Raw genomic sequence first — 282,913 nt, 5'->3', positions numbered from 1 at the left:
ATACTTTAACAGATTACAAACAGACACTAAATGTATTAATTACATTTGAATTAGTTTTGACCCCAAAAGAAGAACTCCATGATTTAAAACTTGTTTAGTCGATGTCCCCACAGTGTTGTATAACGGGAGAATACAGTTGGAACCCCTCCCCCTCCAAATACCGCTGGATTTTCAATTTGTGACCCTCGTTTATTATTGAACCACACCAGTGAAATTGGGCTCTGAATATTTTAGGAAGCAGTTTTTTTTTTTTTTTTTTTTTTTTTTTTTTTTTTTTTTTTCGCCCCACTGCAGTCTACTCATCGGTTAGATCGAATAGGTTTAAACTGTGATTTGTCAGTCCATAGTATTATCAGCTGATATCTCTGATCCAATTCCAATAGTGCTAATCCTAGGATAACCTTCCATTTCTACTGTAAAGTGTGAAGACTGGCTTTGCTAAAACAACACGCCTGTTACATCCAGTGTGTTAAACTGTAGGCATTGTCGTACCTGTTTCCTATTTAAATCTGCACAAATTTGAAGCTTCCAGTTTCTTTTACCAGTGACCGCGGATTTCTTCTATTCTTATTCAACCGTTGCTCAGAAGGATTTTTGTCTCTTTCTGCCTTAGTAATTGTCAGTCTAGTTGAACCTAGGGCTGAGCGATTAATGGAATTTTGATTGCAATTTCGGGCTCGAAATAATCACAAAACGCAATGTAATCAAGAAAAAATATTTATACACATAACATTTCGCAAGTTATTTTGTCTTGTGTTCAAAAAGTTCAACGGGAAAAGTACTAAGGGAAATTTCACAGTTCAAGGTGTTTTCCCTGTTGATTTTATTTCTTTATTTTTATTTTAACTATTCAACAGTAGACGGGTGAGAGAATGATGTGCAAAAAGGTCAATGGGCAGAATTAAATTGGGGACATTGCATTAAAGTGAATGGTATGCATTTTAGCCACCAGAAGCCCCCCTGAAAATGTCATTCTTTGTACTAAGAGCTTTCGTTACACATCTAGAACAAATAAGACAAAGTTATTTATCCAGTTTAAGTGGGAAATAATTTGGAATTGTTTAGTCAGCAATGACGACCAGTAACATGCTACAGTTTTTTTTCTTGAAATTATGCGATAGGACTGGTTAACAAACAATACTTTTTAGGCACCGACCGAATTGCCCCGAAAGCCTCAAGGATCGAAAAATTCCTCGTCATTCAATACACTATTTCAATACCTAGGGAGTAAATCTCATCTACGCGTCCTTGAGCCACTAAGCATGCAGCATGCTTCTACCAAGATCTAATAATGTCTGTGATTGGCTGTCTAACGTTACATGTCGTAGAGACGGGCAGGAAAAACTCTACGTTACGAGACGGGGCTCACGTATTAGTAGAAGCTGACAAATAAAAAGATTTGTGCCTGTATATTATAAAATTGATATAGAAAAAAGCATTGTTTTAGGAACCTGTATCGAAGTCTCGGTATTGGTATCGGTATCCAAATTTTTTGAATGATACCCAGCCCTAGTCATTTGGCTCTTTTCTCTCCTTTCGATTCTGCAGGTTAGTGAAATGCATCGTGTTTCCTTCGCTGACTTTTGAGAGGCAGTTGCATTTTTCTGTGGAGTAATTCCAGATTGAATTTGGACTAACTCCATCTCACTCACGGTTTTTAGTATCGGTTATGGGATGAATTCAGTGATGCAGGTTGATTTCATCAGAAGTGATGTGCGTCGGTGTGCTCGGGGGGAGGGAGGTCTGAGCTTTGGCTCCTTATCCGAGCCTAATGGGCGAGATCAGCCTGTGAATCTGTCACCCGTCCTCTTGGATGACGGCCCCACTGGAGAACTAATCTCCCTCGGAGCCTTGGGAAGCTGGGAAATGAGCATGGAGCCCGCTAGCTATGCTAATAAGATTTGGGAAAGCTGGTGGTGAGTGGAGGTCACATGCCCTCTTTCCCCACGGTTCCCAGATGCCTGCTCACATCCTGGACAGCCCCCCCACCCCCACCCCCTTAAATTCATCAGTTCCCCTCTTATCATATGTCCTACCAGCCTGTACCTCTCTCTGTCTACTTTATCCATTCAGCTCTGTGTGCACATAAGGCTGGCTAATATCTAGGCTACACTCCTGCTTCCCCTCCGCCCACACCTTTTTACAAGTCTCTCCGACACTTTAACCGTTGGGTTGTCTTCCATTCAACATTTTGTTTTTCTAAAATTAAAATTAAAATGTATTTTTATCCACGCTTTGGTCGTATTTTGACACTTTTGCTGCTTTTCCAGATGTTTTTGTCCATTTGTTTTGCGTTTTTTTGACATTTTAGTTGTTTATTCCCTACGTTTTTTTTGCGCTTTTCCCTACATTTTCGTCACGTTTTTCAACGTTCTTTTATTCATTTTTCTTCAAATGCTATACAATTTAATAAAAACCCAAATTCAATGAAAGTAGTTAACTGATCATTTATTTTTTTTTACTAAAAGTGATGTAGGCAAACCATCCACATTATAGGAGGGTTAATGGGTCACTGGCTCATTCTCCTGTAGCCCCTCATCTGTGGGATGGCCTCCAACTATAAAGAAGCTCACTCAGTTGACATTTTTAAATCTAGATTGAAAACACACCTCTACTAAAATTCTAAATTCAAAACATTTATTTTGCTGGTTTTGTATTTATTATTACTGCTTTAATGCTGTTCAATTGTAATTTCTGTGTTCCTTTAATTGTGAAGTACACTGAGACCATGTTTAATGGTGATTTTACACTATACATAAAAGTTGATTGTGTAAAAAAGGGAAATTGAATCAAGTTCACATGACTTGGACTCGAGTCCAGGGTTTTCCTAACTATTATAAGGCTTACTCGCAGCGCCAAAGCCATTTTTGGCATCACTTACTGTAAGCCGAATGAATTTAAAATCAATGTGAACACCAAAACTAACTAAATGTCTCAGATCTAATGATAGTAGTTGGTTGGTTTTAGCATGTTTTCTGTTTATTTATCTGCTCTAGCTTTTCCAACATTTTAGACCCCAATGTGGTAATAATAATGGTCGTTTCATTTCCGGTGATTGCTCAGGGGCCGCCGAAAATTCCGCCCGGATGTCTTTAATTTTGGCTATATGTCCGTTACCTTCCGCTTCCTTTGTGTTGGATTTATTAGGACTATGGTTAACTGCTCCTCAGATCTCTGCAGGGTAAATCCAGACAGCTAGCTAGACTATCTGTCCAAACTGAGTTTTCTTTTGCACGACTAAAACAACCTTGAATGTACACGTTCCACCAAAACAAGTTCCTTCCCGAGGCTATTTTGCAGCGGCTCCGTCTGGCGCTTAGCATCGCCCATGACGATTGTGATTGGTTTAAAGAAATGCCAATAAACCAGAGCACGTTTCTCTCCCATCCCGGAATGCTGTGTGGACTAGCCAGACCCTCCTCTGCAGCGCTGTGGGAGGTCTGGCAATGCGAGACTTTGATGACTTTAGACTTGGCGTTTAGACTTTAGACTCGCCTGTTACGTTGGCAGCAGAGCCTGCAGCAGGTGTTTCCTGACGCTATCCATTTTTATGCTTCCTCCTCGTCTTCTTTAGTTTTGGCGCCTGGCGACAAACAGGCATTAGGTCAACTGGAATGGAGCGTGCATTAACATGAAATCTAGGAGCAATTATTCGCCGAAGCTGTTTTCACGCAGTCGAACAAATTTATTCAGATTTTATTTTGTAGTAACGAGTAACGAAGATGCTTGGGGGAAATGTAGTGGAGTAAAAGTAAAAGTAATTTCCATTTTTTTCAAATCGAGGCGCCAATCACAACCGTTGAGGCGGGCTTTACACCAATCACAACTGTTGAGGCGGGCTTTACACGATGACGATAGCGCAGCGACGGCGAGCAGCTTTTTGTTTACATTCAACATGACGGCCACTGAACATTGACATATATATAATGGACCAATAGACCCTGTTGCTCTAGACGGAGACCAGTGAAGGCTATTAGAAGCACTTTTCCGGTGATCTCTTCCTTTACTGCGCAGCCTCCAACTGAGAGAGACAACGTAAATGTGACGTGAGCAACGTGTCTGAAAGTTGTAAGTCTTCTGGTAGCTGTGCCAAGAGAAATCTCAATCATTCCCAATCTTACAGAGACGGAGAGTGTAGGTATATGTAAGGAGATAACATAAGCACAGGCTAATTATTGCTAACTAACATGCTAGTTAACATTCGTAATTAAACCTAAACAGCTAACGTAAGTCGAAACTGCCTGCGAGCTTCTCCTGTACTATACGGTAATTCCTCTACTGTGCGACAGTAAGTCACTTGGTTATGACACAATCGTTAGCCTATTTTTACAAAAACGTCTGCTACGGAGCCATAACGTGAGGTACAAGGTAATGGAGCCTTTTATACATTGTTGTGTTTCTTTAGAAATAAACAATGGACAAATATCGTCTTTAAACGCTTCAGATGTAAAGTTATTTGCAGTCAAGTGACGTAAAAAAAAAAATGGCGGTCAGTGGAATGCTAACAGGAGGTGATACCTTTGTAGCAACAAAATGGCGCCATCGGAGGTTCGAGTTCTGAAGGGAAGCTTACCCCCTTGCCACCGAAGCGCAGCAACCCGCTGATGCCGCTGCCGCTGCTACGTCACCCGGCTCGTTGGTCTGATTGGTTGAAGGACTATCCAGTTGCGCCCGGAGGCATTTGAGCGGCCCCTTTCGAAATGAGCTGACCCACTCTCAGTTACAACTGAGAAGGAACGAAATATAGCTACTTTGTTACATTACAACACTGCACGTCTCTCCTCTCCTTCAGAAAGCTGGCTTCAACCTGTCGGGTACAGTCCGTTACCCTGCGACTGGACTGCAGCAAATAGATTTTTTTTGTTGCCTTAACGTTTTCATCCATGAAATTAAAAGTCAGGAACTCAATCTCACGAGTGAAATAAAGTGATGTTGTATTTGTTTTTGGTGAAGTCAATGTGTTTTGGGGCTTTTGTACAACCAAATTAATTCTTGGCATGGCATTGACGGGTCAATGTGCCCGTGTTACTACTACTGAACACTTCTCGACTATTTAGTCATTCTGACTGCTCCATGTTTAGTCCTTCCTCCAGGCCATAGGCTACAAGCTGCAGTCATGTGCAGAGAAACAATCATACATTTTTTTTTTCTGTTGGCATCAAAAGACAAAGATGATGAAAGCTTTTAGAATCAGAAATCAGACAAGGATTTATAACACTTACAAGGAATTTGCCTTGGTGATTGGTGCATACATAAACAAACATATTAAAAATGTAAAGCTTTAGTGCGTAGTTTCTGTCGCCCCCATGAGGAATTCTAAGTAACGACAAAAAAACTGTCGCCCCCCTCACTCCTCCACGCTGTCGCTTAAAGGCCCTGACACACCAACCCGATTACGGGCCGTCGCCCAGTCTGGCGAGGTCAGTGACTCGAGTCTGTTCGGTGTGTTCCGTGCCGTCGTCAGTCTTCATTTGGGACGATTTGACATGTGGAATCGGAAGGCGGGCAATGACCAAACTGATTGGTGGAGTGCTAACCCGGAAATGACGAGCGCGATGAGCGTGACTAGAGTCTCTCAAAACAAAAATCTTTTAAACTGATTGAACTTTTGTCAATCTGAAATGAAGACAGATTCAGCAACTGCATGGCCTATTTCTCACTTAAAATGTTTTCAGAAACACGTTTCGGTGAACTATTTTCGTAAAATATGAGATCGTATTCCGAACGAATGATGGTCTGGCTTTGAAATTCCGGAGAAGACAGACCCACGTGACGCCTTCGTCCAATCAGCTGCCGGTTTTAATTTTTTGGGCGACAATACAGATTAGCGCCGCCTGCTGTTATGGAGCCGTATTACGTCTCGCGGACGCGCAGAACGTACGCTCAAGTCAGCGTCGCTTCGGTGTGTTCCGAGCCACTTTTTTGACCAACTTGGGGAGGCAGTCTGTCCGACTGCCTTTTCTGCCGAAGGTCGGCCGTCGGGTTGGTGTGTCAGAGCCTTTAGGAGGACACCGAGGATTGTATGTAGCTTTCAGTTTGTGTTGATTTCAGCGGCCCCTTTGGACAAAAGTGGTAGTGTTTTTACCACACCTGCCATCGTAAAGGTCTAGGAGTGAAGCCTAATTTCCACCGGGCGCGTCCACACCCCCCCACTCCTCCTCCGTGCTGTATCTTAAGGAGGACACGGAGGATTAAAAAACATAATGGACTCTTCAGAAGAGGTACAGTAGTTATCTTCACTCGAGTTTCTGCGCGGGAAAGTCACCGGACGCCACAGTCTTCTGGACATAGTTATACTGAGAAATACAGAGAGAGTTGTGTGGAGAAGATGGTCTTAATTAACTTCATAGCAACTCATATGGCAACGGCTTGAATGTAACGGACGTTACGGAAAGAAGTGTATAAAAAAGAACAAAAGTTTTGCAGACAGCAGTTCCATTTCCATCATCTTCAAATAATCCTTAACAGCAGTCATTTGATGCATCTTTCTCTGAAGGCGAATAACAAAAAGCCCAAAAAGGCCTTTGCGCCTTACAGACAGATTTATTGGTCCCTCTTACCAGCTTTCCTTCAACACCTAAGTAAAGGCGAAATCTGGTTTGAAATGAGCAATGTGGGTGAGAAACCAGGCGTACTCCAAATCGCTCACGGTAGATATTGCTAACATTATGAACCTTTTGTGGATTGAGTTTTCATCACAGCCTGAAGTGTAATCCCGACAGGTTTCACACTAATAAAAAGGCATCAATTGTTTGAAAACCAGCGGTGGAAGAAGTATTCAGATCCTTTACTTAAGTAAAAGGTCTATGCCACACTGCAAAAATACTCTGTTACAAGTAAAAGTCCTGCATTGGACATGCTACATACGTAAAAGTATGTAAGTATCATCATAAACACTTTTCTGTCAATCAACTAAGTGTTTAATTGGCCAATCATTTCAGCTGGACTGGTAGGCATGTATATGGTTGGGTGGTTTAATTTATTATAATACATTGTGTTTTATAAACTATGTACATGTGTTTTGTGTGGAAAAATCTTATTTGTAAAATAACTAGTAACTAAAATTTGTACTTAAAGTGGCTATATGTAACTTTCAGTTTGTGTTGATTTCAGCGGCCCCTTTGGACAAAAGCGGAAGACAAAGGAAAAGAAAATAGTAGGCCAACACAAAGACGGACTGAAAGGAAAACGGAATTTAATGTCTGCTACTGACGTACAACCACATCGCTCATTGTAAAGTTATTTTTATGAGTGAAATAGACATATAACATACCTGAGGGCAAATAGGGGGACGTTTTTGAATCATTTACAATCCCGTAATTGTCTCCATCTGTTGAAAGCCTGACCGAGTGTGACTCAATTTTGCCCGTTGTCTTTCACTTTCCCTTTTAGCTTTTAATTGTTCTTTGTTTAATTTCCTTCTTTTCTGTGATGGCCCTGCCCCAGTATCAGCCATAACTACAGCAGAGAACTTCTAAAATTCAATTTAAATACAATTAGGCCTATATAAAGAAATCTCCTGCTACCCTTTACCGGGCTAGATACACTAACACAGGCTTTTCCGGTGTTACGCCGAAATCGGTGACCCGTCAGAATGTGTGCTCTGTAGCGCCGTCTACCTACCGTAAATCATTTTGTGACTTTGCGTGAAAAATCGGACCCGGCCAGGGGCATTAATAAAAACTATATAAAAATTGCGTTCTTTTTACGGTTAGTCTAGTTTGCTGCTACAGGTCATTGAAGATCATCAGATTGAACATTTCAGAAACATTTAAAAGTTACATATAGTCACTTTAAGTACAGTACTTGTGTAAATGCACACCATTGTACATTCCACCACTGGTGAAAACATCCTTGTCCATATGGGACTCTATCAAGTCCCTTATTCCTCTTACAGTATATCTGACCTTAACTGCATGTAACAGCCTGGCCAGCAAGACATTCTGGCGACACACAGGCGTCCCACACATGCTTTTCATATCTTTTCAACTCTGCCTGATCCCCATCCTCGTTTGTGTCACTTGTGGTCTCTTCTCGGTTTCTTTCTTTCTTACACATCACGTCCCTTCAAGTCACGTCCACTGTGTCACACTAAGAGACGACACCAGACTTTACTGGTTTATCCATGCGGCGGCCTCCTTTCCTGAATCTTTCCCATTCCTGTTGCCCACATTTTCTTCCCCCTCACTTATTGACATCACCAGATTTGACAGTGAGCCAGGCAGCCTAACGCATAGATGCCTGGACCGAAGTTCAAATTGTTTTGTTCTCAGCAAGGCTGTAACCTAACACATACCTACACATAGGCCTACACACTGCCGCCCCCAACTGTCTCTTAGTTATATGTGAGCATTTTGAAGGAATTGATGAAAATACACAGCTGAAAGCTCTTTTCAAGATTTCCAGGGGCATATACTGGCTCAGGACGAGAAATGTGTTTAGTAAAGCAAAAGCAGGCTAGACTATATTATTGGTTTTAGCCGTTTTGTTTCTAATACAGATTTCTTGCTGACATGATGTGTGTGATGACTGTTGCATATCATTTTGCATTATTAGCCTGTCCTGTTTGTTCAGTGCTGTTCAATAATGGATGTACTGTATGTCTTAAATGTTATCTGCCAGGGGACAGTGGATAAAAGCTTAAGCTTAACAGTGGTTTAGTATATCAAAAAGTATAGAGTGGCAAAGATTAACCGATTAATCCATTAGTTGTCAGCTATTAAATTAAATCGGCAACTATGCTGATAACAAATTGATTCCTGCTTGTCAAATGTGAATATTTTCTAGTTTCTTCACCCCTCTGTGACAGTAAACTGAATGTGTTTGAGTTGTTGACAAAACAAAACATTTGAGGATGTCATTTTGGGCTTCTTTGGCACTGACACAACAGCAATTTTCTGATATTTTATAGACCAAACAACTAATTGATTAATCGAATAATCAACAGATTAATCAAGAATGAAAGGAATCGTTAGTTGCAGCCATAAAATAGTAACATGTGTTTACTATTGTACTTAGTCCCTTACATACAAATGAAATAAATGAGTTGGCCGACAAGCTGTGCCAAACTATTTATTTTTTTTTCATCATGATTTGATCATGACTAGTTTGCGAACCAGGGAGTCCCCTAGTTACACGCAGAGTTGCTTTTTAAGTTATGGTAAAGTTGAAGTCTTTCATTCGTAGAAAATTCAAAGAGGATGCCGTTGCGGCAGGCACGGCGTTATGGGTGGGCTTTACGGGCCTAGGCCCACCCACTTTTCAACAGGCCCACCCAAAACATTTCCTCAAAAAACATTAATGAATTAATATATTATAATTTGGTGAAGAATTATTAAAAATCGGCAAATAATCTCATAATTTGTGCTAAAATTGTCTAAATGTTTAGTTTTCAAAAACAATTTAAAAAAACTGGTCATGTCTATTTTTATGTTTCTGCGCAAGTTCAGCAGACAGTGAGGTTCGGATCGGATGTAGCTTGTAGGTATGCTAGGTTAGCTCCCAGTGATTTGAGAGTGTGAAAATCATTTCCAGTAAAGGACAAGATTGAAAACGGTGTTGTTTAGGTGCCTTAAACGTGCACGAACGTTCTCAGAGTCAAGCTGCAACCAGGAGATGAAGGAGAGCTGTGATCCACAACGCCGAGCACATCTTTGTCTCGGACACCGCAGGATGCTAGCGATGCTAGCGCGGTTAGGGCTAGCGCGGCCGGCGCGACCAGCGCCGGTGCTAGCCTTTGCCTCTGCCTCGCGAGTGGATGATATAGCCCCTATGAATATAGCCCTGTGGATCGGTCTTCCGTGGATGAGCCCGCAACTCAACCAGTGCTAAAGTATCCGGTCACTTCTTCTGCTGAGTTTAATTGTGTAGGACCGCCAGAGGATAACAGTAAGGTATGTGAAGGCTACTCTGCCTGTATTGTATTATGTCGTTATATGAGATATATGGATTAAAATATTCAATTCATAACCCGCTACGGTTGTTACGGTTGTCAAGTTGTTGTTCCCTCATGGTTTTCTCTTGTTATGGCCAATAATGTTAATGCGATTTATTTATTTTTGTTAAACATGTTTATAACATGAATCATCACACTTAAGTAAGGAAATAACTTGAGTCTTGTTTTACATGACAGATGAATTTGTCAATGAACACGGTAAAGTGGTCGAGTATTGATTGAAACTGTCGGGCAGTGTTGTTGATCTGTATATTGTTGAAAACTTAAAACAGTTGAAAAGAATTGTGAAATATTCGGCCTCATGTTATACAAGCAGAACTAAACTATGTTTTGGGGGAAATATTAGATTCCTGACCACTTTTACAGTCTATAGGCCTTAGGTTAGGAGAGATGCGCTATAGCACAGCCAGGTATGGTGCGTAATGGAGAGTCCAAAGCGCTCTTCTTTTGGGCAGAACCAAAGAGAGCGATCGCGGATAGGTCCGTCCTTTGCACCGAAACTTTTTACAATGCAACAACATATTTAAAGAGCATCAAGCTATTACAATCTTTATTATGTAAGCACATATAATATAACAGTATATTAGCCAGTCATTTGTATTAGGTTAAACAGGGATTTGATCACGTTTTTAATTTAAGGCCCACCCACAATTGGTCTGGCCCATCCAAAACTGGAATCCTGGCGCCGTGCCTGCGTTACGGTACTCTACTTTACTGCATCTTACTGTGACATGTAGGCCTATATTGTTATTCACATTTGTGTAGTCAAATGTAAATAAAAACGTTGCATAGAAAGTCGCCTCTAGTTCTCTTTGAACGTTTCGGTACAGTTTCCGAGTAGCACCTAAAGGCAGCAGCAAGCCCTCCCTCCCTCCATCCGGCTCACCTTGCCCGGTGAAGCGGAGCAGTCCGGCCCACAGAGCACAGCACCGAGCCCGGGGGGCGATATTACGAATCCCACTATGACCACGCCAAGACCCGCCCTTCAATAGCGTTCACACACTACTATTGGCCAGGCGTCCATGCTTACATGTACAGGTCCTATCCCCTGACCAATCCTCTAACCCTGAAACTGGTGAAATGCCTAACCCTAACCAACCGGGGGCGGGTGGTGGTTCAGCTGCCGGGGAGCTCGTGTGGGTGTGTATGTATGCAGCTTGTGAGCGCGCGCGTGCGTCAGTGTGTCCTGCCCGGTCCTGCCGTGAATTCTCCGCCGGTTTAAGCATGGAGGAGTTAGCCAGAGAGAGCATCAGCCTGCTGACTTCAGCTTCCGTCAAGCTGCCGCTGGACGCCGCGGCCGCAGGGCCTCGTCTCGGCTCCATGGGGGCCATCTTCATCATGCTGAAATCCGCCCTGGGCGCCGGGCTCCTCAACTTTCCCTGGGCGTTCGGGAGAGCCGGGGGCGTCCGCAGCGCAGTCACCGTCGAGCTGGTGGGCATTTTTTTTTAAATATATAAAAAAAAAAAAGATTACCGTAAAAGATTATATTTCTACTTTTAGAATATGAGGTCTCTGCATTTTTCGGGTCTCGCAATAATCTCAAAAATTGATGCTGCAAAACTGCTATGGCTATTTATTAAAAGAAAACAATATAGGTGACTTTTTATATTTATCTATATTGGAAGTTTGTTGTATGGGGAGATGCACTGAGTGCTGAGGTCCACTGAGATCAGTTAAGCAGATTGGGATCTGTTGCAGCTGACAGCAGAGACTTGACTTGGCCTCAGCAGCACCTTTTTTTAGATCCACATTATCTTCAAACGTCGATCTTTTCTTCTGTTGCTCAATTCTTTTCTCCAGCCTGTCTCTCGCACCACTGCGATATAAATCGATTTGGGGAGTTTTATTTTACAATGTCTTTTCCCCTTCTTGCCAAAACAAGAATTCATCGTGCATAACTTTTTTTTTCACCCCATTAGGTCATCACTTTTATCCTGAAAATTGACTTGATTCTAGTTCTGTGTAAAACATTACCAGACTCTCCACAAATCCCAGCATACAGGGTTATTAATGTGGATGTGTGAAATTCTGCTCGGGAACCTGTGCACTCTAGTTTTGGAGATTGTCCTGAGGGGAATGCAGAAACTCATTCTGAGAAGCAAACCAAGCCTTCCTCTGTTACCAGTTTTTGTATAGGCCTAACTCTACAGATTAAACCATAGTCCAAGCGTTCAATAGAAACATATCAATCATTCATATAATATTTTTAGTTTATAGTTTTATATATTAGTTCATAGGCCTATCCCAATTCCCAATTTTGTAGCTCCTCGATCCTCGCCGGAGGAGCTATAATGGAGGATACACCGGTGGCATGTAAATAAAAGAGGTGTGTCACACAGAAAGAGGGAGAGGGTAAGAGAGCTGCAAAGATCAGGGAGCTGCAAAGAGAGCTGCAAAGATCAGGCTTATCAATAAAGTTGTCAACTATTAAATGAACCATCAACTATTCTCTGATTCCAGTATCTTAAAATGGAATATTTTCGAGTTTATTTAGTCCTTTGTTACAGTAAACTGAACATCTTCAACTTGTGGCCAAAACAAGACACTTGAGGATGTCATCTTGGGCTTTGGGAAACACTGATTGACATTTTTTCACCATTTGACATTTCATAAACCAAACAACTAATCAATTAATCGAGAAAATAATCAACGGCTTAATCTTTAATTAAAATAATTGTTAGATGTAGTAGTAGTAGTAGTATTAGAGTAGGGGTGCCCGGATTGCAGTTATGTTCGCGGCCCCGTGGTTAATCCATGGATCAGGCTGTTCAGGTCATGAAAATGACTCCTGGCATAGCAGAGAGCAGAGCTGCTGCCCACAGCTTCATTTGTTGTCAGACAAGTGCATTCCCTTAAGAGAGATGCTGTGCGCAGGAAGAGCAGCATAACTTTACTATTTCAAATTATAAAGTTTTAATTCTGTTCCCTCTGTCAAGTTTCTAACTACAGTTTTTAGTTTTGATGCTTAAATGTCCAACGATATTTGCTGCAGTGACATTACTGGACGCATGGAAATGTTTACAACTACTGAAAGCAGCCTGTCATTCAAGTGTTGCGTACGGTAACTTGGCCTACTTTGGATGTATCGTGAGCTAAACCGGGTATCACCGTCACTGTGTCACGAGCCAAAGCATTATACATACATATATTTGTATAATATTTGTTGTAGAAACCAAAGTTATAATAATACTAAGTTAGATTTAAATAGAGCCTTTCATAAAACCGAAGTAAGCTTTACACAAGTACAGCGGGACCAAAATAAAACGGTAGGCCAACACGGACTGAAGTTAAATAAATAAAACTGGGCGCTAAATGGAAGGGAGACGTATTTTCTTGTAGGCTTCTGACTGACAACCACGTCTCGCAGTTATTTTATGAATGAAATAGACCTATTGCATATTGGTCTAGGATGAAGAGGGCCAATTCAGGGTTGGTTTTGAATCCTTTTATAATCCCGTAATTGGCTCCATCTGTTAAAAACAGCAGTCAGTCTCCGCTACAGCCTGCTTGCCATGAGTATGCTGTTTCCCAAGCCGCAGCCCCAGCTCCCCGATTTTAAGCCGCATTTTTACCTATTGGATTCAGACGGTGAGAGTCTCATGAACTTTTTTCCGATCTTTGCGTGAAGAGGACCTTGCCTTGGCCAAACACCACATGGAGGTTCGCTGGGAGGCTACTACTAGTTTTGCCATCCTGTCTCCAAGCCTGTTAGACCCCAGCAGTCAGTCAGTTACCACGCTGCCGAGGCCGGTTCAGCGTTTCAATCTCTTCGCTGGCTGGCGCTCCAGAGTCGCCGCCGCCGACCTACAGTCTGTCCTCAAAGCCCTCTTTGCCATCCAGTGCCTCAGAGCCCCCTGCTGACCGGCCTTCCAGAGTCCTCGCTGTGCAGTGGCCCAGAGCCCGGGCTGTCCAGCGAGCCATAGCTTTCGTTGCTTTCCAGCATTCGAGAGACTTTGCCGGTGTTTGGCGACCCAGAGACTTTGCCTATTCCCGGCACCCGTCGTGTTCTCTTCTGTTCTGTTTCCCTCTTTACTGTCTCATGTGTTGTGGTATCTGTGTTTTGCCATGTATGTTTCATGCTTAGTTTACTGTTTTATTTTGTTGTCTCTCTGTTTCTCCTGTGTCTTGTTTTACTTCCTGCCTCGTGTTTTCCCGCCTTTGTGATTGTCTGCCCCGCCCTGATGTGTTCCACCTGTTCTTCAGCCCTCATGTCACCTGTCCCTTGTTTTACCCTCGTTACCTTGTGCATTTAGTCTCTCTGCTGTCTTTGTCTCTTGTCGGTACATTGTCTTCCCTCCCTGTCATTCCCTGTGTCGCTTTTTCCTGGTTGTTTTTGCCTTTTCATGTCTTCTGGTTTTCTAGTGGTCATGTGTAAGTCTTTTGTTAAATAAGTCCTCTTCTCTACAGTTTTGGGTCCGAGCCTTGTTTTTTCCCAGACACTGTGAAACTAAACAATACAATAAATGTGCTGTAAAACAAACCGTAAGGCTATTGCAAATAGGCTAAAAAGCTTTATGCTTGGTTTTATATAGGCTAACAGTGTTGTTATGAGAAACCTCTTTCACACTACAGTCTTTTAGCTCAGCGTTATCCCACATTAATAGAGGGTTAAGCTTTTTGTATTAGTTATTTCATAAGATTGTAAAATATGTTTAGCTCATTATGCACTGTTAAAGAGCTCTGACGTATATTCTCCATAATAAATTCCTAGACCGTGTAATTGGTGCTAAATGAGGTGAAATACCTAAATCGGATGTTTTTTTTTTCTCCTTACTTCACAATCAGGCCAGGTCTCCCCATTACTTTGCAATGGCTCTAACTGGACACTTGACTAGGGATGTCACAATAACAGAAATTTCATATCCGATACCAATACCGGTGAAATTCCACGATTCTCGATACCTTTTCACAGATATCACAGAAAAGAAGGAAATTAAACAAAGAACAATTAAAAGCTAAAAGGGAAAGTGAAAGACAACGGGCGAAATCAACAGATGGAGACAATTACGGGGATTGTAAAAGATTACAAAAATGTCCCCAAATTGGCCCTCGGGTCATTCATAAAATAACTTTAGATTGCACGATTTGGTTGTATATAGTAGCCAACATTAAATTATGTCCCCCTTACATTTAGCGCGGATGTTTTATTCCTTTTAGTCCGTCTTTGTGTTGGCCTACTATTTTCTTCTCCCTTGTCCCCCTGTACCTGTGTAATGCGTCATTGGGTTTCATGAAATATGATATATAAATCAAAGTTATTATTACGTTGGTTGCTACAAAAACCTCTTAACGTTAATGCTTTGGCTCGTGACACAGTGACAGTGATACCTGGTTTAGCTCACGATACATCCAAAGTAGGTTAATTAGTTCACTATGACCACTTATTTGGTCATAACTTAAGAATTTCTATGCAATATATAATAGGATAAAATGATGAAGTGGTGACATTTTTTTTACCCCAAAGGTCAACTTTACTGTGACATCATAATGTTCTGCAGATACTCTAGCCATTATTATTTAAAAAGCCATAAATCTGGAACAGAAGGGGAAACATTTGGTCAGACACAGTGAATTGGTCCCCACCTTGAAATGGTGGTGATTGTATCAATCTTCTGTGCAGCTGGTTTGAAGATGTGTGAAGCATTCACATTTCGGCAAGAAAATTCAATCCCTTCTTCACTACGTATAAGTCTGGACAGACATGGATGTAAACTGTGACTTGACTGGTTGGTGGAGGCATACAACTGCAAGGAAGTAATTCTAGGTTTTCTTTGACAAAAGACACAATTATCAAATGTTGAATGTTAGAGCTAGACTTGTAAATCTGTATGTCAGTTCAAAAATGTCAAACTAGATTTGAGGTAATAAGGAAATTGTGTCCACCAGAGAGCACTGACAAGTTGATTTCTAACTGCAAAATGTCCAACTCCTTATGTATCTTGGTCACAATAACAAAAAAAAAAAATATATATATATTTTATCGTTCATGTGTCTATGTAAAAAAGGTTCTATTACCATGCCCTATCTGATGTTATTATTTAACTGAGACAAATGTGCTGCAACACATATACTGCACCAATGTAGCGTGGTTGTCCCATTTTTCTACAAACTAAAACCTTAGCCATCAGAGTAATTTGTAAGATGCTACAATCGCATAAGTTAAACTTAAGATATTTGGTCATTTGGTGTGGATAAATGCCCATTTTGGGCATACCAGTGTTTCATTTTGACTGTGGCGAATGATATCCTGCCTTAAATTGTGTCATCTGTATCTCTTGGCTCCATCATTCTGCCTTCCTTCTTCCTCTCAGGTCTCCCTCGTGTTCCTGATCAGTGGTCTGATCATCCTGGGCTACGCCTCGTCCATCAGCGGCCAGTGCACGTACCAGGCGGTGGTGAAGGAGTTGTGTGGGCCAGCCATTGGCCAGCTCTGTGAGATCTGCTTCGTCTTCAACATCTTCATAATCTCTGTGGCCTTTCTGGTTATAGTCGATGACCAGCTGGAGAAGTGTGAGTTGGAGAGTCTGTAGTGTGCAGGCCTTAAATGCCTCATATTATGCTAATTTTCAGGTTTATAATTGTATTTATAGGTCGACCAGAATAGGTTTCCATGGTTTAAATTTCAAAGAACACCATATTTTTGTTGTACTGCACATTGCTGCAACTCCTCTTTTCACCCTGTGTGTTGAGCGCCCTGTTTTAGCTACAGAGTGAGGCATCACCCTTCTATTCCATCTTTGTTGGGAGTCACACATGCGCAGTACCTAGGTAGGGACTAATACCCAGTCAGAAGCAGAGTAGGGCGGGCCTTGACGAGCATGCTAGTGTGATCCAAAACAAACCCGCTTCAGCCGGTAACCACTTTGGCTCAGCCGTACATGTTCGAACCCGAGTCTGATCCCAAAACACAGGCAGAACAACCCCAACCAGCTTCGCAACGTAGACTGGAGACGTTTCAGAGTGGTAAGTTATATAAATGTTAACAAATTAGTCTTTCAACATGTCTGGTAGACATGGGGATAAAGCTATCTGAACTCTTCGGGCCTCCGCTCTAACTAGTTTGGTTTGAGGGCGTGCCACACTAGCATCTATAAGCGAGCATAACGTGTTACAAAGTGACACAAAAGGATGCGCTTTTGTGTACTACAATAGAGCTGTTTGGAGCAGTTAGTGAACAGTGTTTTCTGTTGGAGATGGTAACTCCCTTTGGGGTGGACTTTGGGCTTTTTCACTTTGTAAACCTATCACATGCACACAAAAAAGCTATATTACACAATAAAGGGTAATAGCCAAAAACATAATATGAGCACTTCAACACTAAGCGTTGATTTGTACTTTTTTGGCTCCATCATTACTATTAATTTTTGTAAATAACCCATTTGCGTTTGAACAGACCTCTTTCCTAAAATTACCTTCTGTGGTTTCCGAGTGCCAGATATGTCGCCCAAAATCAAGCCGAGGCCATTGGGAAAAGGAAACCTAATGTGGTTTTGACCAATTCTTTAATTTGAGTCTGTTGCCTTTTTGAACTTGACTTTAAAACGCTTGATGTTTTTTTTTATAGTGGACCAGCTCGACTATTTCTCTCTGAATTAATAGTAGTTAAAGTTGATAAAATCTCTTCCCTCTTGTTATATCAGAGAGGATGAATGTTATGTGTTCTCGCTTGGCTGTTGTCTCCTCCCAGTTAAAGGTCAGATTCAGTGTTTCCCCTTGGTTGACTGCTTTAGCCTGGCGGATGGGTCCGTTCTCAATTAAACACTTTAAATAGCCCCTATTATATTCCTTTTCAGCATTGTATTTGTACTTTTGTGGTCTAGTAGAATTGGTTGTACATGCTTTGATGTTCAAAAAACACATTATGTTTCTCATACTGCCCATTGCTGCAGCTCCTCTGCCTGAAACGCTCTGTCAGAGCTCTTGGCCCGCCGTCCTGAAAAGCCCAGTCCGCTCTGATTGGTCAGCTGGCCCACTCTGTTGTGATTGGTCAACCAAATTCAAACCAGCCACTTGGTGGGCTGTGCTTGCTCAGGCAGCGCCTATGGGTAGCCCATTTGAGAAACTGCGCTGACTTTCTCAATCAGTAACATCACTTATTGACGAATTTCAAACAGGAATACGGGCGAGGCGTTTTCAAGCAGTTGAGAAAAAGTGCTGTCGGTGGTAGAGAATGCTCCATTTGTAGTGAGTCTTTTTTTGTTGTACTTTATACATCTATTATTAGGGTTGGGTACCGAGCTTTGTACTATTTTGGGTACTGACCAAATTACATCGGTACTACCGAGGACCGATTCACGTTAAATCAAATTGAGCCAAATTTCAGTACCTGTAAGCGCAAGCTTATCTGTGCCGAACGTGTGTGAACGAAATGACATTGCCTCAGCAGTTTTTTTTTTTTATGTTAAAGGTGCTGTAGGTAGGATTGCGAAGATCCAGGACTTAGCCAAAAGAATTACCATCAACAACTTCTCAGTCCCTCCCCCCTTTCTGCTAAAGCCCAAAACGGTCTCCTAAGCCCCTCCCCCCAACAAGGGAGAATGAATGTGTGTACATGAGCTAGAGTTTAGATTCTCCAGCCTGAACTGGACGATATTTCCCGCCACAATCCAAATGCTTGATCGGAGCCCTGGATCAAGCATTTGTGTTTTTTTTAATCATTACTTTATTAGCCTAATTAGGTGGGGAGAAAGCTATGCCATAATCATGCGCAGCGTCTCCTCCACTCGCACGCATCACACCGGGCCAGCTGTGCTGTATTGTGTAGCTTAAGTGCAACATGGCTAGGCCAGGCCTGTGCAATTATAGGGGAAATAGTGAGATTTATGTTTCTTGCTTCGTTGAGCGTAACCTGATTGTACAGTAGGGCTGGGACGATACGCTTTTGTCCCGATTCTTTCACCGTACATGGGTGCTGATTCGATTTGTATTGCCATTTTCATTCATTGCGATTCTAGAAGTATTGCGATTCGATAGTATTGATATTTTCTTTTCCTTCTGTGTATTATTCAACAATAATACATATATTATTCAAATTCACTAATCTTCAACAAAAGTTGAATAATACACTTCTAGAGACAGTCTATCATGAGACATTTCTAAAAAACGAATAGTTTTCTAAAGAAGAATGCACATCACAAGTCAGTCAGTTTGACATTTATGTTGTTTGTAAAGAAGTACATAACATGGATTTACTGCATTTTCTGCTGTCGCTCTGTTTAGCTGGAAACGGATATGATGTAGTCGGCAGCGGTACCGTAAAACGGGAAATATTTTGGTCAATCATGGGTTAAAAAAAAAAATATTCTGGGGAAAATAATAGATTTTAAAAATCATTACAAAAAATAATCCCGATACATACGATTTTTTTTGTCATTTTTATTGTTGTTGTTCAGATTGTGTTGAAATAGCCACCGATATTTGGTCTGAACCAGGTGTCTCCTTCCTGCCCAGATCATCAGAACAGTTGACTTCTCATGTTCCTTATATCTTTGGGACAGATTTAGCATGGTCTTTCCTTCCTAGATGTTGACTTCTGCGCTTGCATGTCCTGTCTGTGTGTTCTTGTTTCCCCGTTAGTGTGCGGCTCCCTGTACGAGCTGATAACTGGTTTGCCGGAGTCAGAGATGCCGTACCACGTCTACACAGACCAGCGCTTCGGCCTGGTGCTGCTCTGCATCTTCCTCATCCTGCCGCTGTCCATCTCCAGAGAGATCAGCTTTCAGAAATACACCAGGTCAGCTGTCCCGTGGCACATGTGGGAGTGCAGGCGTGTGTCACTTCCAATTGTTTGTCCACATGCATATGATTTAGAAATAAGACACAGAAAAGGATTATTGTCCGTTTTTATCATTTGGGATTTTAAGTTATTATATCATTTTTCTGAGTTTTATCCATCTTCGTCCGCTTATCCGGTGTCGGGTCGCGGGGGGAGCAGCTTTTTCTGAGTTTTAGTCAAATTTAATTGTAGTTTTAGTGTGGGTTTAAAAAAAAAAGCTGCTATTTTTTATTTAGATTTTATTCAGGGTTTCTGCATGGTCTAAAGAAGTCTTAAAATATTTCAAAACTTTAGGCCAAAGTCTGACATTTGCTGAAGTATTGTGTTCTAGGTCTTAAATAATTTCAAACCGGCTACGCTATCTATAATGCTCTGTTTTTTAATTCCGTGGTGTTGTAGTTCTTTCTGTCTCTAGTCCAAATATAATTACGCTGTATTACGGCTAAAAACAAGACCCACATGCAACTCATATTGCAGCCAATCAGTTTTCGTGTTATTGGTGCTAGTCTCTTTTGGATTGTACCACAGACATGAAACAGATTTTATTCTTCAGCTATGGGAAAGTGCAAATTTAGCAATACTTGTCTTGAAAAAGGTGATAAAGGTCTAAAATTTCATTCATTATGGTCTTAAGAAGGCCATTAAAAGTCTTAAAGGTCCCATGACATGGTGCTCTTTGGATGCTTTTATATAGACCTTAGTGGTCCCCTAATACTGTATCTGAAGTCTCTTTCCCAAAATTCATCCTTGGTGCAGAATAATAGCCACTAGAGCCAGTCCCACAATGAGCTTTCCTTAGGATGTGCCATTTCTGTGTCTGTAGCTATTGAGGAGGAGAGAGGGGGGGCAAGGTGGAGGGTGGGGTTGTGGCCTTGACCAACTGCCACTTTGCTCGTTTGAAAGCCATGATGTCTCTCTCTCATGGGTAGGCTAAATTCTCTGGGCGGGCAAAGCAGAGAAAGGGGAGGTAACCTTGCTCCTTATGAGGTCATTATGATTCCAGATCGGCCCATCTGAGCTTTCATTTTCTCAAAGGCAGAGCAGGATACCCAGGGCTCGGTTTACACCTATCGCCATTTCTAGCCACTGGGGGACCATAGGCAGGCTGGGGGAACGCATATTAATGTTAAAAAAACCTCATAAAGTGAAATTTTCATGCCATGGGACCTTTTTAAATTTGAATTGGTGAAACCTGCAGAAACTTTGTTATTAGGGGCCAAGCAGCGACCCTATTGTTTTTGCCAGTACTATTATTATTCTTCATCCGTACCGGTATTGAACGTTTTTGAATGATACTTATCCCTAGTGTTCAGTTTTCAGTAATCCAGCCATCCATTGCACTTTGCCTAAATGTCTCGGTGTTTGTCTGAGTTCTCTCTGAACCAGGTGCCTTGTCTCTGTCCTCTCACAGTGTTCTAGGCACTCTGGCTGCAGCCTACCTGACCATTGCCATCATCATCAAATACCACACCACGCCTTCTGTTCTGGTTCACATCACCCCTCTCACTAGTGGGTAGGTGTGTGTGTGTGTGTGTGTGTGTGTGTGTGTGTGTGTGTGTGTGTGTGTGGGCGGGGAACAAGAAATGATGGGGTCCAGGGCTCCAAATAATCTTATTTGCTCCACCTGTCACATGTCAAAATTAGTCTATATAAAATGTGTCTAGCTGCAGACACATTCAATGCTGTAGCAAACTCGTTTTCAGTCTTGCACAGCTATGTTTGTTTTTTTAAGAACTGAGTTAAATAGAGTTAAATAAAAATGCCTATTGCTCTTTTTTTTTTTTTTTTTCGTTTTTAAATGTAAAGCTACAGCCAGGAGATGGTTAGCATACAGACTGGTAGCAGGGGGAAATGGCCAACTAAACTACAACTTGTTGTTTTTTATGTATGGATTAAACGACTTGAGATTTTACGTGTTAATTAGAGCTGGTAAGTGGATTTTGCGTCAGATGTTTAACACAAAACGATCTGAAAAGTTGGAAAAGGGCAGACACCTCCACAAAATACGTGGCAGGTGATTGGATGAACCATCTGTCTATCACGGGCTAGTCTCGCATTGCTAGACCCCCACAGCGCTGTGGAGTAAGGTCTGGCTGCACCACACATACATTCTAAAAGTGCATTTCTTTAAACCAATCACAATCATCTGGGGCGCCGCTGAACTCCGGACGCAGGGACCTCGCAAATAAAACTCCACATACAATATGAATTGAAGTTAACTGTTCACACAATACAGTAACGTGAGCTTTTTAAATTAGCTGGATGTATGGTTACATGTAATTTGCTCTTACCAGTGTATGGCTGTGTGTACTTCGTCGTCCTTAGAGAGTAAATGCTGTAAACATTTTCTTTTGTAAATCTTCCCCAAAAGAAGCAGGCACGATCACATTTTTTCTAAACTAGCCATTTTCCGCATGTAGCTTAGCTGGAAAGGTATTTTCTTTTCTTTCTTTTTTTTCACCGAAGAGAAGGAATTTTGATAATGCCAACACAGAGAGCGGCATGAGCCAGGAATCGGGTAAAGAAGAGTGAAAACATCTTTTCCATCGAGAAAAGCCTTTGGTGTCGGTCTTTCGCTTCTTTCAGTTAAAAAATACTCTCCAGTTCTGATAGAACTGATGCTGTTGCAGCATCTACGCTAACGAACAACATACTCTGTACCTATCAAAAGTCTATTACTAAATTCTTGTCGGTGAATGTAGGCTCAGCAGCCTGTATTTACTGTTTCTGCATGACTAAAGCAAGGTGTATGATCTGCCTTCAAACCTCAGTAGTTTTGGGTGGAAATGAAGAAAAGAAAACGAGAACATGTTTTGATGTCTTTTTAAAAAGTAAAGTTTTGTATTTGAGGTTGTCTTGTCTATGCCATAAATACACTTAATGCCCACAGCTAGTTCATATAGTGAGGTTGCTTCCAGGTAATATAACTGTCATGCGTCTCATCCATTAATCAGCTTGAATCCAGGCCACAAGGACAGAAAAGTAGATGGAAAGCGTTCTGCTCGCTCCTCTCCTTAACCCTTGTGTTGTTTTCCCGTCAACCTTTTTTTCGACGCCTTTTTTCCACAGTTTGTCTTTGCTTTTTCCAACGTATTAAATTGTTACATTTTTCTTCTACACATTTTCAGCACTTATTTCTACGTCCCATATTTTCTGATATAAAACAAAAATTGAAAACGGGTCAATGTGACCCAAAGTCAACACGAGGTTTAGAAGCCCCGTGTCACTGTTAACGGCGCTCTGTCTGGCTCACTGACTTACCTGGGCTGCTCTTGTCAGCCGTGCGCCTGTGATTGACGGATGAACTCTGTGGTTATGTGTCTCTAAATGCCACGGCATTATGATTGATGCCCTAATAATAGCTTATATCTTCTTCTCATTGTCGTGGTATTTGTAAAGTCCAGAAAAATGACTGGTGTCTCCTGTCTCTTTACAGGATCAGCTCCTGGGCCTCCATGTTCAGCGTCATCCCGACCATCTGCTTCGGTTTCCAAGTAAGTGCAACAATCTTAAATGTATTCATGTACGAGCCTTTGAGACTGGGTTAACATGTGTTTGGAACATCATGCTGTGGTAAGGCTGCAGGCTACTGAGCGTGCAGCTGTGTGAGAAGGTTTATGTATGCATGCTTCGGCTATGGTGTCCAAACAGCAAATACATGGATGTGACTACATTATGAAGTGATTACCCAGCAAGCTATAAAGTGTGAAATCTCCATAACCATTTGACCCTAAAGGGATGGTTCACCCAAATTACAGAAATTACAGTATTGAGATATTTCTTTTGGGTTTTACAATATTTGTCCATGTCTGTCGCTGACAAAGTGTTAATAGCTGTCCCTAACGGCAAAACTTGGAGTGCAAACTCTGCTGTCATAGAGAAAACAAAATGCAATAATTAGGGGTTTCACGATTTTGATTCTAAATCCAAAATCGATTGAACGGAGTCCGTCTCTGTGAGTGTGATGTGAATCCGTCTCTGTACTCGGTCCGGTTCTGCTGGTTGATTAACGCAGATATTTGCTGATTGCTCTCATCGCCGGATGTGTGGCGCATGGTGCACCGCCATCAATCCACGAGGCACGTCTGTGATTTCTACACATTTTAATAATGTGATATTTCGTGAGTAAAATCTGTACCTGCAATGTCACCAGTAACATTTCTCTGTCAGGTACATGTAGCAGTACAATGTTTGTCCTCTGAAGTTGAAGTACACAGTAAGTCAGTGGTATACAGTGGGGTTGCATATTAGGTGCTCTGGGGGCCTTCTGTAAGTCATTTTGGGGTTCTGGAGAAAGCTACAAGCAGCAATGCCACAGGCGAAGCAATCTGCCCGATCTAGTCTATATATCGACGACGATTCATTTATGGGATTGTTCTAGGGCTGGGCAATATATCGATACTATATCGATATCGTGATATGAGACTAGATATCATCTTAGAGTTTGGATATCGTAATATCGTGAGATAGATAGATAGATAGATAGATAGATAGATAGATAGATAGATAGATAGATTGATTGATTTCTTTTATTGATCCCAAAAAAATGGGAAATAATGGTGTTGCAGCAGCAAAAATATCAGACACACAGCACACATACAGAGTATACATTAAATAATAGGAAACAATATACATTAAATAATAATTGAATACTACACAAGCAATATTTAAAATATATACAATTTGGAAATAAAATGTACAACTGATTCAACAGATATAGATAAAGTTAATGTACAAGTTGGGGAGTAAAAATGTACAACTGACATAAGTGTTGTCTTTTCCTGGTTTTAAAAGCTGCATTACAGTAAAGTGATGTACTTTTCTGAACTTACCAGACTGTTATTATTTGCCTTTTCCTCACTTAGACATTATGTCCACATGACTGATGATTATTTATCTAAACTCTAAGTGTGAAGATATTTTGTTAAAGCACCCAATGGTCAACCCTAGAATATCGCCGCAATATTGATATCGAGGTATTGTATATATACAAGAATATCATGATATCTGATTTTCTCCATCCATATCGCCCAGCCCTAGATTGTTCAGGTGCCGCCGGAGGTTCCGCCTGATGGCCCTCCGGATGTCCCTCATTTTCAGCTGGATGTCCCTCACCTTTCACTTTCTTTATTTATTTGATTAATAATTACTGGAATTTTTGGGTCTTTGTAAATTATTAAGTGTGGTCTAGACCTACTCTATCTGTGTCTTGAGATAACTCTTGTTATGATTTGATACTTGAAAAACCATTAATCAAACTATATTTATATAGTAAAATTAGAGTAAAATTCTCATCGCACACTTGGCAGCCAGAGAGAGATATTCCAGAGCTCGCCTCCCTACGTACACATTTTCCACCAAAACAAGTTCCTTCCCGAGGCTATTTTGCAGAGGCACCATATTTGCATCCGGTGCTTAGCGCTGCCCAAGACGATCCTGATTGGTTTTACGAAATGCCAATAAGCCAACAGCACGTTTTTCCTCCTATCCCGTATTGTTGTGTCGACTATCCAGGCCTTGCTCCTCACCGCTGTGGAGGAAGGTCTCGGCAATGTGAGACTAGCCCGATCCAAACCCAGGCCCAGGTTTTGAACGGGCACTGTACTAAGGAAACCCTGTCCTCACATTTTATTTTGAAAGAAATTCCATTCACCTCCATTGCTTTGGCTCGGAGGCAAACGTTTCATAGAAAACCTGGACAAATACTGTAAATCCATATATTCCAACGCCATATATTGAAGGGATACCAAAGTGATACAGAGTGTTTTTTTTTTCTTAACAATCTTTAGGACCTGGACTTCCTGAGGAGGGTGTGTTAAAGTGTAGTGAAGGTCAGCAGCCTGGGGCCGCTGTGCTCCGCGGGATCCCTGCTGCACAGTGAGCCTTTCATATTTAATAGCAGAGTAGAGTATGGGGGGAAAAGATCATTCTGTCAATCTAAAGCAAGACAGGCTGTGTGTCTAACTTCTCAAGTTGCCAAGGTAACCCCTGAGGGATGCTGGCAGGATCTAATAAAAGTAGGGGGAAAGTACTGTCCTCTTGCAAACCCCCCCCACACACACACACACAGACACGCTCCCTCAGAGTGAGTGATTGCACTGCAAGGGTTGAAAAGAGAGCTGATGAGATCTTGAGAGGAGCGGAGGAGGGGAAGACAGGAAATGGGAAGGGAGATTTAAAAACCTGGGCGATGGCAGCTGGGATCAAGTGGGGACGAGAGTCTGTATCCCGACCTCTGTGATGGTTTAACTCACCCCATTGTGCCGCTCGGAGCCCCTATCCTTCATTTAACTCCCTATCTCATCTCAGTTCATCTCACCGGCAGAGAGAGATCAGAGACAATAAGAACCGCTGGAATCCTCACCCTTGCACTCTGAGCTCCAAACAGATGAGGAAAAAAAAAATCCAAGGTTGGCTGCTAGGGTGGCCCCCCCCCCAATCTGTCTGACCAACAACTAGTCCCCACCATCCCTGGAGTTTATTCCAACCAAACATGGTAACAGTTGATATCACCCTTAATCTGTGTGTTTGTTCCAGTGCCACGAGGCGTCCATCGCCATCTACAGCAGCATGGAGAACCAGCGGCTCTCTCATTGGGTCTTCATCTCTGTGGTCTCCATGATCATCTGTCTCATCATCTATTCCCTTATAGGTCAGACAAGCTCCCACTTACATTATTCCGTGATTATAATGCACCCGATTTCTCTCGCCGCATTTCCAGTGCAACATCAGCAGTAAGGTTGGGCATCGTTTGGATTTTAACAACTCGGATTCTTCCTTTCCATTCCGGTTCTTATCGATTCTCGGTTGCGATTATTTGAGGGGTGACGTTCAAACTGGTCACACGCTTATTTCACAGATAAGAGGAACATTTTATTTTGATTCAACGGTGATTAACAGTTTTACCGTGCTTTTTTTTTCAACGTAAAAAGCCACACTTAAGAGCGCCACTTACTGTGATCAATGGCTGCAACACAATAAGTGCCTGGAAGTACTGTTCGCCGCTACCTAAACCCAAACTTGCTTGCTGTTAAATTTGGTAACGGTGATCTTATTCAAAACCAAATTCTCCAAAGAATTCCAATAAAAAAACGATTCCAACTTGGAAACTGTTCTCGATGCCCAATCCTAAGCAACATCAGGAAGGTGTGTGTGTGTGTGTGTGTGTGTGTGTGTGTGTGTGTGTGTGTGTGTGTGTGTGTGTGTGTGTGTGTGTGTGTGTGTGTGTGTGTGTGTGTGTGTGTGTGTGTGTGTGTGTGTGTGTTCATCTATAGCTACATGTATGTGGCTCACATCAAGGTGAAGTGAGGAGCATCCTTTGGATGGTGCAGCTTCTAGTCCTTTTTAAAAGGAGAATTTAAAGCAATTATGTCTTCATGAACAAGATTTTTAGCCAGTCTATGAATGGCAGTGTGGGTGAGTCCACTGCTTCGGTCGTAGCTGAAACATCTCAACATTGATTGGATGGGTTCCACCGACATTTTATTTAAATCTACAGATATTCGACGCCTCCAGACAATGGATTGTAATTGACCCTGACGCCGTTAAGAGGTTGACATTTGTGGTTTTGAGTGAAATGTCTCGACACCTATAGGATGGGTTGTCATGACACTTGTTACACACAGTAACGTCCTCCTCAGGATGACTTGTAATAACCTTGGTGATCCTCTGACTTTTCCTCAAGTGCCATTATCAGCTCCAAATTTCACTTTGGTTTAAGACCAAATACCTGTAAAATGATTGGCATTCCGATCAGCCTCAGCTGTACTTTGCCTTTAGAGCGAATTAGAAAAAAACTGTTAATCAATATACTTATACTACTTACTTGCATATTAGCGTAGTCATTGTGAGAAGGTTGGCATGTGGATGTTGCTTTTTTAGCTTCCTTATCTCTCTGTTGCAGGGGTTTATGGGTACCTGACGTTTGGAAAGGACGTGAAGGCCGACATCTTGATGTCGTACACCGGCGATGACATTCTGATGCTCATCGCCCGGCTGCTGTTTGGAGTCTCCATCATCACCATCTATCCCATCATCCTGCTGCTGGGCAGGTCAGGGACACGGCCTTAGTGAACTTCTCTCACTTCAGTCGACTCTTATAGAAAGACTCACTCTTTCTCACCTTTTCACGCAAATGAAATCATCCAAAGTAGTGCAGCGCAATCAGTTGCAATGTTATCGAAATCGCAATATGGACTAGTGCAACATTCATATCGCAGAGGGGGCGCAATATTTGTTGAAGCCAGAATGTGGGTCAACCATTTCGAATTAAGCATTGTGGTGCTGCAGAGACGTCCCAGTCTCATATCCTACAGACTAAAGAAAAAAATCCTTGTTTGGTACAGATCCTTTGCAAAATATCGCACAATAATCATTTTCAATTTAATATTTTTCAATGAAAAATGAGAATAATGATACAAAACTGATCGTTCCCTCCAATATCGTGAATCATACTGCAAGATATTTGATATTTTCCTCATATCGTGCAGCCCTAATCCAAAGTTATCAGAAATGTTTAGAGGAAGTTGAAATAGTCTTATTTACAGCAAACACAGACGCACACAGAACCTCGGATCTCCTCACATTCTCTGCCTGGGCCGCAGTGTTTACAGATGAAAGTGTTTTGGCTGCATAGAGACTTTCTTTAGCCGTACTGACTGATCAAAACCACACCCGTTCCTGCACATCAGGTCAGTCATCCAGGACCCCCTGCTGAGCTGGCGGCAGAGGCGCCACGGCGTGGTCACGGCGGCGTTTGAAAGCCGCAGCCGCTACACGCTGACAGTCCTGTGGATAACGGTGACACTGCTCATCGCCATGTACGTGCCGGACATCAGCAAGGTGATCAGCGTCATCGGAGGGATCAGCGCCTTTTTCATCTTCATCTTCCCAGGTAACAGTCTGCTTACACATTCATATACTATACACAAATGTGTTGCAACCCTTTAAACCCCGCCATGTGTTTGAACAGGACTCTGTTTGATGTTTGCCATGCAGTCTGAGCCAGTGTCCTGTAAGGCCAGGTGAGAATACACTTCATTTAAATGTTAATGTATTGTAAATATATACGTCTGGGTGATAATCCAAAGACATGCTCCATAGACTCAGCTGTGTGAGTGGGTGTTGATCATTCTTAGAGAAACCTTGATGATGTACAATTGTAAAATAGTTTTTGTGCTGGTATTGATGTGTGTGAGGACAGAACATGTGAACGGAGCGGTGAGAATTTCCGCCCCTCGCTCACTGAGCTGTTCATTACCCCTTCTCAATATTGCTCCGCTCTCAACTTCGATTTTATGCCGCTCTACTTAAAGCTTTAGTGCGTAACTTTTTCATATTAAAGAACGTCCGGTACATTCAAGCTGTTGTGAGCCAAATGAGTTGCTACAAAGCTAATTAAGGGTTAGGGTTCATCCGTGAAGAGAACATCGAATGTGAGCATTTGCCCACTCAAGTTGGTTACGACGACGAACTACAGAGAGAGAGAGAGAGAGAGACCCTAACACCAGATACGGACTGGTTTTCGGACAACCCCTCCCAATACAGTAAAACTGCAAATTTTAGAGTGGCATTTATCGTGGCCAGCCTAAAGGGCATTTTATAGTTGTGCGTAAAATCGACGGCGTAGCCCCAAAGACCCCTCTGCGTCTACGCCGGACCCTACGCCATAGCCTGATGCGCACCTCTCGAAAAATTTAACTCATACCTGCAAACTTGTCGCTTTTCGGCGAAAATCGATGTTTTGAATGGGAAAATGTCACCACGTGAATCGTGTAGATCCGAGTAGTTTTTATTTTGGGGGGTGGGGTCCAAGACCCGGTGCTAATACGGATATGATGACTATGACAATATTAAGTGTCACCTTTTTCAGCCCTTCCGAGTTGCAGGTATGGTAACTACACGTCGCAGCGACGCACGGCACTCGCCCGGTAGCGTTGCATTTCCCCCCGAATCATTTCCTGGTCCTCCTTCGTCCTGTCTTAATCTGCATTGCTATTTGTACTAGTTGTGAATACGCAGGCCATAAGAATAAAATGGGCTGTTTTTTGTTGTTGTTGGCTCACTTTTAGTCACGACATGCTAACCGGCAACAAAGGATTCCATTGACTACGCTAAGCTAAGCTAGCACTGGTGCTGCCGGACTAAGACAATGCATGCACTGAGACAAAAATGTGTTTGCCCACCTATATAAATATAGAGGAGACGGTGAATAACCCTATTTCAACAAATGGTGGCGTATTCCTTTAAGGGCTCCTTGGCTTATAAAACGTTGAAGACCCCTGGACTAAAGGGATGATGCTTTGGTTTTTTTCCTGACTGATCTGAGAGATGATTGCAACATATGCTTCAGTTGTTATATTTGTCTTTGCCTCTTGTACCTTCTCTCTCCTCTGCAGAGTCCCCCTCACAGTGTGGGGAGTGGTGACCCTGCTCTGCGGGACTTTCATCTTTGGCCAGAGCACCACCATCGCTTTCATGCAGGTCCTTGGAAAGATCTGACTGTTCCTCCTCCCTCACTGATCCGGGGCTTGTCATGCAGACAGGGTTGACTGGATCCTAATCCCTTTTCATGTCTCTTCCTGCAAAGCCCATGGGGAATTCTGGCCACCATGGAATTTAAAATCTCTGAATAATCGATATGAATATGTGATGAAGGCCTAAAGTACTAAACTCAGCAAAAAAGAAACGTCCTCTCACTTTCAACTGCTTTTATATTTTAAGCAAACTTAAAGCTGTAGTGTGTAGTTTCTGTCGCCCCCATGAGGAATTCTAAGTAATGACAACAAAACTGTCGGTGCGTCAACATGATACAAGCCTTCCGTGATCGCACACCACCCCCACCCCCAACTTGGGGGGTCCATAATCTCGCTCCTCCATACTTCTCTGAACTCAATCAGCCTTACATTCCAACCCGACCCCGCCGATCCTCTTCTTCCTCACTTCTTTCCAACTCCATCTGCCTGCCTGTCCACATTGGGTTTCAGAGCCTTCAGCCATTCTGCCCCTCTCCTTTGGAACTCCCTCCCTCTTTCCATCCGTACCATTGAGTGTCTCTCCCCACCTTTTAAAAAAAACTCCCTCAAAACTCCCCTATTCCAAAAGGCCTACCCCACATAACTCCACTGTCCATCGAATTCACGGATATATTGCATTCTTTTCATTTTCTATCTCAATTTTTAAGTTTGTTTTAATTATATTTGCCTTTTTAACTTTATGTTTGCTTCTTTTAACTCTAAGGTGTCCTTGGGTGCCATGAAAGGCGCCCATTAATAAAATGCATTATTATTATTATACATGATCTGCCACTGCGAGGACGATCAGCTGTCTGTCCTGTCTCCCTGTAGCGCTGTCTTAAGGCGTCTCAGAGTACGGACATTGCAATTGCCCTGGCCATGCCTCCTTGCAGCATGCCTAACACACACTAATGCAGGTTAACAGGGACCCTGGGCACCTTTCTTTTTGTGTTTTTCACAGTTTGAAACCTTTACAATAAAGATCTGTAAAGTTATTTGGATTTTTACTAAATTATCGTTGAAAAATGGACGTTTGTTTGTTTGCTGAGTTTATGTCTAAGACCTGTTAATATCCACTGTAGAGGCATATAAGACTGAGTTGACGGAGGTTGCTTGTGGTCGACACAACGGATGGGGAGGGAGGATATGTTGATGTTTCTGTATATTTGGATGTGTGTAAATAAGTCTTGTTTTGTATGTTTAAAAAAAAAAAAACTGCTCCATAAATAGTTGATGTGTAAAGTAGTCAAGGTAACAGTGAATATTGAGTTAAAGGTCCCATGGCGTGAAAATTTCACTTTATGAGGTTTTTTTAAACATTAATGTGAGTTCCCCCAGCCTGCCTATGGTCCCCCAGTGGCTAGAAATGTCGATAGGTGTAAACCGAGCCCTGGGTATCCTGCTCTGCCTTTGAGAAAATGAAAGCTCAGATGGGACAATCTGGAATCTTGCTCTTTATGAGGTCACACCCCCACCCTCCACCTTGCCTCCCCCACTCTCCCCTTCTCAATAGCATTTAAACCTACAGACACAGAAATGGAACATCCTAAGGAAAGCTCATTATGGGCCTGGCTCTAGTGGCTGTAATTCTGCACCAAGGCTGAATTTTGGGAAAGAGACTTCAGATACAGTATTAGGGGACCACTAAGGCCTATATAAAAGCATCCAAAAAGCAGCATGTCATAGGACTTTTAATGAAAAAAATATTGAATAAAATAATTTATATAAAAACCTTGAATGTGCATCTGTTTGCTGTTTTAGTTCAATGTGGAAAATACATCCCTGAATAAGATATTTTGTTTATTAACAACCAGTACGGCTACATTTTGCTCCCCAACCACTCGGTTCCACAAGCGACTGGATGTATACTGGGGCACTCCTGTGTGTTGGGATTCCACCTACATAAAGTTGGGAGAGTCAGAAGGGACAGATTTAAAAAATGGTCCTAATCAAAAAGCGACAATAATCCTAATATAATAATAATAGCCTGCTTGTGTGTGGTAGAAGAGAGAGAGAAAAAAAAAGACGCACCAGCAGCACCAGTGTTATGCTGAGTTGTGCAAGGCTGCGTGCACCTTGCAGGATGTTCCAATCATTTACCACCATTTATGAACAAAGATTAAATCATTTTAAACAGAAGCCTAGTTAAAATAGATCCGCGAGAAACCGCGACATGAATGCAATTGTCAGCGGACATGCACAACTCAGCACAAGACTGGTGAATGGCAGAGAGAAAATTGTCAAACTTAAGCCGCAGTTCAGCTGTAAATGTACAGTGACTAGTGTGTACAGTGACTAGGAAATAGAGACTGCAGCTCTGCAGCTTCTCAAGATTATACACACAATTCAACGATCAGTCGAGTATAGGCCAGATTTCACAATTCTGATTCGACTATGTAAATCTTTAGCCCTAGTAATGTCAAAATACAATTGTGCAGAAAGTTATCATGGACAATAAAAAATTTTAACATGTACACTGTACATTTACTTACTTCACTCTCCTGGAATAAGGCTGGCCATCTGTTTACAAAATCTTCTATCAGGGGCCTCTGCTCCACAATCTCTAGTCGTCTGTGGGAGGTTTTTCCCATTTTTTCTTTTATCACCACTTCATTGTCACGCTTTTTCAGTTCTGACAATAAAGCAATTCTCTCGTTCTCCAAGCTTTCTGTGGTCTCGCCTTTTGGGTGCAAAGGAATATAGTTAACTTCGGCCTTTCTAGGCTTCTTGATGTTGGCTGCAGCTTTGCCTTGGTCTTCTCGTTTGTGTTTCAAAGAGTTCACACTGATTTCAGGATGTCCAAGTCGGCCGAGTTTCGTACGATAGTTTTGCATTTTATACTTAAGTGACTGTTTCCATCCCCAAAATCCTGTCTTGGATCCCAGCTGACCCAGACAAGGATGGACCCTTGTCAAAGCTGCTGCTACCTCTTCACACTGATGGTCTTTTGGATACTTTGTGTACTTCATCATTTCTTGCGCAAGGCCATCAAGGATGACCTCCTTCAGCTTTGGGCCAGGGTTGAAGTATGTTCCATTGGTCTCAAACTCTGTTTTTCTGTTGTAGTTCAAATTCAGCCTCATAGGTGAATTTAGGGACTACAAAAACCTTTGGCCAGGAGGCCAATCGTGAGGGCTGAGTTTCTGGGGATGAATGCGATGTTGATGTGTACAGCGTATCGTCACTGCAGGATGAGGCTATTGACGAAACGGGGGTTTCAGGCTCTGATCAAGTGGTAGCTGAGGTCTCACCAAAAGAGTCTACTGTGTACAAAGTGATGCAGGGCTCCACAGGTGACAAAATAGAATTACAGATTATTTTCAGTGTGCTTTTGTTTTGAATGTCAAACACTGAAGTTAGGTTCATGAACTCATTAAAATCAGAATCCATGTATTGCATCTGGAAGTCCTCTTTCAATTGAAAGAACGTCTTTATTAGCACATGTAGTTCTTCCACTGATGCTGGAATTCCAGAAGGAAGGTGCAGTTTTCTAGAGTCAGACGCGTCACCAAAAATGATCCGCAGGACAGCCGGACTTGCCATTTTGCAACACCTTTAATCTAGAGCAGGAAAAAGGGAGGATGACAAGAAACAATCAATTAGTTATATTTGTGATAAAAAAAAAGTTTGAGATTATTTAAGTCTGGCATTAATAGCTCATACTCTTTGGGTTTAACAATGACACTAACCTTTAACGACGATGAATCTTTTCAACATTACCATACGCAAACCCTGAACCATGTCTTCCACAAGGGGATAAGGGTCCACCAAGTCATCAAGTTCAATTAGGGCAACCTCTCTAGTGGGTGATGCAGACAGCACAAAAAAAAACCATAATGCTCCCTATACCAAGCACATACATATTTCACTAGAAAACACAACTTATCCTTCAGAATGCACAATTGAATGATCTTATTAAATTTAGGCAGTCCATCTACGGATCCGTTTACAATAAGCATCCCCTCACTGTAATGTATACCACTGCAAAACACATTTTTTGCTATATGAACTTCCGTCACATCTGGGTATCTCTGGTTCAGAGCTGAAACTACTCCTTCACTTAGGACATCAACAGGCATGATTGAGACATCAGTGATCTCCAAGGGTGACTTTTTGAGACTGGAGGAATGTGTGTGGTAAGCAAGCATGAACTGGTGTTTAATAGCTAGTGAACGAGTTATATTCTTAAAGCAATTTGTATGACGTGCGACCTGCTTGATGAAGGAGTTTGGTAGGAGCTTGATGTGTGGAAAGAGTTCAATGTAGCGGTGTCTGTGATCATAGATTCTGGCTTCAAGATATGAAACAGTCTCCTCTGTATGAACAGGAGCCACAACCAACTCAACTATGTCCTTAAGATCTATAATAACCTGCCATGCTGGCTCACCTTCTGGCAAAATGTGTCCAATCAGCAAGGGAAGAAATCTGAGCAAGGCCCAATTTTCATGTGCGTTGCCACCTATAGTGTTGCTAGTTTTGAAAAAGCGTGATATTGGATGGGGGCGATTAGTTTTGTCCCCCCATTTGTACGGAAATGTCTGGATCAATTTGTTAAGGCCCTCAAGAGTGAAGTATTTTCTGGAAATCAATAAACTGATACAGCGTGCTAGTTCGACTGGAACAACACCCTCAAAGAGGTCGTGCACAATATCAGGAGGATAGCCAGTGCTTACATGAAAATGAGAAAGGTGGTCTGTTAAAACACATTGTTTTTTGACACCACAGCAAATAGCTGCATTTTTCTGAGCAGACTGGACATGAACATCATGGAGGTCTCTGGTTCTGAGTTTGAAAGCACCTGATTTAACATCTTTGGTCTGAAACTCTGATTTGTCTCCAGTACAAAACCTGCATATGGACCCACCAGAAAAACTTTCAACAAATCCACCTATTCCATGGGCTCCAAGATTGTCAGCGCTTACACACTGAACAGTACCTTTAACAAACTGACCAAGCTGAGAAATAAAGACACCATGCTGTTCTAATGTACCCAAATCTTGCAAGAGAGGCTCTACAACCTTTTCATAGCCATAGGCCTTGACATCATCTGATTTGCATAGAACAGTCAAATAGATTGAGGTTAGAGTTGAATGGGAACCTGGTGGCAAATTACCTAAAACCCAGTAGACACCACAGAGTTTGTGTTTCTTTTGAGATGTCCCAAGAGGGTTACAAATCTCAAAATCATCCACATAAAGATTTACTGCTATTCTCAAACCTGCAGCCGACAGAAAATTATTTTGTTTATAGTATTCACCATCTCTTATGGTTCTTTACTCTTGGTGAAGAGATAATAGCTGGTTTTGTTGAGTTTTAAGGTGTTCAAGGACAGCTTTATGAGAGAGCAAATGTTGCAAAGATTGCAATATAGGGATGTATTGAAATGTCCTATTCCTCTGGGCATTTAATATGTACTCAATTGGCTCTAAAACACCAAAATGAGAGGTATAGTACTGTGCACGTTTATACGCAGTAGCAAGAGGGCCATCCTTTGCAATAGCTATGCCTAATGGATTGGATTTGCATAGAACAGTAGAAACTTCCCCCACTACTGACTCTTCAACTTGTAATTGATGACTCTGGAATACATCAGAAACAATAGATTTTATGACAGGCAAAGATGCTGTACTTAAAATGTAGTGAAGTTCAGAAAGGACCTCATCAATTACCGCCTTTGGAATGTGAACAATATTTTCCAACTTCAATAAAATGCAACCAATTTTCTCGTCAATAAAATTTGGCCTGTACAATTCTGTAGCATCACCACAACTTAATATTTCATTTCCATTATCTGCATCCACAGACTCTGTAGGCCCATCTGCACAATTGATTGATTGATGCAACTGACTTGTACTGAGGACATTGGATTTAAAATCTTTCAATGAATGTTGGTTATGTTTCCTGTTTTTGTGTGTGTTGAATGTACTATACACATTAGTTTTAAATGTGCATCCTACAAACATACAAGGAACTGTTTCATCATGCATGCGATGTCCATTTATATGTTGGAAAAAAGCTCTTTCAGTTGCTAGCTCTCTGCATGAGCACACATGACACTGGAATGTAGACCCTTCTACTGGGTTTGGAACTTGATGTTTTTCATGACCTTTGTATGTGTGATTTAATAGCTTACTCAATGTATTAAAGGTACAGGGGCAATCTGTGTATAGACATGGATAGCGATAACTGCCCCTAAAGTGCCCATGAGCCTGCCAAAAATGTTGCAACAACAAATACCTGCTAGCTAATTCCAAACTGCATTCTTTGCACTGCCACATTCATAATCCTAAAAAGGAGAATAAAGAAAATTAGCACATATCACATTGAACAAATTACAATGATGCAAATCAGCTTGTGCTAGCATTGAGCAAGTAATCTTTTACTTACCATCCCTAGGAGGTTGCCAAAAGCTGCTTTACAACTTAAACTGCAAAAAGATGATACATATTAGAGGTGTGAGCAATGGAGAAAATACTCAGGCGACGTATCCAAATAAAAGTAATTATTAATTCTAGTCAAACACATTTAGTGCACACGTACATACCCCTTCAACCTACAATACGGCCCTATGATTTCTGTGATGTAGAAAACTCAAATGGAATCGGGAGAATATGATAATAAAAATAGAATAAACTTAACACTAAATATTGTGTAATATGCCAAAATGTAGCAGAAATTGTTAAATTAATACAATCATTTTAAATGTAAGCCTACTGACAGACTAACAATTTCACAGCTAAACTTTGCTTCTGCTCCAACAGCCTGCCCATCAGCACAGAGGCAAAGCGCAGAGCAAGTAACGTTATAGCTCATCATTGCGCATTTAAAAAGGTCAGCACCAATGAGGTCAAAGTTGAAATAATTTGAACTTTAAGCGCAGCGCTTGGCGAGTGGTGCAAGACACAAAGGATAGCGCTTCCTCAAAGATATCTCCACAGCTCTCCCCATAGGAAACTTAAGACACACAGCATAGAGCAGGTTTACCACGTTCTCTTAATACATCCATGGGATGAACTGTAGGCGGCTTAAGTGCATCTGCCGAGCCACATACCCCTATGACACGCCAGAAAATACGCAGCTGCCCAATGCAGCCCGGACGTGGTTGATAAAGGGTTGTCACCGCCATCACACACTCTCTCTCTCACACACTCTCTCTCTCACACTCACACACACACACACACACACACACACACACACACACTTTTTCTACAGGCCAGTTTTTCCCGGTCCAATATTGCGGGCAACAAATAAGTTAACCAAAGCAGTCAATGTGGCATCTAACGCTATGTCAATAAACAGTAACGTTAAGTCTAAAATTAGCACTAGCTAGCCACCAAAAGTTAACTTAGCCAGCCAACTCCCTTCAACTTTGAAGAGTGAAATTCGGCTCTGTTGCACACATTTCGGTCAGTATTACTCATAGGTGGAGCTATTAATATATTTTTAGTTAAACCACTTAAATATATATACATATGATCTTAAATAGATATATTTAAATAAAGCAAATTATATTTTAATGTGTCACCTCTAAGAAGGCCTTGAATCATTTTTTTGAGTGTATCGAACACTTAGACATGAAATGCAAAAAAGTCAATCTATTGCAAACTGTGGCCGGATGCGACTGGGGGGCAGACAAACCGGCCTTAATTGGCACTGATATAAGGTCAAAAAGATTATAGTTTATTAATAAATTCAGCAGCTGGGAAGGCATCACTACAAAAAGTGGATCGACTGTCATTATAGAGGGTTTAGTTCATGTAAAAGAGCTGATAAAGTCAACCCAGTCAACCATTAATGCAGTAGGCCAATAAAAGCAGGAGGGACACGGCTGGAGTTAAGGAGATAGAAACTTGCCTAGTTTTTTTTTTTTTTTACTCGGCATCGATTCTGTATTTGCAGCTTTTTGCTGTTAATGTATTTGTTTTGGCTTTCTGCAGCACGTTTTATCATCCGCAGCTTGTTTCCGTTGTATTTGTTCTGGATTTTTGTATGTGTTTTTGAATCAGCATCGTTTCTGAAGCTGCAGCACGTTTCGTGGGAGTGTGTCGGGCCGTTGCGTTTCCCCTGGTCAGCCACCGCACCACTTAGTCAGCTTCAGTTGGGTCTGAAGACTGCAAGTTTGGAAATATAAATGGGGAGTGGAGTTAGGAAGAAGTGAGCTTTCCAGACCTTTTGTAGCCCGCTTCTCATCTCTGCTTGAGGCTACATTGGCCACTAATAGAATAACACCCAAATCTCTGTCCGAACTGTCAGCAGTTAAGGTGCATTGTGGGGAATGTAGGCTCCCAGTTTTGGCAAGGAAGAAGATTGCATGTATAAACAAAACAATATCTCTGGTTCTCATGCATCAATCTTTATTGTTTTTATTAAAACACTGTCCACTGTAAGTCAGACAGTGTTAGCAGTGCAAGGCTAAATCAGTGGAGTGTTGTTTTTTTGAAAGAATACAGTATTTTGAAATTTTGGAAATACAGTTATTTGTTTTCTTGCTTAGAATAGGGTTGGGTTAGCCTGGATGCCAGTCAAACTTAGCCCCGCCCACAAAATTTGAGGTCGGGAAGTTTGGTCTGGAGTCGCTCCGTTGAGAAGCAATTATTGCCCGAACAGGATCTGTTCGGACCAATCAGATTGTCGGACAGATGATCAACAGTAACAGAATCAATCACGTCACCAAAGAACGCTTGGGTTGAATTTGCTGAGATGTGTAGATTCCACCATCGCGTCAGTTACAGAAGATATCGACAGCGCATTCATTTTAAAATCCTCAGCGGAGGAGCCGCAATCACTAGAAACGCAACTGTAGCAAGCATCTCACTATCACTAACGTTATCCACATTTATATATACACATAAATGATATATCCAGCTTCAAAAAGGTCTAAAAGTCGGAAGTTAGAACGAATGCATTGTGCAAAGAGTGGTTGCTATGGAGACGATACACAGAGTTCTGTTGACAGTTGAGTAGAGTTCCGTTGCTCTGATTGGTTATAGGTCTATCTAATGAATGCAGAGGCATTTTTTTTTTCCTGGTTCGGTTGGAACACGCCCCATAATCACAGCCCAATGGAGCGGTTGAACTGACTAGAATCTGAGTAGGACCACGTCAGGCTAGGGTTGGGTACCAAAACCAACCTAAACAGCCGGTATGTACTGGACAAAATGACAACATCTGTGATATCCAAAATTATCTCTGTAAATACTTTGGATTCTAATATGTCAACAAAATGAAAGAACAATTTTGAACCTGACTTTATCCCATGTTCACATATGAGTCTTTATGGTCAGAATGGGTCGGATGTCCGTCCCAAAATGGCGGCGGCACAGATGCAGGTAACAAGCCGGAGGTATCTACGTGTATATATTTATGGGGCTAAACAAAGCTAAATGCCCATACAGCCATTTGCCCTTCCCCCTAGTGTTTTGTGGGCGGGGCTAAATGAGGCCATTTCCTGTTAGATGACTCAGCACTGAAATATCAAAGCGGAATGTGATGATGCCATCGTGCCAAAAGACTTTGTTGTCATCGCGGAATGCGACGATGTCACTATGTTTATGATTCAAAATGTAGAATCTTCAGCATGTAGGTCAGACAAGAGTCTGATGAGAAGAGGCACAGTATATGAAGGCTGTTGTAGAGAGATTCAACATAATCCCAGAGTGTCCAGTTGAAAAATTACAATAATTGATTTGACAGGAAAAAGATGGAGGCAACAAACATGGCAGATAATATTTCACCTGCAGCAAGTGAAAAGTTGCTGACCTATCTCATAAATGAACTGGGCAAGATGAAATCTGTTGCAGACGAAAATCATCTACTTAGACGCCAAGTTAACATTTACAAGTTAAATGAAAAAAGTCACATGGCTTTAAAGGAGGAGGTGATTGAACTGAGGAAGCAGCTGAACCTCAAAAGAGAATTTTGTAAATCCTGGAAGAAAGACCAGAAACTATTCCTTGAACGGGAGGATCAACTGATCCAGCTGACCAAAGAAAAAGACTTCCTGATTAAGCAGCAGTTGCCATACAAACAATGCACTCAGTCGAGACGGAAAAATGAAGACCAGGAATACACTTTGAGGTGTCAGAAGACCAAAACATCGCACAAAATCCATTGCCTCGAGCTGGAGGTGGAGAAACACCGGCAACAGATATTAAAACTTAAGACGGAGAATGGGAAACTTCAGGTGGAGAAAAAACAACTCCAGGAGGAGAAAAGCAAACTTTTTAAAAATAATACTGACATTCAGCACAAGAAAAGTGAACTCGAGGAGGCGATGAGGCATCTTAAGAAGGAGAAAAACAAACTTCAGGATGAGAAAAGCGTAATCCTCAGGAGGGAAAGTACCCAAAGAGAAAAGTTAAGTGTCATGGACAAGATGTATTCTGATCTTGAGAAACAACTGGAACAGATAGTCACAGACCTAGACAAGAATTCACCAAACATATCTATCAACGTGAGCATGGACAAGCCACTTGCCATCGCCAAGATGCAAGAGAAGAATCGTAAGTTAAACGAGACACTGATCACAACGCGCAAGAAACTGGAAAGGAAGGATTGCATAATAAGTGAAAAGGAGAAGAAGTATGAGAAGCTGAAGCGGAGAATGTCAGAGCTGCTGCCTCCAGAGAAATTGGAATTGTTGCAGAAGTGCCAGTTTGTAACCCGAGATCTTGGCAAAAAGGTCAAGGCACTAATGGGACAGTTTAACATGTTCCAAGCAATAGTCGAGGAGTACAAAAATGAGAATGGGAAATTGTTTGATAAGGTAGCAAACATCACAAAGTCGTACCTTATTGAAAAAAAGCGGACCTGTGACTTGTGTGAGGCCTTGAAGGCGAGTGGAATCAAAGTGCCTGAACACAAACCAAGTGCCTTCCAGGTCCCAGTCAGCCCCAATGTGTTGCGCATGCAGTCCAGAGAAAAACAGGTCCACACCAAGATGCAAACCCTTAAAGCAACTCCTGCCTGTCTCCCACCCATCTCCCAAAAGCCACTGCTGGAGCCTGGCATCAAATCATTTGCCTTGGGGGCCTCCACCATCTCAAAAAAGAGAATCTTTAATTCTAAAGCCAATTTGGATCTACCCATAACCAACAAGACCGATGAGTCCCATAAGAAATTTCCTTATATCAAATTCCCACCCATCTCTTCCAACTCTCTTCAGAGAAAAATCTTTATGACTGAAACATCTTGCCCAAACAATAACTAATAACTAGACACTCTGAGAGCGCAGACCTCGGGGAAGCGACAGGGGAATCGGGGGAAAAAAACATCCGCTCTACTTCCAGTGATGTCCCCGGTGTACGGAAAAACTACAGAGTGCTACTTAGCTTTGGAAGCTGAGGTTGCAATGCTGTTCACAGACTTCCCCTGTTCTCGCCTCTTGTGCTGCAAACTAGCTATGTTTCCACCGGTTATGGCTCACGGGTTAGCACTGCCACCTCACAGCACGAAGATACTGGGTTGGATCCCCATTTCTGTGTGGAGTTTGCATCTTCTTCCTCCACGTCTCCGTGTGAGTTTACGCCGGGTGCTCCGGGTTTCCTCCGGGTGCTCCGATTTCCTCCGGGTGCTCCGGTTTCCTCCCACAAACAAAAACTTGTATGTTAGTTGTAGGGCTGTCAAAATTGCTAAAAAATGACGTTCGAATATTCCCTCTAAAATAACACCGAATATTCAAACTATTCGAACATTCTGCTGCCAGTTCTGCCATTGTTTACCTTTTTCTTCTTCTTCTAGTCCGTAGAAATAGCAACGTCGTTAGCCTTTGCTCATTAGCGCCACCACTGTTCAGTAGAAGACTGCAGCTAGTGTTGCGACCACCAGCGCAGGTATAAATAGTCACGGCGATCTCATGAAGTCACATTTGTATGCGCCAGCTGGGCTGCATCCAGTATGTAACCGTAACGGCTTTCAGGCGCGCTAGCAAAGCAGACAGCCAGACAGCCTCCTTTTTTTTTTGTTTTTTTTTAAATTCGAATATTAATTTTTACCTTCGAAATTTGTTTTTTTAAAACTATTCGAATATATATTCGAATTTAGAATATTCGTTGACAGCCATAGTGCTGCAAACTAGCTATGTTTCCACCGGTTATGGACGAGGACGGCTCACGGGTTAGCACTGCCACCTCACAGCAGGAAGATACTGGGTTGGATCCCCATTTCTGTGTGGAGTTTGCATCTTCTTCCTCCACGTCTCCGTGTGGGTTTCCTCCGGGTGCTCCGGTTTCCTCCGGGTGCTCCGGTTTCCTCCGGGTGCTCCGGTTTCCTCCCACAAACAAAAACTTGTATGTTAGTTGTGGTGTCTGGTGGCACCTTCCTTGGTCAGAGGCACAGATGGGAGCACTGTCCTAGACTTGGGCGAGATCGCTAATATTTTCAAATCGTCCCAACGTGTTTACTCATTCGGCGATCTGATCAGTCTGACAGGGTGGCTACATCAAAGACGTAATTGGACAGAACATCTTATGCATATGCGGAGCGGCTTCACTTTAAACGACGAAACTGGGTACACCGGCCCGGCTGTCCTGCCTCCTGCTTGGCTTGGCTAACGTGTGGCAGTACGCGCATTGTGTAATTTCCGGTTGACGGCGTTTCTGTTTTGCTGATAGCGTTTTGCTTTGGTAGCTCAATGCAGTCGATTTTGTCATATTCTTCATTACAGTAGCTAACTATCCGCTTTGCATTACATTAGGTTGCTAATCCCACAGTTGTTTACACGCTATTCAGTTGTGTTAGCTACTTTAGTTTAACAGTAAGCGATGGTGCCAAAAGCCTACATGTAATACCTGCTGTAATTTAGCCCCCCGGTAACCTTGATCGGTGCGAGCTGGTGTAATGCAGTTCCTGTCCCTTGGCAGCAGGCCGGGTGACTTAGGCTGAGCAATTTTATCGATTCTGCGATATAAATCGATATTTTATTCCCCAAGAAAGTATCGATTTTTATGCCGCGAGTATCGATACATAAGTCCCATTCAATATCCCCCGTGTGGTTTATCCCCGTTCGCATTGCAGGAGTGTCGCTGTAGAGCCAAAGTTTTAGTGTGGCTCGCAGAATAATCATGAATTCACACAATGTAAAGAGGAAAAAATTTCCATAATCACAGACTTTAACCATCACTCCTCAGTGAACTACCTCCTAGTCTGAGATCTTTTTCTAGTTAAAGAGCCAGTTATCATTAGGGAGTTTCCATGTTTTTTAGGAGTTTGCTCACACTAATACATGAAAAAAAAAAAAAAATAATTCAGCATTAATTCAGTAAGAAAGTGAAAAAGAATAGGCGTATTAGGTATATTTATTTCCTTTTATTTGAAAGTCCGGCCGCCAGAGTGCTTAGAAAAATTCTGAAAAAAATGTAGTTGATGATCCCTGCTGTAGACTCTCTGTCCAGTCAGACACATATATTGTGTAATTGATGTTTTCAGTTCAATTAATTAAATCCAAGTAAATGGAACACTCACAAGATGTCACCAAAATCACTCTGTCCCCTTTAAATCTTTCAGAAAATGATGTAAGTGTATCGAATTATATCGAATCGAATCGTATCGTTAGCTGAATATCGAGATATATATCGTATCGTGAGCTGAATATCGTGTATTGTATCATATCGTGAGATTAGTGTATCGCTACAGCCTTACGGGTGACTGTCCAAAAGAAGCGTAACCCATCACATCATCAGATTCATGGGAAAAAAGACAGGAAACTTGTTTGTTATTAATGTTGGGGATTTAAAAAAATCACTCGTCACTCATGCTGATTTACGGGGCTCACTGGGCGGACTTGCCGCTCCACCAGAAACATCTCTCAATGAACAGTCAGGCGCAGATTATAGATATAAGCTTTTATAACATCTTAGTTTTGATATCGAGTTAGCTAAAATCACGTTAATATCCGCGTAGGAAAAACCAATCGGCCATCATTCCTTCAATTGTCGAAATGCGATCGGATCATCAATCGGTCAACTCCACGATTGCTTTCCTGGATGTAACAGACGTTCATTTCTATGTAAAAGTTCGAAATTCCAAGTCATGTTTTTCCCAAGGAGTTTGTGTGCTCCTAAGTTGCAGAATTTAAGAGCACATGAAGAACTTCAGGGGCGCAATGACAGTGTATTAAATAATGTGTTTTTATTTAATAAAAGGGATACAAGGCAACATTTACAAAGTGGTTTCAGTTATTTGATTACAAAAAAAGTATACTAGATTTTAAAATACTTACACTTAAAACTGCTTTAAACTATCTGTCCTTTCTGCACGGTGTCTTGTTCATCACACGGTGTGTGCGGATGTTGTGTCAGTCTTAATTGCCGCGCAATGTTGCTCCAACCTGTATCTGTCTGTCTGTATCAGGCGATTGTTTTCTGGTGTCCTGTCTGTTGTTCTTGGCTGCCCATCCCTCTGTCAACTCTTTCTGTTTGACTTTGTCTGATTTGTCCATCTGTACTTTCCCTTCTGCCATTGTGTCTGCCTGGGTAACTGTCTAACTGTCTTTGCGTCTGTCTGTCGGTTTGCCCTCGCGTTAACTGCAGTCAAAGACGTGACATTTAAAACAGCAGGATGGGCTCATGCTAGCGGTGTGCCTAAATGTCAGCTGAGCCTACTGGTTTTACCCTCCCCACCCTCCCCGCTGTCCAGTGTTTTTGTTCTAACCCTCATTTAACCGCCTGGGTTTTGCTCTAAAGCCCAGTTCCGACCAAAGTTTTATCACAAGATGAGTTGAAACTTGCAACTACTTGCAACACGTCACTCTGCAACATTCTGAAAGCTGCCAGTTCACACCAATGTGATGAGACGGTGTAGCATCTCCATACCAAACGACTCTTCCTACTTCCTTCTAATTTCCGACTTCCAGGCTTTTCATTTCATATCATTTGTTGCATCTAAATATGAATGTGTGTAACGTTAGTGATAGTGTAGTCTCGCATTGCCAGACCTTCCTCCACAGCGCTGCAGAAGAAGGTTGGCTCGTCCACACAGCGGTGGAACATGTGTACGTTCAAAAGTTGTTTTAGTCGTGCAACAGAAAACTCAGATTGGACAGATAGTCTAGCTAGCTGTCTGGATTTACCCTGCAGAGATCTGAGGAGCAGTTAACCATAGTCCTCAGAAATCGAAGTTTAAAATTCCAACACAAAGAAAGCGGATGGTAACGGACTTCCGACCGAAAAGAAGGACATCCGGCGGAATTTCCGGCAGCACCGGAGCGATCCCGGAAGTGGAAGGTCGTGGATATAGACTAGTGACAGTGAGATACTCGCTACAGTTGCATCTCTAGTTAGGAATCGGCGAGAATGTTTTATTTATGATGATTCATGCCTTTGTTGTAGGCGCTCCCTCTCTTCAGTCGCTCTCTAGCTCGTTGAGCCTCCGTCTTAATTAAACTCTGCCATTTTGACCAGTTTGTAACATAGAAATACCATGCATTATGGATACATTTATTTCTATAGTTTGCCGCTGATTTTACAAGCCAACTTCGCTATTGGCTGTTGAAACAGGTGATGTCCCTCTAAAACCACCCACTGGCGACTTGACAGGCTGAGTCGCAGGCGATGCCATCAGCTGGCTAGATTCGAGCGGAGATGAGCTAGTTCAGACCGCTGCAACCTTTCCCTGCAACACTCTTCCGAAACCTTCTCCCTCCCTTATTTACCTAACCTTTCTGATATATCCCAGGAATACCTCTGTCTGATGTCCACATAATCTTATTTGAGTAACTATATTTTATTTAATAAATATTTGATTGATTTTTACATTAACAAACAAAGAACCAGACAGCTCAGATCTTGCCAAATTTCAACAAAGTAATAATGTACATTGTACATGTTACATCGAGACATATTAGGGTCATATCATATACGTTATTTGCATTAGAGTCTTGTCAAAGGAAGAAGTTAAACAATCTATGACTTATTTGTGAAGGCAAGGTGCGAACACCCTTTCTGCAATAGACCAAAACTATCACTAGTAAGGTAATCGAGAAGGGGTTGCCGTATATTATAAAAAACATTGTTAGTACCCTTTAAAATAGCGCTAAGATGTTCCATAGGAAAAACCTTAAATGTTTCTCTGTACCATTGTGTAATTGAGGGAGGCTTCTCTTTAATCCACTGGAACAGAATACATTGCTTCGCCAAAAGCAGTTTATACAATAAAGTCAACTGTCCAGTAGGCAAAGATAGCTGTCCCCTAGGTATACTCAGAAGAAAATTAGAATAACTTTTAATAAAAATAAAAGAATCTAGTGTATCTGTGTTCTTGATTTTGTGACGAACCGGCACGGTACAGGGGTCACAGAATACACGGTATTTAGACGAATGCACGTTATGCAGGACCAAAGTTCACAAGTGCAAGTTCTGCCTGGAAAGTTCAAGCTGTTAGTAACATTTGCTGAGGTTAGCACAAGTTGATTGGTGTGCAAGTCAGTCGCACTATGGCGAGCGCAAATGAAACGCAGGAGCTGGAAGAGCTGGAAGTTCCCAGTCAGCTACACCAACACTGGAGAGAGAGTCGTGTATAGACAGGGAGGGTGTATTGAGGCATTGCTCCACCGTTGTAGGGTATGTGAATGGAAACGCGTCGAACATGCTGACCAGGGGCAGATCTAGAAAAATATTGATGGGGTGGCAAGAGGGGGGCAGGAATTTTTGAGGGGTGGCAACATATGGCAGACGTATATATACTGAATTTAATCAGTTATCACAGTTTGATGAGAAATAGTATGTACACACTACAAAAGGGCACAGGCTGCCATTTACAAACTCATACAGACAAACTTAATCTCATGCAATCAATGTCCTGCATACAATGTGATCTCACTTAATAGGAGATAGAAGTATGATAGAAGTATATTAGGAATAAGTGACCATACAATGTGATCTCACTTAACAGGAGATATAGAAGTATGATAGAAGTATATTAGGAATAAGTGACCATACAATGTGATCTCACTTAAAAGGAGAGAGAAGTATGATAGAAGTAAGGGGCTTTATCACAGGACAGGCATTAAGGTAAGACACAGGTGATGAGTGGCAGATGTGTGAGAGGGGAAGCAAACAGTTGCAGTCGCACATTGGAGATTTAAGCTCGTAAATGGTCAAATTGGCCATAACTTTTAATTTGTTGCTGCCAACTGGGGTGGCAGCAGGGGTGGCAAGGCTGTCTTTTAGGGTGGCATTTGCCACCCTATGCCACCCCGGTAGATCCGCCCCTGATGCTGACTCACATTCAACGGCATCCGCCAGATGTGCCAATCACAGGGACAAGGAAACGCAAACCATCTTGTATTTTTGATTTCATAGCATAACCGATGCTTTATGGTGTAGACACATATAGCCGACAGCCGACCGTTGACAGAAAACCCCGTCGATATGATCAGTCCGAGGTCCAAAAAACTGCCACAGAACACACCAAAAAGATGAGAGGAGACGAGACGTAATACGTCTCTATAACAGCAGGCGGCGCTAATCTGTAATGTTGTCCAAGAAATGAAAACCGGCAGCTGATTGGACGAACGCGTCACATGGGTTTGTTTTCTCCGGAAATCCAAAGCCAGACTGTCATGGCGGCCGTTCAGAATACGATCTCATATTGTACTAAAATAGTTCACTGAAACATGTTTCTGAAAACATTTTAAGCGAGAAATAGGCCGTGCAGTTGCTAAATCTGTCTTCATTTCAGATCGACAAAGGTGAGTTTAAAAGATTTTTGTCAGATTTTGAGAGACTCTAGTCACCTCATTCCGCTCGTCATTTCCGGGTGAGTCCCGACTGCCCTGCCGCCGACCGAACATGTCAGGTCGGCCAAAATGAACGCCAACAGCCCCCCCTTACTGACACTGAAATGTATCTCCTCATTGTCAATTGAGGATAATGAGCTGTAAAGTTGGTACAGAATGTGCAATTAAGTGGATGTTTTCTGTTAGTTAATTGCATTCCTCTAATTGTCTTGCATTGTCTTTTGAATGGAACAATGTCTTGGACCTGTGTGTCTTAAAGGGCCGGGACACATCAGGCCGATTATCGGCCGTGGGACAGTCTGGCGAGGTCAGTGACTCAAATCAGCGCCGCCTGCTGTTTTAGAGACGTATTACGTCTCGTCTCCTCTCGTCTTTTTGGTCTGTTCTGTGGCAGTTTTTTGGACCTCGGGGACGCGACGGATCATATCAACGGGGTTTTCTGTCAACTGTCGGCCGTCGGCTATATGTGTCTACACCATTAGTGTACCACAATGTGAATATGTTGTTCTGCATTTACAAAATAGAATATATTGACTCCTTCAGTATGTTGTTGTAATTTCTTTATTTGTTACTATAATTACTCATATTCTCCAGCCCCTTATTTTGCCTCAGTTTCATGAACTGGCCCCAAATTAAATTCCAAATTAATTGAATAGCCCTGCACTACATCATAATCTCAAAATCTGCTTAGAATTAATATGGATTTGGGACATGCTGTAACCATGAGGAATAAGCTGAAAAAGACTGAACACATCCCGCTCCAGTCCTGTGTTTTGTTGTGTTGAGATCAGGGGTCCGTTTCAGGTAGGAGGTTTAAAAAACTCTGAGTCTAACCCTGATGTCTGAGTTGATTTACCCCGAGATGGGAAACTCTGAGTTTTCGGTTCCAGAACAGCTGATTTGAGTTGGTTCAATCAACTCGGAGTATGTTCACTCAGGATTACGCGCGTGCACAAAAGGCAGTATGAATTCACCATGGTAACAACCACAAACAAATGGCTCGGCGGAAATACTCATGCGCACAAACAGCGAGTTTGAACATGTATTTTGTTAAAAAAAGCAAGACAGCGGCATGCTGCTGCAAAAGAGAGAGAATTGGTGTGGGAGAAAATTGCTGCTCGAGTCAATGCATACACATTCACAGTGTATTAATTTCATCACAGTTAACTTATAATATTACTGGTGAAAACTGGAATTGTATAAGGCTACACCTATAATTTAATTTAGGTGCAATCCTGCGGGCGAAAAAGTCAACTATACTAATCCCATTCTGAGGCTGCAGCACCATATCATTAACAGAACTATAATGTATAAAGATGTATTTCTTTTTAATGGCTCTAGGCTACTGTCCAGGGAACACTACAAAAACGTTTAAAAAAACGTTTCAGAGCGAGTCACACTTTTCTGATGGCTCTGCATACAGTGTCTTCACTATTACAGTAGGCCTAGGCTACGATCCGCTATCACTGTTATAAAGAAAACTGCCGTTTGCAAAAAACGTAATGCGATACAAAGAACCTGCTGGGATGTTAAAGCCTGTCCACGATGGCTGATGTTAGTGATATGAGGACGGATAATGTATCTACATATCTAATGGACTGTGATTAAAAAATACCTCTCAAATCGGTTATGTGGAAATGAAAATAGGCTACATCTATAGTCGGGACTCAATACCGACGTAAACTCTCTGTGAATTAATACAGCTTTTTCATCAATGGGATCGTCGACAAAAGGACATGACACGTTTTATAATCTGCCTAATATGAACCAATACGTTTTTTTATTCATGCAGATAAAACTGCATTAAAATGCGCCTGATACAGACTGAATGAATGAATGAATGAGTGAGGAAATGAGTTTCTCCTCCCTCTGACACAAACTCAAGGTTTCTTGAAGAAAACCTGCTCCCGACCAGGTTAGGTTCACAGACTCAGTTACCATAGTAACTGACTCTGAGGTTAAGTTACCTCTCTTTCTGGAACGGAAAACCCAGAGTTTCCCTTTACTATTACATTATTTTATGATCCGCTGCTCTTATGAAGAAAACTGCCGTTTGCAAAAAACGTAACGCGACACAAAGAATCTGCTGGGATGTTAAAGCCTGTCCACGATGTTGAACTAGTGGAAGGATAAGGTATCTACATATCTAATAGACTGTGATAAAAAATACCTCTCAAATCGGTTATGTGGAAATGAAAAAACATCTAGTATATTCGGGACTCAATATCATCTCCCGGCGTAAACTCTCTGTGAATTAATACAGCTTTTTCATCAACCGGATTGTCAACAAAAGGACATGACACGTTTGAGAAAAAAAAACATTTTAGTCTGCCTAACATAAACCAATAAGTTTTTTTTATTCATGCAGATAAAACTGCATTAAAATGAGCCTGATACAGACTGAATGAATGAATGAGGAAATGAGTTTCCCCTCCCTCTCAGAGGGAGGAGAATGAGAGAAACTCAAGGTTTCTTGAAGAAAACCTGCTCCCGACCAGGTTAGGTTCACAGACTCAGTTACCATAGTAACTGACTCCGAGGTTAAGTTACCTCTCTTTCTGGAACGGAAAACCCAGAGTTTCCCTCATCTCAGGGTTAACCAACTCAGAGTTTTCACTAAACCTTTCTGGTACGGGCCTCTGGTGAACTGGATTGTTTATAGCTTACCCCATTTGAATGCTTATCAAACCATAAAGTAGTGATGGTCAAATGAAGCTTTGCGAACCAGTGTCTTTATTTTCTGAGCTCACTAGATGGCGCTCTCGGTTCCAAAAAGGGTTTGAAAACCCATTGAATTGCCATTCATTTCATTTAACAGAGAGCGCCATCTAGTGAGCTGGCCATCTAGCAGACACTGGTTCGCGAAGCTTCATTCATCAGTCCATCACTACCATAAAGTAATCATTTGTGAATTGAGGATTGTCATGCAGGATATTAGACTCCAACACAGGATGACTGAAAGTTCAAATGAACCACAGATCTGCCAGAAACTTTCGGCATGAAACAAGCACCATCAACAGGACTTAAAATCAAAGCCACAAAGCACACTTTTCAGTTTTATAGTTTTATTGAATTTGCATCACTCTACATCATCTAGAATTTCAACAAGATATTCTTTAAAGACCAAATATTATACTTGCATCCCTGCATTAAGTCTCTACACTTAAGAGAAAGCAGTTTTACTGAAACATACATTAAGAATTAATATTTTATTAACATTACCATAAAAGTGAATGTTCATTCTTGTATGCCATTTTTCTAGTCATATATATTTTATATAATAGATTTTAGTCTCTGTCTCCTTCATAGGAATACTAGAAAAGAAAGAAGAAGGTAAGAAATGCACAAAACCCATTGAAGAGTAGCATGGCCTAATACTACAGCGAAGAAGTTACTGGACATTCAGTTGACATGCACTCAGTTGAAGGATAGAAAAGAACACAGCCATAGAAGAGAAGAGTTAGGGCCTTGAACAGTTGAGCAGGGCCACACGGAATCTACGGAAGCAGATTTTTCTGCAGAATTTTTCGAAGATTTTAAATAATATATATTTTTTATTTACTCAGAATTTTAAACACATCTTCGCCCCAAGGAGAAAAACAGTCAGCAAATCTTAATTCTGGCTCACTGCTGAAAAATTCCACATATCCTGTTTGGGTCTGAGGTAAACCTGGGGCACGTTCAATCTCAAAACGGTGTGCACCGTTTTGCTACAGTTTCCTGTTTGAATGACATGTTTCCACGGAACGGTGTGAAACGTTATGCAACAGCTTTGAGATATGTTTTTCTCTTGTTTGGTGGGTGTGTCTCTCGTTTATTGGCTGTGTCACAGGCGATACCCAATCAGCAGAGACGTGCAGCTAAACTCGTGGTAATAAAAAGGCAGAGCGCTTGAGCACACAACAGGGTGTTCAACGCAAGCCCTGTTTAAAAAAAAAAAACGTGTTGCTACGTTTTGTCGAGGTTGAAAGTGGCCCATGTGACACACTTCCTGTCCACCAGCTTCCTTACAGCTACAGAAACTGATGCCACCTACAGGAGGCCTAATCTCCTACATACTCTGTTATGTCCTCTGCTGTTTCATCTTTTCATGTCGCCAGGAAACGTTCAATCAAGGCCTGTTGCACTACTTTTCAATGACATAACTCTTCCATTGTATGACCAAGCACAGGTTGCACTGAGGAGTAGGAGGATAGAAAAGAACGGGTTGCACAGTCTGAGGGACATTCAGGAATGTATCAATAGGAAACAGTACTGGCATTTCTGACAGTTCACTCACTATCTACCTCATCATATACACAACCCAACCACGCTGGGCACAATGTACAGGAAAGAAACCCTCGATTAGAGCATGTGGGCTGCATTCAGCTGAGCGCTCGAGTACTGTAAAACTATGGCTATCAGTATAGTATGTCACTGACGTGTAAACATCAATCCATGCAATATGGCTTTATGTTTCTATTCGGAATACAGCAGCTCCTTCTTGGACGCAAACAAGATTTGGCACAGGAGTGCAAGTAGTTATATTTTGTAAGAAGTGAAAGATTAACGGTACCCTGTGGAGCTTTCATGTGAACAAACCAAAGTCCTGTTTATGGTCAGTGTTGCTCACTGTTGGTCTTTCATTAGCTTAGCTGCAGTTTAAGGTTCAGCAGGATGGGTTTAAACGTGTGTCGTCTGGAACAAAACCACATGGTCTCTTAAACCCCATTGCTGCATCCTCAGAAGAGATTTAAATCACTGTAGGAATCTGAGGTTTAATTTAAACGTCCTGAAGATGTGGTTCAAGAGAGATTACCAGGGGAAAAGTACTCTGATCTTTAGTATGTGAGAATATGGTGTTAAAGAAGCTGTAACGAATGTGAGTCAAATGGAAATATGTCCAGCCTGAAAATGATCAAAGCCAAGCAAATGTAATCTATGTAGTCTGTAGTTTAAAGCTATAGTGTGTAGTTTCTGTCTCCCCCATGAGGAATTCTAAGTAATGACAACAACACTGTTGGTGCGTCCACATGACGCAAGCCTTCTGTGATTGCGCACCACCCCCATCCCTCCTCCACGCAGTTGCTACGTAGTCAAGGAGGACACGGAGGATTAAAAAAACATTATGGACTCTGCAGAAGAGGTAATTATCTTTGCTTGATTTTCTGCACGCGAAAGTCGCCGGATGGCATCATTTTGTAAACATTGCCATACTGAGAAATACAGAGAGAGTTTTGTGGAGCTGAAGGTCTTAATTAGCTTTGTATCACCTCATATGGCAATATCTCGAATGTAACGGACCTTCATTAATATAAACAACTTATGCACTAAAGCTTTAAAGCTGTCAAATGTTTTTACATTTACCCCTCACAAACCTGTGTGGCCTTGGTGCAGATTAAAAGGTGTTAAACGATCACTAATTATAACAAAGCTAAAGCTACAGCCGACTTTAAAAGTAACTTAATAGAATTATAAAGTGAACTCTATAGGGAGCCAGGGTAATCCATCCAAGTGATGCAGAGATGTCCATTCTGCTGCTGCATTCCGCACCAACTGCCGACCAAAGGCGAGATGATGGCACGGACAACAGCCTATGATAGGATGGTATATCAAATAAAATATGTTTTTTAAATTTTTTATTATTGATTTCTGCTACTGGAAACCGGAGAGAGGATTTAGGATAGGAGTACATCTAATGCATGTTTATCATCATGCTATTATGATATTGATATTAGAGCCGGGACTCGATTAAAAAAATTTATCTAATTAATTACTGGCTTTGTAATTAATTAATTTTTTTCACATGGATTTTTAGTATACCATTGAATAATGACTGAATACATAAGCTTAAGCAACACAATATTGTTTATTTTTGTTCAACCAAGTCCAGCAGACCAGTGCAATTTTTGCCATTAAGTGTAGCAATAGCATATTTAGAAATATAGTACATTTCAGAAATTTAGGTAGCCTATAGGTAGGTAGACCTTCTGTAAACTATGTTTTTTTAGTAAAGTAAAACACAATACTTTCAAGTACATTCAGACTTAGTTACCCTGGTCCTTAAACCAGTCAACTGGTGGAGTGTAGGTTGGGTGTGGGTCCTTGTACTCGGAGTCGGGCTAGCTGCTAAATGTTTTGCGTCGAGGTGATACTTGAGGCTCGATGTGCTGCGGTGATATGTGAATTCCTTGTTTTTTATAACAAAATTTCCCATCCACGGGGCCAACCAAAGCGGTCTTGTCAGCTTCTTCGTTCATGTTCACTGTGGTTTGTTGTTGTCTGAAGCATTGACATATATAAAAGGTCTGAAGTCATGAACGCTTGTTGGTGCTCCAGTATAATCGGTCCGCCGAAACTCATCCAGTGAGAAACGTCCCGCGGTGCAAAAATAAGTGTGATTAAAATGCGTAAAAAATGTTTAACGTGTTATTTTTTGTGTAATTAATTAACGCATTAAAGTCTGTAATTAATTAATCTTAATTAATGCGTTAAAGTCCCGGCTCTAATTGATATATATTGTTTTAAATATTTGCATGAATAAACACCAAAAATGTTTATTGTCTAAAGTGTCCGTATGACCACATGTCATTTTGATTCTTGCTAATTTGACATATAGCTAGTTAAACAGTTAAATTTAAAAAAAATGAAAATAAGTCTTTTTTTAGCTATTAATGGAAGTCAGACTATTACACAGGCTTAGCAATGCTAACCATGGCCCTTTGTACATTAACATAGCTGTGAACTTGTTTATGGTGTTGTTGGTTTGAATCCTGAATTTTGATCCTCTAACTGTTTTCACTTTATTAAAGTTAATTGGGACATTTTGATGGCCTAGAAATGCCTATTCCACATTCTGCTAACTAAGCTTGCTAGCTACCGCTAGCGTTAGTTGGTAGCAAAAGGGAATGTTTGCCAATTTTCTGTTCTGCTGTACATGCAGATGAATGGCGGCAGTATCCAAAAAGGCGGCGCCTGCCAGTAAAAATTGATGACTCGCTTCAGAAGTGTTGAAAATCGCCAACTTTGCCTCTTTAGCATTTAACTTAGCGTTTAGCTTAGCTTAGCGCAATTGCAACCAGAAACAACACTGGCTTGGCCACGTCATCCTCCCCAGCTCCACACTCTCGTCAAAAATCATTACATCCGGTTGCAAAAAAACATAATGGTGACGCCCGTATTGCCCAATTCAAGGTTTCAAAACGGCACTCCACAAACCAATGGGTGACGTCACGAATGCTACGTCCACTAATTTTATGTCTATGAGTCTAATGTGTTGAATGCATTTCCTTTCTCTTAAAACATTTGCAAAGCCATGTTTTTATATTTCAAATCGAGCATTGTTTACATCCACAGCTTTCTAGCAGCCTTCGTCTTATTTGCCTTTGTTGGTGCATTAAAACATGTCTTCGCGCTTTACCGCTACTTACTGTTGATCAGCAAAATAGCAAGAAACCAGTGACAAGAATGTGTATCCTGTCGCCCGCACCATACAAACAGATCAGGGACCCTCTCCTAAAAACATTGCTCCATAGCACTACTAGTGGTCAAAAACTCCACAGGGAGCCTTTAACACAGACACAGAGATTAGCAGAGACATTTCCCAGATAAAGCAGCAACGCCTTCGCATGCCTGTTCTATAAGCCTACTGTAAAACATATTTTTGTTACAGAATATGTAATAATATTCAACACTTCCACATTCCACACAGTTCTGCCCTGCTCAATGCAGCCCAGCATGGTGCTAGATTAATATTAGTATCAGTGTAGCTGGATCCACACTCACTGCTACCACAGTACTGGCAGATGACAGACGGGCTGTCATTCACAGATGATAATAGAGAAAATAGACTCAACCATGAGGTGGATGGCAAGATGGCACCTTTGAAAGTATAGAGCTATAAAGAAGGAGTGAATCATCAACACATCTTTAACCATATAAGCAGTAATACTATATATCTTTAAATACTCTCATCATACATAATAACCTCTAATATACTGTATATTTAAGTCACAATATTCACTAATCTTTTACATTGTGCTTTCTGAGCGAGAGTCTGATTGTATTACAGTGGTGGGTTTACTGTATAGTGGTGTTGGTGGGGGGTGAGGTTAGGTGAGGTGTCTTCGGTTGGGATTGGGTCTGGGTCTTTTGACCTGAATTAGACCACAGGTCATCCCAGAGTGAATGGATGGTTTCAGGTGAGATTTGTGCTAAAGATCAAGAACAATCAGAACAGATGCAGAGGTGGGTCAAGAACACGGGAATGGCCAAACACAAAATGTGGCAATCAGACAAGACTTAACCTCCATTGATTCGGTTTGTTTACCCCTAATTATAGTTTTTCAGAGTAGGAAAGAAGGAAAGATTGCCAATTTAGGTGATTTAACAAGATCACCTTTATGTATACTTTACTGTAGAGGTCTCTATCTACTTGTATGTATTTGGATTGTGGAAAGAAACTGACGCCAATGTGAATTGTATGCACAGGAGTCAAAGATTGACCCTGATCTTCTTTTGTTCGGCGAGCCACTTTACTGTCAAACAAGTTATGTTTTCGGCTCTGTCGATCTGTCTGCTTGCCTATATCTCTCTGTCTGTCTATCCAGTCCTTCCAGAAAAATGCGGAGTTTTTTTGTGATTGTTGCGGGCATAAATCCTTGATTATGCAGAACGTTTCCTTAAAAAATGCAATGGAATATGCGGGATATTTATGCAATATTATGCGATGAAATTGCGGGAACTTACAGAAATTGCGGGAACTTGCAAAAACTGCGGTTTGATGTAAAAGAGAAAAAAAAGTGATTCCCCAACACCATGCTTTTCGATGATGTTCACGTCGCGTAATTACCTCACTTCATAACGTTCCCATGGCAACAGGGGAAAATTATGCATTGAATTATGCAATTGCATAATCACGTTTTTCTGGAGGGTCTGTCTGTCTGTCAAAACAGGTGTTGCGTAATCTGATGCCACCAAACTGAAAGACTGCTATTGGGCTTTTCCCTGCTTACTGGGAGTTAACACATCAAAAAAGAAAGTCATCTTTTGAAAACCCTTAAAAGCTACTCTAGCATGTGGTGATGTTTAAGGCTTCATATTCAAAGTCATTCAGACGGGTTTATCTGTCTGAAGTTTCTGATGGTGGGTACTCTGATTCAAACAAACTGTTACAAGAAGCCGCAGCGCCTAGAAAGCTACTGCCACTTCCACTCAGGAAAAATTTGCACCGTAGCACTAAAACATGTCAATAAATACAAATATAATCATAATAGAACATTTTCATATGTACAATCTATACTAGAATTACACAGCTAATATAAGCTACCCACCACCAATTCAGACAAGGAATACACCAACAGAAGGCAGAAATAAACAAACTTTAGCTGCATGGAGAACAGTGAGGTGCTGCCTTCATCTCTCTACTCTCTTCTGTCTCAAGGTAGCAGCAGACACTTGTCTAAGTCACAAATGATCCCTTGACAGCAAAACGATCTGTTCATCTCACCTCTTAAATGACCCTGATGTCAATGTTTAAAGAGTCAACCCCAAAGTGTTTCATGACATAAAAGCTACATGAAGAAATCAATGTTGTCAATGTTTCTCTACGTGTCTGTCAATCAAAAATCATCTAGCATCTGCATACCCAAATATGTGTGAAGACTGACATGTTTTTATTGTTCAGGATACCTAACTGGCCCTCTCCTATTGGCTGGTCTCTGTTGCCAGGTAATGTCACCATCTGATGTACTGATATAATCATGATGTCTGGCTTCACACAGATTTGGGTTCAGGGTTCTGCTGCTCAGTAAAAACCTGTGCTGTGTTTACACATGCTAACTAAGCTCCTACCATCATAGACATTACTCCCACAGCAGCCATTGTCCATGAATGTACTCGGGGTGAGGAAACTCAACAAGCTCAAGCAACACAACAAATGGATCTGAAAAGCCTGAAAGATGCAAGTTGGCATTTGAAACCTAAAGTTACAACCGTAACCCTGGTTCTCTGATTGAATGAGTGTGCACAGGACTATAATGCTGCACTCCATTTACCTCGGAAGTCGGAGCAGGGAATGACGTCACACAACACAGTTGACTGCATTCCAGTACAACGATATATAACCACTTTTTCACAGTGGGGTTTGCGCTAGCCAGGTTAGCCATTGTTGGCCATACCAGTTGATACTAACGCATTACGCTGTATTTTATGCATACAAAGAGCGTAGCAACATGTCGACAGATAGAAGTTGGATAGGACTGCATGTACAATTGGTTTAATAAGACACAAATAAGACAGAAGTGCTATTACACTGTATATTACTACAGCTATCACTGTTGTTGATGCACGGAGCAGCCAGTCATGTTGGATTTTGAGGTTGGCTTTGCTTGGGGTACTGTGAGGTTCTCCGACTTTCCAAGTCGGAAATCAGACTTGAGGGACATTCCATTTCAAATTTCCCACTGGGAACTCGTAAATTCCGACTTCCGAGATACTATAACTATAGTGATGTATTAAGGGAAGGCTCTCGTTCCCTTGTTAATGTATTGTATGTATTAATGTATAATAGCACTATTCGTAGGAAAATACCTCAGTCAACCAGTCCACAGGTCAATATGGATTCTCTTTGAGATGGAAAATGTCTTTTATTTGTTATGAAGCACATTTAAAAGATGTCCGATATGTTATATCTTCCTTCCTTGTGTTATTCAGAGTCCATCTTACCTTAAAAACAGGGTTTTGCAAAACAGGGGTTGTCATAAATTCCGGCTAATATGGCATTTAGCATCAGAATCTAGCAATGACGCTGCCTTCAGGTCCATTTGGGAGAATCTCAAATTGACATAATGTGGTAGGCCTATGAATGGATATTGTAGGCTATGTATTAGGCTATTATAGGCCTATTGTATGAATACATTTTTATCTAGTTATTGAGCCAGCTCTAGCTAGCTCTTGTCCATATGAGTGCAGAAAATCTTAAACTACACATTTTGTAATTATTCATTCTAAAAACCCACTCACTGCTTGCAAGGCCTTCATGGTTTTCACCATATTATATATATTTTTTGACACAACCCCAACTCATTTACTAGAGTGGGGAAAGTAAGTTTGATAGTTAGCTAGCTAAGGAGCTAGCAAACCTTCAAGCTAAGTACAAGCATTCAGTTTTCCTGAGATTGCGAGCTAATCTGGCAACTTGGTCTGTAGATAGTCCTCATTTACTCAACATGTCGATGGGATTTCAGAATGGCTGATATGAGAATAATGTCCAAAGCATTTGATCAAGTTACAAGACAAAATAAAAATTTACTTTTTTAGAACGCTGTATGTGGGATCAAATGTGGAATGAAATAATGGCTAACTAGATGAGCTACCTGTGGTCAAACCTAACAGGAGTGAAAGAAAATGCGCCACATCCCCAAATAATACCCCAAAAACAGTAACTGCTACATGAAAAACTCAAGGCCAGGGTCCTTGCTACATGACAAACTCCACTTCACAGTGGCTCAAAGCTACTTGAAACATGAACAAGACATAATCCAATATCTTGAGCTAGCAAACTACCATGGTGAGATGCAAACGCATTAGTAATCTCACGTTATAAAATGCACAATGTTTGTTCAATTTTCACTGCAGTTGACACCATTCATTTGCACTGTGTAAACATGTAGTTACAAAAAGAGTTGAGGAATGTGAGGGTTGAAAGAGGAGGGGTTTGGGGGTGTGAGAGCGGGGGGGGGGGGGGGGGGTTAGGGTTATAGGGGGAGTTCAAGCGGAGGTGGGGAGTGTCCAGGAGTCGTGGCATGTAGTTGTATATCTTCATTCTTAGTCCCTGTTCACACTGCACCAGGCCGCTGGAAACAGAGAGAGAGAGAGAGAGAGAGAGAGAGAGAGAGAGAGAGAGAGATGAATAGAAGAAAGAGGTTAGAGAGAAAGACAGAGGTTTGAAAAGAAAATGAGCCCCAGAGGGGAGTACAGACAGAAAGACGTGTGTGTGAGGGAATGAGAGGAAAACAGATTGAATGGAGAGGAGGAGAAATTTGGCGAGGCAGAGGAAGAAAGAAGTAAGAGAGTGAGTGGGGAGAGGAGAGATGGATAAAAAACGCGAGTTAGACAAGAAAAAAGTACAAATGGCAGTCTGCCAGGCATCACCAAGTCAAGTTAGTGACAGCCTGTGCCTCAGAGCATGGATGCATGCCAGTGTCGGCTGTTTTAAATGGTGCCAGGTTGCTTTAATTGTTCAGAATGCCTCTGAGCTTCTAGTAATACACGGCCAGCCTTACTGATTAAACACTAATCAGTTTCTCAGGATTATGAGGAGACTGTATTATCATTTAGCTCGGCTCTGTAATTGTGTATTTTACAACAATTACAACATGAATTTTCTATTCATAACGGACTAACTTCTATGAAGGAGACTTGCATTTTGTTTTTTTTTTGAGACCAGATTCTGCCCATGCTCTTCACAAGATGAATAACTTCTATTTTGTTCCATTGTTATCTATTCAGTGCTGAACTATTACATGATTTATCGCCTACAATTTTGATAATTGGTTAATAATCTAAGTCATTACATTTTATCAAGAAAAACATGCACTGTTTTCAGCTTCTAATATGTGAGCATTTCCTGTTATATTGAACATCTTTAGGTTTGGACTGTTGCGTGAACAAGCTATTTTAGGATGCCATGCCCATGCCTTGGGCTCTGACATTTTACAAATTAAACAATTAATCAATTAATCTAAAAGCAATCTGCAAATTAAGAATGTCCTATGTCCCTTGAGGAAGATGCAGTTTATGACATGCTGGATTCTGCCTGAATATTATTATTCACACCTGAATGCTATGCAATTATGACAGGACCCACAAAAGCACATTGAAACTTAGAAGACTTTGAAGACTGGGTGCTGGATCCTTAATGTGGATAATAATATATAAAGGTAATTTGGACAGCACTCCAATTAAGGAAGCCCTTCTTCAGCGTGTTTCACAGGAAATCTCAAACAATACTACACAGGTGGGGTTTATTAACCACAACCAGCACACCAACTACATCCCAATAGAGGGAGCCACAACCTATCCAGACACAGTAAGTTACCAAATCAGAACGATAAGAAAAACATGAGAAAATAAAAAAGAATGAATTAAATAAATAAGCATAAATGAAATACTAACTTTTTTGAAATGAAAATACAGGGAAATTTCAAATTACCAATTCATATGAAACAAGCAAATGGAATCTCCTCATTATAGTATTAGGAAAGAGAGTGTTAAGGAAGTGTATCCAATATGCCTCCCTGAAGAAGGACTCTGTCCCTATTTCCATCCCTCTGTGGCATTTTTACTGTTTCAGTGCCCAAGTAGTGTAGTTCCCATCTGAAGGTGAATTTGTTTTTCACTGCCATCTACCAACTGCAATACCATGCAAACCATCCTACTGTTCTCTATGTGGAAATTAAATAGGAATAACAAATCATCTGAGCTTGAGTGGGCCATATGTTTGAGTGAGTGATGCGACCATTAACCACGCCTGTGCCAGTGAGCTCTGGCTGTGCTATTGGCAGCCACCGGAGAGTCACTTGACCATTTGCAAAGTCAAGTCTGAGTATTGGAACAGATCCATTCTTACTTTTAGTCCCTAGTGTGGTTATCTCTTCAACAGCACTCAATCCTACACTTAAACACTCATCTCTCCATCCTGTTACAAACTAACCCCTTGTGCACTGGTGTCTGCGTCGTTCTAGCGTATCTCTTTAAGAGAATAGCACAGCCGACATGTGAGTATGCTGGGGATCGTGTGGTAAAGCGATTGAGAGAGTGACAGGGATTAGCTTCAGAGTCGACTACCGACTTTGGAGGCAAAGTGAGAGAACCAAAGTGGCTGCCCTGTGCTTTCTGACCACGGTTGGAAAAGCTGTAGCTGGAGAAGTTAACCCTCCCCTTCATTGTACATTGTGTACGGAGAAGGAGAACCCGGAAATGAGTAGGGGGAATGCAACATGGACGAACCCTAACCCTATAGCGTAGGGTACGGTGTATGGTGCGTCATAGTGTGCGGTGTGGCGACGTAGGGTCCTTATTTATGCGTATCTACCGTACCGACAGTAAAAGAATGGACACAGCGACGCCTAAGACTTCGACGGAGACCAGTGAAGTCTATTAGAAGCACTTTTCTGGTGATGGCTGAGCGTTTCTGCACAGCCTCAAACTGAGTTTGACGACGTCGATGTGACGTGAGCAACCTGTCTGAAAAGTTATAAGTCTTCTGGTGGCTGTGCCAAGAGAAATCTCAATCATTCCCAATCTTGCAGAGACGGAGAGCGTAGTTATATGCAGGGACGTCGTTAGGCCTATTTTAGGGGGGCTGAAGCTACCCCAAAATGTTCCTAAGCCCCCCTAAATAATAAGAACAACAATTCGATTTTTCCTCATTCATATTTAGATGCAACAAATTATATATCCAGCTACAATAAACAAAGCCGAAAAGTCGGAAGTTAGACAGAAGTAGGCTACAAAGAGTCGTTGTGCTATCAAGATAAAAATGTCCCGGGAATAAAAAACCTTTTTTAAAAGAGCTGGGAATGACGAAGAGGAGGATGTCGAGGCGCTAGCCAACGTTAGCTTGGAAGAATTGCTGCCTTCTACCAGCTACACTCAGCCACAGCTAGCGGTGGCTAACGTTCACTTTAGCAAAGTTGTTGTGTAAAAAGACAGAGATGAGGCCGGTCATCAGCATTACAGAACAAGGTAATAGCAACTCAGGTTACCATCATCTCTGAAGACCCTGCACTACGGGGACCGATTACAGAAACTGTCCGGGAGGAAGTTATACCCAGAGGGATATTAGCCTTTCAGAATCGGGCGGCTAAATATCCAGCATCTCGGAGGGGGAACGAGGCTGGCGGCAGAAAGACCCGCTCTCTCACTAACGAGGCACAGACCCGACACCTTCACAACGGTGAAACGGTACCACGGGAGTGGATTCTATATTCACTGTCCACCAGAGACATTTATTGCGTTGCCTGTAAAGTGCTCCCAACACACAGCAGCGCATGTGTAGTAGGGTTTAGCGAGCTGCTGAGGGAGCTGGACTTTGAGGATTTGATCTGCGACTTTGCAAAGAAAAAGACAAGAAATTAGAACTTCTAAAGGTAAGAGCTATTATGCTATCTGTAAATTGACTAGGCTAATATAATCTTTTGTAACCGTGTGACCAGATAATGTAAATATTTGGTTTAGTTTATTGAAAAGCCATGCATATCAGACGTATTGCATCATAATTTTGTGATGCTGCTATAGGCCTGTGAGAGACTTAGTGGTCAAGTGCAGTATATGTTGGCTTTTGCAGTTTGTGAAGTAGCAGCTGACTAAGTGACTGTTATTTGGCAAACTCCACTCAGCTGTGTTGTGTGATGGCATTGTTGTATCTTCAGTCAATCACGTTTCAGAATTACTGTTGTTCTTTCTGCTTGGGTGCTTTTTAGTGAATACTATATTGCCTATATTCTTGAGCCATACAATGCTTCGGTATGATATAATTCATTGTAACATTGTCTTGTGATGGGTGAGTCAGATGGCAGTACTTGGTTTATTGAACTGGAATGGAACTGGAAGGCAAACTTCTTTTTTTGATTATTTTTTATTTAATAGTGACAGTGGATAGACAGGAAAGGGGGAGAGAAAGAGAGGGAATGACAAGCAGCAAACGGCCGCAGGTCGGATTCAAATCCGGGCCGCGCAGGCTAGCCTACATGGGAAGAACGCTCTTACTGGGGGTGTTAGAGGCCGCCCCTATTCATTAATGTTTTGACCAGTAGTGATTTGGCATGTGATTTATGTATGCCTATTATAAAGAAACAAATAGGCTAATCTGTAACTTTAGAATTTGTCACATACTTCGCTGTTCTGAGTTCACGGTGCAGTATGCACCGTAACATGTAGTCTACTACTGTGTAGTAGGCTACATGTTACCATATTTTACCACACAGATACACATGTGAAAATGAAATGAAAGCAGTCCTACATACAGTACATACAGTATATACAGTAATCATTACTCCAAATCTTTTATTCCTTCCGCCATCAGGTTATTGTATTTAGACAGTAGCCACTTTAAATAGGATCCGTATTAATATCTTACATGATAAAGTATGCAGTGATGCCTATTCTTTTTCTTGTACTGCTATTTTTCATATTTGTTTAACTTACCAACTTATTAGCTGTTTGGCTTTGTCAGGACATTTTGGATGTTGTTTCATGTGACCAATTTGCATTTCGAAGTCAGGAAATTAGCCTTAGGGTTTAGTTTTATCTTAAAGGATAAGACAGAAGGAACTGAGTAGAAATGGAAGAAGAGGATATCTGTCACTTTTGACTTGTTAACATATTGGTTTTTTGACTGGTGGTTGACATATGTGTAGCTCTAATACAGTAACGAAAGATGTGAGTGCAAAGATTTTGCAAACGCAAGTTACACATACCCTGGGGGCTAAGCCCCCCCTGTCTTTCAATCCTAGTGACGTCCCTGGTTATATGTAAAGAGATAACATAGGCACAAGCTAATTATTGCTAACTAAAATGCTAGTTAACTTTAGTAATTAAACTTAAACAGCTAATGTGAGTCGAAACTGCCTGCAAGCTTCTCCTGACTATATGGTAATTTCTCTACTGTGCGACAGAAAGTCACGTGGATATGACACAATCATTAGCCTATTTTTACAAAAACCGTCTGCTACGGAGCCATAACGTGAGATACAAGGTAATGGAACCTTTTATATATTGTTGTGTTTCTTTAGAAATAAACAATGGACAAATAGAGTCTTTAAACGCTTCAGATGTAAAGTTATTTGCTATCAAAGTGATGCCAAAATGAATGGGAGTCAATGGAATGCTAACGGCAGGTGACGGCTTGTTATCCTAAGAGTCTCCCCATAGGAGGTATGCTTTCCGGATGAATGCTTACCCCTTTGGTATCTACGGCGTAGATTTAATGAACGACGATAAATTGGGCATGGGCTGCCCCCTACACTGCCTTTTTTAAATCCTGTCCCATCTTTTTAACAAACTATGATAGTTTCCTTTCTATATTATTTTGTATTTTGTCTTTAAAGCTGGTCTTTGTGTTTTTACTGTGTTCTTTTTATGTTTTCTTGACTTTGATTGTACAGCACTTTGGTATCAGTGTTTTTACTGTGTTCAGTGGGCTACGGCAAAGGGTGGGGTGCATAGCTGTAAGGTAGAGCGTAGGGTGTGGCATAGGGTAGGGCGTAGGGTCCTTATCTACGCGTACCTACGCATGTAGCTACGCATGTAGCTACGCATGTAGCTACGGTGTAACGCAGGACCATAAATTGGGCATGGGCTAGCCCCATACACTGCCTGTTTTTAAATCCCATCTTAAAACACATCTATATTTTCAGGTTTTTAACAAACTGTGATAGTTGCCTTTCTATATTATTTTTTATTTTATTTTAAACTGGTCTTTGTGTTTTTACTGTGTTCTTTTTATGTTTCTTGTCTTTGATTGTACAGCACTTTGGTATTTTATGTGCTTAATGAATACATTTGGATTGGATTACATAATGCATCTGGCAAATGCCCTTGTGTTTTTTTAAAATCTCAGAAAGACTCAGATTTTACATCCTTTTCTCACATATTATTATAAACTGATCTCAATGGTAAAAACCATTGCCCTGCTCCTTTAATTGATGATAAAAGTAATCATTACATTGTTTTACCCTGGGGTATTTCACCACTGACCTGGCACGGCTACAGAGGACACGGCCTCCGGCTGGCACAGTGTGTCCACCTTCACATGCTGAAAGGCTTTGTTGGGGGCCGACTGGAGGTGCCTGGAAACAGAAGGGAGGGTGAGAGAGCACACACAAGCACATGCATGCACACTGCACAGCCGCTCACAAATTCCCGCGAGCACACATGGCCTCCAACCGCTTAGCACGGCCCCTAGCCTTTACTGCGGTGAGTTGAAATATTAATGGTATTGGGATGCTGTGAGCAGTGGAGCAGAAACTCAGATCAGCAGGCAGCTACATCAGCAACCTCCCCCCATGCCCAGCAACCAGCGCCATCGCTAAATCATAATGACCTGATGCAACTCAAGTGCTTCAGCAACTCTGGACTGTGTGAGTGGCTGAAGAATGCTAATTAAATGTGGACAGAGGAATTCTTCCAACAGGCTCACGGCGGTAATGGAAGAAAAGTGAGCGCTCTCTTTATTTGGCAATCACCTATCGATGAAAAGAAAGGCAGGAAGAAACGGCATGCTCAGCTCCAAAGAACTTTCAGGAGGAGCCAGAGTGCTGACTCATGGGGATTTTTCAGAAACAAAATGAATGTCCACACTCAATGGAGCAAAAGTTCTATTACTGGGGATTTATATCACCATTCATTCTGTGAACTCTACTAAAAATAGGTTTCAAGATCCGTAATGCTGTTTACGCCCAATTCCTACCCTACCTATGTCATGTTACTTTAAATAGTAACATCAAGCAATTTTTGCTGCTTTTAAGGTGGCAGGTGTGAAAAGTAGTCATTCTCAACACCGAATGTTTACAATGTCTGGCTCCGCCCGTGTTCCAGCAAGACTGCGACTTTAACTGCATTAAGGCTTTTCTAACAAGTTTATTGACACAAGTCACACAAAAACAAAAAACCTTAGGTTTTGGCTTAGGCTTAATATTGAAATATTATTTTTAAGGACGTAAAGCCACATGTGATTGAAAACTCACCTCTTCCACTCCTCCTCTCCATCCCAGAACTCGTAGACGACAAAGGATAAACCATCTGGCAGACGCACCGCAGTCACACTGGAGCACAGACAGAGGAGAATGGCAATGAGGGGATAATAGAGGAGGGAAGTGAAGGGTGAGGAAGAGTTATGAGAGAATGGTAAGTGGATCAAGGAGGGAGGAAAGATGCAGAAATACAGTAGATTGATGGCATAAGTGAGGGAAAAGATAGACATAGCAGAAGAAAAAGGTGGGACAAGGAGTAAAAGAGAAGAAAGATGGAGAGGAAGGAGAGGATATGAGGTAGTATTAGAGAGGGGAGGAAACACATGTCATGGCAGGTGAAGATTAAAGACATATTATTTAATAAAAGAAAGAATCCCATGGGCCCACCACCTGTGGGAGGAACTGCTGGGGTCGGGTGCGCTGCTACACGGGTGGCAGTGAAGGTCAGGGGCCTCAACGGACCAGACCCGGGCAGCAGACGCTGGCTCTGGGGACGTGGAACGTCACCTCTCTGTGGGGGAAGGAGCCGGAACTGGTGCGGGAGGTGGAGCGCTACCGGTTAGATCTGGTGGGGCTTACCTCTACGCACAGTCTCGGTTCTGGAACCATACTCCTGGATAGGGGTTGGACTCTTTTCTTCACCGGAGTTGCCCAGGGTGTTAAGCGCCGGGAGGGTGTGGGGATACTCACAAGTCCCCGGCTGAGCGCCGCTACGTTGGAGTTTACCCCGGTGGACGAGAGGGTTGCCTCCCTACGACTGCGGGTTGTGGGGGGGGGGAACTCTGACTGTTGTTTGTGCATATGCACCAAACAAGAGTTCGGAGTATTCGGCCTTCTTGGAGACCTTGACTGGAGTCCTGCATGGGGCTCCAGTGGGGGACTCCATTGTTCTGCTGGGGGACTTCAACGTGCACGTGGGCAATGATGGAGACACATGGAGAGGCGTGATTGGGAGGAACGGCCTCCCTGATCTAAACCAGAGTGGTTGTTTGTTGTTGGACTTCTGTGCTAGTCATGGATTGTCTATAACAAACACCATGTTCAAACATAGGGGATGCTCATAAGTGTACGTGGTACCAGAGCACCCTAGGCCAAAGGTCAATGATCGATTTTATAATCGTTTCATCTGATCTGAGGCCGTATGTTTTGGACACTCGGGTGAAGAGAGGGGCGGAGCTGTCAACTGATCACCATCTGGTGGTGAGTTGGGTCAGGGGGTGGGGGAAGACTCTGGACAGACCTGATAAGCCCAAACGGGTAGTGCGGGTAAATTGGGAAAGTCTGGAGGAGGCCCCTGTCCGACAGACTTTCAACTCACACCTCCGGCGGAGCTTTTTCCGTGCATCCCTGTTGAGGCTGGGGGCATTGAACCCGAGTCGACAATGTTCAAAGTTTCCCTTGCTGAAGCTGCGGCGAGGAGCTGTGGTCTTAGGGTCTTAGGTGCCTCAAGGGGCCGTAACCCACGAACACCGTGGTGGACACCGGTGGTCAGGGAAGCCGTCCGACTGAAGAAGGAGTCTTTCCGGGATATGTTATCTCAGAGGACTCCGGAGGCGGTTGCAGTGTACTGAAGGGCCCGAAGGGCTGCAGCCTCTGCCGTGAAAGAGGCAAAGCAGCGGGTGTGGGAGAAGTTTGGAGAAGACATGGAAAAGGACTTTCGGTTGGCACCAAGGTGCTTCTGGAAAACTGTTCGCCACCTCAGCAGGGGGAAGCGGGGAACCATCCAAGCTGTGTACAGTAAGGATGGGACACTGTTGACCTCAACTGATGAGGTAATAGGGCGGTGGAAGGAGCACTTTGAGGAACTCCTGAATCCGACTAATACGCCCTCTATGTTAGAGGCAGAGCTGGAGGATGATGGGGGATCATTGTCAATTTCCCAGGTGGAAGTCACTGATGTAGTCAAACAACTCCACAGTGGCAAAGCCCCTGGGATTGATGAGATCCGTCCAGAAATGCTCAAGGCTCTGGGTGTGGAGGGGCTGTCCTGGTTGACACGCCTCTTCAACATTGCGTGGAAGTCTGGGACAGTGCCAAAGGAGTGGCAGACCGGGGTGTGTGCCAATTACAGGGGTATCACACTTCTCAGACTCCCTGGTAAAGTCTACTCCAAGGTGCTGGAAAGGAGGGTTCGGCCGATAGTCGAACCTCGGGTTGAAGAGAAACAATGCGGATTCAGTCCTGGTCGTGGAACAATGGACCAGCTCTTCACTCTCGCAAGGATCCTGGAGGGAGCCTGGGAGTATGCCCAACCGGTCTATATGTGTTTTGTGGATCTGGAAAAGGCATATGACCGGGTCCCCCGGGAGATACTGTGGGAGGTGCTGCGGGAGTATGGGGTGAGGGGGTCTCTTCACAGGGCCATCCAATCTCTGTACGACCAAAGTGAGAGCTGTGTCCGGGTTCTTGGCAGTAAGTCGGACTCGTTTCAGGTGAGGGTTGGCCTCCGCCAGGGCTGCGCTTTGTCACCAATCCTGTTTGTAACATTTATGGACAGGATATCGAGGCGTAGTCGGGGTGGGGAGGGGTTGCGGTTTGGTAGGCTGGGGATCTCATCGCTGCTCTTTGCAGATGATGTGGTCCTGATGGCATCATCGGCCTGCGACCTTCAGCACTCACTGGATCGGTTCGCAGCCGAGAGTGAAGCAGTTGGGATGAGGATCAGCACCTCTAAATCTGAGGCCATGGTTCTCAGCAGGAAACCGATGGAGTGCCTACTCCAGGTAGGGAATGAGTCCTTACCCCAGTGAGGGGACAATGGAGCGGGAGATTGGTCGGAGAATCGGTGCAGCGGGTGCGGTATTACATTCAATCTATCGCACCGTTGTAACGAAAAGAGAGCTGAGCCAGAAGGCAAAGCTCTCGATCTACCGGTCAGTGTTCGTTCCTACCCTCACCTATGGTCATGAAGGCTGGGTCATGACCGAAAGAACGAGTTCCAGGGTACAAGCGGCTGAAATGGGTTTCCTCAGGAGGGTGGCTGGCGTCTCCCTTAGAGATAGGGTGAGAAGCTCAGTCATCTGTGAGGAGCTCGAGTAGAGCCGCTGCTCCTTCGGCGTCGAAAAGGAGCCAGTTGAGGTGGTTCGGGCATCTGGTAAGGATGCCCCCCTGGGCGCCTCCCTAGGGAGGTGTTCCAGGCACGTCCAGCTGGGAGGAGGCCTCGGGAAGACCCAGGACTAGGTGGAGGGATTATATCTCCAACCTGGCCTGGGAACGCCGATCCCCAGTCAGAGCTGGTTAATGTTGCTCGGGAAAGGGAAGTTTGGGGTCCCCTGCTGGAGCTGCTCCCCCCGCGACCCGATACCGGATAAGCGGACGAAGATGGATGGATGGATGGAAAAAAAAGAAACATTCACACAATAATAGTTTGGATTGGAAAAAAGATTGGTTCCTCATCCTGCACAATATTGATGCCACAGCACATAAACACCACACTGAGTGCTTGAAGATTGCATCCCATCTATAAAAAGGAAACTTGTAGTAATACCACGGAACAATGTGTGACCAGGTCAGTGCAAATGGGGGAAGTTGGACGTTATTGGCCGATTGTATAAGACACTTTAAATGGTAAATTTTTCTGTAATGAACAGCAACTCCATATTGCCTCAAGAAGAGAATTAATGTGTTGAAGTAGGCTATGGGTTCAACAAGGCGCTGGACATAATCCACAGGGAACCTTTGTCCATGTTCACTTTTCACTTCACTTCACTTTTTACAGCAGGCTGCTGCATTTATGGGCTGTACGGATAAACTGGAACCACTGTCATGTTGGAACAATCTTGACACATTGCTAAAGTTTGTTATCGATGCTGAAAATGTCCATTTGACAAGCTTTAGTGCGTAACTTTTACATTACATTACATCTCATAAATCAACGTCCATGAAGGTGCAGGAAATAAAACCTCACATCTAAACCACACAGTTGCGTTTTTTTTTTTTATTATTTCAGGGGGAATTTTAGGCCTTTATTTTTTATAGGACAGCTGAAAACAAAGAAGAGACGAGAGAGAGGGAATGACATGTGAGTGTATGTGAATATATTTGTGTGAAGAGTATGTATGTGTATGTATATATGTATGTATATGTGTATATGTATATGTGTGTACGTATAACTGTCGATCTGTATATGGATTGTACATTCAAACACCAAATTGTATATTACATGGGAGTGTTCCACAGTACTAAGGGTCAGGAAGGGAAGTTAAACATGTTTTGTTTACTTTTGATATGTCTGAAATAAATGTATTCATTAATTTATTGATTGATTCATTTACACGCCGCAAAGGGCCGCAGGTCTAAGTCAAACCCGCGGCCACTACGTCGAGGAGTAAACCTCTATATATGGGCGTGCGCTCTACCAGGTGAGCTACCCAGGCGGTCGCGGTTTTAAACACATTGTAAAATGGTTGCAGTTTGGTTATGTTTTGGCACAAAAACTACTTAGTTCCGTTTAGAAAAAGCTGTGGTTTGTGTTAAAATCAGACGTTACTTCACTTCTGGTTAGGCACAGGAAGCGGAAAATGACGTAGCTCCATTTGTTCAGTAAAATTAAAAAATAAATCGCTAGTCTTCAACCCCGGTCTCTTGGGTTTGTTTGACCCATCCCTCCTTATGTGGAAATGTGGCACTGTTATACTTCATCAGCTTACTTTCTGCTTCGCTCCCGTCGTTACTAATACGTATATTTTTATTGTTATGACTGACCTTATTGGACTTCGAGGGATATTCACTGTTTTATCTGTGTCCACCACCTCATACGTACTTTGTTCCATAAAGTTGCCTTAGATTTGTTTGTTCCTTTGTCTTCATGATGAACAGTAGTTTTAGACAGGAGACTGACTATGCAACAGATGCAGTATTCAGGCTACAGATAACACACAAATCATCTCCATTCAACTTATTACGAAACTTCTAAAAAAAACTATTGGTTGCACCATTGATAACTTACAGTTAGGAAGTGAACACTAGGAAGTGAATCATTCATTTTGTGTTCTACTTAATTTAGATCTATTTGTAGAGATTTGCTTTGAGTTTGACATTAAAGAGTAATATTTTCTGTGATAGAAAACCCCCAAATACATCAACTATGAATCAATGCTGTTAAATGAAATAAAAAGTCCAGTTTAGTGTTTAATCTTAAAGCTGCTATTATCAACATTTTTATTTTAACAACGGATCACATGACAACTTGTATCTAAAAGGGATTGCTAGTAGTGACGAGCCCACAGATCATTATCACCCGACTCTGCGTCCTTCTTAACACTATTGAGCGTTTTTGCATCTTTTAGTTAATTATTTTGGGTTTACTGCCAGCAACTTGACAGTGTTTCTTCTGTCTCACTACTCTCAGGGGGCTCGCACACTTGGAAAAAACACTGTTTTTTCTGTTTTAACCGAACCCTGGAGTGTTTCGTTGGATAGTCTGGTTCGTTTATGGTGGTCACTGGTGTTATAACTGTTCATCATGCCCACTGCTATTATTATTATGAATCATATTTCGGTATATCTGTATCTATTTTGTCTCTTTGGCTTTTGACAGCTAAGATGGCTAGGACTAGTAGCAGCTAATGTTGCTAGAGGTTTGTGTGTGGCGCTGTTATCATTTTAGATTGAATTGTAGTAGGACTCAACTGATCCGAGTTAAAGATACTAGAGACCCGCGATTCATGAGTTAATTTAAAGAGTCGGGCGAAAGATCCGAGTGAGTCACGACTCAAACAGGTTTAGTAGGCAGAAGCCTGGTGGGACTCGTGGGAGACAACGAGTTGCATCAGTAAATAGGCTGGAAAGGCTGTTTTATTCACTTTAAACATCAGAAGTGATTATTTTCTCTAATAAAGATGATGCTGCGTCATTAGCATCATTAGCAGTAATGAAGTTACTTAGCATGTTTGGTAGCTTGATGGATAGTTAATTAGCTAACTTGCTAATTCCACCCACCGTGCTTTCATGCTACACACTGGTTAGGCTATAGAAAATTAGCCGAACACAGTCACTCATCTGGCAAGAGCGTTGAGCTTTTCTACGCTATGACAAGAGTGTGTGAATGAAACATTAAGGTGTTAAACTTTTAGTGGCCGGTGTCACTACCCGATGTGAGTTGAGTGCAGATGTGAGTTGCGCATGCGTCACTTTGCGACAGACCTGTTTTGCTGTTAGCCACAGAATAATGAGATAGGTACATTACATAGCAGTAATTTATTATTTAGCGTAAGGCATCACATTTTCACAGCATGATCCCTGATGTCAGTTCTAGATTAGAGGCTGAAGTAGCCTACAAGAACCTGCTGCTTCTGTAATGTCAATACAATAAAAATGGACATACATAATGAAGCTCGTTCACTGCTGGCTACAAGTTAGCAATCAAACACAACAAAGGCTGTCACTTGAATGGCGTTTTGAGCTAATTTTAGCAATTAAACAATCATAGATAGCTAAAACGTTTTATTTATCCCTTGGCGTTATACCGTAAACCGTTTAAATCTGAGTATGCGCAACTCACATCTGCACTCGACTCACATCGGGTAGTGACAGCCGGCTGGCTAGCTAATTAGTTAGCTTGCTTGCTAGAAGGCTTAGTTCTCAGTTCAGCATCACCTGTATTAGAGAAAATTGCTCGCCTTCTTCTAAAATATTAGAAACACCAACCAGAACTAGACAACCCAAGACAGCATCAATTTGGTGTTGCTCCAATATTCCTGAGACACCGTGCAGATAAAGTGCAGTGTGAATGCCAACTGAACCTTCAAAACTCAAATTACTTCAAACTTAATGAAAAACGTGAATGTGCCATATGGAGTTGTTGTTTACCTCTGTCTTTGCCCCTCTTGCAGACCTTTTATTCCAAAATACAGACTGGTGGGTCTAATAATAAAAATAAATAGAAATGCAGTAGAGCCAGAACCTTGAAGTCTTGCCAAGGGCATATGCACGGTATGACTATACAGTCAGCATATTGAGTCTGGGATTTGGAGAAATCTCTCTGGATATTAGACTGCAGCCTTAGGTTCTGAGTGGGAAGCACAGGAGATTTAAAATACATGTTTTGTATATCAGACTATATTACAGGTACAATGCTATATGCATTGGGTATGCCGCATGATATTAGAATCTCGCTGATCCAAACCACCTGGGAGTTACAGCAGTTTTTTCTTCAGTGGAACATTTTGTGTGTGTGTGTGTGTGTGTGTGTGTGTGTGTGTGTTTGTGTGTGCGTGTGTGTGTGCAAGTGTGTGTCTATGTGCAGGAACACCAGAGAATACTGATACAATCCACGACCAGAGAAGGGAATATTTGAGGTAGTATATGATGAAGTGAGGAAAATAGTAAGGTCTCCCCGACACTGAAAATCGAGCAAATATAAAGCAGAGCAGTGGTGAGACTTACTGAAAGCAGTCTCTCTGAGTGGAGACGTTCTTCAGGTACTGCTTCAGAGCCTCGCAAAAGTCGGCGAGCTTCTTCTGTGAAACCACCATCTCCTGACGAATCAGCAGCAAGGACTGCAGAGGAGGAGAGACATGGGGAGGTCAATTTTGGGATTAAATTTTTTTTATATGAGTGTAAGCCATTGCGTTTGTAAAAGCAGACAGATATAAATACAAACACATACAACATTCTGTATTTACTTGACTTTTTAATTGACTTTTTGTTTGTCTTCATTGGCTGACATTTCTTATTTTATCTGAATACAGCATAAACAATCTGCTTGAAAATATAGGAAATATTGGATAGGAGGACAACACAATGTTCTTCTACTAAATAAAACATCACATTCATTTTTAATTACACTTGTTTTCATGTTAAACAAATTGTACGTGATATCCGAATACAACACACATTTTCTATAGGCTCAGTCTGTCAACAATTCCAGTGCTGGTTCCATGGTATAGAGCGCATCGCGTCATACACTAAAAGCCACGCCCACCGAAGGGGAAAACCACCATAGAAATAAAATAGATAGAAAGGCCATTGGACTGTTTCCCGTGGTCATTTGACACAACACAAAATGCAATTGTTGTTAGGTTTCATGGTGACAATACGTGTCAATGGTCGCAGCTCACTGGAAGGAGAGCCGCCCGACGCAGCTCGGGAGATGTTCTTGGAGTTGCGGGGAGTGTCTCTTAATACATGCATGGGAGTGAGGAGGAACAGTTAGACCCAGCGGCAGTGGATCAGCGGACCGCTAAGGTTACACCCAGCCTGCTGTTCAGCTCATTCTCTGTAACCGATGCAAAAGCCCGGCGGAACCAGCCAGCTGGTGAACAACTTGTTGGCTAACGTAAGCTTGCTAACTCCGCCGTACCCCCTTTACCACATTGTTTCCAGAAAACGAATAAAGCTGTCACTCGTGGCGATAACAGTGTGCTTTGTGTGGATGAAGCACAAAGTTAACTGACTCATGTAGCGGCTGGCTCTCTGCCTCGTAACATTACTACTCCACTGCTGTTTGTCTGACACACCAACCCGATTATCGGCCATCGGACAGTCTGGCGAGGTCAGTGACTCAAGTCTGTTCGGTGTGTTCCGTGCCGTCATCAGTTGGAGGAGCCGTTGGCCTTCATTTGGGCCGATTTGACTTGTTGAAATGTCGGGCTCAATGACCAATCTGATTGGTGGAGTGCTAAGCCGGAAATGACGAGCGGGATGAGTGTGACTAGAGGCTCTCAAAATCTGACGAAAATCTTTTAAACTGACCTTCGTCGATCTGAAGTGAAGACAGATTCAGCAACTGCACGGCCTATTTCTCGCTTGAAATGTTTTCAGAAACACGTTTCGTTGAACTATTTTCGTAAAATATGAGATCGTATTCTGAACAAGCTGTCATGATGGTCTGGCTTTGAAACTCAGGAGAAGCCAGACCCACGTGACACGTTTGTCCAATCAACTGCTGGCTTAAATTTTTTGGGCGACAATACAGATTAGCGCCGCCTGCTGTTATGGAGACATATTATGTCTTGCGCACGTGCAGAACGTACGCTCAAGTCGACATCGCTTCGGTGTGTTCCGAGCCACTTCTTTGACCAACTCGGGGTGGCAGTCTGTCCGACTTCCTTTTCTGCTGAAAGTCGGCCGTCGGGTTGGTGTGTCAGAGCCTTAACTCGCCAGAAGTCGGCTTATACTGAAGTTTAACGTTGCCATGGCAATGGTACACATAAAAATGGCTGCTGCTCTGACCATTCTGCTACATTGATTTGAATGGAAATGGCCTTTCTATCCATTTTATTTCTATGAAAACAACTCTCCGCTCTCCATTGACTTGTATTGTGTGAAGGTGTCTCCTCGTCAATTTTTTCAGTTTTTTCCCCCTGAAAGCTCTGATTAAATGTGAATTTATGTTTACATACACCTCTTTTTATATATATTTTTTTACTGTAATGAATATGTTATTTTATTGTTTGTATGAAGTCTGTTTTTTATTTATACCTCCATAATAATTGACACTTGATGTGTATGTGCTATCCAGGTTTACCTGATTCTTTTTATAATACGTAAAAAAATTCTGCTGATTACTCACATCTGTATTCACTTTAGAATAGAAAAATAGAAATTTGAAGCAGGATGTTTTTTTACATCCAATCACAGTAATAATGTTAACACATAAATCAGACAATGCACAGGCAGTGTCCTCTTTATCTGAGACCGAGACAAGCGCTTCGATTCTGAGACGGGAGCTTCCAAAAGTGGTCTCGAGACTCGAAACTGAGACTGATCTCGAGGACTATAAACACTGATCACAGCAGCTTTATGATAGCATCTGCAGTTAGCAGGGGCTTTGTGATACAGCTGCAAATCTGCTATTCATCTGTGACTGGGTGTTATTCATCCCCTACAGCTATCAAGCAATTTCTCTGATGTTGAATTGCAACGGGAGGGGCATGAGGCAGTCCCCTGCAGTTAAAAGCAAGATGTTCATAATCTCACACAGCCTATAGAAATGTTTTGATGGACGCCTCCTGGGGACCCAGCAGTCGAAGATGCCTCAGACATCCAGTGACCTTTATGTGTTTGTGTGTGTGAGACAGAGATTGGACAGATCTTTAGCTGCAACACGTCTCTATTTGTTTTCTGTACAGTAACTCCCTTCACAGTTGCACATTTGTGCATCTGCGTGCATGTTTCTGTGTGCAAGTGGTTGACGTTGTGCTGTACTATTTGAGCCGGCAGGATCATTTGCAATTATTTGCACACATCCGATCTACAACAAGAACAACCAGAGGAGTGCTGCTGCATTGACTTTGATCAAATACGATTAGCTGCTATCTTCAGGTTCTTATGTGCCATTGTTACTGTAGCGCACTACAGTACCATTAATAATTAATCCACTATGACCTACATAACTCCAGCAGTGTCTCACTGAGACTTCCCAATACACATTCACGCACACTTATACACTCAAATATCACATGTACACGCATACTTATACTTATATACACACACTGTGTATAACTAATCTAATCCTCTACCCCTCTAGATGAGATTATTCTGTTAGATATGAATTTATAATGTTCAATGCTTTCCTGACGTTGACTTTTAACTGTAATTATTTAGTCGTGCAACAGAAAACTCAGATTGGACAGATAGTGTAGCTAGCTGTCTGGATTTACTCTGCAGAGATCTGAGGAGCATTTAACCATAGCCCTCATATATCCACCGGAGTTTATTATTACAACACAAAGAAAGCTGAAGGTAAAGGAAAAGGAAATCCGGAAGTGGAACGTCGTGGATATAGACTAGTACTTTTCCAACTCTTCTATCCTTGCTCCCAGTCTTCTCCTCCTCCTCCTCCCTGTGCTTCTCTCTCTCTCTCTCTCTCTCTCTCTCTCTCACTGTCCTCATTCTGGCTCTCCTCTAGAATAAAGATGTGATTAACTTCTATTTATCGGTATGGAAACCACTGCTGTCTCTGGATACCCCGTTGGTTACCACCGTTGGCTGTTTTTCACCATTGCCTGGTTCTGTTTCAATCTTCCACTCTTTGTCCCTGAAAAATAGGACTTAATAATCTTTAAGATACTGGCAGTGACTGCCCACACAGGAAGTGTCGCTGATCATATCAGATCATGCAGCTGTTGTGTAACTGGATATAGCCTGTTGTAAAAAATCCTAATAAGACAGCCCTGTATATTTAGCAGATCTTAGCTACAGCATTTGCAGCTTGTTTACATGCAGCTCTAAGTATTCAACACATCTGCAACCACTTGGGCGTAAATGTGTATCTGTCACTTTGATTGTCTGTTTTATTGGCATGTAATAACTGTTTATCTCTTGACATCACTGTTTATCTGCTTCCATTAACTTAAATTGGTGTCACAAGGCAACATCATTACTGCAACATTAAGCTGCAAGAATAAACACCTGGTTGTTTGTCCGTGACGATCCATGTTGTACACGTGTGTGTGTGTGTGTGTGTGTGTGTGTGTGTGTATGCGAGTTATGAGGTAGTGTCTACATGGGAATGTATTGTATGTGTGAAGCACCCATAAAAGTGATAGAACCTGGCTTATAACCACTGTAAAGACTACCTTAAGACTTGAACACATAAACACACACACACACACACACACACACACACACACACACACACACACACACACACACACACACACACACACAATACACACAGACATCCTACTATCTCAATTAGAAACACTACATTGCCCAACAGCCTCTGTTAATCTAACCACTACCACACCATTAACCAGCCTACCCCCCTGACCAAATCAATATGATTACATGTACTCCCCTCCAACACTGTGGACCTGCACAGGTGAAAACTCAGGATCCTCCAGCTCTGTTTATTTATCTGTCTTAACGGTCAGCACCAAAGCTACATCCATGACGGTAACAAGCCACATGACCTTTGCTTACAGCCCAGTAGAGATGACACGGTGAGGACATTTTCACACTGGTTAATAAACTCATTACTAGTGTTACCGGATACATATAACAACAAATAAAAAGTTATGAATCTGTGTCTGCGTGTTTTTGTTCTTCTGAGGCCAGGGTAAAATGGGAGTGCCGCAGTTATTATTATTATAATTCTTTTTTAAAGATGATTTTTTTGGCCATTTTAGACATTTATTTTTAAAGGATAATTAAGGACATGAAAGGGGAGAGAGAGGGGACTACTGTTTATAATTGTAGTGTCCGTCATCCGACTAAGTATTGATAACAGGCTTAGTATTTATTTTACAGATTCAAGTTTTTTATTTAGTTGCTAGTATGCAAGGAAGACACGGAGGATTTAAAAAAACACGATGGACTCTTCAGAAGAGGTAATTATCTTCACTCGAGCTTCTGTGCGGGAAAGTCACGGGACGACACAATCTTCTAAACATAGCCTTAATGAGAAATACAGAGAGAGTTGTGTGGAGCTGATAGTCTTTATTAGCTTTGTAGCAACTCATTTGGCTCATCAAATCTTTATCATCAGAACAAATGCATTGTGATCACTAGATTAAATAGATATAAGACGTGTAAAGTTAAAGTGGTGGGTATATGTTTAAATGCAGTAAAATTAATTAAAACGTGATGATATTAAACAGTGCAAGGGTGTGTGCGTTGGGATTTTCCCCCAAAGACCCACCAGTTTTGAAATATACCCAGACTCCTGTCAGAGGTATGCAGCTCATTACTTTATATTGTTGAAGAACTGCCTTGTGCTTTCAATATATATGATATAATGGCTGTGCTCCGCCAGCTTTTGTTCATGAGCGTGAATGTATGTTGTCAGCAGGAACATATATCATGGTGCTTCTTCTTGCACCTATAGAGCCATAAAATGAATGTATGCAGTGTGTGTGTGTGTGTGTGTTTATAGGGAACTATTGACTCTACAAGTCTGTTTGATTGGACAAACGACTATCACCATGTCATAAAGATTCATGGAGCCTTGTTCTTAGGGTTGTATTAATATTATTGATTTCTTTCTTTTCCTGAGCTACATCAGCAATCTTCCACCATGTTTTTTTCTATCTTCTGCTAATGCTTCAAAGAGCCTGAGTCCTGTCAACATTGTCACATCATGCTGTTGACTTCACAAAAATAAGCATAGTGTTTACTTATACTGACTTTTTCATGATATGATATTACAATTCTTCACGCTAAAGATGCTCAAACTTCCATTTCATTGTGACTTTAAAGAAACTGGAAAGTAATATCTCAGACCCTAATGAAGGCAACATAACTGAAAACAGGTGGGGAATAAAGCATATATTAAACCAGAGGTGCAAAGATTAATCGATTAATCGATTAGTTGTCAACTATTAAATTAATTGGCAACTATTTTGATAAACGATTAATCAGTTTGAGTCATTTTTTATAAAAAAAGAAAGATTTCTCTGATTCCAGCTTGTTAAATGTGAATATGTTCTAGTTCCTTCTCTCCTTTGTGACAGTAAACTGAATATCTTTGAGTCGTGGACAAAACAAGACATTTGAGGACGTGATATTGGGCTTTGGGAAACACTGATCCACATTTTTCACCATGTTTTGACATTTTATAGACCAAACAACTAATTGATTAATCGAGAAAAATAATCGACGGATTAATCGACTATGAAAATAATCGTTAGTTGCAGCCCTATATTAAACTATATGAAGCCTTAGCGCAAGTTCAAGCAGGAAGACGAGGTCAGCCTATTACGTCATCACACTGAGGCTCCGCCTATCAACTGTTAACAGATGATTTCATTGGGTTCTGTGCTTGGGCTTTCCTATCATCCAATGGTCATCTACTCTGAAGAATATCCAAACCACCCCACCTGTTTTTTCTCTATCTGCTGTCATTGCAGTCATGGTGCTTTGCAGCTTCGCCCCTCTCCTACTCTATATCCACAACGTTCCACTTCTGGGATTGTCACTCTTTTCGGCCAGATTACCGTTACCTTCCGCTATCTTTGTGTTATAATTCTAAACTCCATGGAAAATCCAGACAGCTAGCTAGACTATCTGTCCAATCTGAGTTTTCTGTTGCACAACTTAAACAACTCTTGAACGTACACGTTCCACCAAAATAAGTTCCTTCCCGAGGCTATTTTGCAGCGGCATTACGATTGTGATTGGTTTAACGAAATGCCAATAAACCAGAGCACGTTTCTCTCCCATCCCGGAATGCTGTGTGGACTAGCTAGACCTTCCTCTGCAGCTCTTTGGAGGAGGGTCTGGCAAATCAAGACTATTTCATTATAATTGTATCCATGAGTAGCACACTTATAGAATGTATGACTATTTTGGTCATGGGTTTCATACAACTTCTGTAATAAAACATCTAAAAGCAAAAAATCTATCAGATGGGGGAACCTGGGGCAAAATCTTATCAGAGGGAGGTTCGTGGTCTAATTTGTGTCGGTTTAGGGGTCCTTCCTGTGAAAAAATTGGGGAACCACTGCTCTATACTACAGCGCATTTCAAGCAGCACCAGTGGTATAAAACGGTACACACTTCCTGTCTCCTTAATGGGCCTCGTTTGAAAGTGTAGTGAACGTCGTGTGGATGGATAAAAAATTATATTATTTGTATATTTGTATAATTTATTAATATTTTCTGTTTCAAAGGTTAGATATTTACACAGCTAAAAGACATATTTAGCCTCATAGAGATTAGTTTTGTTAGGGCATTCACCAACGTGAACTAAAACAAAATCAGGTCTCAAACATAGTTAATTTTCTCCTGATGTGTCCGTCTGGAAAATGCCATTTTAGTGTCAGAATGTTTAGGAGATATGTGACTTGTGAAGAATGGCTCCAATATTTACAATGGGGTGAAAAAATTGCTTATAATCTGTGTTCACTTCTCCCATTGGAATCAATACACTCAGGAGCTGCCGCTACTCTCCTAAATGACTCAGACACAGGAAACAATTCTGAGTAGACAGTAGATATAGACAGTAAAATAAATGGACAATGTGACGCCGTACATCTCCACGGAGACCAGTGAAGTCTATTAGAATCACCTTTCCGGTGATGGCTGAGCGTTTTTCTGCACAGCCTCCAACTGAGCTTGAAGACGTAGATGTGAATTGAGATACCTGTCTGAAAGTTGTAAGTCTTCTGGTAGCTGTGCCAAGAGAAATCTCAATCATTCCCAATCTTCCAGAGAATCGGAGAGCATAGGTAAGGAGATAACATAGGCACAGGCTAAATATTGCTAACTAAAATGCTGTTGTTGTGTTAACATTAATAATTAAACTTAAACAGCTAATGTAAGTAGAAACTGCCTGCAAGCTTCTTCTGTACTGTAATTCCTCTACTATGACAGAATCATTAGTCTAGTTTTACAAAAACGTCTGCTATGGAGCCCTAACGTGAGATACAAGGTAATGGAGGCTTTTATACATTGTTGTGTTTCTTTAGAAATAAACAATGGACAAATAGAATCTTTAAACGCTTCAGATGTAAAGTTATTCGCTGTCAAAGTGGCGCCAAACTGAATGGCAGTCAATAGGATGCTAACGGCGGGTGATGGCTTGATAGCATCAAAATGGCTTCATAGGAGCTACGCTTTGTGGACGCTCCATTATCCAGCGGTCTGCCAGGGACAATTTTTGCTTATTTGCTCATCATCCACCATATGTACAATGTTTGTGTTTGTAGCATCCTTTAAATGGCTGATGGCACTGTGAAAAATTAATGCGGTCTATGTGTCCATGTGTGTCTCACGCAGAGTCATTTTTGATACAACCTCTGGGGGCGCCAAAGTCAGAAATTTCACAATTGGTGGGTCAGACCATCAAATACTTGATGTACTATAGTAGGACACATACTGACGTATACTGGCAAATGTGAGAGAGCTGAAAGTTAAATGTAAATAATTTTAATACGGTCATGCTCTCTCTCTCTCTCTCTCTCTCTCTCTCTCTCTCTCTCTCTCTCTCTCTCTCTCTCTCTCATTGGCCTGAATGTCAGGTGAACAATATTGCCAAAGCGGTAAGGATAATACAATTTAATTATGATATGGGAAAACAAATACAATTTATTGAGTAAACTAAAACAAATAAATATATAAAAATTAAAAAAGTTGGAAAAAAAAAAACATCTGTGTTTTTGTGTATGTGTCATAGGTCTACTGTATATCTTTCTCGCTCGTTCTCCCTCTCACATCTTTATGTAAATCCCAGAGTGAGGCTTTGAACTGACAACTGTATAAAATTTGCAGAGGTCATCACCATCTATTAAGGACACATACTATACTTTATGCTAAACGTGTGTGTGATGTTATCCCACTGGGTGGGGATGTTATCCCACTGGGTATGACAAAGGGAGTAACAGAAAGATGTGTGAGTATGTGTAGAGAAGGGGGGATATCACTCTAGCGTTACCATGGGAACTGGGAAATACCACATTCAGGTCTTCTTCTCACACCTTCTCTCATTCTCGACACTTCCCCTTTCTGTGTATTTCCTATTAGGCCTTCCCTACACACTTCCTCTTCATTGCTCCGGTTCTTGTTTTTGACATCTCAAGGCTCTACAGCTTTTTCTCCTACAATCTCCCACTGTCCTTACATTTTCCTCCTTATTCACCGTCACAGTCTCTCTTTCCTATCCTCACTCCTCCTCCCTCTCTTGACACCCTCCTTCTTGCTCTGTGCTCAAGGAACCCCTTTATTAATTCAGGGAGAATTTGCATATTTCTCCTTGGGCTGCAATAACAGATGTATAACTACAGTATGGTTTACAGAGCCTCGACCTGCTGACTGCAGCAGTAGGAGGAGGAGGAGAAGAAGAAGAAGAAGAAGAATAAGAAGAAGAAATCTATCAAATAAAGTAGGACGCTATGTGTGCGTGTGTGTGTGTGTGTGTGTGTGTGTGTGTCTATCTTTGGGGGGAAGGAAACCTGCACGTCCCAGGCAGTCACCACACACAGAATGCTTTACAGCAGTGGCCAGTACACTTTTTCCTGCTTCCAACGTCACATGATTGCTGGATATACCAAACTAACTTTTCTTTACTTTCCTGGAGCACAAGCAGATTGCATACAGGAACATCGCAACTGTTGTGTAAAATTGCCTCTAACTTTCACCACTTATTACCTAACTTATTACCTTAATACCGCCGTTTAAAAAAAGCAAATTATAAGCCTATTACCAGGGTACCGCCTATAGTCCCGCCAACACAATTTGACTGACAAGGGATATTTGTGAAGTGCCACGCAGACACAGTAATCAGCTGTTAGCATTCACAAACCACAAACAAAAGCAACAACAAAGCAAATGTAATGTCATTTGAACCTCCAGTTACAGCAGTAAATGGTAATTGGTAATGGAACCAGACTAAGGTTGTAGTGTGCAGCTCCCTGATGTTATCATGTGTATTAAAATTCCATCTCTGAGATTACTGCTGCAATTATAAATGGGCCAATTTGCCAGGTTAAATTAAGGTGAATGGCTGCACTGAACACTTTCATAATGTACTAATGCGCTGCGGGAATGCAGGTCCGCTCATTCATATTTTGCCTGATAAAACAAGTCTCACTGCTATTTATAGGGCAATTACAGTAAGATGAATTCTTTACCTGCACAAATCAATTACATACAAAATAAACATCCAAAAAGCTTATGGCAACTTGTAAATCAAAATTTGATATGGTCCTCAAAACCTTTTCACCTATCATGTACCCTGCATATTCACATGTTCATCAGTGCTAATTCATTTTTATTCAGTGGTACATAACGGTGTGTATACTCCGTAAGTGCCACACAAGTACTGTACTTAAGTACAAATTTAAGGTACTTGCACAGAGTCTTTTCTTTCCATGCCACTTTCTACTTCTACTCTGCTACATTTCAGAGAGAAATATTGTACTATTTACTCCACTACATTAATCTGAAAGCTTAAGTTACTTTACAAATTAAGACAAAATATATGTAGTTTATAAAATACAATGTTTTATTATAAATTAAACGACCATATAAACGCCTACAAGTCCAGCTGAAAGATTATCCAATTAAACACAGAACTGTTCGGATCGTTTCCAGGTTCTAAAATGTGAGGATTTTTCTGCATCGAGTACTTTTACCTTTAATTCTTTAAGTACATTTTCCTGATGATACATACTTTAACTTACGTAACATTTTCAGGACTAATGCAGGACTTGTACTTACACTTGTACTTGTAACAGAGTATTTTTACAGTGTGGTATTAGTACTTTTACTTAGGTAAAGGATCAAAGTACTTCTTCCACCACTGCCATCGAGTTGGAAACCTCATAAAGAAGACAGAATAGAAATGGCAGCCGCTGCTGATGTCCTGATAATTTAATACAAGCTGAAGTTTCTCCAAGGACAAATCCATTTTTTTATTGCTTCCACCTTCGCTCAATCTTTTAATCTGTCGCTGCCTGACAACACACTGTGCAATGCTGCATGTCTCTCTTTGTCCCAATGATCTTCTTTCTCTCTCACACACATAACTTACATAGCAGCTGCCTGTGAGCTACACTGATGCAACCTGATATCACTGTTCTGTAATGCTCTCTCCTCTGTCTCAATGACTACGTTTACATGCACACCAATATTCCATTATTATTCCGAATATGACAATACTCCCAATTTGATACAGGTCATGAAAACAGCATATTCCAGTTGGATATTACCAATAAGGCCCTTTTCCGAATTTAGCATTTTTATGCCCAGTTTACGGCCTCTACGGACTGTTTATAAGAAGGAGAAAAGCAGCTACTTTTAAACATTATTAAAGACCTTTACATCAACAGTTTTTTTTTTTGGGATATGCGCACACATCACTACGCTGACCTTTTCATGAAGCTGGTTGAAGGAATGAAAGAGGGACGCTGTGTTCACACGCTCCAACAAGTCCGCCACCGCTGGTTAACTGTAAAAAAATTGTATTTTGCACAGCTGCAAGTAAACGGAAATATTTGTGGAATATTCACTTTCATTAACCATGTAAACAGCTTAGTCAGAATACCGGCAAAAAACGAAATATTATGTGCATGTAAACGTAGTCATTGTTGCTATATAACTCACTCTGTATCGTTTCAGACTGTATTACCTTGATTGTTCGTAGGCAAAACACGATGAGCTGACTCCATGTATTTAATATATCACAATTTACTTTCCTATCCCAGATGCATTTTGTTCTCCTCTGCTTTTGAATCCCTCCCAAAATCAATAAATTAATTCTGCTCCTTGCTTTCCCATCTGCCTTCCAAGTCATTCCTTTAATCAATGTTGACATCTCTTGATGAGGGATTGCATTTTTGATGTGGAGCATTTTATGCATCTCATGGCATGTTATATATTTGTGATTATATTTGAGCTCTGAGGAGTTTACTCCTTCATTTCACAGTTTCTTTAGGCAGACAGTACGATTTGAATTTTAAAAAGGAAGTCAAGACGTGAACCAGGTAGTCCTTGTTCGAGAGAACTGGGGTGCAGTTTGGTAGGAGTGAGCAAAACACAGTTTGGACTGATGCTCATAGTACACAATCTCTCTCTGTGACCTTAAAGTGAGATCATTTTTGAATGAAGATATAACACTACAGTATCTTCCTCTTATCGTATCTTCCTTTGGTATGACCGGTAGTGTTTGGTGCTGAATGTTAACTGCAAACCTTAGATAGATATTGCTGTGAACCTGACGTTACTAAGTGTGCTGACTCTTTTCAGCACAGTCAATTAAAGAGAGAAGGGGGGACAGTAAAGGAGTTTAACGAGAGACACACACACACACACACACACACACACACACACACACACACACACACACACAAAACATACACACACACAAACCAACATAGACACATTACATTGTCTTTTGTGTCAGTGTATTTTTTGGTGCAGTCAGAAAAATAATAATGGATCGTCTAATCGAGTGCAGCATTATTTCACTCACATGTACGTGTGGGGCAGGGCTCAATGTGAATGTGAGTCAGAATGTTGATGTTAACTTCAAACTTTAGATAGATATTGCTGTGAAGCTGATGTTACTGAGTTTGCTGAATCTTATCTACTTATGCTGTACTGCAGGGACGTGCACAGGTACGGGCTATTGTTGCCCGGGCAACTGCCCGTTTGCCCTGATTGGCTTAGCTGCCCCTCTGGTGAAAGAGCCTAAATAAACTGTTCTTTCTTTCTCTTCTTTTGCTGTTGTGGCTGCATCAATACGATAATACGACCATTGTTACCAAATTTAAATCAGATTAAATCGCTACATCACCCAATCTTGCCCTCAGCGAAGCCCACTCCCCACTCACGTGACTTTGTTTTCTCACACACGGAGCACCGCATATGAAAGAGGGAAAGCCAAGCCCCTTCTGCCTTCATGTGAGTTTTTAAAGTTATGGAGATTATGACAAATGCCCTGTGAATAGTAACCAAAAAAATCCACTTGAGCTTTGAATAAAGTGCAGCTTCGGCTTGTAACGTTTGCATCACGTTACGCAGCATTGCCTTAGCTATAGTGACGTAAAACGCTACGTTATCAACCAAAGCTAATGACAGCCTATATTGCAGCAGCAGGCTAACGTAGCTACGTTACATCCGTTACATTAGTTTGCGTTCTGTAGAGAAGAGAGAGGCTCAGGGATGGGATGGTTTGGGCCCTTGAATCATGCTAGGTATAAGTTGTTTACAGTCAATATGTTACGTGAGTTAGTGAAAGTGAAAGTTGCCTTATTTGGTTATGAAATGATAAATTTACAATTGGTTAATGAAAGATGTTTGCATTTTAAAAAAAAATGCATAGCTAGTTAGTTTTGTGTGCTTAAGTATGCCCTCACAACAAAGACAAAGACGACTCTGCAATTTTGCAGAGCGGGAATAAAATATTTGATAATGTCAATCCTGCATTACTGATTTAATGTGATGTAGGCCTATTTTATCAGAATAATTTTCTTTAAGTTGGAGTAGGCTAATAACTCATTAAAACAAATGTTTCATTAATAATAAAGACAGTTAATTGTGCCTGTGCCGTGTATAGCATTGTGAATTAGTTATTATTTTATGGATATCAAAAGCTCAGAGCATTTGAGAACCTGGGGATTGAGTAAAATACTTTTACTAGCTGTAGTCATGTAATTGTTTCATCATACTCACCCTGGGTCGGGTTAATTAAGTCTAATGCTAACTTACAACACTAATAACATTACTGTCGCCAAAATACCCCCGCGAATCAAATCCCCTACTTCACCGTTAAATGGTCACCATCAAATTAACACCTCTGCTGGTTAACGATCATACGTGGAGTTGCACATTAAGTGGTTTGGGGTCCTTCTGTAAGTAATTTTGGGGTACAATTTAGTTATAAAGAATTCTACAAGCAGCAATACTAACCCTAACTAAAGGGCCCTGTCCATACACAGTGTCATTTCCACGCTTCCCATTCATTGTCTATGTTAGCAGCCGGGCTATCCCTTGCTGGTAGCATCGCAGCAACTTTCGAGAGGAGGGCGTGGAGTTGCCCGCTCCTCATTTGCAAAACATTGAGGTCCATGCTACTTTATGCAAATCAGGGTTGTTCAGCTTGACTATCTGTATCACGAAAAATAACAAAAATCTCTTGAACTGACTGCTGTTGATCCAAAATGAAGACAGCTTTAGCAACTGCATAGCTATTTTTGTAAAATGAGAGAAAGTTTCCAAGCGAGCCGCCAAGTTGGTCTGTTTTGAAATCTGGGAGTAGACAGCTCACGAGTGAAGCGCTCGCCCAATCCTGTGCAGTCATCGCGGTTGTAGGAAGGTGTGGCCTGTTTTCTTTGCTTGTAACACCTCTCAATGACCACTGGGTCATTGAGAGGTGTCCGGGAAGCGGGGCGATCCCTGCCGTCAAGAAACACCACTATGGGCATGTACCAAAAGTATTTTTGTTGCCTAAAAGTAACTAGTTTTGTCAAAAACGCTTGTTACGTTAAACAAAACAGTCACATGACATGTTTAAACCGCCACCGTGCGGCAGTAAATAGAATAAAAAGTGTCATATGTGTCGTTTGAACTCGACCTACAATGTTGTTGATGTATGAGGATGTGTTGTATCACAGCGCAGTACAACACCGTAAAACAATATGACAGCATACTTAAGAAATGTACTTTAGTAATCAGGATGAATACATCTGCATACTACAGAGTCGTTACTCACAATTCTAGGGTGCTGCTTTTGGTTTAAAGCCGCATTTGAACTTATTAGTATTTTATTCATGCCAAAGAGGTAGAGCTGGGCGATATGGAGAAAATCAAATATCACAATATTCCTGACCAAATACATCAATGTACCCTTTGAGCAGAATGATAACTGCTCAAATAAACAAATAAACTAAATGTCGATAGTGTGGCAAAATTGTAGGGTTGACAATAGGTGCTTTCACAAAATGAGATTTTGGATAAATAATCATCAGTAATGTGGATATAATGACTAAGTGGGTAAAGGCAAATAATAGAACAGCTAGAACATTCTAGTACTGTAATACTTTACTGTAATGTAGCCTTTAAAACCACAAAAAGACAACACATATATCGATAGATATATCGATATATTTTCCAGCTCTACAAAGAGGCAATCAAATCCCTGTCCAAACCTTCCTACCACAACACAGACTAAATACTACGGATAGGAAACTATCAGGAAAGCTTACTTGCTGCAAGGCATAGTGGACAACTGATATTCATTACGTTAACTTGCATTTTGCCTGTGTTTATAAATTCATTATGTCTCCTAGCTTTTCTGCATTCACTGTAGTGAAGACAAACACCAATGGGCTCTGGCTCTCACTTCCTGAGGTTGTTTCCCTCCTCGTCTGAGTAATTCTCTGGTTTTGTTGTTCGCATTTATTCCCTCCGACCTTCTGTCGACTCTCATTCTTGTTAGCTGGGAAAAAATGGGACCCTAGTGTTTTGCTTTATTTTTTTTAAATCTAGATCATAAAATGTGTTATTGTTGCAGATAGAGAGAAAAAAACAAGGTACGGCTTCATTTGGTAAACAAAAATAAATTAACAGGGATTCTCGTCGCAGTTAGGTAAGTAGTCGGTTGGAAAAAAGCCTGCAACAAAATGGTCAATGAAGTCAATTAAAGAGAGAAGGGAGTAAAGGCAATAAAGGAGTTTTAAGAGAGAGCCACACACAGACACACACACTTAAACACACAAACACACACAGGCACACACACAGGCACACACACACACACACACACACCCAGGAACAGATACAGTAAGCAAGCCGTCAGTTTTGCAGGCTAAGTGGACTAAATGTGTTGCAGCAGTAACGGAGGGAGGGAGGGGAGAGAAACAAACAGAAAGAGAGAGAGAGAGAGAGAGAGAGAGAGAGAGAGAGAGAGAGGGTCGTGGTTGATTAATGCACATAGAATCGGTTATTGAATTTACAGAGAAAATCTCCAGCGGCAAGAACACAAACAGCCACCAAGGGATTGGAGCCATTCAGGGAACACCATTCATACATCAAGACAAGAGACACAGAAAAGACCCAGATCTCATTAGAGCCATCTAACCAACAGACCTGTCAGCCATGACTGATTTGGATGATTCTTTTATGACCCATTCACGTGTTTCTTCAGTATATAGGCTATTAATGCAATGGGAATAAGTACTGAATGGAACATTTACAAAGAATCCCTGTAGAAATTCTTACCTATTTTCGTCAGATGTTCTACATTTGCATTTAAACATCAGTACACTATTCATTTGAAGACATAACTGTTGTTATTTTCCAATTTTTCCTTTTTGAAAACAAATCTCATGCTATTCAAAGAGGAGGACGTAGAGCATTTGTTGGGGACTATTTTCAGCAGTGGATTTATTATTGAATTTGGTGTTTTATTAAGTATTTTAGGCAGCAGGATAGTATATGTGGGATTGAGTCAAAATACAGTGGCAAGAAAAAGTATGTGAACCTTTTGGAATTTCATGGTTTTCTGAATAAATTTGTCATAAAATGTGATCTGATTTTCATCTAAGTCCAGGGTATTGACAAACGTAATGTGTCTAAAATAATAAAACAAAATTTTTTTGATCTGTCATGCCTTTATTGAGAACAACCAAAAAAACGTCATAGTGCTTGTGGAAAAAGTATATGGACCCTTGAGCTAATGACCTCAAAAAAGATAATGGAGTCAAGTTTTAGCACACCGGGAGTCTCGTTAAGATAATGAGTTTGGAGGTGTGGACTACAACTACTTTGACTGATAAAAACCCATCAAACTTTTGGAGTTTGCTCCGCACAAGAAGAACACGCTTATGTGAGCCATGCCTCGCCAAAAAGAGCTTTCAGAGGATCTACGATCAAGAATTGTTGACTTACATAAAGCTGGCAAGGGTTACAAAGTTATTTCAAAGACGTTAGAAATTCACCAGCCTACAGTTAGGCAAACAATCTACAAATGGAGACACTTTGGGACTGTTGCTACTCTACCAAGAAGTGGGCGCCCAGTCAAAATGACACCAAGAGCACAAAAAAGACTCATCAGTGAGGTCAAGAAAAAATCCTGAATGACAGCCAAAGATTTGAAGGCATCATTGGAACTGGCTAACATCTCTGTTCATGAGTCTACTAAACGTAAACCATTGAATGAACAGGGTATCTACGGCAGGACACCACGAAGGAAAGCACTGCTTACTAAGAAGAACATTGCTGCACGCCTAAAGTTTGCAAAAGAGCACATTGACACTCCACAGTGGTATTGGCAAAATGTTTGTGGACTGATGAAACTAAGATTTAACTATTTGGAAATACCACACAGCACTACATCTGGCGTAGAAACGGCACGGCATATCATCGTGAAAACATCATCCCAATCGTAAAGTATGGTGGAGGAAACATCATGATTTGGGCCCGCTTTGCTGCATTAGGGCCTGGCCAGCTCGGAATCATTGAGGGGAAGATGAATTCCCAACTATATCAGACAATTCTTCAGGATATTGTGAGAATGTCTTATTGTCAGCTGAAACTGTGTAGAAGGTGGGTGATGCAACAGGACAACGACCCAAAACACTGGAGCAAGTCCACAACAGAATGGCTTCAGAAAAATAAAATCCGCCTGTTGGAGTGGCCAAGTCAGAGCCCAGACCTCAACCCAATAGAGATGCTATGGATTGACTTGAAGAGGGCCATACACAGGAGACATCCAAAGAATATGACAGAGCTAAAGCAGGTCTGCCAGGAAGAATGGGCTAAGATTCCTCCTCAATGAATCTGAGCCACAGTTACAGGAAGCGCCTGGTTGAGGTTATTGCTGCCAAGGGGCCGGGGGTTACGAGATTCCAGGTGTGCTAAAACTTGACTCCATTTAGCTTTTTTGACGTCATTAGCTCAAGGGTTCACATACTTTTTCCACAAGCAGTATGACGTTTTTTTGGTTGTTCTCAATAAAAACATGAAAGATCAAAAAAATGTGTTATTATTTTAGACACATTATGTTTGTCAGTACCCTTGACTTAAATGAAGATCAGATCACATCTTATGACAAATTTATTCAGAAAACAATGAAATTCCAAAAAGGTTCACATATTTTTTCTTGCCACTGTAAACTAGTCTCTGTAAAAAGGCTGTGACACAACAAATGTATACAAGCATATGAAAATTCTGTCCTGGGTTTTAACTTATTAATAATCCAAAGGTAAAATCACAAAAACACTTAAGGTCATAAAAAATCATTAGGATTTAGCAATTTGATGATGCATCTACCTTAATTATCAAAAAGTATCAGGATTGTATCGGTATTGGCGATACTGTCCCTGTATTTACTCGGTATCGGATCAATACCAAATATTGCAGTATCGCACACCACTACTCTATACACGCTACAAGTATTGTTTATTTAAATGGAGCCTGCTGGGTTAGGCGATTTTGGAGCTGTTTCCTGTCAAATAAAAAAATACGACTCTAACAAAAAGGCCTATCTTTGCAGGGATCCTTTTTATGTCAGACGCTTAGAATAGTAATATACCTGTCACCATGCCATTTCATTCTCAATAATTCACTGTGTCATAAATATACAGTAGATATGAATGCTGCCTAAGCTTCAACCTCCTGCAATATTGCCCGTGTTATTCGACACCAAAACATCAATAAGAAAATAATTTCTCATTCATTTGTGTCTTATCCTTCTAAGCTTTGATATACCTGCCTAGTCACATTAAAACTCAAGAGTATAACTGACAACAGACTGCTGGGCTGAGAAATACCTGATAACTTTGTATGTGGTTGAGCTAGTGTGGCTATTTTTGTAAATCATTTCCCTAATAAAAGTACCTTCCTGTGAGAATGGCTTGGATTATTTCAGTGAGATTTGTGCGAGTTGGGGAAAAGTTAGTTTTCTGTACTGTTTAATTTTGCCTTACATTTGCACTATTTAGAATGTATTACTGCATTTTATATATTACTTATCTTTCTTTATCCTATTTGTACATATTACTTATCTTTTTTATCTTTATTAGGGCCAAAGCGCCTGCCCCGTTTCAGCCGCCTGGGTGTGAAAGCTAGCAGTAGCATAACTCGGTGTAGGCAACACGAACGAGTCACATGGGTTTGTTTTCTCCGGCAATCCAAAGCCAGACTGTCATGGCGGCCGTTCAGAATACGATCTCATATTGTACTAAGATAGTTCACTGAAACATGTTTCTGAAAACATTTTAAGCGAGAAATAGGCCGTGCAGTTGCTGAATCTGTCTTCATTTCAGCTCAACAAAGGTCAGTTTAGAAGATTTTCGTCAGATTTTGAGAGACTCTAGTCACCTCATCCTGCTCGCCATTTCCGGGTGAGTCCCGACTGCCCTGCCGGCGACTGAACTCTCGGCTCGTTGGAGATGAACTGCGCCTCGCCTGTAAAGTAGACGAGAGCAGGCGACAGCAGCCGGGGACGGTGACAAAAATCTGCTCTCAAGTCAGACAGTTTCTAGCCGTTTCCAGCAGCCTTCAGCAGGAGTAAGCCAAATTGTTGCTGCTGTTGTTCTGAAAGATATTAAACATTCTGAACTTAGCAGAACCTTTCCTTGTTTGGTTTTTTTCTTCATATTTGCAAAGTTAAGTGATTTAGCATTTAAATATCCATTATTATAAGCTTCAGTCTCAATTTAAAAAAAACGATTAATTGCGATTAATTACAGCAAATTGTGCAATTAATTAGTTAATTTTTTTAATTGATTGACAGCCCTACTTTTATATTATACTTGTTGTACGTGTCCTTATTGCACTGTGGGTCAGAGAGACTTGAAAAGGCTCATTTGGAGATGAATTTAACAATTAAAGCTAACTGAACCATCACGTTCTGCTTCATGAAAGAAAGGTGAGTGGTGGTAAGCTGACGTTTAGAGAAACAGTCCCAATAGGACGATGTGTGAATGGAAAAAAAAGTGAATGGAAAAAAAGAAGACAAGGGAACCCCGCTTCCCACCTACATCTTTACCACTGACATGCTCTTGAGCAAAGCAGCTCAAATCAACTGCTCCAGTGGAGTGCATCTGCAGGCTTCAGAAAGCCATATAAGACTTTTAAGACCTTTCAATGCTACATAGAACTGCAATTAAGATTAGTGTAAAACCTAAACAGAAACAATTAAAAATGTTACAATAGTATGTTTCTGATAGAAAGGTAAAATAACTGGAGTCACAGGAACAAAATACATTTAGTGACACGAGGCCCATACCTTATGTATTTTAATTAAATAGAATACTAAATATGGTATAAATATATGACAATACATCAATTTATCACAGAAACACTGCAGTTTTACACTGTGAGACACATATCAATGAACATTTATCATTTAATGAACATAATATTAATACTTTTTGTTTTTCCATACATTTGCTTCTGAGTGTATGTGTGTTGTATGCTTGTTGTTTTATGCCATGCGGGTCAATATCCTGGTAACTACTAGGGGTAGGAATCCCTAGAGGCCTCACGATACGATATCATCACAATGTCATGATACAATATTATTGCGATTGCGAATATACTGGGATATATTGCAATATATTACCTTTTTTCAAACTTCAAAGTTTTCCCAATTTCAAATGATGTCCCCAAAAGAAAACTTTGTTAACATCTGTTTTATCTAAAAAGATACATTACTCAGTTTGTTTATCTCACTTCAATTTTATTACTGCAAAATAGGATTGTCAAGCAGACAAACTGACCAACACATATATAATAAAAGATAGATTCTTGGCATCTTTGATACAGTATTGCCACAGAAAATATCGCGATACTATGCTGTATCGATTTTTTCTCCCACCCTTAGTGGCTACCAGATATAAATGGAAACTGTTGGAAACGCCGCCCTGACATTCTAACATCTACGCTAAGTTAGTCTCCCATTGTCAGACCTTCCTTCGCCGAGGAGGATCTGGCAAGTCCACACAGCATTTCGGGATGGGAGAAAAACGTGCTCTGGTTTATTGGCATTTTATTTAAACCAACGGTGCCACTGCAAAATAGCCTCAGGAAGGAACTTATTTTGGTGGAACATGTGTATGTTCAAAAGTTGTTTTAGTCGTGCAACAGAAAACTCAGTTTGGACAGATAGTCTAGCTAGCTGTCTGGATTTTCTCTGCAGCGATATGAGGAGCAGTTAACCATAGTCCTCATAAATTCACCGGAGTTTAGAACGGCAACACAAAGGAAGCCCAAGCCCCAACGGACATCCGCCCTAAATAAGCAGAGGTGGGTAGTAACGAGTTACATTTACTCCGTTACATTTACTCCGTTACATTTACTCCGTTACATTTACTTGAGTACGTTTTTGAAAAAATTATACTTCTAGGAGTAGTTTTAAATCACTATACTTTTTACTTGACTTGAGTAGATTTGTGAAGAAGAAACTCTTACTCCACTACATTAGGCTACAATGAGCTTGTTACTTTTCTTTTTACCTCTTTGGTATTCTACGCGTCATTGTTTGTATTCCCCCCGCGTACGCTTCATTTTAATGTTTTATTTTGACAGAGAGAGAGAGAGACTTCCGCTAAAGGCTCTACCACGTGACTGTGTTTCACCAATCAAACGTAGTTGTGCAGTCTCGTCAGCTGGCAACAAAAAATAGGCAACGCTGATGCGTAAATCAACTCTTATCAATATCACTTCCCCATCAGTCAGGGCCATTCAGAAGATTGACTATAATTACACTTGTCCTTTCCATAAACTGCCGTTGCTTAGCCTATTATTTCAGTTGCAATCCTGGCAGTGGAAGTGATTGTGAGAGCAACTAAAAAATATAAAAAACATAATTCAAACCGCTGTGCGCGTTGGCTCAAGAAGCATAGAAATAGCAGATATGTAATTCCCTCCCATTCAAATCTATATATTTCATAAATATACCCATCAGGGAATGTTTACGGCGTTGTTGGTCTCTAAATGTTTTAACTTTTATGAGCGCACCCCTCTCTCCCTCTTCCCCCGCTCTCTCTCGATCTGTGCACCGAGCTCCGCCTGATCTTCTATAAGAACGGTGACGTCGTTATCAATCGAGTATTGATTGGTCAGTAGGCGGTGTTTTTACACCGATTGATCTCTGATCTCTAACTTAACCTGCTCCCGACCAGGTTAGGCATCCAGCATGAGTTACCACGGCGATTGAACCCGGTATCAAGTGATCCACCTTCGTGATACAGAAAATCCTGGGTTGAACCTGAAGTTACCTCGTTAACGCCAAATCTTGCTTCGTAGTACAGGCCTCTGGCCTCATAATGAAAGCATGTTTACCTTAGTAAAAGTGCCAAACAGCAGCTACATTACCTTGTTCTAGTTCTGCCTGCAGAGCCTGGTAAATAAAGTATAAAGGTTTGGAAATTTGTGTTACTTGTGCTTATTTATTTTTTATGTATTATTATTTTATTGATTTCATTTTTTAAGTACTTGAATTTACCTGGATTATTTTAATTTAAGCAATTTTGTAAATAATTAATTCATTTTAATTAATTTTATTGATTGGATGAACTATAATTTGCCTAAATATGATTATTTAGTATTTTTGTCCGTCTGATTGAATGCTTGTGTTTAAAAATAAATCAGAAGTTACTCAACAGTTACTCAGTACTTGAGTACTTTTTTACTCTTACTCAAGTAATTATTTGGATGACTAATTTTTACTTTTACTTGAGTCATATTATTCTGAAGTAACAGTACTTTTACTTGAGTAAAATTTTTGGCTACTCTACCCACCTCCGTAAATAAGGGACATCAGGCGGAATTTCCGGTGGCACCGGAGCAATCCAGGAAGCTGCCTGCACAGAGCACAGGTGTGCATACACCCCTGAATCGGATTATGGGAAAATTAATTTAGTGTGTAGATTGTGTCTCATAGATGATCTGGCAACTTAGGTTATGTCAGACAAACTTTTGGATGACTATTTTTCATGATAAGGTTTGAGGGCCATGCAGATTACGGGAGATTCCCGTGAGATGACCTTAAAATACAGTAGATACCCGGGAAAAACTGGAGTGTTGGCAGGTATGTTGGAAACGGGGAAACAGCTAGCCTGGCTCTGCCAAAAAGTAACAAAATTTGTTTACCAGCACCTCTAAAACTTACTAATTAATTCATTACTAAATTAATTAACAATTCATTGTTTTATGGGGGATTACGCTCAAGACTATAGAAGACTACAGGAACTCCACTGCTCCAAGCCAAGAGACCAGCACATTGCTCCCCGTATAATGGTGAATTGTCGTTTTTTTCACTTTAGTATTTGTGCCGAGTGCAATAAATAAACTGGATACAACATGGTAATTAGAAAGCTTTGGAGGTGCTGCTAGGTGTTCTTAAATATTCTTTTTTACTGTTGGACTAGTAGACTGTAGTGCCTAGCTGTTTCTCCAGTTTCAAGTTTTTGTGCTAAGCTAAGCTATTTGACTGCTGCCTGTTGCCTTATATTGTATATGCAAACATGAGAGTGGTATCAATCTTCTCAGCTAACTCACGACAAGAAGATGAATATCATTCCTTTGAAGTAGATGAAGCAGTAAAAACTGTCATGCTTTTTTTTAAATAACATTTGATACAGGTGGATGAAGTTCAGGTTAGTTTACTGTAAACAACATCAATAAAGTCATATATGTGTATACATGTTTTGGAAGATAACACAATTCATGGCCTTTTCTCCAACAAAAATTACAGAGCAAAAATACTCTGCAAAATAATCATTCCTATATTATAATTTTACGTTACAGAATGACCCCTCTGCTGAACAAAATGTACAGTTTGAATAACAAAGCACCATTATGTGCCGTTGACATGTATTAGCTGTAAGGTGGGACCTATATTTCACACTTTGTCTCCATCTGGTCTGAGTCAGCACTGCTGCTGTTGGAGAATTACGCATAATTCAAAGTGTAGGCCCATCTAAGCGAGAGCTGCTGCATGATCTGCTCATTCGGTAATATCCATATTTATAAACTCTTGATTTATTTTTCATAAAGGTCTTCACAGCGTCCTGAATGTCGCTCTATGAACTTCACTTTCTCCTTTAAGCTCCTGACTTTCCATTCGTCTAAAAGTTATTGGAGCATATATTGAAGCCATATGCAGAAGCTTTTACTCATTAATCACTCAGTACAAATTTGCTCTCACTTCACTGACATTTGTTCTTTACTGACCCCATTGTTTTTGCTTTAATTTTCTGAATATCTTCACCTCTAATCTTGTTTTTTTGTGTCTCAGCTGACTTATTTTTAAATGCCGACACCTCTCCTTTGTTTTCCCATACATTCCTTTCATTAATCTGCTATGTTTTTTTAATTGGTTCCGCTATTGATTTTGGAAAGTAGTTAGAGTATCATATTTGTCTGTTTGGTTGATGGCAAGATATCTTACAGTGTTACAGAAAATCTTACAGAAAAACTTGTAAAAATGTAATGATTTTTTTTTTTTTGATTAGCATCAGTGCTATAGACCCACATCTTTTCAGCCAAAGCAATGTCAGTTGGTTGTTCTCATAGACTGTAAAAGTAATGGACGTAGGATCAGTGACATCACCCATTTGTTTGCGGGCCGCTACTTTGATGCCTCAAGTTTGCATTTTGGCAGTTGCCATCTTGGTATTTTGGAGCCAGAAGTGACCATATATCAACAAGAGGGCGGAGCTGGGGAGGAGGACGTCTAGAGTGGAGATCTCAACTCCCCCCAATGTTGAACGAAAAATTACACCCTTGGATTACATACTGCATGGTTTATATATATGGTTTTATAATGGTGCTGCGTTAAGCTAAAAGCTAAAGAGGAAAACCGATTTTGAAACTGGCTAATGATCATCTATTGTAGTTTTAGTTTTTAGAGGATTAATGCGGACCTTTGCTTACTGGAGTTGTCCATTTGTACTGTATGAATAGCAGTACACAGAAAATTGACTAACGTTTCCTTAAGTTACTAGCTAACGCTAGTACTAGCTAGCTAGGTTTGGTTGTTAATGTGCTACCGACCGGTGAACATTTTTTTTTTTGGGGCGACCAAAATGTTGCAATCAACTTTGATGAAGTGAAAGGTCAAAGTTAAAGATGAAAACATGGACACCCCAAAACAAGTTCATAGATATTTTTTGTACACAGTGCCATTGATAAGCATAGCTAAGCCTCTGTCATGATTGACAGGTCAGCGTGTAGTCAAGCCCCTAAAGCATTCCCTGTTTTATAGTCTATTTTAAAATAAATGGGACCATAATTTACAAAATCATGGTGTATTAAAGAAGACTTAAGACTAGCAGTTGAGGCCATCAACTCAACATGAAAATGTTTATTGAGGTAATAAATCAAGTGAGAAGTATGGTAATTTCCCCATAGACTTCTTTAGAAACAGGCTTCTTTTTTGGAGCCAGTGGAGTCACCTCCTGCTGGAAATAAGAAAGAATGCAGGTTTAAGGCACTTCTGCATTGGCTTCACTTTACAGACCAGGAAGTTGCCGCTTGGTTGGTTCACATCTTTGGTCCAGGTTGAACTTTCTCAACAATTATTGGATAGATTGCTATGTTAAGGCTTGATAGGATGAATCCTAATGATTTACGTGATCTTGAATTTTCTTCTAGCACTATCAGCCAGTCAAAATTTCCACTTATACAGTGAACATCCCAACATGTAGTGTATGGATTTGCACAAAATTGGCCTGTGATGGTCGACAGAGAATGTTTCCTCTAAATCTTCCTCTAGCACCACCATGAGGTTAACATTTGTGGGTTGCTATGTTATTAGCATTTAGACTCACAAAACAGTAGACTCTTAGTCTTGGAAGAATATAGGTGCTACTGGGCAGGTCTTCAATAACCAGGTCAGTTGTTAAACATAATTCCATTCATGTGATATTTTCTTGGAAGATCAAAACCAGGAGACAAACGATAATTTGGAGGCTGCAGCTTTGCAAGAGGAAAAATAGTTGGCCATTAGCGTAGGTTTGTGCTCTGTGCTGAGTGCCTTCTAGTTAATTAGTAGTATGTGTTTCATTTAAATAAGCATAGGTGTGCAAAGATGCTGTATGCAATGATAACTAAACCGAGGAGAAAAACAGACATTTAATAAAACACCTCAGGTGCTATTAGAAACATCCTTTCTTAAAAACAGCAACATGCTTGTGTCCCTTGGTCTTTTCTTTTATTACTTTCCCTTTCCTCATTACTATTATCTCACTCTTTTTACTCTGTAATTCACCCTTCTATACCACTCACCCCTTTACATTTTCTTTTTTTGTATTCTGTCAGCCTCAGCTTCTTTTAATGCTTCTTTCCCCTTCTCTGATATGCCTCCAGAGGATCAAAAGGCTGTGTGTGATTGATTTTCCTACTTCAGATGACAGAAGTCATTGTCAGCCAGACGCCCATTGCTCATAAGTGTCCACTACAAGTAAAATGCATATGCTAATTTAGCTCCACAGCTGCAGTTTCAAGGTATCTCTGTATATCTTAAAGGAACACGCCGACTTATTGGGAATTTAGCTTATTCACCGTAAACCCCAGAGTTAGACAAGTTGATACATACCCTTCTCATCTCCGTGCGAGCTGTAATGCTGTCTGACAGCTCCAGTGGCATCAGGCCAGCACAGAACCTGCAGGTGAATGGTTCCAACAATCCTACTGCTCCGAATAAGTGACAAAATAACGCCAACATGTTCCTATTTACATGTTGTGATTTATAGAGTCACAGCGTGTACAAAAAACAACGTAACATGAGACACAGCCGTCTTCTAACTGTAAACAAACTGGGAACTATATTCTCAGGCGGAAGAATATAGTACTTGGGTGGAGTGATATGCTCGCAGCAAGCCTGTCTGAGAATATAGTTCCCGGTTTGTTTACGGTTAGAAGATGGCTGTGTCTCATGTTACGTTGTTTTTTGTACACGCTGTGACTATACAAATCACAACATGTAAATAGGAACATGTTGGCGTTATTTTGTCACTTTTGTCACAATTTGGAGCAGTAGGCTAGTTGGAACCAGTTACCTGCAGGATCTGTGCTGCAGCTAATGCTGGAACCATCAGACAGCATTACAGCACGCACGGAGATGAGAAGGATATGTATCGACTTGTCTTACTCTGGGGGTTACGGTGAATAAGCTAAATTCCCAATAAGTCGGCGTGTTCCTTTAAACAGTGTATGATCGTATTATGATCCCACATGTGGTGATAAGATTCACAGAGGCATCAGAGAAGAAGAAGGATGATTGCTGTGACAGAGGACAGAAAGGGGGAGGAGATGACAGGTAATCACGGAGAATGGAAGGTCAGGGGGGAATGATTTGAGTCGTGGAAGGAAGGTTGAAATTATGTAAAGGTGAAGAGGAGCATGACCTTGTTAAAAGTAATCTGTGTTTAGAAGCAGGAGAGGGGAGGGTTACTGAGAAACAGAAGGCTCAGGGGTGATAATCCACATGGTCGTGTGATAAGAGGGTGAGATGAATGGCTAGGAGAGGAGGTAAAAGGTGGATGGTAGAAGACTCAAAGGAAAATGTCATTGTTTTATTCATTTTTTGTTCAGACCAGATTTATTCTCCCTTTCCAGTTGTTTTCAGAAACACATTGTGCTGACAGATGTATTTATCAAACAGACACAACAGCCTGGAGGCGCAGTTTGTGAGTAATCGGTGAAGTGTGCCTTCATAAATGCAAATAACAAAAGGAACTAGAACTGCAAACAGTTATGATGGGGTCCAAGCCTCCTCGGCGTGGAACCCAAAGCGTGACAGCGGGGAGGCAAACGTCAGGAAATATCGAGAGGTGTGAGGCGCAAGGTCTGTGGTACATTGCCATTGCAAATATCCCATTAAAGCTGCTGTAGGTAAGATTGTGAAGATCCAGGACTTTGCCAACAAATTGAACATCAACAACTTCTCAGTCCCTCCCCCGTTTCTGCTGCAGGCCAAACTGTCTCCTAAGCCCCGCCCACACAAGGGAATTTGACAGAACTGCCGGCATGTCAGACAACATTTTCAATAACTAAAACACTAACACAATGTTAACTTTACTCACCAACAGTAAAATGATGCTCACTAGCAGGCTAGCGCTAGCCATTTCAGCATCATATCAGACCGACCACTGTGCAAATGTTACTATCATCCTCACCAACGTAGCTTTGTGGACTTTTGACTACTAATAACCAAGTGAAAGATAAACCATTCATGGTAATTATGTTACCTGTCGAGAAGAAATGTGGCTACATCTGCATCGTTCTTCAGATCTTTAAAATCCCGGAGCTCACGCCACCTCTGAAAAGCCCCTTCACCACCGGAGTTTTGGGAAACTTTTCTGCAGCTCCTGCGCGGGGAGGGGGGAGGGGAGAAAGCTATATATGCGTGTACGTGCCTGAGCAGTGATTGGCAGGCGGATAGACATCCCCTGTGGCCCTGATTGGAGAAAATCAACCGGGAGCGGTGGAATTTTGCCAATCACACTACAGGCTGTAGGTGGTGCCACAGGAGCTGGATTTTTTTTTTATATTACATAATTAATGTAGTACTACTGGATCATAGGGTCAGTTTCAGCAAATATGACAGAAAGTTAGTTTTATAAGACTTACCTACTGCATCTTTAACATTGTTTGAGTAAAAGGGCCAAAACTAGTCTACGTTGACTATAGCGCCCCCCTAATGGTCGACCTTCGCAGAGCCTCCATCGCGGCATGCACAAGTTTCATGTTGATAGCAATTACTACGACTACAATCACAAATGTGCCATTTACATGCATTGAGTTATAGGCCAAAACACATTTACGTTGATTATAGCGCCCCCTAATGGTCGACCTTCACCAAATTTGGTACAGAACCTCGGAGTGGCATGTCAAACAATAATCTCAAGATTTTTGCTGATAGCATTATTAAATAGCATAATTTGGCAGAGATATGCTAAAGTTCATGTTTCACAGCTAGCTACGAAATTTAGTTTGGTCGTAAAATGCACATACTTTAACGTAGCAAAATTCTTTTGATAACTTTTATCAGGTATAGACCTGATAAAAGTTATCAAAAGAAGGAGAGAGGCTACCGACCAGGTTTTGTGCAGATCGGTTGCATGGCCTAGGAGGAGTTCGAAAAAATTGGTTTTGCACATTGCGCGACATTGCGAAAAAACTTATTAGCAGAAATAGCCGTGGCCTATATCATCAGATTCAGCTTGATTGAAGGAACATGTGAATGTAAGGGTTTCTAATTTGCGATGTGCAATGTGGTAGTTATAGCAAAAACGCGTTTGATGTAATTATAGCACCACTTAGTGGTCCATATGTGTAATTTTTGGTATGTGAGGTCCGTGAATCATTGTACATCTACACTGTCAATTTTAATTTGCTCACATTAGTGTAAGTGGTGAATCCAAACCTGGGTCCCATAGGCCACGCACACTTGGACGAATCAGTACCCCACTGTAGGTGTGGCCTCAGGAGTGGCCCTAGATGGTACACTCAAAATTTCATTAAAATCGGAAGAGCCGTTCATGAGATATAATGTTTTTGTACTTGTAGCGGCCCATAGTGGTCAATGTTCGTAAAATTAGTTGAGGAGCCTCAGAGGGTCAAGGCAGACAAGAATCTAAGGTTTTGCATTGATAGCCTTTATTTTGGCCGAGATAAGGCAAAGTTTGTGTTTGCGTAGCTAGCTACACAAATTTACTTGTGCGTAATTTGTACAATTTTTATCTGATAAAAAATCTTTTGATAACTTTTTGTCAGTTCTGTCTGGAGATGCTACGTACCAAGTTTTGTGCAGATCATTCGTGCGGTCTAGGAGGAGTTCAAAAAAGTAGGTTTATGATAAATCGTGACTTATCATAAACCCCCACCCCCACCATGTACAGTTTAGGCTGTAGAAACTGTTTTATAAATGGAAGAATAAGAATAATCCTTAGGAAAATAATAGGGTTCCATAGCTCCGCTGGATCTGTGAACCGCGTTGCATTGCAAATATGACACATATGGCTGCTTGTGTGTTTCGCCAGATTTGATTCACTGGATCGGTTGTTGTGGAAATATTGTCCGCCTTGAAAAAGTAAGCTGATTTGTGCTGATATAGTAACAAAAGGTCAACTTATTTGAAAGGAAAAGAAAGAAGTAGAAGAAGATAATAAATGAGCACAACAACCAACTATAAATATACTTCTATAATACCGAACACTGAGCAGAGAGGGAGCCATGGCTTTGACGTTCACTGGGCTGCTAATGCATGCTGGCGAGTCCATATTTTTTTAGTAAGACATTTATGGCATGGTGGTTGCTTTTTCATACGCAGGCTTTTCTTTGAATCTGATTTCATCTCACTCTCGTTTCTTTTAAGAAGTTGAAATTGAATGAATATCAGGCAACGTAATACTTTTTCTCATGTGGAGTTAAACAGGGGCTTCAGTGTAGTATATTTTGGTATCATGTTACTTTTCTGCTTCCTTTTGTTTGGTATTTCTTATTGAATTGTTGATAGTGTAGAGGCAGAAAGGGGATGAGGAGAGAGAGAGGAGTAGGGATTAACCCCCAAAAAAAAAAAAAAAGCATCAAGTCTCTTTTTTCTCTCTCTCTCTCTCTCTCTCTCACCCCCATTCGTTGTTTGCCCTGCCTTTCCAATGCCCTTGACCCAAACAAAAACAAGCCACGTAAGCAAGCACGCACCCTCACACGCACACACACACACACACACACACACACACACACACAGCAGTATTACAATAAGATAGCCTAAGCTAACATTATGCCCCCATCTTTTCATCTTTTGTCTGCTATTTTGTTTGTCTGTTTGGTTTAGTCTAGTTTACACCTTTGTCATGTATTGCATCGTATGTGTTTTCATATTGATCACTTGTATAGTACTATAAGCAAAATTCAAAAATTAAATGAAAAATAAATACTGGAGAGTTGTCTCCCCTGGCCCCTCCCTTTCCCAGACTCGAAGTTCATGGAGGTTGCCAGGTTGAGAAAGCAGCATCCAACAATACTGCTAAACGCTAGTCTCACAGAGCCAGTTATTACTCCACAGCACAGCAGCGTTGCTAACTTTAAATGCTGGCTATGTTGACAGTCATAAAAGCCTGTGCTCATGCGGGGCTCTGTACCCGACTGACTTAAAATTACTGCAACAACTGCTATAACACCATGACCTGTAATTGGACTGAATGTTTTCTATACCTGATAAGCTGTCAGCTTCTGAGGAAGTTAGATGAAGCTCCTGCTGCATTACAATGGGAACGGAAGCAGAGTGTTTTCCCAGTCTGTGTGAATGCACAAATGTGTTTACCTCAAAAGACAAAAAAAAAATCCCTGTTGGATTCAGTTTACTCTGTTTTTGTACAGCAGACCACCAAGCTGACCCTGGAAAGCAAGGTAATTGCTGAAAGCTACTTCTTTAAATGCCTCAAAGAAATGCTTTTCTTTAAGACTGTGCCCAGAGTAACTAAGCTTTTCTACTTTAAAGTTCATTATTTTTTACTGGTTCCTCAATTTATATTTCCTGGTTCTTACTTTTGCCTACCTTTATATAATGCCTGCCTTTTCTTCCTTCTCATTCTCAGTTCATGTGAGCTCTCTTATAATAACCTTTCTGTGTCGGTGCCCATGACAACTGGACAATTTAGTCAGGGCTGTCACTGCTTGCCGGCAGTTAATGGGTTGTCATAAGTGGCCCGACTGTTGTGGATAAAAGTGCAAATAGGTAATTACTATGCTGGTCTCTTGCAGGCCAGACAAGAAAATCAGTTTTTTTAACTCCTTGTGGCACAGATCTGGGGCCAGATGTATTTCACTGATCAAGTGACGTTTTAGCCACACTAGCAGCATGGCTCTAGGGATGGAAATGTTAGTCGGTTGGTCCACTACTTCCAGACTAAAATATCTCAACAACTACTGTACGGTTGCTATGACAGACAATGATGGTCTCCAAAGGAAGAAGTCTAGATTGACTCACAGGATGTAGACTGTGCGTATACAGTAAGCCTGCCTGCATTGGCTGCCTATTTCAGTCAGAATTCTCCTCCCCTTCATATCTGTGTTCAAAATCCCTGTTGCTACATGAAACAACAACAACAACCTCTGAGCTAGCAACATACAAGCTATGTCCAGCGCAGAGCTTAAGTATAGCATTTATCAAATTATATTTGTCATATCACACAGTCCACATATGTTTTTCAACGTTTTATGTGTTGTGTTCTTTTGAAGGGATTAAGCCATTTTAATGCCAGTGTTTGCGTCCCAAAGTGCAAATGTTCAACCTGTTCTCTTTCCAAACTTGTCAAATATTGATGCTTGGACAGTGGCTCTCAGCGTCAGAAACCGACGCAAAAATCACCATTTAGCACCTGTATGGAACGCACCGGACATAGCAGTAAGATGATGGAGTATTAACGGTAGCGAGCAGTATGAGAGACCCGAGGCAGGTTGGGGTGGTGGCCAAGTGTCGCTTTTGAACGTGCTGGGGAGTGAGAATGTGTTGAAATGTTCCACCAAACAAGTTCTCCCCCAACACTATATTGCAAGGCACCATCGCTGCATCCTGGGCTTATTGCCAACCAAGACGATTTTGATTGGTTTAAAGAAATACTGTATAAAGAAACTATCCAGAGTGTTTTTCCCCCTTAAGCACTATTCGCACAGGATTAGTATCCTCTGGGGACCTTGAATGATTTAGAAATGCACCCCCCCCCCCCACACATCTGCAATACATTATAAAGTTGGAGACCATATAGAAATTTTGTTGCCATTTCAAAACCGGATTACTCAGGAACCGCTTGTTGTAACGATGCATGTGCTGAGTGAAGAGTTTGTGAGATATTTCACAGAGAGTAATGGGTGTGCAGAGATTTGTGCAGAATGCAAATATGATAACATTTCATGTAAGTTCAATGTTAATTTTCTTGCAAACCATTTGTCACAGAAAGGGGGTTAACACTTTTGCATGCACTATATCCATGTCACATTCTCATTAGGGGCTGAGCCCCCCTAAAGGTCTGATCCTAGAATTGCCCCTGCTGCTACTTCATACTTGTACTCCACTACACCTCAGAGGGAAATGTTGTAATGTTTACTGCACTACATTTATCTGACAGCTTTTGCTTTATTGCTTCACGTTGGGCTTGTTTCTGCAATAGCTCATTAAGTATCGGATACAATTTAAACAATTGAGGAAATATTTTCCTTTGACATTGGTCCAGAATTAAACGAGATTGCTGCGAAACAAGACAATTGTCCAGCTTGTTCACAATCACTGACGGACTGGTAATCTGGCATTTGGGCAGATGCCAGAGGGGCCGCGGGCCCTCATGGGCCGTTTGGGCCGGCCGGCCAATCAGAGAGCCGAATGATTGTCACAGTCATGCGGCCACTTAATTGTAAACTGCGGCCCATATAATTTGTCTCGGCCCCCTTCCAAGCATCAATAACAAAGTTCTTTTGCTAAACGATAGCCAAATGTATCCAATTACTTCACACCTACTACTTACGTAATCTGATTTGATACCACATATGAGTCTCTCGATATCACAGTCATGGTTCTCTACAGTCACGAACTTTTACATCAGTCTGTATTGTTTTGTAGCAAAATTACTTATTCAGATCAGATGTTCAAAAACGTAAACGTGCATGGTTTGAAATAAACAAATCTACCTGCATTTCTTTTATTTGAATATTTGTTTGCAAAAGTTTAAATGAAGCAATGCCTTCCGGGAATTTCAAGACAGAATCAAGTAGAGCCGACCGGACCGCGTCTTTATGTGTCTATGGTCTACGTCAGTGTGGTGGTTGGAAGTTGTTGACAAAAAAATTAATCGAGGAATCAAGCGACACAAATGGGGGGGGGGCGGGCAGATAAAAAGAGTGAGAAATATAAGAGAGCACTGTTGGCTGACGTTGAAAAATGCTGCAAACTGACTGATTTGTTTTTAAACTCAAGTGCAGCTTCAGCTAGCATTAGCGCTAATACTGGTTAGCATGTTAGCAACACATCTGAGCCAGCACACCAGGGAGAAAGACAGGACAGTGAGGAATATGAGGAAGAGGAAGAACAAAATGAGCAAGAGGAGGATGAAGAGATAGACATGGATAACGAATCTATGGAACTAACCAACACAGAACAACAAGCCTGCTGTGGGTCTGAATGTGGATTACCAGAAGCAACAGAGATAGAGACCAATGCTGCAGGAAGGGAGTCTAGGTACAGTAAAGCTTGTTTTACAGTAACCGCAGCCGAGCTGACAAACTTGGAGTTTGACTACTTCAGATATTATATTATTATGGAGCGGCTGGCTCTGATAATTTATTCATTTTTTTATACCGGTAAGTCTATGTTTTGGTGCAGTTGTTTATAGCATGGGAGTTTACGTTCACCATCACTGGGGCTATCAAAAGTGCGTGTTCTTTCCGTGCCCCCCCACCGGTGGGCCGCTGGTGGGTGGAAATGCCAGGGCCGTTTTTTGTTCCCAGTCCGTCACTGTTCACAATGTTCACAAAAGTGCTTGTTTTGCCGCTGACAGGCTCAGATTAATATTAGAAGTGTCTGACAACATTATGGAAAGGATTTCTAAGGAGGTCGATCTTTCTGTTAAAGTGTAAGATCCTTTTTAAAACATAAAAAGTCTGCGAAATTGGGTTCGCTAAACCCACCAGACTCGGGTGGGATGTTTTAGAATGGGCATTCTAAAACATTTCTGAGCTCTGAGCAGCGCATGGTCTGGCTGTTTTGAGCCTGTGCGTGTAGGGTGCACGACTATTTCATTCCAATTTCGGGTCTGTCAGCCACAGTGAAAACCGGGGACATTTCTGGCTCCAGCCGGGGACGTCTGGTCACCCTAACCAAACACACACACATAAGCTAACGGCTAACTCCTAGTCACGTGGTATGTAACAATCAGAATCAGAAATACTTTAATAATCCCAGGGGGAAATTATTTTTGTTACCACTCCAGGTATACAAACAACAAATAAAAACAACATATAAAAACATATAAATAAAGCTTCATACACACACCACACGCGAGCAGCCATTTTTGATGTTTTTGAATTGAACTACAAAGGGTTTCACAACCGGCGGTGCTTCATTCGCCGTTTTGATCAAATGTCTTAGCTACCCACACGGTCTCGTCACCCCCCGCCCCTCTTGCTCACATGCTCACCCTTTTACAATCAAGAACAGTGTCGGCGGTTTCCTCTTCATACATCACCACAGCATCGCTATTAAAGATACCACAACATGTTTGCTGTTTTGCTTTTGTTGTAGTTTTTAACAAGTAAATAGGTTTATTGATTGAAGAACTATTGACAATTAATAATTTGGAAGTAAAATAAATTCTATTATACTTTAAAGAGCAGTTGTTGGTGATTATTTGTGTATTTGTTGTAATGACAGCTGGTTAAACAGGTCTGTGCTCAAATTTCACCCTTCTTTTTGTTCATTCAAAGATACCAGATAAATTAATCAAATTAATTCAGGTCTGTATTTTAAAGGGAACACCACCTATGAGACTGTTTCGCAGCTCATTTATTGGTCCCTGATTCCAGGGTGGTGCCCCATTTTGATTGTTTGTCAATTTGGGAAAGTTATTAATACACATATTCATTACTTTAATAATATTGATTAAACATCTTTGATACATTGCCAATAATTGAATCTGTACCCCTACCAATTCCCAACACCAGGATCCATTCATAACTTGTTCTAGTGTCTAATAGTATAGCTTCTGTAAGTGAAAAAATAAATCAAATTTATGATTCAATTGTAATACAGCATGAAAGCCACACAGTGCTTTTGGCTTTTATCAATCATTGATCTTTATCACAGAGAATATCACACACCCTAAATATGCAGTACAGTATGTTTCTAGGACAAATGTTATGTTATTTTCTCTGTGGGTGTTAGATATTGTAAGATAGCGCGTGACTCTATTCATTCTCCCAGAGAATACTCAATGTCTTTTAAAATATTCATTTCCATACAACAAAACAAAACAAGCATCTTTCCTGGGAAATCAATCAAAAGATTGGCGCCCATGGGACAGGCACTGGGACCTTGATTATCTTCGGACGGGGCTGGCCGTGCAGAAGTGCTGTCCAATGTTAATTACATAACAAAGTCATGTCTCAGTCGCGTAACACTCAGCCTGAGGTATTGCTGCAGTGGTTGTTGGCCTTTGTAATGCAGCAGTAAGTGATGCTGCACCTGGGGCTGTGTGTGTTGCAGTGTAATGTGCAATGGTGATTCATTTAGTGTCTACTTACTGCGCTGGTAGTGCCATCTGTGTCTGTTAGCCTCTGGTGCAGATCCAACCAGACTGTCTGCAAGGAGAAGCACAACAACAACAACAGCAGCAACATGTCAATCAACAAGACCAACAACAGCAACTACGACAACCAGCATCAAGCAGACATTTGTCATTCACAACAAGCGGTATTAGGCTATATACGTTCACATTACAAGCAAATGAGGCCTGAATAGATTTTTGCTCTCATGTGACACAGATCAAATTTCTAGAGACTATCCAGTCAATTTATCAAAAGGCACCACCCAATATCGTTTATGTCTGCTTTACAACACCACGGATGAGAGATTCATCTTGGAGGTGGAAAAACATAATACGACATCACAGATCTTTTTTTTTAAGGCCAGAAAAGAGAAGGCATGGAGTTTAACTGTAGTAGTGCCTGGGGTAGAAGGTAGATACTAGCTTAATAAACATGCGATTGAGACATTATAATCTGCGAGTCGGGTAGAAAGATGCTTTTTGGTATGGCACGTGGCGGAGGACGGAACACAAAACCTGAACACAGCCGGAACGCAGCACAGACATGCCCAGTGGAGAATCAGAGTAAATCCGAAAGCCAGACTTGGCTGTGAGAAGGGTCATATCAGAATTCATGTGTGTTTTTCCACAACTAGCCCTGCCCTAATGAGCTGTGACTGGCTAGCACTCGTTGCCTCGACACGTCCTTGGATGTGATTGGATGCTACGTGGATATTAGCGACTTTGTCCAGCTCATTTTATCCATAGATAGTATATAATGGACCAACAGATTGAGCGTTACTGCGCAGTTACTGCGCAGCCTCCAACTGAGAGAGACAACGTAAATGTGATTTGAGCAACCTGTCTGAAAGTTGTAAGCCTTCTGGTAGCTGTGCCAAGAGAAATCTCAATCATTCCCAATCTAGCAGAGATGGAGAGGGTAGGTATATGTAAGGAGATAACATGGACACAGGCTAATTTTTGCTAACTAAATGCTAGTTAACATTAGTAATTAAACTTAAACAGCTAATGTATGTCAAAACTGCCTGCAAGCTTGTCCTGTACTGTACTGTAATTCATCTACTATGTGACACAATCATTAGCCCATTTTTACAAAAACGTCTGCTACAGAGCCATAACGTGAGATACAAGGTAATGGAGCCTTTTATACATTGTCATGTTTCTTTAGAAATAAACAATGGACAAATGAGTCTTTAAACGCTTCAGATGTAAAGTTATTCACTGTCAAAGTGACGTCAAAATGAATGGCAGTCAATGGAATGCTAACGCCGGGTGATCGTTTGGTAGCATCAAAATGGCGCCATAGGAGGTTCGAGTTTTGAAGCGAGGCTTACCCCCTTGATTTTTCTAAGTTACCTAATTAGCTTGCTAATTCCATGCTACACTCATTACAGGAATTGAGTCCAACAAAGTTGTCACTTATCTGGCAATAGCAATGTGCTTTCCTACGCTGTGACAAGAGTGTGTGGATAAAGCATTAAGTTGTTGAACTGTACTTATTTAGCAGCTGTCTAGTTAGCTAGCTTGCTAATTCCACCGTTATTTATTGCTATACTGGTTACAGAAAACATTGCAATGTTTAGACTAGGAGATTGGCACTCAAATCAGGCTCCGTAGATCTAATTATGGTCACCACTAAATTTTTTCTTGTCTTTGTTTTGGTAGTTGTGGCATTTGGTGTGGATTCATCTTCTGCTTTACGTTCACCTGGTTTTCCTTTTACAAACTTGTCCATGCTTTTGCTTAGCAGTGCAGCAGAACCATACATCATGTATTTATTTTTAGCCCCGTCGTGGGAACCACTGGTTAGCGGCTATAGCAACTCAAATTCTGCCAGCACAAAACCCAGCGCCGGGGGTCACAGCAGGCTGGTGGGCAGCGGCTGCACTGGATCTAACCTGTAACAGCAGCAACAGAAAATTTGCTGATCCAGCGGGGAGTCTGGTATTCAGACCCCCGGCACTGGGTCTTGCACTGGCTGAATTTGAGTTGCTACAGCTGCCAAATGCCTGTCTAAAAATATGGGTCACTTCAAACTAGAGATGGTCCGATACCAGTATCGGTACCAGTATCGCTCTGATGCTGCCTAAAAATGCTGGTATATATTGGTATGGGGAAGTACTGGAGTTTATGCACCGATCCGATGCCACGTAATAAAGTCCTAAAGAAAATCTATGTTAAAGTAGTTTATTTATGTTCTTTTTCCGTTATAACCATATAGCCAGACCAACAACAAAGATAGAAATCATATCACATCCATACAGGGATAGTAGTATACAGTTGTTAAAACATAATACAATATATGACACACTAGTATCGGATCGGTACTCGGTATCGGCCGATACGCAAGTTCAGGTATTGGAATCGGTATCGGGAAGAAAAAATGGTATCGGGCCATCTCTAGTTTAAACGAATGTGAACAGTCTCGGCAGAAAAATCGGATCTGGGGGAAAAAAAATCTGAATTGAGCATTAAGCCCCTGTAATGTGAACGTTGCCTTAGTGGACAAGCTGAGAGCAGAAAGCATGAAAGCAGGATGTGATGTCTTTTGCAAGATAAAAATTTAAAGTTCAGCAGGGAATAAGGGAGGATGTTTCTGAGAGGAGGTGGGTGCATGTCAAAAAGAGAAGCCCGAAATGAAACGGAATGATTTATATCAGCATGAAAGCTCTAAACACAAACAAATGCCAAATCTAACTAAACACCATGGTGTAGGAGTTATAGACGGTAGGAAATAATGAAAATGAATTTACATAAGCCTGTGTGCGAAATAAGGGGATGTAATGTCATCAAGGACTCAATTGACCTTCGATGAGCCACGCTCCCCTTAGCTACAGTTGCTATATATAAAGTTTTCCATTGTTGCACAACACCTATGACAACGGTGGTAGTTTTACCGCTCAAAATTTGTAATTTTTTGAAACAATTGATTTCACAAAGAAGTGAAGGCCAAAGAAGGAGGCCTCTTATATATTGCAGATGGCCTTGGATATTGTTGGCCGTCGCAAGCAGATACCTGAGACAGTTTAGAACCGAGGCGCCCCAACTTAGAGTAGTTTCCTGTATCTGTGTCATGTGGGCTTCGCCACGGCCATGTCTATTTAGGATTCTTCACCCCATAGTCACCAAAGTAATTATTGGCGCCATTTTTCACAAGCCACATATCTCCTAAACATTCGGACACTAAAACGGCATTTTTTAGATGGACTCATCAGGAGAAAATTAACTTTATATAGAGACCTGTTTCTGTCTCAGGACTAAACTCTCGCGAGATCTGTCAACACAGATAAGCTAGCGTCAGCTAACGTTGGTGAACGCCCTAACAAAACTAATCTCCATGATGCTAAATGTCTTTTAGCTGTAAATATCTAACATTAATAAAAGAACACATTCATTATACAAATATAACTTTTCATCCAGCCATACGGCGTTCACTACGTACTTTCAAACAAGGCCACGCCCATTTAGGAGACAGGAAGTGTGTTCAGTTTCATACCATTGGTGCAGCTTGAAATGCGCTATCTTCAGGTGACTTTTTAATGTGTCCAGCAACAAGAGGCCTGTAAAAGGGTCTTAAGTATGCACTTGATGATGTGATATAATACTAAAAGATTGAGAAAAGCTACAGTACATAAAAAGTTCAAGCATCCCAGATGAACTATGTAGAAAAATAGAAACAAAGGAGCAGCATTGTTCACGAATTGCAGTGTAGAGTGAGTTCTAACGTTACTGTACAGTACTAAATAAAAGTTATATATTCAAATTGTTATTCATTCTAACGTAACCCTTGACTGGTTTAATTTCAACAGTCAATGCCAATGCCTATGTAGTAACTTTTCAATAATGGCTGAAATTGCCTGTTGATTTATAATATGAAGTAGCCTATAGTACATTTCTCTTCATCATGATTGTTGGTGCTGTTGTTCAGCTAGCAGGCCATACTCGTCTGATTATACAGCATACTTTCATTTTCCTTTAGCAGGGATTAATTCAAATTTCCCTGAAAAAAATGGTTTCCTAATTATTTTCAAAACCTCACGTTGCATTACATTAATATATATATATATATATATATATATATATATATATATATATATATATATATATATATATATATATATTACGGTGTAACTCCAAAACAACGCGTTAATTTTACTACAGGTAAAAACTCACTTTGTTAACCCTCCAAATTTGACATGTTACACAGGATTGGGTAACAATTTATACTTTATGCATTACAAACAGGCAAACCAGAGAAGGACAGCAGGTGAGTACGTAGGAAAGTTTGCCGAAATTGTCAGGAAAAAAAGCATCAAAAGCGTTAAAACCATAAAAAATAGAGTCTAAAGTTCAATATTGTCAAAATATGGTCGACGTAAAGACAATATGAGCGTTACAGCAAGATAGAGACTGACAGCAGATGATGGAGGTGAAAAGTGCACACACTACATCTGCTCTGGGCCCGCATCACACAATACGTAACAATCACCACTGATGTCCCTACAGGGTTCCAGACTAAGCCCCCACTGTTTTTTACTTTAAGAGGTTAAGGAATAACCGATAAGTTTGGCAAAGGCAATACTATCTAATGCCAGGTTGGCTTTCACTCTGCCCTAAATACTGTATATACTACCGTCTTAGCTTCCAGGCAGTGGATGTTCCTGTGCAGGGCATTTTTTCCAATGTTTGCAGCATGTCAGAGCAGATAAACACTGTGTAATTCATTCCTTACACTTTTGCTCTTGTATTTTTGGCTTTGGAAAGGCTAAAAAGTTCACAGCCGTTTCCAGCCTTCAGGCTGAACAGGAAGTCCCACAAACACTCACATCCTGCTAGGTCCGATTCCGATTAAAGAAAACTTTATCAGACCAGAGAGTAACTGTCTAAATGCTCTACATGCGAACTGTTGCTGATGTTAATAAACAACAGACTGTAGATGATCCGTAATCAGAACAGATGTAGTCTCTCTGAGTTCTAAACGTCACTATCAGCCACACACAAGTCTTTAGATCAGACAAATAGCAGTGAAAACCCTCCAATTCAAAAACAATAGAACGTTTATGTAAAACGTCATCATGTTGAGTCGATTCTGAACCAATCACCAGTTAGATCAACTGAGAAACTGCGCCGCCTGCCTCTCAAAACTGCGGCCGCCTAGATCTCGTGAGGTTATCGTTGCCTAGGTGTGCGTGACGTCAGAGCCTATTGACTGTTTCTCTCATTAGATCCCCCATGCTTCGTGGGAGGAGTTTTAGCGAATGCTCAATTCTTCACAATCAAGACTTCAGGTTAAGGGGACACATTCAATAGTTTGTAGTTAGTGTGAATACGCTCCTCAGACAAGACATGAGTAAAGCCAGGTGAGATGAGTGGTACAGTTTTTATGTGTCTGTGTGTGAGGATGATGAGACATTGATTTCTAGTTTTCCCCCTTCACTCTCAATGCCTGTGAGTCAGAGTTACATAAACCTGTTATAATAAATCACAGTAAGTGCTGCAGGTTTCTGTCACCAAGGTGACTGATAAGTATTGCTGTTGCTGCTCTAAAAGCACAGTGTCTGCACCACTTGGAGGGTAACTGAGAATTTTACCAAACGCAGCAGGGAAAGTCAAGGCCTGGCACAGTGGGAAGGGGACACACACACACACACACACACACACACACACACACACACTTGTACTGTAAAACTGAGTTGTAGGATGAATGATTTGAGATTAATGTGACACAGCCTGGTCACAGCAACTACAGGACTTTCACCCAGGAGACAGAGGTTCAACTCCTGGAACAAACTTTCCGGAACAAATTTTCCGGAACAAACGGAACTACGTCACGTTCTGCATCACTAGCGGAACTGGAAGGGAAGTAACGTAACAAATGTCCATGATTTTTATCCAAACCAGGATCTTTATTTTGTATTTTTTAAACCTACATTGTGTCATTTTTTTTAGTTGATTCTTAGCAAAAAAACCTTTGTTCTTTCACAAATATGTACTCATTCATGTGTAATTACTTCCACCAACTAATCAGAGTATTCTCATAAGCGTGGAGTCTGCCATTCAGAATCATTCAGAATACATACGAGCGACTCGCTCGAATGACGGCAGCCATGTAGCACCTCCATCTTTAAAATACATGAGCCAAAGAGGGACATACCTCTACCTTTCGCCCCACAAATTGGCACTGTGACAAATATTGGAGTGGCTAGAACAGCTGCGTGTCAACGATGGAGAGAGCTAATTGGGTTCGGCCACCGTAGGAAGAAGGGCTAGAAAGTAATATTCTGTTGGTTGTCATATACAATTTCACCGCTAGATGGGAGAAATTCTTATACAATGTGGCTTTAACTTTATTTTTTGGGCATTTCATTTTTTATAGGACAGCTGAAGACATGAAAGGGGGGCAAAAGAGGGGGAATGACATGCAGCAAAGGGCCGCAGGTCAGAGTCGAACCCAAGTGAACCTCTACATATGGGCGCGCGCTCTACCAGGTGAGCCACCCGGGCGCCCACCAGGATCTTTTTCTAAACTTAATTTTAACTGTTTGTTGCATGAACATAACCAAGTAGTTTTTGTGCCTTAACCTAACCAAACTGCGACCGTTTCAAACTTTAAAGTGTTTAAAACCGCAATTGTTCTGTGGTTTAGATATGAAGATGGAAAACGCTCCTGTGGGTCATATTTCCCGCCACCGCTAGCAACGCTAATTTATGAAATGCTCCTATTGGTAGTGTTAGAGGGTAGGAATAAAAGACCTATATTGTCGTACGGTTTGAACAACTTGTTGCAAAAAAAGTGCTTATTTACACATCCAACACTCATTTTATTATCACTTTGTTTCTACCAACTCATAAGAAGAATATCAGGCTGTTGAGCTGCTAATTTCTCCACCATGTTCACCAGCTAGTCTCTAACTTTGTCTGCCGTTTGGTGCTATGCAGGTAGTGTAGAGCCAGGAAGACCCAGGAACAGCTGGAGAAGGTGTGTGGAGGCAGAGGTCAAGGAAACCTGGACGGGATTTCACTTCAAAATGTAATGTACGTGCTTGCAAAATGTATTTCTCTTAGGGCTGGGCGATAAAACGATAACGATATGTATCGCGATAGACACATAATCAATATCAATAGAAAATGCGGTCGATAAAACGTTTGATAACTTGTTTTTCTTCATCAGAAGAAACCAGAGGTTGTGAATCAAGTTTGGTTGCATGAACAAAGGCCCTCACTCTCTGGCAACCTAGCAACGTGGGAAGTGACACTAACAGCCAATCATGTAACAGTATCAAGTTTGGTTGCGCCACATCGCTGTCTCGTGTTCTTCAATAACAGAACCGGCGTGGAGTGGAAAGTGAGTGCCGCAGCGAGCGAGGAAATTGTTGATAAAACAGGAAAAGTTAGTATGGCAGTTTTGGGGATTTTATAAGTCTGGCCGTAGTCAGACCAATGTCGTCAGACCAACACTGGTAATACCATAAACTATTTTACCACTTTAGCCGCGCTCACACTTTCGAGCACAGCCGTATTCGCCATCAACGTCCAACAACATCTGCAGCTGCAACACGGCACAAGCAGCAGACCACCATGGAGAGATACTCTGCATCAGCGCCTTACTAAACACTACAAAGAAATAACGAAGGCAGACATGCTGAGCACTGTCCAGAAGCCAGGTTACCAACCTAGCACTAAACCTGCAGAAAATAGTTCCTTCTCAGGTTTCTTATATTTACACTTTGCACTATTTTATGACACTTTATTAAGCATTTCTTACTTATTCTTTATTTTTGCACCTTAATGTTAAGAGATAATTGTTAAGCGTTCATTGTGATTTTTATGTTTACATTTTAATTATTTGAGTGTTTTCCATGGTTGTGTTGACATTTCTGCTTTTATAACTGGGGGGATTATAATCAGAGCAGGGTTAAGTTTAAAATAAAAATGTTTAAATTTAATATATTTTTCTCCTGGTCCTTATTTTAAATAGTTCATAAAAAATATCAATAATTATCGATATCGACCGATATGAAAAACTTATATCGTGATACAGTTTTCAACCATATCGCCCAGCCCTAATTTCTCTGTGCTCAAAATATACAGCTCAGGAATGAGGCTACAAGCGCTCACATCAAATCTACAAGCTCTCACATTTTGCACCATATTTACCATATTTACCTTAATACTTTTACCTCCAGACACAAACCAACAACAGCCAAGGTTAATTTTGGCCTGCCATCCAGTTACTTGCTGAATTGTTAAACTTGCATTAATAAGCAACAGCTGATTGGAGCTATTGCCGCCGGCGACGTTTGTCACTTTAACCTGTCAAAGTGTTGGCAAACGTCGACTAAAAAGAGAAGCTGCTATTTGAATGTTTTGTTCACCGCTCTTTGCAAATACAAAAAAAAAAACTGCAAAAAGCTTCAACATCTGCCATTAGGACAGTTATCAAAGAAAGACAGGATTACTGTCAGTATGAAGCCTCAGTAAGCCATCATCCTAAGACTGATTTTTTTTTTTTCAGGTGAGAAACACATTTTCTTGTCTGTGGCACACAGAGAGAGATAAATAATATTTTGTAACCAAATGAACAAACAAACTCCCAGGGGAGCGTGGAGGAAGACAGCAGGGGGAAACTGAAAGTGACACCGAGCGACAGAGGCAACATGAATTTGCCACTTTGAGGGTTTGAGGAATGGTTTGCAGGTAACAGAATTTCCAGTGTGTTATCACAGAGCAGTGGTGCCAACACAGGGCCCTGTTTTCATCTCGCCAGGCACCACATCTCTCAGCGTGTAGCTGGCTTATTATTCATTCAGTAAACAATTCATGATTCACTCTGACACGGTGTGATTTTATCATTTCCTCTTGCAGACTCCTGCACAGTCTTCATACTGAGATCCATGCATACTACCAGGCCAAACGGAGAGACATTCAATATGCCTCCTCAAAGCCACATTTGGCTTTGATATGATTACTGCAGTATACTGTCTGGCCTTCTGAAAATGTAATCCAGCAGAAAATGTCTATTCATTCTGAAAACACACTTTGCAACATAGTTGGGTGACCTATTTTCTCTTTGTGCAGTGTTTTTCTGCTATCCTCTGTTGTTTTCGCTGGAAAGGTCATTTAGGGGGGTAATTTCTCCTCTTTCACAAAGAAAATCTCTCACCAATGTGGAAAATCATATGGAAAATGTAGCAGCCTTGCAAGACCTCAAAATAAGTGTGTCAGGATAATGTATTTAAAATGAGCCATGTTGTGTCACTTTATTTCCTTCTTGGATGGGTTTAAAATTTTTGGAAGGAGAAATAAAAGAGCATTCATGAATAAAATGCTCATTGAAGTCATTGGTCTGGACTAAATTAGCAGAATGCTGGTAGATAGGCTTGAAAGATATTTTATTCCATATTCCATATTTTATTCTGGCCATTAACTGAAATGTTATCTTAAAAAATGCTTCAATGCCATTAGCAGTGGTTTTGTAAATTCGTAGTTGTACACTTTACAATACAGTGTAAACGCTAATGTGTCCTGATGCGTTTGCGGACTAGGACACAACAGGAAAATACGTCGTCAATGTAGGCTAGGTGGTGACAGCGCAGCAACGCTCTAGAATTTGCCCATTTAACGACGAGTTGGACCTTGTTTTGCCCTATGGAAGTAGATGTGTTGGATTTTGCGGACAGCAATATCTCCAGCTGTACCGACGCAGCATCTAACGCAACAGTCTGGGCGTAATAACTGTGCGCGGGACCCTTTGAACTTTTTAAACTAGTTGAAAACTAAACTGTTTCGATTGATTCATACTACATGGAAAAAACATTGGTGTGAAAGAGCACTTATTCATGCAGAATATTTATGAGCAGGCTACGTTGAGACAGGCCAATAGAAGTGCATGCATACATGCCTGTCAACTCTCGTGCCATTAAACCGCAGAAATTAAACAGACTTGACACGAGATGTACCGTAGTTGCTTCACATTGGACACATTAAACATCATGGCCATTCTCCACTAAAATGAAATAAAAAGTCAAAATAAAAATAAAAAAGTAATTGAAGCTTCTAAACTATAACCTTGATCTGTAAACAGCAATAACTGACCGAATATGAATAAGGAATAAGATATATCATGCTTTGGATTAGGGCTGCTCGATTATGGAAAAAAATATAATCACGATTATTTTGGTCAATATTGAAATCACGATAATTTAACACGATTAGCTGACTTTTGGAAAGATGTTGCAATTATTGAACTTAAAAAACAGTGGAAAACGTTAAATAAATCAACAGTAAAAAAAACAAACAACTGTGAAATTTGCCTTAATACTTTTCCTATTTTTTTTTTTTTTATTTTTTTTTCATTCAGAACAAAAGAGAAAAAATAAGAGTTTACTTCCAAAACATAATGAGCTAAATAATTGTTTTTCTCGATTATTCTGTTTTTGTGATCATTGGGAGCCGGAATCATAATCACGATAAAATTTCGATTAATTGCACAACCCTACTTTGGATACAAAGACATCACTCTGAATCAAACCGTTGTTGGTTTAGGTCTTTTCATGGGATATTTGTTGACAGGAAAAATATTGAATATGCAAAAAATGCAATATCTTCATCAATGACCGAAACAAGTTTACGTACGTGTGTGTGTGTGTGTGTGTGTGTGTGTGTCTGTATTTCTTACCTTATTCTCCAGTCGTCCGACGAGTTCCGCCAGGCGGTTGATCTGAGCGTCCAGACCTTCTTTCCTCACCTCTACTGCACCTGCAACACACAAACATAAACAGTCTAAATACACCGAATACACTGAATAAATGAATACCAAAATACATTAACTTGCATCGCTACTTTTTGGGTTGGGACTAGATTAGTCTCGCTTTGCCACACCCTCCTCCAAAGCACGCTGAAGGAAGGCTACTCCACACAGCATTCGGGGATGGGATGAAAACGTGCTCTGGTTTATTGTCATTTCTTTAAACCAATCACAATCGTCATGGGCGGTGCTAAACTCGGCACAGAGCCGCTGCAATATAGGCGTGCGAGAGAAAACTCAGATTGGACAAGATAGTCTAGCTAGCTGTCTCAATTTATCCTGTAGTGATCTGAGGAGCAGTTAACCATAGTCTTCATAAATCCACCGATTTTAAATTCCAACACAAAGAAAGCGGAAGGAAACGGAAAAGACATGCATCCGGCGGAATTTCCTGGATTAGATCTGATCTGCAGTTGGATTACATTTGTTCAAATATGTATGCCTACACCTGTTGAGGAAACTTTTTAGTTTAGTTAAGAGAGCTTTTAGTGTCAGCGAGGACATTTTAACTGTGGTTTACCGGTCACTCATTGAATCCATACTCACTTTCCATATCTCAGCCTGGTACAAAGCCCTCACCAACCAACACAAAACCAAAAAAACTTGCACAAAAAATAAATCAGACCAACAAGATAATTGGCTCCCCCCAAACCCCCCTTACAGTTCTTATATGTAATACATATAAGAACATAAATATTGTATGTATTAGGGGTGGGGACCACCAGAGGCCTCACGATACTGATGTCACGATACGTTATTATTGCGATTTTAAACATCACCTTTTTTCCAACTTTAAATTCTTTCTCAATTTCAAATTATGTCCCCAAAGGAAAACTTTGTCAACATCTGTTTCATCTAAAAAGATACATTTCTCTGTTTGTTCATCTCACTTCAATTTTATAGCTGCAAAATGGGATTGTCAAGCAGACAAACTGACCAACACATATATAATAATAAGATCGATACAGTATTGCCACGGAAAATATCGCAATACTATGCTGTATCGATTTTTTTCCCCACCCCTAATATGTATTTTATGTCATTTCAGCCTGCCCTGTCAAAGACAAACTTCTGTCACTGGTGACAGACAATAGTTTTTCTTATCTTATCTTATCTAACATGTATTAAAATCAAATTTCCCAAGCCAGACTGCAGGTTGTTACTTCCTCTTGCAATATTTGTATTCATTTTAAACCAGAGAATAAACAACTCATCCATACAGTATGTTATCCTTAATAAGGTAACAGCCTTTGGGGTGGTGCGACAGATGGTGTTATATTGCTCTTATATATTCTGATTTTATGGTTGCAGTTAAAAACACAGCTGCACTGAGCAGGTACTGTACAGTATATTAATAATTATATAACACTGCACAATCATTGCTCTTTTCATGTCTCTCTCTTTTCATTTGCATTGTTTCTTCATGAATATTTCATGTAAAATGGGAGTTCCAAGAGTCGCTGATAAACAGGCAATTATATCTGTTTATCAGAAGGAACCTTGCCTGTTCAAAGAGAGTAAAAAAGAAAAGGGATGGATGGGAAGCCAGCTCCTGTTAAGACTGGGCTCTTTGTCATTAGCTATGGTCTTTAAACAATATTTGACTTTGGCAGAAAATGTTGGGCAAGTCTATTATTTGCATTGCTTATTACTTGGAAATATTTCATTGTCAATGACGGCAAAACATAATGACCTCACATCACCATGTATGTGTGTTAAGACACATTTATCAATAACAGAATTAAGCTCTCTTTGTAACATGTTTAATGTCAAACATATTGGTGCTTCTTGGAGCATTTAATGAACACAACAAAACACTCAAATTATAACGTAGATGTAGAATGATTTCTGTGAAAAAAATATTCAACAATCAATCACAAACTAAGAGTGGTATGTAGGGTTTGTTAGCGTGTTAGCAATCTCAAAATTAAAACCACATTTCCCATAAAACCGGATGCCATAAAACCGGATGTGAAGATTTCTCACCTCGCATCATACTTCCCTTCATGTATTTGTTTTTTGTTTCACTTTGATAAAGAGCTTAAACAGTTTAGAGCTTCTTGTCTTCAATATAATGCTACTGTTTGTTTATGGTGATTATGCAGACTATTAATACTCACAATTAAAGGTACCCTGTGGAGTTTTTTTTTTTACCACTAGTAGAGCTATGGAGCAATATTGTCACTAGTGGGCCCATTGTTTATATTGATGCTCATGCATGCATGGGGAGCGATGCAATTCAAATGCATGGCCTTGGTTTCGTGTTAAACTGCTACACAACCCTTGGTGGCACTAATTTGCTAGGAAATGAACCAAACTATCAACATTTCCAAAACTTTTCAAACATTTTTAGGACGTTTTCCAGATGCTGTTACGATATGTGTCCAGGGAGAGTCCTTTTCCATGCTTCCCATTTATGGCCTTTCTAAGCGACCCAGCAATGCATTCTGCAATGCATTCTGGTTGCGTTGTGTCATGTTTCAAGAGACAGAGCGTTGAGTTGCTCGCTCCTCTTTTGCATAAGATTGAACAACAGGATACTTTATGTACAGCATCAGGGGCGTCAAGCACGCATCGCCGCTTCTCAAAACTCCCGAAAATCATTTAAACTGACCGTTGTTCATTTAAAATGGAGTTGGAGTAATCCAACACATTCTCACTCTCCCATCGTGTAAAATAGGGACGCTTGGCCATGTGCCTTTGGCGTTTGTTTTTCATGCTAAAAGTCTCCTTTAGCGTTGGGACTCTTGACGTCACTTTTGGCGCTCAGGGTCGGGGCGTACTGACATGCGGTACAACAACGGGATAGTTAGGTTCAGGAAAAGATCGTGGGTGGGGTTATAAAAATGTACGTTTCAGTGACACGCAGGACAAGAATGGGATACAAACCCCGGTCTCCTGGGTGAAAGTCCTCTGTTGTTTGACCCAACCACCACCCCAACCAACCTCCTTACGCTGCATTACGTTCTTTCATATTATTCACTACCCTTGTCGCTCTTAATACTATGTAGTCTTAAAGCACCTCGGTTGCGCTGCCGCTCTGCCTGGTACGTTCCATACAGACGCTGAAGGGTGATTTTTGCGTCTGACGCTGAGAGCCACTGCCCAAGCATCCGTATTTTACGAGTTGGGAGTGAGAACAAGTTGATTAATTGGACAAGGAATACTTTTTAAATATACAAAAGAGAGGTTTCCTTAATAATAAAAAATCAATGTTTGTCTAAATAGCAATAATAACCAATAGATGCTAATATTTTTAAGCACTGGCGGCATGGGCCACTAAGCCCCTTATTATGTTGGCAAAAGTACATTTTTGGTGGCCCAAATGTAATTTTTTTTCGCCCCCTTCCCCTTCATGCCTCTGGCTTTTTACACTGGATATGTAAAAGAGCTGTTCACTAAAACAAGATAAATGTGCCTGTACACCGCTTACTTTTACAAAGCTATTCAACTACGCTGTTCAGGGGGACACATTTTCCGAAGGCTGATCTGAGTGAATAGAAAGCAGACATCACCGGCACGGTCCGATGGCGTCATTTATGTGCATATTAAGTAGCCATTTGGATTAACCGCTCAGGCGGAGAGGCTGGTTTGTCTCCGGCAGTAGCTCTGTTTACAAGAATTTGTCAAAATTTCAAGATTTGTAGCAAACTAACTAACAGTTAGACTATACACCAACTTTACCGACTACACGACCAGCTTTCGTTTTAGCCTGTTAGTAAAACATTGCTATTTGCAGAGTAGCATGCTGCAGTTGTTTAAAATTACAGGCCCGTAGACAGGGGGGGTTCGGGTGGTTCGAAAGACACACACGCTAGTTACATTGATTACTTGAGTCCATCGAGCGAGGATTTTTAGTATCAAATAATTTGTGTTACTCAAGGAATCGTTTCAGCCCTACTATTGATGTTAAAATGCTTCACATTGCATCTTTAATTTAACTCCCAAAGTGAAACTGGCAGTGCATTTGCTTTTGTTCTTCACTTTCTTTGTTGATGCTTATTTGTGTGTGTTGGTACGACCAAACTGTAAAATCAAGCTAAAGAACACTGAGAAAACGTGTTGTTTCCCTCTCAAACACGCCTCTCTCTTCACCTTCTTGTCCCCTTGATTTTTCTCTCCTCCCTTGGTTGCTTCCTCTTATCCTCCCTCTGTCTTCTTCCTCCCCCCTTCTCCTCCACTCTCTCCATTGTCCTCTTTCCATCCCCCGATTGCCTCCTCACAGTTAATTGGAGAGTTGGCTGCCCCCTCTTCATTAAAAGCTTTAACAGTCAGTCAATTAGGAGCAACCTCTCCACACACACACACACACACACACACACACACACACACACACACACACACACAATCATCAACAAAACCATAGTGTGTAACCATAGAGACAGTTGGAGATAAAAGCCCAGTGGTCATTTCAATGGACTTAGAAAATAAGTGTCTCAGTCAATTATAGAAGTGTTTGAGAAATTACAGCCTCTGAATGTAGCAGTGGGGTGAGGGAAGGGGGGGTCTCTATTGACTTTCCACTCAATTAAACCTGATTTGAGTTATTTCACATTCACCTCATTTAACTTTCCTTTCTGTGTCAGCCGGTATTTAAACGTGTTCACATGAATAATGAAAAGGGTCCGCTGTCGTTACACTTTCTCTCAAATGAAGTGACTCGCAAATGTTTGTTCTGCCTCGTTCACTTCTGTTCTTTTATTGGATATAATTTACACAAGTCACCCCACAATGACGATTTTACGAAAAAGTAAGGGGGCTGATGTCGGCATGGTGTATTTATTTAGTACTATAGTACTATGAGTACTATGTCTCCCTTTCACACCAGATACAAGAGTTTGCATTCCGTCACAACAATTAATGTTGAGCATAATATAACTTATTTGTCATTATAACAGAAACTCTCTTCCACTGTCCTTCTTTTGACAGTGTTTCCCACAAGAAATTTGGTGAGGCTGCTTTCTGTGTTTAATACCCCTCAATTTTCGGGCTGTTTTTTGGCAGTTTGCAGATTATCTGTATCAGCGTTTTATCAGTGATAAAGTTAATTCGTTAAAAGTGCGCTACTTTGGCTCGGCTACAGCTCTGTGTTGGAGTTTGTAACAGTCCAAAATCTTAATTTTGACCAAAGATTTAAATTTTCACTGTAAATGCATATCAGTTCCAAATATTGGTTATCGGTTTCATTAACTACTAAGAATCGGTATCGGCCTTGAAAAACCAATATCGTCGATCCCTACTTACAACTTGCTTGGAGATTTATCGGTTCCATAGACTCCACTATATTCTGCTTTGCCACTGAATGCCATGCAACGCTCAAAACCAAAAAATGAGAGATTCAATCTGGATGCAAAGCCAGACACAGATTAATGCAGAGGTGTAGCTAAGTGGGAAAACCTCAGCAGAGGACAAAAACAAGACAAATGGAGATTTGCTAACATTGTATCAGTCATTAGTAGATAGCTGAATTATGCTGCCCACAGATTAGTTGTCAATCAAACAGTGTAGCTCGTGATGTGTTCATCCTTGGTATCCTTGATTTTCTCTTGAAATGACTGACATACTAACTAATACTAACTAGCAAATGTTTTTATTTGTTTATTATTTATCATCAGATTTGAGTTTGACAGCTAGTGATTAGGATGCCAAATATTTAAGCTGAACAAGTTGAATTAAACAAAACAGAAGCAAGCCAACATTTACTGTGTGCACATTACCAAACTGAGCGCTTTTCCTCATCCACTCCCACCCACTCAAAGACCATCTGAAGCTTTATCAAAACTGAAGACTTCCTGCCATGGATACAGAACATTTGATATTTCATGCTGATAATACAATACTCAGCTTGAAAATCTATGTCTTTAACGACAAACAGTATATAATATATTGTTGGGAGTAACTACCAGCTAGTGTTTTTCACATCTGTCTCAGCAGACTGGAAAACATAGGGTTAGGCCCCTTCCCTAACCCTTACCCTAACCCTTCTTTCTTGTTGGAATTCTAAACTCCGGTCAATTTATGAGTACTATGGTTAACTTCTCCTCGGATCTCTGCGGGGGAAAATCGAGACAGCTAGCTAGACTATCTGTCCAAACTGAGTTTTCTGTTGCACGACTAAAATAACCTTTGAACGAACACGTTCCACCAAAACAAGTTCCTTCCCGAGGCTATTTTGCAGCGGCACCGTGGCTCCGCTCGGCGCTTAGCATCGCCAAAGACGATTGTGATTGTTTTAAAGAAAAGCCAATAAACCAGAGCACATTTTCTCCCATCCCGGAATGCTGTGTGGACTCGGGTGTGGCAATGCGAGACTAGGCAAAGCTTGACAAGTGAAACATTTACCGAACGGTCAATTAGTGCTCACAGGGAAAAAGGTGTGTGAAACATAAAATGGAACATGAATTATGTCAAAGAATCTACATCCATGTTTCCCACAATGGAGAACAAACACATTTCTAGTCACACACACACACACACCCACACACACACACACACACACACACATATTGTGGCCTGTGCCTGCGAGAAAGCACTGAACGATAAACTGCAGTACATTTACAATTAAAACTCTTCAGTAAAGTGTCAGATGCACTTAGAGGCGATGTGCACTGAAGCGTTTGCTGCTCGGCGTAAAGGTGGTGATGGATATTTTTAGCACTCTTATTCTTCCCATCCCCCTCTCTTACTCTTTTCCTCGCTCTTTGTTTCCTACCCCAGTCGTCTCCCACTCACGGCTTTGTCTTTTTTTCTGCTCCTTTCCGGATCTCATTACTCCAGTTCTGAGATCACCTCACTGGCTTCCAGTGAACAAGAGAATCGAGTTTAACATTCTGTTGCTCGTTTCTAAAGCTCTGGATGGGCTAGGACCAAAATATATCTCACTATAATCCTTCAAAGGCACAAACCTACCAGACACCTCAGGTCTGCAAACGCTGGGCTGCTTGCAGTTGCCTTTATAAGAAACGAAACATGGAGATGCAGCTTTTTTTTGTTTTTATGCTCTTCATGCCAGGAACAAACTCCCAGAATACCTGAGAGTCGGTCACAGTCACTTTTAAGTCGGGTCCTAAAATATTTCTGTTCTCTGGAGCTTTCTTTATAAATAAGACCTGTCCAGTCTTATTTATCAATTTGACTTTTATCTTCTTTTATTGTCTTTTATATGTGATCCTGTAATTTCACTCGTTTTTACCATTTATGTGTCTCTTTATATTTTATTGTTGTTAAAGTGTAATCTGTTTTTTCTTTATTTTTTTCTGTGAAGCATTTTGAATTGCTCTAGTGCAGAGGTGTCAAACTCAGTTTCACTAAGGGCCACACTGGAGGGCCAGACATGTTAAGTTTATTGACATGCATTAATTTAAAAAAAAAAATATCTTTGACTGTATTGTTGCTTGTCTCGTATAGTCTTCTAACTTACAGTTTAGTCCAAATTAAGCCCTAAAAAATATTTCTTAGCCATTATGGAGTTTAACGAACGAATCAAAACAATGATTACATTTTTAAAAGCCGACTCACAGCGACCCGTCTCACAGCGTCATGTGCAAACTCTCTGGTTCTGTGGGAATTTCAGAGTCTCAAAGTCGGCAACTCTGCCAAATTCGGCTTTGAATGTCGCGTAATTGCAGTTTGAAAAGCAGTTTGCTGCCGGAGGCCTGGAGTTCGACACATATGGTTTAGTGCAGGGGTCGGCTACCTTAGGCACGCATGCCATTACCGCGTGCATGCTGTACCTTAACCAATGGCACGCTGGCAATATGTGTACAAGAGAGTTATTGATGTGTTAAAATCATGGTTGAAATGCTGAAGCACTCTCTCATCCGCATACCAAATTACAACGTTCACAGTTGCGCGACGGTAGTTTGATTGACTTGTATCCCCACCATAGACTGTATAAAAACTATCCCCATCCGCATGCAGCAAAGACCCACCCTACTCTGCCTCTGCTCTGATTGGCTAGGAGGCTAATAGTAACGCTGCTGGGTTCAGTAGCGGTATGTCGGCAATCGCAGGCCCGCTAGCTAAGAAAGCTAAAGTTAATGTTCGGGCATTCCGGCCCTCATGGACAGAAGAGTGGGGTTTTGTGTTTCAGAAGGACCATGCTGTGTGCACCTTATGTCTTGAACATGTTGTTGTTGCTGAACACCGAGTGTTAAACGCCATTTTGAGACCAAACATGAGAAAACTTTCAAGGATGCGGCAGACAAGGCTGAATCTATCAATTGCCATGTCCAGGTATGGGAAGCACGCTGGAAACCGCCACAAGGCATGACCACGGAACTTGCATCTTCACCTGCTGGATATCTGTACCAGAGAAGTTTTGCTGTCTCAGGAACGTGAGACAGATAAACTTCAGGTCTTCGGATCAACATATCTCTGACTGGGAACGATACAAAGAGGATTACCAATGACCACTGGGGCAGATGAACTAACGCTAGTCTCATTACTGTAAGTAGGCTACAATAAAACCTTTGTGAGTAAAATTCCAATACTTATCAATGCACTCACCTGTATAGACAGGCATAAACATGTAGAAAGGGATATTTCAATCTGCCCTGTCTGCTCAGTCCACTCTTGTCCACCGAGCAGCTTTATGCAAACACAGCTCTACTCTGTAAATAGTGAATTTTTACTAACAAGCTAAAACAAAAGCTGTCGGTTTGTAGTCTAACTGTTTATCTTAGTTTGCTGGGAATCTTGAAATTTGAACACATTTTTATAAACTTAACTGCTGGCTAAACCAACCATCCTCTCCGCTGGAGCGGTAAATCTATGGATGTATTAAGACCAGAACTGATGCATGTGGCTACTTAATATGCACGTGAATGACGCGATCGTTATGTTCGCGTTCTTCATTCTTGATGATGATGCTGGCTGTGTTATTTCGCAACAGCATCGTTTCACTGCAAATGAGGCATACAGGACTTATTATATACTGCTTATCAGTTCATTCATTATTAAAGCTGGGCTTTTCCACGTCAACCTTTCGCTAAATTTTTAACAGCCGTTTCTTTCTGCAAGCATTTTCCACCAATCAGGACGCTGCATACTACAACCATGTTTCCGTAATCATAATAATAATATACAATAATAATAATTACAATGTCCTGATTATGGGAAATAAATGTTATCAAATGTTGCTCTGGAATAAAATTACAGATTCCCTGGATATTAAATTTTGATGTGATGTCATAAACGTAATGTTGACATGGCACACTAATAAACAAGAAATTTGAAAAGGGCACTTCATACCAAAAAGGTTATATCATAAATAGCCTTGTCTTGCAGAGGGGAGCTCTCTGTCCGTCTTACTGCAGAGACTCTGATCAATTCACAGCGAAGCAAACCTCACACACATCCTGTACATCTCTGAATGCTGTTATGACATGAGAAGGGGAAATAAGAAAACGTCAAGGCAACGTCATGTGACATAAGTGGAGGAGAACAATATGGGATGAAGAAACGACTCAGGAGCGCAAGAGTAATTTGAACATATTGGAAGAGGCTGGGCAGCAGGACAGGGAGAGGGGGAGTCATTAATCAATCCACTCGTCCCGGCTCGAGACAAAGCGCAGGTGACATCCCTGTGCTCCGCTGTCAGAGCTGCTTTACAGCCTACAGAATTGAAGAGACGGAAAACTGAGAGACGAGAAAAAAGGTGATTGGGGGTAAAATAGCACGAGATCGTCAAAATACACAAAAGGGTCCTGCTTTCGCATCGTTGCCTTGTTTTGGAATCAGGATGTTTTAAAGTAATTGACCAGGTGTTGCATCCGAAATCGCATACTCTGCACTACATACTCAATATGTATACTATCGTTCAACATACTTTTGTGTTAATAAACAGTAGTGTGTATCTTTTCGGACGTACTAAGCTGTCATTTTCAACGTCACTTCCTGAGAGCCTCCTTGTCGTTAAAGACGCGTAACCATGGTAGCCGACCTCTGCTCTAGCGGCATCGCCAGATAATGCTTAACCCGTGTGTTATCTCCCTTTGGACCATGAACTTGCTCTCTGGCTATAATTCAATATTACTAAATGTCTTCATCAGAACATGGAGGCTGCACAATGACCGGAAACACTCCGGTTCCAATTCCCAAACCAGCCGGGAAACGCTGCAATCAAGCAGTGCTTTATCCTTCAGCAGCAGCTACTGTCCACTGATTCTGATGGTGAATAGCTGTACATGTGTCATGTGACCACTTGTGCTGAAATCACTTAGCAGCATAACGATTTCTAAGCCTGTGTCTGCAGTATGTAGCTCAGAGGCCTTTCTTGATATGTTGTAATGGAGCTGGGCGATATGGAGAAAATCAAATATCATGATATTTTTGACCAAATACCTAGATGTCGATATTGCAGCGATATTGTAGGGCTGACTATTGGTACTTTCACAAAATATTTGAGCGTTTTGATAAATAATCACCAATAATGTGGCTATATAATGTGTGTAAAGGCAAATAATAGAACAGCTAGCAAAGTCTGGTAAGTTCAGAAAATGACATCAATTTACGGTAACGCAGCCTTTAAAACCAGAAAAATACAACACTGTCTCATACACTCAACAAAATTATAAACTTTTGTTTTTGCCCCCATTTTTTATGAGCTGAACTCAAAGATCTAAGACTTTTTCTATGTACACAAAATAACTTTCTCTCAAATATTGTTCACAAATCTGTCTAAATCTGTGTTAGTGAGCACTTCTCCTTTGCCAAGAAAATCCATCCACCTCACAGGTGTGGCATAACAAGATGCTGATTAGAGAACATGATTATTGCACAGGTGTGCCTTAGGGTGGCTCAAAACTGCTGTGTGATAAACCTGCACATTTTAGAGAGGCCTGCGACTTTTTTTTTTTTTCTGACTGGTTTTCGGACCCCCCCGACCCTCTCAATACAGTAAAACTACACACATTTTAGAGAGGCCTGCGACTTTTTTTGGCCTGCCAATATCCAGGAACTTCTTTTTTTCTTTTTTACTGACTGGTTTTCGGACCCCCCCGGACTCCACCAATACAGTAAAACTGCACATTTTAGAGTGGCCTTTTATTGTGCCCAGCATAAGGCACACCTTTGCAATAATCATGTTCTCTAATCAGCATTTTGATATGTCACACCTGTGAGGTGGATGGATTTTCTCAGCAAAGGAGAAGTGCTCACTAACAGATTTATTTGAGAGAAATAGTTCTTTTGTGTACATAGAAAAAGTCTTAGATCTTTGAGTTCAGCTCATAAAAAGTTTATAATTTTGTTGAGAGTATATCTATCAACCCGTTCTCACTCTGAACTCGTATACGGATGCTTGGGCAGTGGCTGTCAGTGTCACATACGACGCAAAAAGCACCCTTCAGAGTGTGTATGGAACACACCGGGCAGAGCAGCAGCTCCTCAACGCTTTATACCGGCTTCACACTGCCTAATGCTCTTCTTTTCCTGAAACCCAACTGTCTCGTTCTTCTTTTCCTGAAACCCAACTGTCCCATTCTTGTCCCACGTGTCACGGAAACGTACCTTTTATAAGCCCACCCACGCTCTTTTCCTTAACCCAACTGCGTCAAAAGTGACGCCAATAGTCCCGACCAAGCGCGTTTAGATAAAGCGCGTTTAGATATGACGCTAAAGGAGACTTTTAGCGTCAATAACAACGCCAAAGGCACCTGACCAAGCATCCGTATTTCACGCAAATGTGAGTGAGAATGTGTTGCATCTACCAATGTCGATATAATAAAGATATATTGCCCAGCCTTATGCTGTAAGCTCATATGTATCCCGGGATACACACCCCGACAGGTGACAGATGTTTGGACTCTGAAAAAGGAAGAACTGAAAATCCTGTCAGATTGAGCTGTCATCTTTGAACGCCTCAACCAACATGAATCTATTTTTCTTCTATGCAGCACTGGATCTGAAGCAAATAGTGAAACTTTTCAATTGCTGCAGATCAGACCCGTGTACTGTATATCACTGACACAAAACTCTGAAAAGTCACAGTATGTTTAAACCTGTCGTTTCTGCACTTTGAGGCCCGAGAACAGAAAAAAAAGAGAAGAAGAAGAAAGCTGGTGTGCAATAATTCTATTTTTGTGCAGAGTATGCTGCAAAAAGGTTATGGGATGAAATGTATACATAACCTACAATCATTTCTTTATAATGAGACTTATTTTCAATGCTCAGCACAAACAGAGTGCTATCCTCATTAAAGAAGATGTTTGCGTTGAGCCACATGTATCACCTGTATACAGTATCTACAATTGGATGGCAGAAAAAAGTCTAATACGGAAGCTCTTCTTCAGTGTCATGCACTGTTTTGGTTAAACTCTTCTGAAATTCTATGTCTTGAAATTGATAGAAGATTTATTTCTTTTTTTTAAGAATAATTTATAATATGCACTTTGAGCAGGGCTTTGAACAGAAGAATTAAAGCAGGCAAATTCATTCTCTTCATTAATTAGGATGCTGCACTGGTTCACCACAAAGCTCTCTAGTCTTGCTCATACCATCTCTATCAACACATCTGTATCCAGGTCAGGGTTAAGTGCTATATCCTGGAGTGACTCATTTAAAGGTGATAGTACTCAACTAAAAAGAAATTATTTCTTATTTTATGCGTTCCCAAGAACAGGTTAATCAATAATTTAGCAGAAAACTGCTTGAAGGTACAAAGCAGCCAACAAAGACTCTGATCTGTGCAGGACACACAGGACAAGATATGTAATCTGCACCTCTAAGAACGCGGTTTAAAAACCATCAGGCACTTCTGCCAAGGCTAGCTTTGTTTGTTTTTTCAACCTGGACCCTATTTTCCTATGTTTTTGTGTAATCGATGGAAACAACAATCTTTTAAATTGGTCCAGTATTAAGCAAGACCGCTGCAGTCGGCAGCCGTGATACAAGTTACAATGTAAGATAATGGGCAATTTCACACCGTCAATTTCTGTCCAGTAAAAGTGCTTGTTTTACCACGGACATCCTAAGATTATTATATGAAGAATTATACAAAGGATTCCTACAGAGATAGACCTTTTTGTTAAAAAGTAAGATCCTTTTTGTTTAACATGAAACAGCCCTGACAACAGCGCTATCGCTATCTGGTTTAGTTAAAATAAACCCTTAATTTACCCATTTACATGTGGAAATATGCTGTCTCTATACATGTTAAAAGTATGTGTTTATTTACATTGAGTCTGGGGGGTTTAAAGATAGCGATTTCAAAACTGTTTAATTTTAAAAAATTATCTTACTTTTCTATCTCTGTAGGGATCCTTTCCATTATGGCGTCAGATACTTACAATAATAATATGAGCATGTCAGTAACAAAACAGCACTTTTAGTGGACATAAATTGACGATGCACATTTGCCCTATAGGATTACATTGCAGACCGGTTCGGGGCTGCCGGTCACAGCGTTCTTGCTCAGTACTGGACCAACTTCAAAGAGTTTTGTTCAGTTTGATCAGTTACTTAGACACAGAAATTAGCTTCTGATGAAATAGTTCAACATTAAGTCAAATGAATGTCATAGATACCACTCCCCTGGACCATATACAGACCATGTGAAGCTACAACCAGCAGCCATTCGGCTCAGCACAAAACCTGGAAACAGTACAGTGCACAGCGTGTGTCATCGGTCGTATGATACACACAGTATTTTTAGAGATATAGGATGAAGAGCATACTCTTCTTTGGCAGCGTGCTGCCAGATTCAAAGCTGTGTGAGAATAAAAAGCCATCACTGCCATGCTCCATCCAATCTGACAGCAAAGTCAGAATCTGTGTGTGTGTGCCTCATCCATGAAACAAAAGGATTTATAGAAGCCAAGGTAACTGTTAGAAACACCCTCCTCGCTTAACTGCATTAGTGAGCCCATAAATCACAAAATACCATCAAGGCAACCAACTCCTGTAAACCTAATTTGTGCTTTAAGTTCAAGCCTGCGCTAAAATGGAGTGCGTCACACACAGCTGGCCTTGGTATACATTATGTGTATGCTGTAACAGTGAGCATTTCTACGTTTTATGTAGCCAGTTGAAGGAAATGCTGCAGCTTTCTGTGTCACAGGTGAGGTGTGAGGGCCAAATGTGACACTTTATTAAAACACAGACGATCAATCTCTGCTGTAATGATCACTCACTAAATCAATAATGGCTTTGACAACAGCTCTATTTTTTACTCCATCACACTCAGTCATGTAATAAATAGTCTCGCATTGCCAGACCTTCCTCCGCAGCGCTGTGGAGGAAGGTCTGGCAATGCGAGATATACATTACATTAGATATACACAGGTATACAGTCCACACAACATTCCGGGATGGGAGAGAAACGTGCTCTGGTTTATTGGCATTTCTTTAAACCAATCGCAATCGTCTTGGGCGGTGCTAAGCGCCGAGCAGAGCCACGGTGCCTCTGCAAAATAGCCTCGGGAAGGAACTTGTTTTGTGGAACGTGTACGTTCAAAGGTTGTTTTAGTCGTGCAACAGAAAACTCAGATTGGACAGATAGTCTAGCTAGCTGTCTGGATTTACACTTCAGAGATCTGAGGAGCAGTTAACCATAGTCCTCGTAAATCCACCGGAGTTTAAAATTCCAACACAAAGAAAGCGCATCGCGGTATCGGACATCCGGCCAAAAAGAGTAACATCTGGCCAAAGCAATCCCAGAAGTGGAACGTCTTGGATTTAGACTATGTAATCACAGAAGCACCGGCAGATTTTTCCATTTATAAATGGACATTTTTAGATGTTTTCTGATTTGGGTTTGAGGGTATGTTCGCGTGCTGCATGTTTTTCAGTGCAGAAAATATTATTAGTTAAACTACATAGCATTTTCACGTTAAAAAATCATTACCAAGTTAGATTTGAGATATTATTGTAAATATATATAAGATTTTGTAAAAAAGTATGCTGAATAAGTTTACAGCACAAACAATAAGTTGTTTTCCGGTACAGATTAACAAAGAGCACAATGCCTATAGAGACAAGAGACAGCAGCTTGAGTTGAGTTTAGATAACAAAAGTTGACCATCATGCAGCGAGGACAGCGAGGGACACGAAAGACACGTTTCCTGGTTGAAAGTCTTGTGTTTCCACCGGGAAACAAACTCCGCTAACCTGTTCCAAAGCCCAAAGTGTTTTACAACCCACCCAGACACCCTGACCTCCTCCTTACACGGACCATAACGGTCTTACGCAGCAGTAGTGGTGCAAACAGCAATAAATACGTGGAATACATACGAATTACAGTGCTTTACTTTTCGTAGCTATGCGTATGAATGGTTCATGAGACGACTTGAGTCTCGTCCTCAAGACTTCCGACTCAACTCAAACTCGAGTTGCGGGACTCGTGAACAATCTTTATTTTTAGGAATTCCCCTCCCCGCGTAACCCATAACCTCTATAAGTAGCACGTAACGTATCTGCTGCGCACAGCCACGCGTGAGAGAGGACAGCAAACGTGTCGACCTCACCGGCAGCTAATGCCGCCCCCAAACATTCAAATTAGGTTAAATTGGCATGTTGTGTAAAAATGTTAATGAGCCCTTTAAAGGTACCCTATGGTGTGTTTGACCACTAGAAGTGCGATAGAGCTACTAATAGTTATTACAAGTTGGTCCCCATTTTGTTTGTATCCTGAATGCCCAAGAACCAAAGATGAATGATCACGTGGACGCTGGTTTACACTTTTCCACTGATGGGCAGTTTGTGCCAATAAACGTGGCAATGCACCAACAAAGGTATTGAAGAAGAACACAGATCTGATCACTGAACTAGTAAACATGAATGTCAACAATTCAGATTTTAAAATGCTGTACAATTTAGCATTGAAATGCATTCAACATGCTTGTTAAAGATCAAGGAAACACAGCGTTTTTGTGAGACACAACTTTGTTTAACTACTAAATATGTTCATTATTTGGGGCAAACGGCTTCTACTACAGTATACTATCTAGTGTATGCAGCTGTTCTAAACAATCTGTTGGCCAGTGCTATACAGTACAGATGGAAGATGTAGAACAGATTCATATCTGTGGCATTTAGGCTAGCTGCCTGTCCCCTGAACACGCTGTAAAATAACGCGGTCTCTGTAGACAGCCCAGGCTCCACAAAAACGGCAACAAAAACAAACTGCACCAACCTGCACCACCAAACATGACAAACATCCAGCCAATAACCAACAAGAAGGATTTGTTGGTGGGGGTCGAGGGGTTAGTGCGTGGAAGGGGACGGGATGAGGAGGGAGGGGTGAGCTACCCTCCGTTTTGTTTGACAATAGAGCACCTTTAAGTTGTTCCACTTGTCTAACCCTGCAGTCCATGGACAAAATGACACGCTGACTCTGTAACAACAGAACATTTACCATCTGAGTAATGATTGATTGTGGTTGCCCTTTGAGGCTTTCCTCTACCTACGCCTTTGACTCAACTGTATTGTTTTGTTTGACTCTCCGTCTGTGAAGTTTGAGTTGTGATAAAGTGATGCCATATCTCCACAACTTTTGAAGTGTTTCTTCAGCGAGCAATTTGTTTGAGTGGGTGCAAAGTGTTGAGGCGAGCGAGCATGCGCTGCAGTGTTAACTACCAGCTGGGGAAGGAAGAGAGAGAGAAAGGGGGTGACTGGAACAGAGAGGCACACAGTCACAATCTACCACACAATTCACAAACATGGCAAGCCTATCCCCACAGCGTTGGGAAAGGCTATACGTCTGACTGACTCCTCCCCCACTCCTCTGGTGCTGTGCGCTCTGCTTGTGTGCGGGAGTGACTTTACGGGGGTGCTCTGCAGTCGTGCATAGACATATTTCTGGGAGGGGGGGCATCAAAAAAGTGGGCAAATCAGTCAGAAGATAAGGAAGAAAAGAGAGATGAAGGAGGAATGGTAAATATACAATCACAGAACCAGTCAATGTATTATTCCAAGCAATGTTTTTGGGATAAGATATAAAAAATGAAGTTGTTATCTTTCATAGATAATATTTTAAGGTCTGTTGTGTAGGACTAGATGTTAATATCCCTCAATTATTCGTACTTGAGGCACCAATGGGATGGTCAATCCATCTAGGGCTGTAGCGATACACTAATCTCACGATACGATACACGATATTCAGCTCACGATACAATATATATCACGATTTTCAGCCAACGATACGATTCGATATATTTCGATACACTTACATAATTTTCTGAAAGATTTAAAGGGGACAGAGTGATTTTGGTGACATCTTGTGAGTGTTCCATTTACTTGGATTTAATTAATTGAACTGAAAACATCAATTACACAATATATGTCTCTGACTGTGCAGAGAGTCTACAGCAGGGATCATCAACTACATTTTTTTCAGAATTTTTCTAAGCACTCTGGCAGCCGGACTTTCAAATAAAGAAAATAAAATGAATTTATACCTAATACGCCTATTCTTGTTCGAAATTTTCACTTTCTTACTGAATTAATGCTACTATTTTTTAACATGTATTAGTGTGAGAAAACTCCTAAAAAACATGGAAACTCCCTAATGATAACTGGCTCTTTAACTAGAAAAAGATCTCAGACTAGGAGGTAGTTCACTGAGGAGTGATGGTTAAAGTCTGTGATTATGGAAACATTATTGTAGTATGCAGCATCCTGATTGGTGGAAAATGCTTGCAGAAAGAAAGGCTGTTGTCAGGTAAACATGTCACTGTCAAAGAGGCTGAAGGGAAAAGTTGAAGTGGAAAAGCCAAAAGCCCAGCTTTAATGATGAATGGACTGATAAGCAGGCTATGCACTCGTCATGTATGCCTCATTTGCAATGAAACGATGTTGTTGCAAAATAATACAACCAGCATCATCATAATCACTGAACATAACGATCGCGTCATTCACGTGCATATTAAGTAGCTCCAGATTGTCCGCTCTAGCGGAGGGTTTGGTTTGTTCAGCCAGCAGTGAGGTTTACAAGAATTTGTCAAAATTTCCAGATTCCCGGCAACCTAAAACAGTTAGACTACAAACCGACAGCTTTTGTTTTAGCTTGTTTGTAAAAATTCACTATTTGCAGAGTAGAGCTGTGTTTGCGTAAAACAGCGCGGTGGACTGAGCAGATTGAAATATCGCCTTCTACATGTTGATGCCGGTCTACACAGGTGAGTGCATTGATAAGTATTGACTTTCTACTCACGAAGGTTTAATTGTAGCCTATTTACAGAAAAGAGACCAGCGTGAGTTCATCTGCCCCAGCCGCCGATGGTAACTCTGTATCGTTCCCAGTCAGGTGCTGCGTGTTTTAACCTTTAACGCACACACACATCTCGGCTATTACTGTGTGTGTGTTTTAACGCACACACATCTCGGCTCTTGCTGTGTGTGTGTGTTTTAACGCACACACATCTCGGCTCAGCCGTGTGTGTGGAGCTTGGGCATCGCTGTAGGCTACAGAATCCCGGCATGTGAATAGAGATGTAAATACAGGGGGCTGGGTTTTTGCTCTAAATGATTGAAATGATAAATAACAGAACGCATTTTTTCCTCTTTACATTTTGTGAATTCATGATTATTCTGCGGGCCAGACTAAAAGCTTTGGCGGCGGGCCGCCAGTTGACGTTGGCTGCTCTACAGCGACTCTAGCGGCTGGCTGACCAAATCGCTCTTCCTACAACGTGAACGGGGGTAAACACGGGAGACTTGAATGGAACTTATGTATCAATACTCGCGGCATAAAAATCAATACTTTCTTGGGGGAAAAAATATCGATTTAGATCGCAGAATCAATAAAATTGCTCAGCCTTAATCCCATCGGTATAAAAAATGAAGTTGTTATCTTTCATAGATAATATTTTAATAGTATATTGAGCCCTGTACTGGAAACTGGATTTTCATTTCAGAAATCTGGTCTGTGTGTGTGTGTGTGTGTGTGTGTGTGTGTGTGTGTGTGTGTGTGTGTGTGTGTGAGTTTGTCACCTGAAGCAGTGTTAATGGTCCTGACTGCCTCCCTGGCACTGACTCTGTTGTTTGGGGGATAGTCAGGGACAGTGTTTTCGTTGCGCCTCTCTGACATCCGTGGACTCACCTTGGCAGGTAGATGACTGAAAAACAGAGGGCGGGAGAAGGAAAAAAAAAGAGAATTAGATGATGAGAAAATACAGTAGTGTGGGATTGTGGAGGGGTGAAGAAAAGTGTGTGTGTGTGTGTGTGTGTGTGTGTGTGTGTGTGTGTGTGTGTGTGTGTGTGTGTGTAAGAGAGAGAGCGACTGCCATTTTAACCAGAAAAGATTTGTGATTGAAACACTGCCTAGTTTCCATTATGACCGTTGACAACCTGAGTTTTACACTTAATGCCATGATACATGTGTACGGTCATGAACACACACACACACACACACACACACACACACACACACACACACACACACACACACACACACACACACACGACACAGGCATTCCCAATTTGACACATAACTGACACAGTGACACCCCCATTGGCTCACCGTGATTGGCTGTGCTGCTCGTCAATAGCATCCACGGCACTCTCCACAGAGCTCAGGAGAGACTGGATCTGATTGGCCGATTCCTTCAGCAGGAAACGGGTCACAAACTGCTCCACGTTGGTTCCTCTCTCATAAACCTGGGGAAACAAAAGAGAGAACATCAGTATGATCGTGTATTTCATTTATAAACCTTTAAAAAAAACAAAAAAAAAACTGAGTCATTTGGCCAAAGGTTTCAATACCATGTCACTAAAAAGGCAGTTTATTTAAAAAAAAAAAAAAAAAATGCGATGTGTCTTTTCCTTAATCCTATGTGTTTTACATATCACAGCGTAGCTACGTATGCCTCTCTCCTCACTCTGTTCCCTTCACTCCTCTGAAAAAAATTTTCCAGCACAAATCCTGTTCCAGTTCCTTGCTTGCATCCATTTGATGGTCGACAGGTTTCTCAAGGTGGACAGGCAGTGTGCGAGGAGGAAAAAAATAACAAGTAAAAATAGACTAGTACCTTTCATTCTCTCGGCTGCGGTCTTCCCCAGTTCTCCTTTCCCTCACTCTCTCCTCAATCTCCTCTAATTCTCCCTCTGAGTATATCTCCTTATTCACTGCTCAGACTTTTGCCTGAGCGCTGCCGCTGGGCTCAACTTCCGACCTGCGGCCCTTTGCTGCATCTCATTCCCCCCCTCTCTATCCCCTTCCATGTCTTCAGCTGTCCTGTCAAATAAAGGCCTAAAATGCCAAAAAATAATCTTAAAAAAAACAAAAGAAGAGGACCGTCTGTTGCTGCCAGTCTTTCAGACAGTGTCTTCATCCTAAACACCGGGTAACCGGGGTAACGGCTGAGTGCGTCAGATGTTAAATGTGGTAGATGTGTGGCTGTGATGAGCAACATGCTGTGATAGAGATTGTACGGGTTCAAAACTTTAAGTTTAAAAATAATTTCCCTCCCAAGTCCCAGACAGCAATACGTTTACTCTCTACGGGATTTCCCAAACTGTCCCTGCATCGTGACGGGGACAGCCCTGTGATTTAAGGGGGTGATGGTGATTGGCACAACATTGTCACAGCCTTTAATGCACCCACCTTTAGCTTTCAGCTAAGAACAGGAAACTGTGGCTACAATTGGCACAGGCTCTCCAAAATTAGACAATAGAAGATTGGAAAAAAAGTTGCCCGGTCTGATGAGTCTTCATTTCCGCTGTGATAATCGAATGGTTTCAGATGAATTACACAGTGGTTGATTATGATTGGATAAAGGCCCAACGTGTTATACGCCATAGACTTAGACATTATCGCCAACATTCATTCCTTTCCATAGACCTGTTTTGAACTGTCACAACAGCTGCAATGAAACCTTGAAGGTGTGACGGGGCGCATAGCTGCCATCACGGTAGCGAGGCACTACCTGTCATAATCTCAAAGACTGAGTGAAGAAGTTGCTCGTATATGTTTAGTTGACGAGTCTATATGTTCGGTTTGTTTATTGGTTTCATATAATCTGTCATTCATCGTATTCCCCATATTAATCCTGTAGTTTTGTGCACATTTTTAACATCTAATACTGCGGAGATTTGTTATATGCCTAGGTATATTCATATATACATCATTGTCTATTGTTTACAACCGTACAGATTGTCACAAACATCACTTAAGTCTTTCTTAGCTAAGGTTCATTTAGTGAGTGTAAAAGTATACAGAGTGTAAAATGGTTTGGGCTTACTATGTGCTCTTTATTATAAAGGAAAGTTTGCCGCAATCCTTAGGTTGACATCTTATATACTGTCTATGGTTTAAATGAGGTTAGAACTTCCGGGGTAACAGGAAGCTAATCGTAATTCTTAAGCTTATTAATAATTACAATTATTAGCTTATTAAGATGTCTTATGGCTTTGTCTAAGGATAATGTTAATTATGTAAATGTTTAGCTTTAGAGTTGTCTTTGGCTGTATTAAGCTTTATTTGTCTTTGGCTGCATTAAGCTGTATTTATCTACTCACCTGCGTCACCCCTGTATGTTATATGTTGGTATGTTCCAATTTGAGGGGTAGGCCGCAGCCTATATAGAGTCGCTGTAGTATTTGCTCGGAAACAGAGCTGGAGTATACGTGGAGGTAGTAGGACGCAAGTCTGCTGGATGATCGCCACGTTAAACCTGATTTAAGGTCTATTAGTGAATAGTTGTGTATTTATACTTCCGATTGTTTTGACTCTTAAGTCAATGTTAATTTATTTCCTTGAAAGTGCTGTCTAGTTACTTTTCTTAATTTTGTCAATTTCTTTATTATTATTTTTGCCTGTGGGCCTTAATTGGGTCAACTACAATAAAAGCCCATCATTTGCACATCACCTTTGACTCACCCTGAGTGTTAATACCTGCTCAAGACTACTCTTCGCATCTACCCTCAACAGAAGGGGAATCTATTTAAGACCTGTATATGTATACAGTTTGAAGTTTGTTAAACTGAGCGAGACTTTCTCAAAAAGAGGAACAAAAAAGAGAGATGACATCGTGGCGACGGCATCAAAGAGTCCCTGAGCTGATGCTGACAGCGCGTGGTGAACTGTCAGAGGACTTGGCGGTTTCAGATAAGACTGGAGCTCCTGCTTTAACACTAATGACCTTTTCACTGCCACCTTTTAATTATTCAGGGCTTTGACTGTTTGCTAAAAACACTTCCCTCAGACAGTGACTGTCCAATCATAGCTTAGCAACCGTAACTATAGGCACAGCAGGCTTGTCAAGCTTTGGATTTCTCCTCATGTTGAAACTGTGTGCATGAGGCTGTAGAAAAAAAGATTTTTTTGCATTCAAGAGTTTGGAGACTGGTGCCTTTATTTAAGCCTTTCTAAAATCGAAAACACGAGAAAATTTATAAAGAGTAGATAAAAAACATGGTTTGTCTGCTCTAATGATAACAATTATAGTTAGCCTGTCCTACTAGTAGCCTGGTGTCAGTTCCAATGCAAAGAGTGAGCACAGCATTAACTAACTTACAACAGTTTGTGCAAGTTACACAAAAAAAAAAGCCATGTTTACAACTAGCACATCAACTGTGTAGTTTTTCCCCACTGTAAGATGCTATCTGTCTTGCTCTTTGTTGTTATTTGTTATAGTTATTATTTAGGGAAGTTTAAACTCCAGCAACCCAAGTCAGTGTTACCCAAGATAGCGTTAGGTTTGCCAAAAACAATAGTCCTCATCTTTAAAGTCTTTTCTTTTGTTTCTCTCATTTGATATGAGTCAACACTTACATTTAATTTAACTCATGATGGGAACCTATGTTCCCACAGCCCTATGTTCCCACATTTCTAAGATTTTTTTTCAAAATTAGGCCCTATGTTCCCACAGTTCCCACGTTTCTAAGATTTCTTTTTCCAAAATTAGGTCCTATGTTCCCACATTTCCTTTTTCATAAACTTGTATCAGATTTTATCCTCATAACCCTAACCCCTAACCCTAAAAAAAATTGTGGGGGAGGATAGGGCTTAAATTGAAGGGAACTGCAGGAACACAAGACCTAATTCTGAAAATGTCCTAGAAATGTGGGAACATAGGGCCTCATTTTAAGAACAATCTTAGAAATGTGGGAACATAGGGCTGTGGGAACATAGGGCCTAATTTTCAGTGAAAATGTTTTTCTTAGAAATGTGGGAACATAGGGCTGTGGGACCATTGGGCTGTGGGACCATAGAGTTGACCCCCTCATGATAGGTTGGCTTAATTTGCTAGCTACAGTGGGGGAAATAAGTATTTGACCCCTTGCTGATTTTTCAGGTTTGCCCACTTACAAAGAATGCAAAAATCTACAATTTTAATCATATGTACATTCTAACAGTGAAAGACAGAATCCCAAAGAAAATTCCAGAAAATCACATCATATGAATTTATTAAAATTGATAACCATCTGATGAGGAAAAACAAGTATTTGACCCCCTGGACAAACAGCAAATATTCTGGCTCCTACAAGCCAGTTAGTCTTTCTTTAAGACACAGCCCCAAACCGAACCAATTATCTACATCAAATACACCTGCCTCACCTCGTTACCTGTATAAAAGACACCTGTCAACACCCAAACAACCAACATCCAACATCACCACCATGGGCAAGACCAAAGAGCTTTCTACGGACATCAGGGACAAGATTGTTGATCTGCACAAGGCTGGGATGGGCTACAAGAGAATCGGAAAGCAACTTGGAGAGAAAAGATCAACTGTCGGTGCAGTTATCAGGAAATGGAAGAAGCACCACACCACCGCCAACCTCCCTCGGTCTGGGCCTCCAGACAAGATCTTGCCTCATGGGGTGTCCCTGATCATGCGAACGGTGAGGAATCATCCCAAAACCACAAGGGGGAACTGATGAATCAACTGAAGTCAGCTGGGACCACAGTTACAAAAGAAACAGTTGGTAACACACTACGCCGTCATGGATTGAAATCCTGCAGCGCACGCAAGGTCCCCTGCTCAAGAAGAAACATGTACAGGCCCGCATGAAGATCGCCATTCACCACCTGGACGACTCAGAAGAGGCCTGGAAGAAGGTGATGATGGTCAGATGAGACCAAAATAGAACTTTTTGGCCTCAACTCAACTCGTCGTGTTTGGAGGGCAAAGAACACCGAGTACAACCCAAAGAACACCATCCCCACCGTCAAGCATGGTGGTGGCAACATCATGCTTTGGGGTGCTTTTCAGCCAAGGGGACGGGACAACTCCATCGTATTGAGGGGAGGATGGGCGTGGCCATGTATCGTGGAATTCTGGACCGACATCTCCTTCCCTCAGTGAGAGAGCTGAAGATGGGTCGAGGATGGGTGTTTCAGCACGACAACGACCCTAAGCACACCGCCAAAGCAACAAAAGAGTGGCTGAAGAAGAAGCACATCAAGGTTCTGGAGTGGCCTAGCCAGTCTCCAGACCTGAATCCGATTGAAAATCTTTGGAGGGAGCTTAAAATTTGAGTTGCCAGGCGACAACCTCGGAACCTGAATGATTTGGAGGCTGTCTGCAGGGAGGAGTGGGCCAACATCCCTGCCAAAATGTGCACAAACCTTGTCACCAACTATAAAAACCGTTTGACATCTGTGCTGGCCAATAATGGCTTTTCTACAAAATATTAACATGCTGTTTGTCCAGGGGGTCAAATACTTGTTTTTCCTCATCAGATGGTTATCAATTTTAATAAATTCATATGATGTGATTTTCTGGAATTTTCTTTGGGATTCTGTCTTTCACTGTTAGAATGTACATATGATTAAAATTGTAGATTTTTGCATTCTTTGTAAGTGGGCAAACCTGCAAAATCAGCAAGGGGTCAAATACTTATTTCCCCCACTGTACAAGTGATGAGACAGTGACAAACGTCACTTTCAAACGCCAGACCATAACTGACTACATGTATACTCTGGAGAGAGTCAGTCGACCACGTCTGCTTCACTGTCAGAAGTCCCAGTGCAGTGATTCAGGGAGACAGTTAAGGTTCCAGCGCACTCAGCCATTCTCCGCTCACTCTAATCAAAGACAAACGCTCTTCATATTGACTGCCATTATCACAGTCAATGGCTCTTAAACACGCACATGCGTATGTCCGCCACACAAACACGCATACACTCAAACGTGCAAACACACACACATTTTTGTTGTTGTTGCCATTGTACCCTAGAGGCACTGATGACTCATTGATGACTACCTTGCTGAGATTTAATTACCAAAGTGGGATACACGCATGAACAGAAATATTAAATAGGAATTTTGGCAGTTTTCTTAAAAAGATTATGAGTGTATTATGAGTCCATTATATGCACTTAGTCATTCAATAAGAAAATGCTGGTAGACTCTTGATACAGCATGACATTTATTTGGCATTATAGCATGCTGATATATTTTCTCTGCTGAGTTTTGCAGGTTATGGTTATTAGATGTTACTATAAATTGTTTCTGAAACTGTATTTTTTTCATCTAATGATCATAAATGACCAGTAACAGCAGACAAGACTAACTAAGACTAGTTTTTATTAATGCCTTTGCCCGCTCAGATGGGTTCTGATGGGTCACAGATTTCGGTGTAACACCGGAAAAGCCTGTGTTAGTGTTATTGTATCCAGCCAGGTAAAAGGTAGCAGGAGATTGCTTTACATAGGCCTAATTGTATTTTAATTTTATTTTAGAAGTTATCTGCTGTAGTTATGGCTGCTACTGGGGCAGGACCATCACAGAAAAGAAGGAAATTAAACGAAGAACAACTAAAAGGGAAAGAGAAAGACAACGGAAAAAAGTCACACTCGGTCGGGCTTTCAACAGATGGAGACAATTATGGGATTTTAAATGATTCAAAAAACGTCCCCTAATTCGCCTTCAGGTCTATTTCATTCATAAAATAATTTTACAATACGCGATGTGGTTGTACGTCAGCAGCCAACATTAAATGATGCCCCCCTTCCATTTAGCGCAGACCTTTTCCTTTCAGTCCATGTTTGTGTTGGCCTACCATTTACCAGGGATAAAACTGCTGCCCTTTCGATTGGTAAACGACCGCTCTACCTCTTATATCGAGTTACGCTCCCAAAAAACTTGCCATCAAAATAATTTGAAAAATGCTTAAGGCTACATTGTGTAAGAATTGCTCCCATCTAGCTTTGAGATCATATAACGCAATCAACTCTCTCTCGCCACGCAGTATTGCAACTATGGTAGCCTTCACGCTTCAAAAAGCGAAAGTGTACAAAAGGCCGTCTATCAGCCGTCATTGTTGGAGTTCATGTGTTCTCTTAATACATCCATGAGTTCATGTCGGAGAGTGGCGCGGACACCACGAGCGGGCACGCGCGCCACCCGACGGAAAGGAGAGAGAAGAAAAGGAGACTGCGGCGGTCCAGAGGATAATTAACTAGTTGGGATTTGGTGTGTGCCTCCAAAGCAGCTCAAATGTTCACTCTTTTTCCAGTCTCTTGCTCTTTTCAATATCCGTTTTCTTTTTCCGGGGCGAAGAAGAAGACTCCCGTTCCTGAAATTTGGATTTTGAATACTGTGGTCCTCCATGTTTCCTTCTTCAAACTTGCCAGGGCCGGGAAGCGACGATACCCATTAGCAGCAGCTGTGAGTCGGAAACGATATGTCCTGTATGTCCCTTACCGGCTAACGTATTCCAAGATGGCGCATCATTATGGAGCGTCTACCCCAGTTCATGCAAGCGCAAATGTAAAATCCCAAGCTAATAGGAATACTTGAAATTGATGGTGGTGGTCAATATTCATGAAAAAGGACAAGTTTGTGAAGGGCAATACAGATTTTGATAATGAGCAATTACAAATATTTCACACTGGGGCTTTAAGCTCACGTAAGAATTCTACACATTTTGGCCTTAAATGCATGAATATAAAATGTGTAAATAGAACAGTAGAAAATTTACTTTAAAAGAAGTGCTGTTGTACAGGCTGCTCTAGTTGCAGATTTGAGGCAATTTTATTATTTATTTTAATTACTTTTTGAAACCAACTATTCAAAAGTCATACCTGCATAACGCAGTTATTGGCCAGTTGCACAAATTTTTTTTTAGTGGGAAAAGCCCTTACAACTCCTCTTTCCAGTAATAAGGAGTAAGATCATAACTGAACAATGGTGGACAAAGAGCTTGGCTGAGTCAACGTGCTAGAGCTGAGGATTTCAAAGTGGGCCGCAAACTGTTTCAGGGAATGCTCAGTTAACGGAAGTAAAAATAAAAATAAAAAATTACATTACCTAGTTATCTAAAGAAAATCACATAGAATAGCCCAAATGATTTGGTTAAAGAGATCGTTCACCATCTGTCTGAAGTTATGTCAAAAGCAATAATAGGCTATCTTGGCTCAAAAACATATTCATGATCCCATAGTAGTGCTGGCAATCAGTACTATTTACCTTTTAAGGTATTGACTGAAATAAGCCAGTACCAAGTAGTATTGAAACGTTTTTTTAAACAATAATGCATTCAATCCTTTTTGTTTGCAGTTTGTATTAAAATATTGTTTGTATGGTTTTGCTCGCGGCCAGTCACCGCAAGCATTAATTGATTTAATGTGACGGGTGAGTGTTCTTTTATGTAACTGACTGCTTCCATTCACATGATGGGTAAGTAGAAAAAACAAGGGATTGAATGAAGTACACTATTGGTACCTGTATCATCATTTTTCAAACAATATCCAGCCCTATCCCATAGGCCTTTTTCCAAGCTTTGTCTGAGAGGTCACAGTCTCAGACATTTAGGAATAGGAAACATAGGCCCAATCCCAAAGTGAGCCCTGAGGACTAAGGACTAAAGACTCACAGACTTAATTGATCTCAGGTGCTAAGTGAGTGAGTGTGTGAGGCCACATGGGCTCAAATAGGTATAAATGGGATTGGGACAGCACTTCACACAAGATCACATGTTACCTTGGCAACGTTTAATAAAAAGATGTTGCTGACACTTGCCGTTTGGGAATTTTCATTTTAAGTTTGTTGCTTTCCATGGCCAAGGCACAGGAGACGGCTGCGTGATTCCACATTATTTCAAGCTCTTGTTTTACAAGCTGGAAAACAGGTTGGTCTGTTCCGTGGCCGTGTGTCATGCTGTTGTTTACCTTTGTAATTTCCGGATTTCCATACGGTCTCCGCGGTAAACGTCACAGCGCTTTGAACTGTGGGTAATTCCCTTTGGTGAAGTCTGCATCGATGCAGACTCACGGAAAGGGCTCGATAAGTGTGTACTCAAACCCTCACGCCCTTTGAAATTCGACATTGGGACAACCCTAAGCCCTTACGAATTTCGCGAGAACGCGCACCAAAGTCCGTGAGTCTGTGAGTCCGGACTTTGGGATTGGGCCACACTGTATAAGCGCAAAACTGAAATAATAAAGGTCTACACAAGGACCTATACAAAAATCCTCTACGAGATCAAGTAATAAAGTAAGACCCAAGGCCTTATCAGCTGATACTGTACTTCAGCGGTTCAGGGACCCAGGGCAGTTGCCCACTTTGCCCGGTTGATGATCCAAACATCCAAACAGCAGAAGACTAACTTTCTTCCTCTCTGTCCTTCCTGCATGTGTCTATCCTAGGCCGACCTTCTCTCCCTCTGACAAGTGTGTCCCGTGGGCGCGGCTATAAAACCTGGGATAGAAAAGCTGTGATCTATAATTCACACAGATCACTGACCCAGGAGGAGATACACCGTCTCTCTCCGCTGGCTCCCTGAACACAGCCTGGTGATTAGCTTCAGTGTGTATTATTGTTAGCAGCTACGAGTGTGTGTGTGTGTGTGTGTGTGTGTGTGTGTGTGTGTGTGTGTGTGTGTGTGTGTGTGTGTGTGTGTGTGTGTGTGTGTGTGTGTGTGTGTGTGTGTGTGTGTGTGCGCGCGCGCGAGTCTTTTGGTCAGATCTGTGTGTGTGTTTGCGGATGTGGGTTTAAGGCAGGAGGAATGTGTGTGTGTGTGTGTGTGTGTGTGTGTGCTTGTGTTCATGTGCCTGGTTTTGTGTGAAGAGTGATGACAGAGCTCTCTCTGAACTTATCACACCTACAAGGTTCAATATTGTCATATTTTCACCGAAGGCTTCATTTTAAACAGCACGCACAGGCAACACACACAGAGCTGCGATATGCCCTGCATTAAGGGTAAGTGTCAGTTTTTGTTATTACAAAGTAGAGGTGGCGTGATGTTTATATGAGATCTGAAATATTTTATCTGGTAGGAGCAATTGACCGAGCCAGCAGGGTCACTGAATGTGCATGCGTGCGTGCGTGTGTGTGTGCGTGCGTGCGTGCGTGTGTTTCAGATCTTGTGTATTTCTTCTCATCTTCTTAGGGTTAATAATAAAGCTCCTCATTATCATCCACCTACACTTCTGCACACACGTATAGCACAGTGTTCTACTGCAGCGCACACACGCACACACATAGTGCATTGCACTCTCTTTGTGGGGACCCGTCATTGACATAATGCATTCCCTAGCCCCTTATCCTAACCTTAACCATCACAACTAAATGCCTAACCTTAACCCTTACCCTTACCCTCATCCTAACCATAACCTAATTCTATCCCTAATCCTACAACCAAGTCTTAACCCTCAAGTCCAGCATTTTGGTCCAGCATTTTGGCCCCACAAAGCTGTCCGGACCCCACAAGTATAGTGTAGTCACGGTTTTTCGACCCCACAAATGTAGTTAAACGAGAACACACACACACACACACACACACACACACACACACACACACACACACACACACACACACACACACACACACAGTCTTTTGTCATAAGATGGCGGTGGCTGATTACAGGGGGTTGTAGGTGGTAATCAGTGATTATAGAGGTTGGTCTAGTTGGGGGAAATTATTCCATCTTCAAATGGAGATAAAGAAGCTTTGTGGAGGGCTGGAGGTGACAAGGATGTGGGCTGATAATGTCACTCGGAGTTTAAGGAACCTTCCAGTGACTATTTTTTTCTTCATATTTGACAAATTAATTTCACAAACAAATCACTTCTGGACGTTAAGCATTGACTGTTGTCAAAATTAGAGATGCACCAATAGACCGGCCGGTGACCGGAATTGGCCGGTTTTCATGTGCTCGGCCATGGCCGGCGACCGGCGGGTCAGTCTGACATATGCCGATTTCATGCCGGTCAACGCTACAATTAACTGACAACAGAAGTTATACGAGTTACAGTTCTCAAGGACGCACGCACACACGGACATGTGAATTTCCCACACCAGGAGTACTTTATATAGTTCTATTTTATAGTGATCCATTATCTGTTCAAAACGTTTTCTATGTTCTGTGCAAAATGTTCTATTAAAGAAAGTTAGAAAATAAATATTTAGTGTGCTGTAAAGTGGTTAGAAAAAATGAAATCGGAATCGACTGGCCTAACTCAAAGAAAATCGGAATCGGCCTAGAAAGTTGTAATTGGTGTATCTCTATTCAAAATATACAGGAATATACAAATATTCAAAAGACTGAAGCATAAACTGTGGAATCAACCAGCCATATAATATTATACTGGCTATCTTTTCAGAAAAATACCACAAACTCAAGCTGTAACAGAAAATATGTTGGTGTGATATGGCAAAAAAAAAAATTAGAGAGTTGGATCATGAGGTATACTGAGCAACAGGGAAATATGAGTTAGTACATGATTGGTTTAACAGTATTTATGTAATTAGATAAATTAATTTTGAATATAATTAGGTCAACGGGAAGTCCCTAATTCTGAAAAAATCCTTAGTTGTTAAAGGAATATTATACAGGCTTTGGCATAATAACAGCGTGATGCTTGCCGCTAACTACAGTAGTCTGCTCAACAGAAAAGCAACAATATCTATTAATATCCTGTTTGTTCAAAAACTTCCATAAATGAAGAGTGGTGACCTCTTTTGACCCTGACATATTTCTTTTTCTTAACCTCTAAGGAATTATGCTTATTTTTGAAAGTTAGATGAGCAGATCCATTAAAACTCTCATGTCTGTTCATTGAAAGACTACACCAGCCATTTAGCATTGATTATGGTTAGGGGAAAGATTGCCTTTAATATTTAAATATTAATATTATATATTGAAAAATTCACTCAGGTTGAGAGACAATGTGTTTGCTTGATTAAAATTTAACCAAAACCACGATCTTTTCCTTACCATAACCTTAAAGTGGAACTATTATGCTTTTCCGTATTTTCTCTCATTCGGATTTTCATGTTAAACGTGGGCAAAACAAATAATGAGGTAAACGTATTTCAAAGAATTCCCCGTGAGTGTTCAGATTTCCAACTGTTGTGATTGCTCCGGTTTCAACAGTTTTTTCTACTATGATCGGTCATCTGCTCTAGATAGGCAGGAACTACTGGAGTGTTTTTTTAAAGCTAACATTAACATTGTGGCATGTAACTACATGCTAACGGCAGTAAAAGATGTAATCTTGGCTGCCAATGTTGTTAAATTTTCCCCAATTCGGGGTCACATTACCCCTGAAACATTTCCGGTTATGTAGTATTTGGTTTTAAAGACTTTATCTGCGATTTACATGCTGCTCCATTCCATTACAATCTAACGTTAATCTACTGCTAATAATTAGTAGCTGCATGCTGACGCCAGACAGCTGTAATCTTGGCAGCCAATGTTGTTGGGTCACATTACTGCTTTGGTTAAGATATCCAATATTAAAGCAGTTTGTGCACCCACCAACCACGCAAAACAATGTGGGTAGTAAAAATATGTTGCCGTTCCCTCCCTAGAAAAAACGTTGCACTGAAAATAATCCAGGCCACAATTAAGCTTCCATCGACACATATTTGGCAAAACCAATTGACAAGGTGTCACTATACTACTACTCAATCATTGCTACTGCTGTTGTACTTCACTGCATTTCCCCCCTGGGGATCAATAAAGGTACTGTATATCTTATAAAGGTGTATCTTAAAGCCATAACAGTAAATCTCATTGACTTCATTCACTCTAACAAACTGGGAGGGCAGAGGTTAACATAAGAGCCTCTGTCCATCAATCTGTAATGATGGGGAACTGCACAATGAGACAGTGATTGGCTCTCTGCTTCTTGAATAACCCCCGATCATTCATATAATTACGATTGCAGCCATTTATGTTTTACAGCATTCCTTTTTTTAAGTTTAGTGAAACTCAAACTCGACAGCATTCACATTTCACTTTTTCTTTCCGTGAATAACAGAGAACGGAATCCTTCACATTTTCATACCTCATATCAAAGTCTCTTAACTGAAACCTTTCACTGTGTTGACTCTCAATAAACCATATTTACTCCTCTCTCTTTTTTTACTTAAAATCTCTAGTCTTCTATCATTTCTCTGCCTGGCCTCGTTCTAATGTTGTCAGGTGTACTCAGAGACTTTACTGCAGACACCAGTCTGGTACAAAAATGTCCGTTTCAGGTATGGTAGGTGCTCAACTTGATTCTTTTTTCTACTGCTATACTTACCTGCTTTATTGTTTGCTTATTGCATCTTATATTTGACCAATACTTAGACTGATGTACTAAATGTTTTGGGACCACTTAGTTAGGGTTAGGATAGTTATGGTTTCTCTTTTCTTCAAATAGCTTACCAGGGTGTCCCATTTTACATATCTGCATTGTCTTATGATTGTACTCGTCTTTTAACTTTTGTGAATAAATTGAACCACCATGGATTTTAAACCTAGCGCCGCAGTGCAGGCATAGGAACGAGATGGTGACGATTTCTCCTCAGTGTCTCTTGTGGTCCGTTGATCAGGTAAGATCGTAGGCTTGTCAATACACGATGTGAGTCCCTACAGGATGTGAGTTGCGCATGTGTAGAACCAGCCGCCATCTTTGACTGCTAGCTACGGCAACACGACTTGGACAAACCACATAGTTACCGACTGACGCGATACGAAACGCAAAAGGGTCCATGTATATATATTATTTTCTTATTATTTTTTTATGGGCAGTACAGGTACGGCCAGAGGACGGTCCTATCAGGGGCTCTGGCAGTTGAGTTTAGCCCAGAAAAACTCAAAGTGTCATTTGGCCACGACAGTTAAGGTTAGGCACCGAAACGACAAGTAAAAAAAAAAAAACGTTGCACTGAAAATAATCCAGGCCACAATTACGTTTGGATTCAAAGACTCCCGAGGAACAAACACGCATTTCCTGGGTGAAATTATTCCGTTTTCGCACTTCGTCCAAGTGGTGTTTCCCTAGCTAACTGTCAAAGATGGCAGCCGTTCTGCACATGCGCGACTCACAGGGACTCACATCGTGTCTTGACAGGGCTTCTACATTTCAAAATAAAAGCTTGTGTCTGGGCCGCTATGTCTTCGTACTTTGGTGTTTTGGATGTGTAATAATATGTATTGAATATGGAAGCATTTCCATTCTATTCTAAGATGGTGTAATGGTGGTTTATTTAAGGTTTTATGAATTGTGTGCCTCATGCTGCTCACGTGAGCCTGGTTTTTGCAATTATAAAGCAAACAATGTCCCCGTCTGAAATTGGGCCGGTAAGGGACGGAATTGGCACGGCCGAATTTTTGTCCCAGTCTGCCCCTGGTCACTGGAATTCGATTTTACCATGTGGGTCCATGTAGCACTGATGATGCTTGATTACATAAAAAAAAGTCCAATATATGAGTTCGATAGAGCTCATAGTTAATCTATAAATAGTCAGTGTGAACACAAACGTAACCTGAACTAAAAGGGCAACAACATATCATTTTTGCCCAGACCAAATGAACCATGCAGGTGTGAAAGAAACCGTAGAGCTCGGAACAGACAAGGCTGTAAAACTGAGCTTTCTCCATAGTGTCACGTTCCTCCAGCTCAGGAGTTGTAAAGGAAAGATGGAAGAGAGAAAGACATACTCAACCTTGCGGAGAAGAGAATGCACAGCTTGTAGTTTCCAGCATGTAGCCTGTGAGCAGTTTTCTGCTCATGCACTTCCTTTCAACTGGTCTTTAAACAGCTTCAGGCAGTACAACGTCCACATTTCAGCCTATACTAATAGGCGTGCTGCCTATTTTTAGAATGTTTATTTCTTTCCATTGGTTTTTATCTTTTTTCGTCCTGGTAACCATCAAAAGTTGTTTATGTTGCAGCAACCGTCTGCTGTAAGAAGCTGTGTTGCTTTTCAGTGGTTGTATTTCTTTCATTTCACAGATGAGAGATATCAACTTTTTATTTCACAAGTCTCTGCAGAGCCAGCATCGTCTCTCTTTACAGTGGAGTCTCTATCTGCTAGGAAAACCGAGATTTGATGTGTTGTAAAGCACAAGTGAAGCACTACCACCGAAAACCCCCCACAACCCTGCTTCAGCTTCACACATCAACCAATTAAGATGGTATCCTAGCAACCCCAGTCAATATGTCTCTTAGTAGCACCATTTTAGCAGTATGCAGGACATTATATCTGAGCAGCAGACCTCTCACAGTGAGAAAGATGTCTCTTTTAGAGCGTCGTATTTGTTGAATGCCATCCAATTGGGATTTTCTAGTTTTTCTTTATTTTCATGGGCACTATGTTAAAGGGTAATCAGCGTAAGCTTAGATTCATTAACACATAATGGTGTAAGTTTGACTCACTAATATATATGCTCTAATATATGACGACTGTAATGTTTCATGTAGGTTTTTGAATGTGTTGAATTATGTGGACTGACATGTTTAATTGTCTGTTTTTAAATGTGGACCCCAGGAAGAGTAGATAATGGGGATCCTATAATAAACTAAACTTTGAAATGTCTCTTCTCCCTGCCCTGTTCTCCCTCAGTAACCACAAACTCTCTCGCAGTCTCAAGTCGTTCATTTTCTCTCGTTTAGATTTGTGTAATGCTATTTTTACCTGTTTGAATCATACTTCCCTGAACCGTCGTCAAACTTTATCTAGAAGTAACAAGAGATCACATATCACACCAATTCTATCCTCTTTACTGGCTTCCTATTAAATGTTCTTATTCATTTTAAACTGTGGGTGGTGATGGCACAGTGGATGTGACACATTCCTTTGGTGTGGGAGATCTGGGTCCAATTTCCACTGCATCAACATCAACCAATGTTGAGCAAGACACTTAACCCATAGTTGCTCCAGAGGCATGCGGCCTTTGACATATACTGTATAGCAATTGTAAGTCACTTTGGATAAAAGCGTCAGCTAAATGACATGTAATGTAAACTAGCGGTGCTAACTTTTAGAGCCCTGCATGAATTACCTCTTCAGTATATGACTGACCTCCTCCAACCATATATGCCAAATCAGAATTTGCTAGATGTCCCTGGAACCCACCATAAAACTTTTCAAGCCTCCGGCCCCAGTATCATCACACTCTCCCCTGATCATTGCGATCCCTAGACTCATGTGATGCTTTTATGAAACCGCTGGAAAAAAATGTATTCAGACAAACTTTTGGTTAGCCTATCCAAATAACATAACTTTTATTTGTATCTGCCCTTATTTATCTACTGCTGTTGTGATTTTAATCCTGTCAACCCTGTGCTGTGTACTGTTACTATTATGTCTGGCCAGATTGGATGTCTACACAGGAAAATGGGGAAGGTGCTTACGCTTTCCTTTTTATACATGTACAAATAAATTAATATCTAATAAATGCAAAACGCCAGAACAAAACCAAAAGAAAATAAATAAAATAAAAAATAAAATAATGATTATTGTAGTTATTGTGTCATCTTTTCTTGGTTTTTGACTGGCTGGGTGGTGATGACGGCCGCATCCATGTTACATATTGTATGTTTTGCATGTTGTTTAAAAAAATAAATACAAATAGTTAATCACAAAAAATGTGGTGATTTTGTATCTGTGAAAGGGGCTATAAATAAACCTAACTTCACACACAGGCACGCACACAGGCACACATACTCACTCAGCCTGTTTCTCCTATAATCTCCTCTGTATGGGCCATTTTAGCTTCCTTGTGTGATGAAGACATCCCAGCTGCAACACTCAGTGACCAGAGAGAGTTCAGCAAGTGTACACTCCAGTCAGTGTGTACACCGCTGTGGGAGTGCGTGGTTGAGCACTAATGGTGGACTAATATGACTGACCACCTGCTGCCCCCCTCCGGAGACATGTACCAGTCCATTAGCAGGACACTAACCTGCATGGACACACACACACACACACACTGCACTGTCAGCATCTCTTCTCTGCTTGGATTGTACTATATCCAATATATATATATATATATATATATATATATATATATATATATATATATATATTATACTTGTGCTATATAAATACTGTGAAAGTATCAAAACACTCAATCCACAGAGAAATGTGCACACAGCCAGTAGTCACAAACTGTGCCTTTAAACAAGCCTTCAGGACTTCTGTAAGATTGTGATGTCACAACTACACTATATATATATATATATATATATATATATATATATATATATATAGGTGGAAAGTGCTGCTACAGTGCCGTTACAGTCATTCCCCGACTGCAATGACGGTGCAGAGACTCACAGAGCACAGTTGCGAAAGATCCGGAAACGCTGACCAATCAGAGAAGACTGGGCTTTTTCAGGAGTGGGGCTTAAAGAGACAGGCGCTAAAATGGAGCGTTTCAGACAGAGGGAGAATACAGGTATATTTAGACAGACAGGATGAGAAAAATAACATGAAAGCATGTAAATATGTTCTAGTAGAAACCCAAAATACATGTATGAACATGAAAATGAGCATGATATGAGACCTTTAAAGAATGAGAAATACACCTAACAGGATAGATACTTACAAGACAAATCTTTCCTAGGATTTGAATACAGCACTATACTGTAGGGGTGGGGGAAATAAATTGATACAGCATAGTATCGCGATATTTTCAGTGGCAATACTGTATCGTTACGCGGATCGATCTATTATTATTATGTGTTGGTCAGTTTGTCTGCTTGACAATCCCATTTTGCAGCAATAAAAGTGTGAGCTGAACAAACAGAGAAATGTGTCTTTTAGATTAAACAGATGTTGACAAAGTTTCCTTTTGGGGACATCATTTGAATTTGGGAACATTTTTAAGTTGAAAAAAAAGGTAATAAATTGCAATATATCACACAATATTGCAACATGTTTAAAATCGCAATAATATCATATAGTGACATAAGCATCGTGATGACATTGTGAGGCCTCTGGTGATTCCCACACATACTATACTGTATGTAAAAAAAAAACTAACTAACTTCAAGCTAACTACACACTGAAAATGGCAAGTTTTGAAAAACATTTGGATTGTGCAACAAGGCAAGCCTGCTTGGTTCTTTCAATGAATGATTGTAAAGATTTATAAATAATAGGTTTACGGCATTTACATTCTAACTGGGACGTTTTCTGACCAATTGGTGGGGATTTGCTATGGACAAAATACACACGGCAATACACTGGTTAGAGCAAATGAGGTTTAACCATGTATCCAGCTAATTTAAAGAGCTCACATTACTGTGTTGTGTGAACAGTTAACTTCATTTAATATCGGAGTTTTCTTTTGCGGGGTGCAAATGTTCCACCAAAAGAAGTTCCTTCCCGAGATTATTTTGGCACTTCAGAGTTTAGCGCCGTCCAAGACAATTGGGATTGGTTTAAAGAAATGCTAACAACCCACAGCGTTTTTTTTCCTCCTATCCCAGAATGTATGTGTGGAGAAGCCAGACCTTACTCCACAGCACTGTGGAAATAAGTCTGGCAATGTGTGAATATGAGAGCTGTAATTGTGATCCAGATGGGATACATCAGATCTATCGTTGAATTAAAATCTACCCTAAAAGGTCAAATGCATTCTGTGTTCTGAGTTATTTTTTATTTTTGGCATTATCTTTGGTGCTGACTTGTCCATGCTGTGTTGTTTAAGGGCTTCTGTTAAGTGTGTCTTTGTTCTTCATTCTGATGACTTATCGCTCAGGCTAATTATCCATTTTAACTGGGTCTAATGGACAAGGTCTATTTAGTAATCAAATACACTGATTTCACAAACTATTATATTGTTTTTTTCTACCGCTTTAATTGAGCTGCTGTTAAATCATTTATGAGCCAAGCTGTTAACACATTTATTTCCAGCCACCAGGAGCTGTTAGACACTGTTTTACTTTGTCTTGCTATTTTCTAGAAAAATAAACTTCTTTATTGGCCTACACGGCTTGAATTGACAAAAGAAAAGCCCTGTATATAACTCATCAACTGTGTAGTATTTCCACACTTCCACATTTGGGGAAGCAAACCCCCATTACCCAAGACAGCGTTACGTGTATCAAAGTAATCGGTTAGCGGTCAGTCAAAAAACTTTTCTTTTGTAACGTCAAACATGAAAACATACTGTTTTAAAGTGTGTAGGCTACAAGTAAGTCCTACGTACAGTAAGCTAAGCAGCATTTTCAACCAATGAATTGAGCTAATGTTAGCCTAATTAGCTAGATAACAGCTGATGAAATGTGGCAGCTGGTTAGAAATGAAAAGCCACCACTGTCGAGGAATCTGCCACCGTTATCATCATAAACTGTACTGTATATGCCACACAGGAAGCAGAAAGCTTAACAGGAAAAGCAGCAGTAACTAACGTATCATCATATGTGGTATTTATGTTTGCAGTCAGGATTGAACACAGCTACAAAAAGAAATAGATAATACATTAATTCATTTCAATTTCACTGGAGAGATTTAACCGGTGGAAGTGACAGCTGCAAGTGTGGAAGTGGTTAACAGCTGGCAGAGCTCCTAAGTTTGTTCCCAAACAGAAGGCGAGCCCACTAACAGGCTTCATAAACATACAGACTCTTCAGATATCATGCCAGCTTCATTGGCCTTCAGAGAGGGAGACGAGAATGGAGGGAGGCGGAGGGGGATGTTGGAGGTGGAAGGCAGGGAGAAACAGTAGGAGGGAAACAAGGTGCACGAGAAAAGGTAAATAGGAGGGGAGATGAAGGGGGGGAACTGGAAAATTCAGAGAGGAAGAAAATAAAGGGGCTAGGAGCAGTGTTGTAGTACTCGAGAGCGGTCTCAAGACCACATTTTGAAGGTCTCGGTCTCGTCTCGGGATCAACCTAGTTTTTGTAGTCTTTTCTCGGTCTCAGATGAAGAGGACTCAGGATTTTATTTTGAGACTGGTCAAGACCACAACTGCAGAGATATCACTAAATTGCCTGCGTATCGTCTGATTTATGTGTTACCATCATTACTGTTGATTGGATGTAAAACTTCTTGCTTCAAATGCAACCAATTAGTGTGAGAAAAAGATGAGATTTTAACTGTGTCGGGCTCAGGTCGGGCTCGGACACAAATTTCTTAATGCCTGTCGGGCTCGGGCCGGGTTCGGTCACGGCTCTGTCGGACGCAGGCCGGGCCCGGACAGAAAAATTTGGCCCGATCCGGACTCTATCTTGAGTACAACACTGGTTAGGAGAGAAGGAGGACAATGTACAGCCTACTGCACATTGTGGTGAGCTTTCGGTTTCTTTGTGTTTTACTTTCTCAATCCCTCAGCTCCATTTTAAATCCCTTAGTTTCTCTATCTCTGCTCACCTTTCACCCAATTACCAATCCATCTCTCCCTCTCTCTCTCCCTTTCTCACACACACACACACACACACAGGCTCTCCCTTTCTCACTCCTACAGTCCTCTGCATTATTCATGCTTTGGGTGTAACCTCATCAGTCAACACACACACACTGCGCTGACAACACACACACTCTGCCAGTTCACCCTCTCACTATCACATACACACTCATGCACAAATTATTCATGCCCACATCATAACCAGTTGTGGAGACACTGAGGATGCAGTCAGTCAGTCAGTCAGTCAGTCACACACAGTACCTGGAGGATTGGACGTTCCCATTGTCCACCTCTGTCTCCTAAACAGGGGACAGACAGGTTTAGGTGGCAGACGCTGGCTGCTCCCCTGCTGCTCCAGTTCTGAGAGGAGCTGACTGGATATACTCTATCTGCAATGCTAATGTAGGATAAAGAGAGAGGAGGGAGTGGATGTACTGTTACAGTACAGGCCCGGTTTCACTGATGGAGATGAAAGTGGCTATGGTTAGGGCTGGGCATTGTATTTATATTATATCGTTATCAATATATGAGGCTAGATATCATCTTTAATATTGGATAAAGTAACATATATATGACACAAGTGTTGTCTTTTCCTGGTTTTAAAGGCTGCATTACAGTAAAGTGATGTCATTTTCTGAACTTACCAGACTGTTCTAGCTGTCCTATTATTCGCCTTTACCCACTTAGTCATTATATCTACATTACTGATGATTATTAATATCAACTCTCACTGTGTTAATATTTTGTGAAAGCACCAATAGTCAACCCTACAATATCGCCGCAATATCGACATTGATGTATTTGCTCAACAATATTGTGATATTGGATTTTCTCCGTGCAGTACTGGTTTCACGTCTCTCATGTTCACGTTTTAGAGGTAGGACTTTGAGTAAAATGTGCAACATGTAACAGTGTAAACCAGTCATGCTAGCTATTTAGCTTTTTCCTGAACGTGAAGAAAAGAAAAAGTTCTTGTTATGTCCTTGCTCCTTTTTGATAGCTTTTCATATGGGGCAACGATGAATGATGAAAATTGGTTTTGGTACAGCCCCGCTAGCGCACTGTAGTGCTAGCACCGTCTTTGGAGGATAACGCAGGTTCCCTTTCAGTGCCGCTTTCGTGCCCCCCCCCCACCGCATTTAATGGTAGAGCCAGTATTAGTGGTAGCTCTGTCTGTAGCTCAAGTGCAAAATAAGATTTACATGAAAGAGATAAGCTGGGCTATACTGAAGTGAAATGGTTTAGCAAAGAAATGTACAACTCAGCTCCCTCCTCATCTAGACAGTGATGTCTTTAACCTCCCTCACCTCTTTCTCTCACTGTGTCTGACCTCTTGCCCAATCTCAAACTCCCGTTCTATTATATCACCTCGTGCACACCCTATAGTGTCTTGTTTGCTTCTTCCTTCACCCTTTCTTTAAAACTATAGTGCGCTACTATCCTATATTAATGGACAGTGTTGTAGTACTCAAGACCGGTCTTGGTCTCAAGAGGTCTCAAGACCACTTTTTGAAGGTCTCGGTCTTGTCTCGGAATTGACCACATTTTTACTTGGTCTTGTCATGGTCTCAGATGAAGAGGACTCGGGATTTTATTTCGAGACCGGTAAAGACTGCAGAGATATCACTAAATTGCCTGTGTATCGTCTGATTTATGTGTTAACATCATTACTGTGATTGGATGTATAACTTCCTGCTTCAAATGCAACCAATATCTTCACTCATGTCTAGTTTGAAAGGTGTTACTGTTGACCCCCGACCAAAGTCTTGGTCTTGTCTCGGTCTCGATACACTATGGTCTTAGTAAAATGACTTGGTCTCGGTTTAGGTGGTCTTGACTGCAACAATGTTAATGAACGTCCGTTACATTCAAGCCATTGCCAAATGAGTGGAGAAAGAGCCAATTAAGACTATCAGCTCCACAAAACTCTCTGTGTATGTCTCAGTATGACTGTTTACAAAATGGTGTCGCCTGGCGACTTTCCCACGCAGAAGCTCGAGTGATGATGATTAGCTCTTCTGAAACTCCATAATGTTTTTGTTTTTTTTAATTCTCCGTGATCTCCCTGAGCTACAAGCTACTGAGTGGAGGAGGGGCGGGGGCGGTGAGCGATTACTGAAAGCTTGTGTCATGTGGATGCGCCATAGTGTTGTTGTCATTAGTTAGAATTCCTTAATTGGGGGTGACAGAAACTACGCAGTATAGCTTTAATTTCTTTTCTCTCTTTTTCCTTCCTAACATTACCTCCTCTTAAGGGATGCACTTGCTATCAGGGTCGACACTTAGTGATACATGTGCATATGACATAAGTGTGTGTGTGTGTGTCTGGGATGCCGTGATTGCAGGGACGCATTGGACTGAACTCCTGGCACCAGGTAAATGTAAATGGACTATTCTTATATACTGCTTTTCTAGTCTCAACGACTACTCAAAGCGCTTTAACATTGCACAGGAACCATTCACACACATTGATACACTGTGGCCGAGGCTGCCGTACAAGGTGCCACCTGCTCATCAGATAATCAGTCACACACATTTACACTCGGGGTTCAGTGTCTTGCCCAAGGACACTTCGACATGGGACTGCAGGATCGAACCACCAACCTTCCGATTGGCAGGCAACCATTCGCCTCACAAACACACACTCAGGAGTACACACTGCTATCTGTACACTGCACTAACATCACCTTGGGACATTCAGCAATTTGTAATCATTAAACCCGCCATGTATGTAATTTATGAAGTGCCCTCACATTCTGGAGCAAATTATCAAATTATCATTTGACGGTGAAAGCATGCAATTAAGTCTTCTGATAATATTTCACCTGAGCTAATTGAACCTGAAAAATATGAATAAAGAAATGTTTCATTGTTGGTCTGAGCACACATCTAAATCATCTATTTATTCCCCATTATCCCTGTGCAACATTTCCCATTTTCCATACCACATTTCCAAATTTCCTTAACCTACTGTATTATGATCATTAGTTTGGGTGTTCTGTATGTCCTGGTCAGGGAGAGGGGGGTGCTTTTTCTAAGTATAAGCACTACAATTAATTTCACAGTCGATTACATTAAAACTTTCTTTTCATGTTTTCAGTTAGGTTTCTGACTTGTCTGATAACCTTTTACTGCCTTTTGTCAGTTTTGGCGCTCCATACATTAAGGGTGTAAAAATCAATCTAGCCCTCACAAGGATATAAGTTTTAACAGTGCCACACTTTTTGGAAATTGCATTTCCAACATACCGTAGGCCTACTACCTTTGTACAGTCTGAAAGCCCATTAAATCCTAATGAATAAGTGATGAATGCTCCACAAAGAATCATATCATACCCTCTGAGTGAGCCAGCTGAGATGCTTTACACACTGACTTCTGTTCCATCCTCTCGTCACACCCCCTTTTCCTCACCCACTCTCCCCTTCTCATCTTGACTTCTCCTTTCTTCCCTTTCTTCTCTTCCCGATCCCCATCAATCTCCCCCCCCCCTCTTGCTCTCCTCATTCCATTGGCATGTTATTGTGTACAGACTGAATCAACTTGCCCTGCCCCTTGATCCGGATTCGCCTTAATCTTCATGAAGAAAGGAGAGGATGAAGAGGATGTGGGAGAGGGAGGGGGGGAGACGACAAACAATAGAGCGGAGCTGAAAGAGGGAGAAGATGAGAGAAAAGAGAGGCTAGAGGAAAAGGAGATGGGCAGGAGGAGTCAGATGAGAAGCAGCTGAAAGGCTGATGAAAGGTCACTCGCCGCGGCAAAACTATTTCCTGAACAGATGTACAAAAAAAAGACAGGCTTAACAAGATTTTAGTCTGAGAGAAACTGTGTATCTGTGTGCGTGATGGTGTGTGTGTGTGTGTGTGTGTGTGTGTGTGTGTGTGTGTGTGTGTGTAGAATTGTCAACGAGTGTGGCAGCTCGGCCAGTAAAAGCTTGAAAAAATAAAGAGTGCTAATGAGAGTGGCTCATTAAAAAGCATTTATACAGGACAGACAGGACAGGAGATGTAATGAATTCTCCCACTTTCTCTTTTTGCCACGTGCTTCAGCTCTCATCACCACCGACAGAAACACACACACACACACACACACACACAGTCCTCATGGGAGGGGCTGTTATTTTATCTCTACCTGCTGGAGAGCCAATTAAAATTGCTTTCTGGAACCTCTTTTGATTCTGATGGTGCTATAAAAACTTTCAAGAAAAGAGTCAGTGGAAACAACAATGGATTTGACGCATTTCAACACATTTGCTTCATCCCTGTGGATTATATCTCTAACGCTGTCTAAAACATGACATTCAGAGGTCTCATCTGGGAATGTGAGTAAGAAGCAGTTAAGACATGCAAGGGGCTTTCTCAAAATCCTTCTCAGCCAAACAAACTGTCAGCCTTTCCCTTTCCTAAAGTTTCCTCTTCAACTTTTCTTCGCTGCTCATAATTGTTGATTGCCGTCATCTTTGATCTTGCTCACAACAATGAGGACTTGCTCATGGAAATGAGGGTTTCTAGAGGAAGTACAGTAAAGTGTGAAACTGTCAGGAAGATGTCAATGACGCCAAATGAAGCCCACAGTGTGCCCTGCGTGTGATGCTGGCTGACGACATGCGTGGGATCGGCTTGCAAACAGCCAAGGGACAGCCAAGCCATCTCTTAACAAGCTGGCTCAATGTAGATATCAATTCAACCCGTCGCCAAGACAACTGTCCCCAAAGTATCCTGCCTCCATCGCAACTGTCACCATAGTAACCTGCACGTACTATGGAGGTGATGCCATGCTAATATGAGCTATGGTACAAAGTTAACAGTTTAAGTTTTGTTTCAGCGTGAAAATAAAATAAGTTGAGAAAGCTAATAAATGCAACAAACTTCAACACAATTTTAGGTTTTTTTGGCCTGTGTTTTTGGTCCAACTTCAGTTAACTTACTGTCAGTTGGAGTGACTACCATGTCAGATCTTTAACTTTCACTTCTGCTGATTCAAGCTTCAAATACTCAAACTCAAGACCACAAGCCTAGCCTTATGTCTTTGAATTGTATAAAAGAAAAAGAATATTGTACAAAAATACAATGCATGCAGAGAAGAATAAGCTTACAAGGTAAAACATATCTCTAAACAACTTGATCAGATGAGTTAAGTGAGCAACACACCTGTTATTTTGGTAAGGATGAAGCAGGAAAACACACCTTTTTCACAACAGACGTTTTGGCCTGCCATAGCAGGAAAAGCACAGGTGTAAAGTTCCAAATACCAACTTGCAATCGTTATTTATGGCAAAGAGTAAACATTTTTCCACTGTTGTTTGTTTGACAGTTTAGAATTTAGGTGCAAAACCAATCTGGCACCTCAAAACAGGGGCATATTGGGTTGGTTTCAAATTTGTTACAACTTTGCAGTGTTAATGAGTCAATAAAATGAGCATGCAATGAACAGCACAGGTAACAGACACAAAGCAGATCATAATGTTTACCCATCTCAATCCTAGCATCTTAAGATAATTATGTTTTTGAAATAACTCTGTTGTTGTTCTGTGGGTATTGGCAGGATAATTACAATTAATAGCTGGGCTGATCTGATGTGAGGTCAGAGGTGATTTGAGTTTATTAATCATCACTAATTACTTTATGATCAGCTCATTTGCTGACTCTCAAGAGCCCCTAAAGACGGGCAGCTAATCCACTAATTGATACCTTGGCAGTCAAAAAATAATGAATACTGCACGAAGTGAATGGAAATATCACATTTGCATGAATTATTAGTGTGGTGGTTGTCCCTCTGGGAGCACGAAGGGAAGGGTGTTGAGCGACAGTGACACAGGCAGAGACTCAGACATCACAATCTCTCTGGTTATCCGCGTGGATTACAGCTGTGGGTATAAAACTTTTTTCCAGAGCATGCCACGATCATCTGTGTGTCTGAGGGTTGAGGCATAATACAGAGGGTAAAAGGGTAACTACCGCTTTTTTTCCCCTGTTTTTGTGTCTAAGTGACTGATGGTAACAACAATCTTTGACATTGGTCCAGTATTAAGCAAGATCGCTGCAGTCGGCAGTGGCGAAACAAGCTACAATTTAAGTTAATAGCCAGCTTGTATTTACCTTCACATAAGTGCTTGTTTTGCCACTGACAGGCTCAGATTAATATTCTAAGTGTCTGACAACATTATGGAAAGGATTTCTAAGCAGGTCGACCTTTCTGTTAAAGAGTAAGATCCTTTTTTTAACATAAACATCCGCAAAATTGCATTTGCTAAACCCACCAAACTCCATGTAAATAAACAGTAATTTTAGCATCTTAAAATACACTTTTATTCAAAGTCAACAGAAACAAAATAAAACTATGAAAAGCCGTTTTGGGTCTTCTTTCCACTTTTACAACCATCACAACTCTGGTTTTGGTTGAAATAACCACATAGTTTACCAATTTACATGTAAATATATGTTGGTTCTAGACACGCTAAAAGTATTGCTCTTTTAAATGGAGTCTGGTGGGTTTAGTGTTAGTGACTTCAGAGCTGTTTCTGGTTAAACAGAAAGGTCTCAAATAGGTTTTTAAAGGTCTATCTCTGAAGAGATCATTTCCATAATGTTGTCAGACACTTAGAATATTAATCTGAGCCTGTCAGTGGCAAAACGAGCACTTTTGTGAAGGTAAATACAAGCTGGACAATTGCCCTATTATTGTTTCGCCGCTGCCGCGATCTTGCTTAACACTGGACCAATGTCAAAGATTGTTGTTCCCATCAGTCAATTAGACACAAAAAACATAGGAAAATAGGGTTGAAAAAAGGCATATACATTCAGACGATGTATATTCTTAAATAACGGCCTAGAAGATTATGCAGGTATGCATTGGCTACAGTAATATGTTTTACTCCAGGAGCAGTCTGTAATTGTATTAATCTTGTCTAATATTGCAAGGATTTGGCAGGGTTTTTGCACCATAGCAGAGCCAATACTGGCATTTCAGCTGAATGATCCAGAGACCCATTTTATTCTTGCTGCAAACCATCCTTGGGTCCCAGCCAAGTGTTTTAAAGAAGTGCACATGCACACACACACACACACACACACACACACACACACACACACACTGAAGCAGAACATGAACATGGATATGGTTGTGTAGCTGTGAACAGCTTCTATATATAGCACTTGGGAAAAACTAGGATAACACATAAGTGTTTTCCAGCTGACTGCCAGACAGTCAGCTCTTGTCCTTTCTCCGTATCCATCATTGCAGCCCACCTGGACCACACACACACACACACACACACACACACACACACACACACACACACACACACCCTCCAGCACCACAAGCACATACACACATCATTACACCTAATCTATGAGAATAGACTGTGCGTTGCGCTGTATGTTTGGAGGGTCAAATGTGGACACACTGCTTGCACATCTGTATAACTGATGCAGAAGACACACATACACATCAGTGTGGACAGGTTGTGAAGACACTGGGGTTAAATAGAGCCAAACATAAATATGTCTGTTCACCTTCTGATGGTAGTAAAAAAGAAGAAGAAAGGTTTCAGCTGAATTCAGGTTCAACATTCGGTTATTGCAACATCATACCGCTCGCCAGTGAAGTAAGATTAAGTCGGGTTACAAGCCAATTATTTGATTACATATTAACTAACTTAACAGAATAGCTTCGGGACAACGGTCCCATTGATCAGTTAACCCTGTATGTGAAGTAAACACAAGCAAAATCATTGCTATGCCTGTGGAGGTGGGCGTGGTCTTCAATCAGCTGCAGTGGAGAGAGGTGTGGGGATAGAGCAGGAGAGCAGTGCCAGGTGAGTTGATTGTCTCAGCTGTCCGTTGTTGTGCTAATTAAAGTTCTCCCTTTATACGCTGCCACACACCACAGAGAAAGGACTGGACTGTTGGAGATGGATGGATTTTGTTAAAACATTGAGCAACGGGCCATGCGCCAGCCAGTATCTGGGCCGTCGGAGTCGGGTAGTTTGTAGTTGTAAAGTTGTGTTAGGTGTGAGCTGTCAGAGAAAATAAATACTGTTGGCCTGGATATTGTCTTCCTGCTGTGTTCTGTGCTTAGGGTAACCCACGGTGACAGTGAATCGTGCTACAATGACCCCTTTCACGTTGTTTTCACGTTGTCATCTCATTTGAAAAATATGGATTATAACCGCTTTAACCCTTGTGTTGTCCTTCCGTCAACCTTGAAAAAAACACTTGTTAATTCGACAGTTTGTTTTTGCTTTTTCCAACGTTTTAAATTGTTAAATTTTTCTTCTACACATTTTCAGCACTTATTTCTACGTCCAATATTTTCTGATATAAAACAAAAATTTAAAATGGGTCAATTTGACCCGAAGTTTAAGGTCCTGTGCTATGGTAACGTACACTGTACTAAAAGAACACTATGATAAGGGATAGTAGGCCACGACTAGCATTTTATGTTCTGTAAATGTCTCATACACAAAATTAGACATTTGCGGTCGCTAATGTTAGCAAACTTCGTGCGACTGACACTCTCAATCAGATTTCCGTTGTACTACCCAAAGGTCAGTCAGTTAAGTCTTCAGAAAATATATCGACTGAACTTTGGAGGCAGTGGGAGTGAAAGAGTAAAAGAGAAGCTGTCACTAGCAATCATTTCCACTATCTTTCTCTTTCACACACACACGCACACACACTCAGCCGCCACACTCGTTGACAATTCTATACGCACACACACGCACACGCATACGCACACGCACACACCTTACCCTTACCTTTTTGGTGAAGTCCATGGCTTTGAGGATGGAAAGGTTGAGTGTTTCCAGCGAGGCCAGAACTCCCTCATAGTCGCCCATGTGCTTGGCAAAGTAGTCTGTACACACACATACAGGCAAATTGGCACAGGATTTACCCAACTTTTGGAGTCCTAAAAGTATTTGCACGGGTTAGCTGAAAATGGCTGAATTTATATCATATATTTAAAAAAAATAATAATTGCATTTCAACTGAGAAGTACTTTTTAATAATGGATAAGAGAGAGAATGACAGCAGAGGCAGGGAAGAGAAGTATATGTGTGTGTGTGTGTGTGTGTGTGTGTGTGTCCACTTACCACAGAGTTCCTTAGTGTCAACATTACTATCACAGCATAGCAGAGGAGCAGCAGAGGGAGAGAAAGGGAGAGAAGGAAGGAAAGTAAGAAGAAAGGAAGGAAGAAAGGAAGGAAAAGGATGGAGAAGAGCAGGGTCAGAAACAGAGGAAAGGCTTTTTTGCATGCAGTCTTAATAACTCACACACACACACACACACACACACACACACACACACAGTTGGAGTTGGCAGGCAGGGAGCGATCTAACAACTCTCTGACAGGAGTCTGAAACAATCTGCTGCCATCATTCATGCTCAGTTCACTGTGAGGGGACTCATTTGGCAGCGTATTCTTCACTGGCGTAAAGAAGACTTTCCCTGGTTGACTTACCAGGAGAGGGAGAGGTGTGGACGGAGAGACAGAAAAAGAAAAAGTGAGAGAATGAAGTAAGGAAGAGGAACCAGCTAAAAGAGGGATTTGAGATGTAACTGATGATGGGAGAACTGGGGGCAGGCAGACAGTGTATCTGTCCATCTTTATTATAAATAATTAGGCGTGTCAAAATTAACGTGATAGTCTAATAACGAGTTAAAGCAAATTCCTCCACTCCGCCACTCTTTTTTTTTTTTTTTCTTCTCGTTCTGTGATTTGGGCCTCGGGGAGTTCACGTATTTTGGATAATCAGGAAGCGATGCTGGTTAAAGTGTGCCGTTCCGGCACCTTCCATTAATTAGTAAATTAATCTAATCTAATCTAATTCATTTAAAATAACGCCAAATATCCATTTGCCTTATATTCACTGTCAGCAGCGCACCACCGTGATTCCATGCAAGGCAAATGTCTGTGGTGAGTTCACATGTCTGTAGTAAAAGCAGGACAGTCGCATACTATCAGGTAAAGTCAGCTGAACAAAATGCTTGTCAGGAACTTGTCATATGGACTGATTAATTTGGCATGCAGTTTACACACCAGCCATCAACTTAACTCCTGGTTGTTTTGGAAGAAGGAAATAACTATAGTAACAGGTGAACTAGCTTTAAAAGTGAGTGAGTGCTGTGGCTAGAGGCTTTAAAGTAGTAAAAACTATTTTTGATTAAATTGATTTAAGTGTTAAATGTGTACATTTAGAACAGCTAAAAGAATTTGTGAATAATTTGTAAAATAAATACAGTAACTAAGGTTCACTTCTTCATTACTATTTGAATATTTGGATCAGAAAAAGATCAAGCTTTTCACTGAATGCTCCTTGTTGGACAGTGTGATCTGATAATATCCCTTTTAAATTGTATTAGGCAGCAGTTTTACTTAAATGCACTGGTTCTGCCAGAATAAGTCCTGATCCAGCACTGTGACAGATGGGCTTTTTAAAATATCCACTAAAGTCTAGTTTTACCCAACATTAAATGTCATTTCCTGTTTACTAATGACATTTGTAGTGTTGTAACTGTTCCAATATTTAGATGGCTAAAATAAAAGAGGCAGATTTTTATTATCTAAATAGTAGCTCCAGATGCAGCATTTTCACAATGGAAGTAAACCAGTAATTATGTTGCTGAAAGGGATAAAGGCGCCTAATGGGTTACTAATAAGATTTATCATCCTCAAAGTTTCATTAGTCCTTGGGATTCTAACTTGGGAATTTAAGAAATGTCATATGAAATTGTTTTATGTATTATTGTTGCTTTGTGCAAATTAAAGGGGCACTTCACAGATTTTTACACATTAGGTTTACTCGTCATGAGGAGTTCTACTCAGTACTGTGCCTGAACACATCCTGTGTAGTCACAGACAGAGCACTGCCAACTTGCTGCTTTTTGCACTTCTGGCTAGATGCTAAACTGCATTTCGTTGTCTCAGTACCTGCGATCTGTAACAGGATAATAACGTGTAAAGTGCAATCCAGTGTTGTAGTCAAGACCACCTAAACTGAGTCATTACCAAGACCAGAGGGGATAGAGACCAGACCAAACAACTGAAACATCTAGTATATACACATTTAGCTAATATGTATAGCTAATATTCGCTAAGAGATTTTTCTGAGAATTTTGGTACAGAGGCAGATTGATAATGTTGGCTAGCTAGCTTCGCTAGCGTCACTTACACTTAGCTTACACTTAGCTTACCTTTCTTTATGCTACCCAACTTAGTGCAGATAAAGAATGTGAGGTGGTCCCAGCTGTGTAGCTTAGCGTTACATTGCAGTATTTACACACTGCTGTGTGTTTTCTTTGAGATGATGTTTTGCAAATAAACTCTTTAAAAAAATATAAAAAAAAGACGATTTGACTGACATCTCAGACCTTCTTCTCCTGTCACCTACATTTACTTTGGGAGTGTGTGTTAAGGGGGCGGGGAATGAGGGTTAACAGTAACACATTCAAACCTACAAGTCAAGTTATTGGTTGCATTTGAAGCAGGAAGTTTTACATCCAATCACAGTGATCTCAAGACCACTTTTTGAAGGTCTCGGTCTCGTCTCGAAATCTACCACATTTTTACTCGGTCTCTCAGATGAAGAGGGCTCTGGATTTTATTTCAAGATTGCTCAAGACCACAACTGCAGAGATATCACTAAATTGCCTGTGTATCGTCTGATTTATGTGCCTCGCTATATCAGTTATCCTGGATTTATAAATTCTGCTTTTGTGAGACAGCCCCCTGGTCTTGGTCTTGTCTCGATACGCTCTGATCTTGGTAATGACTTGGTGTCGGACACTGGCAGATTGATAGAGAAAGATGGAGGAAACAAGAAGAGCCCGGGTAGAAATCTCAGGAAACAGTGTGTTAGGGGGGAGAAAAAAAAAGCTGGTGAGTGACAGAGACACACAGACAAATGACTGGAAGCAGGACAGTGCTCAGTCTCTGCCCGCTCCGTCCCTCCTCTCCATCCATCAACTTCCTGCTTCAACAGGAAACCCTTACGCCGTCATTTCTTCTTTTACTCGGACAAATCAATAACCTTATCTGCTGTCACTTGGTAATGCTGAGGCCAGGCATGTGGCTGCCAAGTCTACTTAGAAGAAAGTCTTCTGCCTGCGTGCACTGCGGTGAATAAGATTTATACAGCGCGACCATCTCCAAGAGGCAAGATGGCTGACGTAAGAGAGATGGCGGCGGTTGAATGCTCCACTTGACGCACTGATTTAAAAAAAGGAGAAAAAAAATCTCCTCTAATGACTGAGCCTGCTGGAGGATTTATTTGTTGAACCTAATTCAATTCTACAACAACTTTAAAAGGTCAGCTTTTGTTCTGCTCCGTTTCATTTTATTTCAATAAATTAACAATGCCAGTCCTTTGATTACTCCCACTGTGTCAGCACACTTCTCCTGATTGCAGTCTGGATGAGCTGATTATAAAGGGCCAATACATTGATTTAATGAGAGCCAATCAAAACGCAGTGTGCTGAGGCGCAGTAGACATACTGTAGAGAGTCCTGGAGATTCAGGGTGCGTTCACACAACAGCAAAAAGGGCATCTGGTGATGATGGGAGTGTCACTTAAACAGCCCATTAGTGTGACGTCCTGTTGTGTTCTTTAGCCCCCCCGATGTAGCACAAGTAGACTTTATATTTTACAATTATTGTTTTCCGTGCGATCATTTATAGACGACATTTCCAACCGCACTTGAACGCAGCTCTCATTTCACGGAGAAAGAGAAAAACTTTCTTGTAGCAGCAATAGAGGCAAGGATGTTTTCCGTTTACAAAAGTACTCACTTCCCCTACTCAAGTAGAAGTACAGATACTTAAAAATACAAATACAACAAAGTACAGGCTTGGAAATTTACTCAAAGTATAAAAGTCAAAGCAGCCTTGCGAATGACAACCATTTTTTATGCAAAGCTACCTGGACCACACAAATGTTACTAGAGTGCAAGCTGAGAAACTTGGTGTGGACATGGAAAAAAACTGGGATCTCCGTTTTCTTCATTTTCAATCATGTCGCCGTCCATACTACTATGTGCTAACGTTTACCGCCATGATTTCGCAATGATTTCCCGCAAATGAATGCCGCCCGATCGGTCGAGTCATCTTGTAGTGGTGTGTCAACTGCTACGTATATTCCCGTCAAATTAGATTGAATTCGGTATTGATGACGCGAAAAATAATAACGGTAACTTCGGTGAAATTATTCCAAACTAAAGTAACAAGCCAATTTTGTAAAATGTAAGGAGTAAAAGTAAAAAGGCAGCACAAAAATAAATAGTAAAGTAAATACCCTGAAAAATCTACTTGAGTACTTCCCATCTCCGCCCGTTTACTGTACGGGACTCTCACACCGCCAGGTCTGATCGCCGGTTACATGATGGGCCACAGCAGCGTGAAGTCGGGTTGCGTTTCTCCAAAAGTTCAATCGGTCTCAACTTTTCGCCTCATGTTTTTTTTTTAGCTACCCCCACAACCCCTCCACCCACCCCGGCAGCCTAAAAGCCCTAACGCCATTCTGAATGAATGGGCAGACCTGCGTTTTGGCACCGTCTGACGGGCAATGCATTTGGTGTGAATGCAGGCTCAGGATGATTAATGCAAAAGCGCATGAGAGAGAGAGAAAGAAAAGGTGAAAGATGAAAAAATAATGACTTTCCTCAGTTGTCACTCTTCTTTTTATAATCTCCTCCCACTGTCTGTTTATCTCCTCTAACCCTTTATCGTTTGTTTTCATTTTGCCATTTTCATTTTGAAAGTGTCACTTTTGTACAAACGGTTCTCCATAAAATGAGCTTTCAGAACTGGATGTGATACATTTTTACACACACACACACACACACACACACACACACACACACACACACACTCTCCTTTTCCATAATTGATAGGGAGATGTGATCAAAAAAGTCACGGTGAAGTGAGCACACAGACACGCAGAAAAGTACTGTGTGCAGATTTATTTCATGCAGCTACATTGCCATCTCGCATGCTGTAGGCACACACACACACACGCACACGCACACGCACACGCACACACACACACACACACACACACACACACACAGTAGTGGTATAGTAGTGCTGACCTGGTGTTATCAGAGTCGATGGTGTGAAACAGCTTCTCCAGCTCTTCCTCGTTCAGCGTGCCATCAGAGAAGAAAGCCTGGAACTCATCCAGAGACAGCTTCCCATCATCTGCAGGAGACACACACACACACACACACACACAAACACACACCTGTAAAATCATTTGTAGTAGGAAACTAGAACGGAGTTCCAACAAAGATCTCCACCTGTTCATGCAAAAAAGTCAATATTAGACAATATTGTAATGGGGAAACTGTCAGTTTAAGTTACCTTTGTCATATCATAATATATTTAGTACTCCACTCATGTTTCTGATGATATCAGCCTCTTTGACATGAATGCGGCATAGCTGCTTTTGGAAAACCCAGTTTAAATGAACCAGTGGATAACCTGCTTTGTGTCTTATCTTTACTGTAACTGCCTGTTCTGTCTCAGTCAAACTTCCTTTTCACACCTCTAACCTTGACTGAATGCAGTCCCAACTGTTACAACACGCGTCAAGCTGAGAGATCATGTGGCCCCAAATCTGGCTTCCTCTTACCTGTTATTCAGAATTTATCCTGAGGTTTTTTATTTTTGATTGCCTGGCACTGATCTGCAATCTCAGACCTTTCAACCCTGTACTGTATGAGTCAGAGTGAAGCCTCAAAAAACTGTTCCTCAGTCTATAGCTGGCTTACTCTGGTTCCTGAGAGGGCATTACAGCCATCCACTGTGGGGCAGCCAGATGATATGATAATATGCTTACAAAGTCTGTTTTACTTAAAATCACTCTTCAAGATACACAATTAGTAGCCTTTTTTTCTATGCAACTTGTTTGTCTGTAGTTGCCTCTGTTTTTTTTCTCTTCTGAATCTCATATTACAGTTAATACCTCTTTGCTCTGCTGTACCATTTTCCCACCCTCACAAACACACACAAATGCTCAGTGTGATCCCAGCCTTCAGTGCTTTCTCAAGCTGCTGTGAAATCAATCCAGCATGTGGCTCGGTCTGCTACAAATCTTTAGTTGTATCCCTGCTGTCTGTCTGTCTGTCTGTCAGTCTGTCTGTCTCTGCACTTTGGTAAGCACACAATGCAGGTTATATTTCAAGGCCTTTTGGGAAGCATTGATAACCATCAAGCTCTTGAAACAATATTGGATTTCTGCTCTTGCTATGTGGACTTGATTACTACAACCCTATGTTGCCACAGTGCAGGGTGCTTCATTCCAGTAATTAGATTTTTTTTTAATTTAAACTGAAAACAGCACTATCTTCCCTAAACCTTATGTTTTGAATATAAAAAGAATCTCTCTCTGGTGTATTGATTTCTGCTTTCCAAAAACTTCTCTGGTCTCGTTTCTGGTTGACAGTTCTCTGTTGCACCTATGACTGCATCACTGTAGTCTATATCCACGACGTTCCACTTCCTGGATTGCTCCGGTGTCTCCAGGAAATGCCGGTGGATGCATGTCTTTTCGCCAATGTCCGTTTCCTTCCGCTTTCTTTGTGTTGGAATTTTAAACTGCGGTGGATTTATGAGGACTACGGTTAACTGCTCCTCAGATCTCTGCAGGGTAAATCCAGACAGCTAGCTAGACTATCTGTCCAAACTGAGTTTTCTGTTGCACGACTAAAACAACTTTTGAACGTACACGTTCCACCACAACAAGATCCTTCCCGAGGCTATTTCGCAGCGGCTCCAATGCGGAGCTTAGCGCCGCCCATGCCGATTGTGACTGGTTTAAAGAAATGCCAATAAACCAGAGTACGATTTTCTCCCATCCTGGAATGCTGTCTGGACTTGCCAGACCCTCCTAAGCAGCGCTGTGGAGGAAGGTCTGGCAAAGCGAGACTAACATCACTGCAACAAAAACAAGTTTCCAACAACTACTTCAAACCATACACCCACATAGATATTTTGTTCCTTTTTGAGTTGAATTTGATTCGGCCCGCATATCAATATGTTTTCAAACTGTTGACGCGACACTCAGAATTGGGCAGATTTGCCGACTTTGAGACTCAGAGATTCCCACAGATGCAGAGAGTTTTCATATTCAGGCTGTGAAACAAGTTGTAAAACATGTAATCGTTTTGCTTGATTTGCTAAACTCGATGACGGATAAGGAACTCTTTGCTGACTTTTGTAGGGCTTTATGTCGACAGAAGTGCATCAAAAGTCAAAAAGAGTGACAAAGAAGCAACAAAATGTTGCAAAAACCAACAATTTAAAAAAAAAAGTGACAAAAACGTCTGAGAAAGCCACAAAAAAAGTCATAAAAAAGCAACAAAAATTACGATGCATGCATGTTAATAAACTCTACATGTCTGGCCCTTGATGTGATTCTCTTTTCCAGTGTGGCCCTTAGTGAAAATGAGTTTGACATCCCTGGTCTAATACGAGTCATGCATGTCATGAGTTAGCGCCCCTAGCGGTGGCAGGAAATATGAGCCACAGGAGCCTTTTCCTAACCTGACCCATCAGATGGTTTGTTACACAGAACCATCTGAGAAGCAGTCATTGGAAATGGTTTGGGAAAGGGCAGGCACTTTCAAAGAAATACCTGGCAGGTGATTGGATGAGACATCTGTCTTTCACGTCCGCCATCACAGTCCCGGCCATCACACCTGAACCACGGCCATAGCTGCCAGTAGCTCCTCACACAAACGCAATATTTAAAGCCTAACAAGGTGGATTTTTGTGTGATATGTGATCCTGCGATTTGCCTTCAATATTGCAAATCAAGCTGCCGTACAAGGTAGGCATTGTTCGACCTCATACCTAAGCGTAATGATTGCGGTTTTCACCTTGTGAAACGGCTGCAGTTTGGTTAGGTTTAGGCAACAAAACTACTTAGTTAAGTTTAGAAAAAGATTGTGGTTTGGGTTTAAATCAGTACTTTTGTGCCGTAACTTGGACTATCATGCGTACGTACGTGGCGTAATTACACATGATGCAGAATGTGACATAGATTTGTCTGTTAAGTTCAAATAACTCGTTGTTTACTTTAAATGTCAATGGGGGGCGAACACCAGTCTCCTGAGTGTGTTTGTTTGACCCGTATACATCCTCTCACACTTCCTGCTTTGCTGCCGTCCGAATTACTACAGCCACTAGAGGGCGTCGCCTAACAATAAACATAAATAGGGGTCATACATTTTCGCATATATTCACAGCTAAGGCTAAGGCTAAAAATTCCCTGGGGGAGAATCCCCAAACCCCCCTGCATAATATGTGTCCCACCCAATGTTGAAATATTCTGCGCTCTTGTATCGATGACTGTTACTTGCCCTTTAGTCCCGCATTGCCAGACCTTCCTCCACAGCGCTGCGGAGGAGGGTCTGGCTAGTCCACACAGCATTCCGGGATGAGAGAGAAACATGCTCTGGTTTCTTGGCATTTCTCTAAACCAATCACAATCGTCATGGGCGGCGCTAAGCCTAAACCGCTGCAAAATAGCCTCTGGAAGGAACTTGTTTTGGTGGAACGTGTGCACGTTCAAAAGTAGTTTTAGTTGTGCAACAGAAACCTCAGATTGGACAGATAGTCTAGCTAGCTGTCTGGATTTACCTTGCATAGATCTGAGGAGCAGTTAAACATAGTCCTCACAAATCCACCGGAGTTTAAAATTCCAACACAAAGAAAGCGGAAGGTAACAGACGGACATACGGCGGCATTTCTGTGGAAGGTCGTGGATATAGACTACTTTCCCTTTGATGCTCCACTATGCAAATTTATTTCCAGACCAGCCATAATTATCTACTCTGACCTCATACCGATCCCCCTGTTACATTCAAAACTTTTCTCATCTGAGCCCTTATGTCCCCACCACTTTTCAACACATGTGATGCCCTTATGTGACCTAATTAATCGTTAGTAACAGGTTTTTATTCTGCATCTAGATCCAATCAATAATGCAGAGCACTTCTTTCTTTCTTTTACCAATCAAACAACCAACCAAGCAAGCGACCGATGCAGTGAGAGCTTAGAGTGGTGGTGCTGCATTAGGGAGTGGCTATTCATGGCTTTGACTCCATCCTGTTATCTGCTCGCTAGTATGCCTGACTGTCTGTCTCACCACATGATGCAGTGCTAGATATCAAATATTAATCCCCTTGCCCTGGCTCAAAGTGTGTTTGTCCTTGAATGTGGCTGACTGGATGCAGCAGGTTGAGCTATGGGAAACACTGCAGAGCACTGGGAAACCACCCAGGGACAGGAGGACTACAGCCGTACAAAGGGTTGGATTCAAATCTATTCCCTCTGCTGTTTCTCTGTTACAGGATTAGGCGAGTTTATGAATTACTACCAAGAATGTATTACATTTTTATTGCACCTTTCTTCTGCCGCTATTTTCTTGCCTCTATTTCTTTCTTTTTGTTTGGCCTCCTCCGCTCAGCGCAGCAGGAGTGTGTCTGACACACATCCAGCCGGGAGACAGCAAGCTGCACTCTCTGGCTCGGCTCCAGGTTTGACCACTCACACACAAAAGGCTTCAGATGCTTTTCGAAACAGACTAACAACCTGTCAACAAAAACGTCCAGGAACTCCACAACCATAGCCAGCCAAACTCTTTTCGCCCTCCTCTATACCTCACTTCATACCCGGCAATCTCCCTATTAGTCTTCCCATATCTTTTATCCTTCCTTTCTTCTTGTTAAAGAAACACAAAGTCAAAACTAACTCTTCCATGTTGTGCCATGTTGATTTCTGTGGCACCCAATGATGCCGGTTAAGAAACAACGCTTGGCATAACCTTTCCTCGACAGACGGCGTGTTTGTTTGAGGCGGACTTCTGAAATGCCACTTCTTGTGTTCACAGCACCAGTCCCACTCTCCCTGTCTGCCAAGTCTTGACTGTTTATTGGGACTCTAAGGCCATGACTATTTCTAACCTGCCCTTCTCTGGCGCAGCAGTGAAGCAGCACTGAAAGCAGAGGCTCTGGTGTTTAATTCAGCAGTGACCCAATTTACTGCATGCAGCCAGCTAGCCCGGTTAGACGCTCTTAGGAATTCTACAGTAACGCACCAGAAACGCAGCAACACGCGCGCGCACACGCACACGCACACACACACACAAGCAAAGCAGATAACTAGCTAACCCCATTTTCTAAAGCATGAAATACTCCCAAATTACACTACAGCTTCTATAATCCCTGACCTATACTATACCACTGTCAAATACTCAAATATGTTAATTTTATTGTCACGTGATGACCTCTCACACATGTGTAATGTAAGGTGCTGCTTGCTTGTTCTCCAGTTGGTAATTCACCAAATAGGACAGCCAGGCATCACGGTCAGCTACTAAACAGCATCTATAGAACATTTCAGCTGCTTCACATTATCTAAGTCCTTGTCCTCCAGCCACCAACTCACCCTGCAACTCCTTTAAGAAAACCCCATTATAAATAAAGTACAACAACCCTGACAACCACTCTCGTCACTAACGTCACAAACTGGCAACAGAGGAAGTGATGCAACAGCCAAGAGCATCCTGTCTCTGCCAAATGAAACACTGTAGATGTGCCCTATTTTCTGAAATTACCATGATTATACTGTTCAAAATGGCCCACGGAAGGGAAATTATTCTGATGCAAAGGAAATGACCCAAACTCAAAAACGTCCTCTAAAAACAGCAGGGAGGAGATGAGCACAGCACTATTTTAACACTGTATCTGACTCCAGCTAGTTTTCACTATCCAGCTTGGGGTGAGAGTAGGTGATGTTACAGTGCAGTGTATTCTTATCAACGGGTCCCTATCATATCGTACGGAAACCTATGACTATGGTCGAAACACCGGTCCCCTTAAGTAGCACTTCCGCGGCACGAACAGCGCTCCCCTTGGTGACAGTCCTGTGTTTTGGGACGCATCCACCACCCTGACCTCCTCCCTATGCAGATTTTCACACTCTTACCCCTCAAGCCAATGCTTGATATTCCACCAGCCGTGCCCCGGCGTGAAGCAGCTCTATGCTCCGCTAAAGATACGCGGCAGGTCTATTTTCACGCGAGCCGCGGGCCGTTCAGACAGCCGGGCACGAAGTGAAACAGCGAGCGCATCCAGTCAGTTTACCAAAAGCCAACCCCCAATATAGTATATGTCTGCTCTACAACACCACGGACAACAAGAGATTCATCTTGGAGGTGGAAAAACATAATAGACATCACAAGTCCCTTTTATAAGGACAACGCCAGAAAAGATAAGACATCTATCTATAAATTGCAGGAACGTCTGTCTGTCTGTCTGTCTGTCTGTCTGTCTGTGTTATGCGCATATCTCTCGAACCGTTAGTCCGATGGATTTCAATCTTGACAGGTGTCTTGCTACGGGCACGAGTAAGTACGGTGCCAAGTTTGACGTTGTTTGGATTAGAAATGCAAAAGATATCGTTACATATATAGGTAAAAGAAGCACAGATGACGTTTCAGAATCCAACACAACCAGCTACAGACAAGTGGCAGCGAGACGTATCTGTATATGTGTGTCCGTGTTTGGGGGCATGTTTGGGGGGAAGGTAACCTGCACATCGCACGCAGACGCCACATGCAGAACGCTTTACAACAGCTATTGTATTAAATTGCTGTGAGCTGGCAGAACATAACGTAATCTCGGAGATTATTCCTTCAGAACGCTGTGCGATGCGAGAAAATCTCAGAGTTGAACACAGGCCGACACATCAGTTTTCATCAGACTCGCCCTGGGTCGAGTTAATTAAGTCTACTGCTAACTTAAAACACTAATTACATTACCGTTGCTAACATACCCCCGCAAATCCATTGGCTACTTCACTGTTAACCGTCACGCCACTAAACCTGTATGGAAATCAACACCTCTGCTGAAGTGTTAAATTTGTTAACGATCATACGACACGAGACAACACTGTCTGTCTCTCTCTCTCTCTCTGCGTGCGCGCACACTGTTGGTTGATTAACGCAGACATGTGCTGATTAGCTCTCATAACAGGCCGGGTGGGTAGCGCACTGCCATGAGTCCATGACACTAATGTCTGATTACTCCACATTGTCATTGTGATATTTTGTGATTACATTCTGAATGTGCCCCGTTTTCTGTCAGGTAAATATAATAGTACAATGTCTTCCTCTGATGTAGACCTACACTGTAAGTCAGTAGTAAGATGCAGTGGAGTTGCATATTAAGTGGTTTGGGGTCCTTCTGTAAGCAATTTTGGGGTACAATTTGGTTTTGAAGAATTCTACAAGCTGCAATACCAAAGGCCAAGCAATCGCCCGTTCCAAACAGGCACATTTTTTAATGGGCACTGCACTAGTGGAGTTTAATTATAGGAGTGCTTGGAGTAGAAGGTAGATACTAGCTTAAAGTGTTCATATTATGCTTTTTGGCTTTTCCCCTTTCCTTTATTGTGTTATATATCTTTTTGTTCACGTTATTGGTTTACAAAGTGAAAAAGCCCAAAGTCCACCCCAAAGTGACTTACCAACTCCAACAGAAAACACTGTTCACAAACTGCTCCAAACAGCTCTATTGTAGTCCAGCCTTTACTTCCGTGACGAACGTGCGTCACTTTGTAACACGTTATAATGCTCGCCTAGCTGCTAGCGTGGCACGCCCTCATACTCTGCAACTGACTGGCTAGCTGTGCTGACCTAGCTACTGCGCATGTACGACTCCCAACAAAGATGGAACAGAACTGTGATGCCTCACTCTGTAGCTAAAACAGAGAGCTCAACACACAGGGTGAAAAGAGGAGCTGCAGCAATGTGCAGTACAACAAAATATGGTGTTTTTTTTTTTAAATTAAACCACATAAACATATTCTGGTACAACCTCTAAATACAATTACGGTATGAAACTCAAAATGAGCATAATATGAGCACATTAATAAACACGTGATTGTTCTGTACAGTACAAAGTAGAGACAATATAATCTGCGAGTCGGGTAGCAAAACACTCTGCTTCTGAGATTCTCCCGGTGTGGTATGGCGCTTGACAGAGGACAGAACAGAATGCAGCCGAAAAGCAGCACAGATGTGTCCAGTGGAAAATGGGGGTTAGTGTATACTGGGAGCTCCGATCATAATAACTACAGCCATTAGACACATTTTATTACTGACAGTAATAAAAACGTGGAATACATATGAATTACAGTGCATTACTTTTCGTAGCTATGTTTGTTAGTACGAACAGTACCTGAGGACAGCCTGTACAGTTACACAGTGGTGGAATGTAACTAGGTACATTTACTTAAGTCCTGCACTTAAGCAAATTTGCTGTACTTGTACTTTACCTGAATGATTCCACTTTATGAAACTTCAAACTTCTACCCCACAATTTTTCTTAGGGACAAATTGTACAAAGTACTTTTTACCCACACTCATCACACATCACATTATTCTGTCTAAAGAAAAGGTTTGGGAACATTTGGGAAATGTGCTTATAGTCTTGCAGACGGTTTAGTGAGAAGATCAGCATCACTATCAGATCTAACATAATGACATATATTAATATGAAGCCACTGCTGTGCAGACCCAAGCCAAGATGTTTCCTGTTTCCAGTCTTTGTGCTAAGCTAAGCTAATGGGCTTCTGGCTAAAGTTTCATACTTACCGTGCAGACATGAGAGTGGTATTGAAATCTCAACAATAACTCAAATAAGCATATTTCCCAAACTCTCTGACTTTTCCTTCAAGGTGTGGCATGTGTCCAAATCATTTACTTCCCACAAATCTCTAAGAAAAGGGAAGTCACAAGGTATCATGGGATAAACAATGGACGAAGCTTCTGCATCTGAAAATTGAAGCCAATTGGGAAGTGCATTAAACCTGCATTCCATCTAATTTACAGCAGAGGGCAACTCCACTGGTTACAAAAAGAAGTCTGTTTCTCAAGTGTATGGGAAAATGACCATACTTCTGCCTTGATGTATTACCTCAATAAACATTTTCATAATGAGTTTATGGTCTCAAACGCTACCTTCAAGTCTTCTTTAAAGGTGCTGTAGGTAGGTTGCGAAGGTCCAGGACTTAGCCAACAAATTTGAACATCGACAACTTCTCAGCTATCACGCGAGATCCTGCACAGAGCACAACATCTATTGCTTTTAAACTGCAGCCGGGATATATCCAACTGTGTGGCATCTTGTCCTATCACCTCACGCTGCAGTAGCTGCTTCTGCTGTTCACTCGCTTCTTGGATCTTCTTCTCCAGTAGTCTTTTCCGGCAATAGATGTTGGGCTCTGTGCGTAATCTCGCGCGGTAGCAGCCAAGACGACTATCCATCAGGAAAGTGTTATTTAAATATACTTCTGGTGTCGTTACAAACTTTCTAATGTCTCGTTTTATGTTTAAGTACCGAAACTATTTGTACTACTGTAGACATTTGGTATCATTCCGGGCATTATTAGTGGGGTACGCTACGACATACAAATGTGGATCCAATAGCGCCTGCACTAAGCTAACCAGCTGAACGCTAACTCGACCAACGTTATAACACGGGGAAAAAAGCTTATGGGGGGTTGTTTGGCTCGAGGTCAAGGTGCAAAGCAGCCTAGGGTGAAATTACTCCAAACCATCACTTTAAGCCAAAAGTTACTTCTAGCTGAAACTTTGGCCTGCCAACGTGCAAACACTGCCCAGTGCAGCTCTGATTACGTATGTCTCTTCAGGTGAATTCAATTCCATTGTTGCATTTTGATGATGAATTATGGAAATATCACACACACACACACACACACACACACACACAATCACACACACACACACACACACACACACACACACACACACACACACACACACACACACACACACACACACACACACACACAGTACCAAATCATTACAAGGGCTTAAGTAGAGAACCTGCTGGCTGTCTCAGTCTTTTCTTGTTCTTGTTTGCTTTCTACGAGTCCCATATGACTCTCTTCAAAGAGATAATAGAGATAATAGGTTGTTGTTATAGTTAGCCGTTTTTACTGACACAGCCTGCTGCGTTGTTTTAAGTACAATGTAACAGACTCATGCAAACCTGTATCACAGTTAATTCAGATCTGCCTGTCAGCTGGGGAATGATATTGGAATTAGATCGCAAATTGAAACGTTACCTCTGAAAGTGGATACTGACAGTTACGATTGTCTGATTAAATCATGAATGAATGAATTAACAATTGCTACACCAGTTGATCTAGAATTGTTCGGGAACAGGCGAAACAAATCTTCCTCCATATTACGTAGAATGAATGAAACCCTGCTTTATTTCTAGCAGGCACATGCACACATTGACATCAGATTAGGCTGTTGATCCCCCCCCCTCTCCGATGCATCTCCTCAGCAGCACTGCACAAACACGCGCACACACGCACACACGCACACACACACACACACACACACACACACACACACACACACACACACACACACACACACACACACACACACACAGGCAGACAGAAAGGCAGAAGTCCCTTCCAGCTCCTACCTCAGAAAGTTTTTCTTGGCTTGTGTTGAGGTGAGTGGTGATGAACAAAAGACTAAGCAGCCAGTGCCTCGAGTTTACAGCTAATTAGCCAAACGACGAAACAAATATAGTTAACTTCTGTCTTGCAAACATGCATGAGCTACTAGCTTAGGCTATTTAATAAATTAGCTAAGGTTTAGCTGAGGCATCATGGCCATACAGGCTAATGTACTGTACTTAATAGAGACACACCAGGTGAATACAGTAAAATCTGTGTCTAATAACGTCATCACAATAGCCACATTGATGTGCAAATTAGGCGTTAACTAATTAAAATATGCTAATTTGCATTTATTTGACAAGGCACTGCAGGTGAACAGGATAAAAACATATCAGCACCAGAACTTCCCCAGCTAATGAGTTAAGAGTCTCTCCCCCTTAAGTGTTAGGTTTAAATATGTAAATTAATTTAGAAGAGATCTACAGATGCAGCCTAAAACAAATACAATGTAAATGTGTATTTTGGAAGTTTTATTTCCCTTAGAGTAGAAGAAGACATGGCAGCAAAATAGACCAAAATCTTTAAATTGAACACAACATGAAAAAAGTGTCTTGCATTTAACAGTAACTTCATTATTTGGATCATAGGCTCCTCTAATAATAATAGTGTTTTTCCTGTAAAATGAACAAAACAGCCTTTTTCCATTTGGAAGATTTTTGTTGAAAAAGTGTTAAGTGTTATTTATTCCAATAACACCCAAATAATAAAAATTATTTATTGCCATTTGCAAAATAAACAAGACAATGTCCATCTCCTTGGTGCAGTCACCTATTCTCAATTTATGCTTGAAACTAGTAGCATAGAAAGCATGCACATTGTGGCAGATTTTCCTTTGCTGTTTGTGATTAACCTGGTGAATACTAAAAAGTCTCTGTGTGAACTGATTATTTTGTTGAATATATATTAAATCCATTAAAAACAATTGCGTAAGGGAAATAAGATAAATTGGTAAGGTAGTCAGAGTTGTGTTAATATATTTAATGTTTAGTTTAAATTTCAAATAAATAATTTATTAACTATTAGGCCTTTATTTCCTTGAGCCGCTGCCGCCCAAAATGTCAGTGCACGTCCCTGTTTCCTAGTAAAGTCATGTCATTCTAATGCCCAGGAGTCATAAACAGCATGGCATTTTCATGGCCTCTCTGTTCAGCCAATCATGGAAAAAGGCAGATCTGCATAATTGCGGTGCCATGTGTAGTGTCAAATTACAGATGGTGAAAATGCCAGCAACCCACCCCGTCCTTTTTAGGCAGAATTGATTCAAGAGTGATTCAAGATTTGATTCACTTTTGTAAACAAGACAGGTTTCTTGCCTGATATAAGTTACTGTGTCACTGTCAAATAAAAAAGACTGGCTTTGCTATGATTACTTACTTTGTGTTTATAACTATGGATGATAGTCCAATTTTACTTTCAGATACGGAACTATGACTTTTACTTGCGCAACATGGGACATCCTGCACAAACCCGCCACGTTTGAACAGCCAAGCTACAGTCAATTGCAACTACAATTTCTTTATTCTCTTTATTCAGTTGAAACGGGTCACGTGCTTATTTCACAAATAAGAGGAACATTTTATTTTGATTCAAAGGTGGGTTGCAGTTTGACGGGGCTTTTTCAATGTAAAATTAAGCCACACTAGAGCACAGCTCCGATGGAATCGTAATTTTCGAAACGATTCCAAGTAGGAATCGCTTCTCGATGCCCAACCCTATTTGAGAATTAGGCGCGAATGCAACGCTACCGAGCCACGGCCAAGAGACGTGCGTCAGCGCGACGTGTAGTTACGTTTTGAAATGCGTGAAAAAGCCTCGGAATCTGAGTTGAAAACAACGTTTACAACCAAACACATTTACAAAAAATAATTGCCATAACAGATTCGAATATTAAGGGCTGCCTAATATTCGTTCGAATATCATTATTATTTTAAATATTCGAATGATATTCGAATATCAAAGTTCGGAGTCAAAGCCCTATCATGTGCAGTTTATTGGTTGTGCAGGTATGGTCCAGCATAATATAATATATATCTAGGGTATGTTTGGATTGCATTATTTAATTTTCCTATATATTGGGCAACCCTACCAGAATTTATATGTCAAAAATTACCTCCGATTGGGGTTTCACTCTTTGTTGAGCCAGCTAACTCAAAAAAGCCTCGCCCTATCGAACTTGCGTCGCGCTACACCCCTCAGGTCTAATTCTCCTCATGTCTATTTTGGGCATTCTCCAGGTCTTTTTACGATGGGGTATTTTATGATAATTAAATTATGCACAGGTTCAGGTATAGGTTTTCATCAGGTCTGTTTAGATTGGGTCCAAAATAAGATCTGTACCTGTAACAACACCCCCACACTAACATAGACCCTCGCATTTTTTGTAGCCCATATTTCTTTTGCGGACTAACTGCCTCCCACACTGGGTGGGAGACAATTCCCTGCTCTGGAATAATACCAGCGTTTTTGCATAAGCGAGTTGACTAGCGCAGAGGGAGGCCATGTTTTCTGGACGATCAGGACAGTATGAACGGGAAGTCAGCGTGTTTGTGTGTGTGTGTGTGTGTGGGTGTGTGTGTGTGTGTGTGTGTGTGAGAGGGGATGGTCAGAGCGGTGGACCTACAGCGCTAACTGCTCGCTCTTTTCTCAGTGCAGACTAAAGAGAAGCAATTAGCACTTCCTTCTTCCTGCTGGGCTTCACACCCTGCACACAGCACTGAGGAGGAAGAGAGACAAAGCAAGCCTTTCCTTCACAACATGTCACACAGAAACACACACACACACACACACACTCTCCACGTTTTCTTTTTAATATACATGTAATGATGTTTGTTTCTAAAGAAGTTATTTGCTCTCGCTTTCCTCTCTCCAGTCTCTCCTCTCTCTGTGTTTCTTGCTGTTAATCATTATTTTTGGGGCGCTACATGATGGGTTGTCATAGCAACAAGAAGAGGGAAATTGACCCTCCTCAGGCTCAGGATTTCACCATCTCTTTCTCCCTTTGTACACCATTAACACACAGGCACACACACACACACACACACACACACACACACACACACACACACACACACACACACACAACCTGCTTTGTCAGTGAGAGTTAGAGATTTGTTCTGTGTGTGTGTGTGTGTGTGTGTGTGTGTGTGTGTGTGTGTGTGTGTGTGTGTGTGTGTGTGTGTGTGTGTGTGTGTGTGTGTGAGGCTGCCAGGGAGCTGTTTCACCTAATAGATGAGGAACAGGACTGAGCTGTCAACTCTTGTCATTTCTCCCTATCCATCACTGCAGCACACCTGGACCACACACACACACACACACACACACACACACACACACACACACACACACACACACACACACACACACACACACACACACACACACACAGACGCACATGCACACACATATTGTATATAGATGTATATAATAATTTGGCAACTCCCCAAGTAGCATTGTTTAAACAGCTTCCTCAGCTGTTGACAGGATCTTCTTGTTGGCCAGCATCTACTCTGCTGAAGTGTCTTTGAGCAAGACACTGGATTAAAGTATCTCACGGTTATTGATTTGTGTCTTTGCAGTCTGATTCCAGAGTAAGTATAAACTTGAGATGTTCTCAATCACAATAACACAAAAGTCTGCTCAGTATTCCCGATTAACACAACACCATCAGATTAAGTCGTCCGTTTGCTCTGGCCCCAATCAGTTGATGAGTTGTAATGAGGTGTAGTTCGGTAGAAAGAAAATTGTTCAGATATCAAACTGATCACAAGCAGGTCTGTGGATTATCTCGATTAACTGGGTCGTGATTTCTGGAAAAAGATATTGCTGTTGAGTTTTTCAAATGTGTTTTTGTGGCGCTTTGAGCACAACAAGCCAAGTGCCATCTAGTCTACATCTCTATGGCCGATATCTCCCTCACTTGGCACTTGGTAACAGGAAAAATATATTAAAAAAATGTATTTTCAAGTCAACGGTCCATTTAATATGTGAACCTGATTGTTTTAATAAAAACTTCTTTTTGGCTCATTGCTTTATTTTGTCTACAACAAGGGAACACATCCTGCTTCTCTCTTTTTGCTGTTGGAGATCACAAGCTGGAATTATTCGGAGACCTTGAACCATTACCGCTAATATCGCAGAGAAAAACATCACTATTAACATTCAAGAAAGACTACTGGGAAAATAACCATACTAACTGGATTATGGGAAATAGAGGGAGAGACAGAAGGAGAATGGCATGCAGCTATGGTCCATGGCTGGATGCTAACCTAGGACGTATTGGGCCACCAGGTTGATCTGTATTGCTAGATAAACATAGCCACCCTGCAAAGGATAATGGGAATTTGGTTGGTTCTTGCATTCAAAAGGGTGAGGTTTATTAAAGCAACATCGCATAACTATTTTACCTTAACATAACAGCTTTTAAAATCATTTTACTACACTGACCTCTAAAAGGGGGAACGTTGCCTCTGTCATTCGGAGAGACAGAAATGGAAACATTTAATGTACCAATATATAGGATCCGAATTTGAAAGATCTTTTAGAAATTTCTATTCCCAACTCATATACTGTATTTCTGCGGTTTTGTTTTTTTCAGTATAAGATTTTCCTCCTCCACATACCCTCTTTTCATAAGGTTGTTTGTGTGTCTTCTATGAGAAGTTTTTATATATATTTTTTAATCGCCTGTTCCTGCTCTATGCAACTTTGTTAAGCAGGTACGATCGGCCGGAAAAGTGCTGTAAAGCTTTACAGAACCAAAATCACTGGAAAACTGGATCATATTTTATGGACAAAATGCTTGCTGATTTTCCCTCTGATGTCGTCCAGTTTCTGCTCCATGGTGAGTCAAGTACAACATGGTGAGTCAATGTGTATTTAATGAGCTGCAGTAAGACCATCACTGTGGTCTGTCACATCGAACAGAAACATTGTTCAAATACCCAGAAAGGCGCACAGTAAAAGTCCATACGCAGCGAGTGTGACTTAACAAGCTGCTTCATGTGCAGTTAGCATCGCTGTCCTCCTAATTTTTTATAAAACCAGAGATGTGGGTCATAATATTTCTTAATGAGAAGGATATGATTCTCTCTGTATCTCCTGAGTGACCAGGGGCGCAACTACCCAGTGTCAGAGGGGTATCCAACAACAATTTTGGCGCCCCCCACCTCCAAAAAAAAAACCATAAATAAATAAATAAGTGTGCCCCCCGTTCTGATATGTTTATTACGTCCCCGCTGTCAGACACAGGCTAATTGTTATATTTTCCATCTCTGTCTGCACTATTTTTTTCCCCAAAAAGGACACAGTGAATAGGTTGGTCAACAGAACTTCAAACCATAGTGGACATTTAGTTTTGTGTGGTCTAACTAATAGAACTCCTACCTGATGTCATCACTGGGCTCATCTCTAGCCATCGCCGACCTCATGTCTTTCTCATTCACTCCTTGCCTGTGCTCTTCTCCACTAAGACATATTGTCAAACAAACATGTATTAGTTTTTCCATAATATTAAGAAATTAATCTGTTGGTATCAAGTGGCTCCCCCTACACTTCCACCTAATGTTAGACCTACCCGTTGCCTTCCCCTGTCTTTCCTGATCCACCATCCTCACACCTGAATGAAATGAACTCACTGTTGAATGTAGCAGCCTCAATTCAATTCTTTAATCAGCCTAGTGATGGCATTAGATAAGACAACTATTATGCAGTAAGGTTGTGCTGCTGTTTTTTTGGGATTTTAAAAAGTACAAATATGGAGAGCCACTTAGCACAGAGACCTTTAAATAGAGAGAGAGAGAGAGAGAGAGAGAGAGAGAGAGAGAGAGAGAGAGAGAGAGAGAGATGTGACCCTGTAATTACAGCTTCCATGTCACCCAACAGATGTACAGATGTATAGGCCTAGCCTGTATGTCTGACAGCTAATATTAACACAAAATATATTAATGATTCCATGGTAAACCAAAGTTATAGCATTAGTTATGTTTTCCAGATTCTTGTCATTTATTGTACATGCTACCTTATATATTCCAGTTTTCAGCTCAGCAACCTCAATTCTGCATATTCTAAGCTAGCTGTAAACCCCCATTTGGCTGCTACATTCCCAGTGTTAGCTAACGCTAGCTAGTCTGTTAACATGAATATTTGCAAGCCTCCAAGCACAGACGTCACACTTTAAATCCTACCTGCCTTTCACCATCCACGTACGCCTATTTAACTGCTGTTGCATCCATTGACATGCTATCTCCTTTTCCCTCTTTGTTCTTCCATTTTTAGCCCCCGACAGCTTTTTTGCTTTATTCATCTTTTTCCACAGACGACAACTCACTACTGTACCTGTTCGCTGAGCGCTCACGGCGCCCCCACTCGCGATATTATAAATATGGCCACACCAAGACCGGACCCTTCAATAGCCCGGGTCTTTTTTTTTCATCTATGATGGAATCTTATGAGACAGGGCGCCTACTCAAGCCTGTTAGTCCTCTACAATGTTATATAATAACATTGAGGAAATGCAGGAAATGATTTAGAAACGCACAAAAGCAGCTACATATAGAAAACACCAAAACAAATATTTTTAACTATTTATTTGTATTTTTTACCATCGCTTTGGCGCCCCTATGCACCGCATATAGCGCATACCCAGTTTTTGCGCCACTGTGAGTGACAGATGGTTCCCTGGGGTAAACAACACAATGTCTGTCTCTCTGGATGAAGCGATGAGCCACAGTGGATGATCATCATTCACTCTTATCTATTTTCTGTCTCAGCGGAGAGTGAAATGATATATAATCATCATCAATCTGCTGGCTGAACATAATAATGTTATTATTAGAGGAGTGCACACAACACAATGGCTGGAATGGTGTGTGTGTGTGTGTGTGTGTGTGTGGGGGGGGGGTATCCTAATGATGAGTAATCTTAGGTGATGGCAGATAATAGTGGCGTGTCAGTGCGCTTGTGAGGATGATGCATTCAGATGCCTGCCTTCGCCACAGATCCTACCATCTGAAAACCATTGGCAGCCTCTCCCGCCTCCCATCAGCCCTGTGGGGAGGCCTCATTTGCACAAATGGTGTTTTAGGGTTCCTGTTACAGCCAGATATGCTCCTTCACCAGCTCGTAATTGACTACCATTACCCACGACGGTGCGTTTTAATGCAGCGCGATGGTGTTTAATGGCAGATAATAGAATGTCGGCGCGCTAAACGAGGTCATTTCTGTCAATCGTGACATCCCTCTTTGTTGTTAATGTTATCGCATGGCGCCCTGGTGGCTTGCCACATTAACGAGTTTGCCAGGGAAGCTGTCCATATTGTGTTAATGCATGGACAGATTTGTTCTCATTACAAGCATCATAGTATCTTCTTTTAACTAAAACAAAGCGTAGTAGATGTGAGCAAGGAGATGCTACTATGTATTGCCTCTGACTACAAGGCAATCATTTTCACTGGGCATGGGGGGGAACAAGTCCCCTGACTTTGTAAAAATCCTGTCTCCACAATTTCACTAACTCAGTTTGATTTACTCACTAAAATCTCTTTAGAAGTGTCATTTATTCATGTCCAGCTGCTATAATCCAGATGAAACAAGAGAGGAGTTGATACAAATGTTAATAATGTAATACGTAATGATTAATTGATTTCATTTTTCAAGATTTCAACATTTTCTCTCAGCTTTTTTTGACTTGACTCTTTTTAATATTAAACCCTTGACTGATTATAATCAAGAGATAAACAAAATGCACAAAACAAAAAGGTGCCCCCATCCCTTTCATAATGTAGTTCAAGGTGTTGCTGTAAGCAAAGACAAATGTAATCACCTGCTGAGCAAATCCCATTAGAGCCCAAACCGCGAGATGTTTAACTATCAGGGAACTCCGTTCACAACATCAGCCTTCTCATTAGGCTACCAGCTGCAGCTTGTCAGCTCAACAGTCAGATGAGACATTTCACCAAAGTCGAACCATTAGAGCTGGGCAATATGGCATAAGTGTTGTGTTTTCCTGGTTTTAAAGGCTGCATTACAGTAAAGTGATGTCATTTTCTGAACTTACCAGACTGTTCTATTATTTGCCTTTATCCACTTACTCATTATATCAACATTACTGATGATTATTTATCAAAACTCTCATTGTGTAAATATTTTGTGAAAGCACCAATAGCCAACACTACAATATCGCTGCGGTATCGATATCGAGGTATTTGGTCAAAAATACCGTGCTATTTGATTTGATCACCCAGCCCTATTAACCAGATGGTTGAGACAGTGCCTGAATCGGACCAAAAAAAGGTGCCAGTACTCTAATTCAGCAGTTGCATGACATCATCATCGCATGTGTCTTGGATATATTTATATCTTGTAGGGGTTAGAGCTGGGCGATATGGAGAAAATCAAATATCACAATATTTTTGACCGAATACATCAGTCGATATTGCGGCAATATTGTAGGCATGACTATTGGTGCTTTCACAAAATATTTCTACAATGAGATTTTTGATAATAACCATAGAAGAGGCAAACAATAGAACAGCTATGACAGTCTGGTAGTTTCAGAAAATGACATCACTATACTGTAACGCAACCCTTAAAACCAGGAAAAGACAACACTTATTTAATCACAATATTTCGATATTCAATATTTAAGACAATATCCAGCCTCATATATCGATATCGATATAATAAGGATATAATGCCCAGCCCTAGTAGGGGTGACCCCAGTCGACTATTCGATCTAAAGAGCCTGATTCGACTGCCAATCTCACAGTGAAAATGTGGTCATGAAACAAAGGACCATTCCAAGGGTGCTAAATGTCAGATTTTACATGGAATTGCTTGGTTTCGCCCAATAAATCCTGATATATAGCCTATTTTGGTATAAATAGCCATAGACAGTCAATGTTACCAGGCTATTAATATTACTGTTAATAACAATTAGAAGTAAGGGTGTTCATGTTAACAAAAATCAGAAGTGCCGGTACTTAGGACTGGTAAGTACTGGCCCATGGCAGCCACTGGTTACACACGACACAAAGTGCTCCGCAAAAGCAACGATAACACTTAATAGGATGAAATGGCAATTTAGCTTACAAAGAGTTTCACAGAGCTAGTACTTGGCCTGCACAGAGTAATGATTAATAGAGCTGTAGAAGCATGTGACAGGTAAAAAAAAACGATGCTGAAAAGAAGAGATGGAGAGGGGAGGAAACAAGAGACTGGGAGTTGAACTCAATGTGATGAGAAAAATGGATGGAGGAAACGAGAGGAGGAATCAGAAAGAAAGTGAAACAGGAGAGAAAATGAGAACGTGTTTGCTTCCCTTGGCTCCCTATTATCCAGGCCCTCTCTCTGTTTTCCACACTGAACTCTCTCTCATCTTCCCTATCCTTCCTTCCCTCCTTCTTTCCTCCTTCCTGCAACCAACTATCCACTCCCTCCTTCCTCAAACAGAACTACTAATGAAAAACTCCTCATTTTATTTCCATAGGGAATTAAAATGTTTCAATTATATTTCCACCCTATCCCCCCCACCCCTTCCCTGTCTCTCTCTGCCATGCAACGCTGCATCCTCATAAAAGAGACGATAAGAGAGGAAGGGAGCGGTAGAGAAGGATCAGAGTTTACCTTTATTTATTTTTTATCAGCGAGCAAAGCCAATGGGCTGAAGAAGGATGAGCGGCAACGAGGCAGACTGTTAACAAGGCACGCACAAACAAACACACACACACACACACACACACACACACACACACACACACACACCTACTACTCTGGCAGTGTTCAGTAAACGGCCCCAACAGCTTGACAGATACACACACACATTCTGCAACTTTATACTGACAGCTAATTTTCTGTAAGACACTGGGACCCCGGCAGCACACCTAGATAACATTTGTTCATACCAATTTAGAGACAGTTAGAGTATTCTTTTGTCAAGCTGCCCTGTGGTGCCGTTTTCCATTGATAAACCTGAGAGAGTCAGTAAAGAGCAGGAGATACTGTATCCTGCCACCTCTACAACACTCAGACCCGGCGGCAGACATAGATCAGTAGGCAGGCATCTGATTTCCGTGTGCGGGCCCATGTGACCATAATAGACGGCGTATTGGCGGAGTGGATTGATCAGGCTGATTATACAACTATAAGTACATCCTATTATGCGTGTCGCGCAAAGTCATATGCTGTATTCCATTTCCTGAGCAGCAGGCCAGGAAACGGCTGCAATTTTACTGATCTGGAAACAACACTTGAAAAGTCGTTGATTAATATATTTAACAGATCAGTGGAAATACAACTAATTTTTTCATAAACAAGTTTATTTTTTATATACAGTCTTGCACCTCATTTTCACGCAAAGTACAAGTCTTAATCATTGATGTGTAACTCAAAAACTGTACTGTACATTCCAGATTATGAATTGTGATGAAAAAATATAGTAACAGGGTCCTGCATTTATTTCGATACGCTGTTATGTTACGAGGATTCACACTCATTAAAGTTTTTTGTCAAGAGCACACAATGCCTGTCCAAGCCGCCGGGTGTGACGCCACTCGCTACTTTCACACAGGGAAACTGATAACGGACTCATTTTTTTGCCTCGAGACGACAAATCGAAAGCGGAGGATGAAGTATGTTGCTGCGACTGAATTTATATGAGCGACTAATATCTGTCAGCTGAAAATGGAATTTCTGGCCTTTAACTTGACAAGTGTTTTGTCTGTCTGGTCATCTTGGCAGCAGTGTGAATCAGTTTAAGCTGTTTAAATACAAGAGACAGCCAGCGAGCTGATTTGTCATTGCATCTATCGGTGAGTCTCGTCTGTGGTGGAACTGAGCATCGAATGATCGAATAATAGATTGTTCTTCTCAATCTTTGCATAAGAATGTCCTGCAGTTAGAGCTGGGCGATGTGGAGAAAATCAATCTCACGATATTTTTGACCAACTACATCGATATCGCAACGATATTGTTGCTTTCACAAAATATTAACAGTGAGATTTTTGATAAATTATCACCAGTAATGTGGTTAAGTGAGTAAAGGCAAATAACAGAACAGCCACAACAGTCTGGTAAGTTCAGAAAACCACATCACTTTACTGTAACGCAGCCTTTAAAAGCAGAAATAGACAACCAGGGTACAACAATAGGGGTTACCCGAAGGCCCGTCTGGCAAGTAAATATAACAACCCACTTGCCCATTCGGCCATCATCATAAATTACGTTACTGTTTTCTTGAGCCCGTCGGAGAACGTTTGTTGAATGATTTGGTTTGAATGTGCTCATTGGCCAATCAAGAATTGAGTTAGTGCTTGATGCTTTTGACTTGCTTCAGCGTTTTTTTCTTGGCATTCTTTTCAATGCTTTTGACGTTTGTTTTAATGTTGTTGTTTTTTTTTTTTTGACATTTATTCGGATTCTTTTTTTAAGTTTTTTTTTTACGGGTTTTTTTTCTCTACGCTTTTAATGTGGGTTTTATTTTTGTATTTTTATAATTTGCATAGGGGCCAGTAAAAATTGCCTCGGGGCAAGTAGAATTTTTTTTTTACTTGCCCAACCGGACAAGTGAAAAAAAAAAAAACTTATATTAGGATATCCAAAATTTAAGACGATATCTGGTCTCACATATCAATATTGATATAATAGCCATATATTGCCCAACCCAACCTGCAGTGTCTGTTTAGTATAAAGAATTCTAATGCATTTGTTTTGTTCATGTGCCTATTTCTATTCAGAAAGTGGCGATGGGAGGCCATCCCAGCATGCATTGGTTTTAAAGGGAGAGGAACACAATGGAGGAAAACCTCATTGAAACTCTGATGTTTACGTGTTGAAGCAAACAGATGCCAGCTCCATACAGAGAGGATCCGGTTTGGGATTTAAACCCAGGTTGTTCTGGCTGTGAGGCGAGGCTGCAAACCACTGACCCACGCTACAATTAGAAAATTGAAAACAATTCTCTGCTGGGTGTATGTCTGTAGGTAACAGATGTTGTACGAGATGCCAGCTGCGAGGTGAATATTAAATCTAACTTGACAGTTAATCAGTGAAGTGTGTCGGTAATATGGCAGCAGCTGTGACGTGAGAGCAGAGGCATGGATGCAGGTGTGGAGGGAGGCAAATATCAAATAAAAAATTAAATGACACTAAGATCAGGGGTGACAGTGATGGCAAATATGTATATGGGAGACTGTTTTATCAGAGAGTAGTTGCACGGTGTAGGACAGCAGAGTCATAAGGGTCAGCTGGCACCATATACCATATGCACACTTACAATAACTGAAAAAGAGAAACATTTTACAAACACATGACAATGACCGCTTTAGTTACTCATGACCATGAGGCAGTTTTGGGGCTTAACTTGAGCTGCAATTAGCTTCAAATTTGCTTGTTTAGTCTGAGCGGGAGTCCAAACCCATACATACTTAGCTTATTATCATATTTGACCATAAAAAGCAGCAATTTTGCCTAAACAAGACTAAAGGTCCCTATGGACCAAATGCGGCAACTGGTGCGCTCTGAAACCCATTATTTCCAATGGCTTGCACTGCGCTACGACTGGTTTGTGCGGTATGATCAAAGGGTGAGCGTAGGGGGAACGCTGACTGGCAGGCTCGCGCAGCGTGCTCCAGAAGTGCACTGATCTCAGCGGTGAGCACAGCCCAAACTGCGTTGTGTCGAACACATAAGAGTCTAAAGCCATGCTAGCAGCTCTTTGAGGCCCTTAGCATGCTAAAGCCATAACACTTTTGCATGCTAATGTGCTCACAGTGACAATGCTAACACTTTGAAGTTTAGCAGATATCTTTAAAACAGTAGGTTCACCATCTTAGTTTAGCGTGTTGGCAGGCCTACATTTGTTAAATAGCTCTAAACACAAATGTTGATGTACTGAATGTTTTACTGACGTATCTTTAGACTGAACCCACCTGAAAACCAAAAAGAACATTTTATCGCTCAGCTCAGTGTGTCCTCGGAGTGGACAACACCTGAGTGCAGCTGCCCACAGTCCTCAGCCAAGTGCTGTTAGTCTTCTGTGAAGGAATTCTTTTTGGGGGGGCAGAGGTAGGGGGGGACGCGGGAAGGGGGGAACCTTGGTGTCATGGCAACAGCAGCCCATCAGGTCTCAGGGGAGGAGAACAGAGGGATGCTGTAACCAGGGGCAACTGAGTGGTAACTAGGGTTACTGTTGCCTTGATCTGAGAAGAGGTAAACTGCTTGTTCAGTGCTTTATCACAGAGTGCAAAAAAAAAGGCAAGAAACCTAATTTCCACCTTTATGTGCAGTAATGCTTGGCTCGGTTAGGATTAATTATCACTAAGCTCTTTCATTAGTTGGCTGGTGAATTTGAATTTATATGAATGCGTATGGTAAGCTCTGTAGTCCCAGTGATTAACAGATAAAGGTTCACCAATCTCAAGCAAAGTTTGGAAATCACAAATAAATGCAGTCTCTGAGTCTACTCCATCTTGGTTGATTCCCCTAAGAGATCTTTAGGCAGAGTTATTATGCACATTACACACACACACACGCACACACACACACACACACACACACACACACACACACACACACACACACACACACCCTGACAAGGCCACGGTGTTAATTATGAGGTACGTAAATGTCATATCTTAAGTGCCCCTTGTGCTTTCTGACTCCTAACAGAAGACCCCCACTCTTCCAATAATACACACAAATGGTGTGCTGTGCACAGACACTAATCAGAGTACACACACCCTCTCCTGAGTGACAGCTCCCAACTGCTGCTCATTAAGAGTGAAAAAGTCAGAAATTAGCAGCCGCTGCTACAAAGATTCTCTCCCAATATGAGGCTCGAGGAAGAACAAACACTGAGCAGCTTTGCCTCTCATCATCGGCACTGCCAATCAACTGTAGTTGCGTTCGCCATGGTAACCCCACAGCTTTTTGATGCTGAGGCGCATCACTTTTCAAGTGCTGTGGCAGGTACTTCCTCTGCTAATAATGGTCTGATCCAGCAACAAGCCAAAAAAAAGCGAGATAATGGATGCTGCTTCCAAAACCTGCATTGTCGGATGTCACATGCTTCATTACTTTTCTCCTTCAAAACTGACACATCATTAAACTGCGCTGACATTGTAACTTGACAAAATGTAAAGAGGATGAAACACATTGCAGGCAGATTTCATTCTGTTCAGTTGTGACTCCGTAGTTGTCCTTGCAAGCAATGAACATCAAGAAAAATGAATAGTGATATTGCAAATATACTGTAGGAATGTCTTCTACAGTATATTTGCAATGTCACTATTCATTTTACACTTGCTGCTAAGTTAGCCTGAAAAGCTAACTGAAGTGTCATTGTTTTTGACCTGGATCCTATTGCCCCATGTTTTTTGTGTCCCAGTGACTGATGAGAACAACAATTTTTGAAATTGATCCACTATTACGCAAAACCGCTGCAGTCGGCAGCGGGGAAACAAGCTGCAATGTAACATTAATAGGCAATTGCGCACTTTCAATTTACAGCTTTCCACTGTTCCTACAATCACCACTCTGGTTTGGTTGATATGAACCCCTAATTTACCCATTTAGCTTTGGAAATATGCTGGCTTTACACACTAAAAGTATTGTTTATTTAAATGGAGTCTGGCGAGTTTGGCGATGGCGATTTCAGGGCTGTTTCATGTTAAACAAAAAGAATCTTACTCTTTACCAAAAAGGTCTATGTCTGTAGGGATCCTTTCCATAATGTTGTCAGACACTTAGAATAATAATCTGAGCTTGTCAGACTGGTTACATTGTAGCCTGTTTCGCAGCTGCCGACTACAGCAGTCTTGCTCAATACTGAACAAATTTCAAAACATTTTGTCCCCATCAGTCACTTAAACACAAAAACACAAAAAAAATACCAAAGTTACCTTTTAGTTGTTTTTAAATGAATTACACCTGTGTTTTTTTCTGCAATTACATGTCGAAATACTCGGAGTAAGAGGATTCAGTATTTTTGACTCCGTAAATGCTACCAGTTGATCTTCTTCTCCGTCTTTTCAAATATCCAATACAATCTTCGTATTATATATATATATATATATATATATATATATATATATATATATACACACACACACATATATACATATATATATAGGCTGTTGGAATGAATTCCGAAAGTTGAATATAATTTGAATAGTAAAAAAAATCAAATACTATTTGAATGCTGAAATTACTATTCAAATGTGATTTTTATTTTTTTGGGCTTTTCCGCCTTTATTTTGATAGGACAGCTAGGTGAGAAAGGGGAGAGAAAGACATGCAGGATTCGAACAGTGGACCCCTGCATTGAGGCATACACCTCTCAGTATATGTGCGCCTGCTCTACCCACTGAGCCAACCTTTTTTTTTATAAATATGTTGGCTAACGTTAGCTAATCTCCCTCTTCTCATCTTGGCCTACCGGCATGTGAACTGTCATGTCACGTTTGATGAACAATCCGTTAGCGGGAGTGACAAACACAAGGCATGTTGAGGTCTTAACATCACGGAGCACGTAATGTACATGGGGAGTGACAGGCTGCGGCTGGATATCGGAAGAAGGATGGGAAATAGTTTTAACATGACTTTAAAATCGACCTCAACCGACATTGTTCTTGATTCCTAACTGACAATGCATAAGCCAGAGTAGTGTAGTACATATTAATAACATTAAATACTCAAATATTAGAATATTTAAAAAAATAACAAATGAAATTCAAAATGGTATTATAGAGGAAGATTGACAGCTCTAATATATATACATATACATAAATCTGTTCTGGAGGACACACTATTTCATGGATCTCATCACTGTCTGTTTAGATTCTGTGTGTGCGTGTGCGTGTGTGTGTGTGCTTGAGAGAGAGAGAGAGTTTTAAAAGGTCACAACAGTGAATCAATGATTGCTTTTTCACACCTCGGGCACTTCAGTTGAGAATCTGCTTGGATTGATTAAAGGCTTTGCTTTGTTCCTGATGACTTGTTTGGATTCATAAGTTCCTTGGCCTTTGGTTTCAATGTTTTCCTTTCTGCTAACATCAATCAATAGTCCGAGGACTACTGTGTAAAGGTTCAGGCTTGTTGACTCCCCAAAATTAGCAGGCCATTGAATATTTTATGCTTTGGTCTACACCAGGGGTTTGTCACTCCTATTATAATCCTTGTTAGTACAGATTTTGACACAAATTGCAATTGCTATAGAGCTCCTCCGAAAGACCTTGGGTTCCGGAATTAAATTTCCTATTCATTTCTCCCATTGACGTACATAAAGAGTTTTAGACCATGCCTTAGGCTAACCAGCTACGACGTGACTCATAAGCATAGTGTACAACATATCATTTCGAGTGAAAAAACGAACAGAAAATCCCCAAAAAGTCAAGGTACAAGACTGTGTACATATTTTCATTATCGAGCGAAGGATCTACTCATCCCATAAACCACAGCGCACCACTGAATAAAGGAAGCTACGTTAGTTTAGCTAACAGCTAATTCAGCTAGCCACTAGCTGAGACAGCATGTAATAACTTTAAAAGACCCTCAAAATCAAACCTGAAAATAACGTTAAAATGTTATACGTTAAGATATATAACAGCTGTTACGTCAGCTGTAGCCTGCTTTACCCAGTGTTTAGTTTGAATTAACATTATTTTAGACTGAATCAAGCTGTCAGCTCGCGGTTAGCCGAATTAGCTGTCCACGGCAGAAGCATGGAACAGATCGTGATTCGTGCAGTGTCATAAATCTTCATAAAACAGGAATATCATCTTGGGCATGCGCATGACGGCTCGTGCAGGCAGCTCCCGGCAGCTCCCCCTCCTCACCAGCATGAGTTCCACCAATCAGAGGGATCACTGTGGGATTGTGGGATTGTTCAGGTTTGTGGGTAATGGAGTATTTATCCAAGACATTGCGAATAAAAGACATTTATCTCAAAACAAGGTTGGTGCCCCATGAACTTTTGGCATCTATATGAGCATATACAATCAAAACTGATTCTGACCCCTTGTAAATGTTACATGTTTTAGTCTGGTTTATTTCATAGATTTTAATGTGTTATTAAATCCTACATATTTCTGTTAATTAATTTTCAAAAGCACTGCCCTTGTTTAAAACAAGTTAATTTCAGTCAATTAAAAGTAATTAGAAAAAAATATGTAAAATTGAATTTCCACATACTATGTGGTCTGCGCATGTGCAGCCACATGCCGCCACTTTGTTCTGAAGGCTGGATTGAACGTTATCCCCTCGTTAGTAGCTCCTTGAATGCTGTATCCATAGCTCTGCATTTTCGGTAAGTAAGCAATTTATAATCATTGGTGTGTTATAATTTTATTTGAACAGGTTTCTGTTAACACTAGCCAATGCTATCGGTTTGTGTTTTGATAAATTAACATTTGCTAACGTTAGAGCGACTAGTTTAGCTAGCTAGCGATAGTTGTGTAGCTAGTAAGTTAACTTGAGTGTAACAGATGTATCTTAACATTTTAAGCTAACTTTATAGCTCTCAAGTTAAATGCATGGTGATTTCAGTGTTTGTCTTGTTAGACTTATTTGTTAGTTTGTGGACATTGAATAAACAGGTTTACTAATGTTAATTGACAGTTTAATTGTAGGTAGTTTCACATTCCCTGCTGTATGGGCTTGTAGACTAGCTAGACTACTTTATTCCTAACTTGCTGTAAGCATGTTTTCTAATATTGTCAGTGTGTTAACATAAAGACAAAATACACCTGTGAAATCATGTTGGTAAAAGTTGCTTAATGTGCCCAAACAGCAATCATTTATGCTTCTACATAATGGCAGCCCTAGGTAGGTGCATGCCTGAAATACCGTTAGCCTAATTCAAAACACAACACGGAGTGGCAGACACAGCAACAGCCATTTCAGGCTAAGAGCAGATTTTATAAAACCGAAAATAATCAACACATTGTGCCTCTTGAGGAAACAATAAATAAAAGTCGGGGTTTGTGTAAGCAGACCTTGATATTGTGTGTGTTTAATATTAACATTTAATGTATACTCCGGTCCTTCCCTTTACCGTTTCTTTGAAGGTATCTATTTTTTTGACACGCGAAGACCCGCCCCTACTCTGCCTCTGATTGGCTCCGACTGTGACATCTAAACCTAACCAACCAAAACAACGAAGGCAACGAACACTAGCCAATCAGAGGCAGGTCTTCACGGAATACGGGTAAGGGAGAAAAAAAAAAAAGAAGCTCCTCTTCACTGCGTGGTAGCAGCTAGTCTTGGACTGTTTCTGACTCGCTTAAAACGTAAAGGTGAGGTTGAAAGTATATCCTTCAAAGTAGAGACATGCAAATGCTTCATAACTAACTACATACAGTTATACAGTATTTTTTTGGGAGGGGTAAATGGTAAAGGGGTAAATGCTACTTAAATGGTGGTGGTGGTGTCACCTTTTTCAGACCTTTTGAGTTTGCAGGTATGGAGCTAACTAGCAACAGATTTGCAGATGACACAAGAGGTCTAGCAGAGCACGACCACAGCCCATAGTCCAGTTAAGGTTCTGAAATGTTAGGCAGAAGACAACAGGGATAAGAATGTTGGTTTAGCTAGCAGGTTAATTTTGTTTAACTTTGTTTCTGCTCTAAACACTAAGACATATTAAGTTGCTTACACTAATAATTTTAATATAGAAGTGGAACATGAAAAATACTGGAACCAAACCTGTTTTCTACTTAATTCACACAATTTCCATAAACTTCATTCTCCCCCTGTCTGTACATGACATGTCCTGTCTGTCTGCTTGTAGCATCTACTAAAGGATGTCATTTCTGAAATGCTCCAAAGTAATTTATAATAGCTCATCAGAGAAATAACACAATTGCAAGAAAATAATCCAGGAGTAAATAAATAAATACATTTATAAATAAAATGAAAATGAATTACATGTCTGTCTGTCCACTTAATCTGCCATTTTTGCATATTGTTTTTATAGTAATAATAAGGTACTATTAAAATGTGGACTTGGACACAAATTAGTTTGCAGTTATCTGACTTGATACATGGGCAAGTTTTTAATTATTGGACAATTACTTTTTTTTTTCCTCAACCAACTTACGATTTATCTTTTTAATTCCTGTTCATTTTTATTTCTATTGCAGGTCTTTCTCATATTTGATATATCTGATCTTGGTGTGATGTGGAACAGAACCTAACTCTTTGGGGAGCTCATATTGTTTTTGGTAAGTGCATTTAACAACAATCCCACTTGAAACAACCTTCATGGCGCAGTTGGACAGCCATTTACCCCAGCTGACATCGGTTTTCCAGAAGAAGGGAGGTGTTTCTGGCCAGAAACTAGCTAGCTAGTTGTGTAAAATGTGATTTAAAGGGACACTCACCAAAAACGAAAACAAACCTGATGCATAACAAAATAAGTCTGTTGACACCACAACAATGGCAACTGTAGTCCTGTCAATGTCTACACGCTTTCGTGTTTTGGGGTCTAGAGCTATGATAGTGTGGAAGCCTGCTGTTTATTTAAATCAACTACTCCAAAACTTGAAAAATGCTCTAGCCACTAAAATGTGTCACTACAGAGGATCATAAGGATCATACTGGTGTTTTTTTATGTTTTAAGCCGTTGATGACAAAGGCATTAACATTACCGCTGACTATTTGCCCAAGTATCAATTTTAGAAAATACATTTTTACCTTTTATAAGTAGCCATAAGGTTGAGAATATTTGTATAAAAATTAACAACTTGCCGCACAGTGTTGCAAGCAGGTACCATTTTCTAAACACCCTGGTGTGTTCAAGAATTTTTATTATTGTTCAATTAAAAGACCAAAACCAACCATGTGTTAGGCGGTTACACACTGCGCGCGTCGCGAAGCGTGTCAGCCCGCGTAAGCGTGTCTGTTTATATTTCAGCTCCCATGTTAACAGGTTAGAGCTTACACACTGCCGGCCTGAGATGCGTGCCTGCTAGAAATAGAACCAACGCCTATTTTTCACGCGAGATGCGGCGTGTTGGAAACGTTCCAGGCAAAATAGAATAGGAAAATATGTTTATATGTCATTTAGACACAAATGCATATTAATAAATGACATCTTGATGTTTGAAAGTCTAGGTTTTGACATCAATGTAGATATAAATGTAATGTAATATTTTCAAATGTTGCACTGGTCATACAGAACGAAATATTCTGTAACATATTTTGCAGTCAATACTGCCGATGTTGTCTTGCTTTAATCAAATCAGTAGGCTATATATATATATATATACACATAAATAAAAAATAAATAAATAAATAAAGGGTAGTAGGATATGCTACGATAACAACGTGAGTGACGGTCCAACATCAGATAGGCTGTATAGGCTCTTTACAGCTACACAAACAGCCCACTTACCCATTTTTCAGAGTTAGAATCTGTCGGCGCTATGTCCCGAGATCAGCCCTCCCTGTACCTTGCAGCAGGAGCAGCGCCGCGTCAGACATGCTTCTGGTGTGTAGGACACAGAAAAATCTACGCAGCTGAGACACAACAGAAACGCCACGCATCAGAGGCGCGTGCAGTGTGTAACCGGCCTTAGTCCATCTCTCAAGCCGTTCTGACTTCTGGGTCTCAGCTCCAAGCCCATTGGTTCCTATTGAATATTAAATATTTTCCACAATACAATAAAAACTAAAATCTGTGATTTGGTCATTCTCATGAACCTTTATTTAACTTACAAAAGTACAAAAAGGTTTTTAATAGTTTTACTGAACAGCATAAATGTATTTTGTAAATATAAAGAAATCTAGAATTTTATGTCTTTAAAATCTATCACATAAATATGTTTTCTTTTTTTTTTTTATTTTCATCAAATATACAGGACATTGAAGGAGATGACATCCAGAGAGACCTGCAGAAATCCACCATGGGCATATATGTCATCAACAAGGAGGGTGGAGAAATTGGAGCTCATGATGACATTGGCATTTATGTTGAAGGAGTAATCATTCTGGACAACATTGGATCTGTAGCCCAAGCATGTGCAATGATGCTGGGAGTCATGTATGTACTGAACATGGCTTACCCCAAAGAGCTGAAATACTCCTATGAATTCATTCAGAAAGTGCTCTTGCAAATGGATGATGAAAGGCTTTCCCCCAAAGTCCTTGGACTAAAGAACAAAATCATTGCTGGACTGTAGGATTTCTTCAGCCGCTCTTGTGAATCAAGGCGTTACGGTGTTTCGAACTGAAAAACTGTGTGAATATTACAGTCCACCATTCACTCTGCCACTGGTGTGAACATTTAAAACTGTACAATGGATTTTGTGGAATATTCACCTGAAATAAAAATTGCAATCCTGGAAATAAGAGCACAAAATTCATCCATCCACTACCGCCATATGAATATTAGAAGTTAAAAGCGCCTTGAGAGGAACAGTTGGTGGTGGCTGTGCCATTAAACCATTGCATAAGAAGAGGACACAACAAGATGTTAAAAGAGCTCTGGTCAAAGTTCAACGATGGAGAACCATGTGGAAAACATGGTGAAATTATTATTGAATGTATTAATGTGAGGAAGGTTACAGCCTCCTTTGTTTTCATTTGCCACTATTTTTATTATTCTTGGAGGAACTTAAGCTTCAGTGGACGTTTACGTCACATATTTCATGTACATCATGATGTATTCAGTAAGTCTGTTTCCATATTGATACACCAACTTTTGCACCTCAGCTAAGCATAAAATCTATTTTGCGATATTGTGGTCTTTTCTTCTATTACGGTATTCTTTGAATCTAAGTGTTTGCTGTTTTTGGTAATCTCAGCATCAGGTCCTCAGTGTGTGATGTGTTCCAGCTGTGGATGGTTCTGGTACTATAGTATTTTTTGTTATGTATAGTACTGGTGTATTTTGTCATTTGTAGATTTTGTGCTCTTGCAAATGGGTGGAAAAGGGTTTCCTCAAGTCCTTTTGACTAAAGAACAAAATCAGTGCTGGACTGTAGGCTTTCTTCAGCTGCTATTGTGAACCCTTTTAAGCTGCATTGGTATTGTGTGTTTAGGGGGTGATAAAGCACATTTCATATAATGTGAAATGCAGCTCTAGAATATGTTGCAAAGTAAAGAACAAAGTGAGTGGTGAAATAGGTGCTTGTTTTGTGGAAAATTGGGTATTATATTGACTCAATGTACGTGTTTGCAGTTTATTGTAATCTCAAATCGGGTCTTCCAGCTATTCTGGTACATTTGTTGTTTTTTGTTATGAATGGTACATCGTTTTTTTTTATGATAATGGTTGATGGTACATTTTGTTATAAGATAGCAATGTAAGAAATTGTTACCACTGAGTTACATTACTGGCACTCTTGTTTGGGAGAGAGTAAATCTGTTGGATCTCTTGGTCTTGGATCAAGAAAATAAAGTAAGAGTTGACAATATTTGGTTTGCTTTATTTGTCTGAATATTAATGAAAGTTAAGATAGTATAATAGATAAAATAAATTGAACTTAATTTTAGTATGTAGAAATTAAACAACAAATTGATCTGAATGCACATAATTAATTTTAGTATACTGAACCCCAAAAACATTTGTAATTTCTACTCAAAATAGTTTAGCTAAAATATATAAATATAATTAATCTAAAATTACTACAAGAAAATTAGTAAACTCACCTTAAAAAATATAAGTACACTCAACTTATAAAATATATCTGGATTTAGATAAATTTATTTCGTGCAACCACTTACCATAATAAAATTAAGTAAATTCAACATAACATTTTTTTCAGTGTAGTCATGTCGTAGCTGGTTTTAAGTCTACCATCGACGGTTACGATTTTATGGCTTATACTCCAATTGTCCAATGGAGAAATTGCATTGTATTTTTTACTTCCGGAACCCGCTGTGGGAATCGCTGTTGAGCTCTATTGGGCAGCTTGAAGTAATTACCTTAACTGCCACCCCCTTCAAATCTCCTCAGTTTGAAAACCTCTGTTCTACACTGATATGCACCTTTAAAGTACCATATCTGACCAAAACTCCATTTCACATTGCTTTTCATAATCATCCACTTTTGAATCGGTTTAGTTCTCCTATTGTCTGTCCGTCTTTGTTACAGCCATCGGTTACACACTGAGAGCTCTATCTGCTTTTGAGAGGAGATAAGGAGCTTAAGGAAGGATGGAGAGAGGAAAACGAGGGTTGAAGAGACACGATTACACAGGCATAGGGAAGAAACTGTAGGATACTCTAACTGAGAGAAGAGTAGAGGGGAATACAGCGAGAGATAAAGGGAACAGGGAGAGAGGGCGGGAGGGATTGAAGGGGAATATGAGGGAAGAGTTGGTAGGAAAGGGTAGAGAATATATAATGTAGAAGGGAGTGCAGTGAGGAGGGACATGGAGGAGAAAGAGAAAGAGAAGGGTGAGGGTGCCAAATGCCCACTCATCCCACAGGCGGCTCAGCTTTGTTTCAGCAGTGCTGCCAAATGTGGATTGCTGCCACGTGAGCACCGAGGCCCGGTTTCAAAAGCCTCGGTGCAGCTTGCTCTGCAGAGAGGGAGAGAAATGACGGTGGAACGGACAGAAAGGAAAGATAAGACTAGAAGTATAATACAATATCTGTGGTACCTAAAAAAACTAAGTTTTTGTTGCTTCTTTGTTAAATCCAGATATTTTGAATCTTTTGAAATTAAAAACTGAGTCTCCACTTGATAAAAGACTTCTATTATATTCTACGCTGGCTGTGTATAGGACTGTTTTTAAAATGCCGCACCCAAATCCAACCTTCCTCTCGTCTTCAACCCTTAAAAAAAAAAAAGACTTCTATTATATTATATGCTGGCTGTGTATAGGACTGTTTTTTAAAATGCCGTGCCCAAATCTAACCTTCCTCTCCTCTTCAACGCCTTAAAAAAACATGTTTATAAAAGTACAATTCTGTATCTAAAGATTTCCATTTCAGCTCTGTGCTCTTGCAGTTCTTATACCGTAAAAATATCTCAAGTGAAAGAGGCGAAAAGAGGTAGCATTGATCCCGACCCAGTGGAGGGCAGGAAGCTTCAGGTGAGGAAAACGTCTTCAAAAAGGAGTCTTAACTCGCAGCCTTTGATCCAAATGCAGACGACCAACAAAGAGACTTCAATCCTCTCTGGTCGCCTCCCTCCCTCTTTCTTCTGTAGGCCACCAAAGGAGCCTGACATAATCCTTTTTACTTTTGACTTCGCTGTTTCCTTCACATCACATCACTCCCGCACCACAGCATTAACTCATGCACACTGAAAAATACAGGAGCCATGTAATATCATGCAAAACCGTGTGTCCGCATAGATACTATTTAGTTATATTTAACAAAAAAGTCACTCTCTCTGATCCCTGCAAATTCAAAGAAAGGGTCTGAGTATGCCGATGACTTGGTTATGTTTTCTCTCTTCTTTCTCCAATAGTGTTTTCACTTGACAATCTGATGAATTAAAGATATGTCAGTAGTAGGGATCAATGCCGATAACCGATATTTGCCCTTATCTCAAGACATTTTGGGCAGACATATTTCAGGCCTACTCCAAAATGTTTGGTATAGACATCCCTCCAAACCCAATATGTGCCATATTTTACACAATAAACTAAATCTCTTAAAGGCAGGGCTTATGCTGTTATAGCATTCACCTCTTTGCTTGCTAGACGCCAGATATTACTCCTGTGGAAGGAACAAACACCACCCACATTCGGTAGATGGATGAGAGACATTATGTTTTTCCTAAAACTGGAGAAAATTAGATACACACTGAAAGGCTCCATACAGAGCTTTGAGAGGACTTGGACCCCCTTCTTGACGTACTTTGAGAGCTTACAAATCTCTTACAGGAAACTAACTAGATGATGACACCCCCCGCCCCCTTCTCCCCTTTTTTCACCCCCGTGTTTTTTTTTCTCTCTTTTTTTTTTAAATTTTTTTTATTTAGAGACAGACACAGAGCTGTAGCTGAGCCAAAGTAATATATAATCTACAATCGTCAAAAAACGACCTGATAATCGGCCTATCCCTATTAAGTAGTCTTCCCTGAATCCGAAGAGGTAACGTTATTAAAGTATGCAGTAATATATTGATCACATTTTACACATGGTTTAAAGGATGATAGAGATACATCTGAGATTAAATGCTCATTGTACATGTGCTAAGCCTATTACTGTTGCCCAGTGTTGTGCCTGAACGCGTTCATTGAACAATAGTTCATGACCTCGTTCATATTTTGGGCAATGGTAAACTGAACGTACTGTATTACCGCCTGATGAACGGGACTGTGAACTCGTTCATTCTGGTGTTTGTGAACGGCACGCTCTCTCAGTTTAACTTCATTCAATAGGGTGCCAGATTTCTATAGAGCCTTCCAGGCCCAAACCAGGCTAAAACACACTGTAAACAGGCATTAATATGTAGCGGAAAAAAACACGCAATCTGGCAACATATATATATATATATAACATATATGTTTATTTTGTCAGATGGGTTTACAAGTATATGATAATGATTTGATCGATGGATGGACCATACGCCAAGGTTATTGATCTCAAAACTGGATCCATGTCAAAGTGAGGAAGAGGCAGAATATTGGGCAGCATCGACAACATACTTGGTGCGATTGTCTGCAATTTACACCTTTTAGTTGTTAGTTTAACTTAAGGGAAACAATGCATTGGTTTTTCCAAGAAAAACAGAAGTAAACAGAATAGTACTGTAAGAGCACATCCTGACTTGCTTCATGCCCTACAGCAAAAACTTTTTCCTTTTTGCGATTTTCCCTCCATCGCTGTCACTCCCAAGGAACTTCCCCTCTCTTTTTGTCTCTTCTCTGTCTCCCTCGCCGCGCGGCACTCTGGGGCTCGTTAGCACCGGCGTCAGTGATTAAAGAGCGCTGGTAATTAGATACACATGACACCATTCTGACTGACTGGCTGGCTGGCTGGCTGGCTGACGAGCTGCAGAGTCTACCGGCAGACGAGCCCAATGTTTTACTGTTCACAGTCAAAATCCTTCCCACTTAAGCCTGCTTCACACGGGACAATTTTAAAATTGTCGGCCGATTTTCCAATCCTGAGAGACCCCACACAACTGTTAGACCCGTGATGAAAAATCACGGGTCTAACAGTTTTGGTCATATAGTGTGTGGTGCGCAGCACTCGGCAAAATCAACACATCACACACAAACCGATTTGACTCCCGAGCATTCCCAGGTCAGACGGGAAATCTCGCAAAATCCCTCGAGATCAAACGTGACTTCAGAGTAAACAATCATTGCGGACGAAGAGGATGCAGTGGCGATAGTTTGTAGTTTGTTTTTAACCGAAAAAAAACGAAAAGGCGATGGTCAAAGAAGACAACGCGAGCATGGACTATACTTGCTGCATCATGATATGGAGGTGATTAGTTTTTTCTCATAGAAATGTCGTTACGTATTACACAGATTAATTACCGTTGAAATAAACGTTCATATATTCGTTTCCATGTACTCTGGTGGACTGCAGTTGGGGATGTAGTTATGCCCATCGACTTTATTTATTTTACACAGGCTGCGTGCTCGTTTGTCCCCGGGGGACACCACACACGAGGAGAAATCGGGCCAAAGAAATCCAACATGTTGGATATCCCCAATTTGAGATCGGAGCGGTCCCGACGTCCTTCCGAGCAGACGAGAGCAGTCTTAACACACCACACACGGCAGGAATATCTGATCAGATTATTTTACGATAATCGGAGCATCCTTAGGATTGTCGGGAGGGGTGAATCGGGGCTAAAATTGGCCTAATTATCCTGCCGTCTGAACCATTATTTACCATTTATTAGTCCAGATAGAGACTTGTACATGCATAACTGATCTTTTGAGTGTTGTGCATGATGTTCTTTACAATGAAATGTTAGTCTCCCCAGAGACACTCAAATATTCAGGTATACAGTATATGGCAATAAAGCATGCATGTTTCTATATTTACAAGGTTGTTTCACACAACTTTTGTATTCACGAAAACAGCAACATTTCAAAGTGGCTTGTTTGGTGCATACTTTTCCATGTTGCTCTCAGTCTCGGCCCCCATCGCTAGCAGGTGGGTCTGACCCAACAAAAATCACAACATGACAGCAACACGAGTTTGGAGTTGCTTTCTTTGAGAATGCAACCCTAATAGCTAACTGCGCCACCTGTTGCCAAAGTATCGTCACTGACGAGCTGGAATATAATGAAGCTGACTAGAGCAGCCACGGAAAATACTGAGCATCCACGTGTGCCAGACTGCCTGTAGACTACATTCAATTAAAATTAAACATTGCAGTTGGTGCTAAGTGGAGTGTGGATCTCCAATCCTATCTATAGAGCTCCAGCCAGCTCACAGCGGGGTCTGTGAAGGTGGGAAGGCCGGGCGGCAAGCCAGCGACCCCAGCAGGCACCCGCCGGCTGTCACGTCAGACTGTGGAGCTTCTGAACTCCGACACAGTCGGACCAAATTTGCAATTAGCCATCAATTTTCGTAAAACGGCCCATATTTGACCTCCAAATAGTTGATTTCTCGCATAAAAAATTCTCAGAAGTGAATTTAACCATGTATAAAGTTTCCAGTTGTTGGCCACAACAGCAATCCATGGTTGTTGTGATTGTTGCAGCGCTTTGCACACCTTAACCACACACTTAACTTTGAATTTCTGATTGGGCGGGCCAGCTGTCAATATGGGTTATTAATATGGGTTATAATACTAGTTTACTAGAGGAGTAACTTAGTATTTGAAGTAATGCAGGAAGTGTGCATTTAGTTTCCATGCTTATTGTGTTTCCACAGCAATGTTAGTGAGTAAATCTACTGAAACGGCCACCATAATAGTGGAGTGTGATGTGTAAGATGAGAAAGCAGAGGTTAAGACATGTATGTCATAGTTGTAAAAAAAACAGTGGCTATCTGTACATCTTTGCCAAGTGCAAACCAGTACAAAAGGCATCAATAAATTGGGGAGGGTCATGCCTTTTTCTCTATCATTTTGGAGGGTCATAGAAAAATGTATTGCTATCGAAGGGAAGGTCAAGTCTATTTTGACTAAAGATACCAACAAATAAACAGTCCCTAAGTTAGATGAAAAGAGCTATATATATATATATGATAAACACAGATGTGATAAGTTTTGAACATGAGCAGAAATCTCACTAAAACACATTAAAGTCCAGGGGTTTTGGAAATGAATTATGTATCATTTATGTCAATAAGTGCCACATGCACATTTAAAGAGGTTACTTATTCCACAAACAAAAGACACAGCTGAAGAGGATGCCTACATTTGTGTTGACTTAGCAGGGATAACATTACATTTGAAAAGTTGATCTACAGGCGAATAAATATTTGAAAGCAATACAGGATGCCTGGGAGCCTTACTGCATTATATTCTATTACATTCATGATATTTTAAATTGCCACTTGATGCCTTACTTTTGTGTTTTGCTTTACATAAATAAAGCAATTTCCACCATATATTGATGCCACAAAATCTGCCTACCAGCACCTCTAAAGCTCAATAATTAACTCATTATATCTCATTTGTTTAAGGCGGATTTTGTTATTTTTAGACAGAGCCAGGCAAGCAGTTTCCCCGTGTCCAGTCTTTATGTTAAGCTAAGCTAACCCACTACAGATATGAGAGTGGTATTGACCTTATCATCTAACAAAAACCATTGCTGTAAGGCTCAACTTACAGCAGGATCGGGAGTTAGAAGAAGTCTATCTTCAAGACTCAATTTTAAAGAAACATTTTGAGAAATACTGTATGTTGAAATATGTTTTGGGGTTTTTTGTGCCAATAATTGGATGACAAGTTTGATACCACTCTCATGCGTCTGTGTTATCCGTGGAGCTTGAACCTGGAGGAGATTAGCTTAGTTTAGCATAAACACCAGAAGCAGGGGGAAATAGCCTGGCTCCATCCAAATTTCAAAAATACAACTAGCAGCACCTTAAGCTCACTAATTCACATGTTCTATCCCACTAAAAAAAAAAAAAAAAGGTAAATATGGCAGTTTGTAGTGTAACAGGAGTTATTACATTAGCTGGTAAAATAAAACGGGACAGAGTAAAAACTTGCTGTTTCACCTGCCTATGCTAAGCTAATCGGCTACTGGCTGTGCGACCTCATATTTATCATACAGACATGAGAGTGGTATCAATCTTCTCATCCAACTCAAGGCAAGAAAATCAATAGGCTACACATATTTCCCAAAGTGTCAAACTGTTCCTTTGAACTTCAAAGTGCTGACATCGACCTTAAAAACAGGTTTAAGGGAAACAGAGTAGTAATAGAGATGTAATCCAGCCCCTCTCTTTAAACCCTGTGCAGCAGTGAATCAGCTGGCTCCTGTTGAATAAACCATGAACTAAATGCTCCGGTACGGGCCATCATGCTGTCTGCAAGGCCTCATCTCCCACTCCTGTCTCTCTCCATGTCTGCTACTTGTCGGTTTGTCTTTCTCAAATGATTTATGTCTTGCTTTTCTCTCTGTCTCAGTCTGTTAACAGTGACACAGCCAGCTATCTTCATCAAAATCTTTGTCCTCATCCTCCCTCACCTCCTTTGACACACACACACACACACACACACACACACACACACACACACACACACACACACACACACACACACACACACACACACACACACACACACACAAATAATCAATAAACCAACCCTTGTAAGTTAGATAAACAGTTATTAGCTGTTTTATCTATTTATTGAGAATTTGTTAGTGTATGTGCATATGTGTGCGTGTACTTGTAAGTATGTATGTATGCATACTCTGTATGCATATGTATGTGTGTGCGTATTTATGTATGCATGTACGTGCGTACGTATGTATGGATGTGTATGTGTATGTGGGTGTATATCTTTATTTTATTTTTAATTTTTTTACTCTATGCTGCTATTTGGAGAGGATTGCTCCAACAGAATTTCTATCTATCTATCTAAAAGTTATTTCATATAGTACGACAACAAAGAAGAAGGAGTTCTCCAGGCAAACAATGCAGTTTGGCCATTGGTTGTTGGTTACTCTGGTAACACATTCACAGTTCTGCTCTCTCCAACTCACTCTACGCAGTCAATGCTGAAAGTTGCCGCCACAGTGATAGGGACAAGCCGTTTTCACTCCCAACTCGTAAAATACTGACCCTTCGTTATTGGCTCTCAGCGTCGCAAAAATCACCCTTTAGCCTCTATATGGCGGAGCAGCAGCTCGACCGCGGCGCTGTAAGAGGACGTAGTATTAAGAGCGACAACAGTAGCGAGTAGTATGAAAGACGAAAAAAATCAGTCAAACAACACAGGACTTTCACCCAGGAGACCGGGGTTCGTGCCCCAGTCCTGTCCCGCGTGTCACTGAAACGTACATTTTCTAACCCCACCTACGATCTTTTCCTGAACCTCACCGTCCCGTTCTTGTGCCGCACGTCAGTTAAATGTGCCGACCCAGAGCGTCAAAAAGTGACACCAAGAGTCCCGACCAAGCGCGTCTAAATGTGACACAAAGGGCCTAGACGCGAGTCCCCAGAGCGTCACAAATTTGGACCCAAGGGTCTATATATGACACTAAAGGAGACTTTTATCATCCATAAGGCTCTTTATAGAAAAAAAGTCACTTGAGAGGTCTTAAAAGTTGCCAAATCTAAAGACGAAATCAATAAATTGGCAACATTAACTATAAATTATTTGACAATCACAGAGATGTGCATGGAATTCAGAACACATTAGTCAAGTGATACTCAGTGATGATAACTGCCGCAAAAAGTAGAACCAAACTTTAACTTTCAAGCAGAGATGACTGGCAACTCGGATGTATTGATGCATCGTTAATCAGTTAAATAATTATTTAATTCATTTTAATTTTTATTTCATATGTTTGACTTCAAATTTCACTTTGTGTTCTTATTTTATTTTTTTAAAGAGATTTATCTACTATTTATTTTGTTACTTTTATATGGGATTTGTTTTAGAAATCTAATTATACATTTTTACTTCATTTTAGTTATTTAAGATAAAATACAATTTCAGTTGCAATTTTGATAAGTGGACACATGTCGTTGTTGTAAAGAGTATATATAAATAAAGGGAATATTTTTCAGTCATTTGTCTGCTCATTCTGTTAAAAAGAAACGTGAGAAAAACATGTTGTGAACTTAAAATCGTGAATCGTACTGTGAGTCGATTGTATCGTGACATCCCTACTTGCTATAATTCATTAGCTAGGGGAGTGTGCAAATATTGTTGACAAAGATCTAATTCTCATTTCTGAACGTTTGCATCTCTCTCAATAATTGCTTGTTAAGACAGAATAAAAAGGACTGAGTAGTTAGCATGAGCTATGATACCATAGCAGAAAAAGAGAAGAAAGAGAGAACCAGAAAGAGACAATCCAGGAAAAAAAGAGGACAGATTGATCTGCCAAGTGGAAAGGGAGTACATAGGTAACCAAATACCCAAACAAAATACAGCCCAAATGACTTTCATTAATGTAACTGACACACTGAACAGAAACAGCTGCACACTCCTATTAGCTGTGAGATTGTAATTCTGTCTAGTCTTGACAGCATGGATAAACAAGCCTCCCGAACTCCGTCTGCTTTCTGTCTTTATGTCTTTAACACTGTGACGATAATTAGCAGATGGCTGATGAGTCACAAGGCAAGAAGCAAAAAAAAAAAAACTAAACCTACCCGCTAACTGATGACAACACAGATAGAAAATGTCTGTGTCTCTCCACCACGTTGTCAAAGTCCAATGTTTTTCCCTTTAATTAGATCAGGTGTCAAAGTCACATGGCAACAAAACTGGATCAAAAGTCCCACACAACCATGGTTGACCCACACAGCAAGATATTCAATAGTGAGCAGTATATTGAGATTTTTAGACACTTGAATCATCATTTTCATCGCTGACAGGTGATTGTTTTTTCTTTGGCTGGGACTGTACTTTACATGTAGAATCATCAACAAAGAGGAAAGGGACAGATACAGACGTCAAAGCCAGAATAGGAAAGGCAAGGGCAGCCCTCCTACAACTGAAGAATATATGGCGCTCAAAAGGAGGTACAACAACAAACTCAAACGTAAAATCAGTCCTGTTCTATGGAGCCGAGACCTCGAGAACAACAAACTCCACATTCGGCAAAGTACAAACCTTCATAAACGGATGCATTAGAAGAATTCTGAAAATCCATTGGCCAGACAAGATCACAAATGAAGACCTGTGGACGAGGACAAAGCAAACACCAGCTAGAGACAAAATTGGACAAAGAAGATGGAGATGGACTGGGCGCACGCTTCGTAAACCAATGTCGAAAAACACCAGACAGGCTCTGATGTGGAACCCCCAGGGGAAGAGAAAGCGAGGTCGGCCTACAAACACCTGGCAGAGGGAGTTTCAGACGGACATAAAAAAGATGGCATATACCTGGTCGCAGATAGAAAAGAAAGCCAGGGACCGAGTTCTCTGGAGGTCCTTTGTCGACGGCCTATACCCCCCAAAGGGTGTCAGGCATACAGTAAGTAAGTAAGTACTGTAAATGCTATGGACACTACGTTTTTCATTCCACTATGGCAGCTTTAAGGCGCTTTTATCTAGCAGAAATTGTGGACAGTAAATATAGTGTGCTATATAGAAGGTAGGCCTTTTTTACAGCAGACATTTTGACTTGTGATAGGTGGTAAACACAATGATTTGAAGGCACCCAACTGTGTTTCTCGGTGTACTAACTCCTAATATTCGCATCACAGTAGTGGGTGGAAACGCACATTCATCTGCATTTTCTTCGCGCTGCATTTGGATGGAAACTTGACTATCGTGAAAAGTAAGCAAGCATGCACATCTGCTGTAAAAAAAAGCCCTATACTTGCAGTTTACACTGAGTAGGGGGCTAGTCTACAACCTCTCAATCATTTTTGATTTCCATGGGGCGTTGTCAGACCAAACAACGTATCTGCCTGAGCAAATGAAACATGAGCTTGCAGATTTGTCTGGTTCCCAGGCTAGGAAAATGTAATTCATGTTTCAAATTAATGGTGCAAAAGTTGAATTACATATTGTGTAATTAAAGTGCAATACAACTTGATTTCATTCAGTCACCAGCTACAGAAAACATGCAATTAAAATAATAACCCAAGTTATTATTTCATAACATTTCTATTTTTCCTTGCAAAAATTAACTTTCAAACAGCAGCAGCTCAGTGCACTGTGTCAGATTAGAGGTGCTGCTGCGAGTGCCAACAGTAAACTAAGTGCTGTCAAATGATGCAACCATTTCATAGAATTATTGGCTGCTGAAACACTCCACTTGCTTCATAACAATGTTTTTGAGTCAGCCGTAATAATCATGCACGCACACGCGCGCACACACAAATACACATGCAAAGAAGCTTGGGCATACTGATACATTTATTCTTATATTACACACTAGCACACACACAAAAATGCTCACCAATGCATGCAACTTGTATATGAAGTAGATGTGGATACATAATGCGCGTACACACACACACACACACACACACACACACACACACACACAATAAAGCACACACTCACTCCTCGGCTTGCTGTTTCAGCAGCTTTAGAGCAGGAAGGCCGGCCCTGAAATCTGTGCTATCCATGTCAAGGCAAAACTCTGCCAATTAAACCTCAATTACTGACCCGCGGTCAGATATACACTTTCTCTTATTCCCTCGCTCCTCTTCCTCTCTTCGTCCTGCTCTTCTTCCTCTTTCTCACTGTTAGCTCAGTGATAGAGCCCTCAGAGGGAGAGCCCTCTCAGACTCCTGCCCCCTCCTGCCTCTCCTTCTGTCATCCCTCCCGCCCTACCCGCACCTTCTTTTCTTTTAACAATCCTCTCCTCTCCCCGTTAGCATCTCCATTCTCCCTCTCTCACTCATTAAAACAGTTCCCAGGAGAGAGGAGGAGGATAAAAATAGCTCTTCTTCAGCTTCTGCTCGCTGTTTCTTTCTTTCCAGCTTGCATTCCTTACATCAAATAACTACGCTTTCTTCATAATAACCAGTTTCTTCTTCTCTCTTTGCCCCTCACTGACTCTCAGTCTCTCCTTTCTCTCGGTTCATCCACACACATATCTGCCTCTTTAAAGACAGTTTGCAGCTGTGTTTCTAGCAGCAATTGAGTTGTTGAAACACCCCAAGAGGCTGTTATCATAAAGTTGCACCAATTCGGCAGCTTGTTTGTGATGGAGAAAGATCTGCTTTACTGTTGAAACAACTAGTCTGTGCTTGGGATAAGATCAGCATGAAATAAAAGTGTACATTTTATTGATGTTCTGCATCCGAGCAGTTGGTATTTAGGTAGTGCAAGCATTTAAAATGTTGCTGATGCCACAGTCTGTTGTAAAGGTACAGTCATCTCTTAGAATGTCTACAGCAGAGGTTTTCAACGTTTAGGCCAAGGACCACTAATCTGAAAGAGAGATGGAGCACGGACCCACTACTTCATATATTGTAAAAAATGTAGTTGCATAATAAACTGGGCCTACAATAATGTGTAGGGCGGCCTAAAAGCCTATGCACATACCTTTTATGGTGCCCTACAATAAGCTACTATTTACATATTCTTATACCTTCATGTTTTAATTGTCAAACATAAATGTGGAAGGCATAGTGAATCCTTAAGCTTAACTTTATCTGTGGATGGCTACCATAGTGGCTGGATACCTTACAGGCCAGTAAGCCTGTCATCAATGCTGTTGAGCTTTTTGTTGTTTTTTACGAATAGGCTGATTTATCTTTGCTAATAATATGTTGGATTCAAGGTAATGTATATTTTCACACACATACACACGCGCGCCTGCGTCCGTCTTTACAGAGATACATTTGGGGAATATAGCTGTGCTGGAGAGGAGGCAAAGAAGTTTATGGTTTGTATATAGCAGAGAAACCCCCTCCACCCACCCACACACCCACACACCCACACACAAATGGCTATCTGGCTGCTATGAAAGCACAGCTTTCTTATGCGCTTTCTTCAGAAGTTAAATTCTGGTAGTCAACGGAGGGGGGTTGGGGGGGGAAGGAAAAGATGTAAAGCGAGATAAGCAAGAGAATGTGAAGAAGATGACGAGATAAAGAGAGAGAGAGAAAGCAGCAGTACATGCAATGCCACAGGGTTTAAGTACTGGCACAGCTACACAGTTATATAAACTTTACGCTTTTCAAAACACTTTTATGTCCCAACATGCTAAAAATACAGCTCAGACAGCAGACAGACGGAGCTCCGTGCTCAGTAGTCTTCCGGTATACACAAGGCTTCAGAAACACTAAATCTCACCGTCTGTGTTGAAACCCAATCGTCTGTCTGAAAACCTTCCCAACAGGGCTATAATAGTTCAGAAACTGGTGGTTTGTTGGAATTTTTGCCGCTGGAAGCAAAACTTGCAAGTCTTTTCCATTGAATTTGGTTTTAAAGTGCCCATATTATGAAAAAAAAAACACTTTTTCTGGGATTTGGGGTGTTCTTTTGTGTCTCTGGTGCTTTCACACACATACAAACTTTGAAAAAAATCCATCCATGCTGTTTTGAGTGAGATACGGTTTCTGAATGCGTCCTGCCTTCAGTCTCCGGGTGAACTGTTCAAAATCGTTTGTGACGTCACAAGCCGGGCCGATTTTGAAACGAGCTGGCTAACCGCAACAGTTAGCTCGTAGCATTAGCATGCTAACGCTAATGCTAACGCTAGCATGCTACCTCGTTCTCAATAGCAAAGCACTGCTACAACACACACAAGTTCACTATAATCTACAAAAGAACCACTTACATGTGTGCCCTCGTTTAGAAGAAGTCTCCCAGCTAATCCTGCCTTGTAACTGACCGAAGTTGAAGAAACAGCCTTTCTTTTACTGTCTATGGAGCTAGCTAGCTGACATGATCTACATCTGAGGTACTGAGCATGTGCAAGTGCAATCAAAGATAGTACAGAAGAAGAAGAAGAAAAGAGGTCTCACTCTGTAGCTAAAACAGAGACCAGGTGAAAAGAGAATCTGCAGCAGTGAGAGAGAGCTGTGCAGTACAACAAAAATATAGTGTTTTTTGAAAATTAAACCATGTAAACCTATTCTGGTACAACTTTAAAATACAATTATGAACCTGAAAATGAGCATAATATGGGCGCTTTAATAATTTCATAATTCTTTCTTTTTTTTTTTAAGATTCTTTTTGGCCTTTATTTGATAGGGCAGCTGAAGACCAGGTCGGCTACCAGGGCGCCCCAATAATCCCCCAAAAATCTAATATTATGAGTACTGCGTAGCACGTGTACAACTGTGGATCCTCTTACCGTGAATCAGAGCCTATCAGATGAAATCCCACTATTTACTAACATGTCATTTTTACATTACGTTATAGAGTAAATCTTGGAACATTCTATAACAAATCCATTATATGAACTAATAAAGAGAATCATTGAATTCACTCACCATCTTTGTCGGCTCTTCTGAATATCTGTGAACAGAAACGCGAGACAGTGGCGTTAGCGTCATTAAAGTATCTGCAGTGAGTTGCAGGAAGCATAAACAAGAAGAATGTACAATCATATAAAAGTCATAAATGGAGGGCCGTTTCAACATTCTTTGGATTCAAGCAGTTGGGAAAGTTACTTTTCAGTGACTGAGTAGTAGTGACATGGGGTGGACAGGAGAATCGCTGTGGGCTTGTCCAGGATTTGAACCCTGGACCTACACCTACGACACCCTTTTTTAGCATCAGACTTGATAAATATCAACCTGACGTAGCAGATGGTTTGTTACACAGAACCATCTGATAATTTGGAAACTGTTTGGAAAAGGACAGGCACTTTCAAAAAAAATACCTGGCAGGTGATTAAAGGAACATCCGCCATGGCAATCACACACCACCTAAACCCGTAGCTTCTCACCGTATGCTGATTGGTTCGGTAAGCTAGTACTTCAGACACAACCGCGTTATGTGAAGCCTGACAGGATGGATTTTCACGCGACATGTGATCCCGCAAGAATCCTGCTGCCATGCAAGGAGATACGAATATACCACATTGTTCAAGGTTAACTGTTGTTTATTATTCAATCTAAACAGTCACTTCTACTACACTCACTAAGGACCGTAGGCTCGTCCAGGAATTGAACACCGGGATCTCTTAGACCAACCTCCCCTAGACCAACGGGCCGTGAAATGTCCTGTGAGATTGCTCAGTGGACCATTTTGCCGGTTTATACTGTTGGAGTCATCCATCCATCCTCCCCTATCCAGGTCAGGTCACAGTGGAAGCAGGCCCAGATGCTCTCCTCCACTTCTGCGTACTCCAGGTCTTCTTAGGGGATCCCGAGGAATTCCCAGGCCAGATGGGATATGCAGTGCTTCAGGATTTTCTAGGCATGCACTGAGGTACCTTCCAAAGAGGACGTGCCCTGAATATCCCCCGAGATTCTCAAGTGGTACCTTCGCCATATGGGCGCAGCAGTTGTTTTCTCACTTCCTCTTTAGGATTAGGCATCAGCCTGATGACTTTAGATTATTAGTCAAAATGGCAGATCCCAGCACAATGACGATTCCCGTACAACATTCTCAGGTGAACGTTAGTTACCTGCCTCACTACATTTCCACCATCTGGGTGACATTGATTCATTTGTAGAATATCTGACCTGCTTATCTGTCTCTACAGGTCAGCCGAGACATCCAGAGTAAGAGCCATTTTGATGGCTTACTTATCTCTCATTCGTATCTCTTATCAAATTCAGTATCTCACAAAAGTGAGGACATCCCTCACATTTTAGTAAATATTTCATTATATCTTTTAATGGGACAACACTGAAGAAATTACACTTTGCTACAATGTAAAGTATTAAGTGTACAGCTTGTATAACAGTGTAAATGTGCTGTCCCCTCAAAATAACTCAACACACAGCCATTAATGTCTAAACCGCTGGCAACAAAAGTCAGTACACCCCTATGTTAAATTCCCATAGAGGCAGGCAGTTTTTTATTTTTAAAGGCCAGTTATTTCATGGATCCAGGATACTATGCATCTTGATAAAGTTCCCTTGGCCTTTGGAATTAAAATAGCCCCACATTATCACATACCCTTCACCATACCTAGAGATTGGCATGGGGTACTTTCCATAAAATCATCTCTCAATGCAAATCAAACCAGTTATTAGGCTAACCGACATAAAACCATGCACTTTACATTGTAGCAAAGTGTAATTTCTTCAGTGTTGTCCCATTAAAAGATATAATGAAATATTTACTAAAATGTGAGGGGTGTACACACTTTTGTGAGATACTGTATATAGTACATGAAGTTTTGGCCATGCCTGAGGGTCATGATGCAAATCAATTGAAGAGAGCTATGTCTGATAAAATCAGTGAAGTTTAACGACTTTACTGCCTTTTACTCTTTCTTCTACTTTTTGCGTGAACAAAAATGTCTAGATTCCACCAAGACTTGAACTTAGATCACTGAATTCAGAGTCCAAAGTGCTGACACTATGAACCCAGGTCAGGAAAGCATGATTTTCACACCCGAACGAAGCCATGCAACTTGAAGCCAATAAAAAGTAAATTCTCCATGTGGGTGAAGTTGATTCTTTTGTGGACTTTAAATTAAGGATTGGCTATTACCTCGATGACTTCAGATTAGAAACGAAAATGGCGGATTCCAGCACAATGACAATTCCCCTACAACATTCTCAGGTGAACGTTAGTTACCTGGCCAAGTCATGTTAATTGCAAGAAGGGCTTCATGTGGACATTTGTAAACTGCATAGTAGGGCTGGGCAATATGGAGAAAATATATCAAATATCACGATATTTTTGACCAAATGCCTCGATATCGATACTGCAGCCGTAATGTTGACTATTGGTGCTTTCACAAAATATGAACACATTGAGAGTTTTGATTAATAATCATCAGTAATGTGGATATAATGACTAAGTGGGTAAAGGCAAATAACAGAACAGCTAGAACAGTCTGGTAAGTTCAGAAAATGACATCACTTTACTGTAATGCAGCCTTTAAAACCAGGAAAAGACAACACTTGTGTCATATCCCGATATTACGATATCCAAAATCTAAGCCGATATCTAGTCTCATATCACGATATTGATATAATATCGATATATTGCCCAGCTCTACTGCATAGCCTTTTGTGACATGGTTTCAAACTTGTTTTGTTAAACCCATTACCAAGAAAAAGAAAGACATTCTGCCCTTAGGGTTCGTCCGGGATTTGAAATCCAGGACCTCTCAAACCCTAAGCAAGAATCATACCCCTAGACCAACGAGCCATGTGTTTGCAATGCCGCAATTTTCCATCTAGGAAATGCGGCTCCGTTCTGTCACTGTCTTAAAAGCAATGATCAAGTTTATGTTTGACATGGTCTCTTTCCATGACTCCTATGTCAGATCCAGCTTTGTGATATTATTAGACGATAGGAAACATTTGACACAAAATGTTTTCCCAAGACTTGAACTTGGAGTCGTCAGTAGAAAGTGACTGCACCATTGTAATGAAGATGCTTAGTGTGCTACTGTGACTTAATCAACTCACATCAGCTTCAGTGTAAAATCACTGGTTTTCCAAAGGTGTTACACCTACGGCACCCTCTTTTGCATCACTCTTGATAAATATACCACATTATTTAAAAGTATGAATCGTCAGAGATTTCGCTCTCACCTAGGGCTGGGCGATATATCGATATTAAAAATATATCGATATATTTTTAAATGAGATATGGAATTAGACCATATCGCATATATCGATATAGTTCAAATGTGATCCTTGCTCCCGTAGATATATACACAGATGTCGCCTTGAGGTTCTAAACATACGTCAAAACCGCCGCCATCTTGGAACAGAGGTCCGAAGCATTCAGATCAACGCTAAAGATGCCGGACTTTTGTACTGCTTAATTATGTTCGATAGAGGAAATGAAAAGAACAAACAGCAATGAATAACATTTAACAGGTGACAATGTGTTTTATGATTATGTATGCCGCCTTCGACCAGCAATCTGAGCTCCGGGCGGCAGCGGGAGGCGGAGAGCTCCGTGGCCGGCCGCAGCGTCTCTTCCCCCGGTAAAAACACAGCTTTGCCTCGCTGCTGCGCCGGTCCCCGCTGATCCAAATCGGACCAGCCAAAGACAGAGTGGTGATCGTTAGGATCTTACACGTAGTCCAGGACGACCTGTATGTCGATATCGGCGGAAAGTTCCACTAAGTTTGCCGGCGGCAGGCGGACGGAGAGAAGCTACAGCGGGGCAGCAGAGACCGTCTGCAGCTGCAGGATCTGGAGCTCAGTGCCCGTTAAAATGACATGTAACGCATAAATACATACAGAAATAAATAGTGGAGGAATGAGCCTGGACATTTCAGTCTGTTTTAAACTTCACCTTGAAGCAGAAACTCTTAGTTCAGAAGGGTGAAGTTTCCGTTTGGACTCAGATCTGTGAGCCGATCATAATAAATATTCTTTGTATTAACACATTAATTAGTTTCTTTGTTTTGTAGTCGATAGTTCATCTTTTAGTTTACTTAAGTGGAAGCAGTATCAAGTGGAAGAATGGGACTATAAACCTAGGCTTACAGGCATGAGGCATTACATTTTGAACAAAGTAGATTATATTAATATCAAAAGCTTAATTGACCTTTGGAACGAATCACAAATATGGAGCTTTGATTTCAAAAAAGGTACTCCTGTTATACAGTATTTAGGTTTACATTTTATTGTTATTTGAACAGCTGAGCATTTAATCATGAACCAGGTGAAGAAACCGGTTTATTATTTATTTGATTTTGCAACTGTTTCTATGAAACTACTTGTGACATGTCATATTTGATTTTGGCTTTGACTGAACATTTGCTCTCACTTTGCGGAAAAAAATATCGGGATATATATCGTATATCGATATTCAGCCAAAATATATCGGGATATGACTTTTGGTCCATATCGCCCAGCCCTACTCTCACCCAGAGTGAAAAATCACAGCCCTTGAGCAACAAGCCACGAACATTTCGACATTTTGCACGCCAATAGTTGCTGCCGAGTTGCTAGCCCTCACGTAGTCAGACTTTCAGTTTTGGTGTTGGTATTGTTAGATGATAGCGCCAGGATGAAGTGAGGCAGGCTGTGACATGTTTTCCATCCGTCTGTCTACAGATTTTAGTACCTGGGGACAGCACGCACCTAGGCCCCCACACACACACACACACACACACACACACACACACACACACACACACACACACACACACACACACACACACACACACACACACACACACACACACACACACACACACACACACACACACACACACACACACCAAAAGGTGGTCCATCCAAGAATAACAAATTCATGTTGATGCATGAATGAATAATGTGGGATTACTATTTATTATTTCATGGGCTATTCTGGATTTGTGCATGCTGTATATACTGTATATAATACTAAAAACACTAAATAAAAAAACAAAGCATTCAAATACTGATTTGGACGTTGATTGCCATGGCAACGATCAAAGCTTTGAAGCTTTAAAGGTCAGCCCTAGTCTGTAAATTGACATCCCTGGCTATAGAGCAGAACATTTACATTAAGACACAGTTCAGCAGAAGTGACAGATGGTTAAACACACTACGCAGCAAAAATAACCCAGTGGTCAAATAACTGCAAACATAAATGTTTAAATTCATAAATGTTTTAACTCGTGCAGCCCGTACAGTCAAATCCCACACAAAGTGTGTCTCAACCTGATGAAGTTTAAGTGCAGTGGTGTGTGATAAGGCTTGCTAGGAGCCACCGTGTAGCAGGTGTAGCAGAAGTCACAATAAAAAGTCACAATTATTATGTACATACACATAGAACAAAGCCGACTGATCGACACACCGATGATTACTTGCTGTGTATGTGTGCGCCGCATTCTATGCGCGTACGAACACGGACGATCCTGGAAACTTATTTATGGGGGTGGGAATCACCAGATGCCTCGCGGTACAACATCATCACGAAACTTATGTCACGATATTATTGCGATTTTAAACACATTGCAATATTCTGCGATATATTGCAATGTATTACCTTTTTTCCAACTTCACATTTTTCCCTATCTCAAATTATGTCCCCAAAAGGAAACTTTGTCAACATCAGTTTCATCTAAAAAGATTCTCAGTTTGATCATCTCACTTCAGTTTTATTGCTGCAAATTGGGATTGTCAAGCAGACAAACTGACCAACACATAGATTGATGCTTGTATTGCCACGGAATATATCGCGATACTATGCTGTAAAGATTTTTTTCCCCCACCTTCCCTATAGAATTGAGAGTGGCAGGTCTGGTACTTTGATCAGTGTTTCAGAGTGAGCTGGGGGGGGAGGTGCAAAAAATGAAAGGAACAGACAAAGAAAGTAAGAGGGAGTTGATGATGATTCATCGCATGGATCAATCAAGTTTTTTGCCAAACGTGCCTTTTAACTTGGAACACAGTAAACATGCAGATAGTCAGAAGAGAAGCGGGTTATGCTGCGTGAGCGCGTTAAAAGACGTTTTTTTGAACGTTTGGATACTGTCACCAGTGGGCTGTTGTAGCTGTAATTGTTCTTGGGAAGGAAACTGACCACTTTAATAGCTGTCTTTCCAACCTACAGGGAATAAGTGGGTGGTACTAAAATAATGTTGGTGTGGGGTATCCCTTCTAACGTATTCCCATTATACAGACAGTCTGTGAAGTACACAGCTTCCTGTACATTTCCTGTACACTTGAGAACAGAACTGGAGCAGAGCTTATTAGAGTTATCACTTTAAAATATTTGAAACTGTCTCTAAGAATGTCTTAAGACTTGACACATTTCGTTATCCAACAGGTCCTCCAGACCATACGACGATATAGGTTGTTTATTCCTACTATCTAATACGACCAGTGCTTTTAAATTGAACCGCCAACCGGCCATATGCGGGTAAAAACCAACTTTGGCAGGTAACATTGTAAAGTTACCAGCCAATTTGGCTGTTGGTGAATGAAGCAAATAACGCTGCTTCTGTTTGAATCGACAGGCTGCAGAAACGATGCGACAAGTCAGTGTTGCCAGATTGGTCCGTTTTCCACTGAGAAATTTGGGCGGTTTTGTCTTGAAAACGTAATTTTTTTATCTGGCAACACTGCTTGAAGTACTAATCCTACATTTCCCATGAACACTATGTTGTAAAGTGTCATACGCCTAGTAATTACTACATTTACTGAAACGGAGAAGACGAATGGAACAGCACGAAACAAACCAGAGGAGCTGAAATCAAGTATTGAAGTTAGTTAGGACATGTGGCTAGTGGAAAATCTTATTGGCTGGTAACTTAAAATCTACTAGCCATGTTGGCTGGTGATCAAAAAAGTTAACTTAAAGCCATGAATACGACCCACAGGACCCTTTTCCATCCTCATTCCTAAACCACAGAACGTTTGTGGTTTGGGTTCAAATCACACGTGACTTCAGGTTACACACGTGACGCTAAAGGGGACGTAGCTCCTTTTGTTTCGTAAAGTTTGAAAGAAAATCGCAGCTTTCTTTAATTTCTTTACTTGGCGCTCGCACACTTTGTCACATTACTTTCTGCTTTGCTCCAGTCATAATTACTACAGCCACTAAACGTCAGGCCGGCAATACGCCATACGAGGGAAGGTCTCATCATTACGCCCCTTTCTGGGGGGGAAACAATCCCACGTGCCCTATAGACGACAACAGCGCAAAACAAGCAGTGGAAGTGTAACATCGCTCCAAACTTTAAGTTTAAACAAACCGTTCAAAATCAATAACAATACCGAAAGGTTGCTGAGTAGCTGGTTGCACCAACAATACAACCAAAAACCCTGATCTCCGATTAGTCCTCCTGCCATGTCCTAAAATAGATCCTGATAGATGGGCTTTGGCTCCAGGCTATAGACCAGACCGGCATCACCTAGGAAAAGATTCGCACATCAGAAAAGAAACAGGAAAATGCCAAACAGCTGTTGTGTAGCGGGTTAATCGAGACTTTGAGATACAAGATACAAGGAATATTCTCAGTCAGTGTGGTAAATGATGCTGGTGACAGTTACTTATGATGGATAGCTTAAGTGGGAGGCTGCTAACAGTTATAGACTAGACTACACTACTGCAACTCCCTCCTGTTTGGCCATCTCCCTCCTGATTGGCCATCTCCCTCCTGATTGGCCATCTCCCTCCTGATTGGCCATCTCCCTCCTGATTGGCCATCTCCTTCCTGATCGGCCTGCCTGCGTGCACCATCCGGCCCCGTGCAGCTCATTCGACTTGTCTTCGAGCTCCCCAAGTTCTCTCACACTACACCGCTCCTCCGCTCTCTTCACTGGTTACCAGTTGCTGCCCGCATCCGCATCCGCTTCAAGACACTAGTACTTGCATACAGGGCCACAAACGGATCAGCCCCAGCTTACATCCAGGACATGGTTAAACCCTATACCCCAACCCGCCCACTCCGCTCTGCATCAGCCAACCTGCCAGCTGCCCCCTCACAGCGAGGGAGTAAGTGGGTAAGTGGGTCCTCCATCGCCCGTCTCCAGATGGTACAGAATGCTGCTGCACGTCTTCTAACTGGCACACGTAAACATGAGCACATTTCCCCCATCTTAGCCTCACTCCACTGGTTGCCTATTCAATTTAGGATCCATTTTAAAATTCTTTGATTTGCTTTTAAAGCCCTGAATGGTCTTGCCCCGCCCTACCTCTCGGAGCTTCCACGCCCTTATATCCCCACTCACTCTCTCAGGTCAGAAGATCAGCTGCTCCTGAGTGTGCCTAAAACTAAGCGGAAGCTCAGAGGAGACCGTGCCTTTGCTGTGTCGGCTCCTAAATTATGGAATGATCTGCCTCTGCACGTTAAAAAGGCCTCTTCTTTGTCTGTTTTTAAATCCCGTCTTAAAACCCATCTCTTCTCTGTGGCCTTTGACAGCTAGTAAGATGTTGACTTAATTTACTTCTCAGGAGAGGCCCTGGTGTTGTGCATGCTGACTCACTGAAATAGTTTACTTGGTCACTTGATGGAATTGAGCCATCATTAAGGTTATCAATTTCAGTTGTGCTTTTCCTACTATGACAAGTCAAAAATGTCTGCTGTGAAAAAGGTCCATTGCACTGACTACTATGGGATCATCTGTTTTCTATCCCCCTTGACGTTTAGCGAAGTACCCGTATGTGCCGGCCCAATGTATAGACGTTAAAGGTCCCATGACATGGTTCTCTTTGGATGCTTTTATATAGACCTTAGTGTTAGTGGTCCCCTAATACTGTATCTGAAGTCTCTTTTATATAGACCTTAGTGGTAGTGGTCCCCTAATACTGTATCTGAAGTCTCTTTTATATAGACCTTAGTGGTCCCCTAATACTGTATCTGAAGTCTCTTTCCTGAAATTCAGTCTTGGTGCAGAACAACAGCCACTAGAGCCAGTCCCACAATGAGCTTTCCTTAGGATGTGCCATTTCTGTATCTATAGCAATTGAGGAGGAGAGAGGGGGGGCAAGGTGGAGGGTGGGGGTGTGGCCTTGACCAACTGCCACTTTGCTCGTCTGAAAGCCATGATGTCTCTCTCTCATGGGTGGGCAAATTCTCTGGGTGGGCAAAGCAGAGAAAGGGGAGGTAATAAGGAGCAAGATTCCAGATCGGCCCATCTGAGCTTTCATTTTCTCGAAGGCAGAGCAGGATACCCAGGGCTCGGTTTACACCTATCACCATTTCATTTGCATATTAATGTTAAAAAACAAAAAACCTCATAATGTGAAATGTTCATGCTATGGGACCTTTAAATATGAGACGTAAACGCTGCTTGAACAAACACCTATGGGAGCGTTTTTTTTTTTAAATGTTAAATGAAATGTCAAAAGAGGGAAGTGTTTTACCATTTAAAGTCATTTAATCTCGGACTCTCACGTTTCATATTTCAGGTAAAGCTGAAATAATTATTCAATAAGTTGATCAAGAAAAATAATTCATCTAGACTAAACTATTTTGATAGTTGATTCATTGTTCGGTTGTTTTTCGAAGCAAAAATGTCAAACATTCTCTGTAGGCTTTGATGCTTTCCTTTCTCATATTATGATAGTCGATTGAAGACTGTTGGGTATTTTTCACTATTTTTTTTTTTTTTTTTTTTTTTTTTTTTTAACATTGTAGAGACACAACTTAACCAATTCAGAATAATTAGATAATGAAACTAATTGTTAGTTGCTAATTTCAAAATTTCAAGATGGACAACGGTGACAACAAGAATGCCCACAGCTCAAACACATCAGGATGCAAGTTTAAACGATGGAACTTGCAAACAAATTATTTAGTAATTATTTATTCAGTATTTAGTTGATTGCTTGTAAAACTAGAAGTATGGGGTGCATTCTGGCCGTGACTGCAGCTGTCTGAACGGGCCAAAGTGAAAATCATTAACTGCTGAGACGCACAATGTTCCAAATGACAAGCTGTTCTGCATTGTTCTGCTCTCCGGCGGCACCCTAGGGCGCACTCAACTCCACAGAAAACAGCCAACTCTGAAACTGCTGGAGACAGACAAGCTTTGAGGAGTATCGCTTTGAGTAAGTATCGCATTGAGTGAGTGTGTGTGTGTGTGTGTGTGTGTGTGTGTGTGTGTGTGTGTGTATACAGAGAGAGAGAGAGAGAGAGAGAGGAGGAAAACGAGAGACAACTAAAGAAAGTAGCAGAAAAAGATTGAACAAAATGGGAACAAGGGCAGGGACAGAGGGAGGGATAGTGTTGCATCCATCTCCTAACCTTATTAAGAATGGATGCTTTCTTGGCCTGGTTGACGAAAGAGGAGAGGAGAAAGACAAGAAGGACATGGAGGAAAGGAAATAAGGAAGGAGGAGGAGAGGAAGAAGGATGAAAGGAGTTCAAAGAATAGAAAGAAAAGGTGCATCAGGGTTAAGATGAAGGAGAAGATGAGAACAGCAAAGGATGAGAAGCAGGAAAGCAGAGCAGGTCTAATGAGCAGAACGCTGCCTGCGGGCGCACACACACACACACACACACACACACACACACACACACACACACACACACACACACAGCACATCAGCAGCAATCACTCAATCCCTTTGGTGTGGACTTCTTCATCCTGATAACAGTGGGGTCAATAATATTGGAAAATAGCAAAAACAATTAGCATTTCAAAGTTCAAGACGACGCAGAAAGTGAGCTGGAGAGAAAAAGCCAGAAAGAGTTCACTGCTGATGTCAAAAGGCGCGGCTTGCACACTGCGTATCGACCAATCAGTGTGAGTATATTGTAGTAGATTACTGTCATGCTGGGGCCATCAGGTGAAATGCAACAAAAAGGAAACAATCCTGTGGAAAAGTGAGTAATAGGACAATATGAAATCAAACGGTTCCTGATGTGGTAAAAGAAATGTTTGAGCATGAAAATGTAGAAATTCTCTCTCTCTCACACACACACACACACACACACACACACACACACACACACACACACACACACACACACACACACACACACACACACACACTTCCTTTACTAGGGTACTAGGATACATTGGCCCTCTGGTCTTGATCATAATTAGTTTTCTATGTACCCCTTCTTTATCTATTTGGATCGTGGTCAGGGTCTGCAGAAACTGAGCCACTTTTCTCTTTCGTTTTCTACCCGTTAAAGCATTAAAAGCAACATCAGCTGATCTCCAGGGGAAATATTTCGTGGGGCGGTGATGAAAAAAAGAACCCTAGCGTATTGATGAGCTGACCTAAATCGACATTGCGCTGCTTAATTGCCACTTCCAGAAAGGCTGCACCTTTGTACAGGTTTAACCGGCTGGCCTCTGAGTGAAATTAGATATTACGTCGGGATTCTGTAACAATAGGATAAATCCAAATATTGTAGTAAGACATTTTCATTAATAATTAAAGTGTTGTGATAAAATTGCCGTAAGCACCCTAACGGACATCTGACTGAGGCTACTGATGTTGCTTTATGGGTGTGCTCAAAGGGCAAAGTGCGGTGCTGCGCCTCGGACTTTCTTTGAACATACAGTAAACCGTCACCAAAACTAAAGCTGTAGGCTGCTGAACGACTTAACTGACCTGAATTTATGACGCCTTCCGTGTTGATAGAAAAATTCACAAATTGAGCCAAGCCTAAGGGAGTACTGGCCAACAAAAAAAAAAAAAAAAAAGTAGGTTACAGTACAGTTTCGGACGGGGCAACGAGGAGAAAGCTAGGTGGGCACAGTGATGAGACTGCCGAGTCATCGGGGGATCAAAGGCTTGACCGCCGACACACACGTGCCTTCCCGTAGTGTTAATTAACACGGCAAAACCACCTGCCTGCTTTGCTAAGCTCGAGCTATAAGCCGAAAAAGTGAACTGTTAAGATGGTTTCAGTGCGTAAGTGCGCACTGCACCGGTCCGTGTGCACTGCCACTGGATATGTCTCCATCCCGTACACCCTCCCATCCAACCGGTCAGGCATGACCACCGCCTGGCTCTCTATACTTACATCCAAAATAACGGAGATGCCTCTCCGTGGCTCCGGGGCGAAGAACTGCTCCTGAGCCACGGCCACCTCCTCCTTGCTGGAAGCGTACTCCCGGCTGGAGATGTTCTTGTTGTCGCTCATTTTGGTGACTATCCAGCGGACGAGCCCGTCGATTCCACCGGGCTGGGCGCCGCTGTTTCCGGACTGTGCTGCCGTCGCGGACTCGCTGTCCTGACTGGCTACGGGGTTCGGCTGCTCGCGGCTTTCTTGGGCTCGAAGTTTGGCTTGTTCTTTGTTGAGCAGTTTGTGGACTCCGTCCCTACAGTAGCGCGCTGCCTGCTCACACATCCTTTTGCTGCGGAGCGCTCATGCTGCGCTCTACGGGGGAGAGAGAAGCCCCCACCTCCCCCCATCCTCCCCTCTTACATCACAGCACCCATCCCAAAACACACCCACCAATCCTGCATATTCTACATGTTATCTATCTGTATCTATCAAACGAAAAACGGCCATTATATTCTCACGGGGACTGATATTTTTAAGGTTTGGAGAGTTCAGTGACTTTGTTGCACTTACTGGTATTTACTGTATCTCATATTTAGACACTACCGTGATTTTATATTCCTATTGGGTACAATGTATAGCCTACACTTTAAAATGAATATACTCTTTGTCCTTCTAACATGTAAAAATATAGGACTTGTTGGTTGTTGGTTTTTATTCTTCGGTCTGGGTGTTATGGGCAGTCAACATCATGTGATTGACATCCACTCATGTTGTAATAACGCTAGACCACTTAGGACAATCTGGGATACAGTAACCACCAGAGGATTTCCTCAGAGTGCCTCTTGAACTGTCAGTCCAGCTCCTCATTAGAGTTTTAGGTGTGTGTGTGTGTGTGTGTGTGTGTGTGTTTGAGCGCATGTGCGCGTGTGATGTGACAAATCTAACCTTTGGTAATGAGCGTCTCCTCCAGCTCTGCCCTTTCCGCTGAGTAGCTAGTCTTGCCTACAATGTGCTGTGTGTTTAACAGCGTAGAGTGGTTTGGACAAATTAACTCCTGGTGGAAAGTTGACACTTTAAGATGTTATTTAGGCCTATTATTTAATTCATGAGGATGACCAAAAGGCAAAAGAAGTCAGGCAAATGTTGTATCTTCCCCCTAATCACTGAAGCAGTAGAATTGGTGAACTCACTTGACATGATTGCCCCCATGTGGAAACAAGTGTGCAATGACAGGTGTGGGCAGGTTTTCTCTGCAGGTTTTATTCAGTTGACTATTCAAATATTCATGAACACATTTATGACAACTAATTAGTTGAACAACAAAAATATACACAGGACAATTATGGCTATTTTTGACCTTCACATTGGAGTTCAGGCATTGAATAAATAATTTGTAAACACATTCAACTAAAGCATCATACAAATTAGATACACATTGAAGGCTTGAGTCTAAAATGGTTTCCTGTGCATTTATCTTGGCATCTGTTTGTATATGTTCTTATGTGTGCGTCTGCACAGCCAACTGCATGTGTTTACACTACAGTAAGTGTGTGTGTACACCCAGGTAAAAAAGTAGTATACTTTAGTGTATTAGAAATATGAATGAAGTACATGAAGTATAAAACAAGTATGCTTCTACTTGTTGTGCTTTATTTAAAGAGTATTTAATATGTACTTTTTAAAAGTATACTTCAAAATAGATGTAATTAAGTTCAACTTCAGAGTCCAAAAAGTAAGTATACTAATTTACCAGTAATCAAATAATTTTTTAAATGTAATTTTTGAAAGTGTACTTTGTTGTTAATGTATTTTAAATTGTATAGAAGTTTTTTTTATTAAATTTGACATACTTAGAGTGGCAATTCAGTGTACTTATGGGAAGTATATTTTTTTGGAAATTAATTATTAGTATTTTTTAAAGTGTACTATGATCTCACTTCATTAGAAGTGTGATTTCTGTACACTTTATACAGTACACTCTAAAATAAGTGTATTTTTAGTGGCATATCAGAGTACTTTCATAAAATATGTTAAAATACTAAAAAATGTATAGTGGTAACTTAGTGTACTTATAGTAAGTACACTTATTTTTAATACAGAGTTAGTATAATTTTTGAAAGTGTACACTAATTTTACTTCATCAGTAGTGTAATCTTAGTACACTGTAAACAAAGTGCACTAAATATAAGTGTACTTTCATTAGCATATCAAAGTACACTGAAAAAATGGGAAATAGCAGGTCTTTGAATTTAAAAAAATGAATTTAGAATATGCTACGCAATTCATTTATATTCCTTTCAAGAACATGGTTCAATCATGTAGACTTCAGTAGTTTTTGTATAGATTCCTTTTGCGTTGATTGAAATTGGATGAATTGAACATTTTAAATGATCGAATTAAGTTTGGTCACTACCGGAAATGGTATATTTGAATCAAATGGCGCCAGGAAGTGTAGGTGGCACTTTCCGGTAACTGACACCAACTGTTTATATACTGTCTATGCTGCCAACACAGGCAAACGGGGCTGCTTTGGACGGGAACGCCGGATTGAGGAGCAGAGCAGGCAAGACGATGAATGCTTCTGGAGGAAAGGAGCAAAGACGTGTCTGTTGGCAGTGAGTTGGCAGGGAAGTTGGGGAGATGGATGTTGGACGCGGGAGTGTGGAAGGGTGGAAAGTAGTAGGTGAAAAGGAGTGAAGATGAGTTTAAGGTATTTATCAAACTGTTGCAAGAGGGGTCTACTTTTGATAAATGGAGTCCAATCCTACTAACCAAAGTGCTACACAAAGATATTGGGGAGGTAAGGAGTGCTAAAAAAGCAATAAAGATAAATACACTAAATGGACAGCGAGTGAAGTGTTCAATGGCATTTGATAAGAAGTTTGTGAGGGTTGTAATCTCAGGGATTCCTCTAAGTGAGTCAGTGGATTCAGTGAAAGAAGGAATAAACAACGTTAAAGTCAGGGAAGCAAAACGACTAAAAACAAGATGGCAAGGAAATATATGTGACAGTCTTTCAGTCTTGCTAACTTTTGAGGAAGAGAAACTTCCAGAGAGAGTCTTAATTGGCTACATGAGTTACTATGTCAGGGTGTACATACCCCCACCGCTGCGTTGTTTTAAATGCCAAAGATATGGGCATGTAGCTGCGATATGCAAGGGAAAACAAAGATGTAGCAAATGCAGTGGTGAACACGAATAAGGAAAATGTGAAGAGGGGGCCAAACACAAATGTTGTAATTGTGGTGGAGAACATAGTGCAGCATATGGTGGTTGTGAGACTAACAAAAGAATGCAGGAGGTACAGCGAGTTAAAGTAGTTCAAGGTGTTTCCTTTGCGGAGGCAACTAAGAAAGTCCCAAAAAGTGTGCCGGTAGAGACAATAAAGACTAGGACTAAAGTTGTAGGGGAATGTGCAAAGTGTGATAAATTGAAAGAAGAGACATTGATTGTGAGTAAAGGTGATTTTGTGCTCTTCATGGCTGAGATAATCAATTGTTCGGCACAGACCAGTAGTAGAACTGAAAGAATTAAAATAATTGTTAAGGCTGCCGAAAAATACTTGGATGCAAAGGGAATGCCTTGGGAAAGAGTAAGAGATATTCTTAATGATGAAGTACTACAGTCTCAGCCATGGGGTGGGGATACATAATTGTTTTAATTATACTCCAGTGGAATGCTGGGAGTTTAATTGCTAACGGTCAAGAATTTAAGAAATATGTTGACCGTTTCAAAGAAAAACCTAATATTATTTGTATACAGGAAACATGGCTAGTGCCAAGGCTGGATTTTGTAATGAAGGGGTATAATTCTATAAGAAGGGATAGGGAAATAGGTAAAGGAGGAGGAGTTGTAATTTTTATACAAAGCGGGCTTTAGTCCATCCATCCATCTTCGTCCGCTTATCCGGTGTCGGGTCGCGGGGGGAGCAGCTCCAGCAGGGGACCCCAAACTTCCCTTTCCCGAGCAACATTAACCAGCTCCGACTGGGGGATCCCGAGGGGTTCCCAGGCCAGGTTGGAGATATAATCCCTCCACCTAGTCCTGGGTCTTCCCCGAGGCCTCCTCCCAGCTGGACGTGCCTGGAACACCTCCCTAGGGAGGCGCCCAGGGGGCATCCTTACCAGATGCCCGAACCACCTCAACTGGCTCCTTTCAACGCAAATGAGCAGCGGCTCTACTCCGAGCTCCTCACGGATGACTGAGCTTCTCACCCTATCTCTAAGGGAGACGCCAGCCACCCTCCTGAGGAAACCCATTTCGCCGCTTGTACCCTGGATCTCGTTCTTTCGGTCATGACCCAGCCTTCATGACCATAGGTGAGGGTAGGAACGAAAACTGACCGGTATATCGAGAGCTTTGCCTTCTGGCTCAGCTCTCTTTTCGTCACAACGGTGCGATAGATTGAATGCAATACCGCACCCGCTGCGCCGATTCTCCGACCAATCTCCCGCTCCATTGTCCCCTCACTCGCGAACAAAACCCCAAGGTACTTGAACTCCTTCACTTGGGGTAAGGACTCATTCCCTACCTGGAGAAGGCATTCCATCGGTTTCCTGCTGAGAACCATGGCCTCCGATTTAGAGGTGCTGATCCTCATCCCAACCGCTTCACACTCGGTTGCGAACCGATCCAGTGAGTGCTGAAGGTCGCAGGCCGATGATGCCATCAGGACCACATCATCTGCAAAGAGCAGCGATGAGATCCCCAGCCCACCAAACTGCAACCCCTCCCCACCCCGACTACGCCTCGATATCCTGTCCATAAATATTACAAACAGGATTGGTGACAAAGCGCAGCCCTGGCGGAAGCCAACCCTCACCTGAAACGAGTCCGACTTACTACCGAGAACCCGGACACAGCTCTCACTTTGGTCATACAGAGATTGGATGGCCCTGAGTAGAGACCCCCTCACCCCATACTCCCGCAGCACCTCCCACAGTATCTCCCGGGGGACCCGGTCATACGCCTTCTCCAAATCCACAAAACACATGTAGACCGGTTGGGCATACTCCGGGCTTTAGTATAGAGAGATAAAGACAGAAAATGACATGGAGTACATAGTTACAGAAATAAGGTCGAGTAAGGATAAGGTGACTATTATAAACTTTTATAATCCATGCAGGCAAATAGAGATGAGGCATCTGGAGGACATTTGGAAGGATTTGACAGGGAAAATTGTTTGGTGTGGGGATTTCAATGCACATAGTACAATATGGGGAGAGAGGGATGGGGTTAATGGAAATGTAATTGAAGACTTTATGGAAGAGAAAGAGTTGGTATGTCTGAATGATGGTTCTGGTACCAGGATAGATGTGGCAAGGGGTACAGAGACAGCAATAGATCTTACTATTGTCACAAAAACAGTTGCAGTTAAATGTATTTGGGAGGTACAATATAAATATAAATATTTGAGGGACAATACAGTAGGGAGTGATCACTATCCTATTAGAATTAAGATAGGAGTGGAATTAAGAAAGGAACATGAAGTAAGAAAAGAGAGATGGATTTTGAATAAAGCAGATTGGGATAAGTATAGAGAAGCTAGTGATGAATTATTGATATCTATTGATAATAATCATGATATCGAGAAATTATGTTGTGAAGTTAGCAGTGGGATAATTGTTGCAGCAGGAGTGTCTATTCCAAAGACTAAGCCTAAGACATTAAATAGAATAGTACCATGGTGGTCGAAAGAATGTAAGGAAGTCATAAAAGATAGAAATAGAGCATTTAAAGAGTTAAAGAAAACACAATTTTCAGAATTTAGTTTGATATAAAAAATCTCAGGCAATAGTCAGGAAAACAATAAGGCAAGGTAAAAAAGATTACTGGAAACAGTTCTGTGATTCTGTGATAGAATTTGGAACATGATTAAAAGAATGGAAGAGAATGAAGGTTATCCAATGCTGATTGAGGGGCAAAGAACTATCACTAGTAGTAAGGAAAAAGCAGAGGTTATGGCAAAAATATTAGCCAAAGTGCACAGCACAGGAAATTTACAGCATGAAGAAAAGATAGGTAGAGAAGAAACCGTTAAAAAATATCAGTATGTGTTTGACAATGAGGTTAGTGAAGGAGGGGTATTGGATGTATTATTTACAAAGACTGACCTTAATAAGGCATTGAAGAAATTAGGTAAGTCCTCTCCAGGGACAGATAAAATCTGTTATTTCATGTTGGAGAACTTAAGTGATAAGGGGAAGGATGTGTTGTTGAGTATGTATAATAAAATATGGATGAATAGTTGTATTCCTAGAACCTGGAAGGAATCTATAATCATTCCTATTAGGAAACCTGGGAAAGATCCTCATGTAGCGAATAACTATAGGCCTATTGCGTTAACGTCTCAGATGGGGAAAACTATGGAGAGGATGATAAATGACATAAAGGATTAATGCAACATTATCAAAGTGGATTCAGGAAAGGTAGAGGTACCATGGATCCCATTGTATACCTAGAAGATACAATAAGGAAGGCTCAGGTGAATAAAGAATCTGTAGTGGCAGTATTTTTTTATATTGAAAAGGCATATGATATGTTGTGGAAAGATGGTATGCTGATTAAGTTAAGAATATTGGGAATAAAAAGAAGAATGTTCCAGTGGATAAAAGGGTTTTTGTCAGACAGAACAATTCAAGTAAAAATAAATGGGGAACTAATTAAGAGCTACAGTGTGGAAAATGGTGTCCCACAAGGGAGCATTATCAGTCCACTATTATTTTCAATAATGATTGATGATATTTTTAAGGATATACAAAATTCTGTTGGGGTAGCATTGTTTGCAGATGATGGAGCAATGTGGAAAAAGGGAAGAAATATAGATTTTGTAGTGAATAAGATGCAAAAGGGAATAAACAAAATCCAAGAATGGGCCGTTCAATGGGGATTTAGGATCTCTATAGGATCTCTCTATAGACAAAACAAAGACTTTATTCTTCTCTAGGAAGAAAATAAGTATGAATGTGAAAATCAAATTATCTGGAATAGAATTAGAACGAGTGGAATTCTTCAAATATTTAGGTATTTGGTTTGATAAAAAACTGACTTGGACAATGCATATTCAAAAAATTATAGATAAATGTAAGAAAGTGTTGAATGTGATGAGATGTTTGTGTGGAGTAGAATGGGGTGCAAGTCGGCCTGCGCTGAAATCCATTTATACAGGACTTATGAGATCGGTTTTTGATTATGGGTGTATGGTGTATGGGCCTGCTGCTAAAACATCATTAAAGAAGTTAGATGTAATTCAAAATCAAGGTTTGAGGTTATGCTGTGGGGCAATTAAGACCACTGCAGTGGCAGCAGTTCAGGTAGAAATGAGGGAGATGCCTCTCCATCTTAGAAGAGATCAGCTGGCTCTTGTGTACTGGGCAAATTTGAGGGGTCATGGTGACAAACATTTGAGTCAGTCAATGTCAAGAAAGAGAGAATGATCTAATTAAAAGTTTTGGATGGACAATAAGGCAGAAAGTAATCATGAAGGGAATTAGTGCACTGGACATAAGCCCTTCAGTGGTCTGTCCAGTTGTTCCTCCTTGGCTTTTGTTAGACGTTTCAGTTGACTTAGGCTTATTGGAGGAAAAGGAAGTCACTGAAGTGGATCATTACAGGGTACAGAGATACATTTCAAGGAAATATAAAGAAGGAATCATTATATATACGGATGCATCAAAGAAGACTAATACGAAAATGGGAATCGCAGATATGTTATCCCTCAATTAAACATTGAATCTGCTAAAATAATTAATGATGATTTAGCTGTATACACAGCAGAACTGTTAGCAATATGGATGGCCTTGCTGTGGGTAGAGAGCAATAGACCTAAGCAAGTTGTGATTGCATCAGACTCCAGCTCAGCTTTGACAAGCCTTACATTTCATAATTCTAAGTCTAGACAGGACATAGTGTATGACATGCTGCAGCTAGCTAACAATTTGATTAAGTCCGATATTAGTACTACATATATATGGGTACCAGCTCATATAGGTGTAGGAGGTAATGAATTAGCAGATGTGTGCGAAGAAAGCAGCAGAGCTGCCTGATATAGAGGTGAATATTAAATACAGTAAAGCTGAAGTCAAAAGTATAATTAAAGCTAAAACAAATGCTAAATGGCAGTTTTTGTGGGATAATGAACAGTCTGGGAGGCACCTGTATAGAATTCAAGGAAAAAAGGGGAAGAACAGGAATACATACAGATGTAAGCAAGCAGAAGACATGGTGTCCAGAATGAGGCTAGGACATACAGGATTAAATGGAACATTATTTATAATGAAAAGCATGTTGATGCAATGTGTGAATATTGCAAAAGTCAAGAGACCATAGAGCATGTAATAATGTATTGTCCTAAATATCATCAAGCCAGACAAAGATTGATTTCACAACTTGTTGAAAACCAGATGACATTAAATTTACATGATGTACTGCAAAAAGGATCTGGTGAAATTTGTTTTAATTTTTTGTTTTCTTTTTTGAAGATAACTGGGTTATTTATAAGGATTTAAGAAAGTGTAGGACCTACACTTTCTTAAATCCTTATAAATTAAATCCTTATAAATAAGGATTTAAGAGGTCAACCTACACTGTATGTTGACCTCTTGAACCACACTCCAGTCCAGATGTTGGCCGTAATGCTCCAAAAGCTGGTTGCCAACCGCCATGAAGAAGAAGAAGGAGAAGGAGGAGGAGGAGGAGGAGGAGGAAAGAAAGAAAGAAAGAAAGAAAGAAAGAAAGAAAGCAAGCAGGCTGTTTCAACAAGGACATCGCCAAAACAAGAAGAATGTTGAGCATGTGTTGACTGCGTGCAGGATTAATTATACAGCAGCCATGTGTTGTCTCCTTTACGAAAAAATAAAGTTAACATCAATCGAAATGATTTTGTTCATAATGAATTTGTACTGCATGTTACAGTTACAAAAGTCTGTTCACTTGTTTGTGCATTCTATAAATATAATCGGTTTTCTTGTAACTAAGTTAGCTAATACCATCACTAACTAGTAACTACTTAGTTTAGCATTAATAATTGTGTTTCTCCCCCTGACGGTCCCGCTCCTAACAACGTTATTTCAATGTAGCTAACGTAATGTTAATGGCAGCCGGTGAAGAGGAGCCAGTCAGCCTCATAAGAATGAGTGTTAAGTGGTCGGGTTTAGTTCGCAACATTTAGATTACATTGATGCTGTTGTAACGTTACTTTATGTAACAAAAAAAAGGTCCGTCGAGTTGTTTGGGCAGAACGTTATATGTTGGTTTGCTAATAGCTAAGGTTAGCTAGCTAAGACCACAGGCTTACAAGTTCAATGTAACGTCGGGTAAGAACGAACGAGTGTTGTAGCTAAAGCTGTCGGTTATCGATTATTTAGTTACTGTGTGTGTGCAGAGGCGCGGGAAGTCATTTTCAGCAGGGGGTGCGGGGTGCTCTACCTCTGCCCCCCCCATGAAGTACGCTGCATACGGTGCGAACTAAATGGGCACTAAATCACATGCCAATCACTACTGGTCAAAAGATTCCTTTGCAGCGGCCCGGGTTTAAATCCGACCTGCGGCCCTTTGCTGCGTGTCATTCCCTCTCTCTCTCTCCCCCTTTCCTGTCTATCCACTGTCACTATCGAATAAAAAATACTCACACATCACAAGACAATGTTACAATTAGAGGTCGACCGATATGGGTTTTCTCTGGCCGATGCCGATCTTTAGAAATCAAGGTCAGCCGATGGCCGATAAATGCTGCAGATTTTTTTGCCCGATATTTGGCCGATATGTGATTGTTTTTAAACCTCTATTTGAAAGATAAAATGTAACACTAATATACACAGAATTTCTCAACAAAAACATTTATTGAACACTTCACCAATCTACACTTGTATACTTCAATTAAAAATGCATAATTTCAAAACATACTGTATATTGTATAAATAATATATGAAAAATATATTAAATAAACGAAACAGGTAAGAAGAAAATAAACTTTGTCAAATAAACTTGTAAATGAAAAAATAAAGTTTAGTGCACTTAGCAGCATTTATTAAACTTCTGAGAATACAAATCCGCACATCTTCACAGAAAGTGACAGATTATTAATCTCAACACTATTTCCTCCTCCTGTTGAATCAAATCAGACTAGGGTTATCTAAAGTCAATTCTTGTTCACCTTGTTTGTTAGATCATTGTTCATTTGTTGAAGTGTTGTATCTGTGTTTTGGGGATCCTACTGTTACATGTCCTGTTGCACTCATTAGGATCAAAACTCTGAGTTGTAATTTAAAACTCGTCCAGCCAATTTAAGAAAATTAAGGGTTTTATTCATGCTCGAGTCCATAGATGCAGTTAATGGATACAGGCACGGAGAACTGAAGGCTCTGTTAGCAACGATTAGCTCTGTTAGCGGTTAGCTCCGTTAGCGGTTAGCTCCGTTAGCGGTTAGCTCCAGTTAGCTCCGTTATAGGAGTGGCTGAGACTGTCACGCACAGGGTTAACAACCAGGCTTTGAGAAATGACATTCGGGGAGCTTCCACAGCGGTGTGGTCGCGGTGTTTTGTACGGTTTTATTAGTGCAGTTAATCCCAAGGCAAGAACACCAGCAATATGCTAGCTACTACTAATGGTAGCGTCGGATCCTGAAGTGACTGTGCGAGACACACAGCGCAAGAATTCACGAGGGGAGGGGCTGGAGGCAGGTGAGGCAGGTGTTCTGAGTGCGCTGTAAAAAATGTCGCCTATTCATGTTTTTAACACTAGGCTGCCCGCAGATGCGCCTGCCTATTAATTGGCTTGATATACTGGGTTATTGGCCGATGCCGATTATGTAAAAAATCTCCGTGCCTGTATCCATTAACTGCATCTATGGACTCGAGCATGAATAAAACCCTTAATTTTATTAAATCGGCCGACCGATTAATCGGTCGACCTCTAGTTACAATTAATTAAATCACACCAAAGCGTTGTATGGCTCAAGACTATGGCGATATAGTATTCACTAAAAATCACCCAAGCAGAAAGCACAATAGTCATTCTGAAACGTGATTGACTGAAGATACAACAATGCCATCACACAACACAGCTGAGTGCAGGTTGCAAAATAACAGTCACTTAGTCAGCTGCTACTTCACAAACTGCAAAAGCCAACATACTTGACCACTAAGTCTCTCACAGGCCTATAGCAGCATCACAAAATTATGATGCAATACGTCTGATATGCATGGCATTTCAATAAACTAAACAAAATATGTACATTATCTGGTCACACGGTCACAACAGATTATATTCACCTACTCAATTTACAGATAGCATAATAGCTCTTACCTTTAGAAGTTCTAATTTCTTGTCTTTTTCTTTGCAAAGTCGCAGATCAAATCCTCAAAGTTCAGCTCCCTCAGCAGCTCGCTAAACCCTACTACACATGCGCTGCTGTGTGTTGCGAGCACTTTACAGGCAACGCAATAAATGTCTCCGGTGGACAGTGAATATAGAATCCACTCCCGTGGTACCGTTTCACCGTTGTGAAGGTGTCGGGTCAGTGCCTCGTTAGTGAGAGAGCGGGTCTTTCTGCCGCCAGCCTCGTTCCCCCTCCGAGATGCTGGATATTTAGCCGCCCGATTCTGAAAGGCTAATATCCCTCTGGGTATAACTTCCTCCCGGACGGTCTCTGTAATCGGTCCCCGTAGTGCAGGCTCTTCAGAGATGATGGTACCTGAGGGGCCATTACCTTGTTCTGTAATGCTGATGACCGGCCTCATCTCTGTCTTTTTCCACAACAACTTCGCTAAAGTGAACGTTAGCCACCGTTAGCTGTGGCTGAGTGTAGCTGGTAGAAGGCAGCGCTTCTTCCAAGCTAACGTTGGCTAGCTCCTCGACATCCTCCTCTTCGTCATTCCCAGCTCTTTTTAAAAAGCTATTTATTCGCGGGACATTTTTATAGCAGCCGCTTTCTGTCCGTTTTCCACACTTTCACTCGCTCATGCAACCCAATCTGACCGGGGATCAGTTACTAATTAATTAGAAAGCTGATCTTGGATCAGTGCGATGTAAACAACCTGCTCTATGCCCACCCACCTTTATCTTTAGCCAATCTACACAGTGCATGTGGCCTTCTCCCAATCATTACATTAAACAACTTGTATTTTATTCTGATTGGATAATTATCACCATAATGATTAATGCCCATTGGGTAATACGGGCTTGATCGCAGTTTGCCAACAAGGGGTGCTGCCGCCAACAAGGGGTGCTGCCACCAACAGGGGGTGCTGCAGCTACCCCAGCACCCCTACTTCCCGCATATGTGTATGTGTGTGTGTGTGTGTGTGTGTGTGTGTGTGTGTGTGTGTGTGTGTGTGTGTGTGTGTGTGTGTGTGTGTGTGTGTGTGTGTGTGTGTGTGTGTGTGTGTGTCGGTTATATGCGGGAGGGTGCTGCTGACATGAAAATGTATCGGGGCAACTAACGTTAGCACTAACGTTTCCTAAATCTCTCTCACGCAGCGTTTTTAAGGTCGGACTCAAACTGGATTTTTAGCCCACCTTTGTGTCTTTGTTGTGTGCTTTATTTTGTGTGGTCTTTTAATTATTGAGTCATTGGCCCTCATTTATCAACCTAACGTAGAAACCAGCGCAGATATGAGCGCCGAAATCATCTTACGACAGGCTTCAGGTGTGATTTATGAAACGTTCGTATCACACCAATCGGAGCGTAAGAATGGTCGTACATTGATAAATGCAGCGGCTGGAAACGATCGTAATTTAAATATCACGCCCCAATGTATTCTCGGTTTTGAGGCCTCGCCCCTACAATTTACGACATGGTGAGACGTAATCCGGCTGAGAAACGGCACTTTTTAGAGGTGGAGATTGAAACCCTGATATCTCTGGTTCATTTGCACTAACGTGTGAAAAACTTAAGATTTTAGAATTGTGGAAAGGTTATGGAAAATATTTTACATACCCTACTATATTCATCTTTTTGTCTCAGTTTTAACCTTTCCTCTATTTTTTTTACTTATCTTCATATTTGTATCTTTCTTTGTCTTTACTGTCAATCTCTTTCCTACGTGATTTGGAGTTGACAGCAAGGCTAGTACCTTTGTAGTAACCATGTTGTAATATTCTTAGAGAAATATGTACCCATATGACAGTGTACACCAGTAGTTGACTTAAAAGTGTAATGTGTTTTAAAAAAACAATGCAATCCACATGTTTATTTATGTTTATTACGGTTAATAATAATTAAATAATCTAAGTACTACTAAGTGTGGTAAAGCCACATATTTTTGCAATCTGCACTTTAGTTTGTGTGATTTGTTTCTGACTTTCATATGAACGTTTACACCAAGCTTGGTCAGTGCTCAATATACTACTGTGATTGAAGTAGTTAAATAAAAGATGTCATTCATATAAATTCATGAATCACCTAATTTCATCATCACATCCAGACCTGGCTTCCAGGAAATAACAGGTTTGTTTAATGTATCTAATCTTGTGTTGTTCATACTATACAAGGATGTATTACTTGTCTTTGTTGAATAATACAGAAGCCAAAGAGCTTAAAAAATTATTGCAAACAGCGTAGTTGTCCCTAAAGGCATCGTTTGGTATGGCTGTACTCTTTGGACTAGTTTTTTTTGTTTGAATTAACTGGACAGGATTTGCATGGAGCTGCATGGAAATAACCTTTTGCAAACCAAGCAAAAGTTTTCTCTCTAGAAAACAGACTCCTTCATTAAAGAACAACAGGCATCTTTGGTACTGCTATACCAGATGGAATTTCTTTTTTGCACAGAGTGCACAATTTAAAGGGTAACTTCGGGTTTTTCAACTTGGACCCTGTGTTCCTCTGTTGTTGTTACTGATGGGAACAACGATCTTCGACATTGGTCCAGTATAAAGCGAGTAGGCCTGTCACGATAACAAGTTTTGCTGGACGATAAATTGTCCCAGAAATTATTGTGATAAACCATAATCTTGTCGTCCTGAGACCATTTTCATCTAATATAATGATAATGGCATAATAATGCAGGTACACTTTTTCAAAGATCAATAAACTTTTATTTCTAAGGAATTTTTAACACTAGAACTGGAAGATATTTTAAATATCCACAATATGTCTTTGATCTCCTTTAGTAGGCTATGTCGTCTTTCACACTGTTGTACAGTTGTGGAATTGCCGTTTGTGGCACGTATGTTCCCCCAGGCAATTGGTACTGACCGTCAAATGTTTGCATTATTACTCAAGTGTTTGTGCGATAGACTGCAGACTCTGTACTGCTGTTAACAATTATTTATTAAAAACTAAATATTACATTTAAATAACATCAATTATATCTATCTATATCTATGTGACTATCTGCCACATGGCGAGTAAATATTTTTACCATAATAGTTCTGTTTTTCAGCCTTCATTTTGGTGAAGGTGCAGCTACTTTCTTCTGCTCCTCTGCAGGTCGGAGCTTCGCGGGGGTGGGCCGACACACACATATGCGCGCGCACACACAAATAAACACTGGCGCCACTTTCCTGAAACCGCTTGCAAGACATTGTCCACAGCGGCGTATGTCCGAGCACGGCGGATATCGCTCATATTCTTTTTTTTTTTTTTTCTTGATGCTGCCTTAACTGTTCAAGGTTCCTGCTTTTGCCAATATCTGCTTTTGTGTTTTACTTTTGTGTCAATAATAAAGATCCTTTTCTGAAATGCAATTTATAATCTGTTGATGTAATGCACTTGAACTGAATTGTAATATAATACACTTGTAGTGTAATAGCAACATTCATGCTTAAGTATAACAAAATGGGGATAAAAGTACAGATGAAATATACTTCAAACTATTTGTTTCTACCTAACACTATAATAACATTGCACTGAAAGTACGTGTTTATGATGTTTAGATTGTAATTGAACTTCACTTCAAACACATTATTATTGTCATAGTGGGACACTTTAAAAGCACTAAATATAGTTATGAAGTGCATTTGTAGATCACTTGAAATATCACAGAGGCATACTAAATTAACATAGTTTATAGTAATTATAAGTATGATAGCAGTATGCACAAAATATACTTAAACACAACTATAAGTTGCGCTGCAATGCCTTTTTAAGTGTATTTCAATAAGAATGCAATTGTACTGTAAGTGTGCTTAATTGCTCATGAATCTTGATTTTCATTAGTGTATTTTAGTGCACTTGGAAGTTTAAAAAAAGTTGTTCCATTTTAGTATACTATTTACACTTGAAGTGTAGTCAAATAGATGTTAAGTTGAAGTTAATACATAATTGAATACACTTAACTATACTTGGATTTGACAAAAATAGTACAAAATTTAGAAAATATACTTAGTACACTTTAGTTTAAGTATATTTTTAATAGAATTCTTTTTCTTCTCCCTCTAAGATGGCTCTGTGCGGTTGCCCTTTAGGTAATAGACCCAAGAACAAGGTTTGCTGTGGCCCTCAGCATGCTGACTGGAGATGGTCAGCTTGCCAAACCACGGCCCCGGACGGCCTCCTGGAGGGGCTTCAAAGGACACCAGAATGGTATGGGTCTTTTTGGAGAGGATTGTGTCCACCTCTGTGACAGTAAAACAGGGGTTGTCCACCTATGAGCAGAGGAAATAAGGCCCAGGTTCAATCAATAACAGATAAGGTCAAGGGAATTCATCAAGCATTTTGTAGAAGTGGAGGTATGAAGAGTCACAGTCTAAACATGAGAACATAAAAGCCAGACTGCACCACTCTCTTTACTGCTGTTCCAGGCTGAATTTTAAGCTATAGTGCGTAGTTAGTCGTCCCCATGAGGAATTCTAAGTAATGACAAGAACACTGTCGGTAAATCCACATGACGCAAGCCTTCCATGATCACGCACCACCCCCACCCCTCCTCCACAAAGCTGCTGGTAGCTCAAGGAGGACACGGAGGATTAAAAAAACATGATGAACTCTTTAGAAGAGGTCATTTTTATATCCTCTTTGTCTCCAAAGCTGAACGTTGCTGTTGTCCTTTTCCCGGCGGTGACGTAAAACGCATCACTCAAGCTTAAATAAATCGCTTCAATTGTCAGTGACACCAATGCTCGTCCAAAAATATCTACACATTTTTTAACTTATTCCTCTCTTCAATCTGGTTTCCCAGATTACTTCTTTACCTTAAAATTGAAAGTGGTGGTCTGCAGGAATACATTCTTGAAGGGAATAGAAATGCTGCGACCCGTCTTGATGCTAAACGGGCCCTGGGCTTTGGGAGGGAGGCAGATCCCATGCAAGGGAAAGATGTATTCGCCACCGCCTGCTGAGGACAGGCAGAGCTGGCCTCTCACTTGCCCCAGCTGATGAGGTTCAAAACAAACCTCCACGCTGGCATCTGGCCCCACCTGGGCTCTGGACTTGTCCACTATGAAGTCTGGGCAATCAGTCTGCAGGAGAGAGATAACAAGAAGGGATTCATAGGACAGCAAATAAATCACTGAGACTACATTGGTATTTTTAGTAATTTGTAATGATGATCACAACACTGGTGTCATAGGTTGGGTCTGAATTAGGGCTGGGCGATATATCGATATTATATCGATATCGTGATATGAGACTAGATATCGTCTTAGATTTTGGATATTGTAATATCGTGATATGACATAAGTAACTTTTCCTGGTTTTAAAGGCTGCATTACAGTAAAGTGATGTCATTTTCTGAACTTGGCCTCTTTTATTTTATAGGCTATTTTTATTTAAGATATTTTTTTTATTTAAATGATCACCTTGTGGAGCTTTGATTTAAAAAAAAAAAAGGTACTCCTGTTGTTATACAGTATTTATGTTTACATTATATTGTTATTTGAACAGCTGAGCATTTAATCATGAACAAGGTGAAGAAACCTGTTAATTATTTATTCATTTGATTTTGCAACTGTTCACTGAAATAGCCGGTTTCTATGAAACTACATGTGACATGTCATATTTGGCTTTGACTTTGACTGAACTGCTCTCACTTTGCGGAAAAAAATATCGGGATATATATCGTATATCGATATTCAGCCAAAATATATATTGGGATATGACTTTTGGTCCATATCGCCCAGCCCTAGTCTGAATGTAGAGTACTACAGTATGTGTTGTTTTAGCTCTACTGTGTAGTATCTACAGTACAGTAGGTTACCCACTGTTTAATATTTTCCTACCTTGCATGAGTACTCAGTTTCGTAGCGGCAGTAGTTGGTGAACTTAACAAGAACAGAGTGGCTGCTGCCCAGAGAAGTGCTGAAGTGGACGGTTTTCTCTTGCGGTGGAGGCAGAGCTTTGAGAAGCAGATCGTAGTGGAAGTAGCCCAGATCATTACTAAACAGAGTCAGCCGGGCTGTAGACTCGCCTACGCGCAGTGGAAAGTACTCAAAGCTGAGAGAGCCCTAAAGAGAGGAGACACACGCACACACAAAGAGTGCCAATTAAAGTTTGTTTGTCAGCACACAGTTGTATTTTTCCCAAAGTACCGAAAATAGATGTACTCAGCATCCACCTTGGACTGTCCCGGCACAGTGTGTTGAGGTGGGGCACTGATATCAAGGCATTTACAGTCAGCGGTAAAGCAGGTAGCTGTGGTCAGAGGGTTCTCCACCTGTATGGTGGCCCAGGCCGTGCAGCGGACGGTGCTCACCAGCTCTATGGTGGACACGACTCCTGGAGACGTGGCCTCGAAGCTAACAAGGTAGAACAAGTACTCACCGGACATCTCATTACGAAATGTCACCTGAAGAGAAGGGTTAAAGGGTGATGTGACGACAAGGCTCAGATGAACCTAGGGGTTAATAACATATGTGTACCGAGTCAAACGTTCTCTGGGATCTGTTTTCATGCTAATCAAATGCGTCTCTAGCTTGAAACAAGCTAACGCAAACCGGTGGTTAGCTGCTAACGCTAGCTTTCAGGGCAGATGGTAAATTGCTATTTCTACACCACTAACAAGGCTCAAACTAGCACAGCACTTCAACAGTAGCATAATGAGGGTCTCTACATGTAAACCGAAGCATTGAGAACTTTGTAAGTGTACAGACAGTTTATTGAAAAGATAGATTATAAAGACAGTAGCCTTCATGTTTACATGAGAGCGCCATCTTGGAAAACAGCCATGAGCAGTCAAATGCCAAACGCCATGCAACCAGTAACATCGCTCAAACACAGCGTTCGTGATTCGACTGCTCGTGACTGTTTTCCAAGATGGCAAGATGTTATTAACCCCTAGGTTCATTTTGGCCGGAATTGTCCTTTAAACACAGAACTGTTTTGATCGTTTCCAGTTTCTTAAATGTTTGGATTTTTCTGCATTGAGTACTTATACTTTTAATACTAAGTACATTTACCTGATGATACTTACATACTTAAGTAACATTTTCAATGCAGTACTTTTACTTGTAACAGAGTATTTCTTCAGTGTGGTATTAGTACTTTTAATTAAGTAAAGGATCTGAATACTTCTTCCACCACTGGTGTGATCAAACCTTGGTGTTGTACTGCCCCTCTCTGTATGCAAAGAAAGACATCTTGTAGTCTCGCTTGGCCAAAGCAGGGACATCAACGTATTCCAGACCCTTGAGGAATACCGTAGCATCTGGCTTGTCAGGTTTCAGGATCTCTATTAGCACACGGAACCTGAGCACACAGAAACACTCGTGACTCTACTGTAAAACTGTCCTAACAGGGCTTGTGCATTTCTCCTCATTACATCTCAGCGGTTATTCACATTCACCATTCACATATTACATTTTAGGTGATCTTTTTAACATGCAGCAAGAGGTTTTGCTAGATTAAATAGGGGTATGATTTCCACCACTTCACTTTTCAAATGAGTAATGGAAAATTTAAAAACATACATATTTTGGAGAAGCACTGGGTATTTATGTGAAGTGCTGCAAAATACTGAAATACTAAATACTGAAGTACTGAAGAGTCTTTTAATGCATACAAAGATATACTAACAATATCTGGTAGTGTCTGTTCATGTTATTCTTACTATAGTCTATTCTCAACCTTCCACTTCCGGGATGGAAGACCCTCCTCCACAACGCTGGTGGAGGAAGGTCTGGCAAAGTGAGACTATTCTTACCCTAATACAAAATATGTGTTGGGAAATTGAAGCTGATATAACTGATATCCGTATAGCAAAATACATTTAAACAACAAGGTAAAAGGGGGCTCTTCATTATGAAACTACAGAGAATTATCACCAGAAGCTCCCCTCGGCCATACAGAGCTTTATATCGACTTCCAGCTCATTGTTTAGCTGTTCAATCCCACCGCTCTGATAGGATAATTTTCCGCCATAGCAGGAAGCTGTTAAACAGCAGAAAAACAGCTCTAAAAATCCCCTGTACACCACCTGCCCAGCATAACATGTCAGACAGATGCAGTTGGTGACTAGCTGGTGAACATAGTTATCAGCTAAAGAGCCAAATATATCCCCCGGGAGTTGGAAGAGACCAAAAACAAATCAAAGACAATATTGGACTTGCGTATATCAAGTGGCCAGAAGCACAACTCCAAATGAAAGATAATGTTGCTCCGTAACTGCTAGCTGCGTAACTAAGCAACTGTTGGATAACAGGTTTGTCCTATCAACTCAATATGACAATGTTGTGTTCACACAACAACTAGTTTCCGCTGCCCCTGAGTGGCCAAAAAAATCATGTATTGCATTATTTTATTTAGGGCTATATATAGTCTTGCATTGCCAGACCTTCCTCCACAGCGCTGCGGATGAGGGTCTAGGTAGTCCAGACAGCATTTTTTCCCTTTCGTTTATTGGGTTATATATCTTTTTTGTAATAGGTTTACAAAGTGAAAAAGCTCAAAGTCCACCCCAAAGGGACTTACCATCTCCAACAGAAAACACTGTTCACTAACTGCTCCAAACAGCTCTATTGTAGTCCAGCCTTTACTTAGGTGACTTTGTAACACACGTTATAATGCTCACCTAGCTGCTAGCGTGGCACGCCCTCATACTCTGCTTCTGACTGGCTAGGATTCCTTACCTAGTTACTGCGCATGTGCGACTCCCAACAAAGATGGAATAGAAGTGCGATGCCTTACTCTGTAGCTAAAACGGAGAGCTCAACACACAGGGTGAAAAGAGGAGCTGCAGCAATGTGCAACAAAAATATAGTGTTTTTTGAAAATTAAACCATGTAAACCTATTCTGATATAACCTCTAAATACAATAATGTACCTGAAAATTAGCATAACATGAGCACTTTAAACCAATCACAATTGTCTTGCACTAAGCAATGATGGTGCCTCTGCAAAAAGAAAGTGTAAAGTGAGGGACATCCGGCCGTAAATGAAGGACATCCAGCAGATCATCCGACGGCACCTGAATAATCCCGTAAATCAGAGATCTTCAACAGGGGGTCCAGGACCCCTGGGGGGTCCTCATAGTCACTGCAGGGAGGCTTCCAAATTATTGTCAAATTTTAAAAGTTTTTTCATCAATTAACTCGAACATATGATTAACAAATCCCCACTGATGATAGGCTTACTGATCTATAGGTAAGGTAGTCTCTAAGATTGCCACCCACAGATACAGTTAATGGTAAAGATTCACTGTGCCACATGTATGTGTAACATTAAAATCATGCAAACAATTATTATTTAAATAGCTTAGTATTCTGTGCAAGAATATATATATATATATATATATATATATATATATATAGGCCCAGTTTAATATGCAACTTAATTTTATACAATATATGTGGTAGGGAGACCCTCTCTTTCAGTTAAGGGGTCCTTGAATTAAAAAAACGTAGAAGACCCCTGCCGTAAATGAATCGTCGTCAATATAGAGTAGGTTATATGTGGTTTAAGATACTACTGAATTAAATGTGTGTGTTTGTTTGCTTTACTGCTGTTGCTTGGAGAGCCAGTTGTGCACAGGAAGAAACTCTGTGTGGTGAGTCTTGGCAGGCAGTTCGTGCACGATGGTGTCCTCTGCCTTGGGAGGTTCAGCAGTTCCTTGCAGGGAGTACAGCACTCCTGTCCCATCAGGGAAGGAGAAAAAGACTGATCCCTGAGGAAAGAAGGAGAGATATGACAAGTTAATGTCTGAGATTAAGTAATAATATCACACTTCAGAGTTTATACGTTTTTGTTTTGTTTTATGGAATGCATTGCACTTCATGGATATGCACAAAAAAGGCTACAAGCGGAGGTGGAGTACATTTACTCAAGTACTGTACTTTAGTACAAATTCGAGGTACTTGTACTTTACTTGAGTCTTTTTTTTCCATGTCACTTTCTACTTCTACTCCGCTACATTTCAGAGGGAAATATTGTACTTTTTACTCCACTAGATTCATCTGACAGCTTTAGTTACTAGTTACTTTACAAATTAAGATTTTTGCACACAAAACACACATGTACATAGTTTATAAAATATGATATTTTGTTATAAATGAAACTACACAACAATACAGTAAATAGGCCTACATGTACAGCTGAAATGATTAGCAGATTAAAATTAATTTAAATGGTAGCGCTCCTCTACCAGGTGTTTCTTTCCATCAGCAGTCATGGACAATGGTCGGTAGGTGATCTCGTATGTCTTGTTTTGGAGGGGGTCAAGGATCACCAGGGGCGCAGCGCTCCACTGTTTGCCCTCGACGACAGGTCTGATGCAGCACTGCTGGTGTGTGGGGTTGAACACGGGCAGGGTCTGGGTGTGAGAGCCACGTACTGGGCAAACAAAATTCACCACCTGGAGACAGGCAGTCAGAAGGCGATAATAATGATGCAATAGGTAATTCAAAGGCAGTCACATTACAGGTAATACATGTCACTGAAAGCGTAAGCAAAAGGAACTACAGTACAGTAGTAATATACAGTGGAATACATTTTCTAAAGCCTTTTCTCAGGTATTAGTGGCTTATCAGCTAATTGATACCAACTGAAAGTTTTTCCAGATCTTCCAGGTCTTTTCTAAAAAAAAAAAAGGAGTCGAATCAATGTCTCACATAATGTGATGCGGGCCTTTAACAATCCCTACCATGACAAGCTACGCTGTTAACAAGACAACTTTAAGCTTTTATGCCTACTGTAGTACCCCTTAAAATCATTATCCATAATACTGATTCGCTATTTATTTTACATGATGTGCATATATCAAATGGGATTATTATTATTACAAACAACAACAACAAAAAAACTGCCAAACATATTATGTATATGCACTAACACCGTAAAATGGGATTATTAATATAGTTGGTCAATGAAGCCTGTAATAGAAGCCTTGCTGGTAAAACAGTTGCTGCAAAGATACACAACATAACAATATTATGATATTATATTGATCCCCTTATGGAAAATTGTAGTTCAGGGTTGGATAAAGTGTAGTCTCCACATTGCCAGACCTATCTCCACAATGTGCAATGCGAGGGTAATGGGGATATAACTCACACAAATTATGTCTGCTCTCAGTAGGGAAATAATGTAAGTCCCCTTGCTTTGACTTGAAGTTGCAGTGCTGCCAGAGCGCATACAGTACATATAGTAAGTATGATGTGTAATTTCCCCTAAATGAGCCAATGTCTCATGATCGAATGTTTACTGTAGATTGTTTTTGACATCCCTACTCAACATTGTGTATAAAAGTGCAACAATCGAACCTCTTTGGTAGTGGAGGCGATGATGCAGGAGCCTGTTACAGTGAGGGTAAGGGGTGAGGAGGAGCCCTCCACAAAGCAAGACAGGTTCTCATATCTTGTGTCACTGATCAGTTCTACAGGGGCAAACGTCACTTCAAAAGGAACATCCTTGTCCGGACAGATATAGCCTTTAGCTGGTGTGATGGACAACTCTGGAGGAAAACTCTCTGTTTTCCACTGGAACCTGGTTACAAGTTAGACAGATACATAAAAAGCAAACAACAACATATACATCCAACCAGAATAAGTCATGAGTCCCAAAAGCAAACTACTACAAAATTGTCAAATATGTCAACATATATGAATTGTTTCCTCTTAGTTCACTATTGCTTTTTTTGCCCTTAACAGCTGTGTCTTATCTAATCGTTCTATGCTCTGTTGCTTTGCGTTGTTGCTAATCTTTTGAATTGATTTTATCATAGCAGCAAAGACAGCTGATAAAGTCATTCTTCTAAATCTTTGTTTTACTACACCACAATCCATAGAATCTTATAAAAAGGGGTAACTCTATAAAGTCCTGCGTGATTAGTGTGTGCCGGAGTGTATATGAATATGTATGTTTTTCTGTATTTCTGCTGCTATTTGTGTGTATGACTTTTTTTTTATCTTACTGAAATTGGACCATATATTGTATAATATCTAAGCTTACCTGGCACCAATGTCTCCAGTGTTCGTCATGATAATCCTCTTCCTGGCTTGGCAGCGCTGGACAATAGCTCCAAAGGCTAGGTGGTCCTGGTCCAGCTGGACTTCCAAACCCTGACAATTAAAATCAGAACCAACGGTAAACATGACTTTACATTCAATTACAATATAGAATTAATAGAACAAACCTTAACATGTCTGGTATAAAAAGTATCAATGCAGACTGCATTGATACTGCTTCTACAGTAAAGAAATACAGTCAGCACTTGTTTTTTTAATGTGCATCTGCCAAATTTGTATGTGAAGGTAATTCAAAAAATAGTTAAACCAATAGACTTACAGCACTTTAGAATGGAATGGAATAGCAAGCAAAAACATCAAGCAAGGGCATCATTTGCAGCCTTGTGAATTGGCTGGAAATTCACCTCACAGCCTACCTGGCAGCAGCCTTGGATGGTCAGCAGGGGGTGTAACAGCCCTGCAAACTCCGCCTGCAGCTCAGCAGAGAAGGGAGGTATGTGCTGATGAGGTGAGAACTGGATCTCAACATTACATGAACCGACACTGGCTTTCAGGTTCAGCTCCCCTACTGGACTGAATGACAGATCCTGGAGGTGGAGAAGATTATTAAGTGTTGCTTGTGTAGTCCACTCTTTATCAACTTGTATGTGTATGTGTGTGTGTGTGTGTGTGTGTGTGTGTGTGTGCATGCCCCCTACCCTTGGGTCCAGTGGTGTGTTTGTGTTAAGCAGCAGAGTGAAGGAAAGGTCTAAAGGGCTGCGGTTGACCAGAACCACTTGTTTTTTCACCTTCTGACCCAACATCAGAGATCCCAGTTTCACTTTCCTCTGCCTGGGCTGCTCCACCTCCAGCTGGGACAGAACGGTCCATTAAAAGGATAATTAGATTAAATACATCAGATTTTGATGAATGATTAAGTTGGTATAATTTTATCGTCTCTTCAGTGAATTGCCATTGCTTCTTAGCTAGCCAATTTCTAATGTGGCTTGTCGTATCAACAGAGCTACAGTAAGTTACATTCTAGCAGCCATGAGACTGTATTTTCAGCTGTTTGTGAAGATGATCGTAATAGTATTAGGGGGACATACTGTATTAATTCACTTGTTGGGTAAATTCACTTATTGCCTATTGCCATGGCTTGAGCTGTCAAACCTGCCAAGGCAAGACCCTTACCCGCAATTTCCATCAACTGCTGAATGGCTGCGGATCCGCTAACGGAATGGCGGCGCAGTCAATAGCTTTCCATTAAAGACAATGTGTGTATTTTCACTGACTGCGTAACAGCTGAGTCCCGACTGCGTCCCAGCTCCGGCGATCCGCAGCCCTCCGGAGCAGAGATGCCGGAGAGCTCCGCAGCAATTCAGCACAGGGCAGATTATGCGGGACAGCAAGTCGAGCACAGAAACAAAATAAAACATCCTGTTAATTTTCAAAATAAAATACACCGTGCTCACGGCGGATCATATTTCCTTGCACTATACCTTGACAACGTCATAATGGGCGGAGACAGGCCTGAAGTCAACAGTCACAATAATCTCAACAAAAAAGTGAGATCAGCAGGTCAGCACCTCTACTCCTCTGGATGGAAACAAACTGTTGTTTGTTTTGTGGTTCTGTTTATAGAAACTACATCTTGTTATATCGCGCGATCATACGTGAATTTGCGAGATCTCGTGGGTCCTCGTGACGTCAGCTGTCAGTCATGGCCGCAGCCGTTCCGCAACAAATCCGGACCTGGTGGGTATTGAAGGACGGCGGAGCACGGAGCCGACACGCAGCGGAGCCGATCCGCAGCCGTTCCGCAGTTGGTGGAAATTGCGGGTTACCTGTTGCTAGGCACTCAGTCAGTTGGCTCTTGGTGAGTAATGCTAGCTGTAAGCAACTTCATTCTAGCACACACTTGCTGTGGGTTCCGATGTTTACGTTCACAGCGATCTGATTAGTTGTATGCATGACAAGGGATGTCACAACAGCAAAATGAAAACTAAAGTATTTTCACTTCAAGTAAAGATATGTTTCATCTCTGTCCCTGTCTCTGTTGAAGTCTATTATTCTTCAAATAGTGTCTTCTTCCTATTAGAATAGTGCAGTACCCTTCACTGCTCATAAGAGAATTAGATTTGTCTGCGTCCTGTTGCTGCTGCTTAGCGATAGCCTCGTTTTAGATTCACACACTTTTTCTTACCTTCATCTCGATGCCTTGCCCGAGTATGTCCACGTGTTTGGTGATACAACTGTTTAAGATGAAGGTGAGCTTTTCATGGTAACGGCATTCCTCACGAGGATAGAATTTGACTGGTGCCTCTATCACAGCGCCGGGGGACAAAATCTCCGGTTTGAAGTCCATCTCTAGGTAAGAGGTGTTTCTGAACTGACACTGGACACTGAGGAGAGGGAGGTAGAGCACAGAAGGCTTTCAAATCAGACTTAGATTCTAATCTTTATTCCGCAAACACCCTTAGCTGACAACAGACGGACACACACAACTACCTGATGTCTCTTTCGCCTTTGTTGCTGATGACTAGAGTCTGGGAGGCCGGCACCAAGCCCGGACTGTACAGGAAGCACTTGCCAAAGTTGTACTTGCTAAAAGAGAATTCAAGGCTAGGTGCTACAGCTCTGCCCTCAATGGCAAATGTAAATGTTGGCCCATGCTTTACCTGGCAAAATGAAACAAGAGAGAGAAATACAGGAGAGAGAGGAGTGGAGTAGACCCAGGAAGAAAAAATCAAGAAAGAATATGTGGAGTGTAAGCACTAGTTTTAAACACAGGTTCCACCAAATTAATGGTGTAGCAAGAATATCAGCAAGTTTTTAAGTCTTACTCTTTTATTTTTCTTTAAATGGTGTACAGGTAGCTGTTGAATTGCTTTTAATGTGTATGAACAATATAGATAAAGAGAAAATACAAGTAGATTTAGTTTATAAGTTTGACTAGACTTATTACTAGTAATAAGTTACAATTATTACTCTTACAACATTTATTCCGTTTTCACCAAAGAATAGCATGGATTACGTATTTATCAATGTATAAACATTTTTTTGCAGCCTGCTACTCCCTCATAAATGATAGGAAATCAGCATCTCACCTTGATACTCAGTCTGATGTCCCGGAGGTTACAAACGCTCCGTGGACAAAAGAAGAGTGAAGCTCGCAGCTGTTTCCCAACCTCAATTGTATCATTTTGTGGCTTTGCTTGTAAGTGTTGCAGCAGCTTACTGGGACCTGTTAGGTCAAAGTTCACTTCCTGGCAGAATCTTGACAGATTGGACACCAGGAAATTAAGGGTAGATTGCTCTGAAATCCACACCTACAAATAGTGTATATACAGACACATACAGGAAGGTGAGCGTCAGGTTTTTGTTTTTACACATAAAGGCATGCGATCGTGCATCTGAGTATTTGTGTGTGTGATGTAAAGGGTGGCTGACCTTTCCAAAGTCCAGAGTGTCTTTGTGATTAGGGTTGATCTCTCTGAGGCCTCCTTCTGGCTTCTCAACTTGAACAGAAGTGCTCATGCTGAAACAATCAGCCTTAACTGTGAGTGCGAGGGGCTCTGACTTCTTCTTCACCCTCACAACTAATCTGAAGCTCACAAAGCCCTCCCGGCAAGGAGTGAAGGACACTGACAGTGGCAACCTGCACAAAGGAGTTCACAACAATTATATTTTATAGTTGTATTTTTACACAATTTTAAGTGCACCAAATGACAAAGATTACAAATAATATGCAGTGTATCACAACAAAGCAGTGAATCAGAGGAATAAAATGTGATCTTCTGATTGTTTTACAGCGGTTACGGTTAAGGTGATAAGGCGGTAAGGTGCCACATTGCTGGATTTTGTGTGAATGCAGAGCTTCATCCTGTCTGTGTGTGTGTGTGTGTGTGTGTGTGTGTGTGTGTGTGTGTGTGTGTGTGTGTGTGTGTGTGTGTGTGTGTGTGTGTGTGTGTGTGTCTGTGTGTGTGTGTAAAGTTGTGTGTCAGAAGAGATTTCAAGGGGCGTGAGGAAGCATTTGGTCTTGGGAATGAGAATGGGCTACACCTCCTGGCTGTTATTGGCTGGGTGTTACAGACCTACGTGGAGCCCAAAGGCTCTTTGCTGACACCCATAAAAGTCGGACACACAGCAAAATAAGAAGAAAAGAGAAAATACAGACAGAGTCTGCAGATACAGACACCACCACACACTTCTAGTGGGTGATGATAAGAGGGAATTGTTTTTTGTGAAATACTGCATACCTTGAATATCTGCCATTTCAATCACTTTATGCCAGATGCACAAGTCAGTGATTATGTTTTTAAAATACGGCACAAAATGATTTGAACCTCAAAATGAATATATAGCATTTTTTGGATAAAAGTCTTTACATTTAGTTGTTTTAAGTTGTATGTTATCTCGTGTCATTAACCTGTCTTTGGGTGCCACTGTGCCAGTCATGGGCTGCAAAATGAGGCTGGACTGCTGGTCATCACAGAGAAGAGACGACTGCATAACAGAGAAGTGGAAGAGCTCCTCCTCTCCATTCACCAGATCCACCGTCTGTTCCACTTTTTGACCTGTGCACACACACACACACACACACACACACACACACACACACACACACACACACACACACACACACACACACACACACACACACACACACACACACTATATTGCAATGTTTTACAGACATGTTGGAAACACAGGCCTACATGTCCTAAATAAGATTTGTTTTGTATCATTTATTTGTCAAAAATCACTTATATACGTGAATGGTCACTGTGAGAAATCCTTGAAGAAACCGTTACTTTGTGTTAAGTAATATGTGGTGTGACTTGAAAGAGATGTGTGATCTCACTGTTTAAATGCATGTACGATTGTGTATATGTATGTTACATACCAACAAGCAGTTCTCCAAAGTCAATGTGAGGTCTATTAAGATAGACAAGTGGTTCTTTAGTAGTGCCCACACACAGGAAGGGAACAGACAGGGACAGAGTCTCAATCACAAAGCTCCAGAATGACTCCACCGCATCCAGCTGCTGAGCTACATATTCAAAACACACCTGCACACACAAAGAGACAGACCAGAGGATTACAAATGGCTAAAAATTTATGAAAAATAGAGGACATGAAAAAATGTGTGAAAAAAAGGGTGAGAAGAATAAAGATGAGGAAGGGGGAAGGGAAGAGTGATGAAAATATTCGAACAGATTAGATCAGATGAGTTAAGCTAGACATTGATAAAATTAAAATGGTATTAGATTAAACCGAAGGAATGAGATTGGATTAGATTTATTATGATGAAGTGGGACATGGGGAGACAGGGACACTGAAACAATAATAAGATGGAGACCAACGATTTAAAATGAGGAGGGAGATCGAGACTGACAGATGTGAAATGAAATGAGATGACATACTGTAATTGAAGGAAACAGGTGTAGTATGGGGTAGGAAGGGACAATACGCTTTTGTCCCGATTCGATTCTTTCACAATACATGGGTGCCGATTCCATTTGTATTGCGATTTTCATTTATGGTAGCGACTTGATAGTATTGAGTATTGTGATTTTCTTTTTAAACAAAAACAAAAGTTGAATAAAACACTTCTAGAGACAATATATCATGAGACATTTCTAAAAACTAAAGAAGAATGCACATCACATGTCAGTCTGACATGTATTTAATTTGTAAATAAGCACATAATAGTTTTTTTCTGCATTTTCTGCTTTCGGTCTGTAGGAAAACAGATGTAATATAGTCGTCGGCGGCGGTACCGTATAAACAGAAAATATTTAAGTGAATCATTGGGGAAAAAAATGATGTTTCATCACTCCATCTAGAGATTAAGGCTCTTTAACTGTGTGTGTGTGTGTGTGTGTGTGTGTGTGTGTGCGTGTGCGTGTGTTTCCATCCTTACTTCCACTTTCTTCCCAGGCAAGATAGTACCATATGGGTTGAGGCAGCAGAATGGACTGCCACCTGTGTCTTCACACCTCCACTTGAATGAGTAGGGTTTACTGGTTGGGTTCACCAGACTAAAACATCTGTGGTGTAAAGCGAGAAGACACACGTATATAAAAAGTCTTAGGGCTTACAGCTATAGAGATAAAAAAGGTTTTCATATATTTCTCTCTCTGTTACCTTGTTGATGGCACAGATAAGCCAACAGAGTTGAACTCTATGACCCTGGTGTTAGGGTCCACAGGGCGCCTGAATTCAGGGTTACGGCGGTTCCCACTGATATAGTCTGAGTCCTCAAGGCCAAAGTGGCAGTGGGGCAACAGGCTGCAGCCATACACCGAGACACAGGGAGCCTGATCCCCATCCTGCAAGTTGGGGATACTGAAAGAAAAGTATACACATACAGACAAAAAAAAAGAAAGTCTGTGTCATAATAATTCTTGTGAAGAGATCCATTTACTTCCTTACAGTCATCCTGCCCTTCCACAATTGCAGGGGGTGTATCAAAGAGGGAAAGAAAACTACAAACAGATGTCAATTAGTATGACACAGGGCTCAGGCCTCAAGGTGTGGCCAACTTATTTTTTATCTGGTGCAGCACTGTACAGTTTGGAAAAGCATCCAGGCTAGGATCTAATCATGGAAAAATAAAACAGATCCCCTCATCCCTTTTTAACTGTGGCAATTGTTAGTATGGCTGAGGTGGAGGAGCTCTGTCACTGAATATTTACTTCTTTACTGTAAAAGCCGCCGACACATCCATTGTTTTCCCATGGGGAGGTTTTTTCCGTGCACCGCTCGGAATTGCTGCTTAGCGCTGCGCTCAAAGTATAAATTATTTAAACTTTGACCTCGTTGCCTATGACTTCTCAAAGCGCAACCAATTCCTGAATGTATACCTGCGCTGCGCTTTGCCTCTCTGCTCTGCACCGTACCTTGTGATTTTGCCGCGGATCATGTGTAGGCGGCTTAATATAACTTGTCTACTCTGGGGTTGTCATTGTAAACGAGAATAAGCAGTAAAATATATTTATTTTTAAATATAATATTTTTAGTAAACTGAAACTAAATAAAAACTTTCAAAACATTCAAGAACATTTAAAGTTGACAAAAAAACAAATAAAAATTAAATAAAAATGAACGTAAACCATTTCAGTTTTAGTTTTTTAGCTACAACATTCACTACCGAAAAACGAGACAGCATGAATTTCCATCAACTCCCGTGACATTTAACCAAAGAACTTGAACGGACTTAACATTCGGACTCTAAAGTAGCGCGGAGATTTAACATTACACATCATGGCCATTCCTACACAGTTCTCCATCCCTGTATTTTGTATGTCTATGTAGCTACAGTACATTCTTCTGAGACATTATACCTGGCCCTCTCAAAACTAACTAAGCTGACAAACTAAAACTTAAACCTTTCTGAAAAATAAAATGAAATGGAAAAGTCAAAACTAAAAGAAAATACTGAAAACTGAAAAAAATTCAAGAGTACTGTATAACAACCTTGGTCTACTCTTTGTTCTTGAACAATTTACTGTACCTGCTGAACAGCCTGCCCTGAAACTGGGCCACTTCCAGAGGTGAAAAGTAAATGGTGAAATTCTGAACGGCGCCAGGCTCTATGGCTCCTATGCTGGGCTCAATGCTGATGGGCGGAGGCTCAGGATTTCCCATCAGAAGAGATGACCCGCTGGCCAGAGCGCTTGCAGGATGGGCTCCAGTTAACACTTGTGTTGATCTGCTGTCTGGTCCAGGTAAGGTAAGGGTCCCATCTGTTCACATTTACACACAGTTTTAACCGCCAGTTTTGAAAAGCATTCAAATGTAAAATGTCAAAGGTCAACCTTGGAACATAATGCTACAGCAATACCAGTTAATGCTGATATTCAAGCATGATATACAATAATATTACTGTAGTACCTCTTTGGTCATTGTTTATTACGCTGTTCTTTGGATCCATGAGGACTTGCCAGGAGAATTCCAGTTTGACAGTGCCAGGATTCACTATCTGCAGTCTGCACACACACACTTTTTTTTTTATTCAGGATTTTTTTATATGTTATGAGCGCTTCACTAAACACTACTGTGATCACTGTGATAAAGTATTAGATGGTGTGTAATGGGATGACATGCAACACGAGGTCTAGTGTGAGCTCAGAGCATCATTTTGATTATCAGTATTTTTATCATCTTTAGAATCTGATCCCTCAGGATGCCTGAACAATTTATCTGTATAGTTGAAACAGCATATAATGCATATACACCCAGAGCCTGACTTACTGGTGGAGCCTGGTTTGGTAAAGCAGAGTGTCTTTGAAGTGGATGGTGTTGGTGTTGCAGCTGAACTTCACATAGTCACAAACTGCGCTGATACGCAGTTCCAACTCCCTGTGGGAGCCCTCAACCACAGTGCAGCACGGTTCAGGATCTGTCTTTATCAGCTGCAGGCAAACGTATACATGTTTGCTTAACTTTAAATAATGGACTTGTAACTATCTCTTCACTTGACATCTCTTTCACTGTCAACATGTTTACCTTATTCTTCCCAGGCTGCTGTAGCGCTACTGAAGCCTGCTTGGCAGAACTCGGCCACTGCAGCGTCCTCTGGCAGTCGTCCCAGTCAGCCACCTGCTCTAGTGGCTGCAGGAACTCCACCTTATTAACCTTGCATCTCATTGGCTGTCTGTTCAGAGTCACTGGCTGAATGGAGCAAAAGGTGACAGTCACTTCCTTAGAACAACCAGCATGAAGGTGTCCCACCTGAAAGAAAAAGCAGTTGTTTTTTTTTGTTCACATGCAGACAAGTATTATCCTAAGGCCGGTTACACACTGGATGTGTCGCGCAAGCGTGTCAGCTGGGTGGCTCGTCCGTTTATATTTCGGCTCCCATGTTAACAGGTTAGAGCTTACACACTGCCTGTGTGACACGCACGTCTCAGGCGCGGCCGAAAACGCGTGCCTGCTAGAAATAGGACCGACGCCTATTTTTCGCGCGACACGCAAGCGTGTTGGAAACGTTTCCCGGCAAAATAGAATACAAAAAGATATTTATATGCCATTTAGACACAAATACATATTAATAAATGACATGTTGATGTTTGAAAGTCTCTAGATTTTGATATAAATGTAATTTAAAAAAGAAAATCAATTTTCTAATACTGCACCTGTCGATACAGAACGAAATATTCTGTAGCCTATTTTAACGTCAATACTGCCGACGTTGTCTTTGCTGTAATCAAATCAGTATATATAACATGTTTAACATGGTATTTCATTTTATCAATGGGAAACATACATGTGTCGAGACAAGACTAGCAGCAGCAGCACCGGGTCAGACACCTTTCTGGTGTGTAAAGACAAAGAAAATGCCACGCAGCTGAAACGCAACAGAAACGCAACAAATACACGCCACGCAGCCAGTGTGTAACTGGATTCATTAAACGTCATTAAAAAGTTGTTTAAACCCACCCCTGTTCTACAGCCATTTAGTTCTGCTTTACCTGGGGTGAAAAGAAGACATGGGGTCCGACAGGAGGCCACTCAAACCTCACTGCCTGGCTGCTGCTGTGGTTGGTCATGGTGAAACTCTCTTGGTAGGGACAATCAACATGGCAGTCAGCGAAATTCAGCAGTTCATAATTACCTGCAAGAAAGAAATAGGCTTTGTAGAAAAATCCGAGATAAGAAACAAGCTTCCATATTAATAAATTATGACACAGCATTTCTATATGCACAATTCAGTGGTGGAATGTAACTAAGTACATTTACTCAAGTACTGTACTTTAGTACAAATTTGAGGTACTTGTACTTTACTTTTACTTTTTTTCTTTTCATGCCACTTTCTACTTCTACTTCACTACACTTCAGAGGGAAATATTGTACTTTTTACTCCACTAAATTAATCTGACATCTTTAGTTAATAGTTACTTTCCAAATTAAGATTTTTGCACACAAAACATATTTAGTTTCTACAGTGTGTTATTATAAATTAACCCTCCTGTTGTCCTCGGGTCAAATTTGACCCATTTTCAAAAAGGTTTCTATATCAGAAATGTGGGTGTCTTTCAACCAGGAAAAAGCTTCAAAAACATTGTGAAAAGTGACAAAAACGTTGAATAAAGTGACAAAAACATTGGAGGGAAAAGCAACAAAGGGGTCGAAAAAAGATGACCAAAACATTGAAAAAAAAGTTTTCATTTTAAATTTTGACTCAGAAAAACAGAAAGTTGCATGGTCTACGGGAGGACAACACAAGGGTTAAACTACCCAACAACAAGTACAGCTGAAATGATTGGCCGATTAAACACTTTTGATTGTTGACTGACAGAACTGTTTTGATCGTTTACAGTCTCTAAAATGTGAGGAATTTTCTGCATTGAGTACATTTTCCTGATGATATTTACATACCTTTACTTAAGTAACATTTTCATGTTACTTAATACTTCTTCCACCAATGACACAATCAGGGAGTGCCTGCTACTCTGGCTAATTAATAAACCTACTTTACACCGAGAACATTACACCTAGAAAATCAAATATGACAATATTTTTGACTAAATACATCTGTCTATACTGCGGCAATATTGTAGGGCTGACTATTGGTGCTTTCACAATGAGAATTGTGATAAATAATCATCAGTAATGTGGATACAATGACTAAGTGGGTAAAGGCAAATAATAGAGCAGCTAGAACAGTCTGGTAAGATCAGAAAATGATTTCACTTTACTGTAACGCAGACTTTAAAACCAGCAAAAAAGACAACACTTACATGTCATATCACGATATTGAAAATGTAATAAGACATCTAGCCTTATGTATCGATGTCAATATAATATATTGCTCAGCCATATTTACACCTTGCCCTTTTCATTCCCATCACATGATTTGTCTCCTGCCCTCCTTTCTTCTCTTACCTCCCTCATTATCTTCCTGATCTATTATCTGTGACGGACTGGGGATGTTGTCAAGAGAGACAATTCCCTGGTAAGCTTCCCCGGCCACTTGTATCACGGTGTTGCTGTAGTGGTTGTCCTCCACCTGCAGTGACATCTTGGCCTTGACACTCAGGGGTTTGTCAGAGCAGAAGCTGACCTCAAACTCCACCTGCTGGTTAACATTCAGCCTCAGGGTGGCTGTGTGCACCAACTGACGCTCTGTGGAAGAAGGAAAAGTGTCACCAATGAGAAACATGGCAATGGCCGGCTCTAGCATAGGAAATAATCCTATGTTGAGCTCAGAAAAAGACTGAGTTTTTGTGCAAAATAACAGTATCCCAGTATACTGTATTTCAGTGAAAACAGAAACACGTTTCTGGATTCATTTGTAAATGTGATTTTTCTCCATAAATGTGTTGTTTTCAATTGCAAAATTCTTGTTTGATTCGGGCTGGATTTAATTGATGTTATTGTTTTAATGTGAATCTGTTTGTTTTGTGGTCTCTCACTTTATTGTAAAGCACTTTGAGCTACACTCTCTGTATGCAAGGTGCTTTACAAATAAAATAATAGGTTTATTATTATTATTATTATTATTATTCATAAGCACCTTCAGATTTGTGTGTCTAGCATAAATTCCATTGTGTGAATTGCTAACTACTAATTATTTAAGTGGTGGGGAGTTTTACAGGTTGAGGTTGTCAGTGGTGGAATGTAACTAAGTACAAATTTGAGGTACTTGTACTTTACTCGAGTCTTCTCTTTTCATGCCACTTTTTACTTCTACTCCATTTCAGAGAGAAACATTGTACTTTTTATTCCACTACATTCACCTGACAGCTTTAGTTACTAGTTACTTTACAAATGAATATTTTTGAACAGAAAACACACATGGTTTATAAAATACAATGTTTTATTATAATTTAAACTACCCAACAATACCTATAAGCCTTTAAGAAGAGCTGAAATGATTAGCCGATTAAACACTTACTTGATTGACAGATCTGTTTGATGGTTTCCAGTTTCTAAAATGGGAGGATTTTTCTGCATTGAGCACTTTTACCTTTAAAACTTTAATACTACTTTTCCTGATGTTACTTACATACTTTTACTTAAGTAACATTTTCAATGCAGGACTTTTACTTGTAACAGAGTACTTTTACAGTGTGGTATTAGTACTTTTACTTAAGTAAAGGGTCTGAATACTTAGTGGCACTGGAACCTCTGGGGGTTGTACCTGCGCTAGTGGTGCCCTCAATCTGTGTGGAGTGGATCGAGCTGCAAGTGTTGCCAGGAGCAGCTTTGAGGGAGAACACTCCATGTTTATCCAGCATGTCCATCTGGACCTGCATGACACACAGAGCCGCAAAGCAACCTTTATTGACAAAGTCCAGATTTTAGTTGTCTAATAGCTAAAGTAAGAAAATATGGAATGCCGCTAAAAGAAATGTTAAATCTATAATAAAATAAGAGGACAAAGGAATATGTCTCCTCCGACCTTAGCTGGAACATTTCCATCATTTAGCAGCACCACGGGCCGGGTATGCCTGCGCCCTGCCAATACTTGTCTGAACTGCAGCATTGGGCTTCCTCTGCTGTTCCTCAGAGCTGGACGCACCACACACACACTGGGCAGAGTGCCCTCTCCCACTAGGTCAAACTCCAGCACCTTGCTCTTGCATGTGGGTGTCATTCTGGATCGGACAGAGAAAACAGTAGGTTGGCAGTGGCCAGCAAGGCATATTAAGAGGTGATCATTTTTATCTTACCACACTCACAGTAGTTGTAGAAATAAATGGGCAAACAAACAAACAGCAGAGAGAACACTGAAGTAGCAAACACACACAGTCACAAAATCATGTACCTGCTGGTAACATCCATTGTGACCTCAAATATAGCACTGTACTGCTGCATCGTCTGGGGTGTGAAGGTGACCACAGCGAACATGTGTGACTGGCTAGGAATGCTCAGGGTTGTAGCAGCCAAATCAAAAACTCCAGTGCTGCCTGCGCTACGGGACATCTGTAAGGAAATACAGTATATGTTTTGACATGCTAACAACCATCTGCCACAATCAGTTATACTCCTGTACGCATTTATACATGCCTTACCTTAGTGGCAAAAGATTTGATGGCCAAGCTGAGCACACAGGGCACTTTGCTGTTGTTGGAGAGTTTGAAGCGCGCCTGGGCAGTTCGCCTGACCAGGACTTTGTTGAAAATAAACTTGTTCTCATCCCGGACGTAAATGCCTTCAGCATTGCAAAACTGCTCAGAGGACAGCTGACTACTGTTGTGGCACAGATGGTGTTCCTCAAAGACAGAAGCCATGTCTAACACTATACCTGGGAAACAAAAAAAAAAAAAAAAAAAAAGAGAAGAGAGTCAAATACAGTATTAGTCAAAGGTGATTGATGTACTGCTGACCCTCTAAATGTTTACAATGACAATGCGTTTGTGATCCTTAAGGCTGTTTTATGGTTCTGCGGAGGCTCCGCGCAGAGCTTTCGCCGTAGCCTACGTAAGTGGCCTGATGTTTATAACTTGTGCGCTGGTGTGTGAAGTGAGAGAGTGATGGCGATTAGCTTCGGAGCGAGTACCGACTCTAGAGTCATAGTGAGAGAAACAAAGTGTCTCCCCTGTGTTTTCTGACCACGGTGGTAAATCTGTAGCAGGGAAAGTTAACCCTCTCCTTGATTTCATGTTGTTTATGGAGAAGGAGAACCAGGAAATGAGTCGGGGAAAATGGAATGCTACTAAGCTACGGCCGAGCGACGTGCGTTGCTGCGACGTGTAGTTACTTTTTTCGAGAGGTGCACGTCAGGCTCCGGCATAGGGTCCGGCATAGACGCAGAGGGGTCTGCGGGGGTACGCCATTGATTCGATGCAGAAGCATAAAACGACTAAGTTTTAAGTGAAAACCTTCTGATGAAAGATAAGATAACCTAGATGACATGAGTTTTTAGATTCTGATATAGCACAGAAATAGAAACAGCAGTAAGTTTTCTTCTGAATGGTAATAGTTTGTGCCTATCTTAGTGATCTCAGGAGAATTGAGCCATTTGGAAACAAGTGGCAACTTTCTTCAGGTTTATTATTCAAAGAAGACAAAATAGCGTTGCACAGCTCTCACCTGGCTTACAGACTTCAGCCAGCAGCCTGTACGGTATGCCATCAGGCTGGTCTGAGGGGTCACGGTCACTGATGTCAATGAGCAAACCCTGGTTCCAGTTGCCCAGCTGTTCAGCGACACAGTCCACTGTAACTACCTGCTGAGACCCTGGCTGCAAGCACCCTGTGCAGGGAGACACTGAGAACAGCCCCATGGTGAGGCGATTCTGGAGAGAGAAACATGGGAAGATTGGAGAGTTACAGATGGGAATACTGGGGAAAACTACTTTCTACAGTTGCTGAAGTGACTTCCTGATGTTAGCGGCTAACTAATCAACATCTCACAGAACTTCTTCTGAATGTGTTATCATTTTGTGGGGTTTTGCATTCCCTGAAGTAGAAGGTCGTGGATATAGACCAGGGCTTCTTTAATGAGCTCTCCTACATTCTTAGAAAACATGGAGAGGACTGTCCAAACAATACAAAACCTTAAATGAATAGGCACCGTCATTGTTGTCATCTGCACTAGCAGCAGTCTCTCACCTGTGTAATATTCATGTCTTTTAATAAGGTCTCGCGTCTCGCTTTGCTACTGGCACCAGTGGGTCTCTCTGAATGGCTCTCTTGAAGAATCTTACTCCCTGGACCCCTGAGACCAGTACAAAGGCACACAAACAACAATTAATTTTCAACATCTTTAAAGGGGTGATCGAATGCAAAACCATAGTTGAATAACGACAGTTCAGTGGGTAAATAGGACATACATATGAGCTCAAAATCCCATTGACACGCCTTTACTATGAAAATCTCATATTTTGAAACTGCTGCTGAAAACGGGCGAATCTCAACAAAGCTAGTCGCTTACGTAAGCATCTCAAAATCCGGAACCTTTGTCACAGCCGTGGGTGTATTAAGAGAATGGTCATGCCTCAACATTTACATAGGCTACACAATTGACCTGAGATCAGGTAGTCTTCTGAATCTAGGTCACGCAGATCTCTGCTATTCCATTACAAAATTCACTTCTGAAACTTTTTTATGCGAGAAATCAACTATGTAAAGCTCAAATATGGGCCGTTTTACAAAAATGTATGTCTAATTGCAAATTTTGTCCGGACTTCAGCGGCCAGTGCTGCCTGGGTTACTGCCTCGCCGCCCGGCCTGTCTTCCTTCACAGACCCCGGCCTGCTGTGAGCTCCGTTACGGCTGGCAACCCACGGCACTTCATACCCGCGCAAAGTCACCATTTTGTGGGCTAACGGACTACTGAACTCTGGTGCTCTGACAGAGCTCCAGGGCCTGCAGTTCCCCTCTTCCTAAAGCCAGGTGTGTGTGAGTGAGAGCGCGGTCAGCGAGCTAGTTACGCCAGCAATCTCTTGCCACAGGTTCCAGTTAATCTTATAATGTGTGTAATTATAATGTGTTGAGTTATTTAAACAAACGATCGGTGAAATACACGCCTCTTGTCCGCGAGTCTCATTGATAGAGCCTGCGGCTGGATGTGATAGAGACTGCGGCTGGATGGAGCTAGCTAGCCTCCTCTTAGAATTCCTCTGGAAAAAATTCATTAACTTGAAATCGGAAACCGTTGTTAGCTTTATAAATCATTTAGTTAGATGTTGTATAAGTGGCATGACGAAATTCAAACTGTAAATATACTCGAATTACGACCAAAAATGAAGCTAACTAGCCGCAATCTGTACACATAGGATTGAAGGTACAGTCGCAGCTAACGAAACCCTTACAGTTCACAAATATTCATTAACTTGAAATCGGACACCGTTGTTAGCTTTATAAGACATTTAGTTAGATGTTGTGTAAGTGGCGTGACGAAATTCAAACTGTAAATATACTCGAATTACGACCAAAAATGAAGCTAACTATCCGTGATTTGTAGCTACACATAGATAGGATTGAAGTGATAGTTGCAGCTAACGAAACACCTACCTAAACTTCACAAATATTAATTAACTTGATATCGGACACCGTTGTTAGCTTTATAAGACATTTAGGTATATGTTGTATAGCTAAGTGGCGTGACATTGTGTGTAACATGTGGTAAGAGATTGCTGGTGTAACAAGCTCGCTGACCGCGCTCTCACTCTCACACAACACGCCATTTAGCTATTCAGCACCGCCGCTGAAGTCCGACACACAGTCTTACCATATTTGCAATTAGCCATCAATTTTCGTAAAACGGCCCATATTTGAGCTTTATATAGTTGATTTCTCACATAAAAAAGTCTCAGAAGTGAATTTGGTAATGAAACATTGCAGTGTCTGGAATATGAGATTCTGTCGCTTCTCTAATGTGTGTATTGGGGATTCGCTCAACCAATCAGCGCGCATCTCTAATGTCTGCGTATGGCAATTCGCTCAACCAATCAGCTCATCTAAATATTCACGAGCATACCATATTTGGAAGAAAAGCTCTTGTTACAAATAGGGCCAAAACACAGGGATGCATAAGGGCCAATAAAATATCAACCAGGCCATTTTCAGCCCAACCAATGTTACATACCCCATTAGGAGACCATAAGGAACAGTGTGAAATACTCTATATAATCATTCTATCACCCCTTTAAGCAAATTGATATTAGAGAAGGACTATGACAGTTTTAAGACCTTCCCCTCCTCATCATTTCAAGCAGCAATGTCCACCTGTGACAGTTCACAGTTTACAGGTGGACAATAAGTTGCGTTGGCATCATAGCTGATCAGATAAGTAAATGTTGGAATCCATCCAGGTCCACAACGCATGTTAACATTTCTTAATGCAATACATTGTACATTTCATCACGTGTTAAAACAGTCTAAGCACTACAACCTAACCGTGAAACATAATGGCTGAGAGCAAAAACTAATATGTTTTAGTTCTTCATTGTAATTCATGCACACAATGTTATTTGTTAAATTATAATACTGTATGTAATGAGCAATTTAAAGGAGAGTACCAGAGAGATGTTTTATCTTTAAAATGATATTGGACCCAGTGAGAGCCCACACAAGCCACATTAGGTTTTATTACCCGTTCCTTTTCAGTAAGGTACTGCAAGTTGTTTGTGCCTGCCGATACTGTTTACTGTAAAGCCAACACAATCACACTAGTGGCTCTAGTCTTGCTCACAACTTAATAGGAATTACATATAATGAAGTGATATACATTGGCAATTTTAGACTATATTATTTCCAAATTGTATTGTTTTTGCTTTCACATCACAGGACTTCACCATAAAGGCCGCACATTCCCTCTAGTCAAGGCAATAAAACATTGGCAGGGATGGCAACACAAGGATGCTCCAATGGAACTTCATTTGTAAGGTGTATTACATTTTAAAGTAATATGGGATTTCTCACATATGGCAGCAAAAATGGTTCTGCGTGTACACTATCTTATCACCAAGCCAACAACAACTTCCTTGAGCTGCTAGTTTTAAATCTCTTTGACATTTAATTTGCCATTTTAAAGCATGCATTTTTTTAATGACCATTTCAACCTAGGTTTTGAAAAAAGTGTTAGCCCTTGTGTGTGTGTGTGTGTGTGTGTGTGGTGTGTTCTGTTCTCCTACCCTGGCGGCGCAGGGTCAGTGATCATGCGGCAAATAATAAAACGGCTGTCAAAGAGTCCATTGTTCTCTATAGTGAAGCTCTGGCTTTTCTTGGAGCCATAGACCAGTGGTCCGAAGTCGATGTCACATGCAGGTGTGATTTTGTACCTAAAGGACCACACAGCAATTCACAATTTGTTTTATTTGCTGACACTCAGAACAGCCTCCTTACAAATGCACTCTGAAAAAAATCTGTAAAGCAAAATATATACTGACTATAATGTGAAATGGTACAAACACAAAGAAAAATAATGAACAGAATCTAAAAATAAAGTTTAGGGGTATGACACAATCTAAATCGGAATTAATTGTAATAATCCTTCTTAATTACTGATAAAAATTTACACAAAAGAGACAAAATGAACCAAGCCTTAACCTGGAGAAGACAGCCATGACTGAAACCTTGATGGCTAGGATGGCTATGGGTTCTCCTCCATTCCTAATGTTGGGTTCAATCACCTGCAGAAGGAGAAAATGTTATTCTTCACTGGAGTGCATTCTAAACTGTTTCCTTTAGCCAGAGACAGGCAAAGCTAAGGTTACAAAATCCTTTTCCATTCCACTATGATTTTAATATATATTTGAACCTCCCCCTCTGTAATAATTAAGAGCATTTTATGGCTCTGACCTGGCAAGGAAGGACAGGTTGCTCTATAATTAGGACTTCTGTATTTGGTCTGCAGAGGATTTGCACTGTTGTGAGTTTATCGTGGGGCAATAAAGTACCACTCTGGGGGGACACCGTGAAAATGGATTCTAGGTTTGGCTGGGTTGGGTCGGTCCGCTGACATATAAACCTTGTGAAAACAAAAAAATTCAATTAAACAACTTTATTAGTTTCATGGTGAGTCAAAATTGACTTACAGTGATGTACAAAGCACAACTCAAACTGATACTTTAATATTATGGTGCACTCTTTAGTCTAAAAGTAGCAATTCCAACTTACTTGTAAGCTATTTCATATTTCCCTTGGTTTTTCAGCTTCAGAGACAGTTTGGCCTCTTCAAATACTTTAATGGTTCCAAAGTCCAGACAGCCATCTGCCACAGAAACAAGCGTATAGTATATCATTTCAATTATTTTGACATCAGGGCTGTGATTCAGTCACTCTTCTGGATTAAAATCTCAGTATGGACTACATGTGCTTTAATAGAATTAAACGGCTTGGAAATTAGACGAGGCGCACATTTACTTTGACCTTTACATGAAATGATTGTAAGCTCTACCAGTTTGTACCTGGTGTGATGTCCAGAGCTATGTCATAGGCTTCAGCTGTGACCTGTATGTTTTCTGTGTGTACGATGCCCAGAATCTTCTCCAAATCGGATACCTGAAACAAAACACACAGTACATACTGTAAACAAACAAACACCTACATACTGAGCTTAGTTCAAGTTCATACTACTGTACTTCTATAGTTTTACTCCACCTCCAGACGTAAGATCTTCTTAACGTTCAGTGGCCTCCTGGACCTGAAGTGCAAGCTCAGGGGAAAAGAGGAGTTTGGTGAGATAATGCCCTCATCCTGTAGCAAACTGAACTCATCACCCAACTCCTCCACACCCTGTAGCCTCCAAGAAACCGGCAGAGCTGTCCTGTTATGCAGCGTCACACTACGACTCTCCTGCCTAAAAAGAAGGATGGAAGAAAATAGATTGACCGGGAAAAGGACAGAGGGATAGACAGTGTAGTTTATACAAGAATTAGAAAATAATTGCTGGTATCGCTGTAATTAATGCTTAGTATTTTGACTTTATCATGCTGCTTCTCTCTTTGGAAAGGGTTCACTGTGTTTTGTGGAAATTACTTGTCAAGCTATTGTGGAAAAATACTCTTTGTCTTTTCTGAATTAGTATATTATACATATATATTTTGGTACCTGTGCAGCAAAGTCCTGTCAAAGCGCAAATGCTTGCTTTCCAGCTCCAGCTCTGGCCGAACGCCCCAGCAGGAGACGTTGATGATGACAAGCTCGGGATTGTCCCTGATAGAGCACACAATGCTGTCCTTCATCTGGCCCAGTTTGGTTGGGTAGGCCCACACTGCCAACTCCTGGCAGCAGGACGGAAGAATATTAACATGTACCAATACTATTATAATAGTTATCTGTATTACAATAATGGAAACCAACATATTCTCAATCTGGTATTTCCCTGTGCTATTTTTATCTAGCATTATCAGTTATATGAATGAGAGGTAAGACCTGTACGGTACCTGTTTCTGGTCAGGTTTGAGAGTCATGGTTGGGGGTTCCAGCAGATATGTGGTGGCTTGGCTATCATGCTGGAAACTGAACTGGACCTCAGCCTCCAGTTCAGAATTGTTATGAATAACTAGTCTCTCCATGTTCTCGGGGTACCTATTTTCCTTGTATCTACACAAACACAGCAACATATGTGAATGAGGGCTGGGCAATACATTCATATTATATCAATAATGATATATGAGACTAAATATCGTCTTAGATTTTGGATATCGTAATATTGTAATATGGCATAAGTGTTGTCTGTTTTTCTGGTTTTAAAGGCTGCAGCACAGTAAAGTGAGGTCATTTTCTGAACTTACCAGACTGTTCTCGCATTTATGTTATTTGCCTTTACCGACTTAGTCATTATATCCACATTATTGGTAAATATTTATCTAAAATCTCATTGTGTGAATATTTAACTCAATATCGTTAAAATATCGACATTGAGGTATTTGGTCAAGAATATTGTGATATTTTATTTTCTCCATATCGCCCAACATGTGAATCTGCATATAAAGGCAAATACTGATACAAACACACTAAACCATCAAACAGCAATCCCTTTGCCTCTCTCTCACCTGTCTCTGGTCTTGCCACAGAGTAATGGTCCAAACTCAAAGTACCCAGGTTTGATCATGTAAACCTTATGGAGCCCTTCTTCCATTTGTGGTACCTTCTTACTGTGGGCAAAAAGAGTCCTAGGGAAAACATAGATGGTAACTTTAGGTCCAATCAAAATCACATTTAGTCATCCATTCTTGCAGTCAAAAATTATGTCAATGTGTTTTTATTATTTATTTTTCTATTATTTATTATTTATAATAAATAAATAAATATTATTATTATTTTTCTATTTTTAAAAGAAAGAAAAAGAGGACAATGAGATCATAATGGAGAGAGGTAAATGGAAGGCAGCATTATTAACTGGCGAGCTTCTTGGAACTAGTCTATGTGAAAATGAGAAACAAGGTAAAATGGCTTTATTACATCTGGCACATTCTTACTAGAATAAGATAATTTAAAAAACGAACTCACTTCAACGCGTTTTGGCGTCCAGCCTTCTTCAGGAAGTATGTAGCAGTCGTCACCAGTAACTTTCGCCGAAATGCATTGAAGTGATGTTTTTTTTAAAATATTATTCTAGTTAGAATGTGCCAAATGTAAAGGCATTTTACCAGTGCCTTGGATTTTTGTCTTAATGCTCATTTAATTATTGTGTACTGTCCAAGATAGTAGCAGTCTAAGGGCCGACGCATGTATCATTCCTATTTTGCAACCGACGCACAGCGGACTTTTCCCTCCACAGACGCACGTCGGTAAATTAGGGAATGTATTTGCGGGGCATGCTTCTCTCGTCTAAACGGACGCAGCAGTTCCCATTTTCGCAAACCATACATAATTACAAGGAAAAATATTACTGAAAATGAGCTTCAGATGTTTGGATAGATCAGGAGGCACTTTACAGTACAGTCCTCAAAAAGTCACAGCATTCTTTGTGGCTTGTTTTGTTTTACACAACATTTCCATTAATCATGGATGAGGTTGATGACATAAATGAGGAAATATTTTAGGACTTAAGGAGACGTGATGTTGAACTACGGCGGGATTGGACACTCCGGCGGGATCTGGTCCGGGAGCGGCAATGCTCTCCTGGTGGAGCGGGTGGAAGGAAAAGGAGTGGGGGGAGGAGGAAGGGGCACAACAGGAGCAGGTGGTGTGTTTGGAGGCCCACGCTCCATGGCTGCAGCAATCCTCTCCAGACTGTTGAGATGCGCCCGAGAGGCCGCAGAAACATCGGCACCCGGTCAAGACGGGCCTTTATTACTTTGCCACATCCCGGACAGCTCCCGCTGGCGTGCGCCAGGCAAATCCGCCGTCATAATAGCAGTCCGCCATGGAACAAGCGCGCCTGCTCTTAAAGGGAATGTGAGATGACGCTCTGATTGGTTTATTGCACGTTACGCCCAAATCACACCTAGCTACTTCAGACCAACCCATTTTAGATTTGCGTCGGGCGCAAGAGTCATTTATCCTGTCGGTATAATAGCAACAGCGCCCGAGATTCGCCCACAAAGTACTTGCCTTTCGCGTTTGATACTTGCGTTTAAGATCGTTAAAATAGGGCCCTAAGACACATTGATGTATTGACTATTTCTTATTAATTACGTAAACTCTGGACTCAGAGTGACTCATGCATGCCACTGGATATGTGTAAAGTTTAAAACATCTCTGTTCTCTGTACTATTCAGACTTCAGGGACAACGTGTCTCTGTGATATGATGAAACGCTTGACCCTAAAGCTGGGTAAATAACTCTCACAGCTATTCTCACTCATTTGAGTAAAAGACACCTACATAAAGACAAGTGTTGCCTAAAAGTCTTCTATTTCTTATATTGTTATCTGGGATAACCCCTCTTTTCCTCTGCCTTCCCCTTTCTTTACCATTTATATAACCGCATTACGTTATTAAACAATGCTGACTGACATGTAGTCTTTGCAGATGGAGGGATAGGTGCAAATTCCTTTGCAGAAGAGCTGGTAGTGTCTCTGGGTCCCCAATAGCTCAAAGTTGAAGGTCTGTTCAAACTTCCCTGGGGAGGCTGAGTAGAACCAAATCTTCAGAATCACCTCACCATTGGCTGGTACAATCCAGCGAAATGTTGTCAGGCTAGACATACACACACACACACACACACACACACACACACACACACACACACACACACACACACACACACACACACACACACAGATTTAGTAAAAGCAACAACAAAAAAGATTAAAAAAACAAACACAATATGTCCTTATTGTGTGTGTGTGTTGTTCCTTGCCTCTGGTTGCGTTTCAGCTCTGAGTTTCCTTGATGTCGGTCTGGTTCAGATGTGGAGGAAATACGTAGAGGAGGGGAGGATGGCTGTTCCGAAACCTTTGCTTTTGTCTTGTCTGAAGTTTGTCTCTTGCTCTTCTGACTCTCTCTGCCCTTTTTCTCCTTCTCCTTTGTTAGTGCACTCTCCCTAATGCTCTCCTTGGCGTGGCTTTTGGAAAGTGTTGCTGCTGCCTTGTCCTGTAGTGTGTGCACACAAACACTGTTCTGAATCTTTAATGATGACATCTTGTACATCAATTTGTACTTTTGATTTATTGATTGTTGTAATTTGGCATCATAAACGTGCGTGACCATGATAGAGATGAGTGGTAGCTCGTATTTCATAGCAGGTGAATTCTTAGCATAGCCTGACAAGCCAGACCCACATCAAGATGTTGGGTCTGGGAACTCACCATTGACAAGGCTCAATCTGAGGGGCGGGATAAACGGTTGTCTTTCAAATTCCCTCTGCACGCAATTGGATAGCGCTACAACCAGGCAGAGCAACGAAGACGGTAGCAAAGCTAGTTGATAGATTAAACTTTTGCCGTATCCGGTCGGCAAAACTCCGAACACATCTTCCTTTTTTAAGAATGACTTCAGTGCCGTTCTTTGTTCTTTTCTCAAAGAAAAGCTTAACTCCGTGTCTTCCAGAAGACCGCTGTTCCCAGCAGCAGCAGCCAAAAGCCCGCCCACCGACTCTATATACGATGTCATTGGCCTGACTAAAGTTTGGTTTTTCCAGCTCGCAAGTCAGCGGAGAGTGCCTAGACCCCCCTGGCTGCAAATTAAATTTGCTGCCGCTAGGCTATTCTTAGCACTGATTATTTTTCTAATTAAGATCACATTTCCTGTAAATCCTGCTGCATCTTGCTATACAAAAAAGTGTGGCTTCTTTAACAAAATTAAAAAAAGACAATCTTGTGCACGTCCATGTAGTTGCTGGTGCAGGACAAAAAAGTGAATGTTCAAAGAAGGTGAAGTCCGCACAACAGCTTAATGGTCCGGAAAAGTATTTTAATAGGGCAAATAAGGCACACAACGTTTTGGCATTTGAGGTGCATTTGATTGCAGTGACCCATGACCCTTATCTGTTTTCATCACATCACATGATCAGAGGTCATGTGATATGTGAAAAATAAACATACATTGAAATATTATTTGAACATAGATGTACTAATACTAGTACAACTTCAGATTGGACAACTAAGATGACAAAATAATGACCTCACTGTTTCACTTTACAATTGTTGTGTGCCTTATTTGCACTATTTAAGTATTATTCCGGAGCATTAAGCTGTTGTGCAGACTTCACCTTCTTTGAACATTCTTAGACAAGATTGCCACTTCCACATTGATACTTTCGCACTTGTGTGTTTTAGTGTATATTATTGTGGTGGGAAATTACCATTACCTTAGCAACTAATGCTTGCACATTTTTCCATACATTTTTCTTCTTCTCACCCTGGTCACTCAGCAATGAGGGGACCAGGAAGGTGAAACAGTTACAGGTGAGTTGACTGTTAGATTGCTCCCTGTTTTTGGGAAAAGGAACCACAGAAAAGCTGGTGGAAGGAGGAATGCGTGGGCCGCTGGGTCCCAATCCCAAATCGTCCAACACCTAACAAGACCAAAGGAAGCAAACTAATTATTCAATGGTGATAAACTAAGGAAAAAACAGGCTACATTTTGGGAAGATATATACAGTAAACAGAAACAGAAAAATCTGCCAAACCTCGACCAGTGGAGGCAGGGTGCTGCCTTTGAGCAGCTCTGTGGCACTTGGATAGTCTTTCCCTGTTACATTCAGCACAATGTGAGGGATGAAGTCCTGTGGATTGTCCTGTGGAGACACCTTGCCTCCACCCTTGTCTGATTCAGCTGGTGCTGCAATCTGGCTGGGCATGGGAGACATGATCTTGCTGTTGGATTTCTTGGTCTTCCTGCCAACGGGGGACTGTGCAGACGGGGTAATGATATATTAAGTTGTTGTGTTCCAAATGTTAGCTGTAGTAATACTGCGGCGTTCTTTGTCTATGTTAGTCTTTCATGCAAGTGTAATGAGGGCAGCTTAATACTAAAGGTTTTCAAATTTCTTCTTGCTGAGTACAATTAGCAAGTATGGTGTAAGACGGTACATATGCACATTAGGAAAGGTATACCTTTTACACATTTAAACTTCACTCTGGGTATACAAACATGCAACAATACCACTAAAATAGCTTAGTATGACTTAAAGTGTTACCCCAAAATGTATCGTAAGAATACTCAGTCCATGACTTTAACCCTCTGGGGTATGAGCCATGTTTTTTCTCCAATATCTGGGTCGCCTGGTTTCCTTGTTTAATAACCTCATCCCTGTGATGCAGAATCAAGTTTCAGACACAGACCTCTACAGTGCGACTGTTTCACTTGCATTTGCGACTAAAAATAGATGTGTGCCAACTGTAGAATGTATTTAGGAGGACATGTGCAAATAACCTAACGTCAGAGTATTTTCATACTTGCAGATGTGGCAGCCAGTAGCTCCCATGAACTTCTCTAAATTTAGTTTTACATGGTTGTCTTTCTGTTTTTTACTAGCACATACAGCGCGTCTCAGAGCGGCCGCTCTCGGTTCGTCATTATATTATGTTGCAGCGAGCCTGCTGCGAGAGACAGAGGAAGCGTTGCCCTTGGCGTCGCGCCCCGCTCGGAATTGCTGCCAAGTGCTGCGTTTAAAGCTCATATTATTTCATCTCTGACCTCGTAGCCACTGATTTTTCAAACTGCAACTTAAACCAAAAGCAATGACGTATACCTGCGCCATAGTTTGTCTCTGTGCTCTGCGCCCTACCTCGCAGTTTTTACTCTGATCATGTGTAAAGTTAGGCGGTTTCACAGCGACAGTAAAACTATATGTATTTTACATTTCGCATGCATGCCGAACCATGGGAGTGGTCTGTTACACCACTAGAAAGTAGAAAATGTATTTTAAAATAGAAAACTTCATAACGTTTTGTATTTATAACACGTGTTGTAAAAAATGTATCACTGGTCTTTCACAAAGGTCTGTCTGGATTTAGTGG

At 41.1% G+C, this 282,913-nt stretch overlaps 5 protein-coding genes and 1 long non-coding RNA gene across 10 annotated transcripts in view; 3 read left to right on the top strand and 3 right to left on the bottom strand.

Moving 5' to 3' along the window:
* The first annotated feature begins 11,040 nt into the window (after window positions 1–11,040).
* On the top strand, window positions 11,041–30,486 carry slc38a8a (solute carrier family 38 member 8a). The gene is made up of 10 exons (XM_028586523.1): window positions 11,041–11,386; window positions 16,267–16,465; window positions 19,532–19,688; window positions 21,142–21,243; window positions 23,167–23,224; window positions 26,268–26,382; window positions 27,634–27,781; window positions 28,421–28,623; window positions 28,702–28,753; window positions 30,128–30,486. The coding sequence occupies exons 1-10, from the start codon at window positions 11,102–11,104 to the stop codon at window positions 30,228–30,230; spliced, it is 1,422 nt and encodes a 473-aa protein (XP_028442324.1). The 5' UTR covers window positions 11,041–11,101; the 3' UTR covers window positions 30,231–30,486.
* Window positions 30,487–31,982: 1,496 nt separating this feature from the next.
* LOC114560313 (uncharacterized) lies at window positions 31,983–38,768 on the bottom strand. 4 transcript variants are annotated; one of them, XR_003693170.1, is made up of 5 exons: window positions 36,632–38,768; window positions 36,482–36,530; window positions 33,934–34,043; window positions 32,737–33,804; window positions 31,983–32,142 (listed from the first exon to the last, which is right to left on the bottom strand). XR_003693170.1 is itself a non-coding variant. In XM_028585610.1 (2 exons), the coding sequence occupies exon 2, from the start codon at window positions 36,520–36,522 to the stop codon at window positions 35,518–35,520; it is 1,005 nt and encodes a 334-aa protein (XP_028441411.1). In that variant the 5' UTR covers window positions 36,523–36,530; window positions 36,632–38,768; the 3' UTR covers window positions 33,836–35,517. The 4 variants fall into 4 exon arrangements, 1 of the variants encoding a protein (XP_028441411.1); XR_003693169.1 differs by having other exon boundaries at window positions 33,934–36,530; XR_003693171.1 differs by lacking the exon at window positions 33,934–34,043.
* Window positions 38,769–39,836: 1,068 nt separating this feature from the next.
* Window positions 39,837–41,936, top strand: LOC114560536 (cilia- and flagella-associated protein 58-like). The gene has a single exon (XM_028585976.1). It carries the CDS (start codon window positions 39,945–39,947, stop codon window positions 41,451–41,453), a length of 1,509 nt encoding a protein of 502 aa, XP_028441777.1. The 5' UTR covers window positions 39,837–39,944; the 3' UTR covers window positions 41,454–41,936.
* A 17,789-nt stretch (window positions 41,937–59,725) lies between these two features.
* On the bottom strand, window positions 59,726–234,143 carry necab2 (N-terminal EF-hand calcium binding protein 2). Its single transcript, XM_028586498.1, has 13 exons — window positions 233,795–234,143; window positions 221,715–221,739; window positions 174,774–174,882; window positions 169,780–169,805; window positions 169,444–169,541; window positions 140,628–140,764; window positions 140,099–140,223; window positions 121,040–121,119; window positions 110,339–110,395; window positions 74,099–74,211; window positions 66,707–66,784; window positions 65,718–65,809; window positions 59,726–59,812 (listed from the first exon to the last, which is right to left on the bottom strand). The coding sequence occupies exons 1-13, from the start codon at window positions 234,119–234,121 to the stop codon at window positions 59,784–59,786; spliced, it is 1,296 nt and encodes a 431-aa protein (XP_028442299.1). The 5' UTR covers window positions 234,122–234,143; the 3' UTR covers window positions 59,726–59,783.
* On the top strand, window positions 202,470–206,639 carry LOC114560843 (uncharacterized). 2 transcript variants are annotated; one of them, XR_003693249.1, is made up of 3 exons: window positions 202,470–202,555; window positions 204,390–204,470; window positions 206,109–206,639. It is a non-coding gene; the product is annotated as an uncharacterized LOC114560843 (long non-coding RNA). The 2 variants fall into 2 exon arrangements; XR_003693248.1 differs by lacking the exon at window positions 202,470–202,555 and adding an exon at window positions 203,474–203,543.
* A 15,013-nt stretch (window positions 234,144–249,156) lies between the features above and the next one.
* hydin (HYDIN axonemal central pair apparatus protein) overlaps window positions 249,157–282,913 on the bottom strand; it is a 109,125-nt gene continuing 75,368 nt past the window's right edge. The window contains exons 50-93 of the mRNA XM_028584433.1: window positions 281,581–281,802; window positions 281,260–281,466; window positions 279,811–280,043; window positions 279,465–279,647; window positions 277,557–277,676; window positions 276,945–277,104; window positions 276,610–276,782; window positions 276,160–276,358; window positions 275,967–276,060; window positions 275,677–275,770; window positions 275,359–275,527; window positions 275,107–275,189; window positions 274,692–274,838; window positions 271,666–271,771; window positions 271,145–271,349; window positions 270,124–270,356; window positions 269,877–270,034; window positions 269,511–269,706; window positions 269,250–269,358; window positions 267,992–268,231; window positions 266,578–266,720; window positions 265,613–265,837; window positions 265,358–265,518; window positions 264,998–265,092; window positions 264,618–264,849; window positions 263,249–263,449; window positions 263,025–263,151; window positions 262,005–262,170; window positions 261,528–261,675; window positions 260,549–260,756; window positions 260,206–260,427; window positions 259,607–259,776; window positions 259,302–259,500; window positions 257,815–257,967; window positions 257,533–257,703; window positions 257,100–257,209; window positions 256,412–256,634; window positions 255,295–255,504; window positions 254,654–254,817; window positions 252,254–252,404; window positions 251,275–251,505; window positions 250,940–251,164; window positions 249,914–250,180; window positions 249,157–249,367 (exon numbers count right to left, since the gene is read on the bottom strand). Coding sequence (XP_028440234.1) covers window positions 249,158–249,367; window positions 249,914–250,180; window positions 250,940–251,164; window positions 251,275–251,505; window positions 252,254–252,404; window positions 254,654–254,817; window positions 255,295–255,504; window positions 256,412–256,634; window positions 257,100–257,209; window positions 257,533–257,703; window positions 257,815–257,967; window positions 259,302–259,500; window positions 259,607–259,776; window positions 260,206–260,427; window positions 260,549–260,756; window positions 261,528–261,675; window positions 262,005–262,170; window positions 263,025–263,151; window positions 263,249–263,449; window positions 264,618–264,849; window positions 264,998–265,092; window positions 265,358–265,518; window positions 265,613–265,837; window positions 266,578–266,720; window positions 267,992–268,231; window positions 269,250–269,358; window positions 269,511–269,706; window positions 269,877–270,034; window positions 270,124–270,356; window positions 271,145–271,349; window positions 271,666–271,771; window positions 274,692–274,838; window positions 275,107–275,189; window positions 275,359–275,527; window positions 275,677–275,770; window positions 275,967–276,060; window positions 276,160–276,358; window positions 276,610–276,782; window positions 276,945–277,104; window positions 277,557–277,676; window positions 279,465–279,647; window positions 279,811–280,043; window positions 281,260–281,466; window positions 281,581–281,802 — 7,743 coding nt within the window. The 3' untranslated portion in view covers window position 249,157. The remainder of the gene's footprint in view (window positions 249,368–249,913; window positions 250,181–250,939; window positions 251,165–251,274; window positions 251,506–252,253; window positions 252,405–254,653; window positions 254,818–255,294; window positions 255,505–256,411; window positions 256,635–257,099; window positions 257,210–257,532; window positions 257,704–257,814; window positions 257,968–259,301; window positions 259,501–259,606; window positions 259,777–260,205; window positions 260,428–260,548; window positions 260,757–261,527; window positions 261,676–262,004; window positions 262,171–263,024; window positions 263,152–263,248; window positions 263,450–264,617; window positions 264,850–264,997; window positions 265,093–265,357; window positions 265,519–265,612; window positions 265,838–266,577; window positions 266,721–267,991; window positions 268,232–269,249; window positions 269,359–269,510; window positions 269,707–269,876; window positions 270,035–270,123; window positions 270,357–271,144; window positions 271,350–271,665; window positions 271,772–274,691; window positions 274,839–275,106; window positions 275,190–275,358; window positions 275,528–275,676; window positions 275,771–275,966; window positions 276,061–276,159; window positions 276,359–276,609; window positions 276,783–276,944; window positions 277,105–277,556; window positions 277,677–279,464; window positions 279,648–279,810; window positions 280,044–281,259; window positions 281,467–281,580; window positions 281,803–282,913) is intronic.

This window comes from Perca flavescens, chromosome 8 (genome assembly GCF_004354835.1).
Source record: "Perca flavescens isolate YP-PL-M2 chromosome 8, PFLA_1.0, whole genome shotgun sequence".
Lineage (NCBI taxonomy): Eukaryota > Metazoa > Chordata > Actinopteri > Perciformes > Percidae > Perca > Perca flavescens.
This window is presented reverse-complemented; position numbering and strand designations above follow the sequence as displayed.

Excerpts from the sequence above, each read along its gene's own strand:
- necab2 (XM_028586498.1), bottom strand. The coding sequence starts at position 234,121 with ATGTGTGAGCAGGCAGCGCGCTACTGTAGGGACGGAGTCCACAAACTG. Across the intron at positions 221,740-233,794 it reads GCATCTCCGTTATTTTGGAT|ATATTCAGAAGAGCCGACAA; the intron begins GTAAGTATAGAG and ends TTCTGTTCACAG. Across the intron at positions 169,542-169,779 it reads TGACACTAAGGAACTCTGTG|ACTACTTTGCCAAGCACATG; the intron begins GTAAGTGGACAC and ends GTGTGTGTACAG.
- slc38a8a (XM_028586523.1), top strand. The coding sequence starts at position 11,102 with ATGTATGCAGCTTGTGAGCGCGCGCGTGCGTCAGTGTGTCCTGCCCGG. Across the intron at positions 16,466-19,531 it reads CGATGACCAGCTGGAGAAGT|TGTGCGGCTCCCTGTACGAG; the intron begins GTGAGTTGGAGA and ends TTTCCCCGTTAG. Across the intron at positions 27,782-28,420 it reads ATCATCCTGCTGCTGGGCAG|GTCAGTCATCCAGGACCCCC; the intron begins GTCAGGGACACG and ends CCTGCACATCAG.
- LOC114560536 (XM_028585976.1), top strand. The coding sequence starts at position 39,945 with ATGGAGGCAACAAACATGGCAGATAATATTTCACCTGCAGCAAGTGAA.
- LOC114560313 (XM_028585610.1), bottom strand. The coding sequence starts at position 36,522 with ATGTGGCAGTGCAAAGAATGCAGTTTGGAATTAGCTAGCAGGTATTTG.